Here is a 288,358-nt window from a genome sequence, read left to right on the forward strand (position 1 = left end):
CTCCTCCAGTTCTTTTTTACTTGCACTTTCCCCTCTTCAGAAGATTGTTGAATTTTAGGAATATGAACCATCTTCTCCTTCTCCTTCTTGGCCGGGCAGCATGCACACTAACATTTTCCCTGCTTTCATTCACTATTCCCTCTCACTCTGCAGATTCCTGGAACGGGAAGGCATCTTGTATTTTCCAGGGGAGACCAGCTGGCTGTCGAGTAGACCCAAGCCTCCCACTTCCCCTTGTGGTCCTTCTCTCTCTCTGCTGCAGCTACATGGACAACAGCTACAGAGGGGAAAAGCCAATTTTAAAACTATTGTGGTTACAATTAAAGCTCAATTACTGACCATCTAAAGAGAAAAGGGAAAATATCTAATGCAGTGTGATTTTCTAGCAAGAATGTGATCCGTTTCAAGAGTCAGATGTCAGTCTTCTCCTGGCGCTTTTGTGTTAATAGATTTTGTCATTTTGAGTCCAACTCACATGTAGCAAGAAACGTTAGAGGCCTAAAGCAATTTCCAGCACAGCCATGAGATTTATTATTAGCAGGAGAATGTGTTATCACAAAGACAGACCACATTTTGAGTAACTATGTAAACAGGAGTGTTAAATGACAAGTTCAGAATAATATATACAACACCTTAGTACCCCACTGGGGGTGAGTACTCAACGTAGTTGATTTAGTAACTAGTCAGACCGTTTAGTTTGGGTTCCACAAAAATGTAGTTAAAGTGTCACTTAGGAAAATATGTTGGTGTTTGTGAATTACCATCGCTAAACTGTGAAAATGCTGAGTTAGGGGGTTTGCATTGTGTGTGTTGAGCTTGCTGATGGGTTAAATCCACACATACATGTTATGCTAGACCTGTATCTCCTCTCTGGCTCCATAAGATAATACATAACTCTCTGCAATCTAAATCTGGAAACCTAAACATAACATAACAGCATTATAAAAATGTCTTGGGTTAAATACTGTAACGTAGCGGTATGAGAGACACATATCTTCCATGGCTGATGAGATGGGTGGTCTCTGCATGAGCCCATGCATGAGTGCTTCACAGTATGTCACTGTATATTAGTAGTCATTTTTTTAGTGTAAACATAGGACAGAAACAAAACTTTCCTGGTTATCGTTCTTGTGCATTAATAACTGCAGCCTGTATTCATCCGCGTGGCCTGAACTACACTGTGCTGTTCCCTTTTGGAATGACATCATTCCAGCCTGAAACAGGACCTTGGGCTGTTTCCCAACAGAGGCCCTGTCACGCACGGCCTCCAGCGACATGCCCAAGGTTTGTTTACCTCTCCGTGTCGCTACTATTCCACAGCAGGACACGTTTTCCCCTTGACCATAAATCTATAAAGTCTTGCATGACTTGCGTGGTCGAGGGCGAACGACGTGAACCTCCTGCGAGGCAAGAGGAATGGCGTGTGTGTGTAAATATATAAATCCCTCATGGGGGTCACTGGTGGTAGTGGTGAAGATGGCTAGCAGCCAGATAAGGTACTTCTGCTCTGGCTCTCTCTCCCGAGGCTGCCTGAAAGAAATGTGCCATTATCCAGCAAGGCCCTTACAGCCGGGCCCCCGAGCACAGAACTGCTGTCCAAGACAACATGCAAAGGCCAAGAGACTGGAGACTGGATGCTGGAGACGAGAGAGCTTCAGATACCTCCTCAGACTGTTTACGACCACCTCTACTAAAGCCAAAAGCTGCTCCTGCCCCACTACCTTTTCCTCACTACTCCTTTCTTTCCAATAGGTCATTGCCTGTGAGAGTGAAACATCTGCAAAACACACCGGCTGTGTAGGCATTCCTGAGTCCAAACTGGACTGATCTGTAGAAAATGAAATACGTTTTGAGAGTGCATGTGCATGCACTCTAGCCAAGAATCTCCTCCAGCAGTTCAGACTGCAGCTCAATTCGAACTCCCTCTCTGAGATACAGCATTGCAAGAGACATGAATAATATGATGCCTGGCATTACATTAATGAGGGATAATGTGGCCTAAAAATCTGCAACCATTTATCCTGGCTCACTGTTCTTCAGACAATGAAATATTACTTGAGATGCTCTAGACATGAGCATTATAGCTAAAAGCCAAATGCCAAACTAGGATCTGACTCGGATAATAAGTCACACTATCATAAAGCCTAGAATAGGATTTTTTTTTTATTTTTTATTTTTTATCAGTCACTGGTCACAAGCTTTCCTCACTTATTTCTTAATTTGTTTTGAGTCAGTTATCCCGGTCAGAGCTCAGTTGGTAAATGGCATGAGCAGATCAAAGAAAAATATCTTTCCTCCGCATCCCTGGGGATGCCCAAGTGGCCCCAAGGCAGCAGCAGGGAGATGTAATCACTCTATTGTGTGCAGAGTCTGTTCTGGGGACTTCATAAAGGCTGTTATCATTGGTCCCCAAACACTTAGAGAGAGCTGGGTTTAAAACCGAAACACCAGGGCCCACTAATGGAACCAGGAGTTGTGTCTGCAGAGTAGTGCTTGGTTGCCCAAGGAGCTGGCCAAAGCTCAGCATGGGACAATTACTTATTGGCTCAACAAGTGCAAAGCAAATTCAATATTTGATGGAGAGAGAACTGTGCTTCCAATACAAATATCACAATAAAGTAATTGTATGAATCAATCAGAATGCTGAATATCTGTCTCAGTAATGTGCAGGGAAACTGCAGCTGCATATTGGAAGTGGAGATTTAGAGATTAGAATGTGGCTAATCTCTTGTTTTATCATCACTGGATGACAACCCCACGGAGAGCTTTTGGGCCCTGGGAACAAGCTACATTTGACCCCTGATTAGTTCTTATCAGGACAAGACCAACATTTGCAAATACAATAAAGGATAGGTTATTATAACCAGATAAAACTCCTTAATAATAGGATCTCAATACATTCATATCAGCCAGTGGAGATCTTCAATGTGCAATGGGGTTGCTTCAGTAATCCTGTGAAAGAGAAAACAAACTGATTAGTGGTTGTTGGACACTGTCTGACCTTAATCCGCTGGGTCCATGTCATCTGATGGTTCCCTTTGTGAGATCACCACTGCAGCAGTTTGCACAGGGCTATCACAAAGATACACCCTTAGCTGACCAATCAGGTAGGCAACTCAACAATATGCCCAGGAGGCAGACTCCAGCCTCCAGCCTACAGTGTGTTGCACAGTGTGGTGGGACCATATTCATGCTGAACCTCTGGCTGCAGTTGCCTGCCACAGTGGAGGGTCTCTGCTGCCACTAACTTAGTCTGGTTTGTCAAAGTCAAAGGTTAGTATCATCATCATCATCATCATCATCATCATCATCATCATCGTCATCATCATCATCATCATCATCATCATCATCATCATCATCATCATCATTATGAAATTTAAAAATGTCGTTTTTTTTTTTTGTCATTTTGTACAATGACAATAAATCTTCTGATTCTGATTCTGATCATCATCACCACTGCCAGATACCTCACCCTCATCTTCCTCTGTCTCAATCCCACTCCCCCATAGCTGAGTGGTGTAATTATATTTTGCGGTTACCCACTCAATCACTGTTATGGAGATGAGATGTTTTCAAATTAATCACAGGTTTGTGGTCACTGTGGTCTGTCATCATTGATTATAGAAGCAAAAAAAAAGAAATATCATAACATCAATTTGAATAAATCCATGAATCAGTTCCAAAGGCAAACAGCTGCAGGTTAGTGGGCTGAAGTAAAAGTAAATGCTCTCAGTGGGTTAATTGTTAATGAAAAGGAAAATAAGATGTGGAAATATAAGCTTGGTATTTTAAAGAATGATGCTCCCTCACCATAAACATGTACACCTTTGTAAATAACTGCTGCAGTGATGGTTTCCTGTTGATATTAATTCAGGCACAAATGTATTGTATGTGGAAAGCTCATAAAAACTGATTGTTTAAATATGTAAGGTCAGTAGAGGCTGCGTTATTGAAAAGCGATCTGTGTGACCAACACACTGAACCTCAGTAGGTTTTCAATAGCAGAAATGCTTAAACTCTGATCATGAAATAATTCCCTCAGCACATAATGGTTAGAGCAGACTATTCATCAGATTTAAGTCTTGTGGGCTTAATTATAAAATAACATATTCATACTGTTATTTCAACTTACACAAGGCCATGACACTGGCTGACAAACCTGCATTAATAATGTTGGTATGTATGAGTGTGTGTGAATGTTTGTGTGTGGAATAGAAAAGGGGCTAATTAGTATGCCTCCTTGTAGAGGCAATAATTTTGGCTATATGGAGACCAGCTACTGTCTATAATAGGAAGAGAAAAACAACAGAGACTAGCTGCTCATTTCTGGAGGCATTTTAATTGCTAGAATACAGCGCCAAGCTAAAAATGTCTCCACTGGCCTCCGGCATGAGAAAGTAACAGAAGCTGCTCTCTGTGACACCTCTGAATCAATGCTGCAGAATAATGTAACTGCCAAAATACTTTGAAATATGAAGTACTTACATAGGGTGCACTTAATAAAACTAGATTTTCTTGTAACTTCTACTGTCATATAAACTACTGTTGTAGGATAATGTGGACATCTGAGTCTAATCTACAAGTTCTTCTTTCACTCACTCAATTCATCACATGAAAACCGAAGAAATGACGACACTGTGGGTTTCAGACTGCTCAGCTCAGCCAAAGGCACTCATGTAAAATCACTAAGCTGTGACTCCACTGACATTCTCCTGCCCCTTTGACTTTTTTTCAATCAATGAAAGTATGCCCAGAGGGTGAGAAGCACCAGTAGTTCCTGAGGCTGCAGTATTAACTGTCTGTGTCACTATGAGTGTGTGAGTGTAATGGCGCTTTCCATTGCATGGTACGTCTCAACAAGACTCACTCTTTTTTGGTTTTGCATTAGCAAAAGTTGTGGATTGTACCAGGTACCTGGTACTTTTGTTAGTATTACCTCTGTCAAGGTTCCAAGGTTCATTCGGCGTCACTATGGCGATCAGCTGAGAATCCCGTGTACACTGATGGGGTACCATCCGCAGGGGAAAACATAAAGAGAAAAGTACTGGTACCAAAAAAGTCAGCCGAGTCGAGCAGAGGAGAGCAGTGCCATGCCATGTAGTGGAAACACGGCATAAGTGACTTTCTCTGAGGCAGTTTCCCCCCTTTGAGTGCTGAAACGGGATGTAAACAGTTCCAGCACGATGGAAACCGCAAGTTAATAAAGTTAAATTCAACACAGGCTGAAGAACAAGACCAGGCCTGTGCTTTTCATTTATCCACGTCTAATCACCTAAACCAGTTCAGCTCTCCTCCATATCTGTTTCAGTTTTATGCACCCCCTCCCCCGGATTCCCTTTGCTTTTTTTGTTGCCTCTCTATATTCTCTCTTCCTCTTTGGCAGTTTCTACAGAGACCTCAACAGGACACTGTTACGCCCACTAATTTCCATCCATTTGATAATCCCACTTTTCTCCAACTTCAATTTAATGTCATTAAATTATTGAGCAATTTCCTATCTGATACACGCTCTTGAACAGTTAACAAGGCCGAGAGGAAGTGGGAGAGTCAACTACACCTAAGGGATCCTCAATTGGGAGCAAAAAGTTTGAAAATGCCAGAGATTACAAATATTCATTATTTCAGGAATCAGGATCCCGGATTTTCTAGCTGCTTCCCTGTCCCACATTAATTCTTCTCTCCTGTTTCTGGTCCTGAAATTCCAGCCTAAAACCATATGGTAGTCGCCCACAGGGACACTGACCAAAGTTGGCTGAACGGTCGAGTATATAACATTCACCGCCGTCTACCGCAGCATCAAAATAATGGCAGCTGAGTCTTTTCTGTCATGCTTTTCTGGTTCCAGTGCTGAGGTTTTCCCGAAACTGCTCATCTCGAGAGCCACTTCTCACCAGGCTCTGGGTCATTCACAGAATTCGCTCCCTGTGGACCAAACCATTCATGATTTGTGATGGTTTCTAAGGAATTATCTATTTGCTGTGTTTGTGTCGACACTTTTGTCAGCAGATCAGACATACAACATTATTTTGATATAAATCTATTTGCATGCTGGCTTAAAACAAGTTCTTGCACTACATTTAGCCTTTCATGGAAGCTTATCAAGTGTGCTGAACAATATTTTATGATAGAATGTGCTAGTTATTCCAAATTTCCAAGGTTTTTCACAGCACGCTGATGGTTTGGTGACCAAAGCCACAGGAATCTATCTGTCCACTCCAGGTAGAGTATCTATTTCTTCTATTTCATTAACCCCTAAGGCAGATAGTAGATCTGATGTACGTGTAGATAATGCCATTTAGATAGATAGTGTCTTACTATTTACAACCACAGGCGGGTATGCTGTATAGCAAGCTCAGAAATGCACTGGTTACCTTAGAGGCAATTCTTCATAATGTAACAAGGTAAATTTACTATTAGGCCTTAGGGGTAATATATTCAGCAAGGGTATATTATGCATCTCTGGAGATATTAATGAGAAAGCTATGAACTAACATATTGTAAATCACCCTGAAGAAGAAGAAGCTAAATGGGTAGTCATGTAAATAAAATACCTTAATGTTTTCCATTGCCAGTTGTTTTGACACCAAAGTAAAAAATGTCCCTGTGCAAGTGAGTAATATTGTTTTAAATGAGGGATGACGACGGTTTTCAATACTGCTGCAAACAAAACTGCCACAAATGTCCCCATGGGTCCAGTGTTTATTTCATTATAAATATATGTGTTTGTTTTTGTGGAGCGGTCCATTCTCCAGCCTTGAGGCAGCAGGGGAGCCCTGATTAACCCCTCCTAAATCCTCAGCACTCATTTTTGTTGCAGAAAAATGTCCAATGCACAAACAAAAGTCATGTCATGACTCAGTCCTTTGACAGCACATCTCCAGAGGTAGAATGTTAAATCTTTAGGCATTGCAGTGCACGAGTGCTTAAACCATAATACATGTAAATCTGAACCTTTATTTACATTCCCCGATTCTGTTTTATTAGCTTTATGTGATGGATCTTGATTTCCCATACAATATCACCTCTTCTAAATAAGAGATAAACCTCAAACCTAATGAGTGAATGAATTTTATTTTCAAAATTCATGATGTTAAAGGGTTAGTTTACCCAAATTACAGAAAAACATGTGCTCTGTGAATCAACCAGAGTAACACAAACATTGTTTCTGACGGTTTCGTTTTCAAAATGTTATTTTTAAAACTTTTAGCACCGCAAACTACATTTATTTTATCTTCATTGTAATTGGGTGGAGGCCATAATCATAAAGATGGACATCTAAAAACCTGGGCTGATAAAACCAAAAGTCTTTGCATGGCAAAAAAAGCTCACGAGGTCAGTGAGAAAATAGGTTTTGTTTCTGTATTTTGGGCAAACTGATCTGTTGCAGATGCTTTACATCATCCTGGTGGATAAACTATGAAATAAACAATCTTTAGATAACGAACGCCCTCCACGCCTTGTTGCAACACCCATTTCGAGTGTGTTGACTTTTTGGCTTGTGGGTTGTGAAGGATTGTTATTTTGCATCATTGAAATTAAATATTGCTTGCAATCAAGATTACAGTGAACTCACCAAGAACATCTTGAAATCGTGATGCTGTAACAACGTGGTTTATCATATTTAATTTCTTTAAAAGGGCAAAAGTTCCTTTCTGCAGGACACATGTTTACCATCACCATCTATCAAGTACTGTAGACATGAAATATATCATGCCTCAAATCTTTGTATCAACAATTAAGGAAGCCCGGTGTAGTTCCATCAAAACATTAGTGACATTAAATGTATAAACAAAACAACATAACTGAATGTGGATTATACCTTTATTTAAAATTCTCTGGTTTAAAGCATATAGATCTTTGCACAAAAAGCAAACAATGTGAATCATACCTACAAATGGACATATAAACAAGAGATTGGCCAACCAGTGCCTACTTTAAGGCACTGATCCAATAAAGCATAATAACACATGGAGCCACATGAACAGCTGAGAACCTTGGTTTTTCATGAAGCTAGAGAGGCATCAAACACCATGCCATTTCTACATCCTCATCCTCATTTGGGCTATTAGTCTGGCTGCAGTAATACACTCTGATGATTTAGATTTAGGGGAGCAGGGGTGGGGGCTCGCACAGCACTTCATTGCAACTAGTTCCAGCTGTTTCTTGTTGTAAATCTGTTTTAAATGTGTAGAAGTCCTCAGGGACCAAGGTTCCCCATGGGATACCCCACCCCCACCCCCTAAAGTACCCTGCCTTTCTCTAGTCTCAGCTCAGCTTTGGGGCCTTACAATCACTACCAGGTGAGATTCTCTCTGTCTTCCTGTCCCCCCCCCCCCTTATCAGCTTTGTGGTCTCTCAGATCTGCTGTCAGTCCTGCAGGGGTCTGCATGCTGTACACAAACTGTACAGGAGACCTTATTCCCAAATTAACCTCATTTATCAACACAGGAATGGGAAGAGGAACACAGACGAATCTTTGAAGTGGGAACGGAGCAGTGTTACTAGCTTCAAAAACACAGTTGGGTATGTAACCCTTTATCATTACAACAGCCCTTTAAAAGCCCTGCCAAAGCATCTGGCTTATGTTTGGACCTGGAATTGGATCCGTTTGTGTGGCAAACTTCTCCAGCCACCAGTCTGAGAAGGCACGGGCCAAAGCACACTGTACAGGTGAAATTAAAAACGCAACTACATGTGAAATAAAAACATACAAGCATATATATACGCAACATGAAACATGTCTCATAGCATTAGTATATACAGTATTTGTGGCTCATAGTGGCAAGCAGGGGTGATTGCACAAAAACAGCGCTGGCATTTCCAACCTTGTAAGAGTAAATAAAGAACTTCTTTTATTTAAAATAAATTAAACACCATTTTCAAAATGGTTGTCTCATCCTTCTTTAATTATTATTATTTTAGAAATAAAAAAAACACAATAAAACAGAAATAAGATAATAAGATAGAGGGCAAATTGCTTAATATTTGATTGGCAATAAAGTAGTGGTATAGCACATAAGTCCAACAGAAATGAAAGCTATCTGTATCAATGGTTTCGACCTCTGCAGTCCATTTCACACAGGGGAAACATATTTCATTCACAAGCTCCACAATTAAATGTATACATATTTAGAAAAGCATCACCACTGTTAAAAGGTGAATCTGACTCAGTCTGGACATAAAATCTGCCCTTAACCTTTAAGGCCCTGACACACCAAGCAGATGGCCAAGAACTAGTGGCGGTGAAGGCCAACTGTGGTGTCGCCTGACGTCGCCTATTCTTGGCCAAAGGAATTGCACTTGAACACACCGCAAAGACAGCTGACCAAATGCCATGTACAGTCTGCGCCTGCGTGAGAGGAAATAACTCTCCATGCCAGCAGGTGGCAGTAATCTATTCATCATTCAAAAAGAGAAACCGCCATCTTATGGACATAATGTGCATTCCAATAGTTCAAACCTATGCGTTTAAAAAAAAAAAAAAAAAGAACATTCAAACATACTTTTGGGCAGTTTTGACAGCTCTAAGTGTATTGGATTGATCAGATGAGATGAAGATGAAAAATTAGAAGAGCCTTCTGTGTGCACTCTCAGTTATTTGTTTGCTTTCCTCTACTACATTTTTTCTTCTCGTGTACTAATTCACTTGAGCTGAATAGCCAACCAGATGAATTTCTTGCGCCAACGCCGAAACGGGCACTGATTGGCCAAAAAAAGGCAGACGAAAGCCGACACATGGCCTAACGCAAAAACTAGGGGCGACTGACGCTCACCGTCGGCCCAACTTGGATTGACGATCTCCTTGGTGTGTCAGGGCCTTAAGACTCAGTATATGATCTCCTTTCCTTAGTTCAGATTCAGACTAATTGGCACTGAAGAGATGATGCGACAAGTCAGGCACTTATCTGGACACACTTGGGCAATGATACAACATGATACTAAGAATAATTTCTGGGAGTAGAAATCCACTCATACTAGTGAAGCAGAGTTGATCAATGTAGTGAGTCATCGGGGACAACAAGCCTGTATAGTCACTTTTAAAAGGGTTACATTGTTTGTCGGAGTAGACACCCAGATCTGTTTGTGAGGGGAGCTGGCAGAAACGCATCGTCAACTAATGTCAGATCTTAGAATTACATCTGACCTAAGATTTTCAATATAGATCGCCTTTCAAAGCAGCTTTGTGGTGGCCTGCAGCTGACATTCATTTGTGAGCCTTTTTGCCAACAGGATGACATGAAACATGGAGAAAATGGTAAGTGGACTTACCGTTAAAATAATTTGTTATGATTTGCAATGCTCTACTAGTGTGGAGCCTCTTCTTTAAGGTGCACTTACAACAAACTGTGCCTTTACCTACATTTATAAACATTCTTGTCTTTCTTCCTCTCGTTCTTACATTTCTTTCATCGCTGCCTACACATTTGGCTCCTTACATACAGAAATCAAAAACATACAAAAATTGTTAAAGCTACATTAAGCGATACATTTGATATTAACATAAAATCAAAGAACTCCTGGTAAGTAGAATAGTTGCTATTGTACTGCGAATTCCACTGAGAATTCAGATCTTCCCGTCCCACATCTCTGCAGTTTTCAGGCTGTTTTAGTTCATCAATCCATATAAGTGAAACTACTCTCACTTATCCATTACATAAATCTGAGGGCAGCTGTTTCCTTCAAACACGGCCTGAGAAATGTTTATTGCACCTAATAAACAAGTGATAAGTAAAGTAAGTGGAGCATGTATCAAGCCAAAGATATCCATCTTTTTCTCAGGAAGTGGTGGCATAAAAGGGAGTGGATATCAGACTTACATTTGTCAGTTGGAAGGATAGGACTCTGATTTGGCTGCCCATGTTCCTGCATTTCTGCTGTTCACATCTGCTGACACATAAGCCACAGGCACTTAAGAAGGCATTAGTATATTATAGCTTTGTTGCTGTGGGTTTGGAGTCTTTCGCTTAATGCAGCTTTAAGCACATACACTTCAACATCAACAATTGTGTCTTAAAAACAACATGCTCCTCTCTCTCTTACGGGAGATAGGAGATCATCATGGTGTCTTTGAGAGGGGGCTCAGGCACCTGGCGATGGGATGCAGCCCCCTCAGTCAGTCCAGTGGTTGGGGAGTAGGTGGGGTGTGAGTGGTTGACACAGAGGCAGGGAGCATGGGGCTTGGAGGCTGCAAGCTATAGACCTGATCTCTACCTTTTACTTCTTTCAAAAATACATACAAAAGGGCTGGCTGCAGAATTCATGTAGACACTTTAAAACTTAACATCTCACACTCATAGGACTCCTCACATAGCATCAGGAGTCTGTAGCAGGCAGCTGATAGAGTCAAGACCTAGGTAATTCACTGAATGCTGTTGACTGCACAATCAAGGTTGAAGCCCTAGAGTTGGACCCTATCACACAGGTTTTGGGTCTGCAGGCTGCAGCCTCTGTTCCCTAGCGTCAGCCCCTATCACACAGGGCCTGGATTGCGGTGATAGTTAAAATGGTTGCTGTGTTCGGAGTCTACAATCTGCACGCTGGGTTTCCTCTCTGGTTCTTCGCTATCAGCTGTGTCTGGCCTAGTGCAACGAGGAGGACGCTTCTTAAAGAAGTCTGACACAAAGTGCACCTGCAGAGGAGGAAAAATGAGAGGATGTTAGCTCTGGTCACTTATGGAATACTTTTCCCACAGAGATTGGAGTATAAGCATGTAAGGGATGTAGAGGAGGTACGGGCAGGGCTGGAAACTGTGATTGCATATGTCTGGACAGGTCTGTGCACAGCTGTTAAGTGACATACACACACATCTGAGAGGAACACACAGGGAGCAGGCACATCCCCTGAAGGCCATAAAACACTATGCCCAGGAGTCTCTAATTGCACACAACACTGTGAAGGCCAAAAGTGCAGGCTACACACACACACACACACACACACACACACACACACACACACACACACACACACACACACACACACACACACACACACACACACAACAACAACAATAATAAAGAAGCCCAGCTGGATAAAGGTCTCTGAATGGACTTATTGCCTGAGAACCTGCCAGTGTAAGCGTGTGGGTTTGTATCAAATCACACTTTGCTGCTGTCACACTTCATTCCCCTCATGCTCTCTGTCAGCTATATGGATTTTTACTGCCAGACTGAAATAAAGCTGAAATATGGACCATTCTTCAGTGGCTGTTCTGCTTTGAAAGGGAGTATCACGAATAAAAAGATTTCCATTAAATGTCATTTTTATGACCTGGAGCACCATCCATGTTTGCTTTTCCTTTAGCCAGAAAACACAGGAGTAAGACTCAAAGTACAAATGTCACCAGGTTTGAGGCTGGAGCCACTTCACAGAAAAGTAAATGTCAAAACATGTGAACATTTTTTCTAGAGATAAGTGTTATTTTGTTATATTTGTTATATTGTTTTGTTATTTTGTTATATTTGTTATATTTTTTTCTCTAAGCTGATGACATCATACAATTTTCAGTATAAAATTTCAGACTTTCTGTGAATTGCTTGATGATTGGCTTCCATCACTGCATGAAGATCTCAGCATCATGATACCAGACCATGTTATGACTGATATCATGGAAAAATCATGTAGGAATTCCACATTTTGCAATGTTTGCCCTTGAGAGAAGTTGTCGTGGAGACTCACATTAAGTACAGCAACAAGCGCTCCCTGCAGCAGCCCCACCAGCACGTCGCTCCAGTGGTGCTTGTAATCAGAGACTCGGGTGTAACCCACATACACCGCAAAGGCCACCAGGAAGAACTGGATGGTGGGCCGGAGAAGTCGGGCCCACTTAGCCACCAGTCTCGCCTGCACGTAAAGCTGGAGGAAGTGGAAAAGGAACAGAGGGTGGTAGACCACGGGTGGAGAAGAGACAGAAAAGAGAGAGAGAGATCAGGGGGGAGAGACTGTCAACCAGGGTTATTATTGTTAACTAAACGAAAAATATTTTTTAGTAAACTGAAACTAAATCAAAACTAAACCCTTCAAGAAAAACTAAAACTAATGCGAAACTACGGTATATTGCCAGGTTAATAAACTAATAAAAATGTAAACCAGTGTAAACCATTTCAGTTTAGTTTTTTAGCTATAATAACAATCAGACTTTATTTATATGGCACTTTTCATACATAAAAATGTAGCACAAAGTGCTTCATACACCCACACACCCCCCCACACCCACACCCACACCCAAATAGACCTTTTTCACGGCAGACATGTTGACATGTCATAGTAGGAAAAGCACAGGTGTATTCAAAACCATTAATGATGGCTGCATTCCACTTAGGAGAGACCCTGGTATTGTGCATGCTGACTCACTGATAGCTTACTGGGACACTTGATGGAATTGAGCCAAGGTTATCAATTTCAGCTGTGCTTTTCCTACTATGACAAGTCAAAATGTCTGCTGTGAAAAAGGTCCATTGACAGAAATGACACCAGAGGCAAGACACAAAGACACAAAATACACTTAAATATATAAACAGATAAAAGCTCCGAACAATGGATAATAAGTACATAAACTGCAAATTGTTAAAACATGAAATATAGATACATAGATAACTAGAATAAAACTACTATTAAAATTAAAGTTAATTAAAACTACATCAAAAATATGTCACTGTTGAAAAAAAGCAGACAGCATGAATTCTCGTCAACTCTCGTGACAGTGAACCACAGACATTGAACGGACGAGAGATGGCGCTGTGCCGTAATTGCTTCACTTCAGACATTAAAGAAGCACAAAGATTTAACATTAAACATCATGGCTATTCTCCAACCATGTATTTTGTAATGTATTATATTTAGCTACATACTTCACCTGACTCTAACAAAAACGGAAACTTAACTAAAAGTAGCAAACACACTATAAACTAACTAAAACTAAACTGAAAATGAAATAGAAATTAGTTTTGACAAAAGTCAAAACTAAAATAAAAACTCATTGAACATTTAAAACTATTATAACCTTGCTGTCAACTTGCTATTACACTGAGAAAAAGACGTGAAGTGGTTTTGGTCTGGTTATCACACAATACAAACAAAAAAGGGTTAGGATAATGCAAATGCTGTCTGGACCAACATCTACAGTAGTTGCAAAGACACAATGTTATATAAATGTCATGCAGTATGCTGACAAAGCAGTAAAGTAATGGAGCAATCTCCACATCTCTGCATTTGCTGTACTGTAAGGTTTCAAAGTTTAAATAGTACCTCACTCCAAACACCAAAAACAAAAAAAGTCCATTTATTTCGAGTTTGTGTCTCGCTAATGCAAAAACAGTTGCTGGTAAGCCCCAAATTGGATTTAACTGTAAAAAAAGGTGTTGAGTACGAAACTAATTTATGTCCACTATGGACTGAAACCCCTTTTTACTGGAAAACAGCAAAACAATTATGAACCTGGCAACAGTACAGTACTTCTCTGGGCTTCTTCTGGACTGCTGTTGAAGGTGCAAAAATTGGCATCACACTACAGTCCCTCCTGTCACACAGCCACACTCTGCACTGAACACTGAGGGACGCAGGCTGCTGGATATCACAGCTCTGCCCAATTTGTTTGCAGCATTTGCCTGGAAACCTGAGAGCCACTGACAGGAATGGACACTCGCTTGAGATATTCTGTCTTTAAACTGAACAATGTTGCTTGGCTTGGCCTCTTGACGCTTGCTGTCGAGCACTGGTGCCTGGCTTTTTATACAAAGGGATGGGGCCAAGGGTAATAAACTGGATAGGCCTGGAGGACAGAACACAGCACATGCTTTGCTGTCATCATTGCTGGGAAAAAGGCAGCAGAGGCCTCCAGATCATTTTTCCTAGTACCCACATTCTTCCTCTAAACTCTTGCCTTGTCCTTTTATGTCCACAGACACAAACCACCTCTATGAGCCTTTTCTCCTCCTCAACAATTAGCCCTCGAGTACGGATCCAAATGCATAAGCCTGTTCTCAGCTGAGATATCACACCGAGATATCTGCATGGTGATCACATGGAGTGATTTCTGTGTTTACTGTACATAGAGATGCGTGTTTACACTGTGTGTTAGGACTTTTAACCATGGATTTAGGCTCATGTGTTGTACTTACTGCGAGGAAAAGCATGCAGTACATTCCAAAAGACGAGTGACCCGAGTAGAAGGACAATCTGGAGAAGAAAACAAATCAAAATGCGCCACACAGGACATTTAAACTGTAGAACCCTGTCGGCATCATGTTAAATGGGTTAGAATCTCACTCCACAGACAAACACCAGTATGTGATAATTAGCGTTAAAGCATAATGGTACAAGTATACTACTATAAACACTGAGATCTCCCCCTCCTACCTGGACTCGGTGACATCCTGAGGCTTGCCTGTGCAGTTGATCACCTGCATGTATCCCGTGCAGACCTTAGGGACACATACGGCCATGAAGTTCGGTCTCGGGCGGCCAATGGTGAACTTGGCAAGGTCGGTGAGCGACTGGCTAACAGATGCACCAAACAAGAAGGTGCCCACCACCTTGTAGAGTGCAGCTACATACTGGTTGAAGTCAGAATTTGAGTAAACCCTCTTGCTGTAGACCAGATAAGCCTCTCCAGTGGAGATCTGAGGGAAGAGGGCCAACAGTGAAAAGAGTTTTATTTTTAGGCTTTGATCAAATTTTTTTTCACCATTTTTTGCATGATTAGAATTAAATTACTTTCCCTTCTTATCCTTACACATCAACACTTTGCCCAATTCCTAAAGTTAGTTATGGAGCAAACAGCCCAGAATGTTGTTAAATGAGTGAAGTCCTGTAAACTTTCCATGATTGTGGCTTCAGTGAGATGATGTAATAAAGCTCCCTGTGAGAAGAGAGGGTGGGAGACAGATAGAAGTAAAACTTACAATGATGACAGTGCAGGTGATGGTGACAGCCGCCAGCATGCCATGGGTGATGGTGTCTGGTTTTAGGGGGTACATGATGCTCTCGTCGTCACAGTAAAGCCCTCTCTGATATGGCTTGAACACAATGGACATTATGATGAAGGGCAGCGCCGCTGTAGCCAAAACAAAGCAGAAGAACAGTCTGATGAGATGGGTTGGATTTATTCACCATATTTGGAGAGATTGTGCTTTAGGGGAAATGAGATGAATGCATTAGTCACTGCCAAGATTATAACTGGGCTTACAGACCAGGAACAAGGTTGATCCAAGTTAATGGACATCACTATTTGAGAAAACATGTTTTGGTGGAATAACGTAAGACAGAAATGACATCATTTTCTAAAAGCCGGGACGTGAAAATGTTTCTCTAAGGATAGTGAAATTGTTTTCCCTTTCCCTCTCGGGCCTCAAGGTCTAAAACCGTAATGATGAAAACAACCCACAAAGAGAAAAAAAACATTCAGTCGGTAAATGTCAGGGTAGAAATGCGCAGCAAGGAATTACAAAAATAAACATTGCAAAATAGTATTTATATACACAGGCATGTGTGCTTATGTAAAAAAAAAAAAAAAATCACATATCACACACATACTCACAGACACAAGAGAGTACACAAATCAGCGCAGACACAACTGCAGCTCTTTAGAATGATGTGGCTGTGTGCAAATATAAGACCAAATATAGCTGCTCAAGGCTCCTGAGGAAATCAATCTCTCTCTCTCTCTCTCTCTCTCTCTCTCTCTCTCTCTCTCTCTCTCTCTCTCTCTCTCTCTCTCTCTCTCTCTCTCTCTCTCTCTCTCTCTCTCTCTCTCTCTCTCTCTCTCTCTCTCTCTCTCTTTCTCTCTCTCTCTCTCTCTCTCTCTCTCTCTCTCTCTCTCTCTCTCTCTCTCTCTCTCTCTCTCTCTCTCTCTCTCTCTCTCTCTCTCTCTCTCTCTCTCTCTCTCTCTAAGCGTGTGTACAACGAATAAAAAAAGACACGGTACACTTTATAAAGTAGTATTGATAAACACATGCTAATAAATACATTATGCAGAAGCTTTTTTTGCTCTTCATCTTTAAAGTCAAACTTCCCCTAAATTGGTAGCGAATGAGGGAAGATTTTTGGCAAACTATGGCTGTTTTGACCATACTGAGGATATACAGTAGATGTGCAGAACTGAAGTGGACTGTGCAAGTAGTTTGAGAGGTTGTTTTGGATGTTATGATACTTTTTTTTTTCCCAGCAGTGAAAACTTTTCACCATTGGAATCCATTGTAACTGATATGACCTCTAACTTTTTACTACACATTTTTTAAGCCTACAACAGTAAGTGTTTCATACTCAAAATATTTTGAGTATGAAAGACTCAGGTAGCTTTTGTTGGGTATTTGTCATTATCTCTGACATTTAAGTCAAGTGTAAAAAATGAATTAATAGATTGAAAACTCATGAGTTGCAGCCCTACTGAGGAATGTACTCTCCACCCTGATATCCACTACCACTAACAGGCAGACAGACAGTCCAGTCTTGGGGCCACTGTTGGAATGCTGTACGGTACAGCCACATACTAAACGCAAGAAAAACAGCTGTGAAAAAACACTGCACATACTTGAAAAGTGCTTTTACCAATAGTATTACATTTCTGTGTAAATGAGCAGTGCACCCCTCCCATTATTTCAAAAGAAATGTCTGCAGCTGACATAATTCTAGGAGGACTTCCAGCGAGACTGACTGATGAGAAAACAACGGTCCACATGCTGAAGACTGAGACTAAAGCAAAATATACAACTGGATTGATGGCAACACCGGGTTTAACATCCACCCTGAAACGAACATGAAACGACAGCCTACTGTTAAATGTATGAATATTGACAAAAAAAAAAACTTCTGGCAGGTTTTTCTTAAATGCTGGGGCTGTGGGCTGAGCAGTTCAAAAAGATGTGACGAAGGATGTATAACATGTTACATTAAAACATGAGTTCATTCTGAGAAAAACAACATTATGACTAAAACTAAACCACTAATTAACTAATGAAGCAGAGATATTCCTCTAGTAAATGCATTAATTCAAAATAAACAACAGTACACAAGGACACCTGTACAATGGCCCGCAGTGGGTCTCACTCGTGTCTGACATCGCATATATCCAAGGTGACATGAGATGAGTACGGTCATTGTTTAGTGGCATGCTAACTGCACACATGTTCCTCACAGACACTATATAGACAAAGAGTCTTATTGGCTCAGTACGGAAAGGCCAGCGGCAAAATAGAAGCTTTGTGTTGAGAGGAGAATAAACAATAGTGCTCTAAAGGATAAACCCACGATTGCACGTGGACTCCTGGTAACCCGACCTCGGAGGGTTTAGACGAGACAAACAGGGAAGGAAAACACACAAATAGAGATACCAATTGATTTCAACACGAAAAGCTCTAATCTTCTTATGACATTTAAAAAAAAGGAGGAATCTCAACTCCCATCTTCAATATTTCAACACAAGATGTTTAAGTAAAAGTACACTTATCAGCAAAAATGGCCTTCAGTTTTGACAAGTGGTCGTCAAACAAATATTTTCTTGGCAGGTTTATTATGGGTGAAATGCAAAATAAAAATCTGCCTGCTCTTACCTTCCGACAGAGCCAGGCTAGTCGTTTTTCCTGATTCCAGTCTTTATGCTAGGCTAAGCTAACCAGCTGCTAGCTGTAGCTTCATATTTAGAGTACAGACATGAGAGCGGTATCACTCTTATCTAACTCTCAGTGAATAAGCGTACTTCCCTAAAATGCAGAACTATTGCTTTAACCAACACATGCTTTAAATATAAATATTTAACTAATTTTAGCCAATTTTACCAGCCGACACCTGTCCAATGCATCTATTCTACCTTCCCCCCTTTGTCTACACCCTGGCCTATTTGTGAGCCGCAGCAGCTGGATGACACCTGTCCCCGCACGGCAACTTCCCACTGGCCACCAAGCACCAGACTCTTCCTGGATCCCTGTTTCCACATCTACCAGCCGTGTCAGGACAGGGTGGTAAACCGGGTGTATAAAGTCTTATTCCACATATTTTCCTCTTCGCGCCACCAAAATCCTGTTTGTGTCAACCACAGTATACGTTCTCTTGTATTTAACTGACATCCTGTCTCTGGAGCCTCAGGGGAGCGCCCTGAGATGGATTTATTGATGTGGCTTTTGGGTGGCAGCTTCTGCATCTGTATCCTGCATTCTGCTTCCAGCCTGGCAAGAAACAACCGTCTCTGGTGTACCTTTCCATATCACCATCGCTGACAAATGGTTGGACTTAAATCAAACAGACATTGGATAGAATGTCATTACAGGAGTTATTATTGTGACTACTACTCCAAGGCTCTGATGCTTGGTTTAAAAAATATATTTAATCTCTGTGAAGAAGGAAAACAAAGAAAGAGAATGCCAGGAAACTCAAAATATTATCTTAAACCTTTCCAGGCTCCTCATATATCTAGTATGGACACGATTGAAATTTACACAGCATGTCAAATATGTTATTTGATAACGTAATATTATCAGTGTGTTTGCATTACCATACATGAAAACAAACATTGTCCTTTGGGATCCATAGCCAGCTGGCATTACAGCTGAGGGAGACTTCAGGGGGGACATTGTGTCATGAAATCTGTTTCCACTCCATATATTATTTCAGCCAATACCAACTTTTTTATGCAGTGTGGAATGTTTGCATTCAGCACAACATCAAAAACCAAGTGGAACTGCAAACAAAAGTAAAGACTTGTTTGACTATCATAACTGTATACCAGCAAGTTTTAAAAGGTTTGTGTAAGACTGTGCCTGGACAAAGTCACGGGGAATGTTTGTTTACTTAATACAGCATGGTAAATGTCACTTTAAAATGGCAGAAGGACATAATTATTTCTCTATTGCAGTCACAATAGTGGTATAGTAACTTCAAACTGTTTTTTGAAGCTTTTAACACTAGCCAGAGCGGAGCCATTAATCTCGGCAAAGTGCGAGAAAAATTAAGTGAAAAGCTTCAAAGAGAAGTGCCAGCAGCTAATGAAATATACCACCTTCCTCCATCGAACAAGTTCACAAAAGGCTTAATAGCTTTTGCATGTACATCAACGCCATTACATTTGTGAGTATCATTTGTATTGATATGTTTCGCTACATACTAAAGGTTTTAAGGAGTGTTTTTTTGCACTTACTAAATCTTCTTAATAGATTTAGCCAGCTTGCCACACATTTCATGTACTGAGTGAAGTCAGGGCAGCTGGCCTTAAACAACCCTCCCTTGGCTTGTAAAAAAAAAAAATATATATGAATTTTTCATTTCTGTGTTCATAAACGAAGCACTAATTCAGCTGACACATGACTTTAACTTGTTAGTCGTAAGTTACAAGTTTGGATGAAAATTAAAGTGCTCACATAAAATGATGTAAAGAGTCTGGACTGCCGTCATGGGCAGAATGAATGGTACATCCTGAGGTGTGTGAATGTGTCTTATGGATCATATCTGCGAGAAACAAACCAGCCACTCTCTTGAAAAGCAGACACACATACACAAACACAGCAAAAATAGACCCATCGGCAGACAAAATAAGTCTCTGGGATACCACGAGACAACCCCACAACCTAAACTGACACTGCTCCATAGCTGCCTCCACTTAAAGACCAGGCTTCTGACTTTTTTTATGTTTAGAAAACACAAACGGGCATATATATGAAGGAAAGGTAGAAGGGGGTGGATGTACTTATTCAGGATACATGAGAACCTTCTTTCTAGACACCTGCTTATACAGATGAAGGGAAATGCTGCCAGTTTGGAATGTAGCCAGGAAGCTAACCTCCTGCTGCCAGTCAGAAATCTACTGCCTGAGCCCCTAATGGGAGCCTGTTTGAAGTTGCAGGATGCAGGGCTCGAGCTTTCCTGTCTCACATTAAGAAAGGCCCATTTTAGAGGCTTTGGTTCCATTCGGGGAAGTTTAAGGCGTCTCATATACCTGGCCGCAATCTAGCATTCATCCACAGTGGCACCTCGGTGTCTCCCCCTGCTGAAATGGGCATTAGTGCAACAGAGAGCGGAGTAATTAGTGATGACTGCGTCTCAAAGGAGGGTCTGAAAAGCATCAGTCAGAGAAGTGTAATGGAAAATGTAAGCATCAACTGATACCACGGACAAACAAAGATGTCAGTGTGAGAAGCAATTTGCACTCTTTCCTTCATTCCTTCCACCACTCCTTCCCCCATGCTGTTTTTTTTTTTTCTCTCTTATTCAAAGTCATTCATTCTTCTTTCTGGAGCTCCATCTTTCTGTCTGTCATTCTCTTGATCACAGCATCCTCCCACACACTTCTCCCTCTGTTGTAAATATAGAGGCCTCAATGGGATGGTGCTTTATTTAGCTGGCAGATGTGCAATTACGTAGAGCCATTTGGACCACAGTCGCACTCTGAGGCTGAGATTCGAGGCTTGTCACGTCCTCTCTCAGCCTCTCTCTCTCTCTCTCTCGGTTTTTTCCCCATCTCAGTTTTTTTGTCTTTGTCCTCTCTCTCACACATTTCCTTCTAAAAGGAAAGTTGACGCCTCAATCATCTGGAAGTCCCCCCCCCCCAGTGGTTTGAGAGTACCTCACACCTACTTGCCCTTGTTTCTCTGACATAACCTGCTGCACCTGCAAAACCATGTGGATAATTATCTCCTCCATTGAAAAACTGGGTTTTCATTATGCATATTTTCAAGGCGTGTAAAGCCTGTGTGTGTGTGTGGGTGTGTCTGAGAGAGGGGGTGTTCTCATGCCCCTCGACTGCCCTGTTTGGTCTGAAACTTCTCTTCAGGGTCACAGCTGAAACTTTTGCTCTAATTTATTCCACCCTCATTTCTCGTCTCTCCAGTGCGAAACTCACTCAGTGAGTTTCTTCTTTCTGTATTTCTCCCTCCCTTTCCAATCCATCTTTTCCTTCTGTTGATAGCTTTCGTTTACACTCGCATTAACACCATTCTTCTTTATTTTTCACCCTTGTGTCACTCTTTAGTCATTTACTCTATCCGACTGTGCCTCCAACTCTCATCCCCTCCCACTGTGGACGAGGACAGAGGAAGGCTTTTTCCTTTAGCTGCAGTCAACGTTTCCACTTTTTTTTCCCCCTTTCCTGCTCTCTTTTGTTTCCTCCCTCCAATTCAGACACACACTGTTAAAATGACCGAAGGGACATCATTGGCACCAGAGCTCTGTATCAACATAGTTGATGTTACAAACCTTTACAAGATGACTCGCGATAAAACAACTAAATGCTCCCTCTTTAATGACTGTCTCACCTCAAGCTGGACTGACTAATGTGGAAGGTATGTGCTGAGCCTACAACCTCTGCCGGCGTTGGCCTCTGGAATTCTAATTCACATGAGCAACGCCCAACTTCACCAGTCGCACCAAATCCTGCTCCTGCTGCTGCCCATTCTTTATTTTTAATCCTGCTGTTTCGCTCAGTCCATCATTTATGCATGCTTAGGTCCAAGCAGTGCAGAAGGAGACAGGGTGGCAGGCGAGGTTGTAGGAGTGGTGGAAGGGCAGCTAAATCTGGCAATCAAAGAGTCTGGGTTTGGAGGGGATCAAAGCTTTAGGCCACACAGGTTTAAACCTAAACCATAAAGATCTGCAGGACAAGTTAAAGAGTAGACTAGCTATCATGAATAGTGCTGAACTTCTCTGAAAGGTCACTAAATGTGTTTCTGTGTCGTCTGAGTGACATTGCTGAATTTGTTGTGATTCTTCTGTATAATTACTGTAGGCAAATGGCACTATGTTTAGCTGTTGTCTAACACCAGTGATATTGTTTGTGTTTCTCCAAATTAGGACCAACATTTCCCAAAATCCTACTCACTGTCAAAAAGTAATCTTCGCTCACTCCGCTTCCCTCTCTATGCATATGTTTTCTGTCAAACTTGCCTGGAAAGAATAAACATGTTGGCATGTTGACTTCTGCAGCATTTTAATCATCACCATTTAACACTGGAAAGCTGCATTAGAACAGCAACTGTTTAACTTGCAAAGCAATTAGGGAAAGTTTCCCATGAAATCCTAAACAACGCAATTTCCTCCTGTCTTAAAAACAATAACTATTAGAACTAGAAGGGCACTCGGAGAGTGCACACCTCCACCAAGGCATGTCCTATCTCACGCAGCGTGAACTTTCCCAGTCAGAACTCATTTTTTGGATTATTCCGACACCACATAAATGCAGCACAAATGTCCCTATCTCACAATGTTAACAAAAGTGAAAAATTATTTGTTTTTCCGCCCCGTGATTCGGATCCGCTCCAAAACGTCATGGGTTCTTCCCATAGACTGTATAATATTAATGGACAAAGCTTCATCACTTCTGAATCAATTATATCTGAATTCCAGCAGGGGGTGACACGTGCAGTCGCAAAAGGGACGGTTTCTGTATGTTTCAAGTCTATGAGAAAGTGACCCACTTCTCACTTGATTTATTACCTCAGTAAACATTTTCATAATGGGTTTATGGTCTCAATCGCTAGTTTTAAGTCTTCTGCAACACAGAATGATATTGATTTTTTGAATTATGGTCTCGTTAATTTTAAAATCGGCGATAAAGCAGGGGGTGTTTTAGGGCGTGGCTATGATGTGATTGCCAGTGAAAGTGTGTAAACGTAACGAGGCTCCTCCCTCACTCTTCCCTCTCGTCTAAAATCATCACATCCGCAACCAGGATGGCTGCGCCCGTAACGGCAAACTCGACGACTCATAGCAGATCTCCACAAACAAATGGGTGACGTCACACATGCTCTGTGCATTAATATTATACAGTCTATGGTTTTCCTTGGCCCATGCTACACCCTTCCCCCATCTTTCATGAAACCAGGAGTTTTTCTGTAATCCTGCTGACAGACAAACAAACCAACAGACAAACCGAGCTGAAAACACCTCTTTGATGTAATTACCTCCTTGGCGGAGGTAATTACATCAAAGATACACTCACAATAGTGCCTTACATCTCCCTAAAATTCCTAAATGTTCTACCAGCTCACCACTAAACCTTTTGACCTCATCTGTGTACTTGACTTAACTTGACTTAACTTTTGGGGAATGTGGCTTTGATGTCTCACAATTAATGTGGTTAGGATTTTTTCAAAAAGCTACCACCACAAAAGATCCTCATCCACTTATGACCGATAAAAGACTTACAAGTTTACCAGAAATCATTGTGCAATTAAGATCAATAAAAAAAAAAAATAAAAAAAAAACACCCAATAAGGAGAACAAGAGAAGAAAAAAAATAAATTTGGCTTGGTATTTCTCAGAGGGACGTTCCTTGTTCCTTGTTGTTAAAAGGGCTTCAGTTTCCATGACAGAGCTCTCCTGAGGAAAACAATTCCCATCAAGGCTTACACTGAGAACTCCGGACGATCAGTCTTCCCAACACAACGGCATGAGAGGCCCAGCTCCCTGGAGACGCTGCAGCACGGCTTCACCAACAAACTCTAACCGACATCCAGTGAGGTCAGAGAACAGAGCATGGGGATATTTACATGCAACCACGGTCTAAGAAGATGAACATAATGCGAGGAAATACGTAGCAACTCTTTGATACTTTCACAGCTGTGGGGGCTTTGGGAGCAAACTCTATTGTATCAGGTAATGAATCAGTCAATAACAAGATGCTAATACAAAATGAAATAACTCCACCGGCTGTGAGCCCAAATCCACAGGATTAGGATACACAAAACTAATAATGAAATACTATAACCCAGTGTCATCTTTCTACAGAGAATCACGTGACGGGAAAATGAAACTTCAGTTAATCCTTTTGTCATATTTGAGTGTAATGGAATGCATAGTAGACTTCAAGATGACACAAGATTGTCACAACTTTCTTTACATCACAAAACCTACACATGGAAAAACACAGATGCGCGTGAGTGCGTCTTGCACTAATGCCTTGCCTTGGGGCCGTTTAGTCACAGACACATTGCTAACTGCTTATTTAGCACATTACTCATAACACACACAAGCTCATTGCCATTCACATCGCCTGCAGCAGGCACAGGTCATGCAGCAATGTGAGCAGTGTGAGCAGTGTGATCGCCCCCCGACTCCTGAACAACCTGCTGCACTGCACCTACGACTATGGGCTGTGGGCAGGGAGGGGTTAAACCCCCGGCCTTTCCTGTCTGTGCTCTCAGCCAAAACCCACCGTCTACTTGTGCCAAGTGTAGATTTACACAGACTGGAGGATACACTGAGGAAAGAATGGAGAAGGTCAAGAGATTACAACAAACTGAAGACCAGGGCAGATATTTGAAAAGCAAAAACAACTTAATGTCCTTCATGCATCAGACAGGTTTCTTATTACAACAAACCTTGGGTCTAAAGAATCAGAAAACCACTCCTTGGCTCTAAGCAGCCATTTTGTATCAGATATATCTTCAGTAAGAGGTTCAGAGATAGTGTTTGACATGGTTTGAACATAGACGGAGGCTCATCCACAACAACAGTTGTTAGTTTGACCTGGGCAGGGCAGGGTAGGGTATACGGGACAGAGAGCATGCCAAAGAAACGGCTCTGTGATTGCATCTGCTGCTTTTATTTGGCCTTTAAATTACATAACCAAAAAGAAATACACGTACGCTGCATTACAGGAGATTCATATTCAGAGTCAGAGGGGAATAAAGAAATCACTTCCGTGGAAGAAAAGATAAAAGCAGTTGTCAATCAGACTGGATTAACGGTCAGCGTTGGTAGATTCACATGGAATTTTTTACAATGTGAAATGTAAATAGTTCCAAATGTAGACAAAACCCAACTCAAAACTCTGTTTCCGTATAGGCTAATGGAATAATTACAAGCTCTACCATGTTGTTATTATTACATGGCTGGGGCAACCTCACATATAAGCTTGGGGTTGACTTGACAATTATTTGGGTGGCTGACGTGGGTGGCAAAGGGGAAGGGAGAGGCAAAAGGGTGGGATGCAGCTATCCAGACCTGACCGATCAAACCCAACCCAGATGTTAATCCCAGACTTGTGACAGCAAAATGGTGAGGCTTATCAAGTTCAGCAGTCTGGGGATGTTCCCACAGACGGAAAAACACCCCTAAGCTCTCGGAAAAGCCAGAGGGGGACTGAAACTGCAGAGCAGAGCAGATCTGCACATCCTTTTCTGAGTTCTTCATCTAACTTCCACCATTATCACCAGCGCAGACACAACAGGGGAAGAACACGCCGCCAAAACACCAGACCATTATGCAACACCCGTCGGTCAAGGGCTTGTGGCATTAATACAAAAACCAAAGTCCCACCACAGTGGTGCATCACACACACACACACACACACACACACACACACACACACACACACACACACACACACACACACACACACACACACACACACACACACACACACACACACACACACACACACACACACGGTGGTGGTGACTTCTCACTTCTGTTGGTTTCTGCAATGTAAATGTTATTATCAGAGGCTTATCATTGACATGGAGGACCACAGGTGTCATGTCAATGGATATAAATCTATAAATGAATCAATTTTAAATTGTGCATTTGATTGTTTTATGATGTTTTTCTATACAACCTTTTTTATTTGACATATTTATTGATGATTAATAGATTTATTTGTAATATACACAAAATATAGTGTGTAGTGTATAGTTTATCTCTATATTTATGGCTTCAATAATCCCATTTGTAAAATGTTTTATGTATTCATGTTTCATTGTCCAATTAGATCATCTTTCATCTTCAATCTGTATTTGTATTTCGAACAAAAAAATAAATAAAATAAAATATAAAAACACAATGAGTGCATAGCAACACACCAAAAGGAAAAAAAAACAATATCTATAAAGTGTAACAAATAATATGTTCTCTCTGTCCGAAAAAGAGCCGGATAAAGCCGAAGCTTGTTATTTTTCCCACCTCTCATTCAACTGTAAATAGTTCCTGTATACATTATATATTTTGTATAGCAAGTTAACAAATATACACACAAAAAAACCACATACCAAACGTTTTTAACATTTTGCACCAAACAACCCATTAACCTAATCAACAGCTAATGGAAGGCTTTATAATTATTGAAATGACACATGCGGTCCTCTGTATATCATATCCTATTCAATTCCATTCATTAAAGATTGATAGCAAAAGACAAATGTTGACAACTATAACCACACCATCTCAATATTTGTTCATTAGCCAGAGACGAGGAGACAAAAACCTGTACAGTAATGATGCGATCTCGTTACTAAAGCAATGGAAAACAAGCCTAAATATATGTAAAACTGAAGCTAAATGCAAAACAATGGTCTGTGGAGCCATGTGGAAGCAACATCTTGAGAAGGGCACAGTATGTGAGAAGTGGGGGAATTCTTGAGAAGCTTCCTGGCAGACAAACTATTGAAGAAAATGAGGAATATTCGGGGCACGCACGCATATCACATTTCCATAAACAAACATTGAGCTTCCTGAGGCTCTGTAAAGTCCTGCAAAGTTTTTGGCGAGTATATCTGGAGCATGCAGCAGCAGGCCTGTGAGGAGAATGAGATTTTCCTTCTGTGTTTTACGCATGGTGCTACTTAATGTCACATTTCAGCCTGGACAATGTTGCAGATGAGATCTGCATAAACAAGCGGGATGGCAGGCTACTCTTACTGGACTCAGGCAAGGAACCACAGTTGTTTATCTTGCCTTTTAAAGAGATGCTGGAATACAATAGCTTCTGTGTTGTCATGAAGATCTCCCCGCTCATTAAAAAACATGTCCTCGTCGTGTCCCTTTAACGTGAGAATAAAGGAAGGCTTCCCGAGTTGCTGTCATGAGTGCTGTCATGAGTGCAAAACACACAAGAACCCGCTGTCCCCACAAAGATATGATATTCATGGTATCAGAATTATTGCTGACAACACTGGAGTGCGACTCCTAGATAAAATGCGGATAATGCTGACGTATAGTTTTGTACTTGGTGTCCATAACTTACCAACTGCAACGCACAGCACGTCCACCACCACGAACAGCTTTTTCTTCCTCAGCTCCTTCATCTTCTTCTTTTCGTTCATTCACGTTCAAATCAATAACTTTAAGAGAGAATAACTAGCCTACTTTTTGTAATGAGGCAAACAAGTCCATCGACGCTCGCTAGTTTTGGAATAAAAAGGCTATGCAAACAATCTGGCAACCTGCACTACGGGTTCTTCCGGGATCCTCTTCCCTACCTGTGCTGCTACCATTGACAGGAAAGGTGTGTAGCCTAACCTTTTTTTTTTTTTAAACGACAGCGTGTTAAAAAACTGAGCAGATACACAGCAGCACTGGAGTGTTGCGTCCTTTTGCGCGCATTAGACCTACTGCTTTGGGTACAAAAGCAGAACTGGAGAGATCCTCCGATTTCACAGCGCTGGAGGCGTCCGGAGAATCCAGTATAAACTCTTTCGTCCACACACACACACACACACACACACACACACACACACACACACACACACACACACACACACACACACACACACACACACACACACACACACACACACACACACCACCGCACTGGTCCCTCCTCCTTTACTTCCTCGTCTGGCTCCTCTCTGGCTATCTGATCCTCGCGCAAAGAGCAAGTGAGAAAACCTATCAGCGGTTTTGCTTGGGTTTTCTCTCCCTGCCTTGCAAGCCGACTTTTTATGTCTTTTCAGTAACACTGTATGGATCAGAACAGCAGTAAATCTGACACAAAGTGCGCTGTCAGGTCAAAAATACTCCTGCGGAGAGGGGGGAATGAAGTGATATCCTGAAACAATTGACTGTCGTTACACCTGACCTCATTATCTGGACTTAATCAAGAACATACACTCATGGGATTTAAAAAGCACTACACTGAGGCTGTGGCTTTAATTGAGGACTCAGCTCTGCCCCCATTTCTGAAATCCTCACATAGATGAGAGCCCTGAATGATCTCATCCCATCATGCACTCCAGTTTCCCCATAAAAGCCCCACAGGACCAACACTTGAGCTGCTCAGTTTTGTTGAGAACTTCACCTTTTCCCTCAGTGCACTCTCCTCCCAATTGTGAGAGAGGTTAATATTGAAGTTGACTAAAAAGCAAAGAAGTTCTAAATAAAGTGCACACATATTAGTCAACACATTATCCCTGGGAGGTGGACTCACACTGTGCACACTTGGTGGGTGATTCAAAAAAATATAGAGGACAAAACTTCCATCTTAACAAAGCAGGGAGACTTTAATATGCCCTGCTGGGACTGTAGCAACATTAGCATGATTTAACACCAGCATGACTCCAAGCCATGCTGTTAGTTTTTTTTTTGTTGTGTTTTTCCTTTGCTCCAGGCAGTCAGGATGTTTCCCCACCAACTGTCAATATCAGGCCACCGCTCGCTGGCAACATCCACCCGTGTGTATAGCACTTTAGAGTAATTTGTGTGTATTAACAGTTAACTCTGTTTGCATGTCAAACACCACGTTTACCCCTAAGTCTATTAGTTCAGCACCCTTGAGTTGATAAGTAGCTAATCTTGCGTGCACAAACTCTGAATTGCATCTTTATTTGACTTTCTGCACATCTGCAAACAATAGAAATAAAGGGACTAAAATGAGATTATATTTAGCATTGTACAGTTGCCGACTACAACTTGATAGTATGCAAATGAAACATCAATAATATGCAGTAGAATATATGGTGGGGGGGGGGGGGTACAGCTGCCAGTACAAAGGACAACTGAGATTTTTCTGCCCCCTTCTGGTGGTTTCTAACAATAACAGGCTAATTTCAACAGACTGAAACTCTAGTAAAAAGGATTGAAATGTAAAAGATAAATAATTGGGATGGCATTCCCAGATTCATTCAGATATTCTGCAGGAAATAGATTCACAAATATGGTCCCAAGCCATAAAGGAATGCCTCCAAATTTCATATTTGTTATTTTAGCCACCACATTTTGCTTTGTGAAATAAAATGAAGCAATCTTTTCGTTGATGGCTTGTGGAGGTAAGGTTAAGCATATGCCCTAAGTCAGGTCAGTCTGCTTCAGTGAGTACACAATCGACCTTCATTTCTTACCTCGAAAAAACCTTTAGGACGTATCCTCAACTACAACGGTGTCAAGATTTAAAAACAATGCTTGCGAACATAACAGCAAACAATAAAAAAACTACAATTACACTATCTGTCCTTAACATGCTCACAGACAAGAGGAGAATTAATTCTCTGGTCCATGCGGTGGTGGAAAAGATGAGAATGGGTGTTGACTACAGTAGTTCTGAATGTAATAAGAAAATGGTTCCTGCTCTTGATTAGAGATGATACTGCCTAAAACGCTGGTATCGTTATCGGGAAGTACTGGAGTTTATGCACTGATCCAATACCACATAATAAAACCCTAAAGAAAATCTACGTTAAAGTAGTTTATTTATGTTCTTTTTTCCGTTATAACTGACTATCAAACTGGATAATAAAAGAAAGTTCTGGGGCGTTCATTGTTTGTGTTTGTTCGTTTCACAAAGAGTTTAACCTGAGCCAGACTGACAACAAAGATAGAAATAATATCACATCCATACAGGGATAGTAGTATACAGCTGTTAAAACATAATAAAATATATGACACACTGGTATCGGATCGGTACTCGGTATCGGCCGATACGCAAAAAATGGTATCGGACCATCTCTACTCTTGATTCTGCACTGGTGGCATAACCATAAACCAATGCCGACATTCCCATTGATATGCATCAATTCTCAATATCTGTGAGTTTGACCATTCCCCCCCCCAAACATTAGAACAATGTGTGTTCTCCAGAATTTTAGTAGTAGCTCTTCCAGCAGCATGATCCCCTCCACCTGTTCAATGTCAGGAAACTCCCTATAATGTATTACTGCCCTATAAAAGAACAATTTGTTTACAAAAAAATAATCAAATAATTATATGAAAATAATATGTTCCTTTAAGGATTTTTTGGCCAGAATGAAAACATAAAAAGGGACAACTCTATCAAAGAAAATATGGGGTTGGAAAAACATATTTACTATCAAATTGTCCTTGTGTGTGTGACAACTGCACAGAAATTCAAAATGTACACTGAAGCTATTACTGATGTTTGGGCTACAGTATAAGAAAACGATCAAAGGTCCACCAAGCTTCCCCACATGCTCTTGAGCCACAGACTTCTTCATACAGTTAGTTTAGAAGTGTGAGCCACTCCCTGGGAGTAGACGTTTTCCATTGTGCGTTGAGAGTTGGCGATCCAGGCGGTCAGACTGCTGAATGCAGGGTCAGGAACTGGAGGCCAGATGATCTGCTTTATCCTGGCAACAAGACACAGACACTGTAAAGGGTAGTCTGGACATTTAAAGTTTTGTTCAGAGGGTCATTATGCCCTTTGTGACAAAAAAGTTGTCTGGTAATCTTCGGAACAAATTGCCATTGCTAGCTGGATGCAGATGTTTTTAACCTGAGGTAGCCTACACTTGTGTTGTTAATGTTCCGTGTTTAACTAGTGCTACCAGTCACACTGATGGCCCTGTGTTGTTTTATTGTCAACTGAAATGGAAATAAAGAACATTTCTTCTGACAAGATTTACATTCTCAATCTCACCCTTGTGTTGTCCTCGGGTCAAATTTGACCCGTTTTTAAAGTTTTTTTTATATCAGAAATAGGGGTTTCTTACAACCAAAAAAAAAGCCCCAAAATAACATGGATGCATGCACGTTGTATGGAACCCATACAACATTCTTCGCAGGTACAATTGATGATTACTTTAATTTAATTTTGGGTGTTTTATTCAATTTTATAGCATTTGAAAAAAATGTTGAAATGGTTTCAAAACATATCCTGACTAAACTTTGACAGATACCAGTCTGTGATTCACTCAACATCCTCTGATCTCAGCTATTAGTCAAAACAATTCATAATTCCTGCTTTTTTTTTTTTTTTTTTTTTACTCAAAAATTATGTAGAATGTCATATAAATCAGGTTTATTGACCATGAATTTAAAAAAAGCATTGAGAAAAGTGACAAAAACTTTTTTTTAAAGTGTCAAATGCATTGGAAAAAGTGACAAAAACAATATATTTTCAAATTTTGACCCGGAAGGACAACAAATTCCTGGTGGATGGGAAGACAACACGAGGGTTAAGCAGAGAAAACAAAGCATCTATTTTTTGCTTGTAAATTGCACTTTTATCAAAAAAAATTGGGGGAAAAAAACACTTTGTCATTTAGTTATTCTGCCTTGTAAGAACCCTATACGATCTGTTTTCTGTTAACTAACTGCAGAATAGGAAAAACATATTAACTTTATTTAGCTGCCTTCCCCGAGGTGCCTTACATGGCCACTTTTATGCATTTGTTCTCCTCAAACAAATAGCTCATGTAATTAGCAGCGTAGCTCCTAATCTGTCAGTGAAACCTGGCCTGGAGAACAGGAGGCCAGATGAGATAGAGGGAGAGTTGCGTCACATGAGGGCTTTTCCTGCTGGTATACTGCTCTCCACATGCACTTCTTATTCTCTAATATCACTTTTACATATTAAAACATGTAGCTGAAACAACCCTCCAGACACAACTACAACTAAACAAAATGTACCGACTCTCATTTTTATTCCTTGGACCAGCAGGGAACATCTGCTGGTCTGGTAACATCTAAAGGTAGCACTGACCTACCACAGTCATTTCATTTTATACTTCATACAAACATTAAGTAACTTAACACCTAACTGCTACATTAGAGCGCTATGGTGTTCCCCAATACTGGACAGCAGTCGAGTGTGTACAACTGTACGGATATGGTGAAAATAATATACTGTACATGTTTGATAAAACCGCCATGATTCAATGAAAGTTACTCAAATAAGTCTCAGTCTATAATACACAATATTACATATTGCTTAAAGACAATATTACAATATTGACATTTTTTGTGGTTCAAGGTAACTTATGGTTGTGATGCCTTATTACTGTATAATATGGCGTCCTGGACATCTTGTAATAAGACTAATATTTTTATACCTGGAGATTATTTCACTTGTTACCTTTGGAATTGTTTTTTCTTGCTATAAACGTTTAGCTGCTTTATTCTGTCTTGTTTTGAAAACCATAGCTTAAACAACTTTTTATTTTTGCACCATTGTTGGTATAGAACTGAACTGGTAGATCATCTCACCATGTCTACATGCAGCAATGATGAGGAGGGAGAAACATTACGATGAACACGGGGGGAGGACACCCACCAGGATGGTCCGCTCCGAATAGGCGTCTTCTGACAAACACACAGATGTATTTATGAACACACATACATACAGAGACCACATTCATCGTGTCAATGGAGAAAGGGTTTATTTAAAGTGCATACTGTGTGAGCTAAACTGTTGATTCATACTTACGGTAATTCAATTCTCAGACTGCAATGTAAAACACTACCGTCTGTCTGTCAAAGGGGGCAGATTGAAAATGTTTTTGCCATTTGCTTCTGTGACAGGCAAGGCTTAATAAATGTAAGGTTTTATGTTTTGATTGGCGGATGATTCTCAGCCATCGTAGTGAAGAGACATACATGTATTATTTTCCCATGTAACTGAAACACAACAAATATGCTTATTATATTTTCATGTCACTGCAAGGCTCTCTAAAATACTTTTGAACATTCTTGTCAAGCAAATAACAGTAGTTTCTGTATACTCGTGTGTGAGGCACAACACACAGTACAGTATATCAGCCAATCGTCTGTGTTTGAACCTTACTTGTTGCTCCGCTCTCCATGTGACAGTAGATGCTGTATCGAGTGATGAAGCCATGACTGCAGCGTTGCTCTGTTCCTTCACATGCTGCCTGGGACCAGCAGAGGGCACCAGAGGGGGGGGGAGTAAAGGGGAGAAAGCAAAGGAGATGGTGGGATAAGGTGGTGGAGTTGGCAGGAGGGAGAAGAGAGATAAATCTGTTGCAACAAATGAACTAACCAGAGTCAAATAATTGTCAACAGAACTGGATTTTGTATCCATGTTTTGTTATATTTCTCTTTGGCTAGTTGTTTATCCAAAAATATAGTTAAGAGATGATCATTGCTTTATTTTTTATTGTCCCTTGCTCTCTGATGAAGGTGGAGCAAATCTTTTGTATTCAATTTAACAACTTGGCAAAACTAAGTGATTCTAGTATCTTTTGAGTATCAAATTCCCACCTTGAAATACTGCTGTAACAAGTTTCCTTCAGTGGTCAGCATGCATTCCTATCAGGAACAATGGGTAACAAAACAGTGAAAGAAATGTCTAAACATCCAAAGAAACTTCTCAAACAGCTTGTTTCTGGGGGGGGGGGCATCCAAAAATCCTGTGTTGCATATGATATTATGTCATGTCCAGTGTCACTTCTTGCGTATTTTCGTGAGAAAAACATAGTTTGGAGAGTAGGCTCGGGCATTCGTCCTGGTGAAAGATTTAGTAGTGTGTGAGCCACTGCTAGTCTCACAAACAAGTGCAGGTGCTGTATCAGCTTTTAAAAAGTAACTCATATTTCACTCATGTTCATTTTAATCGTTTCTTTTTATTTCATTTTTACAAAATATAATAATTATAAACAAACATAACAGAAGCAGTACAATATATAAATTGCTAAAAATAAAAGAATTAAAGGGAGTGATTCGGCGCCGTTTCCTGCCTTCGTGGTCTAGTCGTGACCCCACCACCCCCCTCATGTAAACAAAGACCAAACAAATATTGATCTGAAACTGGCTTGGCTTTAACAGGAATTACAGGAAGAGCTTCCACATTTATAGACAGAAACGAGGAATAAATAGGACCGATGGAAGAAAGAACTTCGGGCTTAATCCTTTCATTCGTTCCCTGTAACTTTGCCTTTATCTCTTTAGAGAGTGTGACTAACGTGCAGGAGAAAATTCCACATATGTACGTTGTGTATGAATGGATACACAAAGATTTTGTGAAGTGACAAAAACAAATGTATTTAATTATTCTTAATAAGGAGGTATCTTAAAGCTCATCAATTAAATAATCAACTAATATTCACTGTAATCTTTAGTATAAGCTTTGTCCATATATGTATTTATCATATCTAGGACCTCACATCGGGGTTAAGTCTATATGATTCTCATCCTGGAACTGGCATATTCTTTTGAGATATTAAACTGTAGGTTTGAACTTTAGAATAATATCTGTGCCAGTTCATTTAAATACTGTCTATGCGATGATAAAAGTGCACTGAGAATAGAGAAGTTTGTCTTCCTCAAAATTCATATGACAGTTTGACAACTAACTTGAGGGAACATGATAGTTTTGGGACACAGGCAAGAAAAAAATTGAGAAACTGTTAGAGATGCACTATAAAATATATTATTACAAATGTTAATGCATCTACATTTGTGACATTTGTCAGTGTATTTCATTATGTCTGGCAGCAGGGATTGGTGAAGGAAACTTTTCAGAGGAAAAAAAGAGATTTTCTGTGTTTGTTAAATCCACAACGCAGTTTGGATCTGTCCCACTAAAAATATCACTAATGTACCTTTGTTCACACTTTGTTCACTGATTGGACGTTACCTGGATGTAAAATGGCAAGCATAAGATCTGATAAATTCCATATCAGCATGATATTTGGACCCCAACATCTGTTATTCCATTAGTTTTTACTCTTACACCGACAAGATTCGTCATATTCCAATAAACTTCTAATCACGTAATCACCTGTCCAGAGTGATAGTGACTGACTCTCATTGATTAATGGTCTTGGGGGATCATCAAAGTTGCAGAACCTGAGAAAAGTGTGATTGCAGTCAGTGACTTACCTATGTTCGCATTTACATTTACACATTTTATTTTATGCCTAATCTGCATGGCAAACAGCCTCCTAATGGTACGAAATATTCAACATGATGGAAACGTTGACCAGAAATGATGACAAAGCACTGCACCTTTGCAAATCTCTACGTAAATCTTCAAATTAAGAACAAGCATGAAAACTTCCACAAAAGCAAAAACTAAAACCTGCAAAAAAATATTGAGCTCTTTTTTTTCCGACCATGTTCAAATCTCAACCTCAGAAAATGTTATTTAGTTTCAGCTCTTTATATGTAAACTAAATTCTGACTCTTCCGCAACTCTTCAGACAAGTGGAGTGGAAACTAAACCGACATGAGGAACCGAAAAAGGGAAAGCCAATTACGGACTTCATTGAGGACATTTAAACTTAAAAGTTTAAATAAAAGTATTCTATATATACTTTGAGGGAACAGATTTTACTCTGTGGTCAGCATGGCAGCAACCATGTCAACTGGCTGCAGCGGCAAAAGTGCTGATCAATATGCAGAACATACCTAAAACTAAATGGCATTGGCTCTTGCAGGAAGAAGTTTGGATGAAATTTCAGCTGCAGTTAAACTTTTCCATCCTGATAAATAAGAAAACAAAGAAACAGTGGTTAACATTGGCAATCATTGATCCGTTTTAGAAAAAAAAATAAAATTAAAAAAAAGGACTGCTAGCCACTTGCTTCTGGTTTGTTTGCATGGCCACTGCAGCTCTCATCATCTGCACTGCACTTTCACAAGTACAGTATGTATTAATCATAGCCAATCAATAGCTCTGCCCTGAAAGTAGTGATTAACACTCGTCATTCCACAATGGACAGAGGGTTCAAGTGTCTCAGTTTAAAAAGCGGGTTCAAACAGGCGAGTAACCCCCTAACACAGGTAGTAGGTCCTTTCTTTTTCACCAAGTAAGGTAAATGCACTTTTTGTCCTGGTTTTTTTTCAAGCCCTGTGTAAATACCAACACCGATCAAAAGATATAGACACAGGGCAAACCATGAAGAGTACCACTCAGTTTTGAATTCCCCATGTCTCTTCACTGTGTGAGAGAGCGGGGATGCTGGACGGGAGAGGAGCACAGCAGGCTGCCAAATGCTTGGAAGTGTGACGGGAGAACAGAAGATGAGGGAGGTGAGGCAGACGGCAGGCTAAACTCTACCTGCAGCCCGTGGGGGGAGCCAGTCCCACCGCCTGCTGTGTCACAGTCAGGGCCCTCGGAAACAAAAGGTCCACTACGCATGTGCAGCTGGTAAAAACAGGAGCCTGGGAGGCGATAGTCGTCATGGCAGGACGGAGGGCTCCCGCCAGCCCACTGGGAGCTCTGGAGGGAGGGCGGGGACTGGAGGTGAACTAGAGCTGAGGGACAACAACTGCCTGGGTCAGGATCCCGCAGGCCGTCCATGGGCGGGAGAGAGAAGGGACAGCCAAAGAGCTGCTGAGGACATCCGTCACCACACAAGTCTGACAGCCCCATCACCAGCTCACCATCTGGACAGATCAACAAAATGTCTGTAAGTCAGTCATGTAATCTTGCTTTATATGTTCCAGAAATGTTCACATACTGGATGTTTTCAGTTAAATTAGCTTTATCCAAAACATTTCAGTGAACTAAAACTTGTGTACACACAGTAAATACAGCTGCTTACAAAAGTGTTTATTCCACATTTATGAAACTGTAAATTATGGCGTCAGTGAGTTTCTCTTTAGCTATGGAAGTAATTGACAGAAACATGCATCAAAGTGGCTCTTAAATTAACACACAATCATTTCATTTGCATAAGGACGTATGAGTTGCCCTCTCTTGCCAAATGCATGGGAACAATTTATCTGCTTCAGTACGAGAGCAATATGTATGATTATTTCATTTTGTTGATTTGCATTGTGAATTCCTTATACGTGTGTGTGTGTAAGTTGTCGATATGCACTGCAGCCATAACAACAAACTGTAAACGTATTCTTAGTAAATACAAGTGATTTTAATTTTAACCTAGGGTTACGGTTAAATGTTACACTTTGAACATATGAGATGGTAAATATCAAATGTACTTAAACATAAAAAAAAAAAAAATACAAAAGTCAAGAGGGCAAAGGTTGAATTCATCCTGAAATTATCTGTTAGATAATTAGTGGCATTTATTGAATAGCCAGAGGAGGCTTTATGGCCTACTTTATGGTATACAATAGCCCTGTGCCTTTTGGCTCTGATTAGATTATCTACCACAGGCAAGTTAATGAGATTTGTTCCCAACCACCACAGTATTCATCTTCTCTAATTCTCTCGTCTTGCCTTCTTTACCTGCAGGCCCAGCCTGCTTTCTGTGGCCTGTGTGGACCGAGTTCATGGCTTTAAGAGAAAGCGGGGAGTTCGCCTGCGGCGGGGACGGCTCTCCTCCTCTGGAGCACCATGTCAACAGGTGTGCATGCACACACATACAGATACAGACATGCATACGTGCACGCACAAACACAACAACACAGGACACACAAGAGGCAAGAAAAGAGTGGGGAAAACAAAAGAGGTGAGACATAAAAATGATTCATAACAGAAGATAATGAATATGTGATGTCAGAATAAAACCATGTTTTCAAAATAAGACAATCAATAGATATAAATGAAATCCATAGAATTGCATGTTAAAACACAATGAATAGAAGAAAATTATGGGATTTGAAATATGTGTCTGACATGGTATGTACAGTAAACGGTTAAATACAGAAAGATGCACAGCTCTGATTCCAGCGTTACGGGAAACCAAACTAAATCCTCAAAGGCACACTGGGACTATTTTACTATATGCTCTATTCACAAACCAGCTTCCACTTCAAATGGAACTTAAAGGTCCCATGACATGGTGCTCTTTGGATGCTTTTATATAGACCTTAGTGGTCCCCTAATACTGTATCTGAAGTCTCTTTCCTGAAATTCAGCCTTGGTGCAGAATTACAGCCACTAGAGCCAGTCCCACAATGAGCTTTCCTTAGTATGTGCCATTTCTGTGTCTGTAGCTATTGAGGAGAAGAGAGGGGGGGGGGGGGGGGGGCAAGGTAGAGGGTGGGGGTGTGGCCTTGACCAACTGCCACTTTGCTCGTTTGAAAGCCATGATGTCTCTCTCTCATGGGTGGGCCAAATTCTCTGGGCGGGCAAAGCAGAGAAAGGAGAGGTAACTTTGCTACTTATGACGTCATAAGGAGCAAGATTCCAGATCGGCCCATCTGAGCTTTCATTTTCTCAAAGGCAGAGCAGGATACCCAGGGCTTGGTTTACACCTATCGCCATTTCTAGCCACTGGGGGACCATAGGCAGGGGAACGCATATTAATGTTAAAAAACCTCAAAGTGAAATTTTCATGCCATGGGACCTTTGAAGAGTAGAAATCTTCTAAGGTTTATGTGCTCTAACGTTTTAATGTGCTTGTTGTCCAAGCTATTCTGTCTTGCTGTAAACATGAGATAATGGGAATAATATTTCAGGGTATTATGGCTGTAACCCATGCTTCACTATTATTTGTGTTGGTCATCTATAAGAGAGCAAATTTACTCTACTGTGGCAACAGTTTTCAGAAGATGAGCCACCACATCAGGTGTTTGATTACCTTGTTTGTCCTGGTCCAGGCTCGACTGGGGAGGTAACGGGGACTCCAGCTGCCCAGTGGCCATGGAGCTGTGAGACAACAAGCCTGAGGAATTGTTGCTTCCCTCCAGCTCCCCAACCTCCCCGTCCTGGTCTCCATCCTCCCTGTAGCACACAACACAACCACCGTTAGTGTAACATAGTGTGCATCAACAGTGAAAAGTTATCAAGACACAATTTCAGACAAAGAGCAGAAGAATGATAGCCTGACGTCGTCATACTCAGATTCTAGTCAGAACATGAGTCTGATATTGCTCCACTGGGCTGTGATTATGGGGCGTGTTTCAACCGAACCAGGAAAGAAAATGCCTCTGCACTCAATTGCATAGACCTACAACCAATCGGAGCAACGGAGTATGTGACGCATGTTGAGCGACACATAGTTGTCAACAGAACTCAACTACACGCACGCTGTTCCTCTTTTAAAATGAATGCGCTGTCTTCCATAACAGACGCGATGGTGGAATCTACACATCTCAATTCTCCAGCGGCAGCCATCTTTGTTGTAAACAAATTCAACCCAAGCGTTCTTTGGTGACGTGGTTGATTATGTTACTGTTGATCATCTGTCCATCATCGTATAAAGCCCGCCCTAACAATTGATTGGTCCGAACAGCTCTGGGTCGAGCATAGTTGCTCCACAACGGATCAAGTCCACACTGAACTTCCCGACCTTACGGCACGTCTCCGAAGCGTGCGTGAAGCGGCTCTCCGCTCCGCTAAATATACGCGCCAGGTCTATTTTCACGCGGGCCGTTCGGACAAGCCAGGCAGGCAGTGAAACAGCAAGACTATCCAGTCAATTTACCAAAACACCCCTCCAAACATCGCTGCAAATATGTCTCCTTTACAGCACCACGGACAACAAGAGATTCATCTTGGAGGTGGAAAAACATACAGTAATACCACATCACAGATCTGTTTTTATAAGAGAAGGCATAGAGTTTAACTGCAGGAGTGCTTGGAGTGGAAGGTAGAATACTATCTTAATAAACACGTGATTGTTCTGTAAAGGACTTGTAGAGTCAATAAAATCTGCGAGTCGGGCAGCAAGATGCTCTGCTTCTGAGAGGCTCCCGGTGTGGTATGGCGCGCGGCGGAAGACGGAACAAAACAGCGGCGCAGCTGGAATGCAGCACAGGCGGCCCAGCAGAGAATCGGAGTAAGGCACACACCCTTTGCTGCTCTCCCAATACCATGGAGGTGAATGGAAACTTGTTTTGGTGCTCAAAGAATTAAAAAATTGCATGAAAAAACAAACATAACATTTTTCCAGAAATCCAGGCCCTGCTACTCTGGATATTCAATATTCATAAGGGCTATTTTCCAGGAAACAAGACACAGTGTACATGTTGTTTTGTAATTTGGGATTAGATCAGTAGCAGAGGTGCACTATAAATAGCGTTGACAAAGCTATAACTAATGGGAATGAATAAATAAACAGCTTTAAAAGAGATCAGGTGTTACTGAAAGAGGTTCTCGGAATAGGACTGTTATGGATTTAATGGGAAGTTCACATGAGAGCATGCAGGAAATCCTCATTGCAGGGGCAAATAGAATACAATCATGTGCTGAGACATAAAGATAATATGAACATGTCTTTAATACATTTAAGATGACTCACAGCCTAAAAGTTGTAACTTTCCATGATTATATATTCTAGTATTTCAGCATACTGAATAGCAGAAATACTAAGGTCTCACGTTCCTGTTTACAATTCACGTATGCTTGAGCTCAGGCGGCCATCAATCTTGTCATTTGTGTTCCAGCAGTACTCACATGCTCTCTGATTGGAGGCTGAACTTCTTGCGGCTGAGCCTGGTGGCCTGCTGGGTAAAGTACTCGTGACGGTCAGACTTCTTCCACATGTAGTAATACTCCACACACTCCCCAACGGAGCGCGTTCGTACCTGAGGAGGAGGAAAACGTTTTTGCTTTGAGAAAAAGCTCTCATCATCAGTCAGGAAAGATTTGACTGTGCACTCACCTTATTAGCATGAATGAGGTGGAAGTTTTTCCCGTAAACCCGAAAGCCATGCTCAAAACTCCTACACTCCTCCTCACTCCAGGCACAGAGCTCTTCTAAAGAGAGGGAAGAGCACCGGAGGTATTTTAGCACTAACACATTCATTTTAATTAATTGTTAGCATCATTTTCTTTTTTAACAGTTTTTTTTTTTTTTTAATTAATGCAATGCAATCACAGCTTTGTGCTGTAGATCAGGGATCTTCAACAGGGGGTCCTGGACCCCTAGGGGGTCCTCAAAGCAGGGGGGCCTTGTTAATTTTTGAAAGTTTTTTCAAAAATCCAACATATTATTAGCAAATATAAATCCCCACGGTTGATAGGCGTACTGGCCTATTGGTAAGGTAGTCACTAAGATAGCCATCCACAGATAGTTCATTAATTAATAATCCACTGTGCCATATGTATGTTTTAACATTAAAACATGATTAATAAAATCATGCCAACAATTATTAGGCTTAATAGCTTAGTATTCTATGCAAAAAGACAATGCATAAAAGGTTTTAGGCAGCCCTACATGGTATTGTAGGCCCAGTTGCATGCAACTTCATTTTATACAATATACTGTATGTAGTGGGGGGTCCCTGCTCCGTCTCTCTTTCAGTTCAGGGGTACTTGGCTTAAAAAACGTTGAAGGCCCCTGCTGTAGATGATCACAAAGCAGGGTTTTGATGTCGCCTCTCAATGTCCAGTTTTGACTTGATAGATTTAAACTTGTGGGCTAGTGAATTCTTTTAATTTCCCAAGATTATAATCTCATTCTACAGTTTGTCATTACCTACGTAGCTCAGCTCAGGACTCTGATAGGGACAGCACTTGGATGCAAGTGCTTCTCTTTATGTCATACAGTACGTCGACTGACTGGACCTTGGCAAAATTGCACTTGATGAGCATTTGGGAGCCCCTCTAATTTACTAGCCATTGCCCAATTTCAGATCATCTTTCAAAGAAGTGAAAAAAATTAAAACCCACTGTAATTCTCCTTCACATCATCTGCATCAACAAATCTGACAATGGTATCGAAAAACAGCCTTTATTCCTGTCAGTTACTTTATCCATCTGCAGAGCAAAATGTCTGTTTCTGATCTTGTTGATATGCTGATCCTTGCCATTTTTGCATAAAATACTCAAAGCTGTTGTTTGACTGAGGGATAGCTTTCAGTTTGAGACCATATCAATAGCTGGAGGAAGGTAGGACTCCACTTCTGTTGTGTGTGGCTTTTTAGTCTACACAACTTGGTAGGCTCCTTTGTGGGAAGGAGTTTAACAAACAAAACCAAACAAAAGTTTTGTGGTTTTCTTTCAGATTTGGTGGTTTCAATGCAATACAATCTGTCTTCAGTACCAAAGATCCTGCCCCGCTCATGGAGTGAAGGAAGCTTGTTCTACAGCTGTGAGAAGTTGTGAATTATACATAGTTTCATTAGTCATTATCACGGTCATTGAGTGGATTATAAATAAGTATAATAGCAGGTTGGAAAAAGTACTGTAGGACAACAGGAAGGTTCTTACCACTGAACACTTTCACATTGAAGCGTAGTCGTCTCAGTGCCTCTTCTGCATTAAAGTTGCATTTTACTAGTTCATACAGTGCCTGAGAATCAAGAGAATGGATGAGACAAAAGGGTTAGACTGTTACAAAGGAGACGTAACGGCTGCAAAATCTGATCTCTATTTTACACTGAGTGGAAGAACTCCAGATTGACCACTGACAAAGACTGACCAAACCATCATCCACTATCAACTGCATTAAGTTGAGGTAGTTTTTCAAGCCTTGAGACATAGGGACACGTTTTGTGACAAAAGCGGTACAACTAAATATTAAGAAAGCAAAGACAGCGAGCAGTACTTACAGCACATGTTACCACAATCAGCCGGAATACACTACTTGACAGTGTCTTCTGGAATGCAATTTAAAGTTACTAAACCTGTTGGTTGTCTCTGACAGTGTCTCCTCGTGTTTGTGTGCATGATGGCCCCTGCTGGCCATGTGGGCTCTGTGCATTCAGCAAAAACTCTTCTACTTCCTGCACTGGCAGAACACCCGGCCTCCACAACAACTGGTCCTCACTGCTGCAGTCTAGAGCAACAACAAAAGGTTTAGGGTATGAGGGCAAATGCAGTGGAAGAGACAGAGAAAGAAGATGAGTATTTGGGAAGGGGAGGAGATAGAAAAAAAAAAAACTGATTGAGAGACAGAAAAAGACAGTGAAGGTAGATAGAGATGTGTTTGGCAGTGTCTTGTTTGATACCTCCAGTGGGAGCTAACCCAGCAACAAAAGATCTTTTCAGTTGCTTACCTCTCTCCTGGTAGGAATATGAACGGAGTGGAGGGATTTTTGCCTGGTACATAGAGCCAACCATGATCTCCTGAGAATGAAATCAAAGACACAGTCATAGCTTGGAAATGGGTCATATAATAAAGGCTGACATTTTGTTGAAGTCTGTGCTGTGTGATAGGGTTCTTTAGGCAGACCTGCCCACTTGAAAATACAAGGACATGAACAAGAAGTTTTTAGGCGACCAAATTAACAAGTAACACAAGTTACAATTAACAGTAAAAGGATCAAAGTTCTGAGACAAAAACACGGACACCCAAAAACAAGTTTACGGCTATTTAAATGTGAACAGTGCCATGGCTACGCATTGTTAAGCCTCTATCCTGATTGACAGTTCGCCATGGTAGCAACTTGTCAATCACAAACTAGCCATGCCTTAAAGCATGCCCTGCTTTATTTTCTATTTTAAAATAAATGGGACCATAATTGACTAAATGATCATCATGCTGTATTGAAGAAGACTTGAAGCTAGCAATTGAGACCATAAACCCATTATAAAAAGGGTTACTAAGGTAATAAATCAAGTGAAAAAGGTTTTCTCACTTTTATACAATCTGACATCTTTTTGTAACCAGTGGAGTCGCCCCCTGCTGAAAATTAGATAGAATACAGGTTTAAAGGCACTTGCACATTGGCTTCACTTTTATACAGTCTATGGTACAAGATGTGTACAGCTTTTGAAGCTGTCAAAACCTCCACTGCCGGGGTGGCATCCAGTTTACCCAGCAGAGCATGCGCCCCATGTAGGCTGAGTCCTTTGCAGCGACCCAGGTTTGAATCCGACCTGCGGCCCTTTGCTTCGTGTCATCCTCACTCTCCCCCCTCCCCCTTTCCACTGTCACTATTGAGTAAAAAGGAAAAGCCCCAAAAATTCTTACAAAAAAACCCAAAATAAACTCCAGTGCCCATTGGATCAAATTTAAGACAGCCCCCCCCCCATCCAATTTTCTCTCCCATAAATTCATGCAAACTGCAACCTACTGTACATTATGCTTAATGCCTCTTAGTTAAACTGAATCAGAATCTTGTGTATGTTTCAGAAAGACCCACTGATCATAAGATGTGTGTTGGAGCCGTCGGTGGCCTACCTTGTGCTGTTCATTGGAGGGAATAGAGGCATCGTCGGAGTCCTCATCTGATGAGCTGACTAATGTGTCTCTGTCTCTACCTGAGAGACAAACCATCAGAGAGGAGGATCAGGGGATCATTTAAAAAACTGTACACATACTGCACGTCAGAAGATTTTGTCAATCCTCTTGATGCTGACAAATCACAGTACCTTCAAATAGTATTTCGGAAACTTCATACATGTTCCATTTTTTTTTTCTATTGAGATACATATCTCTCAAGTGAAACCCACCCAAGACAGCAGTGGGTAGCACTGAAATGTATAGACAGTGTGGACATGATAAAATGCTATATATCTTACTCAGCAGATAAAGCAGTGACCAGTAAAGAATCAAAGACGAACAAGGCACCTCCTCTCGTTTACCTTTAGAGAAACTGAGTGCTCAGGTAATCTCTCCTGGATAGATAAAGGAGGCAAAAGCAGCGTACCTGCCATATATTTGGTTTTCAGGATATTTTGTGGACTCAGCACCAGGGGCAGGCTGTTTGAATATGTTTAAACTTCCTCCGTTTAGAAATGTTTGAGTGTCTTTGACATCATTTAGTCATATGGAGAGAGAACACATAAAGCAGTACATGCTACTATACCAGGAAGTTCCCATATCACATTATACAGAAATAAACAAATCAAAGCTTTCATGTAATTTCTTGACATCATAAACTCTGGCATGTCATGTTATTGCAATGTGCCGCCTGGCTGTAAGTAACATGCTGCAGTCTCAGCAAAGCATGGATTTTAAATTGAACGATGAGAAAATATTCCACCAAAAACAAAGGCTCCAGGGATGTTCCTTTCTTTCAGGACAGCTATACACAGTTTCATCAGAAAAAGGCCCTGAGTGTGCATGTGGGTCTTGAATTTATGAAGCTAAACCCCCCCCCCCCCCTATTTTCTAACTTTTCTTTTGCCTAGATAACTTAAAAAGGCATATAGTGGTGTGTAAATGTACGTGTATGTGTGGGTTACCTTGGAGGCGGCGGAGCAGATCTGAGGTGTTTGAGGTGACTGAGGGGGTGAGATCATCAGCTGACGATTCTTCGTCCTCCTCCCCAGGAAAGAGAGCCTCAGTTATCTGATCCTGTACAATACAAATGAAGAGCAATGCAACAGCGCATTATAGCAAAGCACAGCAAAGAACACAATAACACAGAATACACTCATAAATACTTCAGGAATTAACGGTTCTCTGCGTTCTTGGCGTTGTATCTCACCTTGTCCAGTGTCATGTCTGGCAGTCTGGCAGCGATGCGACAGGTCTCCTTCTCTGGATCGGACACTGTGTAACCATACAGAGCCAGCAGCTCCTCCAAAGGAAGCTCACCGGCCTACATACAGGGAGTTACAGAGGGAGACAGCGACAGGTGGAGGGAGATGAGTGGGTTACTTTCACATTTCTTGAAAAATAACCTCCTTCAGACATCTGTCGCCTCAATGATCTCATGGACACTCTTGGTATTTTTTCCTCTTTTGTCCAAATATCTCCAAAGCTCTCACTTAGTTTGCAGACTCACTCTTAAACAGCCACAACATTTCAAACAATACCTTTGCAGAGTGAAACCCAGAACAGCTCTTTTCATATCAGTCAAGATTAAAAGGGGTTGAAGCAGATGCAATAATCAACAGCTGTGTTTTATATCATTTACTGAGCTTAGTTTTCAAAGGAAGTATGTTCTAATAAATGCAACTCTTAAATGTGCTATTTAGCCAAGTTACAAGAAAAAAAGGATGCTATTTTTCTTTGCTTTGCATTTTGTGGCCATGGGCATAGAGCCAACCAGCTACGAGATAAATCGTGATCATAAAACATTTGATTTGGCGCAAAAAAAAAAAAAACATTTTTAAAACGGCAAAAAAAGGCAAAGGTACAAGAGTGTATAGATAAATGATCATAGACTTATCATTGACAGTAGCTCGCTATAGCCGTTCGCGGGTGGGGTAAACATTTCCATGGTAACAGCGAGCTCTACCAATCAGAGCCGTCGCTGTTAAGCTTAGGGTGTGGGGTTGTGTATTGTGTGGTACTTCTCCATGACATCGCGAATAAAAATTGTTTTTCTTAAAACAAGGTTGATATCATTGGCCTTCTGGCTCCTACAGGGGCAAAAAAAAACTTAATTTCACAATCTTATAGCTCGTGGTAAGTCTACCTAGGATGGTGTAGACATTATGGCTAATAATCAAAATCCTTATGTAGAAAATGAATTGGATTTTTACTTCCAAAACCACACGGTTGAGCGCTTTAGGAAGGTCTGTAAAGCAAATCTATTATCTGTTAACTGCTGCTGCTGATTAGACCATGTTTAGTTTGCACTACTCCACCTTAGCCTTAATGGCCAAAGGGAAAGACAGTGACACTATGTAAAGCATGGAGCTGTTTCTGTGTGTGTAAGTGCAGCTCCTGTCAACAGGTGTGAGTATGGGCTCTGATAGAGCTTTGTTACTGTTATGGAGTAGATGTACGGTCAGGTGGTTTTGAAATATATACTGTAAATGGCAGTAGTGCAACTTTAGTCTGAGGGTTGCGTGAAAACAATGTAATTTGTGTTTCTTCAGAGGGCTTATCTGTTTGTATCCAAATTATTTTCTGTTTATTAAGTCTCTGCATTCAGTTACATAATGTGATGAATGATTTAGGTCCTGTGATTGACAGATTCAGAACTGTGTTGTTTACATCATTTCTTTTGCAAATAATGTATAAATATCTTGTAAACCTAACTTTAATCAATTAAAAAAGAACTTCAATAACACTCAAGTGTTATAAGTGCATTAGTTTAGTAATTTAAATCAAAGCATACATTTCAATAGTAAGAATACTGTGACAATGGGTATGCAAGTGCAGTAAGATGTAGTAAGGTCTGCAGAAAAATAAGTTGCTGAAGAGACTGTGGCTTTCATACAGCAGCTAACTTTAACGTATACCGACAAAGTTAAACTTGACCATACAGTGTGGGACTGCGCGGCCATCTTCATGGGGCGAAACGTTCTCTTCCAAGTCCTCTAAGGCCTGTTAAGACTTCTTGCTGCTGCTTCTCCTGCTGAGGGCCTTCATCACTGTACCTCCTCCACTCTCCACTAGGCCACAACCTCCACACTTTTCTGCAGGGGCTTTTAATCCACCTGCAGAAACACACAAACACAATGTTACTTGTACGGACATTCTACGCCATGTAAAACAGCATGGGGATGCATTATGGCAGCACATTCCTCTGTGTGTCCATGGCACACGTGCACACATGTAGACACAAACATGGCTGATCCTGGCTCATCCTATTACAGATCAGCTGACTCCTGACTTTTAAACCACCCTTTTTAAACAAATGAGACCTGCTGTAGGGTACAAGTATCATTTTAAAAAATCCTACTGAATCGATGTGTGGCACTCATCTATAACTTTAATATAATCTCTCTAAAATCGCCAACAGAATAATCAGACAACCCAATTTGGTTTTGGTGTTATATAATGCCATATTCCTCTTAAAACCAACACATAACAGCTAATAGTATTTAATATGGGGTGACAGCATTTTCCAAAAGTGTATCAACTTGTTTTCCAATAGGCGGACAGGCTTTGGGCTAAAAGAATTAAGTTAAAGTGGAACATATGTCTTTGATGAAGACATGCAACTTGAGGCCACATAAGAGTTTAATACAGGAGTGAAATAAATTCGGTTAGTAGGCTACAGGACAGGGTGTAAACAATCCCACCTAGTTCCCATTGAGTGCCACCACTCATTTAATTAGATTATACTTCTAAAAGACATTCCTCCTCATTCCTCGGCAAATGAGTTTTAAAACTACAGTGAAAACCTAAATATTAATGCTGTGTGCCTCTCCCAACCCATCGAGTGCTGTCTGCCTGACCAGGGGCGCTTTCCTGTGACTTGGTGCTGAACGTCTCTTCCTCTCCCCGGCTCACTACCAGTAGCACAAGAAGGAAATAACTAGTTCTCAATATTTCCGAAAGAGAGAGTCAGAGTTTAACGCCACCAAGTCATGACATCTCTCCCAACTTTTTCACTCAATCCACTTCGTCGCCCGCCGGGGCGCACCTGAAATAGTTCAGCACCGACACCGCCAGGCTCCCTATTGTTTTCTACTGACTTACTATCAAGGCGGAGGGAATGGCTCTTTAAAGCTAAGAACGCGGAGAGAGGCGATACGCTGGAGAGGTTCTCCATTTCTTTCCCCGCTCCCCAGTTAAAATGCCCCCGTAGCCCTCTTTCAGCCGGCGTTCACCGGCCGGTGAAAGCGTCGACACTCTTGTATACCGTACAGCGTGACACAATACTTAAATTCGGTCCAGTTTTTCTATCATTTGACTCATTACATTCCTCGTTTTCGCTCACTTACCTCCGCCATTCCGTTTCTGCGCAAGCTGACTATTGCCCGGATGTTGTAGGTCTGCTCTTCTCTGTACAGCTCCGTTTATTGCCGCAACGATTCAGCAACATACAGGCTGTGCTACAGTTAGTTAGGTGCAGAGTTATATTGACAATTTCCAAGAAATTAGGCTATTTTTCTCTCGCTTGACAGCTGGCATATGATTTTCCCTTTTAGTTATAAAAAAAAAAAAAAAAAAAAAAAAAAAAAACTCCCACTTTCGGTATCAATTTATAAATTATACGTTCTAAAAAGTCTTCTAAACAATTGCTTCAAACAGTAACGTAAAACTAAAACTCGTCTTAAATATAGGCTCAATAGCCTAATGTTCATTCCCTATTTCATATGCTATAAATATTATGCCCCGTGTTTTCCCTTTGCATGTTTAAACAACAGCTTGCCACATTGTGAAGTTAAATTTAAATGTCACCTCTCAACCAGTAACATAGTCCACATGGTGACTATATGCTGAGCATATAGGCTGGTCATCAGCACGAGCATATAGTCACCATGTGAATGAGGGAGGGGACAGGACATGGTCAAAGCAGATAATGATATAATGTTCTTTTTTTAGCCAATGCCTGCTTACACAAGAGATATGAGAGTCAGAGTTATTGTAGGCCTATATGTTGACCACATGTGACTTTATTCAACCACAACAAATAAAATAGATCATATATGATAATGACGATTCAGTTAATCTGTCCCATGTAGTGTACAGTACAACTGAGTTTTGATATCAACCACGCTCTTCAAGTGATAAAGCCACATAAATAAAGACAAAACACAATGTGAAAAAAGTACAAATAATCGTAATTAAATAGGTAGGCATTTCTTTTTAACATAGTGCTTGTAAAACACCCAAAGTCTTATACTGTTATAAATGATAGCATTAGAGGTGACCCACTGTAATTCTGTTTGACTGTATAATAAACTGAAAATATTATGGATGTTCATTTCTGGAGTTTCTTCTTCCTTGTGACAACTTGCCAAAGTTAAAGATTTAATGTTTACCTGTAGGGTATTTCAATTCTAATATGTTCTTTTCACATAAAAAAGTAAAATGATCTTGTTAAAATCTTTAAAAATGACATACTTCTCCTTCATTAAAAATCCTAAATCTATTTGAACTGATGGACAACCAACAAGTCCTCCAAACCATACTATATAGGTTGTTTATCCCTACCAATGGTAGCCTACCATCTAATATGACCTATAAGAGCGTTTTATAAATTATTGCCCCTAGCGGTGGCAGGAAATACAACCCACATGAGCGTTTTCCGTCCTAATATCTAAACCAGGGAACATAACGGCAGTTTATAACACGTTGTTAACGTTGTGAAACGGTCACAATGATGTTACGTTTAGGCACCAAAACTACTTAAGTTTAGAAAAAGATTGTGGTTTGGGTTAAGATTAGTAGCCTACATCTGTTCAGGCTGTTCTCATGAACCAGGCCTACACATAGGCCTAGCCTATATGACTATTATTTTTATCCCCAGTGGGGACAAAATGTATCCCCCGCTCAAAGTGATCAATGTTACTTCACCAATAGACCATATATTATATACCTATAATAAAAGTATTTTAAACTAAGTGCTGTAATGTGAGCAGTCTATAGTGCGATAGAACGATAACATCTGAGCGGCAGTTGCTAGTTGTGTTTACAGAGCTCTGTGACGCCAGCTACAGAGCTCCGTCATATCAGCGGCAGTTGGTAGAGGTGTTTAGCCACAGATAGGTGACTATGAGCCGGCTACAGGCACCACCAGATGACAGTCCTTTCAGGGGCCATGGTAGTTACGTGACTAAACGGCGGTCGCCTAGTTTCGTAGGATATCACACAAATTGGTGTGCATACATTTTTGTACTATACGAAGCGTTCATTAGAATGCATTAATCTGTTATGTTACTTCACTTACGGTTATTCCGGCATCATGACGTAGTTCCATTTGTTTTGTAAAATAAAAAAAAACAGACACGAATCCTGGTCTCCTAGTAAAAGTCCAGTGTTTGTTTTTATACTTCGTCACCTTCCTTTTTGCTTCATTCCTTGCTCCCTTCAAAACTACTACAGTCACCAGAGGATGCCACCACTATAAATGTAAATGGCTCTAAATGCTGCTTAAAAAGAAGACTTATGGGGCATTTTTTCGGGGGAGGACAGTCTCTCGACAACAGGTGTTTCCTACTACACTGTAAAGAGGCTTCAAGTTATCACATCAGACTTTTGAAAGTTGAATATTGGACGAGGATTGGCTTCAAACTATTTGTGATGTTACAAATCATGCTTGTAGGCCAAGCCCTGAAAATGGGATTTTCAATAAGCACATATAACTTTAAACAGCTGAACATGAAAATATCCGTCTACTGTCAAACTCTGCACATTCATAATTCTGTACAGTGAAACTCAAACAATCAAATAGAAAAAGAAGAAAAACATATTTGAGTGGAGGGGAACTTTAACTGATATTTGTATTTAATGAAAGATGTAGAGAAGCCAAGAAAAGACATCAGTGCATCAGGATCTTAGTTTAGAGATACAGAAGTTTTGTCCCCATACTGTACTACACACTCTCCTTCTCTATATGTAAAATGGGTTGAATTATTCATGTAGATTCTTCTTCTACTTCTCTACGTCAACTTGATGTTACTGAATTCAAAGTGTGTGTCTGGACATTTAAGTAAATCAATAGTGGTTCACTAAAGACGTTCTAATGCATAAACTTTACAAGGCCTTTGTGCACTTTACAAATTAAGTTTAAAAACACCCACCCATGTCTCATTAAGAGTATGGTGGCTTGTTATTGTGGCATATTCTTGTGTTTAATGTATTCAAGTGTTTATCAACCTGTTTAAAACAGTTAAAAAATGGGCTTGCTTAGTCTGAAATGTACTCTAAAGAAAATCCGATCAGTTATACTGTAACGCCATGTTTTTCAATTTTCCAGCTGTCAACATCACCTCAGTCAGTCACATGTGTCAAAAGGTACTGCAGAGAAAAGAACTGGGTTTGTGTTCAACAAAAGGCTAAACCACACAGATAAAACAGAACAAAGCACATTTGTTAGGGAGAGTGTGAGTGCATGCTCTGGGTTTTCTAACGTGTTGGGCTTGGTCTACTTTTAGTATATAGACATTTTGTATGAACAAATGTCCTGAGAAGGTCTTTACAGCCTAAGAACATTTTTTGGGTAAGTATCATTGAGTGTGTCTGTAAGGCGGTAATGGGTCAATTTAGAAGTGAACTAGTCTGCTTGCATTCTTTAATGCATTGGGTGTTTAAAGAACTGCAGTCAGTTGGTTCACCCATTTAGAGTATTGTACAAAACAGATTTCAACAATAGAGTACAAACAGGATATACTGTAGAGAATAATAAACGTAAACCTACTCAGAATCAATTCAAAGTCACACAATTGTCACAGTGCATAGCCGGCAGGATAACAAAAATTTGCTGACCTACTGTATGTAGACATGGCGAGAAAAAAAGTCTTTCTAAATAACAAAACTGTCAGTCGTGTAGCATGAGAGCCACCTAGCAAATATAGATACAACATATATGCTTCTTAATTAATCTGCATATCTAATATTTTGTATTTCATAACACTGCTGTATCAGAAAACTGGTTATTTTATTATTTCCACTTGAGTCCCAGAGAACATGTGAGAGATTTGGGTGAACCTGGCTGGATCAGGACAGTATATAAGGTGTTCATCAACAGGCAGCTCCTCCCTCACTGAGAGACCTCTCCTCTCTTTAATGACTCTCAGTAAAAGGGCTTTAGTGGGGATTTACAAGACACTTTGTTGTGTCCCCTGTTTCTTCAGGGTCTTTAACTCTGTCTGTGTGTTTTGTGTGAATGAGAAAAGCTGTTCACAAAAAGACCAATTGGATGTTTTTGTAAGGCTTTGACATGTCCCACCACTTGAAATGGTCGCTTTTGTCCCCATCACTTTTTGAAAGGCAAAATTGTTGGAAAAATAATCTGAAAAATAGAACACAGAAAACACAGATATGTGGGATATGTTTTGAATGTGCAAAACAGTTTCGAAAATGCGAGAAATCTTGCTAAAACACATCTGAGCTATTAAAGTCCCGGAGTTTTTAAATTAATTAAAATGCCGTGAACATTCACATTTAAATAGGTTACTTCCACAAACAAAAGACTTAAAGAAAGAGGGTAGAGTAAATCATGCCTACATTACTTTATTCCTTTATTCGGATCCCCATTAGCTGCTAACAATTTAGCAGCTACTCTTCCTGGGGTCCACATACAACAATCACAACATATACATAAAAATACCAAACATGCAAATTTACATAAAAACTACATGTGTGTGTTAACTCAGCAGGGATAACATTAAATGAGAACAGTTGACACTGAATGCCTGAGAGCCTTACTGCATTCTATTTCATAACATTTTTATATCTTCCTGTATGTATGGTTTGTGATGATTGATGCTTGACCTGCTGCCACTTGCTCCCCCCCCCCCCCCCTCCCCCTTGGGACCACAATGGAAATAAGCCTCAGGGCTTTATTGTGTTATCCTGACTTTGTTTTGTTTTTAATGTATGGTGCATAGTTGTATCGTATTTTATAATGAAATGGGCAAATAAAATCAATCAATCAATCAATCATCTTCAATTGTCACCTGCTGCATTATTTAGTGTTTTCCTTTACATAAATAAAGACAATTCCACCGTAAATATTAGCATAAATACTTGCCAGAATGCAGGAAATGACGTTTTAAAGCGCACACAAAAAAATCCTAGGGGATGGTGTCTGTTACACGGTTAGGCCTTAAGTTAAGCGGTCTGATTGTGGAGTTTTTCAGACAGCCAGTCCTTCTGCAGTATGTCAAAAGACAGAATATTGAGGAGAAGGCACAGACTCCGAGGTAGACAGAAAAGGTAGCTCAGGAGACTGGAATAATGACACAAACTTGTTGAGTTTATTCAAGCACCTTTAAGTGAACATTTTGCTTAGTATGTTGTGTAAATGATGCCAGTGAATTCCAAAACAAATCCTAATGTGACTGTGCACTATAGACATGTTCTGAATGTGGTGATAATAGCAAAGAATTTGCAGTGCATCATGGGGAACTGGGCATTGAACCATGACGATGGTAGTTTTCTCTCTCTCTCTCTCTCTCTGTCTTTGTGTCATATTTACGGTGAAGTTTACTGTATGTTATGTGGTATGGTCTGTTGTCCTTTTACTGTAAAGTGCTATTTGAGAACCCATAAATAGCACATTCCATCATGATTGCCTTCATTATTCAGCCTGTCGTTTATGACTTAGACCCTGTGATAGTATATATAGTCTCATGGACTTTCTTTACTTAAGATAGAGCAGAAAGTCTGAGGAATGCAGATACACAGAGAACACACTGAAGACAATAAAACTGAGTCCTGTAAACATTCAGTGTGCAGAGGTTCCTCCTGTTTTCTTACCCTTTAATGAGCATGTTGTTTGTTTGCTTTTATCCCTCTTCATTCTGTAGTAATGTCTGTGCTTTCTCTCCAGTGCTTGAAGTGGAAAAAAAAGGTGCCGGTACTCTCTTGCATTGGCAAATCATTATGACATTTGAGATTTCTACAGTGAAAAACAAAACTTGGAGATATTGCTGGTACAACAACAATTTATTGTTATTTATTAACAACATAAATGTATGTATTTATTTAAACAAATCGTGTGTGTGTGTGTGTGTGTGTGTGTGTGTGTTTGTGTGCGTGTGTGTGTGTGTGTGTGTGTGTGTGTGTGTGTGTGTGTGTGTGATTCTCTTGACAGCTTTAGTCCCCTCTCTGTCTGGCCAGCAAGTGACGGGATGCTGCTACATGTTTTGCAGCCCAGTTTGTTATCTTTAAAAACGAGTCAGCTGTTCGTGGAGCAAAAATACATCATTTGGTCCCTTGACCAACAGTCAGGCTATCCATGTGTTTCGTTACTCACATTATTGTTGACGTCGGTGTCGTTGACAAAGGTAACGTTAAGGTTGGTAGCTGCAGACTCCTGATTAACGCTAGCTGTTCTGCTCACATCAACATTAACGTTAGTCTGAAGCTCATGAATCGTACCTGATGTTTCTGGTTGGATTTGGACCTCTGTTGATGTGTCTGGTTCTTTTAGTACCTTTCTGAAGCCAGGCTAACATAACGACTTACAAACTCGACGCACTTCTTTTTAGTTTCTAGGTTTTCAGCAGTGAAAAATCTGTTACGGTCAGGCTGCAGGCATCAGACAGCTTTTCCGAACTGAGGTAAGTCACATAGTGCCCTCTGGGTAGTATAGTTTATGTAACGTTAGGGTCAATCTCTCTGACACTGACGCTTTCTCTGTCAGTGATAGAGTACCGGCTACATGCGAGAAGTAGCGGTACGCAAGAGAAAGTGCAGGTACGCTTAAGAGTAAAATGTAGAAGTGCCGGTACTGTGTACCGGTGAGTACCGGCCCACTTCGAGCACTGTTTCTCTCTGAAAAAGGATGGAGACTTGTGGACAGTGGAAGATCCAGGAGCAGGTTCGGCCTGTCTTCGTCGGCTGAGCGCTTTGCTAACCTGCTATGCCCAGATGCTCCAGCCAGATGCTTCAGGGAAGCAATCAGCAGGCATTCCTCAGCCCACATCAGGGTTTGTTCCAGAGCATGTGCACTCCTCTGCTGTAAGATATTAGCGTTTGTGTGGGATGATTGTGGTGATGCATGCATGAGGCATTAGGATGACTAGCTGAGTGTGTGTGTGTGTGTGTGTGTGTGTGTGTGTGTGTGTGTGTGTGATCAGTTTTCCCGTATGCAAATAAGAAAATAAATGCTGTTTGAAATTTGCTGATATTATTGCCAATAACAATGTAGAGTTTCTAAAGACTCCAGTTGACCTTTTCCTGGATCCACCCATGACTGATTTTCAGAATTTCTGACTCATCACGGTAACCACTGAGCTGTCACAAGAGCCTTCCACAAAATGTCATCCATGTCATTCACAAGTGTGCTCCCACGGGACATCATACGTGCCATCATGTGACACTTTACATCACTGTTTATGACTAAAGTACATTCAGTCTTTTCAACCATAGGAAATGTAACTACGAAATTGACTTTGGTGTGATAGAATGCATGTTGAATATAGTTCTGTGCTGTTATGACAGACATACAAATATATCTACCTCCCTGTTGTGACCAAGCGAAGCCCAGAATTTGGGGAAAACATGTTATTAAGTAATTAATTGCTGCTTTAATTACTCTACTGTACTGCAACGAATTAGAAAAGAATGGAAGGAGGGAGATTTTCTCAATTGTGAAGTTACTTCATTGGCATTTTCAGTGCTTGGCTGGTCAACACTACTTTCTCTTTCATTTTGTCACAGAGCACATGGTCATCAGCAGACTAACCAAGACTAACCACTGCAGCTCACCCATGATGACAAAATAACAAACCTTACAAAATGTTTTTAACTTTAAGTGCCTTTGTCTTCCTAATGAGGACAATAAGGTAATTGTTTCATCATATGGGCACAGTTGATTATTTTGTTACATTTTTGTTTACTTAAATTGTCAGGGAGGAAAATAGCGAAGCTTGGACCCAAACGCTGAATACAGAATTTATTAACAAAACTACAACAAAACGTAATACCAAAAAGCAAGCAGGCCAGGAAGAAAGACCACAGGAGCACGACACGAACATGCACAACACCACAAGCCAAGGCAGGGCAGAAGAGAACAATGATAATGACCCAACAAGACACAAAGAAAACACAGAGACTAAATACACAGGGTAATGAGGTTAAACAAGGCACAGGTGACACAAGGAATCAGGCAGACAATCAGACAGGAGGGAAAACACAAGGCGGGAAGTAAAACAAGACATAACTAGGGAGAAAAACAGATACTACAAAATAAAATAGGAAACACTACACAGACACTCACAATCGTGACATAAATGTACTTGCTCAAGTACTTTTAAAGGTACTATGTAGAGTTTTTTAAATGTAATAATCGCTGTGTACTGCCAATGTGTGAAGGGATTGTAAGGTAACTTAAAAACTGAGACCTTCCCCAACTTTCTTGGGTGCCTATAACAGCCTAGGGGCTGTTTATGGGCCTTGCATCTCTTCAGCTCCCCTACAACGCCAACACTCAGAGATGTTAAGTCGCACTTAAGTTGCACAAACAGCTGACTTCAGACTTGACTTGTGACTCGACCCAAAAGACTTCAGACTTGACTCGGACTTGAGCTTCGAGACTCGTCAACAACTGGTTTTCATGCAATTATTGCTTTTTAAATCTAAATTTATTCATGTATTTCTATTTTCTTTTATTGGCGCATATACGTTGGGGAAACGTATGACGAGCTGCATGTCCCCTGCCCTTTGCCATAATGTGCAACGTAACGCATGCGTTATGCCTACGTGCACTCACATATAAAATAAATGCATTGACGATGGCGACACCAAGTCCTCCCGGAGTTGTGCCTTTTGTCATTAGTTTTGCTTTCAATAACTTCGTAAACAGTGGCAGTAAGCGAACAGCTACATGCAAGGTGTGTGGCACCAAGATAAATTCGACAACGTCGAACTTCATCAGGCATCTCAAAACGCACCCAAATAGGTCAGTCACTTGCTAATGTGAAAGAGATGTTACATTTACCATATATCGTCACAGGTAACAAGCTAACCATCGCAAAGTGTTGTGCTAATTTGCATCTTTATAGTTGTATCCATATGATGTGACAGACTTAGGCTAATATTTCACCAGGTCCGAGGGCTAGAGGGATGTGTTAAGTAGACCCCATAAAGTTATCCTACAACTGATTTTGATACTGTACTGTACGGATGGTAGCTACAGGACAAGCTTTGAATTCATAAGATTTAACAATACAGTGTTAGGGACAGATCAGATGGCCAGAGACTTGAGACTTAACTTGGACTTGCCCCTCAAAGACTTGAGACTTGACTTGGACTTGCAAAAAAATACTTGTGAACATCTCTAATAACACTAGCTAATGTTAGTTTAGAAAAGGACAAAAAAAACGACCGACACCCACCACCACACAGAGTTCAACACAAAGTCCACATAAGCAACAAAAAAAGTTTTCTCTCATAAAGCCTGCCGGGCTGAATAAGAATGTGACCGACGTCGGGAGAAAACTAAACAACAGCAGGGCATTCAATTACGACCCTGAGCTGGCTTTCTGCCTGGTGGACAGGTAAGCTTGACATTATCCACTCAAGACAGTATTTTGCTATGTTAGTTAGCTAGCAATTTGTCTGTGTTAGCAAGCAGGCTAATGTTAGCTTACATTAGCCAGCTAAAAACAAAACCACAATATCACAATATATTTTACATGCTTTGCAGTAATGTTAGCTTACCTGACACTTAACGGCCACCAGTGTCATGAATAACAAGGGTGACAAGGATTCTGAAAAATTCCACATAGTACCTTTAATGAAGTAAGACAATCAAAATACACTGAAGTACTTTTGGTCCAAAAGAGCAGGGTACATTTAGTAAGTCATCCTGTAGTCAGTCAGTAGGCTACATGTATGCGTCAAATGTCATACTGTAGCACATGTTTTTGTAAGCCACCCATCTTTATGTAGGTTACTGTAGCTCATATCATTTCAACACATACTATGCATATGCATTTATTTAAAGTTTCTGGATCAAAGGCTTTTACAAACACAACCATTCACATTTTAATCCCTTGTGAAAGTACATCAGTCAGTGTGTACTGCACACATTCTTTGAAATGCTGTTGCAATAACATAATGCACCTATAGGAAGAAAAATCATTCAGCTTCTGCATTGTTCGTTTGTTGTTTCCAGAGTTTCCTTTGTTATTATGGGAAGCAGTAAAGCTTGGGGATAATTTCAGTTTTGGTTACATATCTTTCTCTTTTATCCAAAGTTGTGGTTTAAGTTAATTTGCTAATTTGTCCTCTAAATATATTTTTAAAATAAATAACACGGATTAACTAAGAGAATTGAACACAATACTTTAAGATGAAACAATGTCTGAAGTGTTTTGAAATGTCTATTACACAGACACTGTAAATCAAACATGATGTATAAGAATTGCATTGTGTACCTATTTAAATGAAACTTATTTGTTGTCAGGAGCACAATTTGACACAATCAAGTTACTATTTTAATATCACTTGTTTTATTTTTCCTCAAGCAGTTAAATGAAATACAGGAACAACCCTAACCCACATACATTACATTGTACATACTGGAGTATATTTGCTCTTGCTGGGAGGTTTCTCTTTCTTGGTTACACTGTTATTTGTCTGTCTTCTACATTATAGTGTGCCTCTGTTTTATGCCCAATTTAAATATAACTGTATTATATCATCTAACTCTGTAACTACCATTCCACAAGGGGGCAATGCTGTCCTGTGCATGGGTTGATTCAGGCATTGAATTATGTCAACATGGCAACAAACAATTCTCCTGCATCCCTTTGGTACACATTGAAATCAAGTGTGAAAATGGTAAAGCTAACTAACGTCATAGTTAGTTTATCCTGAGAGCATTCCTCTGTTAGTTCCATATTTGGTGTATATGTTTTGTGCCTGGCTGTCTCAGATGGGATAAGAGATACTAGGAGTGCAGTGGAGTCATAATTGCGATAATTTTCAGTCTACTGGCAGCTCTGTTTGCTCTCGCGTTTCTACATACATACCAATATGACTCACCGCATCTCTCTGTCTACACTTTGCATTTTTTCTGCATTGAAAGAAATGTAGTTTTTAAAAAACAACCATAAAACCAAACACACTACTGCAGCTAACACATAGTTTGACTGCATGTCGGTTTTTCATTGCATATTTTCACAGACGTTATAATCAGTACCCTTTCTTGTTCACTTACTGACCATTTACACTGGTATTTCTCTTTCTTTCCCTTTTCCCAGTGCCTCTCTAAACAGGATGTTTGTGTCTCAGCGGGGCAGCTACCAGCTGACCAGTACAAAGCTGATGACCAGATAGCGTGGCTGTGGAGTGCCCAGTTCTCCCAGCGCTGTGACAGATTAACTGGGATTTAGAGCTTCCATTTGAATTCCCTACTAAACCAACACGCCGCAAGAGACAGCAAAACACAGGAGGTCATGTAGCCGACAGAAAGCTTCCCCCTGGACCGCTGTTGCCTTGACAGTGAAGCCCCCCCTCCATGTTTTATTTCACATTGCTTCTAAGCCTCACAAGTATTACACATACACAGGATAATAAATGTCTTTTCAAGAGAAGCAGTGCAGTGATGAATATGATAATACGGAGGAAATGGCCAGAGAGATCTCCGAGTGTCCCAGTTCTCATCTACAGGAGACAATTAGCTGATATGTTTGTGTGCTAATGCACTGACAATGATTGTCACACAAGAGGAACCAAGCCTGCAAGTGCTGTGCTTTATGGTCCCTAATAATTCAGGCTACAATGATGGTTACATTCAAAGGTGATATCACGAGACCCAGGAGACTTGGGTTTCCGTGTATTGTGCTGCAATACGTGTGAACTCAGCACAGCTAACATCAGATGCCTGGCTGGGCAGTGGTTTGTGGAGAACAGGATCTGAATCATGAGCCCAAGTTGTTTCATGGCAAAACAATGTCGCACAAGTGTGAGTTATTTAAGCACAATTTGGTGCTATACAGTCACAGAAAGAGAAGGTGTTCTTAGAACTAAAGGTGGGCCGAAAGTTAGCATTTTATAGTATTTTATTTGTTATTGCAGAAAAAATATTTGATAAATTATACGGACAACCACCAACTACAGCGCCTCTTTTATGCAAATAATCCACTAAATTAAAAGCAGTAAAAGCAACAGCAGGGAACATGTTCTGTTTTGTTCTCTTGTTTTAGTCTGCTTGTCTTTTACCATAGAAGAAGAACAAGTTTTCATGGAAACAGTGGAGGGTATTTCCTGTGAGACACAATAAGCTCAAATAAAAAACACAGGAGTGGAAAGATGTGTGTGGCTCTGCCCTGTCCTGATTTAGTCTCAATCTCCACCCTCCACTCTCACTCTCTCTTTGTTATTCTCTGGCCAAACCACTCCTTTCCTTCTATTTACCACTCTGATTCACTTCATAAGTAGCTTAAGAGCAAAGTTGGGTTGAAAAACATTCAGTTTCTGAAAGGTGTCCCTTTTCAAGTTACCAATGTGAAAACATGCCAAATCATGTCTGCCGGATAAAAAGATAGACAGAATTCTATTTTGAATCAGAGGAAGCATCAAACCCTAGAAGCGTTCACCTCCAATATGAATGACACAACCGATTCTCTGTTGGTAGGATTTCCTCGCATGATGTTTTTTTTCAAATATGCACAAGAACCTGAGTGTGAATTAGGCCAGTAAGTGGTGTCATTAAGTCAGTGACGCCCAGACACATGGGCCTTTCACACCCACAACTCACTGGTGTGTGTACACACATGTGCCATAGATACAGCGCACAACCTCTCTACTGTTTGAATGCACGGTTAATCGGAGATCATAACCAGCCCCCTTTTTACCTCCACACACTGAGAGTGGAGAGTGGATATGGACAGTTGGAAATATTACATCACTACTCAACGGTCACTAGTTTTTGACGCTCTGAATCACATAAATCATATGATCTTACCACTTACAGGTAAACTTACAGTACAAGCTGAAACATGCTGTATATGTTCAGATGATTTGCAACTGCCTGATTTCCAAATAACCTTTGTTTCATCTCATATACATTAGGCCAAATTGTTCTTGAAGTGAATTGTAACAATTACTGTGCCATGCTTTAATAATAAAGATTAATTTACACAAGCTCATTGTAAGAAAATCAACCTCCGTAGCCTGTGCCTTCCTCAATTCAGATTTTCAACAATAGTAGTGTTTCCACAAAGTTTCTCTTTCAACCCTCTATGGCCATATTTGAACTGACATTTTCCAAGGCAGCAAGAATGCCAAGTGTGCGAGTGCCTTTGTGGTGACGGTCTCATAGAGCTAGCAGTCTAGTGAGAGGTCACGTCTTTATCTTTTGGTCTGCATCCATGGAAAACAATCCATCCAGGGTGAGAGCTGCAGAGAAAACATTAAGTACAAAAAGCCCTTAGCTCTTTGGAAATACAAGTTTCGATATGTTTTCGTTCACTCCATCTTGATAAAAACTTTGGCCTGGTGATGAGCTGTAGAACCAAACCGTTCTGGGGAATGTCACAGTGTAGCAGGCGGAAGTTGAAATATATGTGCCAAACACAGCTTAATTCACAAGATAAGATGCCCACCTCGTTTGCCAGCTCTTGCTTTTCAAAATATTTTTAAAATACTGTAATATCTAGAACTAGGACTATGGTTAAGGTTTGTACTGTATGTGTGTCAAAATAGTTTTCAGGCATCAGTAGTGGCTTGTGGAGGTAATCGATGTGTTGGAGACATATGTTCACTTTCCTGTGTTGGTGGTTTGATTGTTTTGGTTTAGACTCCAGGGAATACACTCCAGAGGTCCAAGGCAAGAGCAAGGTTATAGCTGTGTGTATGTGTGTGTGTGTGTGTGTGTGTGTGTGTGTGTGTGTGTGTGTGTGTGTTTTCTTGGGGTTAGAATTAGGTTATGGTTAGGGTAAGAGTTAAGGTTAGGCATTTAGTTGTGATGGTTAAGGTTAGGGTAAGGGGCTAGGGAATGCATTATGTCAATGACGGGTATCCACAAAGATAGTGCCACGCACTATGTGTGTGGTTGTGTGTGTGTGTGTGTGTGTGTGTGTGTGTGTGTGTGTGTGTGTGTGTGTGTGTGTTTTCTTGGGGTTGGAATTAGGTTATGGTTAGGGTAAAGGTTAAGGTTAGGCATTTAGTTGTGATGGTTAAGGTTAGGGTAAGGGGCTAGGGAATGCATTATGTCAATGACGGGTATCCACAAAGATAGTGCCACGCACTATGTGTGTGGTTGTGTGTGTGTGTGTGTGTGTGTGTGTGTGTGTGTGTGTGTGTGTGTGTGTGTGTGTGTGTGTGTGTGTGTGTGTTTTCTTGGGGTTGGAATTAGGTTATGGTTAGGGTAAAGGTTAAGGTTAGGCATTTAGTTGTGATGGTTAAGGTTAGGGTAAGGGGCTAGGGAATGCATTATGTCAATGACGGGTATCCACAAAGATAGTGCCATGCACTATGTGTGTGTGTGTGTGTGTGTGTGTGTGTGTGTGTGTGTGTGTGTGTGTGTGTGTGTGTGTGTGTGCGTGAGTGAGTGAGTCTACATATGTTAGATTTACTTTAACTCTGCTGGAAAGATGTTGTGGAGATATTGGGTTTGTGGCGGTCCAACCCAAGGCCAAACTGTTGGAAAGGATGATGTCAGAAAGCAGACAATTCATTGGTGTTTATACAAAGTACACAGAAACCTTAGCCAGACCTGGATCTGACTCGCCATTGTTGGCTTCACTGTTTGCAGCTATCTTCGTTTATTTTCACACAACATTCCCTCCATGTAAACCCCCCGTCCACCTCCTTCACCCCTCTATCCTCTCCCTTGTTCACTTCACACTCCATCAATAAACAACCCATACCCACCACAGTCACCCTTTCTCGTCCACCATTGAAGCATGCTGGTGTTTGGCCCTCTCCGGCTGCTCTACACCTCCAAAGCTCCCACAGCACACTGACAGGGACAGGAGGACAGATGTGGGATGACTGGTTAGGTTTGGCTCGGTAGGAGATGGAGGAGACTGCAGCAATGTGCTGTACCGTCATGTGTTAGACTTATATTCAGTCCAGGAACTCCAGTGTGTGTGTGTGTGTGTGTGTGTGTGTGTGTGTGTGTGTGTGTGTGTGTGTGTGTGTGTGTGTGTGTGTGTGTGAGTGTGTGTGTGTGTGTGTGTGTGAGAGCAGGTGTGTGACCCCACAGATAAACTGCAACAACATATGCCCCGCAGATGCCCAGGACCTTTCTAAAATACTTGTCCTGAGATCATCCTTCAGTGGCAGAGAGTATATTTGAACGTGTTTAAAGAAGGACTCAGATCCTTCCCTTGAGTAGTACTTAATATAAAATATAAAATATAATATAAAAAATGCTCTGTTACGAATAAAAGTTCTGCATTGACTGTTCTAATGAACCACATCAACCATTTTTTTGCACATTTATATACATTTTGTTGAGTTTATTTGATGAAGTGGCTCTGTTTTGGGCCCTCAGTCAGCTGTCACAGTGGCCCTGTCTAATGAGATGTGAAGTGTGTGTTTTTAGCCTTTATTTTGTCCAGCGTGTCTCTGGAGCCAGGGAGCTTTAGGATGGCGGTGTCCGACGGACGGCCTGTCTTATTGTTGTTGCTGGTTCAGCGGTAACCATGGTGCCCTTTACTACCTCTGCAGATTTCTATCAAGCCTTTCTTTTTGTGGAGCATCAGCGTGTCACACAGGCCACAGAGCCCACTGTCAGGGAGAGGCTGTTAGCCCAGCTGTGACTGATTGCCATTCACACAGTATTTCATTCACAAACACACACCATTCATTTAACACAGCCACTATGGCAGGGTCACATGCTTGGGAAATACCTCTGAACATCGAATGCACACACACGCTCATGCCCACATACTCTTAGCGCAGCACAGAGTATTAAATGGTTTCACTGTGTTTATCTTAAACAGTCATATAACAAAAGAGCATTATGACATAATGACAATGGGGAGAAATGTATCAGGAAACAATCCAACTGCAGGATCTATTTAGCTGACTATCTAGGCCTAGTTACGTTGAATCACTGACAGTGTAAAAACAGTTACAGTGCTGCTCATAAGTATTCATACCCATGCTAAAGTTGACTAAAAAGAGGAATAAAAAAATCATCTTTTGGAAATTGATCTTAATGCCTTAATTAAAAAAATTAGGAAAAATCCGACCTTTTAAGGACACCAATTATTTTTGTGAATGAATAATTAAAATAGCCCCACATCATCACATAGCCTTCACCATACCTAGAGATTGGCATGGTTTTATTTCAGTTAGCCTAATAGCTAACTGAGATAAGATCCATATCAATGCAAATCAAACCAGCTATTAGGCTAACTGAAATAAAACCATGCCAATCTCTAGGTATGGTGAAGGGTATGTGATGATGTGGGGCTACTTTAATTCCAAAGGCCAAGGGAACTTTATCAGGATGCGTAGTATCCTGGATCCATTAAATAACTGGCCTATAAAAATAAAAATCTGCCTTCCTCTGTGGGAATTTAACATAGGGGTATGTATAATTATGGCCCCTGCATTTTAAGAAAGAACATTTATTTATTTACAATACATTATTCATTCACAAAACAAATTGGTGTCCTTAAAAGGTTGGATTTTTCCTAATTTTTTTAATTAAGGCATTAAGATCAATTTCCAAAAGATGATTTTTTTATTCCTCTTTTTAGTCAACTTTAGCATGGGTATGAATACTTTTGAGCAGCACTGTATACTAATATTGAAGAAATTGTTTGACATTTTGGAAAATACGTTTATTTGCTGAGAGTTAGATGAGAAGAACGATACCACTCTCATGTTTGTACGGTAAATATGAAGCTACAGCCAACAGCCGGTTAGCTTAGCTTAGTACTAAGACTGTAGACAGGGGGGAAATAGCTAGCCAAGCTCTGTCCAAAGGTAACAAATCTACCTACCAGCACCTCTAAAGCTCATAATTACTCAATAAAACTAATAGCTCACTAAATCATGATATATTGTTTGTTTAATGCGTACAAAACCACATTTTAGAAACGTCACAATTTGGTTTTGCCTGTACCTAACCCTTGTACAGTAACTTTAAGGGATAGTTTGGATATTTTAGAGTGGGATTGTATGAGGTACTTATCCATAGTCAGTATATTACCCACATTTGATGGTGCATGGTACACACCTAGTTTGGAGAAGTAGGCAGGAGTACCGACACAGAGGGCAGCAGCTAAACATATTTTAGCCACCTAAAAAAAAAAGGCCCACCTAAAAAAAAATCTAAATCAGTTTAAGTGTACGCTATATTTAGAATATTTTCACTGTTTACCTTGCTGGCAGACAGCCCTTTCTGTCTCTGATGAGGAACTGAAGCCGTTATATCCATCTATCCTCTCTTCAAAGCCTCCGGACACCTTTGACAAAAACGTCAAAAAGTCATTTTACCTCGCTGAACACGGGAGTTGCTGGTCTAGCGCTGCCTTAATTGGTTAGTTTGTTTGTGTTATTGTTTGACTTTGGTGAATCCCAACTAACCCTTTAAGCTACCCAGCTGCTAACTGTAGCGTCATATTTACCATGTGGACAGGAGAGTGGTGTTGGTTAACTCATCTAACTCTTGCCAAGAAGTGTATTTCCTATACAGTATGTATATTTGTGTATCTAAGCATACAGCAGGTATAAGGCATGTTAAACTGAATATGTGTATACATAATATATTTATGTCTTTGTCTAATTTATGTATTCCTGTTTTCCTTGCTTCATGTGCCAATATTTACTATAAAACTCGGTGACTCGGTGAGAAAAAAATACTTGAGCTTGTCTTTTGATTCTAAATCTGTACTGATGGTATTTGGAGACGGAGTCTGGTCTGTTTCTGTCACTGGGTTACTTCTTTCTCAGGCTCTGGCAGCATTTCTTTGGAGAGCGGAGGGTGTGGGGCAGGGGCAAGGGGGGTCTTGGGGCTGTGAGAGATTGGTGGTGAGGTAGGCGTTGGGGGTGGTAGATGGTGTATGATTGGGGTTCAGTAGAACATGTGTGGCGCACCACACACTGGACAGCGTGGCCATTAGTCCTCGTCTCAAGGGAAATGACCCTTTGACCCTTTCTTTTAAAACAGCAGACAGACAAACCACAGCCAGCCAAGAGACACACACTTCCAGAAATATGATGCATTATTCCTGCACCTAAAGAATGCATGTTTTCTGCACTGTGTGGCCTTCAAACCCCTTCATGTTTGTGTTTAGTGAATGTAAAGCCATGGTTCTGGTGTGAAGGAGAGACCATAACACAAACACAAATAGGTAAATGGGCATAGACATGCATCATGCACACGGGCAACTTATTTTCTGCATAAATTAATTTGTCTTGCACACACACACACACACACACACACACACACACACACACACACACACACACACACACACACACACACACACACACACACAAGCGTTCCCAGACATCAGAGAAGCAGTTCTGAGAAAGTCAGGCATGATTGTTTACACGACTGAGGTCAAAGTTATTTTTAACATATTTTGGCAAAGCAAAGGCTTGAAGTCTATTTTGTGTTTAAGGCCCCCTATTGTAAGGAAAATAAATAATGCCATAAAGATGTTGACTTTGGAAGTTCCAGTGAGAACAGACAGTCTGAAATTTTAAAGATGAAGGAGCCATGATTAAGAGTTCAGATATGGCGCCATTGTTATAAGCACTTAATGTCATTTGGAGATCCACAGCTTTTCACTGTGTTTTACTGCAAGTTCTAAATTGTGGTATTTATAATTCACCAGCCATGCAACTTCTCAACATGAATACTGCAACGTGAGTGATCCGATCCTCCTGTCTCTGATTTCCAATCATTTCCATTGTGTGTTGAGGCTAAGAGGGATGCTAAACCTTGGTTGAAAGATACAGAATAAAGATATCAACTTCTTGCTACTTGCTGATAATTTCCCTCTTTGCCTCTCTTCTGACAACTGCTTACAACCAGGATGAAATCTAATCTCTTTGCCTTCTATCTGTAAAAAAAAAAAAAAAAAAAAAAAGGAAAATAAGAGAGAATGAGAGAAAAATAGTAACATACATTTTCTGCACATAACATTTAACAAAATGACCAACTTACCATGAAAATACATTGTACATCCATGTGTCTTCCATCCATTCATCCTTCAATCTGTGCACCCTTTCATGTTGCTATTCTGAGCTGGATGCAGATAAAAAAAAAAAAAAAGGTTATCTAAAAGAACCAGCAAGGCTGTTTCTCAGACAAGCAGTCATCTTGTGCCCTTAAAGACCTCAGACCTCCACTGATAACCCACCAGCAGCAGCATTGCTCCAGATACATTATCAGCCCTCAGAGCTCTACTCACGACCTCCACTCACGACCCTATGCTCCATGCAGGAACATATGTGATGGTCCTCGAGATAATGTGGCAATTATCTAAATTAAACAGCTTGTTTAGTTGTTTCTTTGTTGTAATATTCTGCCAAGATTATATTTTAACAATAATGCAACTGTATTTATATAGCACATTTCATAGAAAATGTAATACAATGTGCTTAACAAAAGATGGAAAGTACACATAAAAGACAAGAAGTAGGCACATTAAAAACAGCAAAGATATTTAAAGATAAATGAAAGAAGTATTTAACAATAAGAGTAACAGAAAATAAATATTACATACAAGTATTACTGTGGTGAGGTAAAAGTCCAGTAAACATTTCTAGGTAAAACAAGTTTGAAAAGATGAGTTTTAAGTTTTTAAAAAAAAAGTTGTAAGCGAGTGCACATTGTCAAATCTACTGTTGCATGCAGAGTCTGAACTAAATGCAGCATCACCGTCCCAGAAGGAACAGTTAGTGTGAGAGAGTCAGCAGAGCACAGTGACCTGTTAGGAACACAAACTCACTGATGTTGTCTGGGGTGATGCCCTGAAGTGATAAGCAACTTAAATTCAGTTTTTCCAGTTGTTATGTGAGAGAAATGCCATGACAGTGTTCTTTAAGTGGTAAAGGGCCACTTTAAAGGTTCAGAATGTGTGCCTCTATATTTAAATTAATATGACATTACATTTTCTCTTTTGGCCTGTAACCCAAAACCTATATCTGTGTTTTGTCCTTATTCAACTGATTACATTTTTGTGCCATTCAAGCACTTTTAATCATTTCTGAAATGTGATCTGCAAAAAATTGCAGACAGGGCTCAGATCATCAAGTGATAGAGATAAAAAGCTGTATGTCATCTGCGTAGGACTGAAAACACATGCCATGTTTGTGCAGGACTGAAATATTATCTCTTTCTGAACAGAAAGCAAAACAAATAAGTGTAGACTTGTTTGGTAATACCAACCTACATTTCTAATGTTTCTGTAATGCCATCATTGCCAATAATGCCACAGTGATATACTATGAATTCTCTGTGTGCAAAAACTGTTTGGCTGTTCACAACTTGCCAAGAAGTGTGGACCTCCACAACATCTACACACTGCACAGCTATGTATATGTCATATTGAAATGCTGTTGGAACTTATTCTTGTATACTTCCCATCGAAACTTTTGTCAGTGGGTGTGGGTAAACTGCAGGAGTGGAGGGCAGTGGGGTGACGGCCCGAGAGGCCTTTCTTTTCCACCGCTGCAGCTTCTCCTTCGTTCCCACTACACTTTACATTCCCGAACATCTACCTCACCACCGAGCCTACGTCAGTATGCCCTAACTCACAATGCAGCTGCACACGTACACACAGCGGCCACACACACAAAGATGCAGAAACAACAAACTTTTACAGGACTTGGCAACAAGGCCATTTTTTTTTTTTTTTTATGATCTGGTGACCTGTAGCTACATTTCCTTTTTCCACCACAGCACCAAACATCCAGGAAGTCTGCATCCAGCTTGCAACAACACAGAGCCAAGGCCTTTGGTGTGTTTTCATATGGTTATAAATGGCTTGTCAGGGTGTCTGTACATCTCTTGCTGCTCAGGGTAAAGTCAACAGCTCTGGGGGTCATTCATTAATCTGCAATGCCTGGGCTGACATGTGCAAGAGGGCCATTCTGCCTGCAACCTCTCACAATCAGCGATACCAGTGGGACCGAGAGAGAGAGAGAGAGAGAGAGAGAGAGAGAGAGAGAGAGAGAGAGAGAGAGAGAGAGAGAGAGAGAGAGAGAGAGAGAGAGAGAGAGAGGTAAAGCTGTCAGCTCTGCCGCTCCTTAGACTCCTGCTCTTGTCTCTCTCCATCTCGCCTTCTTTTTATCAACATTTGTTACGCTGTCGGTCTCTGTTAGCTAGCACCGTCATCCATCACAGTCTCAATTTCTGGCCTGTTCTATGCTATTTTAGCCCATTAGATCCAGCAAAAACAAAGAATTTGAAAACAAAAAAACAGAACAGATGGACAGTTCAAAAATAACAAAGCAGACATCAGCAACGAGAAAAGAAGAAAAGAAAACACAGTAGCCCCTGTCGTAGCCTCAGTTGATTCTGTGCTATTTTAGAGACACTTTCCAACCATACTATCACTTTGCCTTGGCATCACCTTTCTATTGAGCACCACTGGGCTGAATCAATGCAAACATCCAATATCTCTTTTCTAAAATCTTACTTTATGCATGAAAATTTTTGTCTTTTATGTCCTCAAGTAGTCTATATCAGTTCTTTGTTCTTTATTAAGCCATGCTGACAATTACATTTATATTATGTTATATTATAACTTTTAAAGGTCCCATGACATGGTGTTCTTTGGATGCTTTTATATAGGTCTTAGTGGTCCCCTAATTCTGTATCTGAAGTCTCTTTCCTGAAATTCAGTCTTGGTGCAGAATTACAGCCACTAGAGCCAGTCCCACAATGAGCTTTCCTTAGTATGTGCCATTTCTGTGTCTGTAGCTATTGAGGAGGAGAGAGGGGGGGACAAGGTAGAGCGTGGGGGTGTGGCCTTGACCAACTGCCACTTTGCTCATTTGAAAGCCATGATGTCTCTCTCTCATGGGTGGGCCAAATTCTCTGGGCGGGCAAAGCAGAGAAAGGAGAGGTAACTTTGCTACTTATGACGTCATAAGGAGCAAGATTCCAGATCGGCCCATCTGAGCTTTCATTTTCTCAAAGGCAGAGCAGGATACCCAGGGCTCAGTTTACACCTATCGCCATTTCTAACCACTGGGGGACCATAGGCAGGCTAGGGGAACGCATATTAATGTTAAAATCTCATAAAGTGAAATTTTCATGCCATGGGACCTTTAATAAAATAATAATAATACACTTTAGTTATATAGCACCTTTCATACCATAAAATTCAGCTTAAAGTGCTTTACAAAAGAAATAACACAGGTAATAAAAACAGGAGACAGGAGGCTGGGTATGTCAATTTCTATGTAATTTATTTTAAGTTATATTTTTCAGCATTTGAACCCTTAGACTGCCAGAGTATCCCTTTTATATTATTTTGAAATTGATCATATGTTATATGTAAAATCTATAGTTGATATGAAGTGGAGTAGAATACAAAAAATACAGATAGCAAATGAACCTACGGATGTAGGGACACCTGTCTGGGTACCTACAAACCTCTCAATTCAAGCCTCATTTCTCCCCTGCACTTTTTCCTATTCTCTGAAACTTTATCTCAGCCTTTCTGTAGCTGCTTTTGCTTCACACCTGGTCAGATGTCTTTTGACCTCTCTCCCATCATCTGTCTCTCTCTCTTTCTCACTCCAAGGCTGAATGTGAAATCATGATACCCAAAGTCAGTGACCATCATGTGGGAAAACCGCATATAGCATAAACAATAAGAAGTAACAGCCCCCTATGCCTTTGTTTCCATCCATTGCACCATCCAGTGGTTGGAATAATGGCTAATGGCTTGATGGGAATGTGCGTTCTGTTTTTAAACACAATGCAGAGCCAGCTCAGAGAGGAGCAGGGGGGCTGTTGGATTAGCAGAGTTGAAGAGGAGATGTTAGCGGGTCAGACACAGTCCTCAGCATGTGCCATACCATCCACATCCAGCTGACGTTTCATCATTGTGCTCTTACCTGTCAGTTGTTTCCTCAAGTCACACAACAGCAGGAAGTTGCAGCAGGAAAAGCCTGATTGGTATCCACAGGGATACGGTATGAAGGTGTGCCAACTCTCTGCTCATCACACGTGTGGTGTCCCGGACTGCGCCTGACCTGATGACCCGACCTACTGGACATGCAGCCCCATGGATTGCAGATGAAACCATACAGAACCCCATAGCTACATTCAGCCTCCCAGACTCTTGTCTTTTTCTTATCAGTGACATATTTCTTCAGAATAACACCAAGAAAGTGCATAAAAGGAAAGTATGACTCTTCCCTTCCCTTCCCAGCCATTTCAGTTGGCTTCAATGGAAGAGGTCTGACCTATCTCACACCCCGAAAGGACCAAAGGGACACAGTCATCTTTTATTTGAACACGAATGCACGAATGCAACGCACAAGTTAAAGAAGCTACTGGGATTACATTTCACTGGAATTGTACCTCATGTGAGCAATAAAATGGAATGGTTGACTAACGAGTCATTAAATCAAAGTTATAAAAAGAGCTGCAACTTCTTGGCCTGACATTGGAGGGGGTGAATTCCTAGAAAGGCAAATGAACACGTCAGTTTGTGGTCTTTAAAAAAAAAACCTGTGGTCTCCTTTTTTAGCTAACGATGATGACAGAATCTGGATTTAGCTTTCTGTACTCTCTGTACAAAATGACTGAGATGAATTAATCAACTTAATTGAAGCCTTGGGTCCAAACATGTCTGTTGGTGCATGTAAGTGCAGCAATTTTATTGCAGTTCAAACAAATTAGGTGTTCTTGTCTGAAACAGTCAGCTGCTCTCAAACATAACAAAACTCTTTAAACTACACTTCAAAATATCAAGCAAACGTGGTGCTTGTTTGAAAATGCAAAGCATTATAAACACAAAGTGACACATCTGTAGGCTACAACAAAGCATCTGGCACAATGACACGCGTGGCTCTGACCTCTCTGACTCATAATTAATGGTAATAATAACTAAAGGAGAAGTACATGTAAGGGAAGATCCCGCCCCATTAGCCCCGGCTGGGAGGTGGGAGAGCGGGTCGGTCCGAGCTGGACGAAGTCCCAGTGTGGAGAGGACGCCACACCGATGGAGTTCAGGACGCAGCACTAAGTGGATGTTTTGAGGCAAATACTTCCGCGGTTGGAAACTTTTATACGGGCGAGGACAAAGTATGGACTTTGACTTCACGTCGAAGATCATCCATTTTTTTGGCAATCACATATTTTGCACGAGCGCATCGTTACGCAGGAGAAAATCATACCTTCAAAGTAACTGCAAATCTCGCCACACCAGGGATGTAGATGAGTCCAGAAACTCCAACTCCAGGTACGATACGTTACTGTACTGTGGTGAAGAGAAGAGAAGAATAGACTGTACTGTGGCAGATATTTGATTTACTGTATTTAATACCGCATGTCTATATTAGTTTTCAAATGATCACTCCATTTAACTTTGAGCAACTTTTCCAAAACAGGAAAGTTGATCAGATCTTCATGAGTAGGCATTTTGTTTCAACTAGAATAGTGTTTAAACGTCGCCAACAATTTTATTTTTATAAATGAGACTAGCCTATACGTCTAAGTAAACATTTCTGACAATGTTTATTCATTTGGGATACACATGATTGAGTTTGATTAGGAAACGAACCTGCTCATCCAACCTCAGGATTACATGCACCCTATCATTTCAGATTATTGTGGATCCTTTTTATATCGACGTTTATTTACGTTTCATGGTAATCTCACGAGAAATGTATTGAGTGGGCCTAATTATACCATTTATGGCAAATGATTTATGAACAGCAGTAACTGCCACAGCTGTTCAGTATTAATGGGACAATAAAGACGTTGCAATGTCCTAATCTATAGATTCTTCTTTTTTCTATTTTTTTGGATCGATTTTATTTTTTTATAAATCTGTGTTATATAGGCTAATGTGTTAGGCTTTATTCATTTGCTATCTTCACCAGGACACTGCTGTAAGAGATTTAGAATCTCAGTAATGCACTTTGCTGGTTAGATTAAGTATGGAGTAATCTACCTTTTTTTGGTATTGCTATTTTTTGTGACAAAGTTTTTATTTGTTTTTCATTGTTCATTCAATTTTGAGGGTAACAATATTATTTTCCATAAACAAGACATAGTCCAAAATGCATATACATTGGTCTCCTTTCTCATCAACAGTTGTAATAAATCAAAAGAATGAAAATAAAGTACACAAGTACATATAAATAAAGTATACATCTTGAATTTTGACGACTTAAAGTTATCATTACCTCCAATTTGATATTATTGATATTACCACTTGCTTCAATTTACTCCTTTTTCTTACATCAATTATCCAAAATGATGTCGAATGTAACTTTTGTGACTTTGAAGTGTTGAATATAACTTTTCAAAATAAGTTTGAGCTCTTCTGCATTTGATTGGCAGGTCCTTCAGGAGGCTCTAAGATGCCACTTGTGACCCTGCCTGGCTGAACAGTCTCGCAACCTTCTGCTGTCCAGTGCTGTGGCGCCCTCTGCTGTGTGACCAAGGAAGGCTAGAAGGGACCAGCAGTATGGGGAACACACTGGAGGAGGGGATGAACATTGTCATCGTCAACCACTACAACCACTCAGGGAAGTGGGACCGGCCTCGCAGCAACGGGGCCTGTAAGATGGCTGTGCTGCTCTTCATCTGCGTGCTGATTGTTCTGGAGAACGTTACGGTCCTGCTCGCTCTCTGGAGGAACAAGCGCTTCCACAGCCGTATGTACTTCCTCATTGGAAACCTGGCACTGTCAGACCTGCTGGCTGGTGTGGCCTACGTGGTCAACATCTTTACCTCAGGAGACAACACCTACTTCCTGACACCAGTGCAGTGGCTGGCCAGAGAAGGGAGCATGTTTGTGGCCCTCAGTGCATCCACGTTCAGCCTCCTGGCCATTGGGATCGAGAGACACATGACTATGGTGCGTTTGCGTCCGTGTGAGACAGCAGGTCGGGGGAGACTTCTAGGACTGCTGGCGGCCTGCTGGCTTGTGTCAGTGCTGCTCAGTGCCCTGCCCAGCCTGGGCTGGAACTGCCTGGACAATATGGCATCCTGCTCCACAGTGCTGCCGCTCTACGCTAAGAGTTATGTGGCCTTCTGCATCAGTGTGTTCAGCGCCCTGTTGGTGGCCATTATCATCCTCTACATCAGGATCTACCGCCTGGTGACCTCTAGCGGCCGCAGGGTGAGCAGCCGGCCTTCAGAGCGCTCACTGGCTCTGCTGCGGACAGTGGTTATTGTTCTTGGAGTGTTTGTCATGTGCTGGACCCCCCTCTTCCTCCTGCTGCTGCTGGATGTTGGTTGCAGCCCAGATAAGTGCCCTGTACTCTACCAGGTGGACTGGTTTATAGCCCTGGCTGTGCTTAATTCTGCCCTCAACCCTCTGATATACACTCTGTCCAGTAGGGAGATGAGGGCGGCTTTCTTCAGGCTGCTGTGCTGCTGTCAGACCAGCATAGACAACACTGGGACTCCTGTGGTGGGCAACCCCCACCTGGGCACAGTCATCCCCACAGCGGAGAACAGCAAAACCAGTGGAGGAGTGGGCAGTGGGGCTGGCAAGTCCACACTGAACAGAGGGAAGGTTCCCACACCTATCAACTCTGACAACAAGCATGGAGATCCCTCAGCAACTGCTGTGCCCCATCCCTCTGGACCTGCAGACCTGCTCTCAGCTGTGCTGGTGAAGGCGGGGGCGCTGCCGCCCCTCGGCAAGTTCTGAATGGAAGCACCTTAAAGAGGCCTTACAGTGACACAGAAGTAAACATAGAACTGACACAGTCTCGCTATCTGCCACTTTTTGTTTATGCACTGTGGATAGGATGAAGTAATGTTGGAACCACATAAATGCAGATTGAAGTACAATCAGAGTCATTTAAAGCCACTATTTACAACAACTCAATATTATTACAACACCAGAGTAAATTATATGTTGTGTTTGTCTTACACAATGATTAATGTTCAATGTTTCACATTTCAAAACTATGAAATACAAAAGGACAGTTTGACGGACATGGATTAAACCGAGGCCCAAACGAAATCTCTTGTCTTAATTCATGTCCGTGAAACTAGACTTGGTAATTCTTAAAACACAACAGAGTATAATTACCTTTATTAGTTTTGTGTCTGTCAAGGTGTTTATTTTACTGTGTCATTACAAGCAGAAAAGGTCAGATTAGGGCATTTTTACTGCATGTGCTATATGCAAGTACTCTTAAAACACCTGCAATTTCCATCACAACTTTGCTTGGTAAACTATTTATTTTCTGTGAAAACATTTGCCATCTTAATACTATTGGTATACTTGTTTTGTATAGTTTGTGTGCATACAAAACCATCATGGTACTAGGACTTAATTATTGATTTGGTTATGATTTGAGATGCACTGTGAGAGAAAACCAGACCAAACATTTGTGAGACTAGCGGCCTTGTGAGGCTGTGGTGCTCAATACACACCAGAAAACAAAAGTGTGGGAATCATTAAAAATAGAGGGACAGAATTGCTATTATTAAATGTGTGCCACTAGTGGGCAAGAGTGAAAGAAATGCCCTGACAGTGGTTTTACAGTAAAAGCAATGTGAAATGTATAATCTAATCAGTAGGGTTCAACTTCTGTATATGGTGGCCATTTTTGGCCATTTCTCATTTTTTGAGAAATGGCCATTTTATCACCAGAACTGTCTCGCCTTTCATTGGTCTACTCCGTCAGTATCAGCTGAATTAGCGTGGATAATAACTACACTCATTTTTGCTTCTCATCAGCCCATCTAGAAACCACTCACACATCAACTAACCACTAGTGAATATGAGTGTTGGATGTGAATTATTTAATGGTGGTAGACTGTAAATGACATTTCTGTCTAGGGTGGTGTAGTGCCTGATACCATTATATAGCAAATAAAATAAAATCCTATTCACTTTTATGAGATTTTCACACGTGTCATGTTTTGATATTTAATCAACGACTTGCCTGCTTTCAACCCCCTTCCCGTCTTCCATGCTCGGTGTCTGTGTTGGTCCTCTGCATAAATTGTCAAGGTACATATACAAGACAACCAGAGAGTGATTTAGTCTGAACCATACGAACCAAATAGATGGTTGCTTGTTGTAGTCACATGAAAGCTTAAGCCATACATATATTAATGCACAATTTCTGTGATTTGTCAGTTTATCATTTGCTATTCAGACAGGAGAGGAGAATTTGATTGAACCTGCTGCACTCTTTTAATATCCTAATGGGAAGCTGATTGATGCTCTCCTATTCCCATTCATACGTAGACCCGGGTCAGCCATTGATGAATAATGCAAAGAAACTCTTGATATTTAGTTTAACTAGGGGGTTTCCAGCTCGGTGAGGTCAGGTATATATTAGTCATGAAAGGTATACTGCATGAATCTCACTTTGAAGAGCTTCCTCTTGTGAAAAAGTCTCCCGTCATTGGATAAATTCTCTGGAACGCAGTATGTTAAATGATTAACCAAACTGTTTGGCTGAGGTTTTGTTGAGACATTTTGTGGAATTTATCTTTGACTTAAACAGTGTATGATGATTTTCACATCACACACATTTATAGGATGTGTTTAAACACAAAGAGTGTCTGATGTGGCATTGTGAAAAGGCTTTAGTTGTCAGTGTTATAAACTGTAATTGGAAGTGAATATAAGTTTGTTTTCTAGATGCTGACATTCAGTGTCTGCAGCAGTGAAGGTGACTTTAACTTAAACCGATAGAAGGGCTGATTGCAACAGAGTGTGTTGTTCATACCACAAGACCAGACACGAGCTGGCAGACTGGCATTTCATACTCACCTGAGCTAAAGGATGTGTCTCTGCTCCGCACCTCCAGATCTGATGAAAAAAGACAGCGAGGATGCAGTACCAGCCGAGCATTCCCATCTTAAAGGTCACTGACGGCTTCCTGTCAGAAATGTTAGAACACTCTCCTTCCTGAATTAGCTGCGGATGACGGTGGTGGCCTTCTGGAACATTGGAAAAATGTTGAGCTGTAGCGTCATTTGTAGTCAGTAAATCCCTCTCTCCTGCTCTTTTTCCTCATTCTCGCCCAACTTGTTTCCCTCTTCCATTTCAACACCATCCTGATCCAAATCTCCATGAGATTTAGTTGGATTCAAATGTCATTGTTGTCAGAAAATCAACTGTTCAACTCTGTTTCATCATCGTTTCCTTCAATCTTTGTAAAAAAAAAAACTCAAACATATTCAGTGAATATTAATACTTTCCTTTTGAATCTTCTTCATGTCCTCAAATTCCAGCTATGACAGATTCCATTTTGTCCAAACACCTGAAACAAACACCGTTTAATGGCTGCATGTGCTAACTGGGTCACACACCTTAATAAATCATGTTAACTAAATAGCCATTCAAGTCTTCTTTGAGGATTTAGACATGGTGGATTTGTGTCATTCTCTGTGCACAATGCCTATTTGCATATGACTAATGTGAACACGACAGAGGACAAGAGAATCACACCACCCCCTCATCATGATCCTGGCTTTAAACTGCTGTGTGGTGAGGAAGTGTGCATGTGTGCATGTGTGTGTGTGTGTGTGTGTGTGTGTGTGTGTGTGTGTGTGTGTGTGTGTGTCAGACAGACAGACAGCCAGACAGACGTGTGCATCCGTGTGTGTTTTTGAGAGAAAGAACTAAGACTCCATCTGGTCCGAGCCACTGAATGTGCCAGTGTGAAACAGTCCTCAAGTCCCCTTTTTGAAGCAGCTCGGAGGTGGAGTGAGGCCAGGTGGAGAGCGGCGAGGGGTCCCATTTGAGGCGTCCGCTCACGCAGGGAGCCACCAGCTGAAGCCATTCTCTCCTCTATAGCTGAGTTGTACCACTCTCACCAGAGGAGACACACACACACAGTCATGTGGTGTGTAATGATTCTCCTCCCCTAACTTCACAGCTCTCCAACACAGTGTAATTACTTGTGCAACAAAGAGACTGAAGATCCAGGCAGACCTTGGTGATGAGCTCCCCGGGATCAGAGGGCTTTATCCAGGGAGCAGCTGGGATGAAGCTGATGTGAAGGCAAAGGTCACTTCGAATGAGGATATCTGAAGGAGCTGGCTGAGACTTGGATTGGTGGACACTCCTCGGATCAAGTAGACTCCAGTTGGGCTTCCGTAGGACTACTAAAGAAAAAAAAAAAGAACATTTTGATCTGACAGCTATTTTCTTTCTCCTGAAGCAACAACATCTTTTCTAGGACATCTTATATCTACATCTATATGGGAGTCCTGAGCCTAATGTGTGCCTTGTAGGGCTGCAACTAACATTTATTCCATTGCCTTTCAATCAGTTAATTAATTGGTGGCCTCTAAAACGTCAGGAAATAGTGGAAGATGCCAATCTCAAATTCCTCGAGCCCAAGGTGCTGTTTTCAAATTGCACATTCAACACATTCAATATATAATGATATTCAAAATGACTATTGAAGCAAAACGCTTCACATTTGAGAGGCTAAAACTAGCAACCATTACTGCTTTTTAAATTCCGTACGTACATACGTGTTTTGTTTTCAATATAACAATTGTTGTCAATTAATTTTCTCTTAATTGAGTAATGTATTAATTGACTCATTGTTCAGCAACTAATCTGTTTAACAGCATGAAAATGATCACAGTTCACTTCATTTAGATAAATATGTTTATCAAGGAAACCATTGTGCAATCAACCATCATGTCTGTGCAGGACTATGGAGATGTATCTTGTACTCTCGGGCCACTCATTCTACCTTAAAATAACTTGATGCATCTTTCGTCTGCTCCCTGCGTTTCATTACAGGAGATAAATATCTTATTCATAAATGTTTATTATATGAGAAAGCAGGCCAGTCATCACAAGCAACAACAACAGAACTACACACTCATTTTTGTTTATACTGTAAGTACATCTTAAAGCTGCCTCAGTATGTCACACCTCTTTTCAAACTACTCCTCATCAGACCAGGACTGGTTAACTCATAATACCATATGGGATACTGAACCTGGGAAGATGGCCTTTGCAACTTTAATTGAATGAAGACTTGAATTCCTCGTTCAATTGCACAAATGTTAACAAATTGTTTGACCTTTTTAGAGATGTACAGTATGTGCTTGTGTGTGACTTGTGTGTGACTTGTGCATCTTATCTCTGTTCGATTTCTTCTGCTGAACTCTCTGGCAAAAGAGATGTTGAATACCTGATTAAATAAAGTGTGTATACTGAATTCGCCAATCTCTGGAAGCAGCCTTTCGATGCCATTCTATCGTAACAGATAGGTGGCAGGAGTGGATAAGCAACCTCTTCCAAATTCAATACCTCCATCTCCCCAAATCCCACCAAAACAGCAGCTGCTTTCTCTCCAAACCCTCTCTGATTGCAGTCGTCTGGCAGGGCCTGTCGGCATGCACACACCTGCTCACACTGACCTCCAATCTATCTCTTCCACGCCTGCCCGCCACAACTGCTGGGATTACCGTGTCTGGGACAGGGGATAAGTGAGAAGCAGGACGGCAGCCTTCTAGTCTTACATGCGTGTCCCGTCCCTCACATGTGGCATTGAGGGCGTGCACACAGCTGGCTGATTCTCCCTGCATGCAGGGCAGCCCGGAGGTTTGTGTGTTGTGTTAAAGGGTAACTGGAGAAGGGGATGCCCGTGATAGAAGCGCCTGTGAAGTGCACAACTCATGTAAGAGCCTCTGACAACTTGGTTTCAAATCTTGCTCACTTAACTACTCACAACAAATAAATAAGCAACAAGTTGGTCTCCCACAATTCCCCCAACTTTGTGGAGGTGGAATGCTAAATTGCTGGATTACACGGAACTCCCTTTAAATGGTTTGTCTTACCTGACCTTAAACCTCGGATGGTCTCTTTTTAATGTTTTTTTTCCTGGGCAAAATGGCAGTAGATGTGGTTTCATAGAAACCATTTAATATCAGTAAGTGTCCCATTTCAATGTCAAATGTTATTTTTTTTCAGTGTTTTTTCTGGTTCTGTTCTTTTACTCGCTAATTTGTTTGTTTCTCCAAGACAATGGTTAGTCCTTTTATACAGCATTTTGGCTTGCCATAGTAGGAAAAGCACGTGTTACTGATAACATTAACGATGGCTCTGTTCAATTCAAGTGGAAGTCATGACAGTGAGTCAGTATTCACACCAGGACGCTGAAACGGAAGCAGCTAAATGTAATTCAGCCATTATTAGTTTGATTATTTACACCTGTGCTTTTATTACTGCAACATGTCAAAAATGTCTTCTGTGAAGCAGGTATCTAACTACTGAACACAATTCTTGGTGATGGTGAAGCATGCATAGCCTGTTTCATGTGTGTGTGTGTGTGTGTGTGTGTGTGTGTGTGTGTGTGTGTGTGTGTGTGTAATGTGGTCATCTAACATATTCTTTGGCTCTGGGGTGATCACAGGTGTTCATTCCTCCAAGCCTGTCTGATGGATTAACAGCTGCCGTCACCGCGTAATCGGTGACACCCCCCAGATCTGACAGCTGCACGCACGCACGCGTGCACACACACACACACACACACACACACAGTGCCATTTGCCAAACCTAAACAAAAAAATAGAGCTTTATATTAAGTATCCTTCAGTCTACTGGAAATGAGCTAACAATGTTGAAAAATAGCAGAGACAAGGTAAGAGCTATTCAAAAACCAGAGAAATGAGATTGTGATATTTGTTTGATTTTTACATGCTGCACTGCCACTGTCGTTATTATTCATATCCCTCCCCAGGGAGCCTTGTTTGAAAAATGGGACTGTTGCAGCCCCCCCCTCTATGTCACCGTCTCTCTCTCTCTTACAAACAACCACGCACCAGCGCACACACACACACACACACAGTTTGGTGTCTCATTGGGAAAGTACAGCAGGCAGCGTTTCCCTCCTCCTTCTCTTTATTTTTTTTCTTTCTCCCCAATAGACAGTGATCCAGCTCGTCTCCTCTCTCCGTCACGCGGGTAATCAGCCTCTGCTATTTCATTTGGCTCAGTAATGAAAGCAATCCCAGGGCTTTTCAATGAGGCACAGCCCAAATAATGAGGGCTGCCTCACCCCTGGTCCTCACCCTCTCCCTCCCAACCCTGCTGTCAATGGATGAGGAAAAGCAAATGTGTGTGTGGAGCACGCAATCTTGCCAAGTCCTTTGTGCCTCTTTTCCTTAATGAGTCTGTTATATAAAATGTGATCACCTATACTGTACTCACAATCATAATACTTTTTTTTTTTAATCAAACAAGACCAAAAGGATTTTTCTTCTCCAATTGTTTTTGATTCATTTTCTGAGTCCTAAAGGGGTGACAAAATACACAGTATTTCACCAAAAAAAAAAAAAAATGAAACCCATACACCAGTCTGAAAATAAACATGATTGCGTGTAGCAGAATTTCCTCCCACAACTCATCTCCAAACCCCTTGTGGGGGACTCAGCTCCCAGGTTGGGAACCACTGATCTACATAAAGATCTACATGTAGAATCAACGCTCTTTAGAATCATTCTGAATACAGATGAGATGCTTCAACACAGCAGGTAAATTAAACATCCCATCATCTTTTATTTTTGACAGAAAATGCCCAAAATAATAATGAATACAACCCAGTCAAATTCGGATTAAGGAGTAATGATTTAAATAATTTCCAATGGTCACAAATTTGTTTGGTAGATGTTGGCTCTACTCTAAAATTTGTTTTTGCCACACAATGCTGCAACCAGGCAGCAGGCATGGGAACCCATTCCAGATGGCAAGCATTTAACTCAAATACAACTCACCAACCCAGCAAGTAGTGACATGGCTTGCTGAAAATCTGCGCTCAAATATGTAGGAAGTGTGAGAAATTGCCAACAGTCACAAAGTTTGAGAGTTTGTTTGAAAGAGTTCAGTGTTTCCTGATTCTTTGCTTCAGATGTAGCCTACAGCTCAGCTTCCAAGCGTGAAAACACAATCACAGCAGTGACAGGTTATTTTTTTTAATTTTTTTTTTTTTACAAACCCAGCATTGTCTACCAAATGCAATGTAAGCAACCAACAAGGGATACAGGTCAGCAAGGTCAACACAAGTACCAATACAACACAAGTTCTCTGTTGATGAACAATCAACAAGTAACATGGAGATGTGTCAAGCAGGTCCTCGACGTACAGCAGCAGAACAGACGGAGCGAAAATGAGCAGGTGTGGCTTTGTGTAGAAAAGCATCTGAAATATAACTGCTGTTGGTAAAAACCTTATATCTTTGAAAATAGCATTGTTTTTTGTGTGTTTTTAATTGAAAATGTGAATTTTCCAACATTTACAACAGGGTCTCCCAAGCCCAAGGATGAAAAAGGTTTCTTATCTTATACAGTACAATTTAATTTAGTGATTCATATAAAACATGAAAAATTATGACTAGTGAGGTTGTCACCTAACAGCAATATATATATATATTTTTTAGCAGTGTCAATGAGGTGTTTTCTTTGTGGAACAGCAGTAATTAAATCTAAATCTCCTGCATGTCTCCTGGAGCATCAGTACATCGATAATATACAGACTTTCTCCGAGGTACAGCTCTGCTAACTTCCTCTGCATTTCAGTCAGCTGTGTAAGAAATGTAATAAAGAAAGAATTTCACATGTCCTGAAGTCTGCCCCTTCGGTTCAGCGAGAGCGAGATGAGAGAGAGGAGTTACAGCAAAGGTAGCCTAAAGTTCAGGTATTGCATTTCATGTGAATCGATCCCCCGGACGTTAGAGACACTTGGCACAGGTACAACAGCAGTGGTGGGTGAGGACATTAGCCCCTGGTGTGTAGAATCATCAAGTAGCCCAGTCGAACAAGAAGAGAGAACTGGCTCTCCGCTGGGAAGATCCCATCAAACATTCAAGTTTTACGTGTCCGATCACAATGACGTCCTGGAAGTCCAGGAGGAGTGTCAGAGTGTCTGCACCAGCACGGGGAACAGCAGAGACAGATGCTCAGCACCTCGGATCGGGAGTTTGTGTGTGGTGTAGAAGTGGACGACTTCTGGGATGGTGTCAAAGGGAGGGCTGTTCTGTCCCAGCACGTACTTGCCATCTTTGTACTGTGTGAACTTCATGTGCATGAAACCCTGGCAGCTCCTGTGAGGAGAAAACAGGAAGAATGAATTGATAAAGGAAGGAGACAACAAGAAAGAAAGAAAAAGCGTGAGAGATTCCAACATGAAAGTGAGAAAGGAGTGTAGGAGAGAAAAGAGGGATGACATGAAATGTGTGGTACATAAAACATCATGCAGCCTTCCACACATTTTGTCACATAATGACAGGAAATGACAGCCTGGATTTATGTTCACTTCTCTTTCCTGCACTTTGAGGACATGATTTAACACCATGTCACAAATTAGAAAGGACGGGACATTGTGATTGATGAATGAGTGGTGTAACAGCACATGGAAGGAACGACAAAGCCAGAGAGTGAGAAAGACGAACGCTGGACTGTGAAAGTGGCTTAGCCAAGCGAACCACACTGGTTCCTTCCCTTTAAGTGCCAGGCAGCCATGGCATGACTTCCCCTTTAAGAGCCAGCCAGCCAGTCATGATGTCTGTCTAATTATAGAAGCAGAGGGAAAGACAAGCGCTGAAACCGGTCACCATAATTTTCATTGCTCTAGTAAACCAAATAAAATTTTGAAGAGCAGTGAGGCCCCAAAAAAAATCCTCACTGTGACTAAAACAGACAAACAGGCAGTTTATGATCGTCCCACTGGCCTCCAGGGCACCGCGAGCCAGATATGAATCACGTCAGCACTCAGTTGACAGCATGCTATCATCCAGTCCTGTTTGTTTTTGGGACTCTTTGTATCTTATGCTACATTAGAACATAAAAGCACACTTCTATAAATATTCATGTTGGTTAAAATCTGGCAGGTCTGTCTGTTTCAGTGCTTACTCACTTTGGAGTCGTTCTTAATTTTATCTCCATTAGACAGCCTTCATCATTCCTCCCATTGTCCACATTACTGTGTAATCTTACAGTATATGTGGTTCACTTTTTCCAAGGAGCACCACAATGACAAAAGCGCACGGATTCTGCCTTATTAAATGGGTAAATTGACATCACAGCAACCAGCAAACCAGTCTCAACACCATAATAAAGACTTCTGCTTTTTACAATTTAGACACAGACATGATGGAAAATTATATTTTCTGTCAAACTGGAGACACAAAAGTAAAATTCCAATATATTACAACTTATTTCTGTAGTTTTGGCTGTCATTTCTGTCTTTCATGATAACATTGCACTCACAAGTAATTGGTGATATCCAACGATCAAACAAACAAGCCAATGGTTTATAACCATATTATTCTATAAACCACTGTGCTTTCAGGTAAAACCTAAAGGATTATAGTGTCCACCACTCATCTGGCTAAAAGGCTAGTACAAAAAGTGGTACAAACAACAACTTCTGCACAACTTCTCTATTTAATTACATACACAAGCTTTCAGTAATAAACCCTCTCCAGGCAAACAAGACAAATAGAATGCAAGAGCACGTAAGTATACATTCCAGTAAATGGCCCTGATGCAAAACATCTGACACAAGATTATACTCAAGGGTATTGTAGTCCCTTTGCATGTGTGGACTACAAAAGTGGAGACCAAGATTGAAAAAAATGCAGACAATTTCATATGCTTCTAAAACCAAAGTGAGTGCACCAAATACGCTGGTAAAAATCCCTCGTTGCACAGGATAACTGTGCGTGCACAACTGTGGAAAGCACGTAAGGAAGGTAAAAGTAGGTCAAAGACTTCAAACTGTGATGGATGTTTTTGAGCTTGGGTAGTAATTTACCGTTTGCTTTCGTCTTCTCTTCCAAATATGTTAAGCTAATCAGGAGCTTTGTTTAAAACTTGTGTGGTCATCAGACTGCTTTCATGATGTGTTCCTGAGTCTCTGCAATTACCTTAATGTTATTGTTACTGGTTAGAATGATGGCCAAAACCAAGAAAATAAAAGCTGCATTAAACCGAAGTTCCCCTTTAAGCTGATCAAAGATCTAAGCGGCTTCAAATCTTTTCAGATTGTGCCATGCTGTTCTTTGTTTTGTTAAGACTCTGAAGGTCTACTTCAGTGAAGGACAGTACCACCTTCTCACCACCCAAAATAATGTAAGGTTGATTATTTTTAGCAGTTTCTTAAGAGATATCACTCCTTCCAAACCTCACATGCACCAGCTGGGGAACCACTGCCAGTTGTGACCTTGTTGCTTTAGCAAATATGTGTGTGTGTGTGTGTGTGTGTGTGTGTGTGTGTGTGTGTGTGTGTGTGTGTGTGTGCGCGCGCGCGTGTGTGCGTGTGTCAAAGCCACTCTACTCATGTAAATGAGTAATGCATGAGCTTGTTTTTATCTGTCAGCACAACACAGTGACACACTGTGCCTCATCCTCACCCCCCCTCCCTTCCATCCCTCCTGGATTCCCTTCTTGTGTGGCCCACAGAAGGTAATTCATATTCATTAGCGATTACGGGGAGGATGATGTGTGCACTGAAGTGTGCTCTACCTGCATGATTACCACTTAGAAGGCCCGCTGGGGCCACAGAGGAAGGCCACAGAGAGGGGCCAAGGAAGGGGTGAAGACAGAGGGATGATGGGAGGGCGGTGTGAGGCCGGGACGATTGATCATGGTAGTAATTACAAGGGAGAGATTTGACCAGATAAGCAGTATTGTGCCCTGCAAATGAGTATCGGGAGAGGAATCAGCGTGGCAGTGATCTTGAGTGGGGGTGATGGTGGAGGGAAGGGAGGGAGACAGAGGAGGGAGAGACAGATGGAGAGGTGTGGAGACTGCGATATGAGATTGTGTGGCTTCACACACACTTCTCAGTCGCATGGCTGAAAAAAAATGAGAAGTGTGCAATTAAATTGTAACGCTGTTTACGATACTGAAGGTTCTCAGGTGATTGCTTCGCTTTTTGTGGTAGGTCAGTGTGTGTGTGTGTTTGTCTTACCGTAAGGACAGGGAGTAGTCAGAGCGGTTGGTCTGACTGTTTCTCACCAGGTAGCTACACTCTTTACACAGCATTAGCAGCGACTCTGCCTCTGAACGCGACAGTGAACCGTGGTACCATCTGATAGACAGAACACACACAATAAGACGATGGTAACGTTAAGTCTGATGGTAACGTTAAGTTTGATTCCCACATCATTTTTACACCTTTTGCTGCTGGATGTCGACATTGGTAAAGACACTCTGTAGTGTTATGTTACTGATTTAAGTTCACAAGTTTATAATTAAAGAGGAGGTAATTATTAGTAGTATGAATGTTTCTAAAGATTCATATTTAGGATTAATACAAAAATGAATACAACATGTAATTCTAAAATAAGAAATGGCCTCTCTGGCCTCTATTTTCACTGCAGTAAATTCTCAGCAACAGTCACTGGCATGGCAGAGAAGGTTCTCGCATTGGCGCTCGCCCACACTGCTGGCTGTCTTTCCATCGGCACATGGTCTCAAACATTATACTCAAACAACAGTTCTAACACAACAGAGTCTACAACCATGCTAGCATCTCCGCGAAGCTGCACTTTGGCACAGCGGTGCTTTGAGCTAATGCTCACAACAGTATGGTAACAGGCTCACAACGGCAATGCTAACATGCAGATGCTAAGCAGGTTTAATGTTTACCTTGTTCACCATCTTAGCTTAGCATGTACGCATGGTAACATTTGCTAATTAACACTAAAAACAAAGTACAGCTGAGGCAGAAATGTCATTAGTTTTGCAGGTATTTGGTCATAAACCAAAGTATTGGCTGGATAAAAAATCTTAGCCGATTTTGACAGCGTTAGAGGAAAAGTTAAGGGATCAGCAAAGTTATTACAATTCATCCTGAGGAGGAAATCAATATCTGTACCAAATTTTGCTAAAGGGAAACATCAGGGGATTGGGACCAAGAGTGTCTGTACAAATGGCATGGCATTCATCCAGTAATTGTTGCGATATTTCAGCCTGGACCGAAGTTGTGGACCAACCAATTGACAGAGAGCCCGACATTGCCATCCATAGAGTAGAGCCATGCCATTAGTGTGGCTAAAAGTTTAGGAATTGTTTCACCAAAGCATATATATATATAAACTTTTTTTTTACAAAACTGTTACAACACAACCTGTAAGTAACAATATTACCGGTATATGTTTCCTGCCAATAGTGAGATTTTCTTGGACATGACTTAGTCAAGTGTACTAAATGCTACAGGTCAACAGTGATACTGTTTCTGTTTAAAGCAGAGCTGAAGGAAACACAAAGCTCATAACAGCCCTTAAGAGATCATCAGGGAGTAATGGGGCATTTTAATCAACTTGCCATCCCCAAGTGAATGTGTGCGCATGTGCATGTGTGCTTAAGGGGTGTCGTGCTTGGATTTCATTAGTAAAAACGGCCTTTTATGTTCACAGAAACAGCACATAAATTACACCAATGATGTCTGAAATTACAAGACCAAAGTAAATGTGTGTTTTTAATGTTCTGACTTAATTAGTTCTCATTCTAACCTTTTCGCAGTTCTGTAAGCTCTGATGAGTGCTGCTTAGCCGAAACACATAACCGTTTCGTTTTAATGTGTCCACGTCCTTAATAGATCAAAGCGGTGAAATAAAATGGATTTGTGGATTTATTTGTGGGATGTACAACCCCGTTCTCCCTCAAATATTCAAAATCCCTTTTATAACAATGTATGATAAATGTATGTGCCACGACATGTACAGCCTACTGAGATTAATATCTTCTACTAATTGCATTTGGTTGCACAAATAATTGCATAGTTTAGATTTGTTTGATGAATTTAAACATTGTAACTCCGAATAATGCTCCAGACAAAATGCCTGGGTCAATCCTTTATTTCTGTGATATGTAAACATTTTATTCCTTACTGTACTTGGATTGCCCCATTTGTAATGATTCAATCTTGCACAGCATTGTGGTTACATTTGCAGCTGACCATTTTTCTTCTAAGACAGGACAATTTCTTTATCCTTTATGATATTGAAGGTAACTACATGAATGGCAACAGAGACACTCAATCATTAACTACCAAAAGTCATGTAAGCCTCTTAATTTGATTAAACCTTAAATGGAGTGTGGCCTATACTCCTGTGGGTTTAACAGAAGACTGCATACATACACCTGCTTCTCCAGAGGCAGTGTAGGGTCCACTCTCTCCCCAACCATGGCGAGGCCTTCCTGCGGCATTCGAAACTTCATTCCCCCTCCTGCCAGCGGGCTGGACCTGGGCCCCGGAGGACGCAACCGCTCAGTGGGGGACGAGGAGCGGTCCCACTCCGCGCCATCAAACTGCACTGTTGGCAGACGGGGACAGAAAAAGTGAGTCAGAGTATTTACACAGTGGTATGATCAAAAGGGATTAAACCTCACAGCCAGACTTGGGTAAACATCAGACATCCGGCTATTGCAAAACCATGCATGCAGCAGAGAGACCTCTCATGGATGGGCTGAACTAGAGGACAGCGGGTCTGACAGACTGCAAAACTATCAGCATCATCACAATTACCATCATCAACATTTTTATGAGTCACCGAGGGCAGATAGAGACAGGAAGTTTTCCCTGCTTGGCTCTGGTGCAAGTCCTTGTCTTCCAGTAGACTGCAGATTACTTGATGTTGACGATACCGATTCTATTCGGCAGCAAATTACGTGTACAGACTGAAGTGTTACTTACCCCTTCTGTTCCTGATTTGAGCAAAAGTCAATCTACAGAACTTGTAATTAACATTAAGTGTACTTCTAAGTACCCTGAAATGAACATGGCAGACATCGTAATTTACAGGGAACTTTTCATACGTGGTTGATGCAAGAGGGGAATGTGGTAAGAAGGGAGAGCAGCTTTAAAACCAAAAGAAACCTGGCAACCCAACAACTGCAACAGGCAGGGACAAATGCAGGTGGTACAGATGCAGGCTGTGGCGGGTTTAAGATGGAGATAGAGCAGATGTAGGCTTGGCTCATAAAGGTCAGGGTGACTGCGTTTGCGTGCGTTTGGGGTGATAAGGGGAAGCAGGGAAGGGGGGAGGTTTGTGTTCAGGGTGGGAGGTCACCTTGCTCTCTGACGGGGGGGTCCTCCTCCAGCTGACCCACTGGGGCAGGCCAGGGCAACTCCGACAACTCCCTCATTTCTAATAGAGAGGAGGGGAGGGGGGAGAAGGCGAGAGAAAAAAGCGACAGAGTGAGAAAACAGCAGATGGGCTTGAACAAAGTTAACTAAAGGAAGATATGTGAGAGGAGAGGCGATGATTAAGACTGAAATCAGGTGCAAGAATTGAATGTGAGGAGCAGCAAGTCAGCGAGAGTGAGACGAGGAAGAGGTGGAAGAAAGGGAAGCCCTGTTGAGAGTGGGAGAGGCAGCATGTGTGTGCACTGACAGAGATGTGGTGTCGTGAGATGTAATTAACTATGCCTCCTGTCATGAAGAGAAGTAATATACTGTACTTTCACTGTCTTTGCTTCATCACACTTGTGGAAAAACATGTCTTCAGACCCTATATTTACACTCATCATGTGTGATAAGACTAAAGAAAGCAAAGAAGATGAAGCAGAGAACACAGGTGAAGTCAGAGGTTGCATTATTTATAGTCATTTGAACGAATCCACTTTCAGAAACTGTCTACTAGCAGTGCATGCAATGAAAACAAAGCGTGACTTGTATACTGTGCACTGCAACCCACAGAGCAGTGTGACAGAGGAATTGAGGAGTGTGTGGGCAGAAAAAACACTCCATTCACTGTCCTACCTACAGGAGAGCAGCAGAAGGTGCACAGAACTGAAAATAGCTCATTATCTACCATGGCAGGCAACCATCTACTTTAACAGTCATTACTGCAGCCTTACACACGGACACACACACATTATGCCATTTGTTGTACATTCAGCTCCTGCTCGCAGCGAAAAACGGATTACAAAACAAATAAAAGGAAAAGAGGGGTGACGTCTTAATAAGCCGACAAATCCAAGACACCCCAGGCCTGCGACATCAAAGGCCATTTGAATGGGCGTTTGGAGAGAGACCCAAGCTGTACATACATGCCTTTCTCCCTCCCTGATTAATTATTGAGCAGGCAGACACACTCCGCCACTTTCTCTGGCTCTCTGTGAATTATTGATGCATGGCGCAGTACAATGGCCCCATCTGGAGCAGGCCGCACCTCCGCTAAAGCCAGGATTAAAGTGTGGCCTGGCACCCCTCAATGGGAGACATGCACGCAAACATGCAGGTCCATACACACACACACACACACAAACACACACACACACACACAAACCTGACATCCCGAAACACCAGTGCTGCCACACTGTCCACTTGCCACCACATGACATTTCACACCTCTAATTCTAAAGCAAAACTGAGAGAGATGCATTAGAAAGAGAGACTGGTGTAAATGAGAAGCACACAAAAGCAAGTGAAGGGTAACAAAAAAAGAGAGAGAGAATGGAGACAGCCAAAACAATTTATTACAGATCAGAAATGTGCTCAGCCATCTGAGTGTGAGATAAGTCAGGTAGTGGTGTTAAACAGACGGAGGGCAAAATTCCATAAAGATTCCTCTCCTTTGGTTTTTGGGTGGCTGTTGTCCCTCTTAACTCATTCTGTGTGGTGTTCTTGAATCTTAAATTGTATTTTTCCTTGCCAAAAAGTAAGTGGTGAGATGATTGTTTCCACTGCCGTATCCCAATTGCTTATTTTGAACAATACACTAGTTTCTGGCATCCATTTAATTTGTTGGTCGGTTCACAATAAATTGAAATAAGGCAGATCCCTCAACTATCTAAGTTTTTAAGCCCAGTCTTTTGAACTGGAACCTTAATGCTTCTCAAGATAATGTCACTAACATGTATCTGAAGTGCACTGTGTAAACAACTGAAATTATCAGACGCATTCTTGTGCCTCTGTGAATAAACCAGACAACACACAAATCTTACCTGAGCCCCTAAATGACAACAAAAGGCTGACACACACACACACACACACACACACACACACACACACACACACACACACACACACACACACACACACACACACACACACACACACACACACACACACACACACACACACACACACACACACACACACACACACACACACACACACACGAAAGGAACATCTGGCTTCCATTCACTTCTAATGGGAACTTGTGGATCTCTCATACATAGAAGGCTATTAGTGCTCTGCTTTGTTCTCTAATACAAGACAATGAGAGAACACTAATGGCTTACGGACAAAGGCACGCTCTCATCAGTGCTCATATTTCTATCTCATCATCTATTCATCTATTCATGAGTTGTACTAAAAATCTACAAAGAATCGATACAGCATAGTATTGCAATATTTTCCGTGGCAATACTGACGCCAAGTAACGATATTATATTATATAAATTGCTAATGAGAATTTAACTTTTTGGTACTAGAATAATAAAAGAAATAATAAAATTGAAGAGATGAGATGAACAAACAGAGACATTTATCTTTTTAGATAAAATAGATTTCCTTTGGGGACATAATTTGAAGTTGAAAAAAAGGCAATAAATTGCAATATCGCAGAATATCGCAATATATTTTAAATCGCAATAACATTGTATCGTGACAGAAGTATCGTGATAAAATCATATCGTGGGGGCTCTGGTGATTCCCACCCCTATTCATTATGAATGCTAAAACAAAGGAATGTGTTTTTCATCAGTTCTGTCTCCTATTTATACCCAACTTATGAAACAGGTGAAAGCAATTCAGTAATTTGTGGCCTGCCAAAATTTCCTCATGTGCCTGTTGCCTCAACTACCTGCTAACAATTACCAAAAATTATCTGAGGGGGAGGGTGTGACCAGACCTTTCTGTGTTGCACACAGGACACGTCGCCTTGAGTGACAGATAACTTACTTTTCAAGCACACCAGCTGTTTTCTGTGTCCTCATAATAAAGGAGGAGCAGACAAAGACAATAGAACAGCTTCATTAGGTCCATTAATGAAGACATTGTTTTTTCAAACAGCCCTGGCATCCCATCTTCTCTCACTACACAAAAGACCTTCTGCTGGGCAAAATGGCCCCCATAAGGACAGACAATTAACACCTTATGCCAGTGAAGAAGAAGAAAACACAAATTCATACAAGTTCCACTTTCTTAATATGGATCCGCACAATTCTGATTTTGAACAGTTACACATTCCTTGACAATCTTGTGTGCGTATCCATTTTTCAGACACTCACTATATCTATTTCCCCGCTTCCTGCTGCTCTCACCATCCTTGTCTCTGTATCAAACATCCCTCTTTCTTCATTGCCCCTCTTTCACCTATCTTCCGCTAAGTGGGGCATTATCTCTCTTTCCATATTCCCTTGCTCCTCTCCTCTCTTGCCCTACTCTACTTCCATCACCTCTCCACCCGTCTCTCATATTGGTCGGCAAGAGGAATTCACAAAGGACATGCCTTTTCATTAATGTCAGTAGAGGTTCATGTTGAACGAGAAAGAAAAGCAGCGATGGGGAAAGGGAAGGACACGTGAGAGGAAATGTGACAAAGAGAAAAAGAAAGCAAGAGTAAAAGAGCGAGAGAGAGAGTGACGAGAGTCCTTCCACTGTGCCAGTAAATTGATGAAGAGGCTGGTCAGATGCCCCCAGGGCCTGCTTAGAGCAACAAAGAGCAGAATCACACCAGAAATGGAAATCTCATTTTCTTTTTTTCCGCTCACGTTTGTCTGCATGCACACACACACAAATACATTTTCAGGCTCCACATACACAGACGCAGAATAGCCAAGGAAACCTTGCCCTGTCCTGTCAGAGCACATGTATCTAGACAACCAGACACAACACATACAAATCTATACACATACCATCTGTCAAGGTGTCTTTGCAAGCGTTGCTAAACCAACCTTAAGAATGGATAAAGGAATCTAATTCTCTGGATGACTTTCACAATACATTTTTAAAATTTCATCAGAATGTACTTCTTCTCTTAATATAACAATCTGTGAAATGTTACTCAATTCCTCAGTTTTGCTTCTCAATTGCTGGTTGGTAAAAAAGACAAGAGGCTACAGCCATGCTAGCGGCTATTTGAGGCTACAAAACCAAAGCGATGCGTTGAGCTAAATATCAGCATGCAACAACTCACAATGACAATACCAACATGCTGATCTTTAGTAGATCAAAAGTTTACCATGTTTAGCATCTTAGATTAGCATGCTAACATTTGCCAATTAGCCCTAAACATCTTCATCCTGTAAAATGTCATGACCAAATAGTTGTTTGAGATTTTACTCAAAACCCCAGATGGCATGTCTGTATGGTAATCCATTCAGTAATTGTTGAGATGTTTCAGTCTCTGGACCAAAGTGGTGGACTGACCCACCGACCGACATTGCCATCCCTATAGCCATAAACAGCCAAACAAATGGCTGTTGTGGAAACTGACCATATAACTTGAGTTTTAAGCCATGTTAGCGGCATGGCTTAAAACTCAAGCTATATGGTCAGTTTCCTCAACAGCCATTTGTTTGGAATAAAACAATTACAGTGTATATCACACAAATTGCCACAGAAAGGGAAAATCAACTATACGATCACAAGTGTATCCACTTCAATTTTTTTTTGGGCTGCTAAGAGTTTGAACCGCTAAGAAAAACCCTACTTTTTCCACCCCCTGCTTTTATGACACACACATCCATACTCAAGAGCTTCCCTGCACAGCCCATGTCTTTTGCTGTTGCCTAATGAGCAGCTGCACTGGAACAAGTGGAGGATAAGTGCTTTTCTCAATGGCACCATAATAGTAATGTCTAGGGGTGGAAATGTTATTCATTCATCTTCCCCATCCAGATTTCCAGCTGATTTGCAGCTCTCTCATCATGCGCACACACCTCTACCTTTAGATAACCATCGTCTGCATCAAACGGCTCAAAGCTCATGTACTGGACTATAAAACTTATAAACATGAAATACCTAAAACACCCATTCATCTGTTCAGAGAGATAATGAGATAGTGTCTTTCATTAGCTCACTTATTAGTGCTGGATGGTTGCAGGGCCAACCTCTCACTGCTGGACTGTCTATTGACTTCCAAGAATTAATGACTGCTGTAATTTGAGCTGGATGGTGGTGAATGGTGCAATGGTCTAACGCTGCAATTAAAACCCACAGAATTGAGAGAGGCCTGTCACGTCCGACCCCTCAGGCACTGTTAGATTCACAGCTGGCTGAAGTGGACTCCATATCATAGGCAAAATAAATAAATGCTTTGGAGGCAAGCTTATTTCTGACACAATTTGAAAAATAGCCTCAGAATGCAATATCCACCCAGCCGATTACATTTAAGCAAGGCATAAGCTGTGAAAATTATAATTAGAGAGATTCTTTTCAGAAGCGCAAATCCACATACAATATGCACCAGGGATCCGATCTCCCCCCCCCCCCACACACACACACACACTTATTTGTGCCAACATGCACACAACCTCTTCTCACCCGTGAATTAGGGGCCTGATAATCAGAGCTGGAAAACCTAGTTGAGAATCCACATGTGTGTGTTTGTGCATTCGCCTGTGTGAAGGTGATGATGAGGGGCTGCTGGCAGATTGTGATGCCCCCCTTTGCCCCCTGTGGCGGGTTATCTGAGTGAGTGTGTCACAACCACAGGGAGGGAGGGCTGTGGGGACAGCCCTGTCACCGCTGCAGCGTTGGTGTATATATGTGTGAGAGAGCGTGCCTGTGTTAGCGGATGACAGATTGCACCCTGCCACAATGGCCCTGACTCCCCCTTTCTCTCCCTTCGTCTCACCTCGCCACAGCCCCCGACCATTAATTCTCCTTAACGCCCCTCCCCTCTGAAGCACTGGGCCTCCACAACCATCCATTGAACTGCCACCAAACATACCATAACCTTGGACGTCCCTTTCCATTCCTCTCCAGCTAGCTTTTCCCACAGCCTCTCTGTCCATTTTCTCTCTCTGTCCATCCATCTCTCTCTCCTCATCTCTTCTGTCCCCTCTTTCCATCTTTTCCATCGCTTTCTTTTTCTGCCATCCTCGTCCTCCTCATCTCTCCCCTCCCTCACATGTGGGCTGTGCCTAGCAACACTGAGTGGGTCTGGGAATATGGATTAGATGTGAGAATGGAAAATACTGTTTGTGTGTTTACACTTCAGTGCTTTGGTCTGCTCAGATAGACAGCACGCCAGCTCAGAGTGCTGACTCCAAATGGAAAAAACAAGGGGTCAGACAACTCGCGCTGCACAAGCGTTTTCCTCCACTGCGCTCTCTAACGGTGCTATAAGCGCTGCTCTGCAGGAGCACATACTGTATGTGGCACAAAGAAGAAAATGGGAATAAAGCTGGGGAGGAATACAACCACAGATAAAGCAGGAATGAGTGTTAGTGCTAGCTAAGTAGGTGAAAGGTGATATTGGCTTTTAAATGAACGGTCGTGCACCTCCTTTTGAAATCACCTCCGCTCTCAAATAAGTTACGGTTTCTCTTTGCTGCACCCCGGTTAATGTGATTTGAGCCTGATCCGAGTGAATTACTCTGTGTGTGTATGCGTGTGTGTTTAGACAATGGTGTGCTGACCATGACTCTCTTATTAGCACTGGATCGGTCATGCACATGCAGGCATGTAATTAACTGAGAAGAGAGGGGGGGGACACACATAGGACGGGAGGAGGGGAGGAATGTAGGGGAGTGCATACGAGGCAAGGTTGATTTATTATCCCATCACCTTGACCTTGGTGACTTGGAGATGCAGCTCAATTATGCCGACTTGGCCTTGCATGCCTTACACTGATCCACTCCTAAATGACCTAGTCCACTTCTGTTTTTCTTCACCCGTCTGTCTCTCTTACCTCTACTTCACTTTCTCCCTCCAACTATATTCAATACATTGAACATAATGGGATGGGACTTGCACTGTCAATAAAAAAATAATAAGCATGCACTGCGCCAATTATTTTAGTAGTACTGCAGATAATATGACAAATAAAGCGCTTTAATTTGAATTAAAAGAAAATGGACCTCGCTTTCTGTACGTTCCTCGGCTAACCTCTTTATGACGCCTACTGCCCACACACACACACACACACGTCAATTCTAATGGTCATTTCAGAGGTTGTTGCGACTGTGGTCCATCATACGTGAGAGAGCAAGAAATCAATAGTCACCAGGAGGTGTTTAAATGTGGTAAAAGAAACAGAAAGATGTGTGTCATTTGAGCTGAGACAGTAAAGGTCACAGCGCTCTCTATTTCCTGCCAAAAAGGCGTTGGAGATGTAGTGATGGGGGCAGACACTACATTAAAGGTCAGGACAGTTAGAGGAGTATGAAGTCATAGCAGCATAGCTCTCAGTGTGCTCCTTTTTTGAGCCTGGTTTGAACCATTTTTACTAATTCTACTCAACTATTACCTTTAAAAAATGGCATACTTTTGTGAGATACCTTATGGTTTGTGCTCGACTTCCAGTAGCTCCAGGAGCTGTACAGTCTGTGCAGTAGGTGGCAGGGATTCATTGTTTTGCTCAAATACACTTCAATACAATGGATGATTTGTCATCCATTGTATTGAAGTGTATTTGAGCAAAACAATGGGGGGCATTAAACTGGGTGTTCAGTTTAAAATGCTTTTCCTGCACACTGCTTAGCCATCTTAAATCTCACAACCACAACAATTTTTGCTAAAAGCTTTTACTCTAGGAAGCTCTGAATATCGATTTAAATATACAATGAAGCATGATTCAGCAGCTCGGGGGTCTAAATCTTGTCCAAAATGTATTCATAAATTGATTTCCTGTATAGTTCTGGCATTTCCTAGAACGGCTGCTATGTATTTCCACTTTGAAAATCACAAGCAAAGACCAATGACCAGTTCATGGAGTATTCCTCCAATCAGGTGTAGGAACTCCTAATTGAATTAGAGCGCATCGATTATCTATTACACAGCCTACATTATTTGTAGGTGGGCTTTGCCAGACTACGCTCCCCCTTGATTTGTGTTGACTTTACTGTCAGAATATTGTCATAATCTTTACAGTTACCTGCAAAAGCTTTGGAGATGTGATCCTTTTTCCATTCCCATGGTTGGTCATACTCATCAGCCGGTCTCTCATCATCTTGCGGCAGCCTGCTGCTCTCCTTGCCCTCCTCCTGAGGTTCTCCATACAACAGTCCCAGGCGCTGGCCTCGGACATCTTCATAGGGGGTGTCGTAGAGCTGCACCCCACCCCGTGACCGCCCTCCTCCTCCTCCTCCTCCTCCTCCTCCTCCTCCTCCTCCTCCTCCTCCTCCTCCTCCTCCTGGACCACGCTGCAGCTCTGTAGATGCATATGCAAAAGAATACAGATTCATACCCCGACACACAAGCAAGCACAAATATAAAAATCTTCTTGGATGTGTAACCAGTCTGCAAAAAAAAACAAAACAGGCAACGTTAAGAAATATTTGCAAGTAGTGATGAAGTTCCTCTAAAGACCAGAGTGATATTATTCTGTACAACAAAATAAAACAAAAAGCCTGTTGAGCTCTAACATGACTAGAATTAGAGGAGAGAGACATGATGTTTGCACAGCTTGCCGTGGGCTCAGAATCTCATATAGGGGGGCTTAACAAGGCCTTGGGCTAGATGCTGAGTTGCAACACGGCAGACCCCCCCCCCCCCCCCCTTTTTCGTCCATCCTGAATCCCAGCAGCAATCTAACACGGCTCACAACAGCATCCATGTTCCCTCGTTAACATTTTCATCAGTTTCTCTGTGGGTTCCAAACAAAAAATGCGTCTCAGCAGTTGCAACTGTAGTGTGGAGTCAAATATAGCAATGAGATAAAAGGCTTTAAGAGAATGAAATCAGATTTCTAAATGCACCAATAGGAGCCTCTAAACTGCAGCAGCAGCAATCAGCAATGGCGCTTTGATATGTTGACCTCAAAAATGTACCCTTTAAAAAAACTGGTGGTACAGAAGAGGAGAAAATGGGGGAAATGAAGGAGTAGGCATCTTTTGTGCACACAGCCAGCAGCCTTGCAAAGGAGGTGCACTCACGTGAGAAGGGAACAGGACTAAATGGAAGGGTTCCCTGGTGAAAGGCATAGAAAAACTTTAACCTTCACACGACAAGACACTGCTATTGGGCGGCCCTGTAGTCACCATGGCGACCAAGTGGAGGCCCTGGGGAAAGGCCCTGAGGTTATAAAGAAGAGGGTGGAGGGGAAATGGAGACAGGAGAAGCAAGGCGAGGGAGATGGGAAAGAGGAGGTGATGGGGCGAGGAGCAAGAGGAGAAGGAAGAGGAAAAGGAAGCAGTGAGGAAACAAGGGGAGAAGGGGGATGATGGGAGAGAAGGACATAAGGGAGGGAGGTAAAGGGGGGGGGGATGTCTGTCAGCATTTGATGTTAAGTCATTGAGACAGAAGCACAGCGGGGCTGAATGCTGCTCTACCTGCGCTGGGAACCCGCGGTGTCAGCGACAGCCTTCGAGATGGAGAAGATGAAGGCAGAGAGATAAAAACAGGCATGGAGGAAATAAAATGAGAAATTCATAGGAAACATGGTAGGAAAACACAGGTGAGGGGGAGAGAAAATAGCAATTTGACAAAAAGGTGACAGATTGAAGATTGAGAGGGAGTGTTTAGGCATACAGATGCATGTCAGAGCTGAAAACAGAGACCACCCTTTTATCCTTACAAACTAACCTGTAAGCACTGAATGTTTTCCCTTATAAGTACAGTCGAAAAAGCACACAGGTGTCTTTTCAGGACAGTCTTTGTGAGAGATAATTACTATTCCGATCTCACATCTGTCTTTGCCGCTCTGCTGTGTTTTTTAATGATCAACAACAGACCGATAGACAGACAGCCCTGGAGTGACAGGTTTAATTCAAAGTCAATGAAAGAGCTGTGACAATGCTTTGCCAAGCGGTCTGCCATCGCCACAAAAACCTAATTTCTCAAGCTGCAGCGAGAAAAGATTTTTCTTCAAGGTTTCTCAATTGGTCAGCACAAGGGATGCTCCATTCACTTCAAGCCTGATGTTATGTACTTCATTTGACCACCAAAAAAGCAGCGATAGTGACAACGGAGAGAATACAGGACATCAAATTTGCTGAAGGACAGATTAGAGAGACAGCCAGACTCCCCTCAGGGATGGGGAGAGCCCTCGAGATGAAGAGAGATGGAGAAAGAGGAGGGGGGCGGCTTTTACACTAAATGACTGGGACATAGCAGGGAGAAAGGGGCAGACAGAGATGTTATAGGAGGAGAGACAAATGGAAAACGATAGTGAGCTAGATGATGTGCGAGAAAATCACAAGGGAGGAGGGATGGTCTGAGACTGGATAGATATCTCTAAAGGGCCATTTTGTGAGGATGTTTGCCGACTCAGCCTATGACAAACTAAAAGCACTGTGTGGACAGATTCAACACTAGTGTAGAAGTGAACTACTGACAAAAAGAGTGATTGACTGGAATTACTGAGCAAAACTGCATTTAACACTAGGGTTTTTATAACAAAGGAAAACATGGAAATAAGAACGCATTATTCTGTAAAGGCAGAAATACTTTACTATGAAGAAAGAGAAGAGAGATAAAGAATGATAATTTCATTGATCATCTCAGTCTTGTTCATCAAAGAAATTGCTGACAGATTTTAGATCGATGATATTACTTCATGCCACAGTTACATATTTTATTTACGAGTTGGTGCACCTGAAATGCAACCAACAATGATTAATATGTCAAGTAAGAAGGCTGAATTTACCCTTTAGGATGTTCACTTCTGATTAATTTTTTTGTTTTTAGATTTTTTTTTTCGGGGCTACTCCCTTTATTCGTGGTGACAGCGGATAGACAGGAAAGGTGGGAGAGAGATGGGGAATGACACGCAGCAAAGGGCCGCAGGTCGGACTTGAACCCGTGCCGCTGCAAATGACTCAGCCTACATGGGGCGCACCCTCTTACTAGGTGAGCTAGAGGTCGCTACCAATTCTGATTAATTATTTGTGTGCATGTAAAGTGTAACTGTACGTGGAGATAACTGCCAGAGATAACTATAATAAAAAAGCATACAGTAAAGTGACTGGAACTAAAACACCATGCCTCTATAAAAACAATTTGACTCAGCATTGTAATACTGATAAGATACTGACTGATGAGCAATACAAGTCCACTGACCTGTTATGACCCTCTGGGCCTCATACGGTTCCATGTAGCCATTGTTCTCACAGGGAACAGGTCTGAGATCTGGTTCTGGCCTGTGGTCCAAGCGAGCATCGAATGGGTCAGAATAATCTGTGTCGCCTGCCAACGGAGCAGACGGCACCACCTAAAGGACAAAACACACACTTGCTGATAAAGAATAATGGGTTTTGTCACAGAACATTAACTTGTCCTTATTGGATAAAAATGTCACCAGCATTTTTTGACGTTATATAATAAATACAAACCAATTTCTAAATGTGTTTTTGCCTGCAGGCACAAAATTTCAATCATCGGCTATAATGAGTTTGACTTTCAGCCAGCGTTTTCATATCAGCATTTTGTAAAGGCTGCACATTAATTAAACACTTGAATTAAAGTATCCTAGGATCCAAATATGTTCTGGTAATTAGGAGAATTCAGTCTGTAATGCATGTAGAAGTACTAGAAAAGAAGGAGTGTTGCACAGACAATAGCTCATCAAGACCTGAGACGGAGAGAGCAGCGCGACTTAACAAGCAATCACATCCTCACTGAATGGCACATTAACTATATGTTTGGTTACAGACAAACCGCTTTTGGAGTATCATCAAGACACTAATTTGCACCTATATATATATAGATAAAGTTATTTCCTAAAACCATTGAAGAAGGGACTATATTGTATATTTGTTGCTACATTTAAGCTATAAGCAATGAAGACAAATACCGTCCTGTCTGAAGATGATGCATTTTTTGGCTGTGGGAAAAGAATACAGAGAGTAATGAAGGAGCGGGTTGGTTGGTTGGGAGCATTTGTTCCTTTATGCAAGCACAGGAGGAAAACAGTGGTCAGCTGGCACACTGACAGCTACAAAGGCAGCCATATGGACACACACACACACACACACACACACACACACACTTTGGCAAACTTCTCTTTCCTATCTCGCTCTCTCTGACAAAGGAAATCGCTGTCGCAAGGCTCGCTTCCCAAATTCCTGCTAGACATTGCACACGCCCTCACAAAATGACATTCTAATCCCATGTTGACTCTGTAACAGGTTATCTATCGATGCACAGGAATCTGCAATGTTAATTAGAGTGCGGATGTTCCCACAGACCCTGGGAAATTGATGAGAGCAGGGGGAGAGTGCGGTAGAGGGGGGGGAGCTATCGACTTGAGTTAAGACTATTACTTCAATCCACTTCAGGACTTTCGCACTTGTAGCATTTTCCATGAGCGGAGTCATGGATTTAACTGCAGCGATGAAAACCCTGAAATACTCCTTAACTTACTCAGCATATGTGAGCAGAATTAATGTGAAGACCATTTCCTTGTAAAACCTTTGCTTCCGCTCCAGTCGCTCGGCCTCAACATCTTTGCCTTTCTTCTCCTTAGTAGCTGTGTATGTTCTCTACAGCACAACATGCACACAGTACATAGCCAGGAAAGCACTGCAGTCCTGACGAAACAAACCGCACCACAGTAAAAATCAGACCTCCCTGTGGCCCTTGGCATATCACCATACGGCGTACTGTATACGGCCCCCAACATGTGCTCATGCGGGGGTCTCTCTCAGCTTGCAAAACTAAACCCCATTTATTATTTATGGAAGGACATAAACTCATGGGACTGTGACCGTCTCCGACTCAATGGTCCGCTCAAGCCATCAATAATTATTTCTTCCATCTAGGCTAGTGAATTTATGTGGCACATGGGATGTAATGTGATTTATGTAAACAATGTATATTTGAGACACACATTACTAGTCACTTGCTTATGAAGTCTGATCAATAAAGCTGTCACGGAGATGAAAATAGGATGAGAGAGAAGTGGGAGAGTGTTTTTTAGCCTTCACCACTTACTTGCCTTCCTTCCTACTTTATCCATCCTTCTCACCTCCACATAAGAGACTTCATTTGTCATCACCTGCTTTTTGCCCTGAACACCTACAAACACATGCTTAGAAACTGAAGCTCTTACAGGCTCTTGCTGGTCCTCTAAAGAGACGGCACTGAGGAGGATCTTGGTACGCCCCAGCTCCTGGGAGTCCACTTTGATCAGTCTGTGTTTGGGAGATTTTCCATCCACACTAGATGACTTCATGGGAGACCCATACACAGGTGTAGCGGGGTCAGAAGTCACAGACTCGCCCCTGGACCTGTTTTCTAAGTCCTCGTAGGGATCCTCGAAGTCCAGGTCCCTCTGGAGCCGGTAGGCTTTAAGGATCTCGCTCTCTGTGTAGTCTGGTGTGGGCGGCTGTGGAGGCACCTTCCTGCTGCCAAAGCTCAGGTAGTCTTTCAGCCACTTGGCCATTACAGCTCTGCTTCCAAACGTGCTGGTGTGTGGTGGAGTGAGAGCAGGAGGCTGCAGGGGGCAGACAGGGACATGGTAGTTACTGCATGACCTGATTTCTGATGAGATCGTGTGAGCTATGGATTGGATTTGTGATGTGAGTTTTTCCTGATCGTTACAAGACAATTTTAAAGATTTTTTTTTTTTTAAATCACAAAAACAAGATTAATCCACAGGTCCTGATCCTCTTATACTATTTTTGCTGGACAACTTTCTCCTGATCACAGACCCACATTCAGTGTGCCTTTACATGCACTCATGTGACATTAAACTACACCAACAGCTGGGCTTTACACACACACACTGCTTTTGTTTTACGCAGGGAGCAATAACGTTTGGCATCTGGACTTTGCCCAAAGGCTTCAATTACATTTCACACCGCTGCAATAAAGTCCGACGTTAACATGCTGATAAAAAAGGAAGGCAAGGAAGGACTGAAAGAGAATATTAGCCTACATCAATGAGGAATTAAAAGCTATCACAATTGTTTTAAATGTAAACATCTTATTTGCTTTCAGTTTGTGATTTAACCAACATAACATGCAACACGTTTACTTTTGGCTTCTTTAGAAAGGCAAGCTAAAAAATAAGATGATTCTTCTTAAACTTCCACTCAAATCAGTCACCAAAACAAGCTGGATTTAAATACCAGTGAGCGCTGCGCTACGAAAGCGCACTCACTTACCAACCCTATTCAGTCCTTCAGCCACTTTGAACGCTTTACTCCGCGTTTCTTCATGTCGATAACAATAAAACGGCACAGAAAAGTGAAGAAAGAAAAAACCTTCCACTGCTCGCGCTTTTTTTTATTCCACAAAAGGACACGAGAAAAAAAGAAAAACTGCAGCTTTTCTGAAACAAAAACAAGAGAGCACTAAAATCCGCCGGAGTTCCTCTAACGACTGATGGCAAATGTGCGAGTGAAGAGAGCGACTACAGCTCGGAGAGAAACTCAGCCGAGCGATTAAAGGGGAGGCGCTTCATTCCCAGTGGAATATCCTCCTATTCCCTTTTGCAATAAGCCGACCGTTCATTCAATGAAATATCTGCACATCATACTGTCTGCAACAACAGATACATCCTTTTTCAAAAGCACTATAACTGCACGGGGAAATCACATGAAGTAGCCTACAGCAACTGCATGGGGAGGGGGAAAAAAAAAACCCAGCTTGCACGAATGTGCTCCAAACGTGCATTATTTATTCGCACGACATCACTGGAGAATTTCCCTGTTTTAGCTTCACTGAAGGTTTTTTTTTTTCATTTTTCTTCAGTTTTCCGCTAAAAGAAAGTCTAGCTACAAAAAAGCCTGAAGGATGAACAAAACTGTTATCGGCTTCCTCATAAAAGGGTTTTCTGGAGTAAGGAAATCCCATCATCCTCTGGGCAACATGAACAGTGTTGTAGTGAGGTTTAGACAAAAGTGTAGACACACAAGAAACTGCTTATCACAAAAAAAGACAATGACAAAAGTGTTGAGGCCTGTCCACTCGGATTGAAAAATAAGGCATTTTGTCGAGTGTGTGTTTCATTCCTTTTGTTTCATCCTCTCACAGATGTCCCATTATCTGAAGTCCGGGCTGGTAAATTGGATTGTGTGCTACAGTGGGTAAGGCCATCTAAGTCTGTTAAAAGACCGTAAATGCCTCTTTTACGACACTCATGAGCTCACTTTCTCCCAGGGGCGGGGAGGCTGGATGAGGTCATTGAGCTAGAATCCACCCCCACCACTATCATCTCAACCATCAACATTATCCCATCAACACCTTCACATCTCCCTCCTGCCTGCCTGCCTGCCTATAGTGCACCTGCTCCGGTGTTCATCAAGCACCGGCTTCAGACCTAAAGGAGGGTCATGGGGATCAAACACAAGACCCAATCTGTATCTGAGGGAAAGGTGTGTGACAAACACCTTGCAGGTCCCTGCAGTCCAATTTAAATCATCATTATAGTGGTGAAGCTGGAAACTTGAAGACAGAATCGATTTTATGACATCAGCCAAAACAAAGGCCCGTTAAATTTGTTCCTGTGGAAAAGTTCTCCAGGGAAGAAAACCCCTCGACTCCTCTACATGCTTAATATCTTATTCTTACTGCACTTTCGAACGTTAACAGAACAAAACTGTGGGAACAACAAAATATTGCGGGACCAAGATTCATAGAACCAGTTATCATGTTGGAACAAGATCAATAAGTTGTCCTACAGGTCTTCTGGGAATGAGATCCATTCATTCGATAAACTGATACAGATCTTGTTGGGACAAGATACAACACAAGTTGATACAACATCCCGTAAGATCATAACTTCCCACAAGTTAAGATCTCTTTCCTCAGATGTTAAAGAAAATAACATCTTTTGGTTTTTCAGGGACTCAGTATAGCTTTCCTGTATCCATCCCCATCTTCCTCCCCGCCTACCCCTTTATCTGCCATTCTTTTAGCATTTTTATCTTGTCATATCTTTGAATGTACCAGTAATCTTACTTCTCTTCAGCCTCCCCTCAGGTATACATTCCTGTTTTTCATCTGCACAATCCGCTTAGTCTTAACACCTCCTCTAACCCCCATGCAACCCAGTAACATATTGAGCATACATTTAATTTTTGTTTCCATCATGGCTGTGGTGAGAGCCAGAACCGTAACCTATGGAAGAAAAGATTGAAACTGAGCAAGAGATGGAAAATCAGAGAACTGTCAGACTCGCAAGAGGAAGACAGTGGGAGAGGAAAATAGAAATGGAAAATCAGGATTTCTCACAGTGAGAGATAATCACAAACAGGCAGACAGACAGGTATAAAGTCATTGTGTTTTTCATGCAAAATAAACACTGTTGAATAAGAGCCAAGGTTTAATTGAATCAGAACAAACGGAAACAACAAGGCGCTGTGGAATAATTCAGAGAATTAATAAGACTCCCTCATTATAAAAAGGGCTAAATATGGATGTGACATTTTCTCTCAACTTCACGTTTTCAGTTGTTGCTCATGAATCTGAAAATTAGGCCTATACACAAACATGCTGTAGAGCATCCGTGGCCATAGACAGCATGTACAATAACCTGACACACGCCAAAAAAACGGTATCTTTCAAAGCCATGAATTTAATCAGAGACGGTTTAGTATAGAGGATCTTTGATTTAATCTTATATGAGCATCATGGGTCTTTCGTTTAAATTTAGGGGCTGGAAAAGAGGCTTCGTCTCCTCTGCCGTGCATTTACTGACCTCATTTGGTGGCTCGTGTGTATTGCATCCTTTAGCAGTGACAACAAAGGCAAGTCTCATATAACTTTATTGTTTGTGAAAATAAAAAAAATAGCCTAGCTTAATTAACACTAGTACCCATTCACGACGAATAACCGGGCAACGTGGATGGGACATTTAAATAAACAGAGGCGTTAATACCATTGCTTTAGTAAAATATCTATTTAATAATATGAGCTCAGTACCACCCATAGTAGAGTAACATTTAGATTAGCCCTGCACCTTACTATTTTATTTATTTATTTTTCACTAACCTCTCGTTTCATTAATATTCAAACGTATCAGAGATCCCGGTTCAGCTCCTCCAGTGCTGCCATTGGTTAAATTCACTTTAACCTTTCAGTGATTGGTTCAAAGTGTCCAAAATAAGGAACTTTCCCACAACCGTCCAGTGTTGAAGTGTGAGCTCGAGATACCGACACAATGACAAAGTTACATGACAGAATGCTACTCTACAGTTAACAACCGCTTGTTAAACACTAAATGACAGCTCAGCGCTTCAGCACGCGGCTTTAAAAATGCGTGTTGTGCTGGCAGTGCTGCACGCGACAGAAACGGTTTTCATCCATCATCGCCAATCAAACGTTATTCCGGCGTTTTTGCGCATTGCTGATTGGTTGATTTACGATTGGGGAGGGATCCATTCGTGCTGTCCGCCAGGCAGCGCAGTGACTCTAGTGTTTTGCTGTGAGCTGCTGATGAGACAGAGGAAGCACTCACCTGGAGCTGGACTTTTCCTCCACAGGTAGGCTGTTTTTGCATGTCAGTTTATACATGTGACTGCATTAACGGCATTCGGGTTTATGTTAGTCTGGCGTTGGTACATTCGTTATGATTTCCTAAAATATTGGTGCACCCACAGGTTGCCATGTTGCTGGGACCACTGTTGATGACTAAATAATGGGTCACAGTGACTTGAGTGTTATTATAAGTGACCCGGTCACTTATAATAACACTCAAGTTAGTTTCTTTGCCTTATTTATTGCAGTGTTCCTGTTCAGACAGAGGCTATCAAACCATTATGAAGAGTCTGAAGGCAAAGTTTAAAAAAAATGAGGTAAGAGCCATCTGTTGTAGGGCATGTGGAGCTTTACAATTGAATGCATTTAAAAGTAGTACACCTGTTTGCTACAAGCTATTTAGAACTATAAGCCATACCAAGCTGTGTTTTAACCTAATATTACAGTGTTCACCTGCTCCACATTAAGTAGTCATATATATATAGATCCCAGGTGTGTGTGTGTGTGTGTGTGTGTGTGTGTGTGTGTGTGTGTGTGTGTGTCTGGGGGGGCACTGGGATTCAGTGTCACTGAGCAGCAGCAGGAGAGCAGGGCTGTCTCCAGACTGCTGCTATAACCAGTGATCTCAGGTAGCCTTCAATTATTCACACGTGCATGCTGTCATCCCTATGCTATTCTGAAGGACTTTGTAATGTTGTAATGTAATGTCGTAACCGTGTTTCCTAATGTACTGTATTTTTAAGATTCTACTTTTTTTGCCTGCTCCATGTAACCACTTGCTTGTTGAAGGCCGACATACTGGGGTCAGTGACCTTGCAGCACTGGTAGAAGCAGATAAACTAGCAACCGCTGGCTCTACAATGTGGTCTGAGCATTTGGGTCCTGGTGATGCTTTTAGCACCATTACAGCCTGTTAGTGACATCCCTGATAGTGTTACACAACAATGTTGACAAGGACGATCCCCTTAGATGAGTAGTTTCACTTAATAGCCACTCAATGAAGTTGTGTCTTGTATTATTATTATTGCTATAGTCCAACCGTCAGATGTACAGATAAGAAAGATAGATTAATAAATATCATGCATATATCTCCCAGGGTTTCCCACACACATACACCTCCCCATTGCCTAAGAGACTAGATTTCAGCTTGTTTGTGTGTTTCATTATGTCCCCTCTGCCCCTTTCAAACTGGCAGAAGAGAGCTAGCTTGTTTCTCCTCCTTTTTGCTGAGTCCACACATCACACGGGCCCCGCTCTGTAACTGCAGAGAAACAGATCTACAGTATGACGCTGCCAGGGGGGGTACCGTGCAGGACCTGACAAAAAACTATTGTAGGGAAGGAGGACGCCTGCTACAGAGAAGAAGGCTGCTGAGAAATAATTAGGTTAGAGAAAGGAGGCCAGTGAGGAAATGAAGGAGCTGGCAGTGTTTGAGGTGCAGTGGACAGACTGGCTATGTCCCTGCTAGCAGCCGAGGCAGGATGATGGGGTAGCGTTTTGGATGCGGACAGGGAGCACTGCACAGTGAGACGTTGTGAGGACAGCATTTAGCATTGCTACTGTGTGTGTGTGTGTGTGTGTGTGAGTTTTTGTGTGGCAAGCTATTCATTTTCATTGGGGGTGTGATTTTTAGGATAGCATAAATTCTCCGGTATATAGATCTCTACTATGACGTTGCTGTGACCTCTAAAGGGTATCTGGTAGAAAGTTATGGGTAGCAGAGTTCTCTACAGTATCTAATGTTAATGTGTATATTTGTTATGTAGCCAGGCGGCAGTGTGTATTGTCAGGCAGGACACACAGCGGTGGCTTGGTTCTGTGCTGTATTTAGTTGTGTGTGTGTGTATAGTGCGCGTGTGTGTGTGTGATGCACTGCTAGCGGTATGGATCCTCAGCAGCCAGTTTTTAGCCTGATGAAGCGGTTCTGTCCTTGTTTCAGCCTGCTGCCGCTACCAGTAGGTATCTTCTCTCTCTATCCACTAATCACAGGAATAGGAAATGAAATATCTATATTTTTTAAATAATATGTCTTAAAAGTAGTTTATTTTAACTCATAAAACTGGTATCTCATATCATTATATTTATTTCAGCTGCCCGGTCATCTATTGTTTTGTTTGTTATGCAGTGTGGTATCAGTTTCCATTGGGGCAGTTCAGGGTGGTGACCTGTTCTCTGACTTGGCCCCCTCAGAGTCAGGACTGGAGTAAGAGTGATGAGAGGCTCCTGCAGGCTGTGGAGCAGAATGAGCCCGACAAAGTCTCCGCACTCATCGTCAAAAAAGGCCTCTGTCCTACCAAGCTGGATGCCGAGGGCAAGTCAGCGTAAGTTGGGCACCTAATGTTTTTCTTAGTCATGAGAAGGAATTCATTTACTCGAAGTAATTGCATTACGTTTATATTCCTTTCCAGTCTACCCATTCGTGTTTGGCACTGAAAGGATTGTATTATTTCCACTTAATAGCACTATGAATTCTACTTATTGATCCAATTCTTTATCTTTTTTTTCTCCTTGATCCTTTTTTGGTGAATGGTAAAGTTGTATTGCTTTTATTCTCTTGAACTCAAACTAAAGTTAAAAGTGGAATCAGCAGTTGAACAATTCTCTGGAATCAGACATTTTAAATGGAATCTCTAGTGACATGTATTGTCCTTCGTTCGTCTGGCAGGTTCCACCTCTGTGCATCGCGAGGCCGGCTAGAATGTCTGGAGGTCATCATCTCTCACGGAGCAGACGTCAACGTCACTGATGGCGCCGGTAGGGTATTTTATTATCAAATAAAAGTTTTATCTTATAAGCCAAGGCTGTTGAATCTCACACATGTCATGGATTGTTTATAAATGTCTGTTTTATAACTGATTGCAGGCTTAAGCGCCCTTCACCTCACAGCCAAGAATGGCCAGTCAGAGTGTTTAAAGAGACTCTTACAGGTAAAATGACAGCATAGCCAGGTTAACCAATGAATACTGTAAAATATAAATGGAATAATGCAAGCATGAATTTTAAGACTGCATGTTTTGCAAATGGTTTATCCTGTTGTTTACCGTTATTTCTTTTTGACCTGACAGGAGAGATTAGCAGTGGATTGCACCGACAGCATTGGTCGGACACCACTTCATCACGCAGGTAACATTTCAGAACTACAATATGACACCAGTTTGGTCACTTAACATAACTTTGCATACAACAAAGACCTCTCATAGATCTCATCCAACATATTTTAAGTATGAAAAGTAAACCAATGTAAAGGAACACTTAACACTGAAGCTTACCTAACAAAAAATCTATGATCTACCATCTAAACTGCACACCTTAGAGATTTCAATTGCATTTCATGATGTAAGTATATTAGGAGTGGGGGGAAAAATCGATACAGCATAGTATTGCGATATTTTCCGTGGCAATACTGTATCGATACACAGACGCCAAGTATCGATCTTTTATTATATATGTGTTGGTCAGTTTGTCTGCTTGACAATCCCATTTTGCAGCAATAAAATTGAAGTGATATGAACCAACAGAAAAATTTATCTTTTTAGATAAAACAGATGTTGACAAAGTTTCCTTTTGGGGACATCATTTGAAATTGGGAAAAATTTGAAGTTGGAAAAAAGTTAATAAATTGCAATATATCGCAGAATATTGCAATATGTTTAAAATCGCAATAATATCGTATCGTGACATAAGTATCGTGATTATATCGTATCGCGAGGCCTCTGGTGAGTCCCACCCCTAAAGTATATACTGTATGTAAACCTTTAATATTAACCATAATTCTGATTATTTCCTGTAGCGGTCAGTGGCTGCTTGTCCTGCTCTGAGACTCTGTGGGATTTTAAAGCCAGTCTGGATGTCCAGGATGGGGTAAATAGAAGTTTGAAGTTTATTTACAGCATTTTGGATTATATTGTTTTTGAATTGTTATGTGAGATGAACAAATAAATGATATTCAGTGATTTATTGTTTATTTACCTCTGTTCCTAGTACTTTAGACAACACTATCAAATGTATGTGTCATTGCTCCATGATGTTTGAATAATTGTGTGCATCTCTCTGTCAGGACGGGGCCACCCCTTTGATTTTAGCAGCTCAGATGAGCAGAGTGGAGCTGTGTGTCTTTCTGTTGGGTCGAGGTGCCAATGCAAACATACAGGACAACCAGGGAAGGTACTGGACTTTTTGTGATGCTCATCTTCTGCGTGGCAGTCAGGGTTTGATGAGGACCACTGGATCTGGATCATTCTCTTGTAGCTGCTGCTGAAGCGTTGACAGATGGAATGGGAATGGGGAATGGGGCATGAAAGAGCCTTCTTAGCCAAGATAGAACCAAAACACCTCTGCAGGATTATTCTCACAGCAGTGGGGTTGTTTGGGTCAGGATGCAGGAAGGATTCCCATAGCAAGTCTGCAGTCTTTGGGGTAGATTTTAAAGGATGAAGGTCAGGAGCTTTCAGTTTGGCTTTGGATATCTCCTTGAGGGAATGATTAGAGGCATTTTTTTCAGGCTGCATCATTACATCAAATGGAAACATTTCAATGTTTTGTCCTGCAATTCATCCTGAATCACAACCTGATTGGTATCTTTGGAATCCTTGACCGAAGTGAAAATAGAGTTTAAGCATACTATATGCTTCTACTGATTGACATGCTGATGAGCTATTGATTTGAAATGGCCAATGAATCTGAAATTGATGTATGTGATTCTACTGCATTACTAGTTTTTTCCTGTTGTACTATGATATTTTGTTTGAAATCGCAGGTCTGCATTGATGCTGGCGTGTGAGAGTGACAGCGTTGACACCGTAGAAGCTCTACTGAGAGGCGGGGCCAACACGCAGCTGGTTGACGCCCTTGGACACAAAGCCACCGACTACAGTGTAACCACAGAAAACCAACGCATCATGCAAATATTGCAGGATGGAGCACCTCAAGGTACAGTATGAGGCCGGAAGTTTTTTTTCACTTGGAGGGATAGAAGCGATTGAAGATCTCACAAGGCTCTTTTGACAATAAACTCTTTCTGTTATCATATCATCATGAATCAAATTTAGTTCTGTTAAATCAAGCAGAATAAACAAAACAGGTCGTGACAGCAGTTATTTAAAAAAAAATATAACACATTCATGTGAAACACATGGCAACTACATCTAACACATCATCAGACTCAGTTTATGGCTTCTGTGTGAGTGCTGCTTTGGATCCTGGCTCTGTCTCTGCTCCTCTAAGAAACAACTGTAATAGGAGGAATTGGATCAGGAGGACAGCTGGGTGTGATTGTAAAGTGGGGTTTAAAAAAAAAAAAAGACGAATGGCTTGTTCCACTTTTATCTCCCAACGAAGATATTGCTGACAAATGGACAACAGATGTGTGGCTGGTTTGAAAAGGAGATGAAGGAGAGAATTTGGTGTGCATATGATGCCTGACCACATTAGTTTTTATTCTATAATTATAGATTTTGGTGGATTTACTACAAGATACATGGATGGTACTAATATAAACTACATGTTAGAAAAGCGGCAGGAAGTGTACTGTGTATATATACTTGTGTATGTGCACATATTCACATTCGCCTCTAGCTGTGTGCAGAACTTTATTGCTTTTGAGGTTAAAGTGTCTTGCTGTGTGTCTCTTTCCCTCTGCATTCGTAGCTCCCGAGGGCACAGACGAGGAGGTAATGTTGCATAGCTGTGTGTTGGATCACTCCCTCCATCAAATGAGATCATGGCCCGTCTTGGCCGATCACATTGTGCATGTTTTCCAATATGAGGTCATTGTTTTTGTTTGCCGCTTTCTTTTCATTGTCTTCTGTTCCCCTTTGTTGCTGAAACTTTGTCTCATCTTATTTTCCTCTATTATCCCATTGTATGTTGAGCTTGACCTCTGCTTGTCTGTGATCCCCCTCCCACCCCCACGCAGCCCTCCCAAGTCCCCTTAGGCGCCTCATCAGTGCAAGGGGGCACTACCCCCCGCAAACGGAAAGCTCCTCCACCGCCCCGCTCTCCTTTGCAGGTACTGTGAGAAACATCTCAGTGTTCCCCCTCACAAGTAGAAGCCAGCCTTACGGTATTGTTAGCTTGTATAGTATATTCACCTATCATCATCAGTTTGCAACCTTTTAAAAAGAAGCACTGTCTACTAGTACTATCACTACTACGTGAGAGCAAACGATACAAGAGTGTCCATAATTATGCTAATTTGACAATTTTCCCTTTGGTAGGATCTCTGTAGTAGGCCTACAACATTGCATCTTGACAAATTAACTAAAGAGAATAGAGAATTTTGTCTTTTTTATCTTTTTTATTCTGTTTTCCCATCACAAAGATCCAGGGTTTGCCACCCTCTCCACATCCCCGGAGTTCTGCTCCACCTGCCCAGTCCCCTGAGCCCCAGTCTTCTTCTCCCTCTCCCCAGCCTCCAGATACACAGCAATCAGCCCAGGTTAGCACTCTAAAGCTTGATTTTTGTTTAGTTATAGTTGCTGTTTGTCCTTCATAGTACATGAAATGCAGACGTTATCAGGGTTTCATATTCCTTGTGGTTGTCTGTGTAAGCCAGAAGATGAGGAGGTGTTTGAGGAGATTCGACGGCTGCGTCTGGAGAGAGGCCGTCTGCTCCAGAAGATCAAAGCCTTTGAGCAGCAGCATCAGAGCGCCCTCTCTGCCTTGGAGGAGGTACTGCACTGCAGGCGGTGCAAACACCCATTGTTATTTATGTCTCTGCAAAATGTTTCATGATTTTATGCCTCACTAGAGCTCTGTGCGTATGCATCTTTATTAGAGAAACCAACGTAATTGTGAAGACTGAGGTTTGCTTGTTATAACCACCATTTTTACCTGTGTGTGTGTGTGTGTGTGTGTGTGTGTGTGTGTGTGCGTGCGTGTGTGTGTGTGTGTGTGTGTGTGTGCGTGCGTACGCTAGTTGTCTCAACTAAAGCAGCGTCTAGAGGAGGCAGAGGCAGAGAGAGACAAGCTGCTTGAGGAGCTGAAGGGAGGCCATGGTATTGGGGCCGCTGAGGACATGGATGAAATGTTTGACTTCCCAGGTATGCAATCTACTCTCTCTACTTCCCAGGCCCTGGCAGAGAGCATGCATGTACTTCTATACATGTGACCACACTGTTCCACATGGACATTCCTGTGTGTGTCTATCCCATCAGGAATTGATTTATTACACAGACTGATTAAGTTGTGGTTTCTCTTTAACTTTCCCTTTAGAGATGCTGCTCTCCAAGCGCTCCAGAGCCTCGCCTGCTCAGGATGAGGCCACTTCTCAAAGAGACGCAGACTCGGCCAACCCCTCCCCTGTCCCCGGAGACCCAGGAACTGTTGCTGAGCTGCGCAAACAAATAGAGGAACTTATCTCACACAACTCTGAACTAGCTCTCAAAGTGCAGGTAAGGTCAGGGAGAGTACTAATGCACAAATACACATCCAATGTATGAACGCATATACACCCAATCTACCACCACAACTGAAAAAAAAAACTCATTCAACTAACAAAGCACACAAACAATCTCTCTCTCTCTCTCTCTCTCACACACACACACACACAGTCCCAGGCCTCTTTAAAGAAGATAAATTGATAGTGAAGTGATTATTAAATAAAGATGCTGGTTCAGGAGTGGCTGAATGTCCCTGACTCAAACATTAGTCATGACCAATTAAACCTTATGACGCCGCACTCTGGTACACTAATGCAGTGAGGCAGTTGCATTCATACACATATAAATAAAAGAGAACAGCATCAGATGCAGACATGGGTGTCATTTTGTATACATTCTTCACTAACTGGGTCATGCTGGTTGAAGTGCTTAGAATTCTGTTCTGGTTATGGTTCGTTCACCATTGTATGAATAGCATCGACCTAGGCCAGAACTTCAGTCCTGCTGTGCTGTGTGAAAAAGAGCCAGACAGGAAAGTGTGAGTGCAAAGAGAGGAAGTAGAACCAAAACCTCCTGCTTTGATTTAAATGGTGGAGGGCAGGTGAAGATGCCCTAACCTATACTAACTTAAGTTAATCGAAGGGCAGCTCCACCAATTTTACACATAAGGGTCAGTTTACTAGTACTGTTTAGCCTGTGAAAACAGTTGTACAACCTCCATAAGGTACTTTAATTCCCTCCTTGTTGTGCACAGATGCTGGAGATGTTTGAGAAGGATGACACAAACATGCAGACCTCCAGCTCGGACTTTGTCCCCATAGTTCAGTATGAGACCCTGAGGAAGGAGTTTGAAGCCCTTCAGGAGCGCTTCTCTCAGGTCCAGGCTTCAGACGAGGCCTCCAGCGTGGCAGAGGAGGGGTAAGATTGGTCAATTGATACAAACTGAAGTGGCCATCACAGATCACATTCACACAACACTACTGTATTAGATCAGGCCTTTATGATGATGTGCATACATTTGCATCATGACATCATGTATGTGATGGAGTCATGACCTCTATTACATGATAATTTGTGTTTTTCTACAATCTTTGTTGCTTAACTGCTATACCGAGGAATATATGTGTATTTGTATTATCACAGGTTGCAGTTGTATGCTTCAATACTAATAGGGTTAATGTGTGTTAAAAGTCCAAATATTTGTTTGTTTCACCTTCTCAAATAGGAGCATTTGATACATTTCTTTCTTTATATGTTTGTAAATTGAATGTCTTTGGGGTTTGGGACTGTTTGTCGGAGAAATCAAGCAATTTGAGAACATCACAGTCTGTTTCAAGAAACTGTGATGGCCATTTTTCACTATTTTCTGACATGTTCTGGACTAAATCATAATTTGTTATTCCAGGATATTATCTACATATTGATCAGTACTGGAAATAACCCCTGGAATGGGGTTATGATTTGATGTTTTTATTGTGTGAGTTAGTGCATGATTGCTAATCGTTGTCTTGTTCTGCAGTGGGGATGAGAAGTCTCAGGAAGGATGTGCTGATGCAGAGAGTTTGAAGGCTCTGAAAGAGAAGTTGCGAGGGCTTAAGGAGCAGTTGGCCTCCTCCCAGTCTGAGCTGGAAGAGCTTAAAGAGCAGATGAGCCTTGGGGTGTTTTCTGTGGAGTGTGGTGAAGGGGAAACTGCCACAGCAGGTGCTGGGGCTGGGGCTCCAGAGGGGTCTCCGAGCCAGGAGGCACAGCAGCTAAGAACGAGGGTGACGGAGCTAGAGGAGGAGCTAGCTAAGACACAGGGTGAGGCAGCCGGTCAGAGGAGCCAGGACAGTGACACAATCAAACAGCTGACAGAGAAAGTAGAGGAACTCCGTGCTGCTCTGTCCCAGAGAGAGTCTACCAAAGAAGACGGGGAGAAAGGCGTCGAAGGAGAAGAGACGGAAACAGTGAAGGGCCTCCGTGACAAAGTGGCTGAGTTGGAAGCAGCCCTGGCAAAGAGCAAGACGTCGGGGAAAGAGGGAGGAGCAGCAGGAGATGGAGATCAGGTCCGTCGTCTCCAGGAGCGTTTGGGAGAGCTAGAGGGAGAGCTGAGAAAGTGTGTGCCTCGCTCGGAGTTGGAGGAGGTGCAGGTGACTCTGGGGCTCCAGTGTGAGCAGCTGGCCAGGGAGAGGGCGGACGTGGCTCGAAGACTCAACAATGCTCTCCTGGATCTGGAGAGACTCAGGCCTCCTCCACGCAGAGATGAGGAAGAGGAGGAAGAAGAAGATGAGGAACATTCAGAGAGCTCAGAGCCCTCAGGCATGTCAGGTATGCAGTGTTGTTTTTGTCTACTTAAAGTAACAAAGTCAAATTTAACATTATAGACTTTTCTGTCCATTTTGTGAATGATCATGCCTCTGTCCAATCAGAGCACTCTAGACGCACCATGGCCGCAGTGAGAGAAGAACTAGAGGTGGCGAGGCAGGAAGCAGCTCAGGCTCTGGACTGTCTGTGTGCTGAGCAGGAGGGCCGCGCACAGGACGCCCTGCAGCTGAAAGACGCAGTGCCACTCTCAAAACATAAGGAGGCGCTGTCTGCAGTGTCAGAACAGCTAGCTCAGACGCTGCAGGAGCTCCAGGAGGAGAAGACCCTTCGTGGTCGGGCTGAGGAGCAGGCTGCCAGACTGGAGGCCAAACTGCAGGCCATGCAGGATGCCGTACCTAAAGAGGAGCATGAGAAAGTCACGGTCAGCAGCAATAGCAAATCTTCCAGACTCAGACTTCTACTTCATGTTAAGCCATTTCTCATTGTACTACATGCTCTTACTTCATTCATCTAATAATCCAGAAGAGGCAGAAAGGGCTGGCCCTTAGCTGAGATTTAGTTTAGTTTAGAACAAAATAAGTTAGCAGCTGTATTTAGCTGTTGGTGGTCTGGTTTTGATTGACAAGGTGGTACAACGTTAATTGTTGATCATTATCTAGTGTTTTTTTTCACTTAGTTAGTGAAAGTTAGTTAGTAGGACTAGAAAGAATTCTAATCCTAACAGGACTAAGAGCATAGCATTGCAGATCAGCACAGTTTTCAGCTTTGTTGCAAAGCATATTTCTGATAATCCAATGGGTTGTTACATGATTTATTTAACTTAAGATGTAGGATCATTTTATTGCTGTAACTTCTAACTGGTCAGATGGTACATTATCATTATCATCCATGTGCTTCCTGCCTCTTAGGCAGAGCTCCAGCACTCCCTGCAGGCCAGTGAGAGCAGTGCAGCAGCAGCTCAGGAGGCTCTGAGTGAGAAGGAGATGGAGCTGAGAGAGCTGAAGTCTCAGAAGGCTGCAGAACAGGGTCTGATCTCCAAAGAGGACCACGAGGCCCTGCGGCTCTCTCTGCAGGCCGAGATCAACGCCACCACAGCCCGTTTCAACGATCTTACTCGCAAACATGAGAAGACTTGCACTGAGGTGTGTGTGTGTGTGTGTGTGTGTGTGTGTGTGTGTGTGTGTGTCTGAGAGAAACCACATCAGATGTTATTGTGTCTGCCACAAAGTGAGCCGTGTTCCATGAAGGCCTTTTTACTGCCTCTTCATTATTCATTATGTGTATTACTTTCTCTATTCAGTTCGTCCGTGTTTCATTGATCCCTCTGTACATGTGCTTATTGATACTCTGTGTTGTATGTGCACTATAAGCTACTAATGACACTCCTAAAGTCTTTTCCATTCAGATATAAAAACTCACTTTGTAAACTAGGTAATTGCCTCTCTGACTCACGTTGGCAAACACTGAGGTTAATACGGGGGCACATTTTCACACAGAGTAGGATATTAAAATGGCTTTTATGTATTTGGTATTTTATTACAAAAACATGGCCTGTTTAGAACACATATCCAACATTTGAATTTAGTGTTGCTTACACTCACACACACTCACACACACACACACACACACACACACACACACACACACACACACACACACACACACACACACACACACGTATGTAAATTAGTGCCAGTAATAAAGTTACACTTACCTGAAACAAAAACAGTTAAACATGGCAACAAAAGCAAATGTGTATAGATTTAGATGTATAGATAGCATGGGAAACTGGGAAATGTTCCCATGGTAACAAAAACTTGTGGTTTTGGAAATAATGATTTTGAAGAAATATTTTAGATTTTACTCAGGAAGTGAAAACAGGAAATATAGAAGAGGTTTTGTTCATTCACTAAATCGTGAAGTATAGCATGAGATGTTAATATGGAAATATTGAAGACAACCAGCAGAGTAGTTGAGAAGCTTTTCTACCAGGCAAGCGAGGATTTCTGTCAGTATGAAGCTGTCAATATCAATTATAGCAGCAACTGAAATTCCCCTTTAAATATCAAACTCCAGTGCTCCTGGATCAGCCTCCAACGTCTTCTATATAAGCAGAGAGCATCTGAATGTGTGACCAAACATAGACAGCCTTGCTGAAGTGACAGAGGGCCACTGGTTGTTTTTCTGGTCTAGGTATTCCAGGTGCAGCGAGAGGCTCTCTTTAATAAGAGTGAGCGGCAGGTCGCGGAGTCCCAGCTGGCCACAGTGCAGAAGCAGCTAGCCGAATTACAGGCCCAATCCAGCCACATCCAGGAGCTCCACAAGGGCATCCAGGAATCCCAGGGCCTGGTCAAGGAGAAGGACCGCAAGGTAAGAGTTTGGATAACCAGTTGAAACAACTGCTGTTGGAGCACCTTTAAGGTGGCCAAATTGATGTCTGTGTCTTTGTGCAGATAACAGAGCTGTCCAAGGAGATGTTTCGGCTAAAGGAGGCCCTGGGAGCTCTGTCACCTCCTCTGGGCATCACCTCCTCCTCATCTACCCACCATGGTAACCCTGGGCAGCAAATGGCACTGCAGAACAGGATCGCCATTCTTACCCAGCAGCTCCAGGTAAGGAGAACATTGTAATAAGCGATGTGTGAAGAGCAAAAAAAATATGATTTCTAAAAGACTTTTTTTCTGTCTTCGGTATATATCAACCATTATTTATAAAAATGAAAACACACTTAAATCTTCACATGATAGTAACATTTTCTGTGACCTTTTTGCAGGATTGGGAAAGAAAGCACAAACAGGTGGTGACTGTGTACCGTTCGCATTTACTGGCAGCTGTACAGGTGAGTTGAATGCACACATACACGGCACAAATTAAGACTTAAACTTTTTGTTATGAGATGTGAAAAGGTTTCCCTGTGAGTGTATTTGTGGGGCCTGCCTCAGGATGGATCAATACAATTGTCAATGTTCAACTTGCTGGACAGCCACTTGTAGTGTGGACTGTGAATGGCACTGACTGCTGGATTTGAGTTTGTGCTGACAATTAAGGGCAGGAATGATCTGTCCACCATCTCTGCGGATGAAATTTCAGAAAAGGTGCAGGAAAAAGGAGCTCGACTCACTCTCTCTCTCGGCAGTACCATCATATTCCACAACTAAGGTGTACACATTAGCTATTTCTTTTGTCATGTTGGTTGTAATAAGAGATTGCTCAGGTGTCGTTGACCTCTAAGAGAACTGCTGCGTTATCTCTTTGGCAGTTGGGTATATGGGATAGGCTGTCCAGTGTGCCTAATCTCTCTTCCTGGAGCATCTGGCATTGAGCAGTGTACAGAGCGTACATGGGCACAGAACTTCTCTCCTGGGTCTGTTTTCAAACTTTGGAACAGGCCTATAGCGTTACAGTCAATCTGCAGTAGATCTGTGCAATCTGATAAGCAGTATAATCTGCAAAAGCCTCTACCTCCTAATTAGCGCGAGAGGCGGCTTGGAGATGGCTTGCCATACCTGGTTGGCATCTCGTTTCAATGGTAGTGTCAGTACCCCATTGCCCCCTCTTGATTGAGGTCAGAAGCAGGTTTTGTTGTTTATGGCCTGCTTTAGTGGGTCTGTCCTTGGCCAAACCTGCAAATTTCAGTCTGCTGATCTGCACGGATGAGTGGGTACACCTATAGAGCCCGTTATGGGGGTTCTGCCTGTGCTCATATAACAAGGAACCAATGTAGAATGCAGTGTAGAAATGTCCTTTTCTTACACTGGTGTGTGTGTGTTGCCCAACAGGGCCGAATGGACGAAGAGGTGCAGGGTCTGCTACTCCAAATCCTGAGGATGTCACAGCAGTGACGCTGAAATCTTGTAACGTCTGCAAGTCTCTCTCCACCTCCAGCTCTTTTACAGGTCAGCATGAAGCAGCTCCAGCTCAGCAACCTGTGGGGAAAGCATCATTGAGACCATTTCTCTAGAAAGCCAAATAAAACTAATCTGTGTTCAGACATAGCTGCATGTGTACAATACAATAACTTAAACAACAGCTGTAGCTTGACTGATAAACAAACAGTGAAAAAAGTGAGTGCCTTCTTGGGTGGATAAGTTACATGACAGCAGCCTATAGGTCAGGGGTTTATGGTAGCAGACAATGTGAATAGAGAGTGGTTATTAAGGAGATAACATCAGGTACATTGATTGTGTGACAAGCCTATTGATTTTATACAATATTGTTATAATAAAAAAAGAAAAAGAAATTGCTCTGCTGTTGATCCTGTTCTTTGTAACTCAATTCATGCATAGATACTATATATTTAACACACACACAATAGGTTTCCAAAACAACAGCTTCTACACACTGTCCCTCACATCTATTTTTGGGTGATTGGAATCTGAAGTCTTAATTTGGCTGTAGCATGTGTGCATGGAAAGTTGGACAGCTGGGCTTAAATGTGGAGCTGCTACATTAGCTGGCAGATATGAAGACTCACAAATGACAAACCACTGTTTGAATTGTACCTTCTTTTCAATTTGTTTTATTGACAAAGAGCCATTAAAGTTAATCAAAGAAGAGCAGATCCAAGAAATTCCTGAGAAAGCAAAAGGGGAGATCTGAAATAATCACATTAATCATTTGGACCTGACCAAAAGCCTCGTAGCGCGCCTCGTCTCTCTCTGTGCATTCATGAGGCTGCATCCAAAAACAGTGGAGGGCCTGACATGGGATGAGGACAATCGATAAAGCGATGCATTTCCCTGACACATAAAGGATTTTCATTTCAAGTCCAAATCCCCTTTCTTTTATATCAATCACTGTAGAGGAGTTCCATCTATGGTTTGTTATTGTTATGAGGGACACATAAAGACAATAACAGTCATTAAACAACAAGACAGTATTAAACATTTACCCCCAAAACAAGAGCAGCTTACATGACTGTTCACAAGTATAAGAGCTTAATCATCCTGAAGTTTGTTCAGTCATTCATTGGCATGGCAAAAAAACGTGTTTAGGAGCATAAATGCACATTATATACACTCTGACACAAATGCCTGTCTCTGTAGTTATTAAGGCACTGAAGTTGGAGGGGCTGTGGAAATACAGGCACGGATATACTGAGTTTGTATGCAGAGTTTTAAACCCATGTAGTTTATGTACTAGTTTCTACTTTACGTAGAGTCCGACCAATAATGTTCACCGGCTTATATAACACATATGTCTGTAACAAATTATGAACAGCCCTTACAGACACAATGCAAATGACTGATATTACTGATACATGTGATAAAACTTTCAAGACAATGTACTGTAGGTCCACTTGGCTGTCTATACTGTATGAAGATAGTATGGATGCATTTTTCTTATTTCAAAGTGAGATTTGGTGCCTCAATTATCATGGAGAAAAAAAAGTATCTGTGGCTATTTCATAAATCCAGCACTGAATCATGCGCAGTGTGTTTTCATTGTGCCATCTCAGAGTCAGGTACTCCAGACCTGTGAACATGTACCAACAAACTTTACATTCAAATGAAACAGACATTTCTTCAGTTGTCTCTTAAAGTCACAGTCCATTTGTTCGGTGGATGACCTGTGGCTGACTGGTCGGGCAAGCCATGGTACACTGGAAGCACTTCACTCTTACAGGCATTGTAGGACTCTGCGCATCAAATAAATATTTGATGTCCAGAAGTTGGGTCCTCGCCAAACAGTGAGTGAATCACAAATGAGTCAAAGTCTATATTCTGGTTGATTTGTTAGCTTAATAGCTGCATGCTGAGGAGTTTATGACAGGTGGTGGGTAGTTCGGTTGATCCTGGTAGGCAAAGGCAGAGAAAGTAGATGCCCACTCTCCTTAGCTGATTTGTTCATGGAAAGAAAGTATCAGTGATAACCTTTGTTCCTTATAAATATCCATCCGGGATAAATTATTTCCATGTTTGTTTATTTTCTGTGGTTTTTGCATTGGGAACTCAAGAATCCAGCTGTGAAATATAGCAGACAAAACAGGATGATCATTTTAGGCACAGATTGAAGGTCAATACAGTCATTGTTTTAGACTTGTAGATACATGACTGATACAAGATAATCTGTCCATTTACTGCATGCAGAAATGTAATGCTCACATTTACTGAAGTTAAATTCCAATTGATCACCACAAGATGAACAACCAGCTATATTTTCTTGAAAACGTGCATTTTGTTATGGGACTTATCACTATCTAATAAGGTTTACTATCCACTGTCCCACTAATATCTGCGTTGTCAATCATTAAATAATTGTAGTCATCCTATAGATACGTAGCATACTGCATGCTTACCATCCCATGCGGGGCCAGGTGGCTCACTGTTTCCTCCTGACCACCTGTTTGAGGTGGAGCTCACTCTCTGCTGCTACAATAGGCAGCTCATTCTTAAGGTGGTATGAGATAAGGTGGCTTATGCTCTCAAATAACATGTCTTTGGTTCGGACCTGTACATAGGACAGCAAAAGATCGGAGGATGTAAGTTATTGTGTTCACTACAGACAGCAGAAACCTTCTAAGCAGTATGTATAGTATGACTTTTGACAAACAAAAGTTGTTTTTCGCTTGCTGCCAGACTCACCACTCCCTCTGGGTCCACCAGCAGTAGGTGTTTGGGCAGGCCACAATGCATTCCGGTTAGCACATACTGTCCTGGGTTGGTAGTGCTCTCCCGGACCAGGAAATCTCCATCTCGGACCAGGATTTTCTCTGCGTCTCGCCTGCTCATGCGGCTGTGGTACCACGTCTCCCTGCGGAGCTGCTCCTCGTTTGGTGCCACGGGGGCTCGACGGCGTGGAGGGCTGGGCCACTGGTCCTCCAGGACCCGGACACCTCCCCCTCCAGCTGCAGCCCCAACAGCTCCTCCACAGGCCTCGTGGAGCTTCAGGGCGTCTTCAAAGGGCCCTACAGGGACAATGATGTTTCACAAACACAAATATGGTCACTCTACACAGTATTCTTCAAATAAAGAAAGTGAGTTTATCTTTACTATATGTGTCAGAATGTGTCACACTAACTCTCAGGACTTACTCATGTCAAAGAGGTCCTTTTTGGGACTGTCGGGTGCCCTGGGCCCTTTGCGTCCATTAGGCCTCTGTGCCAGTGAATCCAGGTTTTCCAGACTCTGGGTGTTAACGTACTGATGCTCCTCATAATCTCTGCTGCCTGGTGGCTGGCCGTCAGCACACAGGTAACCATCTGCTGTCAGACCTGAGAAAGACAGGTGCCCGGAATACATTTTTGACTTCTGGTGTGTGTGTGTGTGTGTGTGTGTGTGTGTGTGTGTGTGTGTGTGTGTGTGTGTGTGTGTGTGTGTGTGTGGAACATTGTTTTGTTTCTTGGCTCACTCTAGTGGTTGAAATCAAAACTTAAACTATAGAGCTATCAGATACCACAGTATATGTAATAGTTTATTTCCATAAATAAGCTACCACAATTAAACCAGTTGCAGTATGTACTAAAGTGGGCGTGCATTGCTAATGTCATAATTATAGACCAATTGTATGTAGCCACCAATGAGAAGGCAGGTGTAGTTGGTCATTATCAAAATCTGTCTTGCCCGTTCACAAACTTGTCCTTTTTCATGAATATTTATTAATATTTATTTTTTTAAGTATTCCTTTTGGCTTGAAATTTTACATTTGCATTCGCATGAACTGGGGTAGGCGCTCCATATTCATGCGCCATCTTGAAATACGTTAGCCGGTAAGGGACATACAGAACATACTGCTCCACCTTTCGCGTTTTCGCTGTCACATGATAAACTCACAGGTGCTGCTAATGCTGCTAATGGGAAGAAGGAAACATGGAGGACCACACGTATTCAAAATCCAAATTTCAGGAACAGGAGTCTTCTTCTTGGCCCAGAAAAAGAAAAAGGATATTGAAAAGAGCAAGAGACCGGCTTTTTGAAGTGTGAAGGCTACCGTAGCTGTAATACGTACTTTGAACTGCGTGGCGCGAGAGAGTTGATTGCGATATATGATCTCAACGCTAGATGGGAGAAATTCCTACACATTGGACCTTTAACGGCTGTGTTTATTGCAGATTTCTCCACTAAAGTTGTCTGAACCTTATCCATAATGATTATGTCAATAGTGTTGCTACTGTATTATAATTTTCATTTTCATAAATGGTTTTGATTAATTGAAAGGTTTGGTTGATAAAGTCGTAGTAAATGAAACTTGATTTTTTTATTCTAACTTCATTATCATTGTATTGCCATGTCCCCTTTAATCATGATTTTCAATTTTAAGATTAACTATCCTATCGTGATAATCTAGTTCAGGGAATCCAGAGGACACTCCAAGTTTCCCTCCTATCAAAAATGACAGACTTGAACCACAGGTCCTTTGAACCAAGTCTCATATTTGGAAGACTATCCTGAGTAAAGATCCCAAAAAGTCCTAATTCTATCAGGGTGATCTTAAGAAGGGTCATAACACTGAGCTTCTCTTTGTGTTAGAAGGTCAGTAAGTTTCATTCAGGGCAAAGAGTGCAGTGATGACCGGACTCGTACCGTAATAGGTCACAAAAATATCAACATATTTTCAGAGAGAAAAGTATAGACAATTTCATCACACATTTTGTTTTCCAGATGTTAGACCTATGTACTGCCACATGGTGTCTCACCTGAGCTGCTGGTTGTCTCAGTGTCCCAGTGCAGTTCATAGCACAGCTGACCAGGGGGATAAGACGCTTGCTCCCTCCTCACTGGTGAGCCCATCTGCAAACACACACACACACACACACACACACACACACACACACACACACTTGTCTCTTGTCCCCCACATAATGTAGTTTTGAATCACTCTACTTGAAACATTAGCTACAGCATGTTGCCATATTTTGAACAAGCTGCAGGGGAGAGAGCGATGATTTATCTCACGCTGTAGGCAACAGAAGACCCGAGGCTCTTCATGTAATCACATCTATCTTCGGCAATTATGGTGCAGGCACATCAAGAAGACAGTTATGGAGTATGTTTTCATGTTCTTACTGTTTAATTCCATGTAAACAATAGGGGAAAGGAGCAGGAAAACATACCAGTCACCAGTTTATGAGGAAGCTATCAAAGAAAGACATTAGCTCACTGTCTGGTAAAGGTTAGACATGCGCTACTTGATGATGACCAGATGTAGCTTCGATTGCATCTGTGATAACATTAGATGGTAAGGTTCCATCCAGGATCATGCCTGGAGATTCACCTGTGCTGCTGTCTTGCTCTGTGGTTGTGTGTGGATGTGACCCAGCAGGGCTCCGCTGGGCCTGAGCCTGGAGTCCACCACTCCCCCAACAGGAGGCTCCTTCCCTGGGATGCTGTTGTAGTAATCATGCTCAGAGAAGTCCTCATCGTCCCCCCACATCGGCTCTTCTGTCCTGACAGACCTAAGGACATTGGTGCAAGTGAAAAGATTTTTTTATTATTATTACTACACAATCAATACCACAACTTCTATAATCTAAACCAGGGCTTCTCAGAGTCCATCCGGAACCAGCCCATACCTTGTATTATGAAGACAATGTGTTATACAATAATTATGTTGATTATTATTATTAAATTTTTTAGTGATATTAATAGTAATAATAATGATAAGAAGATCTGGGTTCTCAAATGGATTCAGTCCGACCGAAAGACATCTCCACATCCGAAAGTGATCTACTGTATATAAATCTGCGATAGATTTATATAGATCATTGCAGCTGCTGGCAGCAGAAAGACATTCATAAACCAGAATAGAAAAGACTAACAGTCTGGAACACCTGAGGTTTGGTGTGAAGAGCTGTGAGGATCAATATTATGGAAAAGATGGATTTTGAGGTAATACAAGAACAAACTATCATGTCTCCTTGTACTAAATATCAAAGAAATCTGAGAGTTGGACAGTAGATCAGGTTTGTGTGGTGGAAATGCGACTTAGCTCTTTTATGCAGGACGCCTGGTCAGTATGTGTGTCAAAGTAAAATGATTGATTATGCCAAACACCACCTGTCTTTGCTGTCTCTGGCTGTCAATCTTACTAAAATGACATTTTATTTTCCATTGACATACACTGTAAGTGTCAACAAGTTTAAACCTTTAAAATATAGCAAAGTCATATTGTTGTATATATACAGTTATTTCTTAGCACCATGGTGGCTGATGTGTTAGAAATCAATGATTTGGTGTGGCCGGGTTAGCTCAGTGGGTAGAGCAGGCGCACATATATAGAGGTTTACTCCTTGACGCAGCGACTGCAGGTTCAACTCTGACCTGCGGCCCTTTGCTGCATGTCATTCCCCCTCTCTCTCCCCTTTCATGTCTTCATCTGTCCTATGGAAATAAAGGCCTAAAATGCCCCCAAAAAAAACTTCTTTAACTTCTTTAGAAATCAATGATTTGCAGTTGTGTCACCACTTCACAGATTTGGATGACAAGTGACAAACACTTTAAAGGCTTTTCCTCTTTTCACAGAAGTCATAATTGTGTCTGGGCAGCTGTCACCTCTCCATAGACGCCATGGTTTTGGGAGGACTGTGCAGGTACTGTTTGAACTGCAGCTCGAAGGCTTGGCCGATGGTACTGATGACACTCTGGGCTAAACCGTCTGAGCACTCCAGGATGTGACATGCTGAAGGAGACAAAACAAGAGACAATTTTGTTTTTTCAGCTGCAACACACTTTTAGAACTAAGATCCTGTCTCAGTAATAATACCACTGTTTTAAGTGTTTGTCTCCAAAACACTTTATGGTAATTTCTATTTAATGGGGGTGATATCTCGTTAAAAATATTAGTAACTTCTTTGTTTTCCTTGAGACCGCAGAGGGTGGGGGGTGGCCAAGGGTTTTTGTTTTTGTGCAGTTTGTGTGTTGTGTTTTTCTGTTGTATGCATCATTTGACACTGACTGTCAGACAGTGTGGAGTTTGTTCTGTATGTCTGAATGATAAATTGTGCTAGTAAAAAAAAATATATATATATATATATATTAGTAACTTCTAATTCTAAATCAAGAACTGTAGTAGATGTCATAGTCAGGAACAACTATACCAAATAAGTTTGTTTCCAAATGGTGAAAATGCTACAATGTCACTTTTTTGTATGATTTATTAATTGTAGCATTATAAATAAATGTAGTAGAAGTGAGCTTTCCTCTGATTGATCCATGTTTAAGAAACGTATTGTATATATGTGGTAAAGAAAAGTGTTTACCTCTCTGATTCACTGGGTCTTTGGCCACATACGCAACATAATCAGGCGTGTCCTGCAACAGAAAGGAGGATGAATTCAATTAGACCAGATAAATTAAAGCCCGTATTGATTCTTCGGGTCATGAGATTGGAAACCAATAAAATGGAATCCAGTCAGATATGTGCAGTCTGCCAAAAAAAGTGTATTCCAACAACAACAATGTAAAGGAAAGCAGGGAGCGAAACGTGCACTCACTGTGTCTCCCCCCGAAGCAAATGAGATGGACTGCATGGGATGGTGTGCTATCACCTGAAAGAGAGAAGAGGAAAAACAGAGGCAGAGGTTTGCCATTATTCTACTTTTACATGCCATCATTGATTAATGTGGATACAGACAACACAAATGGACAAAAACTAAAGATGCCAAAATACTAAATTGTTTCAATGAAGTACAGACCAGGGCTCAAAAGATTCAGCTTTACACTTTTAGACTTTTGAAGTTTAGTGTAACTACACAATGATCATTATTTCCCACATTTTTGTTTCCAGCAAAAAGGAAATGCCTCTGAACATCATTTAACCTATTGTGGAGCAGTGCAATTCTTCCCTAAACGCCAGATTTAATGAAATTATTTTATATGTCTCTTAGCAATCAATTAACACCAAAACTATTTATTAAATGAAACAAAACTTAGGAACTGATGATCAAAGGAGAAATTAATTGACACCTATCATTACTGAAATTAAATAACAATGATTTTGAAAATGTTTTAATTTACTTGTGGTCAGAAAGGACAATATATAATAATAAAAATAATAGGTAGACAATAACATTTAATTAAAGGGTATTTGGGCAAATATATCAGTCCAATCCATGTACAGATTAATTTACGGTAGTTATAGCATCATACCTGTCGTGTGGTAGGAATAAGCAGACCAAGGCCATCTGTGGAAATATTGACTGCAATACCCATGCCTGCAAATCGCAGGTTACTCTTCCCCATAATGGACTGGAGAGCTTTGTTCTGGGCCTACATGAAGAATAAATAAATGAATACAGATGAAATTACAATCACATATTTAAAATATTCAGAAAACAGAAATGTCGTCCTGTATTTACTATATTTGTTATGACAAACAAAATACTTGCCTATGTCTATCAGGACAAATCAGACGTCATGTGAACCAAAGTGACTTTCGTAGACAGTCTTAAAGTGCTCATATTTTGCTCATTTTCAGTTCATAATTGTATTTAGAGGTTATATCAGAACAGGTTTACATGGTTTAATTTATAAAAAACACCATATTTTTGTTGTACTGCACATTGCTGCAGCTCCTCTTTTCACCCTGTGTGTTGAGATCTCTGTTTTAGCTACAGAGTGAGGCATCACACTTCTGTTCCATCTTTGTTGGGAGTCGCACATGCGCAGTACCTAGGTAAGCACTGCTAGCTAATCAGAAGCAGAGTATGAGGGAGTGCCACGCTAGCAGCGAGGAGAGCATTATAACGTGTTACAAAGTGACGCACGTTCGTCACGGAAGTAAAGGCTGGACTACAATAGAGCTGTTTGGAGCATTTGGTGAACAGTGTTTTCTGTTGGAGATGGTAAGTCCCTTTGGGGTGGACTTCGGGCTTTTTCACTTTGTAAAACCTATAACGTGCACAAAAAAAGATATATAACAAAATAAAGTAAAGGGAAAAAGCCTAAAAGCATAATATGAGCACTTTAAGTTTCTTAAAACCACTGTACTAACCTGTGTGGTAACTTCAACTCATCTAGTTCTCCAGGAGGGATAAGACAATTTCAAAAGTATTTAGTAACAATAGTATTATGAAACATGCACAGTAAGATTAAAGTTTAATATTAACCTTCTTCCTCCAAGCTCCCTTTCCACCTGGCACAGTGTCACACAGCCTGTTGATGGCTTCCCTAATTAGGGGAATAAAGAAAGATCAAAGGTCAGACTGTAGTGGGACACACTGGCCACTCATCTAATAGCTACAAGAACAGCATGAATAAAAACCATGTGGATTTGTGTTAACTGTGCACCCAAATATTAACAATCCAGAGGAGTAAACATTTTAAATGTTGAGTCATTGTTTAGGGCTACAAAAAACTGCTGCATCACAATGATGGAAAAACCTGAGGTTAAACATGAACAGAAGCTTTGTGTTCCCTCCCTCAGGCTAAGGTCATAGGCCACAGACCCATTACAGTTCAAAGGTCAAGAAAAAGGTTTCCAGCAGGTCTGTTCACAAGCACTAACTAGTTTTTACCACTGATGTGCAAGGACAGTTATGACAGTGATTGTTTGTCAAACTCATGTTTAACTCCCTGTCAAATTAGGAAAGAAGAAAGACTATAATTTGAGCCTAAGTACAGTTGTCTACTGCTTCTTTAGGGCAACATTACTTACATTTATTTTTTCCACAGTGCAACTCTCTCTGCAGATTTGTTACAACTTTGCAGTGAAGCTGCTGCTATAACTCCTGGGAATGGCCGCCTAATGGACGTTTACAGCTTCTGTCCCCTGTGTGTCTGATGGCGGGAGGGAGGCATAATGTGGATTTGAGGCTGGAGCTCGCACTCTCGCTGCCAGGGGACAGCGGGGACAGCAGTCAAGAACCCAGCTGCCCCTATCAAGTGGCTCGTAAATATTTAAAAAGCAGCGTCCCGGGCCCCATCTCGGGTAAAGGTCTTCTCAGGGATTTTTGAAAAACACCACACTGTTCGAGTGACTCATGCTGATGAGAGGGCAGAGGGAGGAGGAGGAGGAGGACAGAGATGGGCTGTTGTTGTTGTTTTTGTCCGCAGCCTCTGTATCTTCCCTGCAATAAAAGGCCGGGCCTCATTATCACTGGTGTTGCTGTTTAACACTGTGACACAGGGAGTACTGTTAGGAGAATGCACCTTCTTCAATTCTAGGAGCTGAAGTACAATTTTGAAATTCTTACAAGCACTGAATGTTTTGTTGTGGTATTCCAGGACAAGTCAGCAAGCTGAAAAAATGCCAGCTCTAATACGCACAATAAAGGCTCTGACTTTATTATGCTGCTTTTGAATTGCACCTAACAACAATTAACTCATTAATTAATATAGTAATATAACCTATAAAGTTTGTTAGATTGATTATAGTCTCGCTTTGCCAGACCATCCTCCAAAGTGCGCTGAAGGAGGGTTTGGCTACTCCACACAGCATTCGGGATGGGAGGAAAACGTGCTCTGGTTTAATGGCATTTCTTTAAACCAATCAGAATCGTCATGGGCCGTGCTAAACTCCACTCAGAGCCGTGCAAAAAAGCCTCGGGAAGAACTGCCTTGTTTTGGTGGAACGTGTACGTTAAAAAGTTGTTTTATTCGTGTGAGAGAAAACTCAGATTGGACAGCTAGTCTAGCTAGCTGTCTCAATTTACCCTGCAGAGATCTGAGGAGCAGTCAACCATAGTCCTCAGAAATCCACCGGAGTTTAAAATTCCAACACAAATAAAACGGAAGGAAACGGACATCGGCGAAAAGACTTGCATCCGGCGGAATTTCCTGCGGCACCAGAGCATACCCGGAAGTGGATCATCAAGGATATAGACTAGATTGATTATGACAATCAATCATTGATTGGGGGACAGATGGTCCGGCCAATGTTCCCCAAGGAATTAGAGACCTCATGCCGTTAGCATCACTGTGAAATTAAAGCTGCCATTGATAAACTGCCTTTAACATGCTACTGAATGAAAAAGGCTGCAGTGAATTCAACTAAGGGCAAGCACAATGACCGACTATATAGTCAACAACAGCAAGTAGCAAATACAAAACATGTTCATCATCACTAAAACATTCATGACTAAACTGATGTCATACTACAACAAAACCTGGTGCAGTCATCTGATGCTCGGTATGCTTTCTACCTTTGCTAATGTTTGGTTTTGTTGTTTTGTTTTTCATCTCCTCCTCCTCAAGAAGTTACAACCACAGACATTATCCAGCAGGGTGCATTCATGGGGACCACTGCAGCTTTCCACAATCATTAGCAAACATCATCAATAATAGATCTCCCTCTCTATCACCCCATCTTCTGCAGCCTCCTCCCTCTGCACTTAAGCCTTGGATGCACGGTGGGCTCCGATTACTGTCGATCGATTGTAGAGGAGAGAGAGTGCACTTCTCCCATGGGGCCAAGGATTGCAAAGAAGCCTGCTTTTATAACAATAACATCGCATGTAGGCCATAACAACACGACACAGACATACTAAGACCCTGAGGTATAGTGTGATACATACACATATGTACCGTCACTGAGCACATGTACATTAGCTGAGTTTGTCTCTTAACTTGCATTAACATTTCCTTTCCACTGCAACTGGTTGAGCAGGGTTTGGTAAAATGAAATAAAATGAAAGAATTGTGGTAAATTAAACAATACGTTAAGAAGAAGTTAGCTGTTTTAAACCAAAAGCTCAGGTGTGACCAGTGGTGTAGTCTACGTGATACGCAAGTATACGCAGTATACCCACTAAGAAAGCTCCAGGATTTCCATATACCCACTTAAAAATGCCCAATGACATGCAACAACATACTTTCCATTATAGTTTTGATATATTTTGAATTGTCATCTGTGTTTTTCTTCTTCACATAGGCTAAATAAAGGTATTTCCACGTAAATTGGTGCATAAAAGTGTATCCGAATACAGAAAATGAAGTCTTTGATGCTCAGAACTTCCCTGGGGGAGGACACCCAGACCCCCCACTATGATATGGTCCCCCCTCCCCCAAAGGCCGATTCTGGCCAATATATACAGTATAGTATACCCACTACAATACATTAGACTACACCACTGGGTGTGACCCTATTTATTACGAATTCCTTCATCAAGTCACGTTGACATAATAATAAAATGAACCACACTTACTCTAAATAACAGAACAGACACACACCACTGGTAGCAATTTGATATCATAGTGGCTGATACTTCCTATACAATACATCTTGGATCAAATTCTCCCGACTCATCACTACCAATAGAGATGGTTACCAGCGTACCTTGTCACCTGAGTCCGTGTGTTGAAGTCCAGGGAGCGCATTGACTTCAATACTTCAATGCAGCCCATGTACTGCAAAAAGAAACAAACCAAACAGAACATTTTTTAACAAGTTTAAAGTTTTAATATGGCTACGGACAGATATTTGGTAAAGACTAGATGCTCCTTTTGATATAATTATGAACTTGTCATGTCATGTCAACATGTTGTAAATGCAGCATGTTCATGATTCAGTTGAAGAGAAATAAGAAATGGGATGGTTGGGATGTGGGATCACTTTGAAAATAAATGCTGAACTTAAAAAAATCATTATTTAAACCTAATGAAGTCACCAGCTCTCGGAGAACTTGCCTGATAAATAAGCATCTATTTTTAAAATATATATCAACTATAAACATGTATAGCAAACGTTGCATTTGGATTAAAACTTGTCAAAACAGTATTTCAGTGGCATTACAGATCTACAAGACATTCCCACAGTATAAGATATGTAATCCTCTACTGGTACACATTACTCTTTCCAACCATGCATCATAATCTAACTCAAATCCACATAAAGGCCATTAAAGTGTACTCCAGTGAGTAGCAGCCAGCTGAGCAGCTTCCTAATGGCTGTCAGGTTGGGCTGCTAATAGCACCTTGACTAGATTAGCAGCACTAAGAGCTCCAAATTATGGACACACTACAGTGTCTTACGCCTCTGGGGGATGCTGAGGGTGTGAGTGTGTTTGTGTATACAATCAATGCATGTGAAGATGTCCTGTACTTATTTGCACATGTGTGAGGTTTACATAAAAAAGATGGAGACGTGAGTAAATTATACAACTTCCCATTTCTATTTCAGTTTTCCTGCCATCATCAGTACTGTCCAGGGAAAACTGATGTAAACTAACCTTCTGATTATGTCACATCGATTCACAGCCTTCATTTAAAAAACAAAAACAATAAACAAAAAAAAATTTGAATGTTAGTGTTACCATTGATTGTGAAAAGCAGCATTAATGACTCGTACTGTATGACCTGTTTGAAAAGACTTCTCATACAAGATATTCTCAAATCTTACATAAAACTGTGTAATTTAGAAAAGTCTATGTGAAACTAATTTGGTGCTACATAATTTGCATCCTCTATAACAGCACTTTGACTCAGTCAATGCCATATTTAGTGCAGTGTCCAGAATTGGTAGTGACTGCAACAGGCAGACAGCAGACAGACCACACGGCAGCCATGCACACAAAAACAGAGAGCGAGAGAGAGAGAGAGAGAGAGAGAGAGAGAGAGAGAGAGAGAGAGCAACCTTTGAGCCCGGGATCTTAATGAGCTTTCCAACCAGATTTGGAGACGAATCCATCAGGAAAATTGTCTCTATTTTCCTCTTTCTGCCAATGCCTCCATTGTCACACACTCATCTGCTGATGAAACACATCCCCTCTTCCCCCTATTCCCTTCCTTCGGGCCAAATCTCTCCAGCACACTATTCCTATGACTACAGGGATACTGACAGGACAAAAAAGTATTCCTCAGAAAATGCAGAAACATTGACAGTTCAAAATGGCTGCCTTTATATAAGATAATAATTTCTTATAAGATAAATCATAGCTGTTTTATAGTTTGTTAATGTAGAAAATGTCCTAATGTCTCAGTTTATTATGTAATAGCTTTTCATTTTACCACTAAGGCAAGATTGAGAAGCATACTTTGTGTAACGATGGATGGGCGAATGATGGACAGATACTGAGGACAGCCGGATGTTACCAAAACATATCTGGATAGTGTAGATGGTGAATGATTAGGGTTTTTTTTTAAAGTTCAGTACATGCAGTCCTGTCTTGTTTGTTATTCATGTTGCCAAAGTACATTTTTAATGTTGTAGACATTAAAGTTCCTTCTAATTTCATACTTTCGTACACTGTTCGTTTCACAGCAGATTTTTGAGCGTAAGACCACAAAACCTACTCGTTGCACCATGGAAGGAAAACTCTGGAAACTGCCCTAATAGCAACAACACCTTAAATTACAGATATTTATAATTTGACTAGTAAATACTGTGCATAAGATTGTAAGAGAACAGCATAAAATGAGGAGCAGTCTGGTTTTTATATAGCTCTCTAAATAATAGCTGTGTTGGCAGCTGCAGTGCTTTGTTTGATGGCTGCTGCAGTGTCCTGGCTGTCAAAGATGGCAGATGCAGGCCAGAGACACAGAGCCTGACATGGCTGTGTGGACAAAGAGAAAGTGCAAAGGAGGAAACCCAATACAAAGAATCATATTTGTGTTTTTCCCGGCAGAGGAGTGACTGTGAGTGAGTAAGAGAAAGAAGCACTTAAACAGAAATAAAGAGAGAGAAAGAGACGTGCACTATGGTAGCTATGCCGATTAAAAATGGCACGGCGCAGCAGAAATCTACTGTCACTTTGACACTAATACATGCAGCAAGTGCTCCTCCCTGCATAGATTTGCCACAGAATTGCACGTATAGTACTGCTACAGCTGCTGTGAAATGCATCTCAAACATGAGCTTACACAGGTCATCTAAAATGATTGCACTGTATCTTCAGATGACAACAATAAGCTCCTAAAAGCTTGGTCTGGCAATTAACTGAGATATCAATCAGACATTAGAGCAGCACTTGTTATGAATCTAGGAAAGCCCTGCATGGTGATGAGAGCTCATACAAACTCATCATTGGACCCCTCCCATACCGATCCAACCATCCTCATCCACATCACATGATGCAAATGACTGTGATTAAATGTAATTGAATATAGGAATGAATGGGGCCTGTATAATGCCATTAGAAAGTGGGCTTGAGCCCCAGACTGGGCTAATCAAGAGCCATGTCATTAGTTTGAGGAGAGGGGGTGGAGCAGTGCAAGAGGGGTGGAGGTTAACAGGCATTGGGGGATCACTAATGGGATACATCATTGACATTGACGTCAAGCAGACTGCTTAGGATGATAAACCTTTGTAAGTCAAGTGCACACTGATAAAGATATTTCTTCATATCTCTACCTTTTTGTTTAGAATCATTCTCATATCTCTGGCGGGACAACCAACCATCCATTTCTGTATGTTGCCGGATCTTGTTTTAAATAAAAACACAAAGATTTTGGGTAAAATTTAAAAAGTACTTTCAAGCATGCTCTTATTATACTAACTATAATAAAGATTGGTATTCACTATGCTGAGGGATTGCAAATCACATTTAATGGATACAATCTTATGGTCTCCACATGTAAACAATCCTGAAAGCACACAAAGAACACCACTCCTACAGTGCTCAAGCTCACAATCAGACAGGGGTTACATGCACTCTAAATACAGATGGTTATTGTTTTAAGTCAAGGGAATGATGCATATAACCTTCGGTAAACACTGCGGTAAAATAATGATCCTTACTACAGCCTGTGCACATCATTTCATGGTTTATCTTTCTCCTGTGTGCTATCGTGACGCAGTCTCTACCAGCCACACCAAGCAATCTATCGGGATTATGTATTCCCCAGACCTCGCCACATGAGCTGCATGACAAACTGCCTGGCACTGTGGTGTCCTTATGTTTCCCACCTAGATAAAGAAACCTGTAAATGGGGTCATTAATATGATGTGGTTCACTGATTCCTGTTAATAGATATGTTAGCACCAGAGGAGGAAAAGTTAGTTCTTTTGGTTGTACACACTTTCAAAACAGATCCTGAATTAAGTGGCTGTTCAAGAGGTGTACCTTTTACAATGGATATACAGTATGCATTAACAAAAAAAGGTGCCCCCTGACTCACCCTGACTATATAAGAAGCCCCTGGTCCTGCAATCTTCTTGTCAGGGTGCAACCAGCCTTGAGAGGGTTTGTGGATGAAGCTACCCTTCTGGGTGAAGTCCTCTCCCTCCAGCCACATGCCTTCCACCCTTGTCCTGCGGTTCATTCCTGACCGGGAGCTGCTGGAACCCCCAGGGCTTGCCATGGCCTCTGTGGCCCCAAATCCGTGCCCCCCTTGATTGGCCGAGTTTGCCGCTGCAACTGCTCTCTGCCCTCGAATAGCCTGCAAAGAACAGGGGGTGACACACACAGGGTCACAGGAGTTAAGCACCGCTGCGAGACTTGCCACCGGGCCACTGGCTGAGGTCGCACCACTGTGCCTGTGTGGTGATGAACTATGCGAGACAGAGGCCTGGGAAGGAGCTGCTGCTGCCTTCCCTGAGTCCTTGCTGGAGCTGGAGCTGGAGCTGGAGCTGGAGTTGGACGGGCTCCGGCTAAGCAGGGAGTTGGAGAACTTCCACTGGGGCATCCTAGGGATGAGCATGCAGAAGGTTGTGGTGGCATCCTGTTCCCCATCCAGGCAAGGAGAGTCAGCCAGGGCTGCAGCCCCAGCAGAGGATGATGATCTGGCACTGTGATCCAGGGGAGGCAGAGGAGGCAAGGGGGGCAGAGGAAGGCTCGTGGCGGAGGAGGAGACCACCGGTGTGGCCACAACTTTGCCGCTCATTGCTAAGCTCTGCATCAGGTCGTCGGAGGAGGTCACTGACTCGTTGCGAAAGCGGCCATACTTTGGCTTAAGGAGCATGCCCGGAGGAGCCGCCTGAAGCAGGAGCAGAGAGCAGAGGATGAGGGGGGGAAAGGGGAAAGGGGGAAGGGGAGGGGGGGAGAGGTGTAATGGAAGAAGGGGAGAAAACTAGAGAGAAAATCTTCCAGGTAGAGTCCTATATCCTTGTCAACTGAATGCTGTCTGGTCCTCTCCCGTTCACGCACACACACTGTCCCGCTCTCATGCCACTCTCCTCTCTGTCTGAGCTGTCCTGCTTCCTTTCACTGCCTAAGGCAAGCTCGCTCGCATGCTCCCAGTCTCTCTCTCTCTCTCTCTCTTTTTGGATGATGTCATTGGGTCTATTAGCCCTGCCCTGCCCAGCTGCTCTCAGGCTGTATTAGCTAAAACACATCTGCCTAAACCACACACACACACACACACAACATATTAAATTGACAAACAAAAAAATATTAGATATCAGAACGTATGCAGAATAAGCAAGCATTCCTTGGTTCCTACTATCATTGTATTTTGTATATTTCATCTGTCAGTGTACTTTGCTAATTTGTAATGAGCATCCCCCATAATCCGTCTCATTAAAGGAATGTTATTCATGAGAGGAAAGCTCAAATTGCACAATGTAGCAATCCCCACTGATAGGGCTGTATTCAAATACAAAATAGAAATATTAACTTAGAAATTGATTGCGAATGTGAGTAAATAATACCGGCATGAGTCTCATCCAATTAGTTAAAGTGTATTTTGTGTGAGTCGATGTTTGTGTGGGGGTTAAGGGTGTAAATCAATTTCTCCTGGCAATAGACTAAAACTTAACAAAGAAAGCCACACTTATAACGGACTGCATGTCTGAAAAACCTCCAACCTACCCCAGCTGTCTGAACCGTCTTCCCAACTCCCCTCCCATCCGCCTCCCCAGAGAGCAGTCATCCATCTCAGCATGATCCTTTCAGCTCCTCACTTGCACCCTCCCACATGCATTTTACTCCTTCCCAGTCAAATCATTTCCACTCTATTTTCTAAATCACATTTTTTTCTACATACAATTGTATTTTCCCATCTTAAACAAATGTAATGAAAGGTAGCAGTCAGGATTCTCAGTTTGACACAATAGTAGGTTAAGCAGTTGTTTTTTTTGTGGTGGTCAAATCATGCACACAGGTGGGAGCAATATCTGCACTGATTGTGAAATAACCCAATAGTCCGGGTCATCTGTTATGCAAAAAGGCGGGACAATCTACTGACTAAACAATGCCACCTACACGGATAAGGAAAGGCTCATTATGTTTCTGTTAATTGCTTAAATTCAATCAAGCAAGTCATTACAATTTGTTGAGTCTCATAATCCTGTTGTCTGTCCAATAAAATCTGAGGGACAACAGAGTAAACAAATAAACTACAATGATCAAGATATATTCAAATTGTTCACTACCTTGAATGCTACTGAGTGACGCAACATTTGTGAACTAAAAGTTATTTATTTAGAAAGGCATCAGGAAGCTTACCTATATGTCAGGCTCTGAGAAAGAGGATGAAAAGAAGATCCAGTCCAATGACTTTTATCAAAGAAAAGCAATGTGTAATGTCATTCCACTATTCAGGACACCTCATTGCAACAAACCAGGCACACTAAGAAACCCCCTAACACAAACAAATCACCATCAGAAACGCTATGACACCAACGCCATCCCACCTTCTTCCAAACAGCCAATCACCTCTTGTTTGTTTGCTACAGAGTAAGTTACTGATAAGCCAACGGGAATCAGTGCATGTTGACAGATGCACAAGTAGCTGGCCTTCCTCTGTACATTCTGTCCCCTTTTCTGTCAAAAAACAAATAACTGCTATGACAACATACTCTACACAAAAGTAAAACCGATATGGAGCCATTATTACTTCAAACCAACTTTAACAAATAGATGCAAAAGCAACCATTTGAAGATGGTACTAGATTTTATTGCCATAAATAACAATAGATTGCTAAATTGCAATTGTTACACTACAGTTTCAAACACTCAACTATCTGTGATTTTTTTCTCTATGTGAAGAGGAAACATAATGTACCTTGTGACTTTGTTAGTGCGCATATACAAGTGGAACAAATCATGCTGTGAATACACCACCACTCATTAGCAGCAATCACCTTGACAACGGTATAGGTTACTTGCAACAACAAAATTCTCAAACTACTTTGTTTGGTTAAAATGTAAAGCAAGAGTTTATTTTTCATGTACTAACAAATCAGTGACTGGGAAAAGTGATATATGTATAAGGCCTAGAGAGAAAATATAATAGATGACTGATCCATTCCTCTGTGTATAGCTTATTATGAAATCACAACAGTAATTATTGAAATATAAAGAATAAAAAGTAATACGTTAGTGGATATATGTCACATGTAAATGGTGAGCAATATATTTTGTGATATAAGTTTAGAAAATATTAAGTGACAATTTCACCTGGATACAAACTGAAATCATGAAGATAATAATATCTCTATAGGTTATCTGACAAATGTGGGCCTATATTTGAATACATTACAAAAATAATTGTGAGATACCTTAAATTAATACATGGTTTTAATTATTTCCTTTGCCTCAAATCAGCCAACAAGTTAAATAATAAATACATTATTTTAAGAGCCCTACTAAGACGCAATTATTATAAAGCCTATATTACATTATTTGCTGCATAATCCTTTGGCCTCTTAAGGGACAAGGTCAAAACAGCATACCGTTTATGTAGTGCTGCATATGATTACGCACCATATGCTATCCCATAAATCCAATCAAATTAAAGTTAAAAATGACCATTCGGCAGGCAAAATAAAGAGAACGTGAAACAAGATAAGTTAGAAAAATAACATGAAGGATGACAACAACAAAAAACATTTTAAATGCTAGATTTATATAGGCCATTTATAAAAGCTGTTATTTCCTTGTGGCTTTGGTTAGATTGATCTCCAATTACATATTCTATATTCAACTCTATTTCAAACTCACTGTAGCATAGACTGTATAATATTACAGTCTATGGTATGGAGTAATGTTAGCCTATAATTGTGTTCAAGCTTTGTATTTAGGGTTCGTATTTAATATCGAAATGTTGGTTACACCATACATATGCCTGCACTGTTAGTATATCAGCAAAAAACATAGCCTACATACTCCAGTAGGATTGATATTGGCCGAACATGTCAATATTAGTAGTTGAATTCACTTCTACCAAGCGCTTTTGCACTTTACCCCTGGTGATATTTTGCCTATACGCCTCCCATCTCGAGTTATTATAATACATCAAATATTCTCTATTACATCCATGGACGGGCTCCAGCAACCAAGCCGGGGAGCGAGGAGACAAGGACAGGAAAAGTCGCAACGTGGCAGAGGAAGTGAAGAGGTGACGAGGTCTCGTTGAGCCCCTTTGCGCTTTCAGAATAGTCCTGGTGAAGTACCAAAACGTTTTCAAATACATCGAATATCTTCCCTTTCAAACACGTATTTGAACCATATGGCACAAAACCGAAAGTTAAGATAATAGCTGAAATGGACGTTTTTAAAAAGAATTACGGGGAAAACACACCTGTTGTTGCAAACCATGCTTCCTAGATGAAGAGTTGTGCTTTCACAGCCGAGTGGTTTATCTTCCCAAACATAGACAATCTAAGTAGCTGGGGCTTCCACGTGCTGCCGCCTTGACCAATCAGGAGATTGCGGGGAACCGTTGGGGTTTGAATTGTTCTCAGAAAACAGCGGCAGATGACAGCAGCTTGTTGCGCTCGCAAACATTGCTAGTAAGTTAGTGAGCTAAGTTATCTTCTTCACATCACCCGAAAACAACTTCCCGGACTTCAGCTTTGACTGCTATCCACTGAAAATGTCGAAAAAACAGATTTACTATTCTGACAAGTATAACGATGAGGACTTCGAGTACAGGTATGATTAACATGTTAACGTTTTTGGCATTTGCTAGCTAACGTTTTCAAAAGTCAATTTTCTTGTGTTCGGTAACGGCAAATCACGGTAAAGTTGGTTATGTAAGCTAGCTAACTTTAGACAGCTCAAAATCACGTTAACGTATCCTGACAACTTCTTTTGAAATGGGTAGCCAATTTCATAAAATACGGTAACGTTACTGAGTAACGTTGTGTAATTTAGATTAGCGTTACGTTAGCTAGCTAGCTAAGCCTCGAAAGTAACACAAGCTAACATAACCAAAACAACTCCTGATCAACTTAAAAGTAAACACTAGCTATGCTAACCGTTACGGTAACGTTAAGGGTGAAGTTAATGTTAAAATCGGTTTGGTTTGAACGATGTTGGAGTAAGGCTAGCGTTACTTCCTGTGCAATGTAGCTAAAAAAAAAAACGAACCAACGTTAAATCCTAACTTAACGTTACATTACCTAGCTAGTAACGTTATCGTAAATTGAGGCCTCGAGCGTCAACGTTAACGTTAGCTAGTTATCCTTAAGATAAGATAATATTACACCTTTTCACAACAGAAACACCATACATAAATAACGTTACAGATGGGTATAGAAATGAACAGAAATAACTAATAAAATGTACATAAAATAGAATACAAACTGCTGTGTATTATTATGTTAAAGTTACCAAAAATGGTCTTCATCCTTAAGTCAACTTACTCCTTGACCATCCTTAAAATATGTGGGTAGTTCTTGATTGTTTTATTTATCTTCCCATAGGCATGTGGTGCTTCCAAAGCAGTTGTCTAAACTGGTGCCCTCCTCCCACCTGATGACAGAAGATGAGTGGAGGGGACTGGGGGTGCAACAGAGCCAGGGCTGGATTCACTACATGATCCACAAACCAGGTGAGTGACGGTGGACTTAAAATTAGTTTCACATTTTCAAGTTTTGTCTTGAAACGGTGCTCACAAGCCCACATGTAGCTATATTAAACGAGCTATTGCTTATTGCAACCATCTTTTCTGTCCATGCTGGTTGTGGAGAGATCTTTTCTTACTTGGTGTCTACAGGAGATGAGGGACAAAATAAAATACATTTTAGCTTTTTCTGTGCAAAAATGTATCGTCATGCTCAGCCAAAGCAAATATATGGTTTTAGCAGTCTAAATATGTCTAATCAAATGGGTATTTCTAACGTTGGAATAGTATGTGTTACTATCACTTCACTGCAGCTCAGCAAGGAACACACTGTAGGGACTGTACATTTGGAAAATACCTTCTTGTTTTTGTCTGACTCTGACTGCTGAAGCTTCATTTTAGCTGTAGTTTAGCTGTTGAGTGCATTTTTTTTGCACAGGACTGGATTTTGTCTATTCTTACATTGTAGTTTGCCACGAAGGGATCTCTTCATGATCTGTAATGATTACAGTGAATAGGGCTGGGTATCGTTCAATTTCTTTTCCGATACCAATACTGTGACTTCGATACCAGTTCCTGAACAATACTTTTTTTCATACCAATTTTATAAAAATCCATTTTAACAAAAAGAAACTACAACATTACGGCACAAATCTTTTTATTTTGTTTTCAGCTCCTACTACGTGAGCCCCTTCTATGCGTAACGTAGAGTTTTTCCTGCCTCTTCAACATGTAATGTTAGACAGACAATCACCAGCATTATTAGATCTTGGTTAGTCTCACTTTGCCAGACCATCCTCCACACGCTGCGGAGGAGGGGTCTGGCTAGTCCACATAGCCCTCCGTCATAGAAGAAAAACGTGCTCTTTATTGGCATTTCTTTAAACCAATCACAATCGTCAAGGGCGGCTCCGCACGGTGCCGCTGCAAAATGGCCTCGGAAAGGAACTTGTTTTGGTGGAATGTGTACGTTCAAAGCTGTTTTAGTCGTGCGAGAGAAAACTCAGTTTGGACAGGTAGTCTAGCTAGCTGTCTGGATTTACCCTGCAGAGATATTAGGAGCAGTTAACCATAGTCCACCGGAGTTTAAAATTCCAACACAAAGAAAGCGGAAGGAAACTGACATCGGCGAAAAAGACATGCATCCTGGAAGTGGAACGTCATGGATATAGACTAGCTCTTGGTAGAAGCATGCTGCATATGCTTATTGACTCACTGACACTGTTGAGATTGACTCCTTAGGTATTGAATGACGAGGCATTTTTGTGATACTAAGGAGGCAATTGGATCAGTGCCTAAATTGAATTCGGTATCCAGCCCTAACCGTGAATGGCAACTTTTGTTTTACAACTAATGTACATTAGCATGTGGGTATTGTATCAAGGTAGTCATGAGAAAAATCTCAACCTATCCTTAAAGCTACATTGTGTAAAGCTGCAGACACACTGACCAGACGGCCGACCCTCGGCAGAAAAGGCAGTTGGACTGATCAGTCTCCCCGAGTTGGTCAAAAAAGTGCCTCGGAACACACCAAAGTGACGAGATGTAATACGTCTCCATAACAGCAGGCGGCGCTAATCTGTATTGTCACCCAAAAATGAAAACCGGCAGCTGATTGGACGAACGCGTCACGTGGGTCTGGTTTCTCCGGAAATTCAAAGCCAGACAGTAGCTAAGTTTCCATCCACTTGTCAATCGAATTATCTGAAGTTCGGTAAAAAAAAACTCATGCGAATAAAGCTGGTGAAAGTGTTTCCATCCAACGGCTTTAAAGCGAATAAAAACCTGTGCGTAATGACGTCACATGCTGTTTTGCGGTCAAATTGGTATATCGAATTGATTTGAGACATTTTAAGGTGTTTCCATTCATTTTTGCACTGAATCGCACAACATTCAAGCTAACTTTTGCGAACAAAGTTTTGCTAGACAAAATGGATCGCGCCATCTACCAACAAATGATCAATATTGCACAAGTTGTAATAGTGCTTATGTGCCAGCTGATAGCGACATATCAAGCTATAATAAGAAAACGACGACGCTATCAACACGTTGCCATACGAACGAGGATGATGCGAAGGTATATATACCTACCTGGAGTGGATGAGGTGCATGATATCTCGCTGCGTAACTCCAGAGCGCACCTTGTGCCACAGGTGTATGGCGCAATAGACGGGACTCACGTCCCGATTAGACCCCCTGCTGAAGGCTACAGGGATTTAGTCAATAGAAAGGGCTGGCCATCAATCGTACTACAGGCTGTGGTAGACGATCGTTGCATCATAAGGGACATTTGTGTCGGCACTCCTGGTAGTGCGTCTCCTTGTTCGTCCACTTCCATCTGTCTTTGTTGACACCCGCCATGTGTGCAAACAGAGCGGAAATGAACTAAAACTTCTTCTTTGTGGTGGGTTGCAACCATAAAATGACCTTAAACTTAATCACAATTCATTATTTATTCGGCAAATAACGTTTCCATCAGCGTTTATCGCATAAGCCGTATATCGATTAAGATAAAATCCGATGAGACCAAACGTATTTCATTTGAGTCGATATTCATGAAATTCAATCGAATTTTACTGTTTCCATAAGGCATTTTTCATTCGATATCACTTAATTCGGATAAAAACGTGTGGATGGAAACATAGCTTGTGATGGCGGCTTGTTCAGAATACGATTTCATATTGTATTAAAATAGTTCACAAAAACGTGTTTCTGAAAACATTTTAAGCGAGAAATAGGCCGTGCAGTTGCTGATCTGTTTTCATTTCAGATCGACAAAGGTCAGTTTAAAAGATTTTCATCAAATTTTGAGAGACTCTAGTCACGCTCATTCCGCTTCCAGTTTCCGGGTTAGCACTCTCAGATGGGTCATTTGAGTCCGACTGCCGGCAGTGCCCGCCCCGCCGATTTATACATGTCAAATCGGCCAAAATGAAGGACGACGGGCGCCTCAGACGGATGACGGCACAGAACACACCGAACAGCCTCGAGTCACCGACCTAGCCAGACTGTCCAACGGCCGATTATCGGCTTGGTGTGTCTCGGGCTTAAGAATTTCTCCCATCTAGCGGTGAAATTGTATATGACAACCAACTGAATATTACTTTGTAGCCCGTCCTCCTACGGTGGCCAAACCTGAAATTAGCTCTCTCCATCGTTTACACACAGCTGTTCTAGCCACTCCAATATTAACTTTGGTCTTGTTGCTTTGCCTGTCGCGTTGTCGTTTTTAATTCTCTTTTTCGCTTCCCTGGCGAGTAATCTCCCCCTGGCGTTCGTCACGGTGCCAATAGGTGTAAGAGGGCGAAATGCGGAGGTATGTCCCTCTTTGGCTACTGAATTTTAAAGATGGAGGCGCGACATGCCGGCCGTCATTCGAGCGAGTCGCTCGTATGTATTCTGAATGACAGATTCTACGCTTACGAGAATACTTTGATTAGTTGGTGGAAGTAATTACACATGAGTGAGCACATATTTGTGAAAGAACAAAGTTTTTTTTTTTTTGCTAAGAATCAACTCAAAAAATGACACAATGTAGGTTTAAATAGCTCCGAGCATGTGCCATTAGACTGCAATGAAAGTTATATGCACACGGAGCACAGCTGTGTGCATGAAGGTACACTGTATGGTGTAACCAGTACCACTGTACTGTACTGTAGTGAGTAGATGATGCTGACAGATACTTCTTTTTTGCTTTACTCTCCAGAGCCACACATACTGCTTTTCAGAAGACCTCTCCCAAAGGATTAAATGGGACCCATCTGTAAAATGCCTGCTATCATCTTTGCTGATTTGTATCGTCTTTGAACCATACATCTCTTCTACATACATATCTACATATGTTCTAATGTATTGTGTAGAAAACCCTTAGTTGCATTGTGTGTTTTTTTGTCTTTTCAAAATTCCCTCAATTTTTAGAGGTAATGAGAGGCAAACGGATCGATTCCACTGTGAATGATAACCTTAAAAACAATATGAAGGTGAAAGAGTGCCTGACAATTGTACATTTTAACACATTTTTTAAATGTCTTTTGATGCCATTTTGTTATGATTTTTACAGAGTATCGCACAGGCATAGGTTTTTCTGTATTTTTTCTTTTCTTTCTTTTTTTCTTAAGCCCATTATTTTCCCCGAAAGAGCTTTCTGTGTTTTCCTGTTCTTTAAATGTATGTTTGTGTTGTGTACATATTATTATTTCTAGATATTATAAATGTTGATATGGAGTCTTGGATAATTCAACATGCCCTTTGTTGCTGAAAGAACAAAATTAAATGTACTTCTTCACATATGTTTCCTCATGAATTTTCTTTTCCTTTTTTTCTACCAGATTACAGAATTATGTTTCTCATTTTTGGGAGTGTAATGGTGTTCAGTCAGAAACATTGACAACTAGTGGAGTAACAAATTCCGAGTGTCTAATGCCCAGGGAGTAGGTTGGTGCCCGGGCCTTGTGAACTGTCACTTTCTCTGGATTATAAGTTCCAGGACCAGGTTTCTTAGTGGCATCTCTTGGTAAGCCGTGACGTCCCAGCATGGAAAACGCCGGCTGCCTGGGTAGATAGACACTTGGGTCCGTACTGTTGTACCTGCAAGGCCCTGGCGTCTTGGCTAAGTCCACAGATGGTCCCCCTCTGCTGTAACTACCTGACATTGTGTAGCTTGAGCTGGATTGCTTGTTTGGAACTTGAGGGCCCATGAGCGGAGGGAGACAGTACCTGTTGGGAGCAGGCACTGAGTCAACGCTCCGGTAGTGTGTTCGAGAGCCCATTGTGTAGGATGGAGGTCTGTGCTGGAGGTTGCATGGTGGGGTTTTCTCAGGGCTGTACGCACCTGGTCCAGGCGTCTGGGATAGCTCCTCTAGTGAACAGAAAACCGTTGAAAATAGAAACCATAAACTCAGCAACATATGGTAGAGTGTGTTTACTTAGTGGGGTTTAGATTTTCAGTTGTAACAGCTGACACTGGCTCTCTAGAGGTAATGCCAAAAACAAATGGTTTTTGTACAAGGGTTCATCCTTTCACAGTAATGGAGCAGTTAGTTTTGTCTTGGTTAAAAATGCATCATTACAGCATGTACATGAATCTGAAACAAAATGTGCACTCAAAATAGCAGTTATTGAAGAGGAACTTACTCTGTGCTTTCACTCTGCCCAACATTGAGTATGCAGGTGTGCCATCCCTTCCAAAACGAGTGATTTTTGCATCAATGTGATACTGCGGCCCTGGACTTGAGTCTACACAATACACTGCAGCAAAAGTAAATATTTATGATCAATTTAAAATAATATATCCTCTGTCAGTTTGGTTTGACCATGCAATGGTCCTAAAATAGACTGGCTACAGAATTAGGAGGCGTTGTCTCCCCCTACAGGCTCTAATTTGACATTACACCAATTAGGATGTGTACACTTGTGATGCATTTGAGGACATTGAATCAATCAATAAATGTCATATAAATTGTTTATAAAATAGTACAATTGTAATGTTTTTGTGTGTTCTTGATAAGATGTATGGCTTTGAAATCAAAGTTCTGACCGAGATGATATCAAAGCATTTAATTACATAATTAACAAATATTTCCTCTGCAGCTATGTAGCTATAATCTAAAATTTAGAGAAAGAGATAAAGAACTCACTGGTGTCACTCATCCTGCCATGGAAAGAATAGGCAGGGCTAGTTGGCTTGGTGAAGTCATGGCCCATAAATCCAATGGTGGGAGGAAGCCCATAGCGACCAGGACCTGGCCCTAGAGACGTGGGGAATAAAATATATTAAAATATAATAAATAAAATATGTTTACCGTGCACAAATGACACTGTTGTGCAGTAACAGAGATTAAAAGTGCCAACAGTTTCTGTGTAAATCATGGCTTCTGTAACTAATGTAAGCAGCTGGGCTTCTTCTGCAACGTTGTGTGTTATAGAAAAGCAAGGTTAGTATACTTTATTTCAGCACCAGCCAGTGAGCAAGAAGAATGCAATGTCCAAACATTTGCATGCAGAATTTTACATAACTGTGACTACTTATTTGACCATCTGATAAACTCCCATATGAGAGGCAAGAAGGATCTGCATTAGACCCGCATCACCATGACTTATAATTAGCCCTAGAGCTGCATCTGATCGTTGTCTATCATGTGCACTGCGTCAGACAAACAGCCAGCGAGCAGGATGCAGCACACATCAAGACAACCCAGAGCAAAGTGTTACGGCACCATACATGTCTTCAGTGGCATGTGTGCAAGTGGGGAGCATTTTTTCACAGAAAAAGAGCGAGTCCTGGCAGGTCTGCACACTGACAAATCCTCTGCTCAATGTTCCGCCTTTGAAATTATGAAATAACCATCTGGAGCATAGCTAATGCTATGCATGCCTATACACAAGATGTATAGTTTTATACACATTAATTTACATAATCACAGTAAAAAGTAGCTTCTATTGATGAACTTACCTTTTTCTCTTCCTGCTATTACTGGGTATCTTTTCTCCATTTGGCTCTTTGTAGAAGTGACGGATACTTCAGGTATTCCTCAATGATATCAATACTACAGAAACATTCATACAAGCATGTCAATCATAACAAGAAGCTGGCTAAAGAAAAAATGATTGACAATTCTAAAAATCAAAACCTTAAAGGCAATTTTTTGTTTTGTTTTTGCACCTTACCACAGGTAATTCCCCCTTTCAGCCAGAATGGAGGCAGGCTGCATACTTGGAAATTCAGTCGTTAAGAGGAGCACCTTGGTGGTCTTTCTTCAGTTATCACAATATTGTTTCTCCAGGATCCAGCATCACCTGTACCCTGGCTGACAGTGAAACCCAGAGCCCTGGATGATCCAGAATCAATCCCTAATTTCCTCTGAAACAATCAGGAAACCTGAGACGTATAATACATATCAAAGTGTCAACAGCACACTGGATAGGGTTGTATCTATCTGCCTGTTTGTCCCTTTGTCCACCTGTGGTGGCTCAGACAGATGAATAGCCCTTCCTCCACAGAAGTCAATGTATAGGTGCAGTCAGCTGCTACTTAGGAACAATGTCATCACTCCGATTCACTCTCATGTAACGCTAGCTCCCCCCTGCAAACCATGAAACCAAGATCCCCCTCTCCCTCTTTCACTCTTTCTGCTCATCGCAGTGTGGAGACGCAATATCACTCTTCAGCCATCCATGCAGTTGCCACGGAGACTGCTGTGGATAGTTTGCTGCAGCCAGGTCCCTGCACTGCTGGCTTACTGTCACTACAGGAACAAAGTTTTTTTTCCATTTAGACTGGCGGGGTAAATCTACTGCATCTGCTCAGAGTTTAGAGTTTGTGAAGTTCCATGACATTTGCCTCCAATCTGACCTTAAACTATGAACTGTTGACAGTACCAGTTCTCCATATGCACCTCTTTACATTTATCAAAACAGGAATGCAAAGAGAATTCTTATTTATTTCCCTGCTGTGAAACGGCATACTGTGTTTTCTTCCCTGAAACACACATACATAAAGCCCCAACACAGCAGGGTCAGATGTTAAGCGCAGCATACCTGGAGCAGTTACAGGCCGAGTACCATCATTTGTCAGGCCAGCATACAACCCTCTGGTTTCTCATTTTTAACTTAAGGTCAAACCGATTACCCAGATGCGGTTTAGCCCTCTTTGATCTCCTCCAATCCCAGTGATAATTTGTTGTTTGGATTTGACTGACGCCTTTAAAGGCCAGAGCCCGAGGCCACAGTAACTGAGAGGGTCGACAAGTGATGTGCAGAAAACAAACATTAAACTTTAACAGGCTTTTACTCTCCCCTCGCTGCTGCTTTGGTAACCCGGTAACACATAGTACAGTGCACATCCTAACCTAGAGATTCATACAGGGTGTACACACACACATGTGCATGCTTTCTGTCTCTAACACAGAAGCATGCCAGGGGTCACAGAGTCAGTTATCAAAGCAGAGGGCCATCTGAAGCAGCAGGGTTGTAATACAGCTGACTGCTGACAGGAAATTATCTCCAGACTTAACTAGCCTTTCAAAGGAAATGGAGCAACACAGCTTTCATAAACTGCAGCTCCTCTGCTAGTGGAGCATATGCATGCACTGTGCTCCATCTGCAGAGATCGTATTGTTCTAAAAAGTCAAGGGATTTCTTTCCTACAGTTGTACAAAGTGTAATAGCACAAGCATAAACAGAAGAGTGTGGTAACAAAGTGCAGGAGCTAATGACTTAAACCCGCGTGACCATATTAATGACTGGACATATGAGCAAGTCTAGTGTCTGCCTGTTAACCACCACATCAAAACCTGAGAGCGTAAAAGGCAACAAAACCAAAAGCTTGGATTGTATACAATTTTATTCTCGTTTGTTTTAAAAAGCACACATTTTGATATGAGTAGGGGCTCAATTAATCAAATTTGGTCCATTTACAGAAATTCAAAACGTCATCCTTAATTTTTAAGTTGATTGCTTAACAAATCAAAATTGAACAAAACAAAAATAGCTTATGAACTGTACAATCAAATCTTAAGGTAGGTAAGGTGAAAGGTGACTTGAGAGTAGATGATGTTGGTGCCTTGGTACGACTGGTGTGTCCTGGTGGACCAGTATGAGTCGGTCAGAGACCTTTGTTACATGTCAGTCCGCTTCTCCGTCTTTATGTTTCCTGTCAACCTCTACTGTGCTGTCTAATAAAGGCAAAAGCCCAAAGAAACATTTGAGCTTATGTTTCCGTAAAGCATATGGTTAGCATATGTCTTTTTCCAGCAGGATACCAGCACAGGAATTTCATCAAACATTTCAATAATTGGGTTAAAGCTTGCTATGAAAGAAGAAGAAAAAAAGCCTTTGACAGAACATATCTGTGTTTGAACTCAAAGAACCACAAGGGCAGAAAGTTGAGTGTATTGTCGGGCATTGACAAAAAAAATAAAATAAAAATGATATGACCTCTAGCTACAAATAAATACCACAGATAGAAAATATAACAAAATATTTTGCTTAAAATCAGGTGTAATTACAAACATAAATACTTGATTATTTCTTCTAGTGATTATAAAGGCAGTACAGTGAATAACAAAGACGCTATGGTGCCTATTGGTGACCAGGAGTCTGGAGGAAGAAAAATAAAAGTCTGGAGGACACTACCTTAATAGCTGTGTCATACACTGTCACATCCAACCACACACACCAATGTATAAATGCATCCACACAGACTCCATTCAAAATGGTCTCTCTCTCTCTCACACACACACACACACACACACACACACTCTCTCTCTCTCTCTCTCTCTCTCTCTCATTCTCCAGACTCCATCATCTCTTCCTTCCAGACTGAACATGTCCCAAGTCTCTCTTCTCTTTCCATTCACTAGCATATTCACAAATAATGTACATTTTGGAGGTGGGTATGGCTTCACTCTGTGAGCGTTTCTGTGGACGACAAGAAAACAAGACAAACTTTCTTTATGAGATCATCTCAGACCCTGTTAACACTTCTTTCACTGAATATAAATCTTTAATGTGTGACAAACCATGAGTGACCAGTGACAAAATTTCATTCCTGCAAATAATTACCCATAAATGCTATTAAATCACAGTCTACTTCTTACGTAATGATTTAGCAATTTAAATGGGCACTGTAGCACCTGTGGCTGTAAATACCTAATAGAGCACCAAATGTGTATGCATCCGTGTCTGAAAGTAGTCCCCAACAAACGCACAATTTACTTCTGTTTGAGTGACGTATGCTACAGTGTCCAGCTTTTTAGTAACTAACTAGCAAAACATATTGTTTATATGTAACCTGCTTTTAAAGATTTGCTTTTGTAAGAATGAATGATCTTGGGGCTGGGTGCTACAGACAGGGTAGGGAACTCTGAAAGTACTAAGAGACACATTGATGTATTGTTAGTTTTGGTCCTTTCACGGGATTTGATGACAGAAAGAAACATACAGAAATAGAATAACACCAGCATTATCCTTTAAGCTCTAAAATGCCTGAGATCCAGAAACCCAAAGTCTGGGGAAAAAAAACACAAATCGTTGGGAGCAGCTCCTACCATCGCTCAGGGGTGTTTTTTGTGTCCACTGTGGGTAGCTGGGTATCTGTTGGCATGAGCACCTTCTGCTCTACATCCTCCCCACCTTCAGGAAGGTCAAAATGGTCCCCTCCCTCTGCATCGGCAAGGAAAGACTCAGAATCTGGGTCGTATTCATAGGAGTAGTAGGACACCTCTGCCATGGACCCCTGCTCCTCTTCACCTGGAGAGATCACGGGTGGGGTAGAAAAATGGAGACACAAAATGGTTGATGATAATATCTCATATACATAGAAGAAGTACTGCATTTAGTCGCCAAAGAGTAAATAACTGGGTGTAATGGAGACCTAAAGGTACCCTGTGACCCCTAGAAGCTTATGGAGCAATGTTGTTACATATGGGTCTCTGTGTTGTCTGTTCTCGCACATGCGCATAAGAATATCCATGCATGCGGGTGATCCGGTACTGATTCCTGCCAATGGTTTGATACTACTCCACTGATCTGCAAGCAACAGTAACGTGCAAAGAAACCTAGCAATGTGGTAGGGAAGAAGGCAGTAAACATGGATGTAAACTAGAAAGGTTTCAAACGTTTAAGAAAAAAACGCCTGTGCAGATGTTTTATGAGATAGAAAATACATTCAACACATTTGTTAGACCTCAAATATACACACAATGCATTCTGGTGATTAAAACTAAATGTAAACATAACTTTTGTCTGTTTACAAGAAAACTCCACTGGGCATCTTTTATATCCTGTACATGTGCAGCAGTACCCCAGCACAGACAGTAGGGGTCCCTCCCTGCTTAAAATGTTGTGTTCTTACATAGCATGCTCTCACACACACACACACACACACACACACACACACACACACACACACACACACACAATACGTAAACGTTTGACTCTTAAATATTTAAATTTAAGTGGTTAAAGCGCATGCACATGAAGGAAAATTTCATCTCAAATAAAGCCTGCAAGTCTGTGTATCTGGTACAATGTATGTTGTCCTCTGGTACAAGTTCACTAATAAGACAAGTCCGCACAGGGAAGCTAATTCCAGAGCTTCAGCTTCCTCCGCTGTTCCAGTGGAAACTGTCAGTTCCTTGGCATAGCCTGCCTTCACCTATTACACTCTCAGTGCACTTAGCGGGCATGTCGTCAACATTCTAATGGTTTACAATGACAGCGTTTTTACAGTACTTATTCAATCTAATCACCACAGGGTTATCATATTCTAGGTGTGTGTGTGTGTGTGTGTGTGTGCTTATTTGCCTGTGTGAGCATGCAATATGCGTACGTGCATGTAGATATACTGTATATGTGTGGGTGCATTCCTGTGGTGAGTGCGAAGGAGTGCTTTTGTACTACAGAGACCTTTGACTGAGAGTAGCTCTGTGAGCAGCTACCGGCTAGGAAACAAGTCAGTGCAGGCTGTGCCACATCACACTATCTTTTACACACACACACACACACACACACACACACAATGTTATGTATCGGTAAAAAATAAATTAAAATCGGAAACAGCTCACATATCACTACATGCAATCCACGCACACACAGCATGCATGTACAGTATGCACACTTCTGCAACTTGTGAATGACTGCAGTGCCTTTTTATGTTTTTGTTGCCAAATGTAACACAGCTACATCCTCCCTCCACATGCAGCCAAACATCCTACCAGGAATTCTTTGGCTGCCTTTTCTGGAAGTGGCAGATGATCTAAGCTCATGGCAGAGCAACAATCAAGCCTGCAGTGTGAAACCTATCCACCTATTTATCACAGCGATTGTAGACATGATGTGGTAGCAGGGGAATGTGCTGCCACACACCTCAACTACATATCTTCTTGCCTCTACTACTTCTTTTCATCCTTTCTCTCTTTCTACCCTGCTCTCTCCCCCCCCCCCCCTTCTTCTTTCATCTTGTCTCCCGCTCATCCCTCTTTGACTATCTTTCCCACCCTTCTTTTCTCTGTTATACACTCCCACACACCCTTTCATCTCTTTGTCACTCTTTCTTCTTTCTGCCCTTGTTAACTAACTTTCATTCTCCACATTGAAAAACAATTAACTAAAAATGCTGTATGCAAACAACATATGACATGCCGGAAATCTTGACTTTTAATGGATGCGGAATACTGTAGACAGAAAATATATAGAGTAGTACTGCTTCTGCTGCTGGGTACAGATGGACTTAAGCATGCAGATGGAGAGAAGGTTGGAGAGCAAGAGAGGTGAGATGAAAGGTAATGCAAAGCAGTGTACAAGTAGAGAAAGGTGTGGTGAAGCTGAAGTTACCTGTGTGTACAGGCACCGAGGGCTGAGCAGTTTCCTGGTTTGCTATTGGTTGCCTGTCCTCCACCGTGGTCTCTACTGGAAATACAAACACATTCAAACGCACACACACACACGTTAGATTATTCACATTTATGTGGCTGCCTCGGCAACTAAAAAAAACCTAGTAATGAATTAAACACAGTTTCAGTGTTGCATAATCTAAATACTGCCCAGAAGCATTATCCACCCCACTGAGCAACACCTCTTGGCAAAACAATGATGTACACTCAGTCTCAACAGAGGCCTGCATTAAAATCTTTTCAAAAATAGCAGGGGCCAAACCATGACCAGAGTGATGGTGTGTGGAAACAAATTGTATCTTATTCCTTTTCAAAAACAGGGAAATGGTGGCATGACTCTCTCCCACACAACCATACACAAACAAACAAGGTCAGGGAGCTCTAAACAAAAATATGATTCATTTGATGATCTACAGCATGAACCACTTGGCACAAACTGAGGTCTTTTCCCACCAAAGTTTTGTCTATGCCTTTTCCCAATCGGCTCCACAACATGAAGGCTCCTTTGTTGTTGGGCTGTGCGTCGGAAAGGAATGTGACAAGGATTTCAAAGGGCTGGACAAAAGCACTCTGTCATTTGGAGAGAGCCCTGTAATACAGCAGAGAGGGAAATAGGGTGTGGGTGTGGGGAATCAACGGGGAGCTCTCCTCAGAAAACTCATCCAGTAATCAGCTCAACACCTGAACAGCTGTTCCTACAGCTCAGATCATGGCACACACAGATGAGCATAGACGCACTCGCACGTGCGTCTGAACAGACACATGCAGATGCGTGCACAATGGACATGAGTACTACCACACACACGCACGGCATGCACACACATAAACACTAAGTTATAGCTAAGCCAACTGACTGTATCTGATAAAATACACAAACTCACAAGAGGACTGAGGGTACTCATACGGACACATACTTATTTCCTCTAAAGAGAGGAAAAGTTTTGCTGTCAATGTCTGTGAGTTACAGCCCCCCTATTGTATAAATGAACACTATGTAGTTGATACTGGCTGCTCGAGGATGTGATAAGCAGGAGTATGAGAACGTGGCTGTTTCAAAATAAAGTGAAATGTAATCTAAGTATTATTTCATTCAGCGTCTAGTAGCATTTTTGTTTCACTTCATTTATTCGGCCCGACATTGTGTTCATTTTAGCCAATTTCTTGTTTTGCCGTAACTAATCAGTAGCTGCTGCATTGGATGCTTAGGAGCATTTAGCGTTTTTTCGCACTGATCAAAGAAACCTGATATTTATATTTAAGAGTTGTTTCTGTACTTTACACAAATGTGCTAAGAAGTTAGCTAACTATGTAAGAAGATGACGCCCACTTCTTAATCCTGCCTACTAAGTTGTGATTGGTCGATTGTTTCTCCAACCGGCACACCTGTTTAAATCATTGAACAGATCTGAGATGTGGGTGGAGATTCAGAGGTCTTGAACCAGGTTATAGTAGTGCAAGCAGCAGCGTGAGTGAATGATGGAGCCTGACTAGTTGTAAGGTCAAAGTCCAGGTGAGGCCAGGTGATGTGCGATGCGAGAGTTCCTACCGTGAGGACACTGGGACAGTGGAACCTGCTTGATGCGTGTCCCGTTTCGACAGGCAAACACCTCCATCTGACACTGGTTCTGGTACAGCTGGCCGTCTGACCCACAAACTGGCTCCCCGTCGTAACCGCAGTCCCTGTAGCAAGTGCAGCGTTCAAACTGCTCCTCCTCCAGACAGCCAAACACATTGTTGCACTGGTTCGCCTGCACAAAACCTGCAGAAAAAAAAAAAGTGTTTTAAAGAGACTGACGTAAGTGCGGTGTCTGTGAATCATTAGGAGCATATTATGAGTCTCACCTATCCACTGGTTGGTTGAACTTTCCACCTCATTGCAAGTGGGTCCATCACACAGCTCCCGTGCTAGCGGACTGCTCTCGCTAACGTTGTAGAACCGGGTGGCCTCAAAGGCTGCATGACAAGCACAGACCCACACCAGCACGTTCACACATCCACACACACAAAAACAATGATGACGCTCACCATAACTGGATCTTAAACTAAAAAAATGAAATCCAATTTTCACCAAAAAAAAGAAGGCACTTCATAAATCATGGTGAGTTAGACAGGTGTCTTGCTCTGTAACTCTTTAAAGAGCAGTACTTAAAATATTCATCAGAGGCACACCTGGTTCGTAGTAGTCATAGATCTTGACCGAAACAGGTGCTGTCTTGCCCACAATGTATTCCCGGACAGCTTGAAAGGCCACACATGTCATACACTGGCTGGGGATCTAAGAAGGGGTGACAAACAAACACAGAAGAAATATTTACAAAAACACCTAGAAACGCGTACAAATGTACAAATGCATTTTATATATATATATATATATATATATATATATATATATATATATATTACAATACTCAAAGACACTTAACATTTTAAAAAATAAATCCACACACTAAAATACACGCACATTAATCAAACATTAAAAGCAGTTCTAAAAAGGCGAGTTTGAGTGACAATAATACAAAATATGCACTATATTATATATACACTTTTACACACACACACACACACACACACACACACACAAAACCCTGTGCAAAGACTGGTGAGTAACCCTCTCCTCATCCACCATCTCCACACAGATACAGTGTTCCCTGAAATGAGCCCTGATGGACACATCATGGACGAATAAGGATTAAACTCACCTCATCAAAGTAGAACAACACTTTTCTCCCATTCAGCTCATATCTCTTTAGACCCACGCGCTTGTCCATCAGAAGCTGTTGAGTAAGACACAAGAAAATCATGCCGCAAAAAACACAACTCAACTGGACTCAAAGATTTTGACCTGGTTTAGTCCTACAATTTTGTAGGGTATGTGTGCATGTGTCTTTGTATGTCCTTGGTGAAGAACTATAGTAAATACTATAATAAATAAATAGTTTCTAGCATTGCCCTGTGGAAACCTAGTGCTGTAAACTAGCTTAACATGTAACATGCCAACATCTTCTTTAAGGCACCATGAATTCATAATAATATATTGAAAATGGTTCATTATTGAAAATGAACCAAACATATATCTCCCTTATGCATTATATCTATCGTGATAAAGTCAAAGCTATGGCTGATGCTGATGAAGAATGTAACTGATTAATAGTACAAAAGGCACATTCATGGACAAAGAGCACATGGCTCGTAGTGAAGCCAGCTGGACATTTGATTCTAACATTAAGGTACAATTAGTAGTCATGGACATGGAAATGGGCATAAATAGTAATCAGCACCACAGCAGGCTGGACAGCTCCGTCTCATGTTAATCAGGGTTAATTATTCACTCAAATATTACATGTTAAACAGGTAACAAAAACCCTGGATTGACTAAAGTAGTATTTGAAAGCCACAGAAGCAATCATGATGTTTTAAATGTCGCAAATAGGTGACGGGTGAGGTATTAACCTTATAAAGAGCGCTTGTATAGGCCTAGTTTTGTACTAAAGACTGAACTTACTGACTTTACTGAACTGAAGACGGTGAGAATCAGCAAGTGTGTGTTCAACAAGGCCTTTCTTAATTCAACAAGGCTAGCTTTTCTCTGGGGTCGCCTATCAGTGCTTAGAGAGATTCTGGTATTTTGCGAACCTTGTGCACAATTGTATAATTGGGTCAGACGTGCATGTATGACCACATCTAGTAAATATGATTGTATGAATGAGTAATGGGGAAGCTGTTTATGGCAAATTTGAGTATGTTGAGCATGAGAGCCAGCAGGGATTTTTCATTCTGTCAAAGGTGGCAGCCTTTGGACAGCAGAGGTTTATGAGGTGCTCAGTCTGAGCTGGCGCCACCGAGACACACACACACACACATACAATTGGTCCCTCTGTTTACAAAAGCATTGTTTGTCTATCTAGCAACTAAACTTTCCAATGAACTCCCATAGCTCAAATGTTATATCCACAGTGGGTTCTGGGTCGTTAAACAAAGCTCATTATATTGGGTGATAAGAGGCCATGGCTGCAGTAGCTCCGAGTCAGTCACCGGACTAATCATTCATGACTACAGCTTCCATGAAAGCAACTAGACATGACTGTAGAAGCCTAGCTTGCCACCATAAATTGAGGAATGTCAGTGGCAGTCGGGTAGGCAGTAGTAAAACTCCAAGGGAGGCCAGCAGGGGTGTAAACTGAGCTTGTTAGCCACTACAACTCAGGTCAGCCTCAACTGACACACTCACAGGAGTATATGTGTGTGTTTAACATCTCCCCAGGTAGCTAGAGAGGTGGCTCTTTTAGAGGTGGAAGCCTGCAGACTAAGGCCCTATAACTGTCTAATGAAGGACAGGCTTCTGACGGGTGCCTGGGGAGCTGACCTGGATCCAGCCCTTAAAATGAATCATTGCTGTCTCTCGCTCAGTAGAACCATTCCTCAAATCACCCATCCATCCTACACATGCTACTTCTTTAATCTAGTCCTCTGTTTATTACATATCTGTCTCTTCCCTCTGTTCTTTGTAAACTATACTATAAAGTCTGTACCTCACAAGGCCCAAAGAGGTGTGTGTGTGTGTGTGTGTGTGTGTGTGTGTGTGTGTGTGTGTGTGTGCGTGCGTGCGTGCGTGCGTGCGTGCGTGCGTGCGTGCGTGCGTGCGCGTGTGTGTGTTTGGACTTGTGGGCCAAGAGAGGCCCGATGGCCTCTGACCTGAGACATTGTAACTCTACGGGTTCTGAGCCAGCTGGTCTTTCTCTTATCATACCTTAAAAAAAACACCATAAAAACGACCCTCAACTTAATGATCTTTCTCTTGCCTATGACACATATGAACACATGAAGACACAGCACTTTAGAGGGGCTGTCCCATTTAAAGGAAGTCTTCAGGAGCTGTTCTGTCCAACTTCTTACAACAAAGGAGATCAGGTAATCACTTGATTTCTTACTGCTTCAACAAACGTTTACATAAAACCACACATATCCAAAGTATATGTTACATTACATGTCATTTAGCTGACGCTTTTATCCAAAGCAACTAGGGGTTAAGTGTCTTGCTCAGGAACACATTGGTTGATGTGTCACAGTGGGAATCGAACCCTGGTCTCCCAAACCAAAGGCATGTGTCATATCCACTGCACCATCACCACCCCACACATATGTGTGTGTGTGTGTTTATGCAACTACAGTCAGGGATGCATCCTGTGTGTGTGTGTGTGTGTGTGTGTGTGTGTGTGTGTGTGTGTGTGTGTGTGTGTGTGTGTGTGTGTGTGTGTGAATGTGTGTGTGAATGTGTGTGTGAATGTGTATACGTGAGCCTGGGGTTTGCAAAGGAGTCTGATGAATTCCATGACATACTGTTTCTTTTGTGAAATGGCCACCAGATGTGGACACATCTGTCTCTCTTTCCACCTGTGGTTCAGTTTGGGCACTTAACCTGACTACCTGGTCTGCCTGTCTAGCAATCTGTGAGCCACTATGACATTAGCCATTGGGTGTTTATGGGTCTCTGTATGTTCATATGCGTATTAATGTGATTACGTACCCTCTCTAGACTTTCGACATCTGCTCGGAAACCGGAAATCATGGGAACTTCTATGACAGCCATGTTGGACGATCCTGAATGGAGCCACCTGCACAGAGAGTCGGGGGCAGGATGAAAATGGAGGGTTGTTAGAAGAAGAGCTGTGCATTTGTGCGAGGCCAACTTTTTTACTTCTATGTAGTGTGTGTGTGTGTGTGTGTGTGTGTGTGTGTGTTCTACCTGGCACAGACTTCTAAGAAGATGTGGAAGTCCATTTTGTCCTGGTGGGCAGCTGGGTCGTCATCATCGATGGGTGCCCGCCGCTTCCGATTAAGCTCAGAGCGGTTGTCAGCACGGCTCCGGGAGCGCGAGGAAGGATGACGGGAAGATGAGGAGGAGGAGGAGGGGGGGGGCTGCAGGTGTCGCTCCTGAAAAGGCTCTTTCAGGTCCACCTTGAGCTGGAAGGCTGGCTTGGATACTGGGTCAGGTAGGTTGTAAGACACATCAATCTACAGACACACAGAGAGCGGTAGGAGTGCAGTATTTAAGAAGAATATCCATTAAAATGAGACTTTAAATGCTCAGATAGAGCAGACTGACTGGATCGTAAGGAAAAAAAAGATGTCCAGGCCTTTTCCCCAGAGGATGAAGGGTACTAACCTAGCTGATTCCCTGACTTTTCCTCACCACCACCAGCAGGTTTATGTTTTTGGCTTTTAGTTAAATGTCTTAATAACGATTGATTGCCATGAAATTTGGTACAGATATTCATGGTGCCCAGCGGTGCCCTAAATATAGCCTCACAGAGCCACTAGTATGACTGTAGATTCAGTCTTGTTAAGTTAATATTTCCCTTTGTGATTAGGACATTACGTCTTGAGCTAGTACACTTAATTCTCGACCTTATTTTGGGTGCAGCTTTACTTTTTCATATGAGGATATGACCAATAACAAGCAGATGCCTTGAGCAGTCCAGATATAGAGACATACTGTATGTCAAATCAGCTGATAATTTGTCATAATGTCTGCTTTCAAAACAGGTTTTCATTTGTTTGGCAAATGTTTGGTATGTGTTTGAGGCAGCTATTTGTGAAACAAAAACATTTTTGTATAAAGTATCAAAATTAATACGTTTTGGCATCATCAAATGCAAACAAACTACTTAAGAGTTCAAATATTTAAGACCTCTGGCCCTGAAAAGACGTCGGCAGCACTTTAAAGCATAAACCACAAATCATATTCACTGGACACAAGACATGCTTTCAGTAGACTACTATTTCAGCCTGAGGACAACTCACTGCTTTGACGCTCTTTTTAATTTAACAGAAGATTATTATCCCCAGAATTGTACACATTCTGAATAAACCATTCAGTTTGCAAAGTTACTAAATAATAATCCTGAGGCACAAGACACATCTCTCTCTCATACTCATCATATACAGTATGTCTACAAACAAACACACAGGCAGCTCTCTTTGATTTCCCCGCTCTTGTATTTCATTAGAGTCCAGGTGCTGCTGGCCTGAGGGGCTGTCAGAGGGGTGTGTTGACGCACAGAGAGGTGTGGATGGAGGGAAAGTAGAGCGGTACAAAGAAAGAAAATGTGTGTGGTGTGTGTGCGTGTCACTTGTGCTTTTCCATTTATGCCTTGTTTGGTTTTAAAGCAAAGACGTTTAAGCATGGGCGATAAGAAGAAAGGACAGAATATCATCCAACAAAAAGAAGGATTGACTTCTGTTTATGAAAGAGGTTTTTGTTCATCTGTAACAAGGTAGGAAGTAAACAGCATCCTGTCCAGGGGACCACAGGAATCAACAGGAATTATCAACACAGTCCAAAACAACTGGCTAAACTCTAACAGATTACTCCAATTTAAAAGGGAGGAATTTGGGCATTATGGAACGACTTCAACTGACCCTCCTGTACTGGCAGATTCTTGTTGTGAGCCGATGAAGCAAGCATTGCATAAAAGTTCCCTTTTTGACAATGTTCAAGACTGCAAATGTGTACAATACCTGCATGAGACAGCAGCCCTCTCCTTTAGCGCTAACAAAAAGGCCTGTGGGGATACTGGGAATCTGGAAAAGAGAGAGAGAGAGAGAAGAAAGAGAAACAAAGAGTCAGAGGGGGCAGGGAGAGGTGAATGAGTCATTTATCAAGTGAATGAATGCTGTAGGCTGCTGCTCTGCCACTAGTGGTTCCCTGGCTACTAACCAGCAGGCCTTAATTGCCCCCAATTAAGCTGACACCACTAATCACAGCAGAGGAGCATGCCCAGCAGAGAGAATGCACTGCACTTTCACCTGAAACACGCACGCACGCACACGCACACGCACACGCACACGCACACGCACACGCACACGCACACGCACACGCACACACACACACACACACACACACACACACACACACACACACACACACACACACACACACACACACACACACACAGTGCCACAGTGCCACAGTGCCACAGTGCCACAGTGCCCAGGCCAAGGTGGTGCGCGCCCACACTGTCAAGCATGTAATGTGTGGGCAAACAAGCCAATAAAAAAACAAAACAGTTATAAAATCAACAGACCAACAAGGTGCTTCTGGGAAATCCAGTCCAGTTAAGCCGGGTTTGGTTTGGCAGTGTGAAAAGGTCCTGGCTACTAAACAGCCGGACATAGAAACAGAGATTAATGTTTAATGCTAGAGTGTGGGCTCTGGTGCATAATTGCTCATCAATCACTATAATAAAGAGGAAAACGTTTCTGCATTGCATTAAAGCGCTGGGGTTTCTCTTGAGGGAAATGCCACCTCTGAAGTGCTGGCAATCATTAATGGAGTTTAAGACTAATGTTGATAAAGCGCCGTCAACCTGGACAAACAATCTAAAGGCAGCAGCATAGCAAATTGATAGTCGTGCCTGATCTGCACACAAAAACACTGAGGAGCATGCCTGCCTTAAAGGAATCATTTATATTATTCACTGTTTCCATGGATGTGGTTACCTTGGCACTCTGAAGGAGTTTCTGGTTGTCCCTGTTGAGTTCAAAGGTCTCCTGGAAGTCGAGGTTGGTGGAGGCCAGTGAGATTGTGAGGTTGACCCCTCCTACATAGGACAGGATGGCATACTCCGACAGAGCCTGCAGAGCTACACACGTGTCCTGTACAGGGAGTTTAAAGACATCTACTTTACACCTGAGTTTTGGGACCAACAAATTATATTTTATCTTTAGTTGCAATAGCTCATTTTCAGTGACATCGGTTTTACTAAAGACATTTGTCATTTAAACACTGCTGTGTTATCACTTTTCCATTTCTTTGATTATTAATTCTGTTTTCAAACTGCACATAGAACAACTGTTTAATTTTATTAGATCACAGTGTGATGCTGCAACAAGTGGCTGAACCGAAAGACAATAGAAGCCAGAGAAGCAGGGCTACCTGTGTGGAGGAGAAGCCACCCAAGGCATTCCTCTGCTGGGAGAGCCATTTGACCACAGGCAGGGCAGATGCCACATCCCCAAGGAGGGTGTAGGTCAGAAGACCGTAGGCTGTCATCTCCACCTCTGCTGACACCACTGGGAACAAACGAGAACTAGACTCTTATTTGTGTTATGCATTTTATTTTAGGGAATCAGACAATGTCAGATCTGTGTGGTTGGTCAATAGGATAACAGGAAGCAGGTGCAGCTAATGTAATTCACAGTCTTGCACTGTCTCCTACTATATTTCCAATAGGAAGCTAATATTGAATTAAATATAGTTATACAAGTATACCTGACTGAGAGAGGCCATCGCTGAAGCCCATGAAAGTGTCCTCATCTGTCATAGTGCTGCCAGTCAGACTCCAGTGGGTGAGTCCGTCTACAAAGACAGACAAAGTGAGAGCGCAGGGAGGGCATCCTGTATCATATGACTCACTGTATCAATATCCTTATTGTCTGAATCTTTCAGCAACTCTGCAACCAAGCCCTGTGCCTTTATTGTATGTGGGGAATACAATTATTGTGATAAAGAAAGAACATTTCTGTGTTCCGCTAAACCCTGTCAAATCTGCCAAAACGTGCAGAAAGTTCTAGTCAAGAGGAAGAAAGGGAAATGGCCAAAGGAAACCAACAGTGTGATAAGAAACAGAGGGGGTAGGGAGGAGTGGATTGAACTACTGCTGAGCACTAGAGCCGCTTCTTTTTAGTCGTTCCTTCCACTCAGACTGCAGCGGCCTCAGTGCAAGGAGGCTTCAACTGTAAACATGTAATGGTTTAGTGCTGTTGTAAAGAGATAAGCCAAATATTTCTACATTTCAATCTATTCTCACTGTGATTTTTTTTTATTATGGTGCATTAGTCTTGTTGTTACAGAACCCTTTCATTCAACATCTGGTCTTCGCTTGTCACCTATTAATACATATGTTGTGCTGGTTGCTAAGCTCTGTTGCTGACTGTGTTTCTCACAGTGATGAGTGTGGCAGTACCTTGTGTAATGGCCATGTGGTTGAGGCGGCGCAGGGCCAGCGGGGCGTAAGCGCTGCGTAGCAAAGCCAAGGCATATGCAGACAGGGCCGTGGTGTATGGGTCATCTGCAGAATAGGTGTTGCTCTCGAGGAAATCCTTGGCTTTGGCGACTGCCACCTTCTCTTCCTGGGCCAGACAGGACAAACACAAATGAACATGTGTCAATAGTTTAAAAGACATGGCAGACTTTTTAACAGTGGAACTTTTGTTTGAATTTTCTGAATTTAGTCTAATCAGTGGCATATCTGCAAGCAAATATTTTCTCCAACTGGTGATAACCTGCTGTTGAAAGCTGTAAATGTGTCAGTCAAAATGCTGTATTTGAAGTGTTAAAATTTCTGTTAAAATAATAAAGCACCATTCGATACTTAAGATACAGTTTGCTTTATTATGGAGGTTCCAAAATATATAAATACGTAATAACAGTATAGTTTTTATTAATTTAATTATTAATTGTGAGTGTGGTGTTGATGGAAGCTGTCCTGCAATATGAGACACGAGTGAAATAAAAGAGTGACTCCCAGCTGATAAAACAGGACATTGTGAATAGAGGTGTTATGTCTCCACGGACATTATACAAATCAAAAATTGTACCAAAATTGTTTGTTCTATTTGTGAAGTTGTGAAGGGCTACACAATATGAGGAAAACATGCGATACCGTTGTTGAATATCGTGATAACGATATTACTTGTGATAAATGAACGGATATTAAAGTGTACTCAGTTCTGCATTTCTGCTGCTTTTAATATTCTGTTAAAATACAACAAATTGCTTGTTGAATGTAAAACAAATGAAAGGAAATCATTTTCAACATTCTTTTATTGAATAAATTGAACATTGCATTGAATATAAAAGGCACCACTGCAAAAATAATGACATTACAATGACGTTACATTTTAAAGTGCAGTTCAACTAAAACAAAAAATCTCTGAATGTCTTTCGCGATATGTCGCAGTCTTTTGCGATGTGTTATTTGCAGCAGTTGATATCGCGGTGACGATAAAGAAAAACGATGTATTGTGCAGCCCTAAAAAACACACGCACGCACACACGCACACACACACACACACACACACACACACACACACACACACACACACAGACACACTCCGTTTAACAGATCAGTTTGGAGGCTGCCCTGTCCAAACCCACAACCGCCTCCTCTACTCAGTTGCATTTATTGAATAAAGATTAATTTTAGCCATTAAAAAGTTGAGAGTTGACTTTCATCTCATGCAGATGTGACCATCCCTCTCATCCCTGAGATGATAGGCCTCCAGAGCCACTCACTGTAATTGCAGCAGTCATCTTTTAATTAAGTGAAATTGGAAAGGGGTTGAAGGTTCTGCTTTGATGTGAAGGATACCTTTTCAGTTTTTATCAGTTGTAAAAGGACAGACTCTCAGAAAAGGCCCTTTGGGAGAGATAGCAGAGGAATGGGGGAGAGACAGATGGATGGAGGGAAGCCAGGGAGAGGAAATGCTAAATAAAGAGTCAACTATGTGGACAAATGGAGAGCAAAGGCAAAAACAATCAGAGGTTTAGAGGACTTCATACTGCCAGAGTACGTGCTGAGGAGGATTTCACCAGAATTGCGTGTAACTCTTTAACTCTCCTTTTGATGAGTGATGGTTGATTTTGAAGAAGGCCTGAGGGCTGAAATGTCATCTAAATTAAATAGAGAAATGCATATGGAGCTAGAGTGTGCAACACTTTTTTCTTACTTTCAAGTCTAGTTCCAGTGATCAGCACCTCACTACACCCCTTGGTGTGCGTTACTTTTCTATATGTTATGTAACTCTTTCTTTTCCCATGTCTTTTAGTGATTGAACAGCAGCACACATGCTGCCAATGTTAGATGACCATAAGTGAGAGAGTCAAGAAAAATCAAGCCAAAAACAGAGAGAAAAGAAGGGAGACAGGGAGGAATGCAATTAGTTGTCTTTCACGGAACTTAATTGTCTCTGCACGTCAGCCTGAATCTTTTGATGTAGTCCAAAACATGATTGGATATTAGATTAGCAGCACTGAGGCATAACAAATATGAGAAGGCTGACTGCCAGAACATCCATCTTCACAACTATCAGGAATGCAGGGATTCGTCTACACACGACCTGTACTTCACAGCAGGCTGGTAGGATAGGGCTACAAGAGTGAGTGGTTTAAGTGGGACTGATTAAAATACTTGCTCCTTTTAACCCGCTGACATCATAAATACATTTTTACACCACTGCATCTGCTGTAGGTGACAGATCAGGCAAAGTGGACTTTGTTTAGCTTAACACTGAGCAGCTTAGTGGAGTGGCACAGATTGCAGTTAAAATGCTGTTTTGTTGGGCTGCTTACCTCTGTGGTTATCCCTGTCTCCAAGAGAGCTGCTACCACATAAGCTGTAAGTGAGATCTTCCCATGGATCCCTCCCTGTGGACAAAAGCACCCATTAGCTTTTAGTTAATTTCACGTCGTACAGACCTCCATCTCGTAAAACTCACATTAGTCTGAAGAATATTTCATCCAATAATTCATTCCATTAAATCATGTACATTCTGGTGCAGCTATGGGGTTGGCATGGAGTTTGAAAATGCCCCATGCTGTTCCTGCTTTTAACACCACCCCCACCCCCAGCCAGACACAAGCCTACCTGCAGGTCTTTGTTGAGGATGCGTCCCATAGCGGGGAAGGAGCCATCATCCCGCTGATGTTTGATGAGCCAGGACTTAGCTGCACGAAGCTCTTCAGGGTCAATAAAGATGAAACCCCGAGACTGAGCAAAGGACTTCAGCACAAATGCTGTCAACCTAGAGGAAGAAGAGATGGAGGTGGAGGGGTGAGACGGATAGAGATGGGTGAAAAAAAAACTAAAAACTATCAAGAGTTTGACTGCAATCACTTTTTCAACAGAGTGATGAGTTTTCCAACCAGTCACACTCTTTCAATCTGTCAACAGAGGAGGAGGGGGGCTGATAGAGAAAACTGTAGATGGAGGGATGTTTTTGTTAAAGATAGACGGAAAAAAAGGACTGGTATGTATAGACAGATCTGTGGAAATGGAAAAAAAAGAAAGGAAGCAAGGAGGGTAGCAGATGGGTGCGGCGGGGTTTGATCACCACTACAGGATGCGGCAGCTGCTCTCTTGAGAATGTGAAATCTCACACAGGCCAATCAAGTATCTTTCTGCATGTATGTTGAAGTTTCCCCAAAAGCATTCCGCAACTAATACAAACACGGATCACAGGGACGAAGGTTGTGTATCTGGCTGGCCTGATAGCGCAACTGGAAGTTTATGAGCCGTGGTTTTAGTGGGCCATGGTGGAGAAGGACCAGGGGGAACGACGGAGAAAGGCCAAGGTCAGCCCCGGGGGACACGGCTGAGCTAATAAACACACAATCATCCAATAACAACAGACCTCCCGGTAGTGGTCAAAAACTGCAGTCTTCGGCCAACAACTCCTCGGTGACAGCAAGACATTCCATTACAGCACCTTGACCACAACTGACTTATAGGATAAGGCAAGCTGCTTGTCGTAAAATGAAAGAAAAACAAGATGGAAATAGCAAACAAACAGGTCATGCTCTAGTTTCTGGTATTGCTCACAGCTTATAAGTGAGAGCCCAATCCAAGAAAGAGCACCAGGGGAGAGGAGTAGGAAAAAAAGAACTTTTCTCTCATAAAGCGAAACACTAAATCTTCCCTGACTAGAACCTGGATGTTATTCCTCCCCGGAGAAAAAACTAGGGATGAAGCCGCAAGCCTATTGGAATTTTTATAATGTTAAGTAATATTGTGTCACTGGCTTTAAATGTCGGGCCCCAGGGAAAGGTACTGGAGAGTGTAAATATGATTTAGTTTGGGGAAGGAAGGAAGCACTAGACATGCTCACTTCCACCACTCGGCCCTTGGCTGGGGTCACCCTCTCCCAATTTCTCCCTCTTCCTTATTCTTTCTCCTGTTTTCCAACTTTTAAATTCCCTCTCTGAGCTACCCTTATCCAGCTCCATACTTCAAAGGGTAGAGCTGAAAGTCAAGAGGAGACAATAAATGGGTGTGCTCCATGAAAATGCCGAGGTCGACAAGCTTAAAAGGGTATGTTATGAGTTGGACTTGGAAGAGTGTTCCCTACTCCTGTTTAGGGGCTTTGCCATCAACTATTGAGACATTGCTGGTGCGTTGTTTTGGAAAGTATTCAGAGGTCTATTATTTTAACTTAGATTAAACTGGATTACCCCATTAGGGATTTGGGTTAGGGGTAGCTGCCTTGAGGCCTTAGGTGCTACTGCTGCTACTATTGCAACCAAACTGGGAAATGAAATCAAGACACTAGTAAAATGTCAGCGAATGTCTGCCTGTGGCTGATTAAATCTCTATTACCGTTAATTTTGACTTTAAGGATTACTTTTGCTGTCTGTGGATGCTAGCTTTGCTAGCCTACATGACTTAATATTTGGTGACCATACATAAAGACTGTACATGGCTTTATTTTTCTTAGAAATACACAGCTGTACAATGACTCTATAGCCAAGCTATAACTAAAGAAATTAAGAAACATTGGCTTGCCAGTTTTGCACAGGACAGGATATATATATATATATATATATATATATATATATATATATATATATATATATATATATATATATACACACACACACATAGGTAGGGTTAATACTGCTGCTGATATCAGTTCTTTCAATCTCTGGTATTCAGCCCCCCAACACCATGAACGCTGTCTTTGGGCAGACACAAATGCCATGCCAGCCTCAACATGTAGAGCCAAGGACTGAGGCTGTCACAAAAAGGAGAAAAAGAACTGCCCCACTTCAAAATAATTACATAAGGAGAGAGCACACTTGACAAAACTTTGGTTAGAAGCCTTTTTTTATGTTTAGCTGCAACTTCAGCTCTATTAGCTAAACTAGAAGAACATAATGGATTATTGAGGGCTTGCTTTATTAGAACATTTTATTTTTCACTAGGTTTGTGAGAGAGTTGAGGATGATGCTATACAGTGAGAATGGGGGCTGGGATGTTGTATGTATTGTGATAATGGTAGAAGATGGAAACAAACATTTTATACCTCAAGGTTAAGGTTGAAATGAAGGTTCTGTTAAAAGGGCTACAGCTGGGGTCAGTGGTTAGGGAATGAATCTAGTCGATTAAGTCTTCACAAGTATGGCAATAAAACCCCACACCCAACCACAATCTGTTGGTCTGCATTTCTGTATTTGCAAAACAGCATGTTGTTGTCTTTCAGCTCACAATGAAAAGGTGTAAAAATGTGAAAAAATAATACACTATCAGCCCCATCATTCCTCGCCAGTGTCTCCCTGCCTCTGAGTTACATGAAGTCAGCGAACTTTCAGCGTGTTAACAGCCTTGGCATCAGAGATAGCCAGTGCTGCACACTACACCATTACTACCAGCCCGTGTCATTATGTTCAATCTTTTCATTAGATCCTGTCAATTTCCGCTCCGATACATTTTTTACAAGCTGGAATACATTAACACTGCATTACGAGTGCTTTTAAGCAGGCAGTAAATGCACTGCTCTACTCATGAACTCTGGAACTAAAACAAAAGCTGGGCTTGTTTTGGATGCAAACATGTTGTTGATGGATTCATAAAGTGCCTGATGCAGGTTTACTGAAGGTTCACCATCTAAATTGTGCCCACCACAACCCACACTTGTAGCCCTGGACGCCAAGGAAAACTCCAAACCGCAGCTTGTTACATCCTCATATCCTCTCACCCTCTCACAGTCATCACGGGAAGAGTTCAAGGTTTCCATAGCAGTGTATGCAATGTTACCAATTATACCCAGGTAGTGAGTCATTAAGAGGCATGCTCTGCTTCTATTTCCTTGGCCATGGTCAAAAAAAGGTAGAGAGCCATTTGATGAAGTGGCCCCAGACAACTCATAACAGTGTCTCCAATAGTGGCATTATGAGCTCGTCTGCGGGGCCAAAGCAGCATGGGTCCGCTCAGCCCACTCAGTGCCACGGATATGAACCCTGATTAACTGCAAATAAATCTTGACAGCTTTGCCTACCTCAGGGATCCAATTATGCAGTTTGTTTATGATTCTCTGTCGTTTATGTAACCTGCTGTTTCACAGCGCTAGCTCTATTAAACATCATAATACCCACCTCAGCTCATAAATCAACCAGAGGTATGCACATTGTGCGTGGGCCTCAAAATGCAAGCAGTGGAGCTTCCCATTAAGAGCACTGATTTCAGTTTTATAAATATCATGAGATGGTTCTGCCGGCCTGCCCGCCTCCAGGGAGTGTAAACCTGAAATAAACACTCAGAGGAAAAACTAACCAGTGATTTAAACATATCAACAGGAATAGATTAATTTGAGCACAGCGTACTGCGATGCTGATAAAAACTTCATTGCTTTGCCCAACAACCTATGTCCCAGTTAAAGCTGAAAAGTGTGGCTACAGCTAAGCATAGTTTGGCTGGTATGAGCTGCATAAATTTCAACAGCTACACCTACAATGACTTACCACATACTGCCAGAGGAATCCCTTTCTCCGAAGGCACTGTAGGATCCATCCTGCCGTTTGTAGGTCAGTTGTCTCTGGTAGCCTGGATAACAATAAAGAATGGGAGAGGACTTTAAGCAAGGATAGTTCCTCAAAATTACAGATAATTTACCAAACTTATTTACATACTTTTTCAGGTTATGCAGAGTCAATCAGCCAACTGAACAGTTTCTTTATCAATCACTGCAGATGCTTTGTTAAAAAAAGTATCATACTACTAAGCATTTCATAGGATTCAACACCAGCCAACACTGTGCCTATCGTTAAAAAGGTTAAGTAGCGATTCTTCTTTCATCATGTCATCTTTGAAGTTCAGGCAGGAAATGAGAAGCAAAGAGGTGAGGCTGAAGTCTGGGCTATATTTTACAGGTGGTGCAAAAAGCACAACTTCAGGATGTGGTATTTTCCTGACCTTGAAATGGTCTTTGGCCATTCATTTGGTATTTTTATGCAGTGCCCAAAAACAAATCCAACAACATTTGATTAATAAGTAAATCATAGTACGTTTGTTCCTCTACTTATACAACCCAGCAGTTGAATTCGATGCAAAACCTCTACACAGATCCTAAGGCAATTCCTCCGAGTCACAACTCGTTTACATCCATCTGCAGGATGGCCTGTCTCTGATATAGTATGCTAGAAAAGGTCTAGCAAGGGTTACTAAAGGTGAGTGAGTCTTTGTGTGGAGGAAACAGAGGAGGTGGAGTAAAGATTGGTCTGGGTAACTCTGAGTAACAACATCCAGACTCATGTTCCGATCCATCATCCAAAGTATTTCAGTGCCAGCCAGGCCAGGGCTCTTCTGTCCAGAAAATCCACAGTTCCACCAACAACATCTATTATCCAAGGTAAACTTCACTCCAATAGTTTCCAGAAAAGCCAACAATTAGAAAACATTCCTTCCGCTTAGCATTAGGTCACTTTGGACAAAGTCGGGCCAGAAGGGATTCGACTTGTTGACATTCACGGCAAACTCTGAGAGCTTAATTGACACTTTTGTTTCCTCTGCTTAAACAGCTGCTAGCTAATTGGAGGTGGGTCAGCAGGATTTTAGAATTGCAGCGCTTCTTTGGGTACACTTGTTATCAGTGGCCCAGACAGGTGGATTATGTAGTACCAAAGGCAATCATTCATCTCAGTGTCAAACATTGGATCACTGATTCAGGTTTGTCCAAAAGTAGTAATACAAGATAACAAGTTTTTATGAACTAAGTGCTCCTGGTACTCCAGACACTCAGCTTGTAATACATATCTTTACATTTTAAACAGTTTGCTGGACATCTTATCCAAACCAAATTACAGAGAGTATATGAGACAGATCAAAATGACAAGAAATTAATAGTAAAGTGTACAAAACTCAATAACTCCCTGACACATACATGCAAAACGTCTTATGAAAAGCCTTAGGATAAGAGGTAAAGAGAGCAAAAGAGAGGTTTTTTTTAAGCTTAGTGAAGAGCTCATCTTTGACCCACTGGGATCAGTTTGCATTAAAAGTCTGGTCTAAGGGTGCAACATGTTACGAAAACCAGGATGTGATTGGGTTGCAGTTTCTTTACCTTGCAGCAGGTAGTCAGTTGCTTCATTCTCAACCTCAGGGCTGAGCTGCCTGGTCTTCTGCAGGTACTTGAGAACAAAGACGTTGGGGGCAAAGTGGATCATGTTCTGCTCCCCACATCCAAAGGGCAGCCGCAACAGCTTGTCCAAGTTATTAAGAGTTGGCCCCATCACATCCCCTGATACAGGTGCACACATATAACACGTGTAAGCTTTACTGATCTAAGCTAAGGCTTTAAGGATGTAGTATAATGCAAGTAATAGATAAGTAAATGTTTCTTAGACACAATAATATGTATATGCATGCACACATAAAAAAAAAGTTTACCAATCATAAATGCCGTGGCCCTCTCAGATCCAGGCACCATGTTGTGTGGGACCCCCAGAGTGAAGGCCTCATTGTGGTTCTCATCAGAGTCTTCCTTCCTCCAGATCTTAAACTCCCCAACTGAGCCCCAGCCTGTTGAGAAACCTATGTGACGGACCTAGATGGACAAACAAATTATTTTTTAAATGATCTGTAAAGATAAATTCCTGCAACTCGTACATAAATGCCATGAAAGAGTCAAACCTGTCCAGGTAATTGGCCTTCCCACTGGAGGATCACTGATTCATTGGATGGATGTAAACCATGGCCCACCTGGAGAGAATAATGAAGACTGGCTGAAGGCAAAGACTTTAAATAGAATAGTACACAAATAGATAGTAAACATGAAAACATGACAAACCAGCAAATTCACTTCAGAGAGCAACTGGTGCTTTTTTTGGACTCCCTCATACTGAGCACTAATAATGTCCTTCTGCCAAGTGTTGCCAGTGTGATTCACTCACCTCCCACACACAAACACAAACATACAAACAGACCCATGTAGAGCACATTTCCTCTCTGGTACTAGAGTTTCATTGCATAATCACATTAAACCAAAGAGCATGCAAGGCCGAGCCCCACAGCTCATTCAACTCAAAATGCCCTCGTCCCCAAGACAACAAATTAAACCTATTGGGCTGTAATACGCAGGCTTTTATCTGCTGCCTTTGGTGAATGTTGCGAGGCTAATGCTGGGACTGGGGAGCAGTGTGCCAGCCAGAGAGTGCCATGCGAGTACCAGGCCATGGATCGCTGAGTGTCCTCAGTGACATCAGCCCGTTAAGCGTGACCTTACAGGAAGGGATGCCAGTAAAAGTGGCGCCAGTCCTCCTAACACACAGACCCCATGGCCTGCTGAGTCTTTTTCACTCTCTTCTCTTTGTGTCAGAGCATCGCTTCTGATCTGAACACAAATCTGTTGAACTTTTTGGTGCAGGATATTTCTAAGTGCTCATCTGTTCACCCACTCAACAGTTAATCACTTGTTGCCCAATTTATTACAGTAAACCAATTCATATATTTATCCAACCCATGATTCCCGTGAGCCTTAGTACTGGAGATGGAAGTTTATATCCAAAGCATTACACTTTTTCTTAATGTATCTTCTTTTACAGTTCCTTTATCTCCTTACCTGTACCACACCTCCCTTCCAGCTGATCCAGAAGCTGCGGAACTCGTCCCAAGAGAGAATGCCTGGCGTGGCGGCACTGATCAGGGGCTCGCCCATCTTGCCCAAGGAGATCCAAGATCGAGTGTTTTGCCTACCCCCAAGTACGATCTCTAGCATCTCTGCACTGTCATGGGGGCTGGCAGAGAGGGCAAAATGGGCATCGTTGTGGGTCTTCACTGCCACTTGGAACTGGTTCATCTTGGCCGGCTTTTTCACATACTGATACTCATACTTGTTGGGGGTGGAAATGTGGATTCTCTCTGAGAATGGAAATATGAAATACACTTAGGTTTAGTAAAACTGACAGTAGTGACACTAGTATTGACATTCTGCATATATAATTTCAAGAAAATAATAAAAAATGATATATCATCAGGAAAATATATCCACACCGACCATTGGGACAGAAGAAGACACTGTAGGTGTATTCCCTGGGAAGGCCTTCTGGCTACAAGGAGAGTGAGGGGAAGAGAAAGAAAAGGAAGTGTATAAGGAAGTGGGATAAATCAAGAACATAAAAAAAGGGTCTGAAAGATTATCTCAACACAGTTCTAACCTAATGTTGAATAAATACAATATATAAAGCAAGTGTTCTCTATCAACTGACACTGATCAATATCAGTTCTCTTACCTCCACCTGGACAGTCCTGCGGACATAATCTAGGCCAATTGGGGTCCTTCTATCGTCCACGTTGTTGCTCGTTTTGCCTGTCTGGAATCCATCTGAACAGCAGCTTGGTTCACTGTAAGCAATAGCACGGGCTATCGCAGAAAACAGAGTTAGCGCTCCTTATTTCAATTATGTCATGGCACAGCGTCACCCCATTGGTTGTCTAGTATGTCTTTGGAGTGTCGCCCCAAGCCGGTCGCTACGTCCCTAATAAAACATGCCAAGTTAGTATTGCTCTCCAAAGCCACAAGGGTTCAGGGTTTACCGACACGAAAGAGTTATTGTCCACGTCTATATGCAGTATGTTTTATTAAATAAAATGCTAACAGTAGGGCTGGGAAACCATGGGGCCCTTTAAATCGGCCTGCCTAGAGTTGCTTGGTAGTTATCATTACAAAGTACTTCTCAGAGTACTTGTGACTACTGTTTTGACCTTTGCCAATCTAGACATTGAGGCTCATCCTATATAAAGTACTTAATAGTCACTCTTTATGGGGGAGTTTAATAATAAAATAGATCTCATAACAATGTTGGCAAATTGTCAAGGGATTGGGAAAACTTAAAAAAGTGTTTGTGAAGTCAAAAAGTCACTAACACCTGGATATGGTCGTATCTCTGATGTCATTTGTGGACAACAACATACGTTACACAGGACAGACATGTCTGTAAGAGGACTTCCAATTCTCTTGCTGGGGAGCACATTGGAAATGTGGCCCTGTGCCAGTGGCGTCTCTTTGTGTGTGTGTACTGAGAGGGAAACACAAGGGGCCAGGGGACTAGGAGTGGGGCCATGGGGGGCCCATTGACCGCCAGTGACCTGCAAACTCATCAACATGCCACTGAGTGTCACAGCACAGCTCTGGCTGCTCCCCCACTGCTGGCCTGCTTTGTTCTCACATGCGTTCTGGAGGGGACTGTTTGTAACTGTGGGTGGGTGACCAGATCACACACAGCTCAGCCCCTTGGCCGGCAGAGCTCTCTTAAGTCAAAGGCTTGCCTTTTTGTGAGGCATCACACTGAGAGCACTGACGTCCTAATGAAAGGCTGCTATTTCTCCAAGTGCTGCGCCACTTAAGAATTCAAGTAACGCTATTTCCATGATACAGCACAATCTAATCTGTATTGTTTGTATTAACATCAAGACTCAGAAGCAGACCTTCAAAACAAAGTCTGAGCCTGCCTCCTCTCTGATCATGTGACAGGGATTGTTGGATACAAGAATAGTTGATGCTAAATTGTTGCAGTAATTTAACTCTACATAATGTCTTTAAGTAAGTTAAAGTTGCTTTGTTTTTTATAGTACTATACTGTTCTACATTTTATCTTTTGTACTGACGAACAGTGAAAATGCAAGCCTGGAGAAAATGTACATGGATCAAGATGATGTTAAAAGCCGACCATCCTGCCTATAAGTATTTAAAACTAGAAGGGCATCGGGAGAGCGCAGACCTTTGCCAAGGCTAAATGTCCTATCTCACAATGTTAACAACATTGAAAAATTATTTGTGTATTTGCCCCTGTGAATCAGATCCGGCCCACTTTAATGGATTCTTCCTTGGCACATGCTACACCCCGCCACCAAGTTTCATGAAAATCCGGCCAGTAGTCTTTGCGTAATTCTGCTGACAATCCAACAAACCAAACCATACTTTTCAATTGCATTATTGTTATTAGTTTGATTTATTCTTTGGTACCTGCTTCCTTCCATTTTTCCCATTAAAGGTTTTTTTGGGGGGAGTTTTTCCTCATCTGAATCGACGGTCAAAGGCCAGAGAGTATCATATGCTGTACAGATTGTAAAGATTGTGAAATATGCTATATAAATAAACTTGACTTGACTACCTGTGATGTTTGCCGACCCCAGTTCAGTAAAAGACAATACAATGGATGTAGGTGTAGCCTCCCCAGGAGCAACACACTTCTTCCTGGTAAGGTGGTGCTTTCCAGGATGGCCAACAAACTTTATGCCTTTCGGAACAGAGACTTTAACATGAACCTGTGAGAGGAGAGCAGAGAGAAGAGGAAGAGACAAATCAGAGGCAATTGATCTTCTCTGACAGGCTACAATTACATCATTTCTGCCGGCACGCCTCTCCCTCATATAGCGTGTTCTCCTCAAAGCTCCGAAAGCGAGGGAGAATTTTTAAATCACATTGTGAATTTTCCATGCTGACTGACTCATGCTTCTCAAGCTCCCTGAGGGATTGAGTTCCACTCATCGTCCAATTTTCACACAGGGCTCAGCAATGCAGAGGGATCTTTTAACTGTTCTTTATCCACACGCCACGAGTTGTAAATAACTGAGCAGAAAATATAGGAATCACATGTTGCTGGGTTGGACATCAAAGGAAGGGCTACTCTGGTTTGTATATTCATCTAGCATGACATCAGGGCAGCACACGCACAGGCCATTTAACAGGCTCATCTGCAAATATCATGATGTCATCTGTGTGGAGCGCAGGATGGACCCATTTAAGGCCAAGACAGAGCTTAGAGGGCTATTCAAAGTGAGCGCTAAACATGCTGGGCTGATCTCAGAATTTCACAGCACAACCTGTGCTTCCTTTGGCCACCATCTCCCATCCCTCAGTACCCCTGGGCCTACCTACTTACAGTCATTCCATAACAAGCCTTGTTTCGTTCATCACATTGTTTTGACATTCTGCTTAATGTAGACATAAAATAAAAATGTAAAGGCCATCACAGTGGTTTGCATGTTTTAGCCCATCACCTATGAAGCACATCATGTGTTTTTAGGTTGGTTTCCAGAGCCTGGAAGAGTCTACTCTGTGAACACTTCAAACACTGTTTCACTTTGTCTGAAACTGAGGATAGAGTGTGGTATATTGTTCAGATTGTAAACACCTCAGAGACAAGTTTCACATATTGGTTTGTATAAAACAACTTTCCTACTTTGGAGACAGCCTCTGTTATCTACTCATGCTATAACACTGCAAAAATCAACTTGCTTAAGACATGTCTTTTTCGCTGTTATTTCTTTGTTTAGCAGTTTAACCTAACTTTGTTTGGTCAATTTCCCACACCCTTTTTTGGTTGATGCTATCTCCCACTTTCCTTCCAGGAAGGGTGTAGACTTTCAGTGTGCCTTCTCTGAAACATATGAAGTAGCCATCGACTTCTTTTCTCTTGACAGTGAGGAGCTTGACCAGTAATGCACAAATACAATCTTAATGTACAGGTTATCCGCACACGTAAGTTATATTTAAGACTTTTGAAGACCTTTTTAATACCACATAGAAGGCAATTTACTACCAGTTTCACCATCAAACCTGTCTAAGCATCGTCTATATTATAGAATTTTCCAGCTGTATATAACAATGATTCCTAATGCTATAATTAATCAAAGTAACAGGATCTGGACCCGAAAAAGTGGAAGAAAATAGATGGCTGATGCACCCTGGGTTGCATTGAGGAATGGCCAAGGGTGTCGCAAGATTTATCATATCATTATTAATTTATTGTGCGTTTTGAATGTTTCACAACCTTAAAAAAATCATTCATATTTACATTGTCTGTTTTCTGTATTTTTAAAACATATCAAAACAGAAAAGGCCATATTACCAGGGTTGGGTGGCTTGTGGTGCTATGACAAAAAAGTTCTTTGAAGGGGTAGCTTTTTTTGACTTTTCAACACCTGCAGATACCCTAAAACCTTTATTTTCAAACCTATTTTTTTTCAGATGGCAAACTGTAATGTAACATGCACACTAAAGCATGAGTATGGCAATTTATCATCTTCAGAAATAGTTTAAGATTAAGCGACTGCTGATGAGTCTTATATGCTGCACTTATTTCCTGTCCATTTGCCCTCTCATTCATCATCTTACCTCAGAGCAGGTTGGCAGGTAGTTGTAGACAGTGAGGGGAACTTTGGTCTGCTCCCCTCTGATTAAGCTGTAGGGCAACGTGAAGTCAACAAAGAAGGGCTTGAAAGTACGAAGCTCCACTCTCTTTGCTAAGCCCAGCCCCTTTTCCTCTGACAGGCCAACAGCTTCTGTCACCCATGTGGTGATGGAATCGGGCACATCCAATCGCAGCTCAGCTTCCCCGGTTTCAGAGCTGTAAAAGTGACACATGTTGAGATGCAACCTGAGTGGCAAACTTAGTTGAAGAGTGACTTAAAAAGGTTTTTAGCATTCTTTCATGGTTATATACACAACACAAGCAATAAAAAAAAAGGCACAGACTACAAGGACGGGCTTGATGAATCACTGTAGATCACTTTTATGTTAACAACACCTGTGTCAACACCAACACCTGCACCAATGTGACTACAGCAAACACTCTAAAATGGTTAGGTGTGAGGGACAGGTGTTGGCCCGATCCGTTTCTTTGGATGAAATGGACTGAGCTCATTATTGGCAATGCATATTTAATGTTGGTCTTGGCAAACTGTTGCAGGGCATAATAAACTTGAAAAACTCCATGTACGCCCTTCCTTTTGATCAAAGTTGCCCAAAATCCACTTTAATAGACTTCTAAGGGGAAATCAGAGCATTAGACTTCACAGGAAATTAGGCAGCGCTGAAGTCCCATCCAAAGGAATTAAGCATATGGAAATCTATGGGCAGTTTATTTATATTGGCTGAAAATGAATGGAAGGAGCTGTTGTTAAAGTGACAGTCCGTTCCAAGATCGGCCAATTTAAATGAGGCAAATTCACACCCAGAGGGGGAAAACGCTGGAGGCTGCTGGAGTGATGGAACACCAGGCTAGACTCGTACCTTTCCTCTCTCATTCCTCTCTTCTCACCTCCATCTCTCATCTTCCCAGCACCCCTTTCTTATCCCAACTTCCCATCTTCTCTTCCACCTTTCCTTTCTTTTTCTCCTTACCTATATTCAGTGCCTGAAATAGGCCGGTACTCACCAGTACTGAGTACACTAACTTTTAATTGTTATTATCAGTATTCTTAATAAGCTGATATGTATACCAAAATAGGCTATATATCATGATGTATTGTGAAAAGCCAAGCAATTCTATGTAAAATCAGACATTCAGCACCTCCATATAGCCGAATGGAATTATCCTTTGTTTCGACTATTCAGGGTCACCCCTACAAGATATACGTACTGTATGAATATAAATATATCCAAGACACATGCAACAATCATTTCAACTGCTGAATTAGGGTACTGGCACATTTGTTGGTCCAATTCAGGCACTGCCTATAGTCTTCTCTTCACACATTGGTGTTTCGTTCCTCTTCCTGTTCTACCCCACTCTCGTCTCCTCTTATAATTAATGAATGTTTCTTTCTTTGTGTCTTCTGTCTGTTCCATCCCTACAGGGTTTTGTATGTTTGCTACTCTCTTCTCTTCCCCACTCCATCTCTCTGCTCTTCTAAATGCTTTAGATTGTGACTAAATCCCATATAAGTATAGACAATCTGATGCACCTGATATTTCTAGCCTCTGGCATGTAACACACACACACACACACACACACACACACACACACACACACACACACACACACACACACACACACACACACACACACACACACACACACACACACACACACATATATATATTTATACAAAGATTTAAATACCTGACGTTGAGGCAGTGCCACACCCAAGTCTCTGGGAAAAATGTACGTCTACGTTTCTCTGCTCTGCAACCAAAACACAAGCTGACATCAATAAAAGGTTTCAGCTGCTCACAATAAAACAACACCATAATTGCAAAAATGACATTGTTCTGAATTCTACACTGACATCAGTCAAGTAACGTCATGTGTTTAATGTTCATCACTAGAATGAGAAGTATTGGTGGCATTAAGGAATGCAGACCTAAAATATGGACAAACCAACAAAACTCTCTTCTTTTGTCATGTTTTTCTCTTTCTGGTCTATTATTCGTTTTGGAGACCTTATTCAACCCAGGCATGATAAATACTGAAATGTTGAGTAATGATTACTAGAATATAATTCTAGGAAGCATTAAGTAATTATTGCTCTCATGGGTTTGCTTTCAAATTAATTGTTTTCAGAAAAATACATGCCCAAGCAACTGTGTGTGGTCTAGTCAAAGATCACAGTAGATTTTCATCAATAACTTGTTTTCTACCATCCGGCATTAAGGAGAGTGGAATAAGTAACTCACATATAGGAACCTTTAATGGTTAGAGAGACCATCCTAACAGAGAAATCTGAGAAAGGATGTGGGTTTCATCTATTAAATAGTCATTATGTTTTTATATGAGTTAAGAAAACTTTGGAAATAGGACAACACTTGTTGATGCCCAGAGATGGCCTCTGACCTCTCTATAGCTTGTCCTTTACCTGGATGTGGGTCGAGAGTGCATGGCAGCCACTAAGGTGGAGGTGTGCGGTTGGAAGGCGGGAACGGCCTCATCGGTGTACATGCTTCCACTCTGCCGGTGGTTTAAACTCACCATATCTGTCATCACAACCAGCCCTGTTTCCTGTGTTAAACATACAGAGAAATAAAAAAAACTAAACTTACTATTTCTTATACCTGTACCATCACTGTGGGCTCTTTAAATAATGTGTGTGTAAGTTTCTCACTGAGAAAGCGAAGCGTGCGTCCTTTGTGATGTCCCAGTGCCATGGGAACACAGAGGAGCGCCTGCGTCTCTTTGACGACAGCCCAGGCCACCAGAAGTGTCCGTCATCTTTAAGAATGCCGAAGGCATCGGAAACGTCAAATTCTGCTAGCTCTCTAAACACCTGCCCAGAGGAAACACATTCATTTCCTTGTTTTAAGAAAAACAACAGTTAAGACTTCATAAAAGATGAATTCACATTTTAAGGTGGACATCGTCATAGCGAAATACCGCTAAACTTAGGACCGACCTTGTCTGGACTGAGCTGGAAGTCAGGCTTTAATAGATAAAGGCTCTTATCCACAGTGGCCACACACACACAGGAGCCTTTTTCTCCCTGGACGTGCAGGGTCACAGGGTCCCCTGGCATGGACTCATTATTTGACAGAGAAACAGACACCTGCAAACCAACCAACACAATTCAACAGACCATACCCTTAACCATAACATTTCTATGGACCAGCATGCATTTATACACCAAGTTGTTTAGACCATAATATTGTGCATTCAACCTCAACCAATAGTTGGCAGTAGTGATGCAACTAACGATTCGTTTAGTTATTGATTAATCTGCTGATACATTCTTAGATCCGTCGATTCATTAAGCATTGGGTTTATAACAGTGAAAAATGCCAATTTTCAAAAACAAATCCCCACTTTTTTTCTGATAAACGACATAAATGATAAATCAATTATTAAAGTTGTTGTTGATTCCTTTTATGTTGATCTTCTAATTAATTGATAAATGTTTTCGCACTAGTTGGCAGTGTTGCCTGATAGTTCTTTAGTAGCATTTTCTGTATCATGTACAGTAGAGAAGTAATATGATGTGATGGGAAACATAAGGACAGAGAGTGGAAAACTACAGGCTTTGAAAGAGGGAGGGATGGTGAGAGTCAACCATGAACTTTCACACGTGAAAACTATTTTTCAGCAGCGCTCAGTCACAAATTAGATGCCCTCCTTTCACCACTCTGTAACCTGTCATCCTCTGTTGTCATGACCCCACTCATCTCCTATGGCCTGCATGGCCTCTGTCTAATCATGCCCAACAACCCCCTCCTCCAACACACACACACACACACACACACACACACACACACACACACACACACACACACACACACACACACACACACACACACACACACACACACACACACACACAGTGTTGTAATGGCATACCAGGGAGCTGTAAATACTTCAGGGAGTTAACTCCACCTAATGCAGGCAGGAACTGGGGAGCTCTCCCAGGCCAACACAGCTGTTTGTTTACAGACATCACACTGTGGACAGAGCTGGTGCATGGATACTTGGACTCAGCTTCAAAATGTATACAGACCTTTTCCCAGGTTTTTACTAAATATTACATAATAAAGCTATTTTTATAATAACTAATTCCTATCCAACATCAATGTTTGGGCAAGGACCTTCCCCCCCAGTTACCATAGGTTTAATACGTTTGTATATTAATGTGTGTTAATACAGGTGAATAAATAGGGGAATAAAGGGTATTACAGATTAAATGCTTTGCTCAGGAGAAATACAAGTTTATAAAGAGAGAGATTTTTGTCTATTCATTCACATGTTGTGGTGAATAATGCCAATATAAATCATATATACTCGAATGCCCTCTGTGTGGAGTACCAATGGGCAGGAGGAAGCAGGGAATAAAGCCATTTTCATGTACATTGAAACCTTATGTTTCAATAATGCAAACCTGGTTCTCAAAGTTAGGCTGGATGGGGATTTGCAGACTGTCTGTGACACCTTCGCCATTTTCCCTCACATAGTAGACTAGCAGACGGCTGAGTGGTGCCATGCTGTGGCTAACAGGGAAACGTAGATACGACACGCAGCTGTCCATCTCGGCCTGGAAGGAGGAGGAGTCTGCAACACCTGGCAGAGCGACCGCAAAAAGGACAAAGTCTTGATAAAGACTATCTGGTATTCTGACGTTAAAGACATTGGTGATAAAGATGCTGGGACACTGTATCATACACAATCAAAAGAACAGCGTGATGCTTTAATAAAGTGCTGGCCTACTGACTGCTACTACAATGAAACTACTAAAAAACCTCTTTAGGGTTAATGGTCAGATATTTTGACTTCTAGCACATGCCGCTGTGAGTAAAAAAAACAACACAACAGACCTCCTAACATGTGTAAATCTTAATCTTTTAAAATCCAAGGGATAAAACGTACTTACCAGAGGCGGAGGGAGGCAGCTGGGTGGTGTGAATGTTTTTTTCAAAGGTGACTGTCGCCCTTTTTCCTCGGTGCGAGGCAGTCAGGTTGGCCGGTTGTTGGCCTGATAGGATGATGTTCCCCCTGGATGCCACCTCGTAGTGTAGGGTGAAGTTACAGGGACAGGTGGATTTAAAAGCAACTTCTGCTTCTTGGCCGACCTATTGCACACATAAAGATTCAAATACGTCATCATGTTACTGATGACACTGTAGCATTATGATGATAATGATGTTTGAACCCAAAGCAACAACAATCCACGTTCAGAGGGGATTTAGACTGAGAAATGGCAGCACGGACCTTGAGTGGGGCGCTGGGGCTCTGAATCTGGATGTGACACCTGCTGGGAGAGTACCAGCTACTGATAGACAGGTAGCTGGGCAGGTACTGGTCTCCAACTGTCTTGCCGTCGATGGAAGTCACCTTGGTCTATACCAAATGACAAATAAAAAAAAAGAGTTTTGCATAGTTTATGTCTATCTTGGTTTTCCCCTTGTGTGTAATTTGGTATGGCCAAGCAAGTACAGTATATGTCCCCTTTTGTCTCATTCAGTTAGGTCAGTTTGTTTAGTTCATATCTTGTTTCGTTGTTGCTATTTTTGAGTAAAGTTATATTTTGTTGACCTCTTTTATAGGCCTAGATATTAAGTTCTTGGTTTATATTGTTTTGTATTTTTTGGGTGAATAAAAAAACCCTCTTTTTCCACCAAAACTCCTGTTCTCCTCATTGCCTCACTGTTTGGTCCCCAACAGTTAGCTTCTCACTTCACCCTGTTTATATCACCTAACCCTAGAAACTGCTGCTACTACAGCCACTGACCTCTAGCCAGACATACTGGGCAGCAGTAGGGATGGAGGGGATCTCAAAGGTGGCCTGGCCATCTTTGGAGATCAGCTCGCTGGTGTAGACGTTGTCCTTGGGGGTCAGCTCTGCCTTGACACGGACCCTCACCCCATCAGCTGGGCTCCCATCAGGGTAGGTCACCTCAATCTACAGGGAGAGAGTTAACAAAGTGTAGGTGGGAAAATACAAAAAGCAGACAACAGGATAGGTATTAACCAATAACAGCCTAATTTGTCTGCTGTTAGACCTGACAATCATTTTGCTGTCTCACCTTCCCTTTGTAAGGCAGACCAGGCTTGAACTGTTTGCGCGTGTCCTTGGAGTACTTGATGTCGATGAGCTGTTTATGGACGGGTGTTGAATCGTCAAATGTGGTTTGCCTGCTCCCATCTATGCTGGTCACTGACGCCCAAATGCTCACAGTGCCCCTGAAGTGGTCGGCTACATCTAAGGGCATCATGTCTTTGACACACAGGCTGAAGTTTGCAGAGCCTTTGATCTAAGAAAAACAGAGGAGGAGTGATCTGGTGTTGTGAATGTGTGGAACATAATTCTAGTGGCAGGGTTTCGGATCACCCATAATAATAATTATTTACAATGTACTGTATGTATGATAATAATAGCATGAACAAAGTTCAGCCCCAACAAACACAGACAACACAATCAACAATCAGCCTTGAATTTGCTGTTAAATTCCTAAACGGGAGCATTAACACGCAGTATCAGGATACTTGTTGACCAGGGAATAAAGAAACTGACCTCCATGGTTTTAATCACAGGATGGCCCATCTCATGATGGTAGTAGCCCACGCCATTCACGGTCATATTCACTGTCAACTTCCCTGTCACTGGTTTCCCAAACGTATACCTGTACAACATTGACATGTCAGAGACCACTACATCTACAAGGCAGCCAAGGTCAGTGAATCAAGAAACAATTAAAAAGCATGATAAATGTATTAAAACAGAGTTACTACATGTACCGCCATTTTATGGATAGTGAGCCAAACAAAAGTCACCCTCACAAAATACAAGGGCCACTTTTGTTTGATCTATTCTATGATGATGAATTTGAAGTGACTTACTTGGCCCTGACAGTAGCTTGCTCGCATGAGCTCAGATCACGGATGTAGGGCGGTGGATCAATCATCAATTCAAACTTGGGCATCACTGTGAGGAAGGTGACAAGAGTATTACTTCAGTTACAAATCAATTTTTTTTGGTGTATTTTTGTTGTTGTATTATGTCTTGTGGCTGTCTGCATAAAACAACGTCATTCTACAACAACACTCATTGCAGGAGTGTCTTCTTATCTCTAAAGATGTCTATCATTTCTGAAACACTTAATGAATGAATGAATGAATTAATTCAATTTAATTTGCTCCACAAACAGTAGAGAAAGAAGAAAGAACTACTGGGGTATTTACTCCGTAAAAGTACTCTTGATAAACAATACGATTAACTGTTATGCGTAACTCTCTTGTACGTGCACGGTCTCACCATATTTCTGCACTTCAAACGACTTGTTATAGGTGTGGCCCTGCACCTCCACAAAGATAAACCACTCTCCAAACACAGGCTGGTCAGACAGAGGGAAACTCATGTTCACAACGCCTGTAGGACAGAGAAATCTAGTTAACACCTTCGATTCTTGTCTGCTCGATAGTGAGTAACCATATACGTACCACCACATACATACATCCTGATACGACAGTACACTACAGTACATGTCAAAAATAGTAGAAAATTCATTCACTTCAGTAAAAATATTAAACCTAGAGAAGCACTGCAATAAAATTTGAATCTATCAGCTGCACAACGATGGTGCAGCATTATAGAAGAGGTGGCTCACCACAGCAGACAGATTTGAGACTTTTCCACTGGACCATCCTGGATCCTCTTGGATCCTGACAGATTAAATTAGACGTTCAGAAACCAGGGTTAAGATGACTCCTTACACATGTGTGTATGTTAGTAATTAATTTGCATATTGTTATTACACAGTGACAATTGTTGAGTCATGTCTAACAGTCCTTGTACTGAACCTGACCCAGAGGCCTGGCTCCTGTCAGACCACTGTCAAAGTACTTTAAGGTAAGAGAGTAGTGAAAGAAAACAACCATGTGTGCTAGCTATAAGTCATGCACGGGCTTCCTGAAGCTTCTTATGAAGCAGCGGCTTGTTATTTGCCCTACAAACAACTCAAGATCTGGGAAGAGACAGAGACAATAAATGAACAAGGGAAGTAAGGATGAGAGAGGGAGACACAGTGTGTGTGGAGTTGTGTGTGTATGTGTGTGTGGGGGGGGACTGATAAAGACAAAACCAAGAGCCAAGAAGAGAAGATGTTTCTTTCATGTTGTTTATCCTTGTACTGTTCCAAAGAGCACCCTGTTATCTAGGTGAGCTGCCCTGACTTCTGCTCTGTAATCTTCGACCAGACTGGGAACTAAAATTGCCACTGTCCCCTGGGTGGTCCCGTCAGCCTCCACTCACCAAAACATACGCCTCAATCTGCAAAAAGAAAAAAAAAAAAAAAGGAAAAAGAGAAAGACAAGAGCAAAACATTATGAATTAGATATAACCTGTGAAGCCGAGAGAGGATCCTAAGCCTCTTCCCAACGCTTCTCCCCACTCGTTCCTTATCCAACAATCATCCATCTGTGAAAGTGAGTATTGCCCTGTACCAGCAGCAGACCATTATAGCTGCAAACATCAATAAACCGTCTGTCTGCACAGTTGCACAGTATATTTGGAGCCTTTGCTAACATTCCAAGTGAGGAAGGACTCTAGCTTGGCTCCTGTAAATAGGTAACTGTACATTTCTCTGCACTCACGGCAGACCAGGTTTCTCCTCTTTAATTCCAGCAATTAGAGATGGAAAAGTATGTTCATGCTAAATATTTTGTTATTCTATTGCCAAAGTCATATGGTAAAAAGGGGAATGTGTCAATTGCATAATGTAAACACCGATTTGGAAACAAAATTATAAAATTACCTTGTCATTTACTGGCCTCAGGTCGGGGGTGACAGTGTAGACATTGATGAACACTAAAGGCAGAAAAAGAAACAATATTGTAAAATACAGCAGGTTTGCATCATTTTAAAATGAAAACCTTTATGCATAAGAACAATGTTTACTAGTATTTCTGTACGGATCAATGAATGTAGCCCATCATGGACCAAGTTCAAAAATCTTGTTGCCTGACCAAATTAACTGTCTGAATTCATTTGATGGATTAAAATGCTATATCCCAATCAGAATACACCATAACACTTATCAGGATCACATAATAGCAGCACTTATTTTCGTCTTTGTTCTTCAGTTTGAATCCAGCATCAACATGACGGCATCTTTTGGCTGATTTTCTTAAACCAAATTTGATTCTATGACAAAACCCTAAAAAAATGAGCCTTGGTTATCTGCATTTCTGTGCAGTGATTAACTGATTAACTACCAGGTGCACTATGAGGGAACCTTTATGTTTGGGTTTGTAGACGGGCTTGTCAGTCTGGACGAAGACAGCTGTGCCCTTGCTCTCCACTGTGACGGTGGTGTAGTTGTGGAAGATGTAGCCTCCCTCTGTGAGGTGACGGTTCCCCCACACCTTTAGATGGGCCTGGCCTCTTAGCCCTGAGGGAACCTGGACACACACACACACACACACACACACACACACACAAAGAGGATCAGGGCAAGATTTAACAAAAAAGTAAATTAGGTCAATTTGAAATGTTTACTCTAGGCTGCCGTACACAACTGACCTTGTTTTAACATTATTTATAAAATATTTTATATAAGTAAAGCTACAGCATAACAAAAAAAACTACATTTGAGGAAGATGCCAAGCTATAACACAGCACACTACACATGACTGTATATCACGAGAATGAGGGTGGAGGTTACAGGGAGGGGAGAGAGGGGAGAGAGAGAGAGAGAGAGAGAGAGAGAGAGACAGATAGAGGGGAAGAATCGAGTTGTGTATACTAGATTGATCTATTCCAGCCTTCGGGGGCGGCGGACCATACATGCACGTCAACAGCTGTTGCATATTATATTGAGGCTGTTACCTTATTCCCAATGAATGAGCAGAGACAGATGTTGCATTACAAATAACGTTAGTGTTGATTTGCATGTTGCCTGAGGAATGTGCACACAACGGACAAGGGGCTCTCACTACTGTGCAGCTGTCACTGCTAAACAGTGCCGTGCATTTTAAACATCTCTGGAAAGCAGCATGCATATTACTGTAGGCCACTGCTGAGGAAGACAAATGAGAACCAAGTTGAACAGACTCACCTTTAGTTTGATGGTGCCTTTGTCTAAAATGGAAACAACGAGATATTTTAATGTGGGATTTTCATATACTTGTATCTCAGTTCATATACTTGTATCTCTGTATAATACCATTAACATCCAGTGGTTATGAGAGCTACTAGACTGTGGTTGAGTTTGCCTGGAGGTGTTCACCCTGGGTTAGAAGGAAATCCAGCTGCAGCCTGTCTCTATGCCACTCTGAGGTATAGCAAGCACCGTCTATTAATGGTGCTGTCAAACAAATCACACACTGTATACACCAAGTGGCTGGTGGGATGGGCTGAACTGATGCCTCCAATCGAAGATAATGTCTACGAAAAGCATAGCTGGGCAGGAGCACACAGTGAGGGCAAAGGTCAATCGGGCTCACGTTGTGTGTGCTCTTCACTATACGTCTATGTTTTTGCCAACATGTCTGCTCTGTACATCCTTTAAATAAATCACACAAAGTAGGTGTCTCATAGCTCAACTTGTTAGTGCAAGTTTTCTCTCTAAAAGTGATGCATTGTGCCAGTGTAACCTTAGCGTTGTTCTCACCGAGCACTGAGCCGTGGCTGTGGGCGACCGTCTGTCCCTTCACTGTCAGCTGCACCTGGACGCGCGTTTCTGCTTTCGCATTAAAGATGGTTACGCTCACGCTCTCCTCTACGCCTGCTCGAAACACCGAGGGTGCAGCGACCAAATAACCCCTGTGAGAAGAGCAAGGGGAAGCAAGGGGAAGGTGAGATGGAAGGAGAGCACAGGACATGAGAGTAGACAGAGGAGGAGGAAAAAGTAGAAGTGGCAAAACAGAGGGAGAGGTACGGGCAGGAGATAAAGTAGAGGTCAGAGAACAAAGAGACATGAGGAGGACAGAGCTAAATATATGCTGCATATGAAGAAATATGAATTGCACTTCTTATCATATCACTTACCACGTTAAGTGTATGTAGTTATAGTGTTATCTTGCAAGAAGTCAAACAGGTGAACTAAGCATAAATTCACATTTCTGTTGCAGTTTCTCGCTTTCTCCCTGACCCGCGCGCACACACACAAGTCCACATGCATAACAAAACACGCATACAATTACAAACAGGGACATTCCACATGGATTTGTGCAGCGAGATCAGGTTTAATTGCAGTGTTTACCAGGGACACAGTACCTGTTGGCCAATGAGCTTTCTGCTCTAGTGTTCTCTGTGGGTGGTCTGGCACCTCTGACAGAACCTTGGCGTGTGTTTTGATAAAAGAACGACTGAGATTCCACACAGTCACTCTGACATTTAATTGACGGAAGAAGCCTGTCACTGAGGCCACAGAGCAAAGGTCATTCTTAGATGCTTATCAACAGTCTGAAGGAAGAAAAAAAAAAAAGCCCAATTTAAGTTTTATTTAGATGAAAGAATATGCCATCTGGCGCTGAGGAACTATAGCTCTCAGGTAACACAGACATAATAATATTACATTTTATTTGTAAAGCGCTTTCTAGACCCAAAGCTCCAGCTTTAGGTGCTCTTGTAAGTGTGGTCCTGTATAACTAAATTAGTAGTGTGGTCTGTTCAGGGTTATGTAAGGACGTGTGGAGCAGTTGATAAAAGCATCCACCAAATGATGTGTTGCGTTTCAAAAAGTTACTTTATTTAAGAAAAGACCCAATCCCAAATTAATGATGCCACCCACATGTGGGAGACTATGTACCTGAAACAATATATATTGAATTAATCTCTGTGTTTGTTTCAGTCCTGACCATGTCATTCAAACTCTAATTTTGAAGACAAATAGGCCAACTCACCCCCAGAAAACTTAGCTGAAGATCACACAAATTAGGAGTGAGCAAAGCCTCGAGCCCAAACCCAATTGCATGCCTGAGAGAAAGATCAGGTGGTTGGCATTACAGCACTACAGCATTACAGCCGGAGGCAGCCGTTCCTGAGAGAGAGTCATGAGAAAATCCCCTGGAAAATAAGGCTTCTGGAGAAGGAAGATAATACGAGGAAATTGACTCTGCGCGTTTGATCTACAGTGAGTTTAACCAGCTCTTGGATGAGCCCGGATCAGGTGGTGGAGACCATGCTTATTTCAATCACATGGCTTGATGTACTCAGTTCTCATTGTTTTTGCCCAACGTTTGTCCTCAACTAAGAGCTAGTCAGTGCCTGAGAAGGATTTGTGTTCTCTCTTGTGCGTGAAGTCTTTAACAGCCACTTCTTTTCAGTTCAGTCACATGGTTTTATGTTCTAAGCCTTTTTGCTCAAATTTCACCCTCAGCTGAGCTCCATAATATGAGAAAGACTTAAGCTCTCTTTTGTAAATCAAGCCTGCATTTGTCAGTAAATGTTATTAATTCACCACATAGAGCTGAACTCAACCCCTCCCCCCTGGACTACCTTGGAATAATTGTTTACAACGCTTTACCATTAACACAACTCTCAAGGTCAGGATTAAGATCCCCAGCAGCTACCGCCGCCTGGCTGATGACACCAAAGAGACAAAAGTATATTATATATATATTACCTATTTTGCCTCTGGGTCTGGAGGGATACATTGAATAAACCAGGCTACTGCTACTACTTAAATATTTGTCTTTATCTCAGTTAGCATGAGAAACCCCCTCCGAAAGATGCATATTCCAGGAATCACAACATAAAAATCAGCAGACTACCTCTCAATATCACTGTGTGAATGCGCACAGGTCCAATATGAAAAACTGAAAAAAAAAAACATGAATGGCAAGGTGTTGTGATCGTATAATGTCATAATCGGTAAAGACATGAAATCCTTACATATTTACAAACAATATGACAATCTCACAGATTAGAACATATTGATTATGCGGTAACGATTACAAATCAATGAAAAAGATGTTCGCAGCACATATTTTAATTAAAATGCTCAATGTTTCTGTGACCACACTTTTTTTTTCTTCCCCATTTTGTTTAAAACTTAAATTGAGAGCATCGGAAATGCTTGTAGTGAGTTCCAAGCAAAAGCACCACACTTCAAAGACAACACATGCAACACAGGCTACTTACTGTCTTTCTTGTGCATAACTTCTGCTCACGTTGCAGATGAACAAAGTCCATGAAAGACTCAAAGCTGTCAAAGACCACCGCAACATGTTGGCTTCAGTAACCCAGATTTGCTGGATATCGGCTCTCCCCTCTGAAGGAGTCTGGGATCTTCCAACTCTAATGAGAAGTTAAATGAAAATCTAACAGGCTGTGTCTACAGCTCTCTCAGTCGATCTATCCATTGAGGGTGGTTGGCATGGTAGGTGTGCAAAGTTTCGTCCGGAACCAAAGATCAATTTTTTGTAATCATCCCACTTCGCCAAATCCAGTTCCAAGCACGTTTTTTTTTTCTTCCTCTTAGAGCCCCGAGTACACGGACAGTCCTCTCCCATGTGCCTTCACCCGCCCCGGTTCCGTTCTCTCATATTTCAGCATTACAAATTGTAAGCGTCCTCCCACTCCAGCGAACAGAAATGTCACTGTAAATGAATGTTTGTAAAATCCGTGCAACTTTTGCTTCCCCGATTGTGCCTGGTGATCTCTTTTAAGTCGGTGGATCTTTTTATTGTTTCCCTGCTCCTACAGCAGTGAGTCAGGAGGCGATCGGCGTCAGGCTGCACTTCATTCACTCCAATAGCTCCTCTCACTTCTGTGCTGCGAGAGCATGACTACCCCCAGTGTACGCAGCGGCACGGAGCCTGCCGCTGTTTAAAACGATAAATTACCTGCACATTGCGCATACTTCTGGTCCAGCTGACATCTCAGAAGATGAAGACCGGCTACAACTGGTTCGGTTCAGTTGACATCTCAAAAGATGAAGACCGGCTACAACTGGTTCCTTTTGCGTTGGAAAACATCACAAGGTTGCCTCAGTAAAAACCACTGTTTGAAAAAACACAAAACACTTGTAGGATCACCTACATTTTAAATCACTTCTTTTTGTACTTGCTTATTTTTGTACTTTACTCTTTTTTTTCCCCTATGTAAAACTGGCTTTGTTGTCTCATCTGAGAAAGGGACTGTTAAAATAAGACTCTTCATCCATTCATCCAGCTCCTTTCTGATCATGGATGTGTAATGTAATCTAGCAAATAATTTATGGTTGGATTATAAAATTTGTGTTTCCATGAAAATGTGGAGTGAAGTAGGTTGATACCCTCTACAGATCTCTGCTGCCCTCAAGTGGTAAAAGAGCTTAGATGCCATCAAGTCTCTCTGTGTTCAAAGAAGGACCAAGGCATTTCTTTTAGGTAACAAAACATTTATTTAAATACTTCTGAGGTACTGCATTAATGAGAATAACACTGTTGCACAGCAGGTTTTCTGAAATGCTTTAAAAACAAAAAACAAAAAAAACATATGAAATGAACATAACATTTAAACAGTAACATGACCAGTAACAATTTAAAAGAAATTCACATCTTAATCGAAATCAAGCACCAAGTGCATAATGAGGATAAAAAAAAAAGCACCTCCCGAACCAAGAGGGAACCTCTCTTGAGTTCAGCCTCTCTCAGATGGAGCATGGCACACCATTAAATCCCTGACCCTTATGTTAAACATGTGTCCTAGAAAGATGCCCCAAAGCTCAAATCCAATAAGATAACAAGAGTAGAAAGATGACACCCCTGCAGAAGTGTTATTAAACTAGACTTTAAATCCCTGCCAGTAGCATTGGTCTCCCTGTGGAGGAACAAGAGCACACCCTGTGGGTACCAATCAGTATTACTGATTTACTCTATTTGTCAAACGCAGCCGTGAATGATGTTCCCAACACTGAGTTCTCTCTGTTTCTCTGCCACTATGTTGTGATACATTTTACAATGCAGTTTCCCCTTCCCAGGCTCAGTGAAAGCAGCCTTGGAGAAAACCAATTGGTTGCCCTGATTAACATCCACTCCGTACGCCTGACAGAGTTGGGCTGCGAGAGACGTGTCTAAGGACAAGAGCTGAGCCAGTCTGTCAAGAGGAAAGCGACAGTTGCGGCTGCAGTATCCGTGGCTGTATATTAGCAGCAGATCTCGTCGACACGTCACCAGGTGGCGGTGCAGAGCACAGCCCTGTATGAAGTTCAATCTCCGAGCCAATCGGAGCATACGCACGGGGTTTCGCTCCAGAAAAGCTCGGTTGATGGAAAGAGCGAGTGTGATGGCAGGGGAGGTGCGGAGCCGCCCAGAGAGCTCCATGATGTGCTGCGTGGCACGAGCTGAACCTGGGGGAGACAGGGGGAAAAAAGAAAGCATGCATGAAGAAATGATCCTAATCATGTCGGAAGTACGCCTTTCAGGTGACCAGCTTTTAAAATATATATATGAGTTTTGAATCTGCTTAGAGCAGAAAGAGCTACAGATAACATGCAGACTTTACAAAATCTCTTCTTCCTGTATGAAAACCACTGACTGGGGTTACACTCTTTGTTGCCAATGGTAACTTATTCAGGGAAGGACTGCTTAACAGACAAACTTTTTCATCAGACCTCTGCATCAATAGCCTGCTTATTTATAGGATGTTTAAACGTGGATGCAAATACACCAAAGCAAAAACTTGTACTGAACAATAAAAAAAAAAAAACAGTGACCAACCCAAGTTGTACAGCAGACCAAGAGCTTGGAACTCTTCCTGGTTGGGATGCGGTCCCGTTTCAGTTGCGTAGCAATCCAACAGCCAGCTCAGACTCTCCTGTAGGTGTGTGTCGTTAATGCGTGGGTCGTAGAGCCACAGGGGCTCACCGCAAAGCCGATATGAGGCATAGATAAGGAAACGCACTGTCCGCTCTAAAATGGCCATGCAGTTCAACCCAGACACCCTCTGAATGATCATGTCCTGCTTCACGCCACGCAGCCGATCAAAGACAAAGCTGTACACCTGGAAGATAAGTTACATTTTGTTAATATATGTTGTGAAGAGTTTTGTTTTTCTGTATTCGTTATTGCAACTTCAATGTTAAAGTGTTCTTACTGGGCTTGTAACAAATTAGCCATATTACAATCAAATTGACCAGCCTAGATCCTTAAATTCTAATAATTCACCTTAGTTTTTCTGCAAAAGATATTAACGTAAATTCTAGGGCCACTGGTCGCTGAATAATTTGTCAGTTTGTAGGCATCATTACATACAGCTTGTGCGATGTCAAAAAGCGTTACCCTGTGTGTGCAAAAGCCAAACATTTACTCATTGCTATATGGTCATTTTGGGCCTTGCTGGTACTCTACACTGTGTTCCAAATTATTATGCAAATTGTATTTTACACTGATTTTCCTAAATAGTCGATGCAAATGACAGTCAGTATAATTTTCAAGTCACCAACGTTAGGGTATAAGTCGAATTTCATTGAACAAACCACCCAATGAAAACAGTATTTTTTTCAAAAATCAAAATGCACTGTTCCACATGATTATGCACAAGAGTTTCAAAACATTTTATAGGTTGTAAAGAACTGAAAATGGTCATTTGCTGAATTTGCAGCATTAGTAGGTCATATTTACTGAAATCAAAAGCTATTTCAATCAAACACATCTTAACAGGGCAAGTTACATGTTAACTAGAGGTGTTGAAATTAATCAAATAATCGATGCATCAAATCGTGGACATGGACGATGCTGCATCAATAATCGACCAGGCCATAATTGATTATTTCTGTTTACAATTTAATGTTAGTCCTAACAACATTTCTGTTTACATATTCTGTTATGTTTTGCACATTCAGGAAGTGCCATGTGCTCAGTGCTGTAGTTTTATGTATCCAATTTATTTAGTATTAGAGTACTGCAGAATGTTGTTTTTGAAGCTTGAAAAGCTATGAATTAAATATCCTATATGGCTTTAATAGAAAAATGTATTTGACGCATCGTGATATCAAATCAAAGACATGATAATCGTAATCGAATCGGGAGATCAGTGAAGAATCACACCTCTAATGTTAACATAGGACCCCTTCTTTGATATCACCTTCGCTATTCTTGCATCCATTGATCTTGTGAGTTTATGTTGAGTTTCTGCTTGAATTTCTTTGCAGGATGTCAGAATAGCCTCCCAGAGCTGCTGTTTTGATGCAAACTCCCTCCCACCCTCATAGATCTTTTGCTTGAGGATGCTCCAAAGGTTCTCAATAGGGTTGAGGTCAGAGGAGGATGGGGGCCACACCATGAGTATTTATGAAAATCAATGTAAAATATAATTTGCATAATAATTTGGAATAGTGTAAAGAATAGGTTGCTGGACATGCATGTTGTTTTGAAGGATGCTTACATGAAGCTGTGCTGGCTAACTGTCTGTGTGTTACAGTAAAGTTAAACTTCATCAAGTGTGCATATGATGCCAAAAGTTCCAATTATGTTATCAATTGTCTTAATATATATGTAATAGTTTTTCTTGACCAAGGTCTATTTGACAACAGTAAAAACAGAGACTGGGGAAACGCTACTTGCCTCAGTCCATGGATGCAGGTGAGGGGACGCAGCAATGTCATCAATAAGATAACACACAGTTTTCAGCAGCACAGCAGGTGGACGGAGGTCAGTGGGGTTTGTCGAGTCTTTTCCAGCTGCTGGTCTGGTATACTCTTTGACAGCCCGCAAGGGGTCTCCCCTGGGCCGTCGAACTCTTTCTGTGCCTGCCAACATCTCAAAACGGTGAAGGCGGTTCTGCACCTCACGGTCCTGCAGCTCACGAGCAGGGCACATGGTCTGGCAGGTCCCCCTGGGCACGGCTTCTTTTCCATGCTGTTCACAACTCTCGTCCTCCTCGACCTCTCTCGCCTGTGCTTTGCCTTGGCCTCGCCACCGTTCTTCTTTCCTCTGCCTCCATTCTCCTCCTGCTGGTGCATCCCTCCTCTGAGAGAGAGAGCTGCTTGAGGGAAACAGGTTAGCTGAAAATGTAGCTAGTCCATCAGACACAATAAGCATACACAAAGACTGCTTCTCCTCTTGTGTGGTGGACCTAATTTAAACCGACAGCCTGTACCCACTGACACATTATTCTGCTCTGACCGGGTATGGCTACCCTTTTATATTTCTTTGTGTAACACAAAACAGATTTAAAAGTCACTTGTATCTTACAGTATTGGGAGTGCAGTACGCTAACTTACTTTTTCTTAATCGCCTGTTCTTTTACTTTGTATGTCATGAATTGGCACATCAGGAAGTTATTTCAAGTTCAGCTCATGCGTGTACCACTACCTTTTAATCTTTGAGTTAAGTGAGCTGCATTTAGTTTTTCCAATCGTAACGTCGCGTTAGCTCTGTCTGACATCTTTGTTCGTGTTCGCTGCTATGATACAACAAAGGACACGACAGCAACGTTTTACCAGTTAGTAGCTGGTAACCACTATAACGTACTGATAGCTGCTACTGGGGACTAACGTTATACTACCAAGTTAACGTTAGTCAATTAGCTTCAACAGTTAGCCAATTTAGCTTCTAACGACAGATAGGACGCGAATGGAGTTTCTACTATCGATCATTATGCAAGTTACACGAAGCAAGCTGTCAACATAATAGAAAACTTGGCGTTCGATGCCATTTTCAACGAAATGCTTCACATTAATGTGAAATAAAAACCCATGTACTCACATGCGACGAGGCGCTCTCCTGCGGTTCATTGGTGCTTTAAAGACGGATCGTCACTTTACAGAATCAGCCAATAGAAATTGTTGCGTAGACGTAACGTCACATCCTGAATTGGACGCGATGGCTTATGCTTATATACACAGTTGAAGTGAAACATGCCGTAGTATTGTTTCGCTATTTCAAAACATGTGTAAAACAGGCCTGTTTGTGCCTCTCGTGTTAGTCAATTGTAAGCCTAACTCGTATAACTCTGCTTACATATTTCCCTCCAGAAGCAAGACACTATTCAGATTTAGATATTACTTTTGCAGCTGTATTTAACACATCATCTGGAATACCCATTTCTTGCATGTTGTTTTGTATTTATATTTTTATTGTGTAATAATTGCCAATGTTCCATCTATGAAAGTATTAAAGTATAGTATTCAACATTTACAAGATATAATACAGTTGCAAAGAAATCAGACAGTATGGTGCAGATATGTAAACTAGGGAAACGGGGATACTGCATATCCCATGCTGTGTGGTATTCTTCACTGTTTGGGGCAGTAGAGCTCGTGGATTCTTGCAGTGCCAAGCTGGTCTTCCTCCTTGGCCTGCTGTACATGGACTGTGTGGCGGCAGGCCAATGATGACAGCTCCAGCAGCTCTGAAAATGTACTAGGAAAATGGAGAACACCCACGTTTGAGTAAAAGTCAGCATGGTCAAAGTCAGGATGCATTTTTAGACGCTGCTGAATGTGTGCCAGGATTCAATTCCTTAAAAGTAAAGTAACTATCTCAATGTCAAAATCCTCCAGGAAGGAAAAAGAGGGGAATAAAATGTATTCACAGCATCACCAGGTTCAAAAAGACAAGTTCTCTATATACTGTATGTGCCTACCCTGACAGCTCCTGGCTGATGTTCTTTGATGTTGTTTTCATGTCGCGAAGGCACTCTAAACAAGTGCTGTTGTCCTTATGATCTCCCTCTGTGCACTCCATTAGCAACTTCTCACTCTCCTTCAGGCAAGTCCCAGCTTTATCTAAAAATGGGCAGATATAGGTGGATCTGATTATAACAACATTTATCACAAGTTCCTGCAAAATACATAAAACCCATTTCATGTGGCATTTACAGGAGCACACACACAGGTAAGGTTACATAAAATGATTAAAAGATACTCATCGTTTAAAATTAATTTTCTTGTGTGAATACCCTGAAAAACTGTCCTACAGCACACCAATATCTGGTAACATCTCATGTTGCCAGGGACAATCTGATCAAAACGTATACACACAGTCCTGATGAAGCAGATTAGCAAAGTTTTTGAGTGTTAAACAAATTCATTTATGGTTAACAAGGTTGTTTTGGGCAACTTCTTTTTTTTTTTTTATTTAAGATTATTTTTTGGGGCATTTCCACCTTTAATGGACAGGACAGCTAGGTGAGAAAGGGGAGAGAGAGGGGGAAGACCTGCAGGAAATCGTCACAGGTCGGACTAGAACCCTGGTCCTCTGCGTCGAGGTATAAGCCTCTATGTATATGTGCGCCTGCTCTACCAACTGAGCCAACCCGGCCACTTGTGCAACATTTTTAATAACTTTTAAACATAGTAACGACAACAACCTAGAAATTCCTTTCTGTCCCCGTCAATGTAGAAGTTCTTGACAGGCAGCTCATGTCGGGTGGTGTCAACAGCTGTGGCGAAAGACTTGTAGTCCTTTGTGAACTGCTTGGCAGTTTCTGCCAAGGGAGTCAGAGCAGCAATCTGATGGAAAATAATGACATCAGTAGGATGAGAATCGCATTACACATTTTAAAATACAATTCTAAAAAAACAAGCATGTTCTTCTTTCACTTGGCTATTTCAACATGCAATAAATATTTTTTTATGACCGATCACATATCAAAAAAGGTAATTACAAAAGGGAGGTGATTTCCTGACCTGTAAATCCAGCAGCTCGTTCACTAGGCTGTCCTTCTCCATGAGGAGGTAATGGCGTTTCTTCTCCTGGACCTCATTATGCAACGCCTCTTCTTCCTCCATCTCCTGCATGATCCTTGCCTCTGCCTCAGCCTTGAGCTTCGCAGAATTGCTCTCCATCTTAAGTCAAACAACAAAGAGATAAAGCCAGATCAGTCATGGCATGGGACTTAAAATGTCATTGTAAACTGATTTAACAAAGCAGATGCATTGGAAGCAGCTTTCAGCACACCAGATGCACTTATATGTTTAGACTTACTCACCTTAGCTGTGAGGTAGGCCAGTAGGAATGTTTGCATCTCAATATCCCTCTTCTCAAGCTCTGGATTTCTTTCGGGCTCTACTGCATTTTCAATTATCGTTTTTTCTTGGAGAGATAGATGAAAAAAAACTGTTACACAATACTCTCATTTGTAAATAACTTTCAGCATTTTAAGAGCTTAAATCAGTTTACCTTTAATTACTGAAATATCAAAATTTGGTCGAAAGCAGTGTCCATCTGAGAAAGTGGACTGCAGAATACTTTTCCCAAGTGCAGTTTCATTTGACATCATTGCTGTAGGGAAGATGACATGAATAGACATATGCAAAAGTTACATATACAGAGTTCTCATTTAGACAACGTTATGTTACAGACTCAATCAGAACTCGGGGGAAATAAATTAAAAAAGGTCTTTGCACTGCCAGGTTTTACCACAAAATTTTGATTTAATTTCACATTAACAACATGAGAAATGTAGTTATCTATCATGAACAACTGTGCGAATACACATTGACAGTTATCACCATAGGAAGTACTTACATGTTGGTAGAGCCTGTGGGGCCAGTGAGCGTCTGGGTGGAGTGCCCACTCTCGGTTTGACACCACTGGGTTTAGGTGAGGAAGGCCTCAGTGGCACAGCAATAGACTCATTTGTCAGTGAGTTACTCTGTAAATGGTTATAGGGGTGCAATGAGATACAAATGGGTAACATCAAAAGTGTGACGACAGGCAGACAACTGAACTGCATAGAGACAAGGAAGGCAGAATTTAACTAATCATTTAAAAAAGCCACAGAATATTGGCAGTTTAGGTCCATATCCTAAGTAAAAAGACCTAACAGTTGGATTACCATGAGTCAATCACACGTTACATGAAAACTGAAATAAAAACGTTAATTAAAAAAAAATAAAAAAATAGCACTACCTTTGAAAGAGATGATTTCTCAGCAGACTGCATGTAGCGAGACTTGACAACAGTCCCACTTGCTAAAGATTGATGAAAAGACATTATCAATGAAAAATTAATAAATTGATTAAGCTTAGTGAACTTAATTAAGCAATTTTGGAACATATTGATATGGTGGACAGAAAAGGATTGATACAGAAATGGTTTAAAAGTTGTATGTTCTCTGCTGTGACTTCTCATCAATGGGATATTCTACTCAACATAATTCATGCTGATTTTAGGTTGGAGTGTCACTATAAGGTAATCCTTGTAGAGGAACTTTTGAAGATACTTTACACTTTATGGGAATTGGTGACATGAGCCCAACTAAGCTATATAGGTAATGTTGTCTGATAAGTGACAGCATTCAGTGAGTCAGCATGCACAATACCAGGGCCTCTCCTAAGTGGAATGCAGCCATCATTAATGGTTTGGAATACACTTAGGCTTTTCTTACTATGACATGTCAACATGTCTGCCGTGAAAAAGGTCTATTAAGTTACGTGAACATATGCGAATACTTACATTTAACACTTTTCTTCCCAGTTCCACTGATGGTCGCTTTATTAGCATTGCCCCCACTTTTCGAGCTAAAAACAAAGTAGCAGTTTTAGTAGCAAATTTAAAAAATGTAAAAAAAAAAAAATAAAAAAAAAAACATGAGAGCAAAAATTACAAAATAAAACTTTACTTTTAATTTAGAAAGCGAGCAAAACCAGCTAAGCTAACGTATAATGTTAGCTTACAGTAGCTATGTCACTTTATTGTTACAATTCACAAGAACATAAAGACGTGTACATGTATTAGCTTGTATAGCCTACTTATTAGCCATATGCCTGCTCCAGCGGTGTGAAAAGGTGAAGTTTCTGGTAAATAGAAGAATGTAACTGTAGGGTGTTAGCGTTAACTAAAACGGTTTAGCCTGACTGGGTCTTTTCTACATTAAATTCTCCTAAAATTTAACTGGCCACACATGTGCGAATTACATGACAATTACTCGCTTAAAAGAAAGGAAATAATACGACGAGAACTACCTTTTAGCGTCGGTGGAAGCAGCTTTAAAACTACTTGGCACTGTTGATGTTCTTTTCGACGCCATGATGTTTTGAAGTAAACCGCCTGTGCACCAGTTTTGTAAACCGGCAGAAACAAGAAGATTTACGTTTGTTCCGCTTCTCTTGATTAATAGCGGATTGCAAACAACTTTAGGTACATACCGCCACCTACTGTACAGGAGTTATATATAGTTGTTATATAGAGTCATATATTCTACCAAAGAATTTCTAATAAGGTAGACCGGCTTTGATTCTACTCACCAACCCTGTATCTTTGCCGTCCTTGTGATTCTTATCCTTTCTCCCTCTCCTTCTGTTTCCAGTATCGTTTTTTCCGCTCTTCTTCCTCCTCTTTTTTTGTACATTTATGGCGCATTGCAAAGCAAGTGTATGCTGACATCGGCTGTAGTGGAGTGTGTACAGTCAAGGTACTAAATTATACTATTATAATGTTTATAATTACATAAATAAACACTAATATTGTCTCTAAAAAGATACTACATCATTCTCCATTGCTGCCCTGTTTTGTTCTAGTCCATAGTGGATCTGGCAGTTAACCTGCTTCCTTCAAAAAAAAAAACAACAACAGTGGTGTTTACATACACCCCATACTATGTTACTTAATCACTTGTAATTATTTTTTTTAAATAAAATCTTCGTTAATATTTCTCTCATTAGGGTAAACGAGGGACATAAAGATTTTATTAGAGATATTGTCCTTTTTGCTGAGACTACAACAGAGAGGGGCTGATTGATGTATACTGGATTATTGCATTCATTTGTACAGGTGTTCATATTATTCTGTACAGACTCTTCAGGGGCACCAATCAAAAGCATCTGCATTGACATTTGCAGCAGGGGACTTCAAAAACTACAGTTGTTTTAGTAACCACTAGATGGGTGTAAGGGTCTGCATTTGCTGTCAGTGTAAACACACATTCAGTGACAATCCTTTCAAGTTAAATATACTTTCAGTCTGTACAGATTACAAAGATTATGTCTCCCTTTTGTGCAATTTTGAGTCATTGCACAAAAGGGAGATATATATATATATATATAGTTTACCATTTATTCCCTTGTCTGTGTCATTAGGTGGGTGTAGCCAATCCCAGCGTAAACATGTGTGAACATGTAACCAGACCATCACAGGGATAACAGAGATGCATCTAGTTCACCTAAGTTGCATTATCTGTGAAACACATTACACTGGATCACCCAGAGGTAATCCACATAGTCACACAAGAGAACATGCAAACTTAAATCTTGTTTTATTTGTTGTTGCTATTTGCTGATTATAACGCGCGGATCTGCTTGCATGTGTGCTTCTTCATCCCGTGTGTGTGTGTGTGTGTGTGTGTGTGTCTGCCTGCCTGCTTAGCAAGTTCTCTTACCTGCAGTTTACTGGTTGTTTTGTGTGCACAAGTCTTAGAGAACATAATGCGTGTTGATCCCACCTGTCTTGAGCTGGTCTTGGACAACAGGAAGGACAATGTGGGGAGAGTGGGTGTGGGACTCGGTGGTAAACACTGGCCAGCAACTTCTGTACTAATTCACATCCACAGACATGGATGGATAAACCATCAGGGGTAGAGAGAGAAAGAAAACTGTTGGCTTGTAAGAGGTCATCCAAAACTTAAAAAATGTAGGCAATTTTGCAGTGAGTTAAACATAGGCTTTATGGGAATTTCACTCTGTATCATATAGTAGTATCACATAATAGTATTTTAGATATTATTTAGATATTATTTTTAAACAGTAGTTGAATTAGATTTGTATAAAGTGTGTGTTCTGGATTACATCCAGGTATTGAAACTAGTTTTATTCTGACCTTTCTGCTTTAATTAATTTTAACGATAAAGGTTGAACATTTGGGCTTGGCACTAAAACAAATACCTCACAAATACATGCCTGTATTTGTGTGTGTGTGTGTGTGTGTGTGTGTGTGTGTGCCCTACTTTTTCAATCTGTTTAAAGGCCGGGTCTTATCATTGCTCTCCTCTCTCTCTCTCTCTCTCTCTCTCTCTCTCTCTCTTTCTCTCTCTCTCTCTCTCTCTCTCTCTCTCTCTCTGTCTCTCGTTCTCTCTCTGAGTGTAATAAAGCCTTGAGGCTGTGTGTCTGCATGCTGGCTGTCCATCTCTCACCACCAAGCAATGCCAGGACCAATAGCTGCTTCTGAGGTTGAAAACAAGTGCCGTTGATTATGGTGATAGGTGCAGTCTATGGACTCTTTTGGATTAAATCAGTAAAACTTGTGATTAAATAATATAAAAGTTTTAGTGGTAAAGTGTTTTTTCTGTTACTTTTCTCCTGAGTGAAGGACAAGATTCAGTCCAAGGCTGAGGAGTTAAAAGAGTGAGCAGTGCACGTTGAAAGACAGCACCATGAGGACGCATGGAGTCGCTGAATGAAAGTCCTTGTCTCTTTCCTAAACCTACCTCTTTTGCTGTTCTCTCTGCTCCGAAACTCTGACGTCTAATGAAGGGTTTGTGTGTGTCACTGTGACCTCACTGATACTCTGCTTTGCTGCTTGAAGACATTTTTAGGGCGATACAAATGCAAGATGAAACAGCTTAATTCATATTCTGAATGAAGTGAAAGGAAAGTTGTTGTCAGCTCTCCTAACACATGTATGTACACATGATTACACACACAGAGACAACCCACCCATGCAGCCCACACACCAGCCCGTCTTCCCTTTGCAGTAAGCTGTTACTCATCACTACTCAGTCTGCCAGTCTGGTCCACATAGGCTTCCAGGAATGCCTCAAATACACAGTGCCTCATACAGTAAAACCAATTTCGCCAAAGTCTGTATTTGCAGCATTCAGTTAGACATCTGAAGTCACACGCTGCTAACACACTAAATCAGATTATAGTGCTTTTGCTTGTGGGATATACTGTATGTATTGATTTAGTCAGCATTCAAGAATTGAATTTAAGAACCTTAGTATTGGCTACGTCAGCTCTCCTGAGCAGACGGGTGTATGATTTCCACTGTTTGCGCTTGCCTTGGTGGCCCTTGTTGTAGAAAGAAGCTAAGGAAGGACCCAACCAGTCAGCCAGGGGCTCCAAGTATTAAGTAGTTAAGCTTCTCTCTGTTGGCTAACCATGGTAAGCAGTGGAGCATTAGGACAGTGTTTACTTCTTACCTTCACACTATTGAGGGGGCTCTGCTGGTCATTTTGTCCCTTTAAAATCTACAAATCAAACACTTTGGGTGTATCACGTTGGATATGTCTTAATGATAGCTACAGAAGCTTGACATAAGAATGCACAAACAACTATTCTCACTGAAAATCAACACATACCAATGCTGTTAAATTAGTGTGTAATGTTGTGTTCACACCGGCCGCGTAAATTTGCGTCACATATACCCATGTGAGTTTGATGAAAAGTTAAAATATTTGAATTTGCTTGGATAGGAGAATGATGCAAAGTTTGTGTCCCGTCACATGCCAATCATGGCATTAACTTTGCCTGCCTAAAAAATTGTGTCTATTAACTTTAATAGCATTAACTTTGTATGTAATCGTAAAAGTTAGATATTTTTGGAAAGTAGGCATATTTGCTTTGTGGCTAAGAGTTAGATGAGAAGATGGACTTTTCTTCATGCATGTCTGTCCATTCAATATGAAGCTGGGGCAAGGAGATAGTTAGCTTATCAAAGCATAAGGATTGGAAAAAGGGGTTAACATCTAAAACTGCAGGAAACGCTGACCAATCAGAGCAGACTGGGCTTTTTCGAGAGGGTTTCTTAAATAAACAGTTGCTAAAACATTTCAGAAGCAGGACAAATACAGGTTTATTCAGACAGACAGTTTGAGAAAAATAATGTGTTTTTTTTAACATTAAAGGTGCAATATGTAATACTGACAGCTAATGTTTAAAATAGTTACTGCAGTACAAATTGAAAATACAGGAGAGAGTCGTCTCCATATCCCCCTCCTCCCCAGACTCGAAATTTACGTTGGTTGCCAGTCTGAGACCCCAGCATCCACAACAATGTTGCTGGACGTTTACTTCACAGCACAGTGGCGTAGCTAACGTTAGATGCTGGCTATGTTGACAGTCATAAAAGCCTGTGCTCAAGCGGAGCTCTGTACGTTACCCAACTGACAGACACATCTTTTCGCCTTAGAATTACTGTAGGAACCTCTAAAAATAACACTAACGTTAGCTACCTTGCCGTCCTCACCACCCGACTGAACACACTTTATTGGCTTAGAATTACGGCAACAATCGCTTAACACACTGCAAACTCAAGGTCCTCTCTTCCCAATTTACAGCCCCTTTCTTGGCTTAAAATAACTCACAGTTGTTGGCTACGGCCGCTGAACAGGCTACACGTTGTAAACAGCCGTGGCCCGCTTGCCTGGTCCTCCGGTAATGTTAGCTAGCAGTTAGGCGGTGTTAGCCAGGACCAGTTGGGATCACTTTACTGCCTGTGTCTCAATTGTTTTTGAGAGTAACTAACTTGGGTACTCTATATAATTCAATGTGAGTATAAGAATGTTGAAATGACATAAAGTACTCGTCCCTAGTAGCCCTGATAAATTAGCCTCAAGCTAATGCTTACCTGTTCAGAAGGAAATTAGCCAACTCTCCGTCCTTGAGCTCTAAGCTTTCTCCATCTTTCAAATACATCTCCAATATTTACCCGGGGTTTGTTACGTCTCTGGTCACGTAACAGTTAGAAACATGCCAGGGTTTTTTAGGTCGGTAGTCTATCTCCGTTGATCCCATTTGTTTGTTTGCTGCTTTCATGGCTGTACTAACGTTACAGCTGTAGCACGTTGGGTTTACGTTTTCAGAGGTATATCTGGCAACCCGGACTGGCTGTCAAACTGTACAGTTGATACCAACGCACAGGCCAAAACACAGACACAGACATTCCGTCACGGAATGGAAATTTCAAAAGGAGAAAATACTGGCTTTAGCATTGTTGTCAGAAAAGATAGTATTTCAACTTAGCATGTTTCCTTAATATCTGATGACGCATTGGCGTCATTTTTGGATTTATTACAGTAGGCCTAAATATATTACATATTGGACCTTTAAAGCATATAAACATGTTCTAGCAGAAAACCAAAATACAAGTATAAACCTGACAATGCACATCGCATAATATGGGACCTTTAAATTAGTGAGATTTAGAGGTGCTAGTAGGCGGATTTTATTTTTAAATCCTTGGACAGAGCCAGGCTAGCTGTTTCCCCCTGCTCTCTGTCTAAGTTAACAGTCTCTTGGCTGTTAACTGATAAATGATTTTACCAAATGTAATCTGCAGTTTTGTAATGATGAAAAGCATGCTCTCAAAGCAACACTGCAGACTCCATCAAATGACAAAGCCTTAGTTTTCCACCTCATCCACGTGTCGCTCACTTCCTAATTGTTTAATTGCAGTGCTTATCTTCACAGAATTTGACCTCAGCTTGGTGTTTACTCTTGTGAATAAACCTTGCAGCATCCCTGAGCTGCAGTGCTGGAGGCTGGCAGATTTCCTGCATGTGTCTTGGGGGCAGTGGGTTGTTTATTCAGGCAGAAACTTGAAGATAATGCAGTGTATCTTCAATCACATCATTACAGGTCAAAGGTGTAGGCTATGCTCCCCAATAAATGTGCAATTACAGGAGAAATTGTATTTTGTGGAGCCTGTTCCTCTAAATGTCAATAGATAACTATTAAACTCAGGCAAAGACACACACTTTTAACACACACAATTAAATTAAAGATACTGTATGTGTTTTATATATAACTTCATAACTTTCATGTGTTAAGCATCTATGTGAATTTTTGCGAATGACAGATGAGCACCACACAGCAAGCATGACTGGCTGTGTGTGTGTGTGTGTGTGTGTGTGTGTGTGAACCATTTGCAGTGCTTTAGCAGGGCATTGTAGCGTGCAGTGCAGGAGTGAGCAGATGCGGCCCAGGCCAGTACAGCCCCAGTACCCTGGTAATCCCTGCATTTTCAGGAGCCCTGGCCCGTACTTGATGAGCTTGAGCAAGAAAAAGGTTGCACTCTCTCATCTGTTTCTCTCTCTCTCTCTCTCTCTCTCTCTCTCTCTCTCTCTCTCTCTCTTTCTCTCTCTCACTCTCTCTTTCTGTCTCCCTCTTTTTGGCTCTCACTCTTTTATTCCCCTTCTTTTTCTCATGCCCCCCCTCCTCCCCATCCCCTGGAGCCACTTTGCGAATGAATGGATACCAAGTGTTTACTCAGCAACTCTGCCTGTGACCTGTCCCTCCATATTTCTCTGGATTTCATCAAAAAGAGGAAGAGAACCTCCAGACCAACTACTATCTGAGACCACCAGAGACTTTTGGTGTACAACTGGAAATTGGGGACCACTCATCCCTACAATTGTGACTTCAAATACACCTGTATTCAACTAATTCTGCATTTATGGAAACACACTAATTCTATGATTAGCCTCTGTCACAAACACAACAGTTGTTTGGTCTTTTTTTAATGCTTTCAGGGACATTTTGACACATACACATTTACAACACTATAGTAATGGGTTTAAATCTCTAATAGAAGTGAAAATGAAATGTTTATTTCAAAGTGAAGAATGAAACCTGCCTTGGCTTTACAAAACACAGTTCTAACTTACTAATAACTTAGAAATACTATAAGTTTGTTGTTTGGGTTACCAATTTCTTTTTTTAAATGGCTGGTGTGACAGCAAGCCTGAGCTATTGCTAAGTTGAAATATGTATAATAAGGATAAAATTGCCTTTTTGTTTTTTTTATTACAATTTTTATTTTTATTTAAACACACAAAACATACAATTTGCAACATGAACATATCCCCCCACCCTTCGTCATCACCACACACCCAAAGAAACCCAAGAAAACAAAATGACACCAAAACCAAAACCATACAACAAAGTAATAACAAAATAGACAATAATATAAACGTTATGTATAAATGACAACATATGGATAAATGACATATGTATAAGTGACAACACCACGAGCCCATCATACACGTCTCTCCCCAGCACAAAGCTTCTTAGGAGCCTTCCAGAAAGCTCAAATACTTTCCCCATTTTCTAATGTAGACATCCAATCTGGCAAACCGTTTGTGTGACATCTTTTCAAATGCCTCCACCCTAGCCATCTTACAGGCCCACCTGAATTGATGGCACCCATTCAATCCTCTATCCTCTTAAAGTGCTCATATTATGCTTTTTGGCTTTTTCCCTTTCCTTTATTTTGTTATATATCTTTTTTGTGCATGTTATAGGTTTTACAAAGTGAAAAAGCACAAAGTCCACCCCAAATGGACTTACCATCTCCAACAGAAAACACTGTTCACAAACTGCTCCAAACAGCTCTATTGTAGTCCAGCCTTTACTTCCGTGACAAACGTTCATCACTTTGTAACACACGTTATAATGCTCGCCTAGCTGCTAGCATGGCACTCCCTCATACACTGCTTCTTAATGGCTAGTTGTCCTTACCTAGCTACTGCGCATGTGCGTCTCCCAACAAAGATTGAACAGAAGTGAGATGCTTCACTCGGTAGCTAAAACAGAGAGCTCAACACACAGGGTGAAAAGAGGAGTTGCAGCAATGTACAACAAAAATATGGTGTTTTTTGAAAATACAATTATGAACCTGAAAATGAGCATAATATGAGCACTTTAAAAGAATCATTCAATCAATCATTAAACTAGTTTGGACCCAGCTTCTTATGTGCCTATCTATTCTGTTTAAGATTAATCTATCTCTTAGAACCAATAATCTTGGGCTGAATGGAACCTAGGTCCCTGCAATCCGACATAGGTTATCACGTATCCCAGTCCAAAATTCCTGGACCTTATCACAGGACCATAGGACATGAAGTAATTGGCCATCCTCTGTCTCACATTTCCAACAATTTGGTGTGTCTTTCAAACCAAGTCTAAACAATCTGGAGGAAGTCCAATAGATGCAATGCATAATCTTGAACTGGATGAGGCGCACACTCATATCGCGTGACATAGTTTTAATATTCCTACAGATTCTGTCCCACTCCTCATCATCCAGGGTAATACTCAGATCCCTTTCCCATGTCTTTTTGAGGGCTGACCAGGCTCTATCCCCCAGGTTCTGCATAAGCATTGAACAATCCCCAGAAGCCTTATGACATTTTCCATATTTCAACAACACCTTATCTAAACATTCTGGTGTATTCGGGCTGAAAAACTGGATCCAAAAATCCCCACTAATAGATGGCGAAGTTGCAAATATCTTAAAAATTGAGACTTAGGAATTCCAAATTGCTGTACCACATCCTCAATGGATTTCAATATGCCACCGAGATACAGATCCCCCAGTGTGACAATTTCCTTTTCCAACCAATCCCTCCAAAAAAGGGGAGAGCTGCCAATACATAACATTTGGATTACACCAAATACTTGATGAGGTATTAAATATGGATTCAGTTCAAACAGCCGGGCCACTTTGGTCCAACCGACGTTTAAGTGAGAGATTCAAAATGTGCCTTTTTGGAGTGAAGCAAGAAACTTGTGCATTACAAAACCAAAGCATTTTCTGAAGGATGGAAGGCTGCCTCAGTCCTTGGCTGAGGCAGGCTAACAGAACGAGGACTATAACTTGTAAATGTCAATTTCTTTCTCCAAAATATAAATCAAGGTATCAGCAGGATTTCTTTATAGGATATCTTTATAAACAGTACATATTCGTGTTTGGGTGTATAGAGCAACAACAACAAAAATCTACAAATTGTTAAATGTTATCCATTCTAATATGCCAAAACAGCATATTTAGGCTAACTTGTTTTGGGCATTGTCTTAAATGATATTGATATTCTGGATTCTATGGTCAGGTTAACAATATAATTCGGGCTACAATTACAAAACAGGAACCACTGCCTCCAAGATAGACAAATGAAACCTAATTGTTTGGAACCACAATACCCTAAGATACAATTTTTATCATCGGACTGCCTGTAACCACGCTGTTGTTTGATCCACCATTAAAAAGAAAGTGCATTGTAAGGCTTTCTCTTAGCTGTTGCATAAGAGGATACCCAACCAGGCCCATCAGTGAAATAGCAGAAATATGGCATTTTCAATCCTATTTCCTTTTAATGAATAGGTCTTAATGTTGCCAATGTCGCAGGTCAGCAGCATCATCATGGTCAATGATGATGACAATATCAGCCATTTTGAAATTATTGTAATACACGGTGGAGCTGAATCAAGGTGTTATTGTATAAAAAAAAAAAACATATTGGTACTAGAATGTACAGTGTCTGTGACAAGTGTATAGGGAGCGTAGAGATGCAGAGAGGTATAGGGAGGCTCTGGTGGGGTGGTGGAGTGGGTTTAGGAGGAGAGGGGATTAGCAAGAGGCCGCAGGCCCCGAGGCAGAGGGCCCGTTTCCTGGCCTGAGCCCCTGTTTGTCCTGCCTGACCTGGCAGCTCTGGGGGCAGATCCTGCTTGGATACAGCCCCGCTCCCACGCCTGTCTGAAGCTGTTAGACACTGGCTGTGAGTAGCTAGCTGGGCTTAGTGTTGTCTGAGCTGCGGCTGGGTCGGGAGGGGTCCTATCATATGTGGGGGGGGGGAACGGTTTGCCAGCTACTTTGTGTTGGTGGGTCTAGGGTGACAAGGAAGAAGGCATCCAGTAATACAGTGGGTAGTTATGATTAATGACTTTGGTGGGATTATTGCCACCATCATATTTGTTTATATCAGGAATGTTTGCCATGTTGTCTTAAGTATTGTAAAGGTCATCAGTATAAATGGGTTACAAGTTAAAGGAAAAACCATCATAAAGTTGTTTGACTAATATTATAAAGATATTCAGTGTTTTGTTGATGGTGGTGGAAACACTGTCGAACTATCTGGTCCAAACTCTCCCAAAAGTGTTTAATTAAGTTGAGATATGGCGATTGTGAAGGCCATTGCTATATAATTCACATAATTTGTATACTTATCAACAATTCAGTGACCCCCTAATGCCACTCAGGTGTACCTTTAATTTGTTTCCCATCTGTACATCCCCCACCCAGTTTATTAAACGTGCATGTAGCATGATGACATGATCTGTCTGCCTTGCTGGGCGCATTCCAGACATCGTATCATTCACAACAGTTTGCAGCACCTCTCCCCATGCTGTTAAAAGTGATGGCAGCAGGTCACCTCCCTGTGTATCTTCCCTTTTGTAATTAACGTCAACCCTCTATTTGCCTAAATAATCAATTAGAAGCACCATCACATGCTTGTGTTTAAAGGGTGTTGTGTGCATGAACTGTGTTTTTACTTAAAGATCCATAAGATAACACTTCTTCTCTCTGGCCGGGGGACTGTTTGATTATCACTCTCCAAAAATGAAAATGAAATAAGGGGATATTTACTTTTCTTCCCCAAAAGCTTTGATAACTCAATTGCTTGTTTTCAGTGGCTTGTTATTATTTTTCAATTGGTGGATTGGCTGTTGGGTTTGGAGTAGCACAGAGCAGCTCTGTGAGTGTTGTTTCTGCCCTGGATATACACAGAGCTGTCAGTGAAAGCAGCTAGAGAACAGTGGACACAGAGAGATAGAAGGGGTCATCAGTAAATCTCGGTTAGTGCCTCAAACACTAATAATGTGTGGTGTTTGACATATCAATAAGTTATATGATCTAGACTACCTAACTGGGCCATATATCTTACCATGGACATTGAGCTGGCAAAAGGCCTTTCCAAAATAAGTATTTTTTAGTAGCTTAACTAAATCCTAAAATCCTTTTTTGAAAACTGCCATCTAGAACACTAATTATCCTAACAATGTAACATGAAAACATACCTCAAACTCCATAACTGTGAGATCTTCCATCAGAGTCAGAGGAATAATTAAACTGTTCTTTTGGGTTTTGTCCTCCTGCCTCCATCGTCACTGGCGAGCCAGTGGCGTCATTCCTGCCTCGCTTTATAAAACTGTCAACGCCTTCCTCTCACCTGGACTGACACACACCACCCCAAACACCAGTGCAGGACAGGGGCTATTTTTGGCCAGAGCAGGAGATCAGTAGGCTAAACTACGCACCTAACTTGTTTCTTTCACGGGCTTTTTCCCCAGCTGATAATTTCAACAAAAAGAAGACCATCACATAGTTTTTTTTATGAATCTGGCAAATTATTCTTACTTCTCTGGCATGTGCAACATGACCGCTGAGACGCAGCACTCGCCTGCCGAGGCAAGTCCTATACAAGTCATGTCTCCGAGTGTGAGCCTGGACTCGCCGCTGGCTCCGCCGCCTCTGATGCTGCAGGCCCGGTCAAAGGAAAATGTTTTGATCAAGTCTGAGCCTCGGGGAACAAGTCCAAACACGGAGGATGGAGCCGCTCTGGGGCAGACTGAGGAGCACCTGCCCACCGGGAGCCGCCGGAGGAAGAGGCCCGTCCAGAGGGGGAAACCTCCCTACAGCTACATCGCTCTCATCGCCATGGCCATTGCCAACTCTCCCGAGAGAAAGCTCACCCTGGGGGGCATTTATAAGTTCATCATGGAGCGTTTTCCTTTCTACAGGGAGAACTCGAAGAAGTGGCAAAACTCCATCCGCCACAACCTCACCCTCAACGACTGTTTTGTCAAGATCCCCCGGGAGCCCGGCAGACCGGGTAAAGGCAACTACTGGACTTTAGACCCCGCCGCTGAGGACATGTTTGACAACGGGAGCTTTCTGAGGAGAAGGAAAAGATTCAAGCGCACAGATGTGAGCACCTACCCCGGCTACATGCAAAGCTCCAGCGCGTTCACCCCAACCCCAATGGGCAGGCCCTCGTACCCGAACACCCTGTACGCTGGGATAGGGTCCGGGTATGGCTCCCAGCTGACTGCCACATCCCCACATCCGGCCATGCTGCATCACTACCAGACCTCCGCCGGGGCCGGTCAAGGACAGCCGCGCATGTTCAGCATCGACAACATCATCAACCAGCAGACAGTGCAGAGCGGCCAGGGGGGAGACCTCAACTCCCAGGCGCTTGGTTTGGGCCTGGGCCTGGGAGGAGGTGACCTGGGCTCCATGACCTCCAACTGCTCGGTCACCGGCACCGACCCGTCTGCGTGCTTCCAGACCCAGACTGGCAACCCCTCGGCGAACATGCTGAACAGAAACAGCGGAAACCTCTCATCCAACCTGGCCGCCGGGTACCCGTACTCCTCCTCCTCGGCCTCTCCTCCAAACCTGCCCACCATGACCCAGTCCGGTTTCTCTCCGGGGAACTCTCAAGTGTACTGCTCTGGCAACCGGCTGTCCCTGCCGGCCTTGCGCCCGGGCTCCTGCGCCGAGCACACGGAGCAGCTGCTGGGCCTCTCCAGTCCAATGAACTCCTACAACAACACCTACATGAGACAAGCCAACTTTGCGTCAGGATTAGAGCGGTATCTGTGAGGCATTATTTGCAAAAAAAAAATATCCTAAGTAATTATAGGCCACTAAATAGTCCCATGTTAGATGAATATGCCCTCAATGAGTCCATAATAGATGGATATAGGTCTGGTATAATAACATAAAAATACTATTATTGGGATATTAGAGCCGAATATAAGGCCTCTATTTCAAAATGTCGTAAGTGGCCTAATTATGTCACTTATTAAACGATGAATTTATAAGTTCCTGTAAGGATTTCGGTGATTTATATTTGCCAGGATCAGACAAAGATGAGCCGCACACAAAAAGACCGAGCCTCATGATAAAACATTCCTATTTTAAAAGCCATTTAGATCCGTTTGACACATTCCATGACTGTTTAATGTATTTTACTGTGCCACATTTCATTCATATTTCCTGTGTTTTAGAGTTAGCTTTTACACGTGTTTGTTAGTATATTTGAATTAAAGTCAGCAGTTTTTCATGTAAATAGTTTGTTGATGTATAAAAACTTTATTAAAAGAGTGTTATCATTGCTGACGACAGGTCGCCTGAAATAAATTCATTTTTACAATAAAAAATAAATGTGGTCTTTATTCTCGATAATTCTCTTTGTGAGTGAAAAACATTGGAGTTTATCTTATATGGCTTTAGTGTAACTGCAGGTTACATGTACGTATGATATCTATCAATCAGTGAAACCGTTTTTTATTAATTACAGTCAAAAGGATAACATGAGTGTCTTCATTAACAAAAATATTGTATCATATATTATTGTTACGCTATTATTTTTATATTCAAGACAAAACCGTCTCAAAATTGCTTCAAAAAGTAAGACTTGAGACATGTTTACATTTCCTTTTTAGAAAATATTTTTATCTTCCACCAAGTTAAACATACAATTTGAAGCATTGATTTGATTTAATTTAAAAGCCTAAATGGTAAAAACAATAAGAACAAATGTAGTAGGCTACATTAGACACAATGAATAAATAAACAATTAGATTAACAAGAAACAGATTAGTCCTCATCATCACATAATGAATTAAGTTGTTAAAAAAATGAAATACAGATCACAGGAAAGCACGCTTATTAAACAAATACATTGACTGAACTAGTCATAACCACTCAAAGTGTACTAATAAAGCACATGTTCTTATTTATTCAGCTACATAGGCCGTATAGTCAAAACAGAACTGAAAACACTTTCACAGTTTGGTCTAGAGTCTCTGCATCTTCAACATCTCTAGAGAAATAATCTTCATCACAATTTCACTTGCAGGTTGTTTTTTCTCATAATTAAGTCCTTTATCTTTAATTCCATTTAATAATAATGATCATTTTAATGAAAATGCTTTATTGGTAGCTGTGAAATGGATGTTTATCTGTCAGTTTTATGTTACAAACAATATTTTTTGATTCAAAGGTGTGGATGCACATGTAAGATATGCCCCTTTTAATCCTTTTTCAGTATTTGAAAAATAACAAATCAACTCATTGTTCACTCGTTATCATCAACAATATCAACAACTAGTTGTTATTCCGATTTTAATTAGCATTTTAATTAGTTTTCTCTGTTGAAGCAATGTAACCAATTTATCAGATTTTGGAAAAAAGTATTTCCCAAGTAATCTAAGGTCATATAGAAATGTAGAAATAAAATGGAATAGTTGGTGTTGGTGACAGAAAAGTCTTTTGTAGTCAACTGGGACAATTTTCAGAATGGAAAGATAGCGATACAAAAAAATATATGTATTTATTCAATCAATAATAATAAAAAAGCTCTGAGTTTGTTTTTGCTTAGGGTATGTATGCTTAAAGCTATCAATTATGGCTATATTCATTTGTCTGTGTGTTACTTCCTGGTCTGATATTGAGGCCCTGAGACAGTGCATCTAAACTGCACTCAAACTATTGATGCATCAAAGGGGCGGATGTATACAATTTCTGTGGCGGCCCATATTACAATCAGTACCAACATTAGGATTGTAATATATTCAAACTCCTATAGAGTCTGCAGCTATACTGTTCCTCCTGTTGCAGTAAACCCAACACATAGTTGTTCTCAGGGCCACCTGGTGGGTCAATCTGACCATGCACATGATCAAACATTAGGATGAAGCAGGTAGAACTTGTAAGTACAAACTAGACTGGTTGTTTGGTTTGATGAATAGGACAGCATCTTAAATTCCTAACAGCAAGCCCCATTGCCTTTGATCATCTACATCCACATATTACATGCCCTGGGAGCATTACTGATATTTCAAAGCAGTTTGTCAGCATAGTCAAAATTCAAAGAGCAGGCCTGCTCATAACCTCATTACTTGTGTGTAACACAACAACTGTTTGTTCAGTTCTGAATGAACAAACAGTTGGAACGGAAGGAATCAAACAGGTTCAACGTTTCCACCACTAGGTGGAAGCAAAAGCCAGATGTTCAGCCTGTGGGATCATCCTCCCTCTTCATCAAGGATTTCTTTGTTTATGAGTTTGTTGTGATTATGATTTATTTGCTCAACAGTCAACAATGAAACCACTGCTAAAGTAAGCAGATAATAATTCCCTGTGTCCCAAATGCTATTTACAATCAAGTGCACTGATGAAAGCGTTTCTGACTATTCAACATTGATACAAAGAGGCAGTTTGCACAGTATTTGAGATATCATTAAGAAGCTGATAAAACGTTGGCTCTACATCAGCTTTTTGTTTCTCATACAGAATTTCTTTTTGTATTTTAATGACAATGCAGTCGCTAAGAATTATGAGGGGCTGGCTTCACAACTGTACATTACTATTTACATTTCTGAACAGCTGAACATGTTCATGCAACAAAACTCACTGTGTTGGAAATATCTCTCTGTGATGTCATATCTGAAAGACACCAAGCATGCATACAGCAATTTCAAAAAGCAAGTTTTCTTCCTGCAACTCAAAGCTGCTCCTGTGTAGGTTATATATCCATTCTTGGCTTCACATATGTCAGGAGTTTTTGAACATTGTGCTCCAGTTGTCACTTGTTGCCTTTCAGATTTCAGTTTCAGATGATGTTATTTACTATAGGCTAGTAAATGAGTCGCCGGATCTGAAATGTGACACTGTTTTAATTCAGTATCACAGTTTAGTCTGCTCCCTTCAGTGGTGGAATGTAACTAAGTACATTTACTCAAGCAGTACAAATTTTAGGTAGCCTACTTGTACTTGAGTCTTGTTTTTTCATGCCACTTTCTACTTCTACTCCACTACATATTTCCCAGGGAAATATTGTACTTTATACTCCACTACAATATTTGCCAGGTTTAGTTAGACTTACAAATTAAGAGTTTTACCCAAAAAACACATAATGAGTTTATAAAATATGATGTTTTGTAATAAATGAAACTATCCAACAGTTTATACAAGTACAGCTGAAACAATCAATTAGTTGATTGACAGAAAACCAATTATTTTAATGTATCTATTTTGATAATTGTTGCTTTGCAAAAATGTGAGGATTTGCTGCGTTCCCTTTGAATAATTTAATATACCATTGTGAAACCATTACAATCCGAACAATCAATCGATTAATGGAGAAACTACTCAGCAGATGAAGCTATAATGAAAATAATCATTAGCTGCAGTCCGATATAAAATAGTTCAAAATGAGCTCCACCAAACAGTAAAATCCTGCTTTTACATTAATACGTGAGTATTAATATTCTAATGATATAATATATCTGATATCAGTTACAGGGGACATTTGTCTGTGTTGAGGATACTTTTACTTTTAATACTTTAAGTACATTTTCCTGATTATATACGTATTTCTACTCAAGCAACATTGTGAATACAGGCTTTTACTTGTAACAGAGTATATTTGTACAGTGTGGTATTAGTACTTTTACTTAAGTAAAGGATCTGAGTACTTCCTCAACCACTTGAAGTCAAGTAGACCCTTATGTGTTTCATTAAACCTCCTGTTGTAATAATGCTGATCTCACAATCTGTCTGACAGCCAAATGCAAATATAAGTATATACGTATATATTTATATGTATATCTATAAGTATTGTAATGTAGGCTACATGAATACACACAATTAGTCCTACTTTGTACTCTTTTTTTTTTTTATTTAATAAGACAATATTTCCGTATTACATGGGGCTACTGCGTGCATTAACAAATAACTGCTAGTTGACTTGACTTTGAACTTAATTTGCCCCTCTCTCAAAATAGGCTCAGATCTCAACAGCCTTCAGTTTGTCAGTTGTATTATGTTTATAGCACACAACACTGGCGTTTACTGTCCTCTCGACAGCCGACAGTGTTAGAATGTAATTGGTATGACTTTGGCAACAGCAGAGGGCGCTTCAACCCCACAAACTGTAATGATGAGAAACCTCTCCATTCGGATCATAAGAACCACAACCCCACTGAACCTTTGGAAACTTGAAGAACCTGAAATAAACAGCGCACGTCTTGTATTAAATGTAACCGAACTAATTCGATAAAATCGATCAAATAATGCATTTTCAGCCAAATGTCATAACAAAATGAAATATGTGCAGGTACGCTGTGGAAGCTATGTAATAATAAAAGGAGCTGTAGATGAAAACAGGCATATACGTTTACACTTTCTTACACAAAACATGTGTATATATTTTTGTAATCTTTTATTTATTGATATTAGATCTTTCCAATACAGTAGGCTATAAATCAACACGTCTATAGACAGTGTGAGAGATCAAATAAATAAATAACGTGACAGTGTTTTCATCCCATGGCTCCAAAACCGGCGAATCCAATTCAAATAAAAAAATAAAAATATAATATAGGGCATGAGGCGTGGAGAAATGTGTGGGCAGCTGCCACGCAGGTCTCAGTGCGTCTATTTCAGATTTTAAAAGGCTTGTGACGGACAGGTCAGACGAGAGGACCCACGGCTCGGTCAGGGCGAACTGTAGATGGTATTGCTTGACCTGCACTTGATTCCTCAGTGGTACCGTCTTTTCTTTCAATAAAGAACATGAATGCAGACTTACAAAAGCAAACAAACAATACAGATATATTGTAGTCGAGATGAGTTGTTACCTGATAAGCCGGAAAAAAAAATATGACAATCTGTTGTTTGTCCTCTAAGATGAATGGGGTGCTGATATAAATGCATTACAAGAACTGGGTGTTTCTGCAGCGTAATGAACTGGAATGTCAGCCCTGCACACATTACAGACACATTACACATTGTCATCTGCTGCTGGCCTTTCACTCCTGACGAAGACGAATTGGAGCAGGTTGCAGCTGACTGCGCCACTGTGTAGCATACCTCCTGTGTGAATTATGCAGAAAATGCAGATGGGTAGTATTGTGACTTCTTGACAAGGAAAACACAAAACCCGTGAGAAGTGATGATGGAATTAGGCGACTGGCCAAAACCTTTGAGGGGGAATTCAATACGGCCTAAATCAGCCAATTTATGAGGGGACAGAATAAAGAGCTCCGTTTGTATAAGCTGTTTATTTAACACCGTCAATACAAACTGAGAAAACAGATCAAAAGTCTCAGGTCAGACGAAACATGTGATATAATAATTAGAATGGCAAATGAATAGAGTGGTAATATGCCTATAGTGACATCCTAATATTTATTATAAAATTCATTTTTATTTGACAGATTATGGACGCAAATTATAGCCTGCCATTTCTGAATTTAACAAATTGCCTTTGAAAAGGAACGGAAATCCAATTGACTAATAATAATAAAAATACATAATATATATATAATAATAAAATATAGACGAATGTACCATTGACGATTTGCATGTGGACTTTTACATGTAGGCCTATTTGCACGTTACACGATTTACTTTTAGGATTTGCCCTTCCACCACACTCATTATCTTTTTCTTCTGAGCTTTAATATTTTTCAGACATTTGTATAACTACTGTATAGCTACTTTTAACCATATTATAAGCACATGGGAGATTTGTTTTGATTTTTAAAAAATGCATTTAGATGATTGTCTAATTATTAATAGCTCATCTTGCTTGTGTTTGTAGACTATTTTATAAATATTCTAATCATCATCGCAACACATCTTACTCCTCTCGCCTTACACTGCAAACACTGTCCATTTAATTCCATTTAACCGTTCAGAAATTAAATCGCAATATTGAATTATTTAATAAGACATTTCGTAGTTTTCAACATTTTTTAATCCATATTAATTTTTCCCTAATACATTGTCAATATAGTAGGCCTATTGATAAAGAATATAATGATGGAGAACTTCAACTAATAGCTAAATGAAAATCTTTAATTATTAAAATAAGTTTATATGTATATAGGAACAACTGGTATTACACACATAAAAGCTATTACACGTTCGTTAGTTCTTTGTTTTTGTTTTTAACGAAATGTTTTTAAGAATAAAGAGCAGATCTAAATTGACTTGCAATTTCGTCCAGTTCCTGGTAACAGTGACTCAAACACCACGTGACCAGCGTGCTTCTATAAATACCTTTTGAGAGCTGAGGAGGATATTGTGACAGTCTGGCTGGATACCTACCCAACCCTGCGCGTAAAAAGATATTTTGGAAAGATACTTGGATAGCCAAAAGTAGCTTTTTAAAGGAGCTACAGTATAAACTGACCACAGACAGAAACAATCGCATCTCAAGAAAACACAAGTCCAGACTTTTGCAAGATCTGATCATCTTTGACTGTTTTTTTAACGCCTGAAAACCAGACGTTTTCTGCTCGATGAGAACCTCGCACGGCCCTGCTTGACCCGCCTCGGACGACCAGGACTCGCCAAATCCACAGGTCAAATAGTTATTCATCTTTTCAATAGATTCTAGCTATGTGTGCATTCAGTAGTTTGAGATAAAGCTGCAGCAAAAGTCTGGTGTGGTTGTAAGGGGGAGAGGGAGAGTGTGTGCCAGCTCTCGCTCAGTAGCCTTACCGGACTAGAGGAGGAGGAACTCTGGGAGAGAGGGGGAAGAGAAGCGGCGTCTCCGAGGATGACTTTAGGGACGGATATGTCCGACAGCTCTGCATTGTCCGAAGATGTGGACATCGATGTGGTTGGGGGTGACATATCCGTTGGAAAGGATGGGAAGTACATTCACCACGACTTTAACTTGGACAATGACTCGGACGATAATTACTCCCAGAACGCGGCCGAGAGGGTTTCCTCTCCCGGGCTCAGCAGCTCCGACTGCCCGTCAGACCAGATGGGGTCCACCGCAGAGGTCGGGACCGGGATCGGGGAGAAATCCAGAAAAAATGCTCTTGTGAAGCCACCGTACTCTTACATCGCTCTGATCACCATGTCCATTCTGCAGAGCCCCAAGAAACGTCTCACTCTCAGTGAGATCTGCGAGTTCATCAGCAACAGATTCCCTTACTACCGGGAGAAATTCCCCGCGTGGCAAAACTCCATTCGCCACAATCTTTCCTTAAACGACTGCTTCGTGAAAATCCCACGAGAGCCTGGCAACCCCGGAAAGGGCAACTACTGGACCCTCGACCCGGATTCCGCAGACATGTTCGACAACGGCAGCTTCTTGCGCAGGAGGAAGCGCTTCAAGAGGCACCAAACTAATGAAATCCTCAGGGAGTCTGGTGGCTTTCTACCCGGGTTTGGATACGGCCCGTATGGATACAACTATGGACTTCAGCTACAGAACTTCCACGCAGCCCACAACCCGTATCACCCACACCACACAGGTGGTTCATTCCCATTCCCTAACGCCCCCTGCACCTTGCCCTCATCAGCCTCCATATTCCCTGCACCGCATCACCTTCCCTCCCTTTTAGGGGCCGATTTAAGAAAGCCTTTTTACCCTCAACTAAGCCCGTCTCTGCCGCCTCTCAAGACGGACTCCAGCACCCCGAGTCGGCCTTCGTTCTCCATTGACAATATCATTGGTGCGGCCAACTCCACCGCTTCTTCCTACAGCGCGCAGCCGGGCAGCCAGGCTCAGATCCTGGCAATACTGACCCCAGCACTGGCCTCTGCTTCCAATCATATGAACCTATCACAGGACAGCATATTACAACCCGGGCCACAGGGACAGACTTTTTCCAGCAAAACCCCGAATATAAACACTTGTCCTTTCTAAAAAAAAAAAAAAAAAGAAAGAAGGCAAGAATGAAAATCTTTTATTAAAACGCCAATTGTGGCGTCGTCCTATGTGAAGGTAGGCTGTGCATTCTTGGTGAAATAAGAGTGTTTTGGCTCTCCCTACTCCCTAACAATGTAAGAGGAGACAAATGTTTATTTATGGTTTGTAAATATGTGTATAATATTGAGAGACAAAAGCAAGAGAAACTCGGAGAAGGATCTTTTAAAAACAATGCTGGCCTGCAATCTGGCATGTGGCCTCCATTTGTCAATGGGAGAAAAAGATCCTTACTTTACTTAAGTTAAAATGTGTCACCCATGGCTACGGGGATGTTTTCCGACTTTTTAAAATATAAATTACAAATTTTATTATGATTTTGTATTGTTTTTATTTTGTGCATCGTGAGAAAATGGCACTGTTGTTGTTGACATAGGCTGACAGAGACGGCAAACTCAGGTTTTACTTAGAAAGCACATGGAGACAAAGGGGGGTTTGTGACACAAAAATAACCATTTCCCACTATCACTCCCTCCTCCCCTGAGGCTCCTCTACATGGTGAATTGTGACAATATCATGTCATGTTCTTGGTGGACACGTAGCTATGCTATGTGGTTTTGGTATAAAAGAGCGCATTACCTCTCTCAACCTTTTAATTGTTGTTCGTTCCTATCTATTTCACAATTTCCTCTGTAGAAACATACAGTATGTCATGTGTTGCCAATAGAGAGAGACACCTAAATGTTCATAGGTCATTTTTTGTTGTTGTAATGACAAGAATAATAAATGTTTGTGAATTTGAAAAAAAAAAAAAATCAACAAATCGTTAATTTCTTTTATTGCATGGAAAGTTGATGCGTTAGAGTTCCCAAAAGAAGGGTCTATAAAATAAACTAAACAGCAGCACGCGAGTTTAAATTAAATGTATGCATGCTGCTTTTGCACAAAAAAAATTTAACTTACAAATGAAAGTCCAACGTTTTCTTTCTTCTGGTTTTAAATTTAGTTTCATGTGTTTACTTTTATTAGGCTATTATTATGTGTCTAAATGTGTGTCAGCAAAAGAAGATTTTAATATTCCATTTTTAGGCTATAGGCCTAACTATTTGCTCATTAAGGTAACATTTTAATATGTATTCTGGTTCTACTCATTCAGGTTCTAAATATAGCCTAATGAATTCATGTGTAGACACTCACCAATGACAACAAGGTGATCGGACTAAATAGATCAGTCTCTTAGTAATGCAGTTGATTAAGAAATTATTAAAATATTTCAAACGTGACTTGATGTATATAACAGTCGTGAATAGCACGCAACAGTGGGCAAGTATTCCTCTTGTGTGGCTCTTGCTCGCTTGTAAAGGACCATTTTCTAGCAAGTTACAAAGGCCCTAAATGAATGGGGACGTTAGCGGGCCTCGGCGGTCTGTAATTGAAAGTGAACAAGGCTATACCCACGGTCTTTTGGGCTTTCGTTGCTAATTTGTAGCAGCATTTTTCATCAGGCTGCTAATCCACCATAATGCGGCTTTTTGGCCGTTTGTTGATGTTGTCAGTGTGGACCCCTGGCCCAAGGGAGTGAATGTGCGCCCAGCGAGCGGTCCCCTGTGAGACCAGCCACACACATTTAGACCCATGAAAAGCAATCTTCTCTAAAGGCCCTCGGTTTGCTCCGCTTTCATGTCATCCGTGTTGTCTCGGAATACATAGAAAAGAAGCAGTGGGACTCGTCCGGCTACAGAAAACAGGCCTATTGGTCTTTTTCAGAGTTGTTGGAGCACATGTTTCCAGACAGAAGGGGGTGTTAAGCCTCTTTTATTTACCAAATCTGTGTGCAAATGGTTAAATTAGTTTGTGGGTGTTTTGACAGATGATTATTAAGGATGAAGGGTGGGAGGGCTGACTCCTATGTTTTCCCTCAGCACAGCTCACTGAAAGTCTTTGAAACGAAAACCAACACATACTTTCTTTATCCAGACCCAGCCTTTATTTTCTTCCCTTTTCTCTCTCTCCCCATCTATAGGTGCAAATTGGACAATTGATAATATATCGTAGAAGGATTTTGGATTTTTTTTTTTTTTTTTTTTTTTTTTTTGTATCCGTGATGTTAATTGATATCGCTGCATATATAATTTGCAGAGTAAATGAGGTGGAAAAAAAAACATTAGCAGGCTGTTGGAGTTTTCTGTGCACACTCGCTCTGACAGGGAGTCATTACGCACCGCATCAGTCCATTAAAATCCACATGAAGCGTTTGCAGAGGTGGTTAAAAACCATTTAAATAACGGTAGGAACGAAAACTAGGCCAATAAAAATCACGGGACACAAAGCGTAAGGGGCGCACACACACACACACACACACACACACACACACACACACACACACACACACACACACGCACACACACGCACATACACGCACGCACGCACACGCACGCACGCACTCTAGATCTGCCATAAAAAAGGCCCAGGCTTTGAAAATGGACGATTTGAGACTGAACTCATTTCATTTCTACGGATTTCAGCTCGAATACGCGCCAACACTGTCCATCTCCTAAGATTACAGGCTTGTGACCAGAATAGAACTTGCTCTTCCTCAAACCACCACAAACACTGAACACATTAGTTCAAATGGGCCCATTTTTTCAGCGCCTTTTCTTTTTCCATGTACAGTAAGTCCTAATTGGATCTCATCGCCATTGACACATTAATACCAAGGAATACGCAAGGAAACGTGGAAAGATCCTCGTTTCCTTGCGGGTTGTCATTTAAGGACCACCCACAGTTTCAGTGCGTCTTTATTTAGGCACCACGACATCCGTCATTTTTCGTGACGTTTTCTCAAACGAAATAAGGGGTGAGTGATATGTGAAGTGACAGCCAAATGACTCAACAGTCACCATAACACATTTAATACATTTCAAGGCAATTCCCATCTTTGTCTAACCGCTCCCATATGCCCTATTGTGCGTATAAGCAGACTTAACCCAGTATTTCGTGCTGTTATAATTTATTTATAGACTTAGATGTCAACAGAAATTTAGATTCATCTCTTCATCAAAATATTTGCTCCTTCTAGGATACGCGGGGAAAGTGAAATGATTAGTATGCCTACAGACCGAATTATTACGCTATTATCTTCATTATCATCATCATCATCATCAAATTTTCATTAGAGTTTCATGTTAAACAGCGCGTGACAGCAGGGGATTACATAAAATCGTTTTGCTTAAATCTTCCTCAGCCTTGCCAATAATGTTATGTCCCTGATCGATGCGTATTGCATTGCTGCGTCTTGAAGGACACGAGGACACAGGCTGTGCTGACAGCACGAGGAAACCGTGTGTGTGTGTGTGTGTGTGTGTGTGTGTGTGTGTGTGTGTCTGTGTGTGTAATAGAGATGTCAGTCCTCAAGGTTACGCTCGTCAGTTGAAACTGTTGAAAGCCATTCTTCGCCAACTGTAGCTAATATAATATATAATAAAATATAATGAAGCTCTACAAAGCTTTGGCCTAGATGTAGCCCACCTATAAAATAAACACTGGCCTATGCTTTCATTTAATTTAATTTATAACGGTATTGTGTGAAGGTCTGCATCATTAACTTAGTGGGAATAGACATGGACACAGACCTATTGAAGATCTTTTGGGGGTTTAGTCCCCCTGAAACTAGTCGTAGCCCCCTAATAATTAAATCTGCCTTTTAACGGACTGATCTATTATGCAAAAACAAGATGTTGCCAGAAAATCAAGACACGCGGAAATAGCAGGTGGTGCTAGTAACAAAAGAGCTGTAGCCTACAACATTGTTATTGCTTGTATATTTCTGTACATCACTTAAAAGGGACAAAAGCAGTTTTAGTTTTTAGTTTCATCCGAGTCTCCTGAACTTTGCTGCACAAAATAAAGGACCCCCAGAATTGAGACACACCAGGCCATCTCTGTTCAACTGGATAGTGCTGTAGCTGGGCTTCAAGCTAAGGTGTGTACTAATAATGAAAACACACCACTCACATTTTACTTTTTAACACCACACACACACACACACACACACACACACACACACACACACACACACACACACACACACACTTTGGAGACAGTTATTGGGGACAGCCCGTACGCTCTCCCCTCATAAACCAGCAACCTTTCGAGCCTAAGCGTAGCTTTCTTACTTTTCGATTAAACAAATAGGACTATACTTTATCCCTATACCAACTAGCCTATGTGTGACGAGCCCCCCCTCACCAACAGAGGAATGTTGGCCCGGTCCGCGGCTCCGCGGCCTGGAGGAGAGGCGAGCCGCGGCTCTAGCTGCACCGCCGCTATAAATCACAGCCTCCCCTCGCTGCTCCCAGTCTCCCTCCAGCCTCCTTGTTTTTGCAACAGACAGAGGAATCCTTCGCTTAATTAATTTAGATTGTGTAAATAAAGCGAGGACAGTGAACTCGCCATCATCTCTGGAAACACAATATTAACTTTGGAAGATCTTCGCCCCGCCGACTCTGACACACTAAACGAACACCTGCTGCAGGAGAAAAAAGGGGAAGGGACACAGAGACACATACACACACACACACACACACACACACACACACGCACACGCACACGCACACGCACACGCACACGCACGCACACACACACACACACACACACACACACACACACACACACACACACACACACACACACACACACACACACACACACGGGGCAGGGGTATTAATGACTGCAGATATTAGCCTGCAAAGATCACCAGAACATGATAGCAGGTGATACCTGTCATTCAGGCCTGTTTTAGAAGAGAGAGGTGTGTGTTTACTGTAAAGTCTGGTGCCTTCTACAATCTTGGTTTCCCATTTGTTGTTTTAAGTTTTTGATCAGATTTCCCCCCTAAAACATTTTAGATGAATGTATTATGAAACTGTTGGGACAGTGTTTAAATAAAGCTGTTGGAACACGTTGCTGACATGTAGGCTATTAGTGAATACAAAGAACTCTCCCTGTTTTTACTTGAGACATAACCGCCATATAGCCTACGTACAGTTGTAGCTGCATCTACTTTACATGACAATGACAACATTACCATGCACGTTGTACGACTCTGAATGGCCACACAAATTGCACGAGAGGATTAAGATGAGACAGCAAATTACGCGCAGGTGCCAGGATTAAACAAAAGGCATAATAGGCTACAAAAGTGTACACACACACACGAGGCATGTCTTGATCCATTACCCGTGAACAAATGCCAGGAGATAGGAAGTTAACAGACAGACTGGAGTGCAGAGCCACATGCACATTTCAAACTGATGAGATCCTGAAACAACAATAAAGCATGCACAATGTGACCGCTTAGCAGGGGCGTACAGAGAATATGAGAAAATATATATATCTTTTTTCTTCATCTCAGCTGTCATCAGGTTTATCACCTGCCGGAGTGGCACTTTTTTTCTAGCTTTGGGGCTTCTCTAAATAGTTATCATTTGCATATAGGCCAAGGAGTTTGATTCCATTTCTGATAAGATTTCCATCTTTTAGCCTATATCAACTGCAGGAGTAGACATTTTGCTAAAATTAACAGTTAATCATCAGTTTTTGTGACTCCCCCTCAGGTGGTCTCATGTGGGGGAGAGCTGCCCTCTTGCTCCCCTTAACTCCAGCACTGGTGTGAGGTAAAATCAACACGGACTATTGAAACCATGTAGCCTAATGCATTAAATGAAACCTTTTTTTTCTCTCAATGGGGACCCTGTGTGCCTTTCAACGTCCTCTGGTGTTCCTCGGGCCTCATTTTGGGCAACGTGAGCCTTCTCCATCAACTCCTCTCCTCGGTTGGGCTTTACTGGGTCGCACTAAAGGAAAGGCGAGTGTGCAGCACTTTTATCGCTTTGATAGAGAGGCGCAGCTGCTGCTGGTCGCTCGCACACACAATCAGCTGTGTCATGCGGGCGTTTTTACTGGCTTCTTCTTCCATTTGACCTTTGATGCCAATTGCATTAAACTCACAGCTAGGACTCACTGCGACTGATGGCAGCGACCCGACCATTTATTATACCCCATGATTACTGATTTAGGATTTAAACGTTTTTCCCGTGTCTTTTTCTTCTATTGTTAAATTTTCTTCCCACGGACCAAACATAAAAAAGGCGTTTACATGCCTTTTTGGATTAGTCATTGAATCTCAGTATTGCTATTAACTTTCTGTGTCAACTAATCATTAAAATAAAAATCTTAAAATAAATAGTATAGGCTACTGCATACTTTTTTTTTTCTAATCAAGACATTTGAGCATAATTTGTCTAATTAATATACCAAGAATAATCCGAGGACAAATGTTACATTTTACTTAATTTTGTTGGAAACACAAATGTTGCACACATAAGGCCTTTCAGTGCAATCACTAAGAAACACCACGAATTTCAATGTGTCTTAACTATCATATGCATCGGTATCCTCCTAATGGTTTTTAACAGTGTAATGCTTATAGCCTACTTCAAACGTTGAGGTAAATAAAAAAAAGTTAAACAAAAGTTAGCTCAGGGTGTGATATAAGAAATACCAAGGACACGGCAGCCTCAAGGTGAAAATGAAACTTTGTTTATCTAATCCTTTTCAGCGTGAAAGTGTGTTTTTGAAAAGTATAGGGAAAAACCTCGCGATAAAATTGACGTTTACCATCCAGAGTGAAATGCGATCAGGCTGAGGTCGTGGGGCCAAACTTTTTAAGACTAATGTTTATTTAGAGAAGTGAGCGCTGTCTATGGGACTCCCCGTTCTCCCAGAATGCTTCACTAATGTCTTTACCAGGCCCGAGCAGACCACCAGCAAGACTGCATGCAGCTCTCTGGAGCCTGTTGTGGCCTTTTGAAACAGGGCTGCATTCAGTGCAAGATACTGTGTCGCTAACCCACCATTAAAAGCAGGCGGAATATTAGCAAGTTTACCCTCATTCTGGATGAGCTGCCTTTTTTAATAAATCATCTAATGCAAAGTAAAATGTTGACCTGATCAGATTTAGCGTTTTTGTAAAAAAAAACAAAAAAAAAAAACATGTCACTTATTTTATCCACTTGTAGCTAAATTATTTTCTGATATGATATTTAGCTTCTTTTCTGGTTATCTGATTGGTCTGTGAGCTCCCTGTGTGAACATCCAATCTTTGTACTACCCTAGAGAAGTATGTTATAATAGTATCATCTTTAAAAACCATATTTTCCATCTTTGAGTCCTAAGCTGCTATGTATTGTCATTAAAAAGATATTTCTAGGCTACAAATCTTTCTTAATTCAAAAATATGCCTTAAAGTGCTCATATTATGCTCATTTTCAGGTTCATAATTGTATTTAGAGGTTATATCAGAACAGGTTTACATGGTTTAATTTTCAAAAAACACCATATTTTTGTTGTACTGCACATTGCGGCAGCTCCTCTTTTCACCCTGTGTGTTGAGCTCTCTGTTTTCGCTACAGAGTGAGGCATCTCACTTCTGTTCCATCTTTGTTGGGAGACACACAGGCGCAGTACCTAGGTAAGCACTACAAGCTAGTCAGAAGCAGAGTATGAGGGCGTGCCACGCTAGCAGCTAGCCTACGCGAGCATTATAATGTGTGTTACAAAGTGACGCACGTTCGTCACGGAAGTAAAGGCTGGACTACAATAAAGCTGTTTGGAGCAGCTTGTGAACAGTGTTTTCTCTGGAAGATGGTAAGTCCCTTTGGGGTGGACTTTGGGCTTTTTCACTTTGTAAACTGATTATATGCACAAAAAAGATACATAACAAAATAAAGGAAAGGGAAAAAGCCAAAAAGCATAACATGAGCACTTTAATAAACTTGCCAAATAAGCAAAACACATCAGGAAAAAGTGCATTATCTTAACCATCTTTTTGATTATTTTAAAGAAAAAGTTCCATTATAAAGTGTAAAAGTTGACATATTTACAGCACATGTCCCCAGTCCCTGGAGAGCAGCAGCAGCGTGTTTTCTTACAGTTTGTAAAATTGAATTAGATACAGTGGGGAATCTGACCTCTCGCCAGACCCGCATACTTTTCACCCCTCAGGTTTTAGTGTTCTTTGGGTATTTTTGTTTTCTCAGCTGGAACTGCCATTAGACATTGTGTCCGTGCCGTCCATTTCTATCTTTACCATCTCTCCTCTCTAACCCCTCAGCAGGGTCCCCTCCATACACCTCACTTTCTCCTCCTCCGGGGCAGCCGACACCCCGCCACCAACGTTGATCTGAGCTGCAGACTGGACTAGGCTGCAACACAGGCAGCTCTGCAGACCACAGGCATGCGCACTGCACACACAGTATACCCAGAGGAAAGCACATGTGTATACAAAGGAAAGTATGTAGGCTCAGGACCCTCTGTCACACTGCAACTTTGTTTCTTTATGAATATTTTCTGAGAGATTTATGAGAAGTATAATGTTGGTGCTTGTAGACATGATTTTCCATATAGACCAAGTGAATGTGGTCCTATGCTTTAAAATGACATTGTGTTAAAGGATAACAAACATTGGCTAATGACTTTCATGTCATTCTCTAATTGTTACTAGAACATTTTTTTTTAAATGTCCATTCAAATATAAGGTGCTTCATGAAACAAAAACAATTGTTTGGCTTGACATTGTATAATCATTTCTCAAACTTGGTTGGTGCTGGAATATGAAGATCGTCAGTCTTCAAGATGGACGCCTTTTTCTCTGCAAGTTATTGACCAAAAGTGCCTGTACAATTGCACACAATATAGGCCCATATGATTCTTCAGAACATAAGAGCCCTGAGGGGCCACAACAGCAGTTAAAGAGTCAGCAGCATCACATCCTGCAAGCAGCCACTTCACTGGAGAGGCAGAGTGTACAGGATGAGTCAAGGGACAGATGGAAAAACAGGGATGGATAAAGAGAGATGACGGACATACTATGGTATTACTATCTTCTTATATTTATTCTCTGTATGGCTGATATTGGTGCACAAAAGACTTATATCATTTATTCTCTCCATGTGCAATGAAAGACAATGCAGAGCACCATGCTGATGGTCTGAGCATATACTCGCTCATACTGTATAGATACAGTATGCACACACATGATGTACAAAAGTCACTGTGTCAGGAGGGTTTAAATCAGAAACTTTCTTTATATCAGTTCATGTGTGACTTGCTCAGCTTTTATGTAGTTAAAGTGTGACCATGCAGATGTGCAGGTAGACAAAATATAATAGAGTTCGAATGAAAATACAACATGGCCGCACGCACGTTTTTACATCTGTGATTAAATTTGTGTGCGTGTCTATGTGCGAGTGCACAAAACGCCCAGGTTCAAAGGCGAGGTGAATGAAAAGGCCAAAGATGATAAGGCCACTCTGAGGCTCCTTATAGAGGAGAAATGTCACACATAAAGAAAGGAAAGCAGAGCAGAGAAACAATTGCCTCCACAGCGAGAGGCTGATGCTGGGGTGAAGTAGCCTGAGATTGCACTCTGAGTAGAGGTAAAGGGGCATCTGATCACGTATGTATGTGTATGCGTGTGTGTGTGTGTCTGTGTGTATGTGTGTGTGTGTGTGTGTGTGTGTGTGTGTGTGTGTGTGTGTGTGTGTGCGTGTGCATTTGGATGGGGGGAGGTTATTGTTGTTCATGACTAGTAGAGTCATTTCAAAGGGCTAGAGGCGCGGCTGGATGATGGATTGGAAGCTGAAGGGGCGAGCAGATGGGTAAGTAGAGAAAGTGAGGTTAAGTGGCAGTTAGATGTAGCAGATCTAAGCTGATCAAGTGTGTGTGTGTGTGTGTGTGTGTGTGTGTGTGTGTGTGTGTGTGTGTGTGTGATAGAGAGAGAGAGGAAAGCAGAGTTATAAAGATATGCTATATTTCAGGGAGTGCCACCAAGAAAATTGTAGTGTGAATATTGTATTTGGGACAGATTCCGCATTTTTTTATTCCATTTGACATTAGCGTTTGATGGTGCTGCTGCTCTATAGCTCATCACTCCCTCTAATGATGTGTTCGCACAGTGAACCACAGGATCGACAGCTCACACTACAAGTCCACTCATTTATAATAGTGGAAGCGAGTGAGTGTGTGGACCATGAGCAAGCTTGTTGTATATTTTTTATTTTATTTTTATTTAACCTTTATTTAATCAGGTAAGCCGTTGAGAACAGGTTCTCATTTGCAACGGCGACCTGGCCAAGACAAGCGTAGGCGTGCAAGACAACAAATAGTTTCACATTCAATACAGTACAAGAACACAGAATACAATATGCTACATAAAGTGCAGAATAAGTGGGCAATTACAAATGCCGGCACGTAGTGAGGTGCAAGTAAGTTGATGGATATGCAATATACATGAACAGAGAGTCTATAGCACTGCTGAGATGGTGTAACAAATTGATGGTGTAAAGAGTCAGTAAACAGTTAGTCTAGTGGTCTAGTTAGTGAGGTAGATCAGTTATAACACAATGTATATGAATAGACAGTCTAGATAAATGCTGAGGTGTAGTGAAGAGTCAATCTACAGTTAGTGCAAGTTGCGGTCTATTAAGTGATGTAGATCAGTAATAACACAGTAAGCAGTAATCAATCTATATAAATGCTGAATGTAGAGAAGAGACAATATACAATTAGTGCAAAGTGTAGTGTAGGTGATGATGAAGTATACAAGAATAGACAGATTATATGAATGCTGAAATGTAGTAAAGAGTCAATATCAGTAATAATACAATATGCAAGAATAGATAGTCTGTATGAATGCTGAGATGTAGTAAAGAGTCAGAGTACAATTAGTGCAAAGTGTGGACTAGGTGGTGATGAAGATCAATGATAACACAGTGTACAAGAATAGACAGACTATATAAATGCTGAAATGTAGTAAAGAGTCAATATAGTCAATATACAGTTAGTGCAGATTGTGGTCTAGATAGGGAAGTAGGTCAATAGATGTTCAAAAATTGTGTGACAACAAAGGTGGGAAGAAATAACGGTTGAGCATACAAGGGCAGGTGAATAGTGCAAACTAGCGTAAACAGATATGATAGTGCAATGCAGGTGAAGATGTGCATCTGTGCAACTATGCAATGGGGCACGACAGAGATAATGGAGTAAGGTTGTGCAAAAACAGTGGATGAAAGACGGGGACCAGTTAGCACGTACAGTGATCAGACAGGAGCACAGACAGACGTGCTTTGAAGGCAGTTAGTGGGATAAGGGTTTTGAGTTTCAGGGTTTTTTGTAGTTCATTCCAATCATTTGCAGCTGAGAACTGGAAGGAGTGGCAGCCAAAGGAGGTGTGGGCTTTTGGAGTGACCAAGGAGATGTAACTGCTTGAGCGAAGGCTGCGGGTGGGTAAAGCTATAGTGACCAGTGCACCAGACCACTAGCAAGGATTTGTACATGAGTTGATACCAGTGAGTTAGGCGTCGGGTGTGTAACGAGGGCCAGCCAATTAAAGCATAGAGGTTGCAATGGTGGGTGTTATAAGGGGCTCTGGTCACAAAATGTATGGCACTGTGGTAGACAACATCCAGTTTTTTCAGGAGAGAGTTTGATGCAGTTCTGTATATGACATCACTGAAATCTAGAATTGGTAAAATTGTCATTTTCACCAAAGCGAGTTTGGCAGCGTGAGTGAAGGAGGCCCTTCCCTGTTCACTGGCCATCTGCAGCTGTAAAATGCCAATCTGCACTCTCTAGTTGATGTATTGCTGTGTGTGTTTGATCATTCTACCTGGCAGCAACAAAATGGAAAAGACATTTTTGGAAAGCTTTCCAATACCAATCTGAAGCCAATATGTTGAGTTTTGTTCTGCTGAGTTTCCACCTAATTTGAGTCAGTCCCATACATCTTTAATCAACTATATTATGGCGCAAAAATGATTACATGTTTAAGTAGACACAAAGTATGGGAACGCTATATTCCGCCAACACAAACAGTCTTCTGTACCAACACCACTATTTTGCAATGCCACTGTAATGTTTTCAAATACGATAATTTAACTTCAGTAAGAAAACATAAACTCCGAATCAAGGTCAAAGCAATGCTTAGAATGACAACTTCATGGTTGGTTTGTGGTTTGGCAAAATAATTCAAAACCTTCACTAAAAACGAAAGGTTAACCAACAGCAGCAAACCTCTTGGTACATATACAGTATGAACTGTGAAACAAAGCTATTGGAGTTTTAGACATCATTCAACACCACAAGAGAAAACAGCGGTAATAAGCACTTGCCACTGAGCTAATATAGGTTGTTGAAACAATGCAATACTATGAAAGGCAACATCCAAAAAGGAACGTGGTCAAAAAACCTGCAGTTTCATGCGGCCACTAAATACCATGGGCCTCATTCACCAATATCTTCCTACGTTTTTTCTCAAATTTGTTCTTAATAAAGTTCCTCAGAAAAGTCTTTGTCTGATTCATGACGTGATCTCAAACAGCAGAATTGTTCGCAGGTGTGTTCTTAGAATGATGAATCCCAATGTCTTCGTAAATTGAAAGCTCGTGCCCGATGCTCCTATTTAGCATAGGTTAAACGCCCCGTTAATTCCCATAAAAGGGCATGAGATAGCAGAGCCGTGGCACACTTAGAGAAATGTCGAAAAGACGTGGTAAAGACGGCAGAGGCCTCGACTCCAAAAGAAAGAAAAACTTTAGTAATTCTGAAGCGCAGGTACTGCTAGAAGAAGTTAGCGAAAAACAAGACATCATATTCAATAGCCGTCAATTTCCCTGGTGGAAGTTGCTGAGGTAGTTAAACAACTCCACAGTGGCAAAGCCCCAGGGATTGATGAGATCCGTCCAGAAATGCTTAAAGCTCTGGGTGTGGAGGGGTTGTCTTGGTTGACACGCCTCTTCAACATTGCGTGGAAGTCGGGGACGGTGCCTAAGGAGTGGCAGACCGGGGTGGTGGTTCCCCTTTTCAAAAAGGGGGACCAGAGGGTGTGTGCCAATTACAGGGGTATCACACTTCTCAGCCTCCCCGGTAAAGTCTACTCCAAGGTGCTGGAAAGGAGGGTTCGGTCGATAGTCGAACCTCAGGTTGAAGAGGAACAATGCGGATTCCGTCCTGGTCGTGGAACAACGGACCAGATCTTTACTCTTGCAAGGATCCTGGAGGGAGCCTGGGAGTATGCCCAACCGGTCTACATGTGCTTTGTGGATCTGGAGAAGGCCTATGACCGGGTCCCCCGGGAGATACTGTGGGAGGTGCTGCGGGAGTATGGGGTGAGGGGGTCCCTTCTCAGGGCCATCCAATCTCTGTACGACCAAAGCGAGAGCTGTGTCCGGGTTCTCGGAAGTAAGTCGGACTCATTTCAGGTGAGAGTTGGCCTCCGCCAGGGCTGCGCTTTGTCACCAATCCTGTTTGTAGTATTTATGGACAGGATATCGAGGCGTAGTCGGGGTGGAGAGGGGTTGCAGTTTGGTGAGCTGGGGATCTCATCGCTGCTTTTTGCGGATGATGTGGTCCTGATGGCATCATTGGCCTATGACCTCCAACACTCACTGGATCGGTTCGCAGCCGAGTGTGAAGCGGCTGGGATGAGGATCAGCACCTCTAAATCGGAGGGCATGGTTCTCAGCAGGAAACCGATGGAGTGCCTTCTCCAGGTAGAGAATGAGTCCTTACCCCAAGTGAAGGAGTTCAAGTACCTTGGGGTCTTGTTCGCGAGTGAGGGGACAATGGAGCGGGAGATTGGTCGGAGAATCGGCGCAGCGGGTACGGTATTACATTCAATTTATCGCACCGTTGTGACGAAAAGAGAGCTGAGCCAGAAGGCAAAGCTCTCAATCTACCGGTCAGTTTTCGTTCCTACCCTCACCTATGGTCATGAAGGCTGGATCATGACCGAAAGAACAAGATCCAGGGTACAAGCGGCCGAAATGGGTTTCCTCAGGAGGGTGGCTGGCGTCTCCCTTAGAGATAGGGTGAGAAGCTCAGTCATCCGTGAGGAGCTCGGAGTAGAACCGTTGCTCCTTTGCGTCGAAAGGAGCCAGTTGAGGTGGTTCGGGCATCTGGTAAGGATGCCCCCTGGGCGCCTCCCTAGGGAGGTTTTCCAGGCACGTCCAGCTGGGAGGAGGCCTCGGGGAAGACCCAGGACTAGGTGGAGGGATTATATCTCCAACCTGGCCTGGGAACGCCTCGGGATCCCCCAGTCGGAGCTGGTTAATGTGGCTCGGGAAAGGGAAGTTTGGGGTCCCCTGCTGGAGCTGCTACCCCCGCGACCCGAGACCGGATAAGCGGACGAAGATGGATGGATGGATGGATATTTAATAGCGTCAGCAGTGGATACAAAGCAGCAAATAAAACTGATGCGTGGAATGCGATTACTCATGCAGTGAATGCTGTATCCGGGGAGGGCGCAGAACTGATGAAATAAAAAAGAAATGGTTTGATCTGAAATCTGAGGCAAAAATAAATAAATATGCCATTGTGTGGTGTAGTCCTAGTCTGCAGAAATATGCATACTTTGGGCATATAAATGGCGTGATCAATCACTTATTATTGGACGGCAAGGTTCCCCGTTAACATAATTGATGAATTGAAGGCAAAGCAAGACAAGTTCAAGTTCAAGTTACTTTACAAGTTTATTTATATAGGCATAGCACAATTCATACACAATGGCAATTCAACGTGCTTTACAAAAGAGCAGAAGTGCAAGTGTAGTGTGTATTTATTAAAACAAACAAACAAATACTGAAAATAATTAGCACCAAAATGAAAGAGAGAAATATTTAATTTTAAATTAGAATGGATGAAAACGGTATAACTACTTATTTAGCGCTAACATGTCAGCTCTCAATTGTGCGTAAGAGTGCTCTTGAGTGTGCGTAGATTCTGTTCTTACGTAAGGACAAATCCCAAATAAGAAAACATTGGTGAATGCCAGAATTTTCATGAAAACTGCGTAAGTGGGGAACCAATTTGTTCTTGAGAACATTTGGTGAATAAGGCCTTATGATACAATAACAACACTAGCCACACTAGTGGCTCTGTGAGGCTGCTAACACACATGGTTATTTTGAGGCTGCTCACAATAACCATGGTAAAACGCTGACGTTTAGGAGGTAATGTGGCCATATTTGGCATCATAGTTTAGCATGTTAGCATATGCTAACATGAGCTGTTTATCAATAAATACAAAGCACAGCTGAGACTGGATGGGTATGCCATTCATTTTGCAAGTTTTTGGTTATAAACCAAGTATTAGACACATTTCTGGCCAGATGGTGATCAAAGTTGATAGAAAGTACAATTGATCGTGAGGGTGACGTCTGTTAGTACCAAATCTCATGGCAATCCATCCAATATTTGTTGAGACTTTTTATTCAAAACCACAAATATCAACCTCATGGTGGCGCTAGAGGAAAAGTCATTATTTCATCATCAGTCATCATTATTAAAGTCAGTAGGCTTTATCCTCTGGGGAACATGAATATTTGTACACAATTACATGAATCCATCCGATAGTTGTTAAAGTGTTTCAGTCTGGACCAAAGTGGTGGACATACCGACATTGCCATAGCTCGAGCCATGCTGTAGCGTTTACAGTATGATGGGGAGGATATGATCCAGGTACACAGGCAGGGGCTGTGCCTCAGAGAGCGAGAGGGTTGGGCCACAAGCTTTGAGGGCGGGGGAGGGGGAGGGGGGTCCTGGCCATCCGGGTGGCATGCTTGTCATGGGCCAGCCAGTGCTGCTGTCACAGACTATTGTGGCTGTGTGGGATTGATGAGGAGCAGCAACAGGATGACTAATGGCTGCTGGGAAACAGGAACAGGAAGAAGAGGAGATGAGAAGAGGAAGACGTGGAGGAAGAGATCTCAAGTTGCAGGTAGATATGCGAGGGAAAATAAAATTGCATACGAGAGGTTTTGTGAGGCTTTGCCAGCATCAAATGGAAATTACGACAGGACAGATTGTTGATGCTCAGTCTGTAGACTGGAATGTCAACCAGTTTAGCTTTCAAGCACTTCGTTAAGTATCAGTGTCTGCTGGACATTGATAAAATGATACAATTGCTGTGCTCTTGAATGGAGGCTCTCCCGCACTCCCTCGTCTTTTTTTCATGAGTGATCAGGAAATTCCTAGCAAAGTGTTCTTCAAAGTAAAGCTCCCATTTAACAAGAGTTTTTTATTCCCATCTGGTCCGACTAAAAGAAATACCGGGCTGGATCATAATCAGTCGTGGGCCAAAAAAAAAAAGAGTAAATAAGTCATACCATTAAAAAATATTTAGACCACACAACTCTGATGATGTCACGTGAATTATTATGTTTGAGAAAGGGAATACTGAGGTGACTTTCTAACATTGATTACATGACAAACACCACCCACCACTACAAAATGTGGGCACTCTGTCATAGCTCAACAGTTCTGACACAATAAATATCTCTAATCCCTGGCATGTTCCAGGGACTCTGGGCCCTGAGTCCCCCTCATCCCCAGGCAGTGTTCCCGACTCCACCCACCTGCTACTCCAAGAAGGTTAAAACAAACACTATTTGCAAATAAAGTCTGGTCTTAACCTCTCTTTCCGCTGAATCTGCTTTCCCTTTCTTACTCCTCTCCAATTATCCTAATCCTTCCACCCACTCTGTGATGTTTCCTCTCTTTTTTTCCACCCTGACAGCTGCCAAGGGATGTAACGGCTGATGTACGAAGGGTAATGGTCCTCCTCTTCCTCCTTGCACCCCTGCTTTCCTTTGCTGTTGGTTTGCTTGGTGGCTCCCCCTCCCCTAATTCAATTCTACATGCTTTTCTTGGCTTGACTGGCTCCCGTCTTCATTCAACAATTTTTCCCTCTGCCTCCGTCATTTCTTCTCTGAGTTCCTTGCTGTCTTCATTAAATCCTTCTTCACTCTTTTTTTAGACCTCATTTTTAGACTCTTCTCCCACCGTTCATCAATTCCCAGCATTCTCTGTCTCTTTTCGCTCCCCTCTTTCTGTCTCTCTTGCTCCCAGTTGCTGTGTTTTGAGTGCTGCCTCTGATTTGCAACCTCTGGATGTACCCCGTCTTGCTCTCCCTCTCTGGGCCGTCTGCCTCCCTCAGAGGGAGCAGCTCACTGGGGCTGAGAGGGGTCATGCCTGGGTGAGGGATATCACTCCCTCTATCTCCTACCTTTCCTTTCCTTATTCATCTTTTAACTCCCTCTCTCCTCTATATCTCTTTCTCTCCCTTCTTGTCTTGTTCTCTTCTCTAGACATTCCTCCTCCTTCCTTCTCTCCTTTTTCCTTCCTTTTCGGCCAGGCCAAAATCCCATTCCAAGTCTACCTTTAAAAATAGGAAATAAAATCATATTTATGATCTCCCATATACTGCATACTATATATATATATATGTGTGTATATCTGAGTGTAGGAGTGTGTGGGAGTGCTGATGAATGATTGTACATGTGTCAAGGAGATGCTGTTGAAGAGCTTTGTGTACACAGATGCAGAAAGAGAGAGAGTGTGATGAGGAGTAAGGAGACAAAAGGGAGAAGATGGAGATAGAGAGAGAAAAAAATAGAAACCGTCTGGTGTGTGTTCTTGTGGGGGGCAACTGACGGGATCGTCTTCCCCCCTCGGCCCCTCCCTGGCCCCAGCCAGAAGCCTCCAGGGGTCCCTGGGTTCCTGAGGAAAAACATCTCGGCCCCCATCACCCCTGAACCTAGTGCTGGGCTGTTTACCTTGGCCGGGCTGCCTGACAGCTTTACTGATGTTACATACAGGCACACAGGGACCCTGATTCAGAGAGGGAGAAGGGAGCAGGAGCACAGGGAGAGAGGAGGAGGAGGAGAGCAGGATAGATGAGGAATGGAGAAAGAGTGACGAGAATGGAGGGGAGGACGAATGGCACAAGTTGAGGTGAAGAGCAATTTCTATGTAAAGGAGAGAATATAGAGTGGTAGAGGAGGTGAGAGAGTGAGAGGTGTGAGGGAGCGAGAGTGTTAGCTTACTATGATCTTAACCGCAACGATCAGATCCATTTGGGGAGATCTCCAGAGGAGAGCGCTGTTCAGAGGGCAACAGAGTGCACACTAAGTACACACCAAGAAGAAATATTGCCGGCAAAAAGTCTGCACTGGAAATACAGGCATTCATTTTCATCAGCTTTCTAAGTAGATCGCTGTGTATATTGAGCAATATTTTGTTTTTAGGATCATTGCTCAGTGCAGTATGTGAGATTTGAAAAGCAAATGTGGAATGGAGACTCAATATTTTGACAGGAGCTAGCGTTACTCATTACAGTGTGGTGTAGAAATGTATAGGCACTTTCCAAACTGTTCATGGGGAGAGAATGGGGCAGGGAGGGGGCTACTGCTACTCACTAAACAAATGTTGACACAAGTATACCATATCTATTTTTAATAAATGAACATTATCAACTTGCAAAACAAAGCATCATGAAAACTCCTTTATTCATTCTACTATAACAAATATGATTTATGAGTTAGGGAGGCTGATTGTGAAATAGGGAGCAGAATTTGGTCAAGATTCAGTAGAAATGTCCCAGATGTTAGTGGAAGAACAAAAAAAAAGGAAACAAGCTCCTTTTGATGATGATTTGAATTTGCATTCATCATTTCAGGACAAAACTTCCCCTCTTGCCCGGCAGTTTGTCTATTTGTAGGCGTTTGTTTGTCCATTTCTGAGCCATGATGCTGGGCCGGGCCGGGCCACAGGGGTTTCTGCGATGGGGTGGGAGGTCTGTGTTTTGCAGCTCAGAGCTCTAAGTATTGTTTGTCTGTCCTGAGCAGCTGGACAAGCTGTAATAATACAAATGGGCCTTTGAACATGCTGCTGTGTTGTGCTGCTCTGGCTTGGGTTACATCACGCATGCACACATACACACACACACACACACACACACACACACACACACACACAGGTTTGTGGCACTATCTTTGTGGGGACCCGTCATTGACATAATGCATTCCCTAGCCCCTTACCCTAACCTTAACCATCACCACTAAATGCCTAACCTTAACCCTTACCCTCACCCTAACCATAACCTAATTCTAACCCTAATCCTAAAACCAAGTCTTAACCCTCAAACAGACCTTTAACCTTGTGGGGTCCAGCATTTTGGCCCCACAAAGCTGTCTGGACCCCACAAGTATACTGGACTCCCGGTTTTTGGACCCCACGAATATAGTTAAACAAGAACATACACACACACACACACACACACACACACACACACACACACACACACACACACACAGGCAACTGCATACACATGCACACAAAGTCATACCAAAAACACGTTCACACACAATCGTGAACACAGGTGGACGTGCCGACATGCGTGCAGGCACTAATATGCAGACACACAACATTACACCCTTGATCGTTTGATCACAACTAAATAAGCATGCATTGATCACGGCCTAACTGTGATTGATCATCATAAACATGGCCGTCACTCTGCCTGATGGCCTGTTTGTCTGTCTCCTCTGTTTGTTTGTTTGTGTGGGCAGACGGGTGGCTTGCTTGTTGTTTGTTTATGGCTGATCATTTGTCACAATAAATCATTAGGGAGGGACACACACACACACACACACACACACACACACACACACACACACACACACACACACACACACACACACACACACACACACACACACACACACACAGCTGAATTCTCTTGATTGTTTCCACTCTCAAACTGATTTAGGCTTACACAAACACTTGAGGCTCACTGTGCTGTCACCCTCACACGCTGGAAGCTGCAGCTCCCACTGAGAAAAAAATGGGACATAGTTGAGTGCAACCCCACTCCACTACACTGACGGATGACTTCCTCTGCCATTATGTAATGGGAGTTCAGGGCTTCACCTGCCCTGCCCTGCCCTGGCAGGGCCAGCGGCCTCTGTGCACACACCAGGATATGAGAGGACAGGGAATTGGTCTGTAGGTTGCTGGGTCACTACTCTGGGGATCTACATCAATTCCAGTTGAGGGAAAAGGGGAGAGGGGGTTTGGGGGTGTCCATACGTATAGTACATCACTACAGATTTTATTTGATGTACAAAACAAGTGAGATTAATGTTTCTTCACATGCTTCTTGTTTTCAATACGTATGACCTCTGCAGTAAAAAGGCATATTGTGTCATATCGGGCATGTTCAGTTAATACAGTTACTGGTCACCATTAAAATATTTTTTTTATATTTCTTTTTGGCAAACTGAACATGCGACACCAGTGAAACAACCTACATTTTAGAAATGTTGGATCAATCCCAAGGGATATACAGTCAGGGCCCCAGCACTGTACCTGCTGGCTTACTGGAATGGATTACTGGTCCGCCACAATCGAACAAAGCCAATGTTATTGGTTACACCTGTGCTTTTCCTGCTATAACGAGTCCAAACATTTGCTGTGAATAAAAATGTACTTGCAACCTCTCAGATTTGGGACTTTCTATTAGTGCTTTATTAAATACAGCTGCACTGGATTGGCCAACCAGCTAACCCTGTACACTGTGTTGTATGTTAAAGCCATGCTAGCACCAAATGTATGCACAGTTGTCTGCTATAGTTGCCGCAGAGATTAAGACCCAGTGTATTGCTAAATAGATATGAGAACCATCACAAATAAACCTCAGTTCATTTATACCGCAGTCTTTACTTAAAGTTCCTGTTGCAATAGAAGGTTTTAGTCAAATAAGCATACCATAACTATGGCTTAATATAGCAAATGTTTGCATGGGGATTTGTGGCTGTGTGTGTTACAGCCACAACTCCCCATGCAAGTGTCTATTCCACACAATAAAGGCATTTTGATTACTGTGCTTATTTTTATTGTCACATCACAGTAAAAAGGCCTTACATTCAAAACACTAATCAAAACACTAGGGCTGCAACTAATGATTATTTTCATAGTCAATTAATCTGTTGATTATTTTCTCGATTATTCGATTAGTTGTTTGGTCTATAAAATGTCAGAAAATGGTGAAAAATGTGGATCAGTGTTTCCCAAAAGCCCAAGATGATGTCCTCAAATGTCTTGTTTTGTCCACAACTCAAAGATATTCAGTTTACTGTCACAGAGGAGAGAAGAAACTAGAAATTATTCACATTTAAGAAGCTGGAATCAAAGAATCTTTACTTTTGTCTTAAAAAATGACTCAAACCGACTAATCGATTATCAAAATAGTTGCCGATTAATTTAAGAGTTGACAACTAATCGATTAATTGATTAATCTTTGCAGCTCTACAAAACACACCTCTTAAGATTAGCTTTCCACATACAATAGTCTTACATTTCTCACCTGATAGTTACTGGTTATATTGTTTTTAATTGCTTCTAATATGCTTGTTTTATGTGTTGGTTTTATTGCTTATCTGTTTTTAATGTGATATATGTGCTGGTTTTTACTGTAAAGTGTCTTTGAGTACCATGAAAAGCACTATATAAATAAAATGTATTATTATTATTATTATTATTTGCAGCAGACATTGTGACTTCTCATAACAAGAAAAGCACATTAACCATGGCTCTGTTCTATCCAAGTGTCCCTGGACGTGATGCCAGTGAGCCAAATGCAATATACCAGGACCCTAAAACTGAAGCTGCAAAATGGAATTCAGCCATCATTAATTTGATTATTCACAGCTCTGCTTTTCTTACTGTGACATGTCAAAATGTTCAGAATGAAAAAGGCCTATTTGCAACTATCAGTGTTGCTCTATTCCCAACATAACTTGCTATTACGTATTATTGTCTCCACCTATAGGTGGGATTTGAAATAATGGGTTTAAATCTCTACTAAATATGAATTATTACTTTTAAGGCCCCAGAGTTTAATTGGGCAAAATCATTGAAAACACCTGTGTGGGTGCACCATGGGTGTGAAGGCCTTTAACAGGGTCGGGTCTGCAGTGCATAATATGATCTATATCACAAACTGAACATCCAACATTGGATAAAACAATTGGATGAAAGCTCTATTTGGAACTTTATTTAAAAGGAGATTTGATTTAAAAGTGTATTGACTTTACCTGAATGAGGATGTGACAGTGCCAATGGAGAATGAGCCGAGCAGGGACTCAGGCTGGGATCTGCCTGGATTATGCAGCCATGGGTTATACAGAGTTGAACATCTGGTCACAAAGACAGCTGAGATTGTGTTACTCATCCCTGACAGCAAGAGAGGAGCATGTGAGAGATGAGTAGACAGATGGAGATTTTTAGCATATTATTCATGTGTTTAAAAGGATGTCAAACTGTCTATGGCCTAGGGCAGCTACTTCAGAACATGTTGCAAGCCAAAAAAACATATATTTCTCTGAAGAATTGTTCTACCAAATCAGCACCAAAGGCAGTGAATATTTCACTTACAAATGACAGTTGGTGAGTAAGAGGAATTCAATAGGATGTTCAAGTTTGACTTAGAAAATTGGTTACTGCAGCCTTACTGTAAGATGTGCATGCAACTTTAGGCTACTTCACCCCAGCCATCTCAAATCTTAACCTACATGAAGCCCACACAACTTCAAATGCTACTCAGGTGTGTGTGTGTGTGTGTGGGGGAGGGTCTTTATTATCTATCAGTTTTATGTTTTTTTAGTTTATAGAATAAAAGTAAAATAAAGTGTGGCTTCCACTGGTGGAAATAGTTACCAGATCAGATATTGTTCAATTAAAAAAGAAATCCAGTACTATTCCTGCACAAATACAGCAGTTATTAGCTATAGGGAAGAGAAAACGGAAAAAACATTCATTACACTGCCCTGTAAAATCACTATACAATACTTGCTAACCTAGCCTACTGAACTTAGAAGCTACTTCATTTTTACAGAGGAAACTATATATTACTAAACGCTTTAGAGAAATAAAAAATACAAAGCACCAAATTAGAAATCATCATCAAACACAGTTTCCTACCTAACTAATGGATAAGGAGCTCCGATGGCAATACTGGTCGGCATCTTTTCCCACAAGCATTGGCAATTTTAAACTCAACAATTACACAAACTGTGGATTTCAGTCCATAAATTATTATACAACCACATAATGCTGCATTAAGGAAACTCATTTTCAAACAACATATGGTAGGATTATTCATAAGATTTATCACCATCGGCAATAGCAGCCATTCCCGGCAGCGATATTACGAATCCCGCTATGGCCACGCCAAGACCTGTCCTTCAATAGCATTTATTGGCCAGGCGTCCATGCTTACGCAAGGTAACGTAACCCCATTTGTACAGGTCCTATCCCCTGAGCAATCGGCTATCCTAACCATAACCACTCAAGGTAAAATGCCTAACCCCAACCAATTGACCACTATGGACACGCCAAAGGGTCTTGGCATGGCCATAGTGGGATTCGTAATTACTGGCAAAATAGCGCGTTATGTTGCACTTCCAGTATTTGCCGAATGCCGTCGCCTCCACAGTCAACACCTACAGCAGGACTGCTGCAGCAGTATTTTATTTACAGGGGTCTGTCTTACCAGAAACCAGTTTATGCCTAACCATTTTTAATTTTAAGCTTTAACACAGTGTTGCAGTTTTCATAAGCCATCCACAGTGCTTCCATCACTAACATTGGTGGGGTTTATGATTTTGATGGGCACCATTGACACACTGTATGCCCATGATGTTTTGCGCACAGAGTGCACATTTTTGTTTTTGTCTTTGCATCAAAGGATAATATGGTAAACAGATGTGACATAATAATTAATGTACCCAATACAAACAGAAACACACATACAGTAATAGCATTTCATTTGATTGTTTTTGTTGCCATACTGTAGGCTACATGTTCATGACAAATCCAACTATGGCCAAAAAAGAAAATGACACAGACCCCAAAATTGGAGGGTGAGAGAGAAAGGAGGGACACAGAGAAAACGAAACAGAAGGACAGCAGGACGACATTGTAAAAACAAAAGCGTGCCTCTGTCCTGTCCTTCTAGCCCATGCTGCCCTCTGCTCCTAACCTTGAGGCCTTGGGGTGAGTTTTTAAACAGTGTCTGAGTGACCTGAACATCTGACCACTCTGTCCTGTATACCTGCAATAAAACACAGACAGAAGCACTACAAACGCAAGCCAGCCACATCAGCAAAGACCAACAAGCAGGCCTCACAGTGTCCACTTCAGCAGAGAGAGAAACTCTTTCCAAAACACAAGAGTATGTTATCCCGCTGTTCGTTTGTCTGCCTCTGTTTATACTTCCTCATTTTTATGTTGAATTTATGTTGTGGGGAGACCTATGTGTTGGTCCGAACATGGTGTGTATATGCACATTGGTAAGTCCTCGCACCATTTAACAGGCTCATATTTACTTGTGAACTTTTGTGGGAGTGCACATGACACGGTTCATCTGTCTCGCTCTTTCCATGCTTTGTTTTTACATGGCATGCTGGGAATTGTTGTTGTGTTTGGTTTGTGACTCCTCAGGCACAGTCTTCATTAGATAATGAAGGGGAACAGTATTTGTGGTGGGAAGGTGAAGGTCAAAACAGTGTTTGGAATACACACGCATGACTGATCGGTCAATCCTGTTGAGCTATGCATCCTCTGATGAGTCAGCAAAAATTGTGGCTGTATGTTTTCTGGAGGAGAAGCTAGATGTCAGTTTCTGCTTTTTTTTGTTAATGTTAGATTTGCTTTGAGCTCTGCCAAAAAAAACTGTTATTATGTTTCCATTACATAGTTTTGGCAATTTCTGTATTTTTAGCAAAATAAAGTGTGATTTAGCTGGATGTTTCCATCAACTGTCTTTATGTGAACATATGCAAGGGGAAATTGCAAGATTACACAATAAATCAAGCACTAATAACTCAGATAAATCATAGCATTCCATTCAAGTAAAATAGCTATGTGAGGCACTAAAACTAAAAGTAATTTTATATAGAATAAAGTAAGATGAATAGTTAAGAAAGGGACTTAATCATAAAGGGTCTAAAGATAGAGGGTGTCATACTCTATAAGTGTTCTGAGACCACGTCATCAAGCAGGTCTCGGTACGCTTGTTTGGCTGCTTTTGGTGGGCATCTGAGTGCGATTGCAGCGTTCTCACCTGCCCAAACGAACCACACCAGTAGGGATGGGGATCATTCATTTTTATTGATATTGATACCATTTTTGAGACTGCTTAAAAATCAGAGTCTTTATCAATACCATTATCGATTCTTTTCTGTTATTTGGTGGAAAGACGAGACGACGAATTCTTAATCTTAACAGAACTATTATTGCTTTTATTGCACAAACTGTGAGTCCGTGACTGTTAGATTTCTTCTGTCTCTGTCGCTGTTTTTGTTTTAACCCTCTGAGGTATTTTTGAACTTATGGTCATATCTAACTATTCTGCCCTTGGGTGATTCCTCTATATACGATCTTTGTTTCATTTGCAATGACGGACCAGCCTTCCATTGGTTGACAAGACGTAAACAAGCTTTTGATTAGTCAGAATGGTCTCCCAGAGCATCATGGGAAACGAAACAAGATGGCAGTTGGCATCAAAGCTAGCAGCGATAAACATATGAAAATTAATTAATTATTGACATAAAGTGTATCAATCTTAGATGTAACAGTTTGGACCCCGAAAAACGATGCCGTTTTTTGTTGTATACAACAAGCTCGGGCTCATAGGGTTAACGAGCTGATTAAAACGTTCAGTACACTAGCCGTTCCCAACCTGGCGCGTGCAAATTTGACGTCATGGGAGCGCCGTAAGTATTTATACCCGCGCGTGGTGGTCGCGACACTAGTTGCAGTCTTCTATGTTTTGAATGATTTGCGGTGGGGAGGCTAGTCTTTACCTACAGTATGGTCTTTATGCACACACTGTGCTCGTCAATCAGTTTTCCGGTTCACACACCACTAATTTCGATAGCAGCATCGATAAGCTCGGACCTTATTAATTTTCGGGTTTTGTGAAATTTGGAACCGGGTCTCGAGACCCATCCCTACACACCAGCGGGGCAAACAACAAACTCTAGTATGATTCAACCGAACTAAATGCAGTAGGTACTAGGCCTGCACGATTCGGGGAAAAATATGAATCACCATTTTTTAGCTTAAAATTGATATCATGATTCTCTGCCACGTTTTTTTTCTCATGAAGTGTAATGTTTATTGCACACATAAACCATGACAAAACAAAACAAATTGGCAGTACCAAACATAGATTTTTTTTTGTGGCACCTATAGCACATTGCGCATCACCACAAGCCTGTAAACATAGAGGCTTCAATGAATAAAAAAAATAAAGTACATACTGGCCATTTAAGTACTGTAGGCTACCAAAAATAGTGACGTATAACACATTGAACTAAATATGGCCCTGATACAGGCTCTATCTGAACTCCTTGAACGTGTCTTTACATAATTAAAACATGTCAATCAACATGCTGCAGCTATAGCTTCAGTTTCTAGAGAATGGAGTTTGTCAATTGCCAATTTAAGTACAGTATCAAAAACAGAACGATTTCTAAGTACACTCTTTAACTGCTTGCCTTTTATAGAATTAATATTCAACTGGCCATTCAAGTAGGTTACCAAAAATAGAAGTTTAACGCACTGTGCTTAATATGGCCCTGAACATGGCTGTAAATAGGCTAATTGAAACGTCTTTCGGACCTGTACGGTCTTGTACGACCTGTACGGCCTTGTACGGCTTCATCATATTGCACAATGTGGTGACGTTTGAGGTAGAGATGGTCCGATGCTGTTTTTTTCTTCCCGATACCGATTCCGATACCTGAAACTTGCGTATCGGCCGATACCGAGTACCGATCTGATACCAGTGTGTCATATATTTTATTATGTTTTAACAACTGTATACTACTATCCCTGTATGGATGTGATATTATTTCTATCTTTGTTGTCAGTCTGGCTCAGGTTAAACTCTTTGTAAAACATGAACAAACACAAACAATGAACGCTGCAGAACTTTCTGTTATTATGCAGTTTGATAGTCAGTTATAACGGAAAAAGAACGTAAATAAACTACTTTAACGTACATTTTCTTTAGGGCTTTATTACGTGGTATCGGATCGGTGCATTAACTCCAGTACTTCCCGATTCCGATACCAGCGTTTTAGGCAGTATCGGAGCCGATACCAATACTGGTATCGGTATCGGAACATCTCTAGTTTGAGGTACTGGTAAAGATTTGTGGTGTTACCTTGCGGTGCTGCAACGAGGGCAAAACATGCCTTGCAAATCAAATTTGGATTTCTCTGTGTGAAAGGAAACCGAACCTTGATGCAAAAACAATTTGCATCAAAGATTTTTAGAAATTGAATTACTCGGGCAAGGAATCGTTTCAGCCATAAGTGGAGGCATCTAACGATAAGTGGCAGCATGACATCATTCATTCACAACATTCAAACCCAATTATCACATCTTCTCTTTTTTGGCATGTCAACTTTTCCAACTTGTTAGTGTGTTTTTTTGTATGGAGTCTAGAAAGTTTTTTCTTTACTCTTTAGACCTCCTTTGCCTCTCTGTTGTGTTGTGGTGGCCTCAGTAGCACTTGCTTCATTCGGAAACTTATGTCTTACACACACACACACACACACACACACACACACACACACACACACACACACACACACACACGCCTTTTGTTGGCGTCTTTTAGTCCAACTGGCTACCCCTGCTTGCCATGTTTAATGCTCTGTGTGTTTCACTTCAGAAAAAGGTGATCCACCTTGGATATAGAGAGAGAGAGAGCTATTGGGGAGCATATAATGAGAAATGAACAGAGAGAGAGAGAGAGAGAGAGAGAGAGAGAGAGAGAGAGAGAGAGAGAGAGAGAGAGAAAGAAGGAAAGAAAGTGAGGAAAGGTAGTGTTTCCAAAGGTTTGCTAAGCTCATGCCTTGTAGCGGAGTGATGGATGAGACAAGGGAGGGGAAAAACAGATCAAGAAGTGGGGTGGAAATAAAAATGGGGAAATGACTGAAAGAAGAGCAAAGGGGTGGAAAGAAGAGGGTGTGTTGATGGGAAAGAGCAAGAGGGCATGTGGAGGCCACGCGGACCACAAAAAACGGGTTGAAATAAAAAATTCGATAATGCCCTGCTGGTTAGCTGGGGCCAGATCGAGCGCGCGGGAGGGAGGGAGGGTTTGGGATAAGGCTTTCGAGGGGCTATCGGGAGCAGCACATCTGCAAAAGCCATTAAGGAGTGTCTATTTATGTGGTGTGACACTGTGTTTTCTCTGCCAGGCGTGGTTTGGGCCTGCACTGCAAAACTGGGATCGGGTTTCGTCAGCTTGCAGTGGGGGGCCGTCTCCAGTTGACGTGTGATGATTTAGTCAGGTGTGAGCGTGCACTTTCCAATTTGCAGGGAAATAAATTAGAAGTGATTTTTTATGAGGCCTCTGTCCCAGGCTGTCTCAAGGCTCTCTCCCTCCTGCTGTGCACTGTCAGCCCAACTGATGTGTTTATAAAGAGTGCAGCAGTGGGAGTTTATGTGGAGTACCCCCACATAAACACATGCACATACATACACACACACACACACACACACACACGTACAACACATAGGATACACAAAAACACATGTGTACAGACAAACATGAGTAATGCAAACAATGACATGCATGGAAAACACACATATGCAATAACATAGGCATACATGAAAAACACATTTTCACAATGTCACATTTTACATGCTTTTTATACATGTTTGCTCTTATGAAGTTGGGCAGTAGTGGAGAGATCGAAATTGAAATTGAATTACCAGTTCATTTATGTAAACTGTTACCCTGTAATATAATTATCAAGCAGAGACAACGGCAGCAAAAACAACAAGAGGAACAATAGCCTCAACTACAGCTAAATAATGTGTCCTCATCTCATCTTTATTACAAACAATTCCTCTGGCTGGGCAGTGAGCCGCATGTAGGCAGTGTTACTGAAACAAATGGTGCAGTAGCTGCTCTGGATCATATTTAAATAAAAACAGAGAAACACAGGTGTGTTAGTGGTAGAGGACACAGAGCAGAACAGATCCAGGCAGAGATGATGGTTTTCTGAGGCGAGGGAAACATGTTTGAGCTCCACTGGGGTCTAGAAGCCGGAAACCCAAATCCCATCTGACCTCTGACCTCTGTTTGGTTCCCCTGCTACTGCTCCCACATATGGCTCTGGCTGCCTTTACTAAATCACTGCCTGACTTGTCCTGTCTGGCTGACTCTTTTCATGCATGTTTTTTGGGCCAGAGATAACTCTGGCCCAATCCATGCTTTGTTGGACCATTTAAATGACAGGATATTACAAAATAAAATGCTTTTTAAAGTGTTGAAGTTGTTCTAAAGTTATTAGTTCTCAACAAATGATGCCCCCATTTCCATCCAATATATGAAATATGGAAACTATTTGATGTATTATTACAGTATTTATAATGACTGGTCATCAAATGCCTTCAATAGCTAAAAGAAAGCTAATTCTTTTCCCTTAATATTCGGTATCCAAAACACACTGAATGCTCACTGAACTTCTCCTGCTTCATGTTTGTGTTCACCTAGCAACAGTGAACACAACAGCTGAGGGCGGCTCGTTAGTGCATGCCAAAGTTTTTGATTCTGTATCCTTTAGGGCTGAACGATTTGGGGCAAAATTTTATCGTGATTTTTCTGCCAGATATTGCGATTACTTTAAATAAGTTGAGCTAAAGTTCAATATTCACTGTGTAACAGATAAAACATGTCATGGAGCATTATAACATTAGACACCATCAAAACTGCTCTATATTCTTATGCAAGTATGAAAACATAGATAATTGCAAGCAATAAGTGTTTTTCTTTTAATAAGCATGGAACATTGAATCTGTGATATGTAACATTATTCCAGCATGTATCTTATGAAATAACAGTAAATATAATAATAAAAAGAGGAATAAAAAAATGTTCAACCAAACATTCAACTAAATGTTACACATTTGATTAATCGCGGTATTCACAATTAGCTAATTCTTTCAAATTGTGAGTTCGATTTGAAAACTATTAATCGTTCACTGCTAGTATTCTTGCGCACCTGTACTAGGGCCCTATGATTTCCGCGATGCGGAAAACACGGACGGAATCGCGGAATTTACACATGAAAATGGAATTCTGTTATACACGTGGAATCGCACGGAATTTGCATATATTTTGTTGACATATTAAATAAACAATTTTTTTTTACTTCCTTCTCATTTTTCAGTTTAAAACAACAAGCGGAGACAGGTCTCAACAACAAGCAGAGACAGGTCTCTACCTAAACCATGGCCAAATGGCACAGCTAGTAACCATACGTCATCACGTTCACGTTGAGTTTGTTGCGAGGGAAAAAATGTCGAAGTGAGTGGCGCCTTCCGACAACCATTTGAAATCAAAAGTTCATCTCAAGAACAAAGCTAGCTAAATCTCCAGCGGGAAAATCCCTCCAGGTTACCATGGAGGCAACGACAAAATCAATAGATGCAAGGCATGAGTTTGTGGAAGATTTTGTTGCAACGTGTGCAGAAGCTGACATACCGCTAGAGAAAATGAAGAGGATACGTCCGTTTCTTGTTAAACATTGCAAGCAGAGAGGCAGACCCACCTGTCGCTGGTCTTTGACCAGCACGCGCAAAAAGTGCTGCAAGAGATCCGTGGAAAGAAATCTTCGTTGTTGTCGACTAAACCTCTGACAACCGAGATCGCAGTGTCCTCAACATTGTTATAGGTGAGCATCCAAAGCTTTTTATTTAGGTCATTTTGAATGTGCTTTGCTGAATATATTAACAGTTTAAATAAAAAAGCTGAATTGTGAGTTTGTGTCACTGAGTTTTTAAAGTCAATACTGCTTAGAAGTGAAAAGAAATCAAGCAAATCCGAAAAATCCGAAAGGGCTAAAAATAAATCCGAAAACACGGAATTTGAAAAAAAAATAAAACGGAATTTGAAAAAAAATAAAACAGATTTCATAGGGCCCTACTGTACACAGATATCTGATACACAAGTTGATCACTCACAGGTAAAACACAGTGGCCCTCATTTACAAAACATACGTACGATAACAAGCGTAAAACCAGCGTACGGTCATTTCCACGCAAAGGTCGGCATTTACCAATATGGACGTGAGAGGAGGCTACGATCAAATCTCACGTCAAGTTTAAACTTGTGTATGCAAGTTTTCGAGTCAGTGTGGACTTGCGGTGCAGCATATAATCAGTTTAACAGGAGAAGGAGAAGTCATCAGTTGATCACTTATCGGCAATGGCAGATCTGGCTCTTTTAGAAGAACTCTATGCCCCGGTACAACGGTGCACATGTATGCACGTGGGCCACGGTGGAGCGCTCCATTGGATTGATTAAGGGCAGATGGCTCTGTCTTGCATCAGCGGGGGGGACACTACTATACATGCCAGAAAAAGTCTGCAACATAGTTTTAGCCTGTGGGGTTCTGTTTGGCAATGATTTTCAATACAGGAAACATGACGATGCACAACATTGTTATTTATTCTTTCAGGTTTTCGTTTCTCTTTAAAGTGTCGTTAATGGCCACAAGTGAACGATTTATTTCTGCCATTGACCGACATATTTCGGCTTGTTTTTCCAGCCCCTCTGTTAGGAGACGGGGTCGGGGTGGTGGTCCAGCACGGGGGGCGGAGGACACGCGCTCTCCCTCACAGCTCACGGTTGCCTGGCTCTGACTCATGAAAAAAACACGAGTAAAATAAAAGACACTGCATAAACTCTGCTATGTTGCTACTCTGTGTGTTTATTTAAATATAGGTACACCTACATGTAGGCCTAAGAGATTGCAATATAAGCCTGTATATTACTATTAGGACTATAGCATACATATGTCAAGGATGTATAAATTAAATAAACTTTAGCTGGAGTCTGATTTACTACGGCAACACTGTTGACCGCATCAGTGATCTCTTTCCATTCCGCATTCTTTCTACAGCCTTTAAGTTTTCAGGCTGCCAAATAGTACACACGTTGACGCACACAAATAAACCTGAGATATCAGGGTTTCAATCTCCACCTCTGAAAAGTGCCGCTTCTCAGCCGGATTACGTCTCGCCATGTCATAAATTGTAGGGGCGAGGCCTCAAAACCGAGAATATATTGGGACGTGATATTTAAATTACAACTGTTTCCAGCTGCTACATTTATCAATGTACGACCATTCGCTCTGATTGATGTGATACGAACGTTTCATGAATCACACGTGAAGCCTGTCGTAAGATGATTTCTGCGCTCATATCTGCGCTGGTTTCTATGTTAGGTTGATAAATGAGGGCCAGTCTGTTTCAAAAAGGCAGCAGCATCACTGATACACATATATAAACTAGTGTGTTACTGCTGTTGTTGATAAACACACTGGTCTGGTAGTTTTAACAGGCTGGAGGATGATCCGAGTTTCACTCAGTTACTTGCCTTTTTAAAACGGGAAAGTTGATTTGTTGCCATTAACCAAACAGTTTATCATGTGGAAGCTCACTGGTCACATGGATGCACATTGTCTGTGGCACCTGGTCCTCATAGCTCTGTGTGCGTAGCTACTGGTTAAAGGTGCAATAGGTAAGACTTATAAAACTATATTTCTGTCATATTTGCTGAAACTGACCCTATATTCGAGTAGAACTACATGAAGCAGGCAATTAAAAAAAAAAAATCCGGCTCCTCTGGCACCACCTACAGCCTGTAGTGCGATTTGCAAAAACCCACCGATCACTGTTCAGATGCACCAATCAGGGCCAGGGCAGGTGTCTAACTGAGTGTCAATCAATGCTCATGCACACACATTCATTCAAGTCCTGGATCTTCGCAATCCTACCTACAGCACCTTTAAAGAGTTAATACTGAAAATACAGAAAAAGATTTTGTTTTTACAAATCATGTTTATATATAGTGTAGAGATGCACTAATTACAATTTTTTTAGGCCGTTTCCTATTTCCGATTTTTCATTGAGTTTGACCTGCCGATACCGATTTTAGCCGATTCCGATTAAATTTTTTCTAACCACTTTACAGCACACACAAATATTTATTTTCTATCTTTTCTTTAAAGGTACAATATGTAACTTTTCTGCATTAAAATGTCTAAAAAACGACCATACCTATGTTATATATTTTTTTGAGTTGTGTAGTTACACTATCCCAAATGTTTCTATCAAATGGCAAACCCAGAGAAATCTGTTATTTTATTTTCAGACACGTCACGTTTCATTTAGCTAGTTGCCCGTTAGTGGCGTCATAACCTTTCGCCATCTAGTTACTCGTAACTTCTGTCAAAACATGGGCACCCAGATGATACGTTCGAGAGTAATTGTAAATCATACAATGTCGCAGAAAAAATACTGGTAACACAGTCATTTCATTTTGTGATTAATAACATGCCACTTTGCAACACAGTAATACAGCAGAAACCTTATTTATTGATACATATCAATATTAATCCAGCTTAATGTTACTACAACGTATGTGCTGGTTGACAAGTAGCTAACATTAATGCTAGCTAATGCTTGGTGGATAACATCATAGGGTTACAACATCGTTCAACACGCTCATAAAGTTATTAGTAGTATGATTGTTTTGACCATGGATAAAAGCAGCACTGCGCTTACCCACGAATAAGTTCACTAGTAACGTTAACGTTAGCTGTATAGATAGACGATTAATCTAATGCTAATTTAGCCAGCTAGCACACTCCGCTCTGTCTGCCTCACTCCCCCGGCACAAAGAGACATCATTCGGGATGATAGCTGACAACACAGCCAGGACATGTAGCAATAGCTAGTTACCGTTAGCCCCAGCTGGTGCCGGGTGCTAACGGCGCTAACGTCAGTTTAATGAAGCGTCGGGAAACAGAGAATAGCAGACCCAAGCATCCTAGTCACAACATCGGCCATCCATAATGTTAGCTAGCTAGCTAGCTACGTCTCCGTAAATGCTTACGGTGTTTGTACCGAAAATCTCCTCCCTGCCGAATTCTCTCCCCTTCGCTTTTAGCTGTCTTTACAGTTAGCTAGCTAAATTAACCCGACAACAGGTGTGTTAAGCACCAAAACGAATAGTTGAGATTACAGAAAAGTGAAGGGGGAGATCGGGCAGCTGGGAGATGTTCTGCTGCTGCTAACAACAGTAATCGAACATCATCGCCGCCGCGGAGAGTCCCCCTGCAATCCCCACCCACACCCGTCTCTCAGCCTCGTTGAGTAGCTAGCTAGCGTTACAACAAACCCTGTCCGCCCGGTAAAATCCAAAAGGTGACATTGGCATGTGAAATAGACTGTGATAGTGTGGTAAAACCTGCTAACGTTAGCCACTAATGTTAGCTTGCCGGCTCACTAGCTAACTGGTCAGCCAGCTACCAATACAGATTCAATCAAGAAAAACGTAATTATGTTGGGGAAACTGCAGCTATTTTATTAGCATGATATGAATAAACGTTACTAAACGTAACGTGAATAAACTTGAATGGGTAAACTCATCCGTGAACAGATGCATTCTAATCAACAATCAGCGTTTAGCAATAAAAACTCCCATAATTCCACGCAACTTCCCTACGTCATCAAACGTCTGTGTTTACAATCCATTGTTTTGGTTGAGAGACCCCTAGCGGCAGAAAGTTACATAGAGTACGTTTAATAGAACATTTGACATCATTTTACATAAATTACTCCTGGTGTGGGAGATTCACACACATCTAAAGTGCAATGTTATGGAACAACCATTTCCTTCTTTTCACATCCAATATCCAACTTAAAAAATTTGGCATATTTCGCAAACTAAACTTCTGTATGAAATGCTGAGTGTATTTGTATAAAAGGCAATGCCTCCCAGCGGAAAAGTGAGAGAAAGGAAAAAGAGACTCGCTGTCCGAGGGATAACCAAGCCCCCAGGAAGAGCGCCATGTCTAAAAGCCACCATGGGCTTAGTGGATAATGGTGGTACTGCACCCCATGCTAGCATGGCTTTATTAAGATCTATAGCTACATAGCTAGCTATATGCCTACATAACGTTACTACAGACATAGTGATTACATCGCCTTGGTTCTCTCTTATGATACATCCGAGGGATGTATGCTGTAAAGCTTGTAACGTGGATGAGGGATGAAGCCATGGATGAGCTTTGTTCACGAAACTGCAGGCTAACTGCTAGCGCTAGTTAGTAGCTAACTAGCTAGCTAGTAGCACAACATAATTATTAAATCTCCTTGGTTGTCTAGCTAAATACATCTATTGTTTATTTAGCTAAGCATGTAAACGATCGGGAACAACGAAAACACAATGTTTAACGTTAGTGAATATTTTAGATAATGAAAACGGCGAGTTCATGAGTTTGCCACTTGTAAGAGACACGAGAGATAAGCTCATGAACGAGCATGTTGCTACCGGTTGCTAAGACAACACAAACAAATTGTTGCTAGTGTGCGTGTCCATCGTGATGTCATAGGCCAACAATGCGGAAGATCCGAGCTCCATGTTTGCTTTATGCGCTTTTGAGCACTCTCATTGGATTGGAATGTACGGGGCTTCCCGCCGAACACTGTATCCAGTTCTCTTAATACATCCATGGGGATAACTAGTCAGTGGAGATTGCGTGTGTGTGTGTGCGTCCTTGAGAACTGTAAGTTGTATAACTTATGTTGTCAGTTCATTGTTGGCTGGTGATTTCGTTGTTTGTGTTCTTCACCTGCTAGCTAGGTTGCACGTGGCTGTTGATTCGATATAATGGGGATTGTTGAACGCCCTTGCTCATGTTTGTATTTTATGTGCATTATTTACATGCTACAGTAGTTACACTGCATTAAGATAATGTAATTAATATTGGGTTTATTGTTATTAGTTGCTAGCCTATATATAATTCCTATGCATTGTGTATGGTAGCCTTTACAATGTTATTTATTGACAGCATTTGACCGGCATAAAATCGGCATATGTCAGACTGACCGGCCAGTCACCGGTCATGGCCGATCACGTGAAAATCGGCTAATTCCGGTCACCAGCTGGTCAATCGGTGCATCTCTAATAAAGTGTCTGTCAGGTGTGTGCACACTTGGACACAAATAGGAGCTAGTACAGGCACTCAGGCCTCATTTTCCAGATCAGTAACATTGACCATTATAGTACTTTATTTTAATGTGCAGATAGGTGTTTATTACCCTTAAATAATTGTGTTGTGTGTGGTTGCTCACCCCCATGTATGACGGTACTGTACAGGGAAAATTTGGAACAGGGTTGTGGCTGAAGTTGGATGTGCTTCATCAAATCTTCTCTGTTCACATGCAGCCGATGGCTGGCACTTTGGGGTTTGGAACTTCATTTACTGTAGGCTGAAGAATGAAATCTCATCTCATCACCACACCACAATGACATAAACTGAAAACACACTGCCTCGTCCAATACCACAATTGAAAAACATCCAGTTTGAATGTCAAAGCAGAGGTATTTTGAGTTGAGAGTAAGTGTACATCAACAGACTAAACAGTATGATGCAGAATCCATCATGGTTAGTGATAAAGTTATTATGTTGCACTAAAATTTGAGAATTTCCTTGTTACTAAATGAATCCAAAGTTTATTTTGTTACTAATTATTTTAACATTGTGACAATACCAAAATAAATTAAGGTTAAATTAGTGTGCTGTAATATTGCAGGTAAGGATTTACACAATAATTGATAATGATTGCATGTTGATAAATGTTTCTGAGTTTAATACAGTCCATTAGAAAAGTATAACCCATTTTGTTTACCAAGCAATTAAAGATATTTGTACTTTTACAATTACTGTGTCAAAGCAATTAGATACTGTTGTGAGAAAATGACTTATTGCTTTCTCAGTAATTTAAGAGTAATGATTGTCATATGACAATTTTGGTTTGTAAGGATTATGGTTTTCATCTTTCCCTCCTTTAACCTTACTTCAGGGCTCGACAGTAACAGGTGCCCGGTTGCCCTAGGCAACCAGATTGAGTCAATTGGCAACCATTTCGTGGCGTCTGGTTGCACCCAAGGGGGTAAGCCTCTCCCCGCTACGCGTAGCTCCCAAGGGGGTAAGCTTCTCCTCGGAACGCGTAGCTCCTATGGCACCATTTTGATGCTAACAAGCCATCACCTCCCGTTAGCATTCCATTGACTGCCATTCATTTTGGCGCCACTTGGACAGTGAATAACTTTACATCTGAAGCGTTTAAAGACTCTATTTGTCCATTGTTTATTTCTAAAGAAACACAACAATGTATAAAAGGCTCCATTACCCTGTATCTCACGTTATGGCTCCGTAGCAGGCGTTTTTGTAAAAATAGGCTAACGATTGTGTCATAACCACGCGACTTACTGTCACACAGTAGAGAAATTACCATACAGTACAGGAGAAGCTCGCAGGCAGTTTCGACTCACATTAGCTGTTTAAGTTTAATTACTAATGTTAACTAGCATTTTAGTTAGCAATAATTAGCCTGTGTCCATGTTATCTCCTTACATATACCTACGCTCTCCGTCTCTGCAAGATTGGGAATGATTGAGATTTCTCTTGGCACAGCTACCAGAAGACTTCCAACTTTCAGACAGTTTGCTCACGTCACATTTACGTCGTCTCTCTCAGTTGGAGGTTAGCAGTAACGCTCAGTCATCACCGGAAAAGTGCTTCTAATATCCTTTACTGGTCTCCGTCCAGAGCAATGGGATCTGTTGGTCCATTTTATATACTGTGGTTTGGCAACCACCTGTTCAATATTTGTGTTTTTTTAACATAAAAACAAAAAAGAAGACAATATTTAATTGGTTGTCTTTGTAAAGTTTAAACACCACGTTTGTGCGCAACACAACATTTCAGCTGTTGTGCGACTGCTTTCCACACGCGCATTTGCCGTGAAAAGATACAGGCAACGCAATTTTCTGTTGAAAATATGGCACTGGTGCCCGGTATCTACCGGACGAAATAGCAACGAGGATTTCAGTGCCTCATTACGGTGCCACTTAAATGTCTGCGCTGCTCTCTGATGCTCCGAAACAGACATTACAGGCAACAGAAACATCGCTGCATGTGACGCTAGTAAACATTAATAACACGTTACACTCGGCAGCAGGTAACGTTAGCCTAGCATTAGCTACAGTAGTAACTGGATTAAACGCGGTTAAAATGCTGACAGCTGTATTTCACTGTAGACGATTCCAACAGCAGGACGTACAACCGTCTGTCGCTAAAGCTATGAGCTAAAAGACACAAACTGGTCACTAGGGTTGCACCTTATTGACAAAATATGATATTGCGATATCGATATTAATTTCAATATTTTTAAACATATGTAAAATTACAAAAGTTACGGGAAAACACATGAAAATACATTCATAACAAAGTAAATAAGTGTTCTTACAACACAAGGTTTATTTCAATATTATTATATTGGACTGGTACAACGTGTCTACAGAACAGGACATGTTTTACTGGTTGTACAGTATACAATGAAGAGAACAGGACATGTTTTACTGGTTGTACAGTATAAAATAATTAAATAAAGAGAACAGGAAATGTTTTACTGGTTGTACAGTATAAAATATATAAATAAAGAGAACAGGAAATGTTTTACTAGTTGTACAGTACAAAATAAAGAGAACAAGACACAACTTTTCATTCCCTTCTCTGATTCGTTTCGTTTTGTTGTCTCTATTTCTTCACTTACACTGTCACTCTGTCGAAATATGCACACACGTAGTACGCTACATAGGGTTTGTCATGTAGTGGACCAGTGCGCTGACGTGCACTAACATGTGCAAGTGGCACGGTAACTGGCCAATGAAACATGATCATTATAGCGTTTCAAGCGGGCTTTAAATCGAACACCGTTAAGCCACACAGCCAACGGACGGGACACAGCGCTCCACAAAATAAACAAAATATTGCATACTTATCACTTTCGATATATTGCGATAACGATATTGAGTCGATATATCTTGCACCCCTAGATATAATATTGTGCAACGTGTTATTGCGATAACGATATTGAGTCGATCTTGCACTCCAACTGGTCACTGCTGTTATCGGAAAATCTAAACAGACGGGACTAAATGTTGCGTTCACTGGTAAACTGGTAAACCTCGTGGTGCATTCAAAGTTATTGTAAAATACCCTTTTCTCATCTGTTTTTGTCTTTTAACAGCAATTTACTGGTGAAAGACGTAATTACTGTTAAAAGTTATTATTACATGTTTAATAATCATTTAAATTTAAATCCTTTTTTGTGCTGATCCGATCTGTGAGTTTTGTGATCCGTTGCACACCTATATGAGAGGGATGGGAAATTATATTACAAGCCATTCTCTCATTATATAGTACAGTTACATAAGAAATGAATTGCTCCAAATATAGGCAGTTTAAAACATGGCAACCGTATTCTCAATTTTGGCAACCAAAAGCTGATGCCTGGTTGCCAAGCTGGCAACCACTTTAAAAAGTTAGCGTGAGCCCAACTTTGGTTGGTTTTCTTTGCTGGAAAAGGACAGGCCATGGTATTTAAAATAAGTCCCAAGCATTTGCAAAGTGTTATAATACAATTCAATATTTTATTTTATTAAAACCAATTTGAGCAACTTGGACATTTATAATGGAACTTTGAACAGGTAGTCAGTACACAGCCGTCCTCTCCAGGAGGGGTGGTCTGAACTTGCCCAACCCTCCGACACACAGCAGATGAACGAAAGAGATTGGGAACTTTTTACTGAGGGGGTCAAAGTCTCCTTCCTTTATGAGTTGTTACAACATGAATGGGAGTACTGAGCGAGGGAGGGAGGAAAAGTGGAGGAGGGGAGGGATGGGAGGAAGGAAGTGAATGGTGTAGTTTTTCTCAGCTATAGCGTCCCTGAGCGAGGTGAGAGGTGGGGGCCAGGGGGCACTAGCTGGGTGGTCAGCATGATCGGCGAACTGTGTGTGTTAATAGCTGTGTGTGCATGTAAGAAAGTCAGAAAGAGAAAGGAGTTCTGTATGCTAAGTATCCAACTGTGGGAACAATCAAAAGCATCTCATATTTCCCTCAAGGCTGTTTGATCCTTTTTTTCTATTCTTATTTTTCAATCAGTTTTCTTTCCCTCAGACTACTGCTTCTATTCTTGTGTCATTGTTATTCCATGCAGAGCTTACACATGCACATTCTCTGAGGTTTTGCACTTTATGGGCTGCAGAATGAGGTGTAGACCAAAATGACTACTCTAATCGAGTAGCCGCACGGGCCCTAAAACAACAGACTGCATTTAGCCAATATAACTCATTCCTCTTGACCATAAAATATCCAGGCTTAATAAAAAAGGCATCAAGCATTGAAAGCTTAAGTGTTTCACTTCATAAAGGCTCTTACTAAGAAAAACGCAGCAAGCAGAGAGCTACATTTAAGTTTAGAGATGTGGGATGATGCTACCAAAGGAATAGTTTAACATTTTGGGAAATCACTCCGCTAACAGTGACAGAGTCACGGATGTCTTATATGAACTGGTCCAACACGGGTTGAATGTGCATCGGCAGGTCCTGCACTATTTTTTTCTAAACTTTGCCAATCATTGGCCCTCTCCTCTCTCTCCTTGCAGTTCTCGTACTTATAGAACTAAAGTTCAGTCTAGTAACTACAAATGTTCTTTGTGATTTTTTTGCTTTCTTTTGCTGTGGCGGCAAAGATTTTTCATTATCCATCCAGTCAGTTGTCAGTCATGCTGTAACATACAGTGTTCCTGCAGTGTTCTTTTGATGCTTTGGTAATTCTTATTCAGGCTGTAGCAGCAGTGTGGGCAGCTTGAAGCCTCATTCAAGAACAGCTAGCTGTCATCAGATGCTGCTAAACCTAAACACTAGCAGCCACAGACCCTATCCCTTCTTACACTGTTACTTCACTCCTATTGGTTTCCCACACCAACATTTAGCAAGCACACATGTTCTCGCTCCTTCAGTATTACTCTCAGAAATATTCTTTCATATCTTCACAGCCAGCTCTTTCTCTTATGCTGGCCACACCCCTTAATCCTTGATCTTCTGAGTCTTTTACTTCTCGTGCTGTGTCTCAAGTGGATATCTCTGTCACTGGCACACATGGTAACTCAGACTACATAAGTTAAACACAGTCAAAAGAGAAGCATTGTAAATTTATTAGGCTTTGATCCAGAGGGCTCATGTGTGACAAAATGTGTTTGTGAGGGGGGAAATCTAAACCTGGCACGAGTAAAGGGATGGATCAACAAGATCAAGCGATGTGGGGCGAGAACATTCATTTCAGATGGCCCGGGCCGTGACGGAATTGGTCCTGCATGCTGTTTTCCACCGAGCGCCGGTGTCATGTTCGCAGGTTCCATGTGTTGTAAAGTCAGAGTGGTTTTGGCATGGGGGTCGACGCCAGCTCCTGTTCTGAGGGCAAACCCCATCCTGCCCAATGCGTGGTGGGGCGCAGAGCGACCCAGAGCCAGGCGAAAGGAGTGAAAGTGTTGACAACGCTGAAGCTGGAAACCTAACCCAACCCTGACACTGAATACTCTGTCTGCCACTTCATGTTCCCCTTCACAAACATCAACCCCCACTGTAGCTGTCTGTCTTCTCCTCTCACTCTTTGTCCGTCTTTTTGTTTCTCTTTTTATTTACCCATCTCATGACTCAAGTTTCCAGTTTTTATTGATAATGATGTGTTCAGTTAGAGGAAAAGAAATGCCAAAATTCAGTCTCAGTAAAAGTTTGTTTTACTTGCATGTTTTTTTTCCCTGACTACTCTTGCACCTTTGCTTCCTTTGTCATGATCTCTCTCTGTCACTGTGCTTTACGCAGCAGTTAGCGCCATCATAAAATAAATGCTGTATAACCTTGAATCATAAAAACTCAGCGTAATATTTGAACTGAGAAGAAAAGTGCTGCTGGTTTTGGACAAATTTCTGTGGATCTCTTAAGTTGAATGTGCCCATTTTGTCTAAGGCATTATATAGGACGGACAGACAAACAGATGGATGTGACATTCTGGTGTGACTGGCAGTGTCCGAAATTAACTTTTGGATTCACCGGCCAAGTTGGTGGGTAGATGAAAAAATCCACTGGCCAAGCATATTTTTTACTGGCCAAAATATTCAATTGCAGTTTCTTTTGTAACTTGATGGTTGGGGTTGCAAGTCCTGCTGGTATGGATTGATGTTAATGATTAACCGTTTAACTGGTGTTAACCAACAATAGGATTTTTGACCGATTAGCCTAATATTATCAGAAACCAATATTAAAAAAAAATATGAAGTTTAAAAAAACGTCTTTTGCATGATAAAAATGTAAATAGGCTATACCATCTATTTCTTAACTGCTAATTCACTTGCTAGTCCTAACTTTGAACCAGCAAGTTGTGTTTTAAGCTGCTCTTTTTTTCTGCTTGTTAGAGCTATGTGACACAGGAAACTATATTGATGAGGACCAGCGAGTTAAATCGGCCGGCCGAGATCATACCAGGCAGACACACAGTTGACAACCTGCAGGTGGAGGCAGTGGAGACAGGCTCGGACATAGACGCCACGGGCTGCTGTGGACTTGTCAGTCTCGCAAGCAGTTTCAGGAAAGTGGCTGCATGTGTCAGACAAGGCACAAGCCTACAGCTGACCGCGGACACAGAGTGGGGTAAATGTGTCAGAGCCTTCCGGATGGGGGGAACTGAGACTCTGTTTCCTGCTTGTCGGTCAATGGTTAATGATCGGTTAACATTTAATTTCATTGTTCTATCTTTTGGAAGGCTGGCTGCCAAAAATCGCCACTTACTAGCTAATTGATTAGCCAGCTATCAGTAAACAGAAGTGACGTGGTGGCTGGCGTCTGGTGTGTGCGCCAGTGTTTGTGTGTGTGCGTGTGTCGGCCCATCCCCCGCGAAGCTCAGACATGCAGACAGCAGAGCAACAGAAGAAAGTAGCTGCACCTTTGCCAAAATGAAGACTGAAAAACAGAACTATTTTGGTACAAACATTTACTCGCCATGTGGCGGATAGCCCTCTGAGATTTACTCGCCAAACGGAAAATGTACCCGCGAGTGGCGAAGGTAATTTCGGCCCCTGGTGACTGGAAAGATGACTCCACCGCCACCCCTTCAGATACTCCTCATTCCTGTCCTCCACCCAGAATTACTGTCCCTCAGAGGGAATGGAGACAGGTGGGCACATTGCTATGACACCCGCAGAGATTCATATAATGAACATACTATCAGACAATCTTAGAGTGTATAATTTAAAGGCAGCAGGATGGAGTAGAGGAACAAAATAGTACCCTTCAAATGGAAGAAAGTGCATCCTAACCAGCTGCAGTGGGCGCTGTTTTGTCACCGACATTCAGCTCGGACCTCCCTGTTTGACACCTTCCCACTGTTTGATATAGCGATGGGTTTTGATGACTGATAGTGATGATGGTGATGGTTATGAAGGTGGAAATGGTGACAATCATTTATGTTTACTGGCACTGTAAATAGCTGATAAGAGGCAGCCAGGCTTGGCATCTTTTTCTGCAGTAGCTGCATATTACTGTACTGTTGTTTGCAGTATCAAAATCTGATAAGGTGTGAAATATAACACTTCATATCATGGTTGGATGTGTTTGTGTAACGTGTGTGCAGTGAGTTCTACATGACCTTATGTGAGTTGATGCAAGGAGTGAGAAGAGACAGCTGGAAGTTGGAGAATGGGACAGAGGAGGAGAGTAACAGGGATGGAGTTGAAAGTGAGAAATAAATGAGTTGAGGTAAAGGGGGTAAAAAGAAGGATAGCGAGAGGAGGTCAGAAGAAGGGAGGGTGGGTATATGGAGGAGGATAGAGGGAATGACAGAAGAGAAAAGTCAGACAAAGGGAATTTAGTACTTTCAAAGCTGGGTGATAAAAGCAAAGATCTGGGGACATGAGTTAATGTTTAATAGAAAATAGTAAGACGTGCTGTTTCTTACAGATTTCCTCATCATTATAGCACCCACAGATGATGAAACTACCGTACACAGCACAAATATTTTGCATAACATTTACATTTCTCGCAATGAGCTGTAACTCTGTTCTCCCAATCTAAATGATGATATAATCAATACTGTTGATTACACATTCAGACCAGGAAACAGCGATCCGGCGATTTGCTGCAGGGTTGTGCGGCGTTGGGATTGTTGCTGAAATGGCCGTTTGTGTGACGTCCTGTTTTGTTCTTTAACCCCCCAATATAGCGCAAGTAGACTTCATATTTCACAATTACGTTTTTCCGTCAAATCATTTATTGATCTCGACGTTTCCGACCGCACTTGAAGGCAGCTTCATTTTACGGAGAAAGAGATAAAGAAAAGAGAAAGAGCAACTGTGCTTTGTTGTTGCAGGAAACCATCAGCGTTGAGGTGTTGTTTACTGTGTACTGCAGCCTAAACGCACTACCCCCATTCAAAATGAATAGGCAGACCTGCGTTTTTGCTGCACCGTCTGGCGGCCGACGCTGGCAGTGTGAATGCAGGCTTACACCTGCTACACACTGGCTGCGCGGCCTGAGCGTGGCGTTTCTGTTGCGTGTCAGTTGCGTGGCGGCTGCGTGGCGTTTTCTGTCTTTGCACACCAGAAACGTGTCTGACGCGGTGCTGCTGCTGCTAGCCTTGTCTGTACACGTCTGTTTCCCATTGATTTACTGCACTTAAGCAGTAGTATACTTCATGTTAAACATAAATATTAGGGCTCAAAATAACACGTTAATTATTAATCTGAGAAAAAATAACGCGTTAAAAAAAATAACGCAGATTAATTTATTCAGTTCAGTTCAGTTCAATTTTATTTATATAGCACGTTTAAAAACAACCATAGTTGACCAAAGTGCTTAACAAGGTCCAAAATCAAAGAGATAATATACACAAACAATACACAATATGCAATACAAAATAACCAACAGTAGAAAAAAAAGGTCATGATATCAAAGCTCAACTTGATTTGAAAACCAATGCATAGTAATGGGTCTTAAGCAAGGACTTGAATGTTTCAATAGTCCGAGCTGTTCTTATATGAATAGGTAGACCATTCCAGAGGTTTGGAGCAGCCACTGCAAAGGCTCGGTCATCTTTGTTTTTTAACCTGGATCTGGGCACATCGAGGAGCATCTGATTGGAAGACCTCAGTGCTCTGACAGGTGTGTGGACACGTAAAAGCTCTGATAAATAAGAAGGCGACAACCCATTTAAGATCTTGAAAACAATTAATACAATTTTAAATTCGATCCTGAAACAAACAGGAAGCCAGTGGAGCGTGGCCAAAACCGGTGTAATGTGGTCATGCTTTTTGGTCCCAGTTAAAAGTTGAGCTGCTGCGTTCTGGACTAACTGTAACCGATGAAGGGATGACTGATCCAATCCAACATACAAAGAGTTACAGTAGTCTAAATGGGACGTAATAAATGCATGTATGACTCTTTCAAAGTCTTTGCGTAGCAGGTAAGGCTTAACCTTAGCCAAAAGTCTCAGCTGAAAGAAACTGGTTTTAACAACACAGCTAATCTGTTTGTCAAATTTAAAAGCACTGTCAAAAATCACACCCAGATTCTTGGTAAAAGGTCGAATATGGGAACCTAAAGTACCAAGAGCATCAACACAGGCACTAAAATGTACATCGTGACCAAACACAACAATTTCAGTCTGTGCAAGTACATCTGATGCTACTGGACACATCTTCAGTGATGTTCCTGGAATCATTGGGTGTTTTGGGTCTTTCAACATCATACACCCTCCTCCAGGCGACCCAGCTGAGGCTGATCAGACCCCAGCTTGTGTCCAGTTGGCGAATCTAGCTACTCTGCCCCCAAGGATCTTCTCTCTTTAGCCATAGCCATCTTGAGGCTTTTTCTGCCGCTTCGGTGGTATTGTGGATGGCTCTTCTCCTTCTCACTCCATCGATGCCTAACACGCTGAAGGCTCTGAACAGTGATCGGGCTGCAAAGCCCCTGCTTCCAACCTCTATTGGGAGACACCTTGCTCTCCATCCGGCTTGTCGACACTCGCTAACCAGTCCCTCATACTTGGCAAGCTTCCTTTCAAAGGCCTCTTCCAAACGGTCTTCCCAAGGGACTGTTAGCTCCAACAGAACCACTTGTTTGGTGGATTCAGACAAGAGAACAACATCTGGTCTTAAGGTGGTGGTCACAATGTGGTTGGGGAACTTGAGTTGCTGCTCCAGGTCCACCAACAGCTGCCAGTCTCTCGCAGTGGCCAGGATGCCTGCAGATGTTTTTGCAGCTGGTCTTGGTTGCTCTCCAGCTCTAATAAAGGTAATGGCTTGCCTGGAGGGGCGGGAACGTTTGGCCCACTCAACTCCTGCGGCAATGGCTTCAGCAATGGCCTTCAGCACCTGGTCATGTCTCCACCTGTACCTTCCCTCTCCCAGTGCCTTTGAGCAGCTGCTCAGAATGTGCTCTAGGGTTCCACGCTTGGAGCACAGTGTACATGCTGGTGACTCCACTTTGCCCCATATGTGAAGGTTTGATGGGCTGGGAAGCACATCATATACCGCCTGGACGAGAAACTTGATCCGCTGTGGCTCTGCCTTCCACAACTCCGCCCATGTCACCTTCCTCTCGATCGCATTCTCCCATCGTATCCAGGCACCCTGTTGCCTCATTCCCACTGTCCTGCAGGTTCTCTCCTCCTCTACCACTGCTCTTACCTCCTCCTGGACTAGGCGGCGCCTTTCCTTCCCTTTGGTGGTGTCAATGTGGGGAGTTGAAAAGGAACCCAGTCCAGCCCTGCCTCTTGTTACCACTCCCACCAGCCTGTTGTGATGTAATCTTGCCTCTGCTTGTCGAACAGCCCCCTCAGCCTTCCACTTCCGACCAGTCCTCACTTCAATCCCAGCCTTTGCCACCTTTGGATCGCTTGAGTCTCTATATTGCAACACTTCCCTGGCTCTCGTTACCTTGAACTCCTCTTCCAAGGACTTGAGTGGCAGTTGCAGTTTGTTGCGATGCCCATAGAGTGCGATGCTGCTTAGACTTTTTGGAAGCCCCAGCCATTTTCTAAGGTGGCTGCTGACCTTCCTCTCTAAGGTTTCCACAGTCGAGATTGGCACTTCATAGATGAGGAGTGGCCACAGGATCCTGGGAAGAATGCCATGCTGGTATAGCCAAGCTTTGAACTTCCCTGGCAATCCAGACCGGTCCACTGACTTCAGCCATCCGTCCAGCTCAGTGCAGGTTGATCGGACGGATGCTGCGTCCCTCAGGGTGCTGTCAAACACCTTGCCTAAGCTCTTAACAGGCTCCTCAGTGACGGTTGGGATTGTTACCCCTGCGACGCTGAACCGGGACTTGTCATCCACCTTTCCTCTTCTCAGCACCATTGATCTTGACTTGGCTGGTTTGAAACACATCCGTGCCCACTCCATTAGCTTTTCGAGACCCTTTAGAATCCACCGGCAGCCTGGGACTGACTCTGTGGTGACTGTGAGGTCATCCATAAATGCTCTTATTGGTGGCTGGCGTTGAGCTGACTTCGTCTTGGGCCCTCTACACTCTGGTTCAGCAGACTTTGTGAGCATATTTATGGCCAGAGAGAACAGAATTACGGAGATGGTACAGCCCGTGATAATTCCGATCTCGATCTTGTGCCAGCCTGATGTCACTGCTCCTAAAGAGGTTCTCATCCTGAAGTTGTTGTAATAGTCAGCGATGAGGTCTCTAACTCTGCTGGGGACGTGATGTTTTGTCAGAGTGAGCTGCACAAGCTTGTGTGGTATTGAGCCATATGCATTTGCCAGATCAAGCCAGAGCACTGAAAGATTGCCCTTGTTCTCTCTGGCCTCTCTGATGAGCTGCGTCACCACACCTGTATGTTCCAAGCATCCAGGCATTCCTGCAATTCCCCCTTTCTGAACTGATGTGTCGATAAACCTGTTCTTTGAGAGGAAGGTGCACAGCCGGTTGGAGACAGCACTGAAGAAGATCTTGGCTTCAACACACAACAGTCTTATTATCATTGAGACAGAGAAAATTCTGATCCAACCAAATTTTGATATCACTCAAGCAGTTCAACAAAGGCTGGACAGTGTCCTTGTCATTGTTTTTTTTACAGGCAAATAGATTTGTACATCGTCTGCAAAACAGTGGAAAGAAATGTTATGTTTTTTTAAAATGGACCCTAAGGGCAGCATGTACAGAGAAAAGAGCATGGGTCCCAAAATGGAACCTTGGGGGACCCCACAAGAAAGAGGGGCAGCAGATGAAGAGCAATTCCCAAGGTGGACAGCAAAACTCCTATCTGCCAAGTAAGATTCAAACCATTTTAGGGCTATGTCCGTAATGCCAACACTTTGTTTGAGTCGGGATAAGAGGATAGAGTGGTTGACAGTGTCAAAGGCAGCAGTCAAATCTAAGAGCACTAAAACAGCAGAGTTTCCTGAGTCAACCGCTAAGAGAAGGTCGTTATAGACTCTTAGAAGGGCAGTTTCAGTACTGTGGTGGGGCTTAAAACCAGACTGGAACTTTTCATAAATACTAAAATCATCTAAAAATGATTGTAGTTGATTAAAAACAACCTTCTCCAAGATTTTAGATAAGAAGGGAAGTTTAGAAATAGGTCTAAAATTAGACAAAACTGAAAGATCCAGATTTTTCTTTTTTAAAAGTGGTTGCACGACAGCATGTTTAAAAGCAGCTGGAACACACCCTGAGCTGAGAGATGCGTTAACCAAGGATAAAATACTGGGCCCAACAGTTAAAGACATCTTTGAGTAAGTGGGCAGGGATACTGTCCAGCAGGCAGTTTGCAGGACGAAGCTGCTTAACTACGTCCGAGAGAACGTGTAATGTAACTGGCTCAAACTGCTGGAAGACAGCTGGGCATAAAGGAGGAACAGAGGGGTCACTGGTAAAAGCAGGGGATGAAAAGCTCAGGTCAACAATTTTTTATTCCATATTGACGTTTGACCCGGAGCTGTTCTAGCCACCATTGGACTGTAAAATGAAGGAGGGAGACAAGAATGTGCTGCCTGGATCATTAATTGGAACATTTACTTGTAAAAATCTTCTTCCTGCCAACCCTGGCTACCGAAATCTGGTGCCACTGATATGTCTGCGCTTCTCTCTGATGCTCTGAAACAGACGATACAGGCAACACAAACGCCGTTGCACGTGACGCTAGTTAATACTATACTCAACAGCAGCTAACGTTAGCCTACCGCTAGCTAGTAGCTGGATTAAAAACGGTTAAAATGCTGACAGCTAACGCTAAACACTGTAAAGTTTGACTGTGTTTTACTGTAGAGGATTCAACACCGTATGTAACAATCTGCTTCTGCCATCTGAAAAACAACACAGACAGTGCGTTCAATGAAACTGGTAAACTACAGCCTCGTGGTGCATTTGAAGTTATTGTAAATGTCTTTTTCCCATCTGGTGGTTGTTTTTGTTGTTCAACAGCAATTTACTAGTGAAATAAGTTATTGTTATTGTTATACATTATTATTAAATCATTTAATTTTGACCATATGGCCTTAGCAATAAACAAGCCGTTCTTTAATGTCACCGACAGTTGGTTAGTACCCTTTTTTTTTCTTTTCTTTTTTTACTTTCAAAACTATCGGTTCAGGCACTGTTAATTATGTATGCGATTAATATCGATTAATTAATCACAGAGTATGTAATTAATTAGATAAAAAATTTTAATCGATTGACAGCCCTAAAATATATACTAATTTGATTACAGCAAAGACAACGTCGGCAGTATTGACGGCAAAATAAGCTACAGAATATTTCGTTCTGTATTGACAGGTGTAATATTTGAAAATCGATAATTATTTATTATTATTTTTTAAATTACATTTATATCTGCATTTATGTCAAAACCTAGAGCCTTTCAAACATCAAAATGTCATTTATTAAATGTATTTGTGTCAAAATGACATATAAACATCTTTTCCTATTCTATTTTGAATGGAAACGCTTCCAACACGCTTGCGTGTCGCGTGCAAAATAGGTGTCGGTCCTATTCCTAACATGCACGCGTTTTCGGCGCCTGAGATGTGCCTGAGACGTGCGTGTCACGCAGGCAGTGTGCAAGCAGGCAGTGTGCAAGCTTTAACCTGTTAACATGGGAGCCGAAATAAAAATGGACACGCCACGCCAGGCATCCAGTATGTACCGGCCTTAGTTGCACCCCAAAATACCCCCTTTCTCCTAATGTACAGCAACTCTTATAAAAACTGTTATGACTCATGTAATATCTAAAAAACACTTGAGCCCCTCCATTATCCGACTACTTTTATGCTTTGGCACACAAGTGGATAAAACATTGGTCACTAATGTGCACTAGCCCTCTCAAATACATACCCATAACAAAGCCGACCCCTGACATACTTCATCAACCTGTCCCTGCTTTTCCGTCCTCCCAGACTTGTATAACCATAACGATGTCCTATATTCTTCAGTACTACTCAAACTCATTAACACATGAATGAAAACGCACAAACATGATGTGGCATTGCTGTGATTGCCAGTGATTTTGAGCTGGTTTTACTTGTGGTAAATCAATTTAAAGCAAGGTCAACAGCTTTCTGTATAAGTGTTGGAAAAATAATTAATGCAAACCACTGATTTAGACATTAGCGCTTTTGTAAATCACTTATAAATCAGAACTTTGACCTTGAGCAAATTTGCGCACGAGAGACTTTTATAAATGAGGATCCTGATCACTCATTGAGCTCGAGTTTGTGTTGCGGCATGGAGAGAGAGACATAACTGCACACCAGTTTAAGATAATCCCCAAGATGGCTCTTCCCTCATCTTACCATGTCCTCCTCTGCCTAATGAGATGTCTCTCCTCACATGTCTGAGGCTCTGCTGTGATTAGCTAATGAGGCGGCGTTACACATACACTTGTGCCTAATGATTTGGTGTCGTGCATAAATACTCAGAGGCAGCTGAGGAAAAGCTAGTTTGTTTTTTTGGAAATTCTGTTTATTTAGGGATTATCTGGTATGTTAGGAACATGCATAAGAAAGCAAGGAAGTAACAAAACAAAACCAAATAAAATTAATTGATGAAAGCATTTGGAATGAAATAAGATTGTCTAAATTTCCTAATTTAATATGATAATACATTCTTAAAACATTTAAGTTAAAAAAAATTCTTATGTCTTAACAGTGAGTAACTGTTATTGTACTGCTTGTAACCAGTTTGTCATATTAAGCGTCACTACAGTGCAAAGAATACACACTGTATTTTCACAGGTGTGAGTAACAAAAAAATAACAAGGCTTTAGCAGTGGGGTCGTTCAACTCAGCGGCGTCTTGCTCAAAGCAGCGATTATCTGCGATAGGAGGCCCCTTTCTCTCTATCCCTGTGTTAATGTCAGCTGTAGGTTCTGTTAGGGCAGGTCAAGCTCTCGGTACTACAGGAGTCTCCATTCACTGCTGCTTCAATGCTCCAAAGTCATTCAATCCAGACATGCTGTCTATTACACCAACACACAAAATGAAAAACGAAATAACCGAACGCATTTTTTCCATTTATTTTGCCACATTTTTCATCATTGCATAAATTAAACAGTCAGAATCTGCATTTTGCTATTTTGTCTTGCTTTTCAAAGAAAAAATCTATTACAAAACTACAATTTCAAAATATTTATTTAACACTGAACATTTTTTTTTTAACATTGAAGCACAATATAACTTAAATAAATAAATAAGTAAAATAAAAATATTTGGAGCATCTTTGAGCCTCTCCTTGAATAGACTATATCAGGCTATAACTGTCTGCTGAAATTTAAATGGAATGATACTCTCTATGCCTACAACAAAAAGTACATTGAAAAGAGTGGCAAAAAGTGGAAGGAGCCGCAACAAAGCCTACTTCAGGAAAAGTGGCAGGTTCTTCTTTATAAACAAAGTAGCTTCTCTGCTTTCTCACCTGAAAGTCTGTTCCTCATTACGAGAGTAGAGTAAGTTAGAGCAAGAATGGCAAGGTGCGTTGCCTGGGTGACGCATGTCAGCGTGTGGAGCGGGCATTGAGAGTAGAGTAGGCTACGAGTGCTGCTGTGTGAGGGAAAAGTGAGAGGAAAAAGAGATAGCAAAGCAATGTATAGTGAGTTAACAGTGGACAATAAGACGAGCTTCTCAAGGCACGGTGGCTTCAACTGTTAATACTGACGCTTCCCGACCCCGGTCTGGGCGGTGACATGAGATGCAGGAAATATTGCTGTTTTTTTGGACAGTTTTGACAGTGCTTCCACACTGCCAACATGTATGCTGCATTTATAAAGTGTGCACGCCTCTCACTCTACGTGGGTTCCTATTTGAACCGCGTCATTAAAAACTTAATTGTTCGGTAAAATTTATTCAGCCCTTTCACTTATTCGGCCAAACACAAAAGTACTTTATTTTGCTATTTTCGACCGAATAATTTCAGTGGCCGAACATACGGTGCATCCCTACAAGGAAAAAAACAAACATTTCCCTTTAGTTAAAAAGTTTATGATTAAGTTGCATTTATTGTTAAAGAGTAGTTGTCAATCAGTGACCATAATTATGTTAAAGGGGAACTATGCAGTTTGTTTAGCTTAATTTACCTTAAAGCAGCCATATTATGCTCATTTTCAGGTTCATAATTGTATTTTAAGGTTGTACCAGAATAGGTTTACATGGTTTAATTTTCAAAAAACACCATATTTTTGTTGTACTGCACCGCTCTCTCTCACTGCTGCAGCTCCTCTTTTCAGCTGGTCTCTGTTTTAGCTACAGAGTGAGACCTCTTTCCTTCTTCTTCTTCTGTACTATCTTTGATTGCACTGCACATGCCCAGTAGCTCAGATGTAGATCATGTCAGCTAGCTAGCTCCATAGACAGTAAAAGAAAGGCTGTTTCTACAACTTCGGTCAGTTACAAGGCAGGATTAGCTGGGAGACTTCTAAATGAGGGCGCACATGGAAGTAGTTCTTTTGTAGATTATGGTGAACTTGTGTGTGTTGTAGCAGTACTTTGCTATTGAGAACGAGGTAGCATGCTAGTGTTAGCATGCTAGCGTTAGCATTAGTGTTAGCATGCTAACGCTAACGCTACGAGCTAATGGTTGCGGTTAGCCTGACACACGTCACAAGCCGTGTCGATTTTGAACAGCTCACCCAGAGACTGAAGGCAGGACACATTCAGAAACCGTATCTCACTCTAAACAGCATGGATGGATTTTTTTCAAAGTTTGTATGTGTGTGGAAGCACCAGAGACACAACATAACACCCCAAATCCCAGAAAAAGTGATTTTTTCATAATATGGGCACTTTAACTGAAAAGCTTCGGAGTCATTGTAATGGTTATATGACTTTTTTCGGGTTGAATGGTGGTCGTCTCGCTCCCCTGTAGCGCCTCTGAGTGGATAAACCACCCTTGCAACATTCGGCTGGCGAGCCGCCGGCCTCAGCGTCAGGAAGTATTGCGTGATATCAGGTCTCATGATGTAACAAATTGCTTCACGGCACTGCACACATATGCCCATTCAGGAACCGGCTAACAAGGTAGCGATGGAGTTTTTCCACACTATCGTCATGGCTGAGCCGGCAAAAAAGAAGCAGAAAGATAGGAAAGCATTGTCGGAGGAACAGAGAAAGAGGAAACGGCAGACTGAGGGAGCGAGGAGGCAGACACAAGTAAACATAGGAGCTGCCAAGTATCTATTCCGAAGCTGTAGGGGGAGCTCTATAGAGAAACCTGCGAGCAAAAAGCGAGAAAACAGCGAAGAAATGGCCAAAACTGCATAGCGCCCCTTTAAATAATACAACTTCGTAACTTCTTAGTGTAATTTAACTTCTTAACTTTTTAGTGTTGCCTTACCTCACGCTTACCGGGCTTTCACATCTTCGCTTTAGTTCTGAATCTGTTATTGTATACTTAAAGGAGACTTATCGCCCCTTTTTTTAGTTTCATACTTGTATTTTGGGTTTCTACTAGAACACGTTTACATGCTTTAATGTTTAACAACACATTTTTCTCATGCTGTCTGTCTAAATATACTAGTCTTCACCCTCTGTCTGAAATTGCTCCGTGTTAGCACAGCAATTTCCCACCACCACCACCACCTGAAAAGGCCAGTCTGCTCTGATTGGCTTGCGAGAAAAATATGGCGCACCTTTGCAAAGGTAGTTCTCAAGCCATGGATGGAGATACTCAAAAGAAGGGCGGTGCATTTTAATGAGCCTCCATGTGACATAGGAAGGGGAGCCAAATCTAAATGGCTTGTTGGATTCAATGTTTTCTGATTTAATCTGCCCACAGAAATTTACTGTGTTGTCTTATTTCACAGTTTGTGGGTTGACAGGAACCCTAGATACCTAATTATATGTGCATAAGCACTGAAAAAGTGAGTTTTTCATGATATGTCCCCTTTAAGATGCAAATTATGCATTTCAGGACACCTTATGCTGTGTTCAAAAGGAACTTATGAGTTTGTGACATGTGAAGTACAAAATAAGCAAATCATTTTTGGTGAAACTTTTGAAAGCACTGCTTCAAGGCAACTGGCCAACATAAAAGGAGACCATAAGAACTCTCCTTGTTCTCTATTTAAAGCCTTTGTTAAGACTACAAGACAAGTTTTTCTGCCCTTTGATCATGATAAAAACGCTAAAGTATAAAGGAGCATGCTAACAGTAGACCAACATGCACCAATAGAAGAAAACAGAAGACAAGAAATATGGTATTAAGGAGTATAGTGGGGACATAGTAAAGGAACACATATGCTAATTTTATAAACCTAAGCATATGTCACAGCTCATGAACGGAGCACTTTCAGAAAAAAAGTATACCTCAAGTTGTGAATGTCACAATTCTTGTGTGTAGGATTGAGTCTGTAAACCTGTCATCCTACAAGAACGGTTGAAGTTTCTCATTCAAATTATTAGGATATCCAAAAAGCCTATGTGTTAAGGAGAAACAATAGGTAAGAAACAATAGAAACACATATTATATATAAATATTCTATAAGAATGAAAAAAAATCTCTTCATATTTGAAGTAAGATTTCCTCTCTCCTCTACTGCCTCAGACGCTTTGAGAAATGAAGAACTTACAAAAAACCCTAAAAGAGAAAATCTCAAAATCTCAAGCAGTCTGGCCACACACACACACACACACACACACACACACACACACACACACACACACACACACACGTACAGAACAAGAACAACAGCTTATGGTGGAAGTAGGTTGGCAGGAGGAAGAACAGGGTTTTACGGCTCTGACTAAAATAAAACATGAGGACTTTGTGGCCCACAGTGCAGTTGGAAAGACAAATATTATTTTTTTTACAAGCGAGAGAAGGCCGGGGACAGGCTATATAAAACGCCTTAATGATTGAATAGCTGAAGTATTAAACCTTGGCTGTGGGGTCCTGACCTGAATGGGAGGGGGGTTGAGAGAAGAGAGACAAGTCCTGGCAAAGCAGTTTGATAGGGTAAAATCCACACACACACACACACACACACACACACACACACACACACACACACACACACACACACACACACATCAACAACATTTACACTTACCTTGGCAGAGGAGTTTCCTCAGTAAATCTTTATGTTGGAGTGGAAATTGCAGTTTAATAATTAGTTCTGAATGAAAACGTTGGAATCCTTTTTTAACACAACAAACTATATTCAGGTGAAAAAAGCTCTATTTATTTTGGTTTTGTTTTTTCAAACACCTTTTGACCCTTTTTTATTTAGCTTTTTATCCGTCTAATATAAAAGTTTCAATATCTTGCCAATCTGGCATTTACCTGACAGAAGAAATATATTTTTAAATATATGTTTATATTTTTGAATATATGTTTATATTTAGCGCACACTGGAAAAGCTTTTGTTGGATTTTGTTACAGTTTTGTAACTATTATAAGTCGTAATTAATTTTATTTGAAAAAAAAATTTCTGACGTTCTAATGTATCAAGTATGAGTAATTCATAGCAATAAGAGGAGCTTTGAAGCACCGCCACTATGAGGCACCATCAGGTTCTCTGATCCCATACACATACAGTCAAACCTGAGATTTCCTCCAGCACTCAGACACTTTGAACTCAGTATGCTAATGCTAACATACCAGACCGACAGCTCTCCGTCATAAGGCTCATTATCCGTCTGCTACCATGTAGGATGGTCATTATTACTCCAACAAAGCAGACACATCCATTCACGGTGCTGGTCAGCATTTCAGGAAGGGCTCAGATTCTAGATTTTCTCACCCGTCCCCCGGAGGGCAATGGAGGGATGGGTAGTAGTAAGGCAAAAGGCAAATGAGCCTGCAGGCATGTCAGATATGCCAGCACTGTGAAGTGTAAGCACATACACAAATAAAGGCATGCACAGATTATGCATGAGAACAATCTCTTGACTGTCCTTGTCACTCTTTCTCTCGCTCTCTTGCTCTCTCACTCTCTCACTCTCTTTCTCTCGTTGTCTCTCGCTGTCTCACTTTCTCTCTCTCTCTGTCTCTCTCACTCTCTCTCTCTCTGTCTCTCGCTCTCTTTCTCTTTCTCTCTCTCACCCTCACACACATGGAGCCTCGGACGTCTGCACCTATCTCAACCGCAAGGGGAGGAAGAGCCACAGGTGGTCATGGCAGAAACATATTTGTGCACAAACATTAATATAGATGCAAATGTCACAGTTGTGTCTTAATAAAACAGATAAAAATAAGGAAATGAACTGCCGCACATGTGTCTGACATTTGAATGAAAGATTGAATGGTCCCTGTTGTACGTGTACCCCACTTCAGTGTGTGTACTTTGTGTCACTCTATTTGTGTGCATGTGCATGTGTGTGGATGTCCCTCTCCCTTTCCAGCTGCAGCTCTCATGCTGGGGCCTCCTCCTGGTAGCCATTATGGGTGTGTGTGTATGTGTCTGGGTGGTCTAGTCCTGTCTCCCTCCTTCTCATAGTTTTATACTGTTCTGCCCTGGCGGTGCCCGAGGGCAGGGGAGTGTGGGGAGGAGGGGGCTAAGGTAGGGTGGCGGGTGTTGCAGGGGGGTGTGGGCAGCCCCGTCGAGAAGAGCAGACGACAGGCCTAATAAAGCTTCACAGGGTCTAGGCCCATCGCTCTCAGCACTTCCTCCCCGCTGCCCTCTTTGCTCCCTCCTGCCCCCTCGGTCCGCTACTACCCCCCCCCACCCCCCGCAGGCACATGTGGTCCAGCCCTAATGGGACCCAGCTGGACTCCCACCTTCCCTTACTTACGGATCCCAACCCCAGCTCTCCTCTCTCTGTTCTCCTCTCTCCCTTTAAACATTCAGCCCCAGATGGCACTCCTTCAGGCAGGATATTCACTGCTGGGGGATGTGTTTAGTATCCTTTTCCTTTTTATTTCCCCCTTCCTTGCCTCCCTGTCTTTTTCACTTCTTCTCTTGTCACAATGTATGGTGGCCATGTGATGTGGCTTAAGTCAGGATTCAGCTTCCCAAAAAATGAAGATGGACTAAAGGAGGAGGAGAAAATATGAATGATGATATGTTGTCATGCAACAGACCCTAACTGATGCCTGGGATCCCTCGACTCTCTATGACCCGCCCCTCTGTGGTGAGGTAGCGTGGGGAAACATTTGTTCCCCAGACCTACTCTGCTTCATCTCTCTGGAGTCGCAGCCTCGGCATGTAAACAGGGCGGTGCCAATTGCCCGTCCCTGAGCTTTTATGGTACCAAGGCAGAGCAAACAAACAAACTGGAGAATTTTACGCAACAGCCTGTGAAACATTCTCAGTGCTACAGGCGACAAGTGTTGCCAAGTTCCCTCAGCTGTAATTCAAGCACGTACACATGGAAGCATGCTGACATGAAAGCAAATGTGCATGAATTCACACACACACACACACACACACACACACACACACACACACACACACACACACACACACACACACACACACACACACATACCATAGCTTGTGTTCCTTGCAGAACATGTGACATAACTGCTATACACAGCAGTTAATGATAGAAGTCTCTTGTCATGCATCACTTAATCACTGTGGTAGAACTAAAGTGCCTGTGGCAACCTTTTTTGGTTTTATAGATTGTCTGACCGTAAATATTTAAAACTTCACAAAGAGCGAACAGTGACGACTGGGACATAATATTTTTGTGGCTGGATTCAAACCCTGACAGAATGGCAAACAATAAAATTCTAAGACACTTCCTCTTTTGCAGCGGTACGTGCAGTAAGAGTGGGACTTTAATCGCAATCATACTGGGGGCAGACAGCCCATAGTGCACAGTTTACCATAACATCTTATCATTCTCAGACCATAACTAGATGTTCACACTGATGAATGGTTGAGCTCTGGCTGTGTGGTCCCTCTCTGTCCCCTGCAGATGGTGTCAGAGTGGTTCTCCTCCATGTCAGAGATGAGAAGGAGTTGGGTGCGGCGACACTGGATTTGTGCTCTTGAATTCATTATCTCTGACCAAATCCGTCCCTGTGATCAGAGCAGGAGTCAGGATGATGGCGAAGCATGACAGGGAAGTCGCTCTTTCTGTTCATCTATCTATAAATCGGGAAATCTCTTTGGCTACGTTCACACCGCAAGTCTTAATGCCTAATTCTGATTGTTGATCTGTTTTGCTCAGATCCCATTTTTAGTTAGGCTGTTCACATTACCTTTTAAAATGAGGCTTATATCAGATTCCAGTGTGAACTGTTTGCAGTTTTGAAATGACCCGCATGCGCAAAAGAACAATAACAATTACATCAGATGCAGCAAGCTGTTGCACTAAAGTTAGGGAGGTTATGGAGGAAGTAAGCATTTTCGCTTTTATTTCAAAACGTTTGTGTAATGGCAGCCATAACATTAATGAGCAGTTGCTCAGGAGGAGAAGAATGAAGAGAAAGAGAGCCAAATTGGCTATTTTGGCCTTTTGTGGGGTTAAAATTCACTATAGAGGTCTGTGTGACCGGACAACCGATTTGCACGTCAGGACCACTACGGGCCTCCACCAGAGTTTCCTCTGGCTTCGCCCTTGCACGCGCTCATGCTCCACCTCCCCGACGGTGCGGGCGAGACGGGCCGGTGGTGCGCCCGACCCTGAGGGGCCGGGATCCCACCTCAGCCGGCGCGGCCCTCTGACTCGCGCGTGCGTTAAACTCCTTGGTCTGTGTTTCAAGACGGCTCAGGTGGGTTGCCGACATCGCCTTTTTTACGTGAGCCGATCACCGCCCTGGCGACGTGACGCGGTTGGGGCACACTAAGGACAGTCTGCCCCGGTTGACAGCTGCACCGGGAGCAGGGGGCCCCGGAACATGTCCGCCGGAAATTCCGCCAAATTTCACTCTTTTCGGCCGGATGTTCCGCTTTCTTTGTGTTGACATATTAAACTCTGGTCGATTTATGAGGACTATGGTTAACTGCTCCTCAGATCTCTGCAGGGTAAATCCAGACAGCTAGCTAGACTATCTGTCCAATCTGAGTTTTCTGTTGTACGACTAAAACAACCTTTGAACGTACACATGTTCCACCCAAACACGTTCCTTCCCGAGGCTATTTTGCAGAGGTGCCGTGGCACCATCTGGGGATTAGCACCGTCCAAGGCAATTGTGATGGGTTTAAAGAAATGCCAATAAACCAGAGCACGTTTTTCTTTTTTTTGGCGCGCTGCAGCGATTGTTTCGGCGTCTCCGGAGTAATCACATACAGGAAGGCCACAGCCGTGCCGGATAGTTTACAAAATAAAACACCCAGGTTTATGGTGATTTTGGCTGTCTTGATTTCTCAACTGTCTAGAGCGAGACAGGCGATCAGGCATAGATAGACGGACAGACAGAGTGACGCAGACTGACTGACTGACTGACTCACTCTCCGGCCGTTTAGGGGACATGTTGAATCTCTACACGAGCCGCAGCCGAACTGCGCCTGATTGAACTGCGCTGCAACATGTGGGTTGAGTTTTATAAAAAACTAGGGCTGTCAATCGATTTTGTCAACATTTTTTTTCTAATTAATTACATACTCTGTGATTAATTAATCGAAATGAATCGCATACATAATTAATGGTGCCTGAACCAAAAAAAAGAAAAGAAAAAAAAAGGGTACTAAACAACAGTCGGTGACATTAAAGAACAGCTTGTTTATTGCTATGGCCATATGGTCAAAATTAAATGATTTAATAATAATGTATAACAATAACAATAACTTATTTCACTAGTAAATTGCTGTTGAACGACAAAAACAACCACCAGATGGGAAAAGGACATTTACATTTACAACTTCAAATGAACCATGAGGCTTCACATTCTCGTCTCCCTCCTTCATTTTACAGTCCAATGGTGGCTAGAAAGGCTCCGGGTCAAACGTCAATATGGAATAGATTAATCTGCGTTATTTTTTTCAACGCGTTATTTTTTCTCAGATTAATTAATCAAAATTAACGCGTTATTTTGACAGCCCTATAAAAAACAAATCACAAAAAAAACACACACATTCACTAGCCATATGGTAAACCGCCTGTTATCACAGAGTAAAAGTTCTGCTGCAAATGTTTACTTAAAAAGAGAGGCCTTATCAGCATGCTGGATAGTTTAAGAAATAATAATGCATCATATTTTGTTATGTGATATTTTGTGAGTAGAATCTGCAATGTTCACTGTCAGGTAAATGTAGTAGTACAATGTTTTCCTCTAAATTACAAGTACACAGTAAGGCAGTAGTATACAGTTAGTTGCATATTAAGTGCTTTGGGGTCCCTCTAAGTTATTTTGGAGTACAGTGGTTCTGGAGAAAGCTACAAGCAGCAATACAGGAGGCTAAGCAATCAGCCCATTCTAAACAGGCATGTACACAGTCTTTTAAAACTACAATCCAGTCCCTCCACGATTTCACGGCCTTTTTCTGAGATTGTTGCGTCCTAAAATACCCGATTTTGCAGGAGCTTTTGTAAAAAATTGCGATAAAAGTTGCAATGTCTTTTGTATTTTTGTTTTTTATTTTTTTTGGTTTAATTCTTTAAAAATAAAAAGGAAACTCATTTCGGGGAGAATAAAACTACTCTGGGCTAAGTTTTCCTAGTAACTTTACCAAAAAGGCTCAGGATGCTGCAAATGTTGGTATAATATGAAAATGGCTGTTTGATTTAAGACAAAAAATAATAATTTATTGAATTAATCAAATTTGAACATATCTGTCAGTGGCTTGTTGATTTTTACATTGTTAGTTAATCCTGGCCTGGCCTGGGACACACATTCATACAGTTTGACAAAGTAGCGTTACTTATTGGACTTTAACTTATCAGGTGTTTGCTTATTTGGTGTTTAGCTGGTGTTTGGTGCCCCCAACGTTGTCTTCAAGGCAGCGCTGCCTGGAAAGCACTAGGATTAGGCAATTGTTAGGGTTAGGGTTAAGGTTCGGTGCCTTGAAGTCGATGGTCGCAGTGCTGCCTTGAAGTCGACATTGGGGGCATAAAACACCATCAAGCAACTTATCATTGCACTTACAATAACGAGCGTAGCTGTCCTCAATTTAGGTCATCCTGTACGTCTCATCTCCAGTTTTTTCCTGCATCCACCGTGTTTGTGTGTGTGTGTGCGCGCGTCAGTCGCGGGGAGAACTGAATGGCCCCGCCCGCTGCAGAGAGCCGACAAGATTGAAACAGCAGCAGCTTTCAATGACTTTAGAGTGAAAAAACTTTACAACATACATTGATGTTAAAATGTATACAGGTTGGCAGGACGGTCTGAAATGTTTTTTGTCTTTCGCTGTACGTTTTGTTGGTAAATGTGAGATGTTCGAGTAGCACACGTCTCGTCTTCATATCAGAAACAAGGAAATGAATTTGGCGATGTACGTGTGTTACCCGTTCTCACTCCCGCTTGGTCAGTGGCTCTCAGGGTCACATACTGACGCAAAGTCTGGCACGTGGGACTGCTGTGATTTGTCACGGGAAACTCCGGTTATTGGTCAAATTTGCGGTTAAGTTGCAGTGATTGAAATTGCGAGTCGCACCGAATTCACAGTGATTGGTTGAATTTGCGTGAATTTTTGACATCGCGAATTCCTGGAGGGACTGACAATCTGTGGTGCCCTCATGCATGCACAATGCACGTGCACATACAAAATTGCTACCTGTTAAGTTAAAAAAAATATCAAAAAAGGAGAAAAATGCATTCAACACATTTGTTAAAGAATATGTCTGGTAATATTTTATATATTTCTTGAAATATTGTTTTTAACAAATCCTGTGAAAATACCAAAACCAACAGTGTTAGTCCATCTCTAAATATTTTGGACTTCCCAACCCTCTTTGGCTCTTAGCCCCAAGTCCATTCAATCATATACAAAAGACACATTGTCACAGATTTATACTTTTGTTTAAATAAAAAAGCTAATAATAATAAAAACAGCTAGGCATTGTAGATTTAAGCAAATGCCATTCAAACAGGAATACATTTTGTATTTGTTGGGGACTATTTTCAGTTCAGAGTTGGTTAGCTTGTGAATATTTATGGAAGAATTTAGGATTTACTCAAAAATCAACTACAGTGCCCATGTTCATCGTAATGAAGGAACATTGTTGGTCAACAATAGAGGTCTATGGCGCAGTAAAGCTATAAAATATAGAATATCCTTTGTGTCTCAAGGATGCACACAATGTGTTTGGTGAGAAACACTGAATGTAAACATACTGTAACTGTGTTTGTTTATAAGGAAATTCCATAGGGTATCTTTAAGCACAGAGGAAAAGGAGGGTTTAGTTTTGGGGTGAGTTTAGGTTAAGGATCATCCCTCCACAATGTCCCCTCCAGTCAGTCTATACACTGGCCTTCTCTGAGGTGGCTTTCCAGGGGGATTGAAACCATGACTCTTGCCCCCCCCCCCAATCACAATACATCCACATATCCTGGAGCAGTGGAGGCCCCAGAGTGTTTATGTGCGGCAGACGCCCAGGCTAAACAGGAAGGGACAGGAGACCGTCACTGGGGACTTAAAATTCAGACCCACATCAACAGGCCCTCTCAGTGTGGATCAAGTTTGCCATTGCTCGTTTAAATGAATATCACAAACATTACCGTAGGCCAAACACCTATAAGTGACCACATATAGGCCAGAGCACTGTGGGTGGCAAATGTGCAAGCCAGCATGCTCCTGTGAATGAATATGTGTTCACACCTGCAGTATGTGTACGTTTGAACCTGCGTTCATGTTTGAGTGTTGATGTGTGCCTGGACCTAGAGCGTAGTAATACTCGTGACAACCCAGGCAGACGCTACACTACCCATGCAGGGCTTTATGTGAGCTGGTCAGACAGAAAAATAAATACTGTCAGAGGAGAAGAAGAGAGGAAAGCGCGTCTGTTTGAAGTCAGGGAGCTGCAGAGTGGAGCTGAGAGACAGATGAACCATCCTGTTTCAGAAACCTGAACGCACCCTTGTTAAGGACCAGTAATATGTATTTGTGTGTGGCAGCAATAACACAGTTCCAAGACTTGGCTCTGTGTCTACACATAAGCCTGTGTAACCCTACACACCTCTCTGATGATGTCAGATTAGCATTAAGCGTGAGCTCGGGCCTGTGTTTATATGTGTGAGAATGTGTGTGTATTCAATGTGGCGAACAAAATGTCTGGTATTGTTTTTTGGGCAGTAAGAGAAATGTAAACAGCGGAAGGTAGTGGCTAAGGGAGAGTGGAAGAGCAGAGACGTTTTGTGCATGTGTTTGTGTGTATGCATGTGTGTGTGGCGGAGGCATGATGACATCAGCGGCTGGGCAGGGAGCGGGTGAAGTGGCTCTGGTCAGTGTGAAAGTCGAGTCTGTCACACAGACATCGTCCGACTGCACGCCACGCTCACAACAGAGCACTCAGCCACTGGCACTGGTTTGAGGACTGGCTGACGGTGGTCTGCCAAAGCCCGTCAGCTCTGTGGCAGCTTAAATGTTTCAGCGCAGCAGTCTGGAAAGAGAAAAGTAACAGTCGCAGCACATGTTGGCATTGGATTTCTACATTAAAAGGTTTCCATGTCAACCTCATGACCATACTGAAAGTAAACGGTGTGTACTTTTCTATGGTAAATTGAACATTTTAAGGTCACTTAGAATGTAGTTGATTAGAATGTTCTCTTTTAAGTAGATTTTGAATGAGTTTAATTTCATTTCAAGCAACCCCACTCCATAAAGGGAACATAAGAAAAACAGAAATATAGCTGAGTGGTAAATCCCTGTAATCTGCAACATAGTTTTGTCTGTAGAGCAGCAGCATGCATGTGGCAGTGTGCTAGGCAAGTGTGGATGTTGCCAATTTCAGCAGTGAGACATGCCCACTTGTTTCCTTTCCTTCAGTTTTAATATTTATTAATACCAGACACTTATGTGATGAGTGCTCATTTTGCACCCGCATCAATTTTTGGGGAAGAAAAATTCTCCCTGTTCTATATCCTGTCATTTACATCACAGCCCAGTCATCTTTTCTCTTCACGCCAGGTTTCTGCACAAGCCGCCTGCTTTTATAGCATTTGCAGGGTGGCCCAGTGCGCTGACCTCCACAGGTAAGGGCAAGTGTAAAGTATATTACCCAACAGCCATCAAGGAAGTATCATTTTTACAGTAGTGTTTCATCAAGTGTTATGGTTGGGTCCACCAGTGAGGGACGGGGTCCAAATGCAGACCGAGGAATGATGAAACTTCTCTCAGGCCAAGGCTCATTGGTTCTTTTTCTCCCTCCATCAGAGGAGGTGGCCCTTGCTTTTTCTGTAGTCCGTCTTTGATCCCCGTCTCTCTTCTCTTCCTACGATTCATCCTCCTGGCGCAGACAAAGACTGCCCTTCCAACAAACGCAGCCGCTGCCTTTCAGGGCCAAGCGTCAGGCTGTTGAGGAAAGGAGACAACAGGAGAGGAGCAGGGGAGCTGGGAGGACAGAGAGGAGAGAAGAGAAGAGCATGCAGTTTCACCCACCCCGGAGGTCTCGGGCAGCCCCCGGCTCTCAGTACCCTACCTCCAGAAGACCTTATTCAGAGACTCACCTAATGAACACTCCTGCCCTCATTCAGCCCCACAATGGAGCCCTCCACTGCCATTGAGCCTGCTCACAATGGAGAACATCGCTCCAATTAAACCCCAGAGACAATGAGCCGGGGTAGGTGAAGGGGTGGAGGTGTGTGTGTAATATGTGTGCGTATGAGGGGTCGAGCTGGGGGGTCAGCAGGGTAATGAACAGACCCAACCTAGCGGATCTCTTCGGAGGTCCACTGAAGTGCCGTTGCCTCTGATGTGCTATTTGGATCAGTAAGAAGCAATTAGGTGCCCATTCCCAGCACATCCCAAACCCTTATCCCCCCCCCAGGCTCGTGTGTGTGTGTGTGTGTGTGTGTGTATGAATAGGAAAGAAAAGGGAAAGGCAGAGGCGACCAGAGCAGACAAGAAATCATGATTAATTGATTCATTGAATTAATTGTCAAAGAATTGTTTCAGTGTTGTAATAATATACAGCTGTATGGTCGTCAAATCAATCCTTTTAAAAAAAAATAAGTGCTAACATGACTAGTGCATTACTTAGCATTACCTAATTTGATCTATTTTTTTTTTAGCACAGCTGGGTATTGGAGAAAGTGAAATAAAAAAGGAAGAACAGGGT

At 41.7% G+C, this 288,358-nt stretch overlaps 14 protein-coding genes and 2 long non-coding RNA genes across 29 annotated transcripts; 6 read left to right on the forward strand and 10 right to left on the reverse strand.

The window, feature by feature from the left end:
- Positions 1-7,803: 7,803 nt before the first annotated feature.
- Positions 7,804-28,576, reverse strand: plpp2b (phospholipid phosphatase 2b). Of its 2 annotated transcripts, XR_004898789.1 has the most exons (7): positions 27,941-28,576; positions 15,900-16,051; positions 15,355-15,617; positions 15,117-15,174; positions 12,676-12,852; positions 9,197-11,629; positions 7,804-9,166 (listed from the first exon to the last, which is right to left on the reverse strand). XR_004898789.1 is itself a non-coding variant. In XM_031307289.2 (6 exons), exons 1-6 carry the CDS (start codon positions 28,017-28,019, stop codon positions 11,471-11,473), a joined length of 888 nt encoding a protein of 295 aa, XP_031163149.1. In that variant the 5' UTR covers positions 28,020-28,576; the 3' UTR covers positions 7,804-11,470. The 2 variants fall into 2 exon arrangements, 1 of the variants encoding a protein (XP_031163149.1); XM_031307289.2 differs by having other exon boundaries at positions 7,804-11,629.
- A 6,349-nt stretch (positions 28,577-34,925) lies between these two features.
- mier2 (mesoderm induction early response 1, family member 2) lies at positions 34,926-49,494 on the reverse strand. 3 transcript variants are annotated; one of them, XM_031307398.2, is made up of 13 exons: positions 49,262-49,494; positions 47,855-48,028; positions 46,123-46,236; positions 45,878-45,989; positions 44,871-44,950; positions 43,744-43,813; positions 43,372-43,523; positions 42,956-43,037; positions 41,406-41,500; positions 41,198-41,328; positions 39,381-39,523; positions 38,084-38,179; positions 34,926-37,275 (listed from the first exon to the last, which is right to left on the reverse strand). In XM_031307398.2, the coding sequence occupies exons 2-13, from the start codon at positions 47,879-47,881 to the stop codon at positions 36,824-36,826; spliced, it is 1,554 nt and encodes a 517-aa protein (XP_031163258.1). In that variant the 5' UTR covers positions 47,882-48,028; positions 49,262-49,494; the 3' UTR covers positions 34,926-36,823. The 3 variants fall into 3 exon arrangements, with proteins under 3 accessions (XP_031163258.1, XP_031163257.1, XP_031163259.1); XM_031307397.2 differs by having other exon boundaries at positions 38,075-38,179; XM_031307399.2 differs by lacking the exon at positions 38,084-38,179.
- LOC118496306 lies at positions 39,532-51,738 on the forward strand. Its single transcript, XR_004898852.1, has 3 exons — positions 39,532-39,785; positions 47,063-47,068; positions 51,727-51,738. It is a non-coding gene; the product is annotated as an uncharacterized LOC118496306 (long non-coding RNA).
- Positions 51,739-73,021: 21,283 nt separating this feature from the next.
- On the forward strand, positions 73,022-76,973 carry s1pr3a (sphingosine-1-phosphate receptor 3a). Of its 3 annotated transcripts, none has more exons than XM_036007491.1 (2): positions 73,022-73,339; positions 74,434-76,973. In XM_036007491.1, exon 2 carries the CDS (start codon positions 74,573-74,575, stop codon positions 75,764-75,766), a length of 1,194 nt encoding a protein of 397 aa, XP_035863384.1. In that variant the 5' UTR covers positions 73,022-73,339; positions 74,434-74,572; the 3' UTR covers positions 75,767-76,973. The 3 variants fall into 3 exon arrangements, with proteins under 3 accessions (XP_035863384.1, XP_031163314.1, XP_035863383.1); XM_031307454.2 differs by having other exon boundaries at positions 74,446-76,973; XM_036007490.1 differs by having other exon boundaries at positions 73,022-73,333; positions 74,443-76,973.
- A 6,069-nt stretch (positions 76,974-83,042) lies between these two features.
- Positions 83,043-107,426, reverse strand: shdb (Src homology 2 domain containing transforming protein D, b). Of its 3 annotated transcripts, none has more exons than XM_036007487.1 (9): positions 107,114-107,426; positions 103,227-103,610; positions 101,237-101,387; positions 98,350-98,387; positions 98,112-98,307; positions 90,129-90,206; positions 89,198-89,372; positions 87,023-87,142; positions 83,043-84,152 (listed from the first exon to the last, which is right to left on the reverse strand). In XM_036007487.1, the coding sequence occupies exons 1-9, from the start codon at positions 107,123-107,125 to the stop codon at positions 83,966-83,968; spliced, it is 1,341 nt and encodes a 446-aa protein (XP_035863380.1). In that variant the 5' UTR covers positions 107,126-107,426; the 3' UTR covers positions 83,043-83,965. The 3 variants fall into 3 exon arrangements, with proteins under 3 accessions (XP_035863380.1, XP_035863381.1, XP_035863382.1); XM_036007488.1 differs by lacking the exon at positions 107,114-107,426 and adding an exon at positions 104,284-104,837; XM_036007489.1 differs by lacking the exon at positions 90,129-90,206 and having other exon boundaries at positions 107,114-107,425.
- Positions 107,427-107,465: 39 nt separating this feature from the next.
- Positions 107,466-121,505, forward strand: ankrd24 (ankyrin repeat domain 24). 2 transcript variants are annotated; one of them, XM_036007485.1, is made up of 22 exons: positions 107,466-107,604; positions 107,848-107,916; positions 109,790-109,920; positions 110,265-110,353; positions 110,462-110,526; positions 110,665-110,722; positions 111,390-111,460; positions 111,657-111,763; positions 112,356-112,528; positions 113,246-113,268; positions 113,919-114,035; positions 114,149-114,268; positions 114,516-114,639; positions 114,812-114,990; positions 115,733-115,896; positions 116,498-117,285; positions 117,387-117,703; positions 118,191-118,424; positions 119,476-119,652; positions 119,736-119,894; positions 120,056-120,121; positions 121,062-121,505. In XM_036007485.1, exons 2-22 carry the CDS (start codon positions 107,881-107,883, stop codon positions 121,122-121,124), a joined length of 3,261 nt encoding a protein of 1,086 aa, XP_035863378.1. In that variant the 5' UTR covers positions 107,466-107,604; positions 107,848-107,880; the 3' UTR covers positions 121,125-121,505. The 2 variants fall into 2 exon arrangements, with proteins under 2 accessions (XP_035863378.1, XP_035863379.1); XM_036007486.1 differs by lacking the exons at positions 107,466-107,604; positions 107,848-107,916; positions 109,790-109,920; ... (3 more) ...; positions 111,390-111,460; positions 113,246-113,268 and adding an exon at positions 113,514-113,606 and having other exon boundaries at positions 111,659-111,763; positions 121,062-121,502.
- A 267-nt stretch (positions 121,506-121,772) lies between these two features.
- Positions 121,773-139,931, reverse strand: shc2 (SHC (Src homology 2 domain containing) transforming protein 2). Of its 3 annotated transcripts, none has more exons than XM_031307009.2 (14): positions 139,541-139,931; positions 137,274-138,071; positions 133,495-133,565; positions 130,328-130,388; positions 129,369-129,488; positions 128,714-128,767; positions 128,480-128,531; positions 127,773-127,899; positions 126,496-126,676; positions 125,918-126,011; positions 124,316-124,495; positions 123,867-124,189; positions 123,581-123,732; positions 121,773-123,232 (listed from the first exon to the last, which is right to left on the reverse strand). In XM_031307009.2, the coding sequence occupies exons 2-13, from the start codon at positions 138,054-138,056 to the stop codon at positions 123,604-123,606; spliced, it is 2,175 nt and encodes a 724-aa protein (XP_031162869.1). In that variant the 5' UTR covers positions 138,057-138,071; positions 139,541-139,931; the 3' UTR covers positions 121,773-123,232; positions 123,581-123,603. The 3 variants fall into 3 exon arrangements, with proteins under 3 accessions (XP_031162869.1, XP_031162868.1, XP_031162871.1); XM_031307008.2 differs by having other exon boundaries at positions 121,773-123,245; positions 139,541-139,930; XM_031307011.2 differs by having other exon boundaries at positions 121,773-123,245; positions 137,274-137,534; positions 139,541-139,913.
- A 1,797-nt stretch (positions 139,932-141,728) lies between these two features.
- Positions 141,729-147,172, forward strand: cks2 (CDC28 protein kinase regulatory subunit 2). The gene is made up of 3 exons (XM_031307012.2): positions 141,729-141,970; positions 142,744-142,871; positions 146,590-147,172. The coding sequence occupies exons 1-3, from the start codon at positions 141,912-141,914 to the stop codon at positions 146,631-146,633; spliced, it is 231 nt and encodes a 76-aa protein (XP_031162872.1). The 5' UTR covers positions 141,729-141,911; the 3' UTR covers positions 146,634-147,172.
- Positions 147,004-149,430, reverse strand: odf3l2b (outer dense fiber of sperm tails 3-like 2b). The gene is made up of 4 exons (XM_031307015.2): positions 149,335-149,430; positions 148,520-148,630; positions 148,017-148,130; positions 147,004-147,741 (listed from the first exon to the last, which is right to left on the reverse strand). Exons 1-4 carry the CDS (start codon positions 149,372-149,374, stop codon positions 147,254-147,256), a joined length of 753 nt encoding a protein of 250 aa, XP_031162875.1. The 5' UTR covers positions 149,375-149,430; the 3' UTR covers positions 147,004-147,253.
- Positions 149,431-151,206: 1,776 nt separating this feature from the next.
- cpamd8 (C3 and PZP like alpha-2-macroglobulin domain containing 8) lies at positions 151,207-193,378 on the reverse strand. 3 transcript variants are annotated; one of them, XM_031307262.2, is made up of 45 exons: positions 192,610-193,378; positions 190,136-190,287; positions 189,581-189,603; positions 188,759-188,924; positions 188,279-188,331; positions 187,777-187,794; positions 187,133-187,187; positions 186,781-186,894; positions 186,366-186,450; positions 186,040-186,148; positions 185,552-185,779; positions 185,257-185,427; positions 184,737-184,865; positions 184,399-184,597; positions 183,910-184,088; positions 182,440-182,589; positions 182,152-182,313; positions 181,906-182,048; positions 181,173-181,235; positions 179,444-179,675; positions 177,438-177,591; positions 175,557-175,687; positions 175,322-175,373; positions 174,887-175,185; positions 173,959-174,027; positions 173,716-173,872; positions 173,390-173,566; positions 171,792-171,873; positions 167,923-168,079; positions 167,628-167,702; positions 165,241-165,406; positions 164,547-164,633; positions 164,211-164,347; positions 163,775-163,930; positions 162,794-162,856; positions 161,019-161,287; positions 160,800-160,887; positions 157,975-158,049; positions 157,445-157,550; positions 157,118-157,228; positions 156,822-157,034; positions 155,217-155,291; positions 152,930-153,131; positions 152,183-152,300; positions 151,207-152,139 (listed from the first exon to the last, which is right to left on the reverse strand). In XM_031307262.2, coding segments are annotated over exons 1-44 (5,619 nt in total). In that variant the 5' UTR covers positions 192,696-193,378; the 3' UTR covers positions 151,207-152,139; positions 152,183-152,299. The 3 variants fall into 3 exon arrangements, with proteins under 3 accessions (XP_031163122.1, XP_035863377.1, XP_031163123.1); XM_036007484.1 differs by lacking the exons at positions 189,581-189,603; positions 190,136-190,287; XM_031307263.2 differs by lacking the exons at positions 189,581-189,603; positions 190,136-190,287; positions 192,610-193,378 and having other exon boundaries at positions 188,739-188,841.
- Positions 193,379-194,327: 949 nt separating this feature from the next.
- Positions 194,328-198,302, reverse strand: sac3d1 (SAC3 domain containing 1). Of its 2 annotated transcripts, none has more exons than XM_031307419.2 (4): positions 198,159-198,302; positions 197,016-197,433; positions 195,171-195,453; positions 194,328-194,800 (listed from the first exon to the last, which is right to left on the reverse strand). In XM_031307419.2, exons 1-4 carry the CDS (start codon positions 198,185-198,187, stop codon positions 194,334-194,336), a joined length of 1,197 nt encoding a protein of 398 aa, XP_031163279.1. In that variant the 5' UTR covers positions 198,188-198,302; the 3' UTR covers positions 194,328-194,333. The 2 variants fall into 2 exon arrangements, with proteins under 2 accessions (XP_031163279.1, XP_035863430.1); XM_036007537.1 differs by lacking the exon at positions 198,159-198,302 and adding an exon at positions 197,675-198,124.
- Positions 198,303-198,511: 209 nt separating this feature from the next.
- haus8 (HAUS augmin like complex subunit 8) lies at positions 198,512-202,500 on the reverse strand. The gene is made up of 10 exons (XM_031307420.2): positions 202,364-202,500; positions 201,855-201,919; positions 201,309-201,370; positions 200,925-201,051; positions 200,577-200,678; positions 200,386-200,489; positions 200,084-200,242; positions 199,765-199,906; positions 199,039-199,180; positions 198,512-198,815 (listed from the first exon to the last, which is right to left on the reverse strand). The coding sequence occupies exons 1-10, from the start codon at positions 202,426-202,428 to the stop codon at positions 198,689-198,691; spliced, it is 1,095 nt and encodes a 364-aa protein (XP_031163280.1). The 5' UTR covers positions 202,429-202,500; the 3' UTR covers positions 198,512-198,688.
- A 10,108-nt stretch (positions 202,501-212,608) lies between these two features.
- foxe3 (forkhead box E3) lies at positions 212,609-215,303 on the forward strand. The gene has a single exon (XM_031306995.2). It carries the CDS (start codon positions 213,504-213,506, stop codon positions 214,776-214,778), a length of 1,275 nt encoding a protein of 424 aa, XP_031162855.1. The 5' UTR covers positions 212,609-213,503; the 3' UTR covers positions 214,779-215,303.
- Positions 215,304-221,272: 5,969 nt separating this feature from the next.
- On the forward strand, positions 221,273-223,081 carry foxd2 (forkhead box D2). Its single transcript, XM_031307488.2, has one exon. The coding sequence runs from the start codon at positions 221,752-221,754 to the stop codon at positions 222,853-222,855; it is 1,104 nt and encodes a 367-aa protein (XP_031163348.1). The 5' UTR covers positions 221,273-221,751; the 3' UTR covers positions 222,856-223,081.
- A 45,352-nt stretch (positions 223,082-268,433) lies between these two features.
- Positions 268,434-270,745, reverse strand: LOC116055179. Its single transcript, XM_031306980.1, has one exon. It carries the CDS (start codon positions 270,743-270,745, stop codon positions 268,562-268,564), a length of 2,184 nt encoding a protein of 727 aa, XP_031162840.1. The 3' UTR covers positions 268,434-268,561.
- Positions 270,746-272,688: 1,943 nt separating this feature from the next.
- On the reverse strand, positions 272,689-281,881 carry LOC116055455. The gene is made up of 3 exons (XR_004106293.2): positions 281,870-281,881; positions 280,486-280,488; positions 272,689-272,781 (listed from the first exon to the last, which is right to left on the reverse strand). It is a non-coding gene; the product is annotated as an uncharacterized LOC116055455 (long non-coding RNA).
- Positions 281,882-288,358: the final 6,477 nt, after the last annotated feature.

This window comes from Sander lucioperca, chromosome 11 (genome assembly GCF_008315115.2).
Source record: "Sander lucioperca isolate FBNREF2018 chromosome 11, SLUC_FBN_1.2, whole genome shotgun sequence".
Taxonomy (NCBI): domain Eukaryota; kingdom Metazoa; phylum Chordata; class Actinopteri; order Perciformes; family Percidae; genus Sander; species Sander lucioperca.

Bases quoted from the DNA above. Each gene is read 5' to 3' on its own strand.
- s1pr3a (XM_036007491.1), top strand. From the start codon at position 74,573: ATGGGGAACACACTGGAGGAGGGGATGAACATTGTCATCGTCAACCAC.
- shdb (XM_036007487.1), bottom strand. The intron at 101,388-103,226 runs GTAAGAGCTTCA...TTTGTCCTTTAG, and splicing joins TAGAGGACCAGCAAGAGCCT to GTGGTGCCGTCTGCTCCGTT. The intron at 98,308-98,349 runs GGAGGAGGAGGA...GGAGGAGGAGGG, and splicing joins GAGGAGGAGGAGGAGGAGGA to CGGTCACGGGGTGGGGTGCA.
- foxe3 (XM_031306995.2), top strand. From the start codon at position 213,504: ATGAATCTGGCAAATTATTCTTACTTCTCTGGCATGTGCAACATGACC.
- sac3d1 (XM_036007537.1), bottom strand. From the start codon at position 197,724: ATGTGCCAATTCATGACATACAAAGTAAAAGAACAGGCGATTAAGAAA. The intron at 197,434-197,674 runs GTAAGTTAGCGT...TCCCTCAAGCAG, and splicing joins GAACAGGCGATTAAGAAAAA to CTCTCTCTCTCAGAGGAGGG. The intron at 195,454-197,015 runs GCAAGTAGCGTT...CTTATCTTCCAG, and splicing joins ACCTGCATCCATGGACTGAG to GTGTACAGCTTTGTCTTTGA.
- mier2 (XM_031307397.2), bottom strand. From the start codon at position 47,881: ATGAAGATGGCCGCGCAGTCCCACACT. The intron at 45,990-46,122 runs GTGAGATACAAC...TGTATTGTACAG, and splicing joins CAGACATGACACTGGACAAG to GATCAGATAACTGAGGCTCT. The intron at 39,524-41,197 runs GTGAGTACTGCT...TGTGTGCTACAG, and splicing joins AGCCTCCAATCAGAGAGCAT to GGAGGATGGAGACCAGGACG.
- ankrd24 (XM_036007485.1), top strand. From the start codon at position 107,881: ATGAAGAGTCTGAAGGCAAAGTTTAAAAAAAATGAG. The intron at 115,897-116,497 runs GTAAGATTGGTC...CTTGTTCTGCAG, and splicing joins TCCAGCGTGGCAGAGGAGGG to TGGGGATGAGAAGTCTCAGG. The intron at 119,895-120,055 runs GTAAGGAGAACA...ACCTTTTTGCAG, and splicing joins TTCTTACCCAGCAGCTCCAG to GATTGGGAAAGAAAGCACAA.
- haus8 (XM_031307420.2), bottom strand. From the start codon at position 202,428: ATGGCGTCGAAAAGAACATCAACAGTGCCAAGTAGTTTTAAAGCTGCT. The intron at 201,052-201,308 runs GTAGTGCTATTT...AACCATTTACAG, and splicing joins AGAAATCATCTCTTTCAAAG to AGTAACTCACTGACAAATGA. The intron at 200,490-200,576 runs GTAAACTGATTT...TATCTCTCCAAG, and splicing joins TGATATTTCAGTAATTAAAG to AAAAAACGATAATTGAAAAT.
- odf3l2b (XM_031307015.2), bottom strand. From the start codon at position 149,374: ATGGAGAAAAGATACCCAGTAATAGCAGGAAGAGAAAAAG. The intron at 148,631-149,334 runs GTAAGTTCATCA...CCACGTCTCTAG, and splicing joins AATAGCAGGAAGAGAAAAAG to GGCCAGGTCCTGGTCGCTAT. The intron at 148,131-148,519 runs GTGAGTTCTTTA...CTTTTGCTGCAG, and splicing joins TGGCAGGATGAGTGACACCA to TGTATTGTGTAGACTCAAGT.
- shc2 (XM_031307009.2), bottom strand. From the start codon at position 138,056: ATGCTCCTTAAGCCAAAGTATGGCCGCTTTCGCAACGAGTCAGTGACC. The intron at 128,532-128,713 runs GTGAGTGCACGT...TTTCTGTTGCAG, and splicing joins TTGCTTCGGGGGGAGACACA to GACACGCCTGATTATGTTGC. The intron at 124,190-124,315 runs GTAAGTCCTGAG...TTGTCCCTGTAG, and splicing joins AAAGGACCTCTTTGACATGA to GGCCCTTTGAAGACGCCCTG.
- cks2 (XM_031307012.2), top strand. From the start codon at position 141,912: ATGTCGAAAAAACAGATTTACTATTCTGACAAGTATAACGATGAGGAC. The intron at 141,971-142,743 runs GTATGATTAACA...ATCTTCCCATAG, and splicing joins GATGAGGACTTCGAGTACAG to GCATGTGGTGCTTCCAAAGC. The intron at 142,872-146,589 runs GTGAGTGACGGT...TTTACTCTCCAG, and splicing joins CTACATGATCCACAAACCAG to AGCCACACATACTGCTTTTC.
- LOC116055179 (XM_031306980.1), bottom strand. From the start codon at position 270,745: ATGATAATAAGACTGTTGTGTGTTGAAGCCAAGATCTTCTTCAGTGCT.
- cpamd8 (XM_031307262.2), bottom strand. From the start codon at position 192,695: ATGTTGCGGTGGTCTTTGACAGCTTTGAGTCTTTCATGGACTTTGTTC. The intron at 184,866-185,256 runs GTCAGTGGCTGT...CATTTGGTATAG, and splicing joins CCCAGTATGTCTGGCTAGAG to ACCAAGGTGACTTCCATCGA. The intron at 157,551-157,974 runs GTGAGTTTAATC...ACCCCTTCTTAG, and splicing joins TGTTGTTCTACTTTGATGAG to ATCCCCAGCCAGTGTATGAC.
- foxd2 (XM_031307488.2), top strand. From the start codon at position 221,752: ATGACTTTAGGGACGGATATGTCCGACAGCTCTGCATTGTCCGAAGAT.
- plpp2b (XM_031307289.2), bottom strand. From the start codon at position 28,019: ATGAACGAAAAGAAGAAGATGAAGGAGCTGAGGAAGAAAAAGCTGTTC. The intron at 15,618-15,899 runs GTAAGTTTTACT...CTCTTCCCTCAG, and splicing joins TCACCTGCACTGTCATCATT to ATCTCCACTGGAGAGGCTTA. The intron at 12,853-15,116 runs GTAAGTACAACA...CACTTCCTCCAG, and splicing joins ACTGCATGCTTTTCCTCGCA to CTTTACGTGCAGGCGAGACT.